The sequence below is a fragment of the Corythoichthys intestinalis genome, chromosome 8 (genome assembly GCF_030265065.1).
Source record: "Corythoichthys intestinalis isolate RoL2023-P3 chromosome 8, ASM3026506v1, whole genome shotgun sequence".
Lineage (NCBI taxonomy): Eukaryota > Metazoa > Chordata > Actinopteri > Syngnathiformes > Syngnathidae > Corythoichthys > Corythoichthys intestinalis.
In genome coordinates this window covers 39,406,507-39,654,188 of record NC_080402.1, presented here as the reverse complement: position 1 = coordinate 39,654,188, position 247,682 = coordinate 39,406,507, and the positions used below count along the sequence as shown (strand labels likewise).

Below are 247,682 nucleotides of genomic sequence, written 5' to 3'. Positions count from 1 at the left end.
ATGGACTGCTGCAATTCGACGAGAAAACTGGGCACCAAACGATCACCACAGATTATGTAGTAGTCATTTTATATCTGGTAAGATGCATTTAATATATATTTAGAGGGTTTTGGGCTGACAACAACAATTAAGATCATTGCGAGGCTAATCGCCGACAACATGCAGTTTGAAATTCAAGATGTTTATTTCTTCCGCCATCATTATTTTTTGAATAGTATTTAGCTGGTACCAAGTGAAAGAAGCTGGCCTCGTCTCCGGATCATCAGTTAAACAGGGGTGTCCAAACTTTTTGCAAAGGGGGCCAAATTTGGTGTGGTAAAAATGTGGGGGGCTACCTCTGCTGATTTACGTAGAATAATATATTTAAAGGTACAAACAAATTTTAGCAAGCCCTTCTGTGTGTCACATTTGCTTTATTATTATTTTCTTAATTCAATAATTTCAACAATCTCGTCTTTGTGGCGTTCTCTTTCGACACTCGGGCTCTTGCGAAATACTGCTGCTGTGAAATTAAACTAGCTTCAAGTTGCTATAATTTCTCGCTGCGTATCTTCCCTGTAATGTTGTACATGTCAGCGTGTCTTGTTTGGTAAAATCGCGTCACATCGAACTCCTTGAAAACAGCGACTGTCTCTTTGCAAATGAGGCAGACACAGTTGTTGCGTATTTTATTGAAGAAATAGTCCAATATCCACCTATCCTTGAAGCGTCAGCCATCGCAGTCAACTTTTTTTTTATTGATTGTCGCCATTTTAGAAAATTGGAAGTAAAGGGTCACACGGGGTAATGTTGCTTAGAGTGCTGCTCTTAAAGTTTTTCAAAGTTTCGTGAGAATAGGCTGAGTCTCTGTGGACAAGATAGTTGTAGGTATCAGGGTAGCAGATGTCAGGCAGAGACGGCGAAGACAGCGGGTCGAAAAATATCGATTTAGGCATCAAATATGAATCTGGCAAATGGATACACCGAAGCTTTTCCACATAACGCCTTTTATGCAACGCATCCAATGAGTTTACAGCGTCTGAAAGCGCCGGGGCTTACATGAATTGCACGACAAATTGAAACCATTGAGAATACGGATAAACAATGACTGACAATATGGCGGCCGGATACAGCGACATGTCATTGTGTGACGTTGGTGAGTGGGGTCTATAGATTGGTTTATTTACATTTCAAAAACCAGAAGCCATTCATTTACGAATGTGATTGCACTTTAGTTTACATGTTTAAATGTTCAGATATCAAGATTATAATGAGGCAAAATAACACGCTTTTTCTCTCAAATATATTGTTATAATCATTTGTTTCAGATGTACTGTAATTATTTTCTGTATAAAAATTAATTTGGTGTTGAAAAAGTCTTTTTTCAAACTCGAGTCTTGAAAAAGAGGGGGCCGTCTTATATTCAGGGCTGTCTTATATTCGGGCCAATACGGTACGAAAGTAAAATTAGTCATCCAAGAAATGTACTCAGTAAAAAAGTATTTGGTGAAAAAAATATTCAAGTAATGAGTAACATTGTGAGTAACTGCTTGTATTTTTGTTGTATTTTTTTTCTCAAACAATGGTATTTTTTTTCTAAGCAGTTATATATCTAGACTGTTGTTATAATCATACGGTACAATAACCCATTACATAACGACATTAAGCCAAAGAAATGCAAAAAAAAAAAAAATTCCCGACAAGAGAAAAAAAAATTACATAAACGAAGCATTATTTGTCCAAAATAGTTCCTCGTTTGAATAGTGACTACTTCCATCATAGTTAGTTTTATGAAATTAAAAGGATAATATCTCCGGTTTTCTGTGGTCAATCGGTGCCAAATAAAAACTGGGAGAGAGGTTAAAATCCACGATTTCGAGTCACGTTGAGGGCAGTGCTGTATATCAAAAACTTCATTATTTACAGTACTTTAAAGACACCACGATTGAACAGGCTGGTTCGAAGATAGACCGGCAGGCTTGCATCTGATTGATATAATGGAGTCATGTGATTATTGTTACAACGTTACATTGGTGAAATCGGTAGAGCTGCCCCGCTAATACACCAGGCATGTCTCTACTTTTGGCATCGCTGGTAATATGTAGAATAAAGGGGGGGAAATTTAACCACTCGTGTAGCCCAAAGTAGCAGAATAAGAGTAGCGTTTATTCTTCACAAATCTACAAAAGTAAAAAGTATACCTTAGTAAAACTAGTCTTAGAAGTACATGTAACACGTTGCTATCCACCTCTGCATGTAGGCCACAATATTAACCCTTTCAGGGACCGTGGTCGCTACAGTGGACTTCTATTTAAAAGTTATCATGAGCTTAACTCATTCACTGCCAGGCCTGTATGTGTTGTCGGAGAAAAGAGGGAAACATATTGAAAAACCTGTTGGCAGCAATAGACGTCCAATCCATTTCAACTGGAAGTTGGAATTTATCTCCCACAACGATAAAGGTTTAAACATACAATTTAAATAAAAATCAATAGAGATTTATCACTTTTATTTATGGCCAAAACACTCAGGTGACTTGAAGTTCCGCTCTGAGACCCCCAATTTGGCCAAATTTCAAAGTTGTCCTATTCGCATGTATGATACATCATTGGAAATCTTAAAATCTCAACTTTCTGGGGAAAGAAACATTTTGAACAGGAGGGCATTTTAAAAAAATCTTTTTAAACCTCTAAACTCTAACTCGAGGTGAGAGCATGAGAGAGCATAATTAAAGACACTGATTTTAACAAGATATTATCGCGTACTTACCTTGTTTCGAGCCAAAAACTCCGTGTAGCATGTCTCACCGAGTGTCAAGACACAGCTGTTGTGAATGGCCAAAGCCGGACTTTACGTGGATTTCATGGGTGAAACACGGTAATATAACAAGGGACATCAAGGAGTGGTCGAGATTTTCTTTTTCAAAAATTTACTCTTTTAAATGTTTTTTATTTTAATTTAAATTTTGTTGTATACATCTTTTTATTTGAGCTTTGGAATACATTGACATGATTTAATAGTTCTCAGCCACATCTAAGATAACAGATCAGATAGTCTTTTTCATGGCACATTTGATGTAGATAAGAGAAATTAAAAAAAATATATATATTAATATTAACAAAGGATAGGTTGATAACAACACTTTGTCTTTGCCATGAAAAAAACCCCCAAAAAACAACCAGGAGTTATGTTTGGCTGTATCGCGAGCAAGTCCTCATCTATTTTACACAAACCACACATACGCACACACATGGCCACACACGCAAAAACAAAATAATAGTAATGGAAATTTAAAAAGAAAACAAATAAAATTCAAGGAAAACAAAACGCACAATTCGAGCATACCGTGGCACGATAGGTAGGCTTGAATGCTATGGAGAAAAAACAAAAAACAAAAAAAATTTAAAACAAATTTTAAATTATTATTTAAATTTAATTTTTCTGTGTTTGGATCGATTATCATCTAAAATATCGGGGAAAATGTGACAGTAACAAAAAGAATACAATTAAGCGATAGTTATGAGGTAGATATCCGTGACCTATTTACAGACACTATTTTTTTCATTGTGATGTAATTTGTTTAAAAGTTTAAAATATGTGAGTGAATAATTCTATAAAGTCGTTTTTTTCTTTAAATATATTTTTTTAAATATTACTGACAAAATGACACTTTGACACAATGAAAAGTAGTCTGTGTGCAGCTTATATAATAGAGTTATTTTCCCCTCAAAATATAGCCATTAATATCCAAACCCCTGGCAACAAAAGTCAGTACACCCCTTAGTAAATGCGTACATCCCTAAATGTCCAAATTGAGTACTGCTTGTTATTTTCCCTCCAAAATGTCATGTGACTTGTTACAGGAGTGCTGTAAGCATTGCTGCAGAGATTGAAGAGGTGGGGGGGTCAGCCTGTTAGTGCTCAGACCATACGCCGCACTCTACATCAAATTGGTGTGCATGGCTGTCACCCCAGGAGTAAGCCTCTTCTGGAGACGGTACACAAGAAAGCCCACCAGTCTCATCAGACCATAGGACATGGTTCCAGTTTGTTGACATCTCTTCAGCAAACTGTTTGTGGGCTTTCTTGTGTATCGTGTACAGAAGAGGCTTCCTCCTGGGGTGACAGCCATATGCACCAATTTGATGTAGAGTACGGCGTATGGTCTCTTTTCATTGTGTCAAAATGTCATTTTGTCAGTGTTGTCCCATGAAAAGATATACTTAAATATCTGCGAAATGCGAGGGGTGTACTCACTTTTGTGATACACTGTATATATATGTGTGTGTGTATACAGTGGGGAGAACAAGTATTTGATACACTGCTTGGCAGTGTATCAAATACTTGTTCTCCCCACTGTATATAAAACCCTATAAATGCATGTTACTATTAGAACATTAAAGAAGTTTAAAACATGTAAATATTGTATTGGCAGTATTATAAAATAATTAGGGCTGTCAAAATTATCGCGTTAACGCGCGGTAATTAATTTTTAAAAATTAAACACGTTAAAATATTTGACGCAATTAACGCACATGTCCCGCTCAGACAGTATTCTGCCTTTTGGGCAGTTTTACAGAAAGGCTTTTTGTGCTGTCTAACAGCGAACTCTTGTGGTCGCTTTGCGACATTGTTTATTGTTGTCTTGCCAGTTCAATATGGCTGCAGGACGTCTCGGGCTGACGCCTATGTTGTAATGTTGTGCTTATATGATCCTTGGATAAGATTTGTCCATAAGTATGGTTGTTGTAAATAATGCACATGTTAGTAAGGGAAATGTTATATTTTTTGTATGAGACGCTTTTTGTTTATGTTTTGTGAACCTGTATAGCGTGCTAAGCTAACGTTGTTGCTAATGCAATGCTTGTGTACTTTTTTTTTTGTAGTTTTACGACGGTCTAAAGAGGACAATGGTTTGAGGCCATTTTATTAATAAATCAGATGAAAAAGAAAGACGTCTGATTATTATGGCGTCGTTCACTAGCTGTCTAGCTTTGGAAAAAGTAGACGCTTCGGAGTGAGGACAGCATAGACAGATTTAAATGACAGTAGAGTGAAATGCCCACTACAGTCCTTATGTACCGTATGTTGAATGTATATATCCATCTTGTGTCTTATCTTTCCATTCCAACAATTTATTTTACAGAATATATATATAATTTACAGAAAAATATGGCATATTTTATAAATGGTTAGAATTGCGATTAATTACGATTAATTAATTTTTAAGCTGTAATTAACTCGATTAAAAATTTTAATCGTTTGACAGCCCTAAAAATAATGTAAATAAATCATACTGTATTCATTCTCTCAAGTGTACATACATACATAGATGTAAGTAAAGTGTACATAAATATGTTTTTAGAACTCTTCTATGCTTATAACAAGATTAAAAAATCTGCAATGCACTGGAGGTGCGAAAATTAAGCCACAAAGTAGCGTGAGAATCACTATTTCGTTGCAGCCCTGATATCCAGTAGACTGCACAGTGCTTAGGCTCAATGGGCGTGTCATCACAATAAAATATAAATGATGTCCATGTCAGGTTATCGTCACACAAGTCAAATGCGGAAATATCGTGACTATCAGTCAACAACCAAATAAAACAAACCTGTCGAACTGGAGCTGAACATCATGTCACTTGGAAACACTAACAGATAATGTCTTGGGTCAGTGCATAAAAAAGGAGAGCGGTGGTCACATAGCTTAAAAGACATCAAAATGAGTGAACAGATTTTGAGCTAAGAAAAAAGGAACACATCAATAAACCAACTAGTGTTTCATTGACCCTCCATGTCAACAGTCAGTGAATCAGCCTCGCTACAAAATTGGACTCAGAGGAGCAAACCTGAATTTATCAATACATAGCCATTTGCTGATTGATTCACTGATTGCAGCGGTCATGCATCATCAGCTCCACCCCCTTCTGGGAGAAAAATGTAACGGATGCACTCCTTTAACCAAATAATGAAAGGTAAATGTCATGTATTCTATTTTACCTCCCCGAAAGAGAATACTGTGCATGTATGGAAACCATTTAAAGGACCCCTTGAGTCACGTAATCAAGAATGATACCTTATTATATGAAGTAAAGGGATATAAAATGTTTATTTTGGACCACTAAAAGCAGCGTGACATACAAAAATATAAACAAACAAGATTTATTACTTATTGTGTACTGTGTGCTGATTTTATCTTTCAGTCAAGCTACGCTTCGGTAGGATTAAAGTCCATTGTAAAGTGGTCTGCACTGTGGCTCCAGCTTGTCCTCCAGCACATAGTCTGCCCCACACACCCAAGGGTCCCCTGTCTCCCATTGCCATTTCTGGAGAGTCTGCCTCAGGCTCTCCAGTATTGCATTGTATGACGGGTCTGATGCCAGGTTCTTGGTTTCCAGAGGGTCTCTTCTGCATTAGATAAAAAAAAAAAAACATTATCAACAATGGCATTTTTTCGAAATAAGAACCTGCAAAAAGTACGTCGGTGAGTTTTAGTTTTTAAAGCCAGTGAGCTACTTTAAAATCATATATTTGAATATCCTGACTATAAACAATGAAATGAGTCAGAAAGGGCCAAAAATAGTGCAGTTATTGAGTTCAATAAAACAAGGTTGAGTCATGTGGAATAGTCTACACCCTGAAATCCGCACCATTACGAATGTAGGCCTTTTTAAATCCCAGTTATCGCTTTTCCCCCAGACTAGGGTAGCCTGGTTTTATTTCTTAAGGGTTTTAATGTTTTCGGATTTGATCTGTTTTATTGTTTTATTTGCTGTTTTGACTTTTATCGCGTTGGGTTGTTTTTTCTTTTCTTTTTTTTTTTATTTCTTAACGTCATAGTATAGTACTTTCCTGCCTTTTCTTTATCATGAACCATGTTTGTTGTCGTTGTAAAGCACTTTGAGGACCTTTCGGGGTTTTGTGAAGGCCTATAGAAATGAATTTGATTGATTGATATTGACATGTAGCAACTTAGCTGACGTTTTAAGCATTTAAAAAAATGTATTTATGTTATCGTATGTTTTGGATTCCCACAAAGAAACTGATACAATGAGATCAGGTTAAAAGAATCCACAACTACTCTTTGCTATTTTGATTGGAATGGAAAGTAAGTAAGCACATTGTTTTGTATGGGAAAAATTAAGTTTGCAAAGAGTTTAAGCAATATGTGCCTACAGTGTTGGCCAAAAGTATTGGCACCCCTGCAATTCTGTCAGATAATGCTCGATTTCTCCCCGAAAATGATTGAAATTACAAATGCTTTGTGAGTAATTTCTTCATTTATTTTGCTTACAATGAAAAAACACAAAGGAGAATGAAAAAAAAAAATCATTATCATTTTACACAAAACTCCAAAAATGGGCCGGACAAAAGTATTGGCACCCTTAGCCTAATACTTAGTAGCACAACCTTTGGACAAAATATCTGCAAATAAGTGCTTCCGGTATCCATCAATGAGTTTCTTACAATGCTCTGCTGGAATTTTAAACCATTCTTCTTTGGCTAACTGCTCCAGGTCTCTGAGATTTGAAGGGTGCCTTCTCCAAACTGCCGTTTTCATCTCTCTCCACAGGTGTTCCATGGGATTTAGGTCTGGACTCATTGCTGGCCACTTAAGTCTCCAGTGCTTTCTCTCAAACCATTTCCTAGTGCTTTTTGAAGTGTGTTTTGGGTCATTGTCCTGCTGGAAGACCATGACCTCTAAGGGAGACCCAGCTTTCTCACACTGGGCCCTACATTACGCTGCAAAATTTGTTGGTAGTCTTTAGATTTCATAATGCCATGCAAACGGTCAAGCAGTCCAGTGCCTGATGGAGCAAAGCAACCCCAAATAATCAAGGAACCTCCGCCATGTTTGACTGTGGGGACCGTGTTCTTTTCTTTGAAGGCCTCATTTTCTTTCCTGTAAACTCTATGTTGGTGCCTTTTCCCAAAAAGCTCTACTTCTGTGTCATCTGACCAGAGAACATTCTTCCAAAACGTTTTTGGCTTTCTCAGGTAAGTTTTGGCAAACTCCAGCCTGGCTTTATGTTTCTGGGTCAGAAGTGGGGTCTTCATGGGTATCCTACCATATAATCCCTTTTCATTCAGACGCCGACGGATAGTACGGGTTTACACTGTTGTACCCTCGGACTGCAGGACAGCTTGAACTTGTTTGGATGTTAGTCGAGGTTCTTTATCCTCCATCCGCACAATCTTTCGTTGAAATCTCTTGTCAATTTTTCTTTTCCGTCCACATCTAGGGAGGTTAGCCACAGGCCATGGGCTTTACACTTATTGATGACACTGCGCACGGTAGACAGAGGAACATTCAGGTCTTTGGAGATGGACTTGTAGCCATGAGATTGCCCATGCTTCCTCACAATTTTGCTTCTCAATTCCTCGGACAGTTCCTTGGTCTTCTTTCTTTTCTTCTTGCTCAATGTGGTACACATAAGGACACAGGGCAGAGGTTGAGTCAACTTGAATCCATTTTAACTGGCTGCAAGTGTGATTTAGTTATTGCCACCACCTGTTATGTTCCACAGGTAAGTAACAGGTGCTGAAAAAATTAGACAAGTTTCACAGGATTTTACAAAGGGTGCCAATACTTTTGTCCGGCCCATTTTTGGAGTTTTGTGTAAAATGATAATGATTTTTTTTCATTCTCTTTTGTGTTTTTTCATCGCAAGCAAAATAAATGAAGATATTACAACCAAAGCATTTACAATTGCAATCATTTTCTGGGAGAAATTGAGCATTATCTGACAGAATTGAAGGGGCGCCAATACTTTTGGCCAGCACTGTATGTCAATTATATTTTTAAAAAATAAAGAGATGATGTCTCTTCCTGCCAATTAATGCAGTATACTGTATGTACTGTAAAAAGTTGAATTTTGCCTTTTCTTAGTTTTGAACAATGTGAAGAGTTTTGGTAAGAAGATTGTTGGTAAATAGAAGCAGACCTAGTATCATACAGCTCCCAGCGATCTCTGTAGTAATATTGCTGCAGGCTCTTGAACCAGTGCGTGGGCTCACTCAGCCTGGTGCGGTTCAGCAGGTCCTGAAAGGTGGCTGAAACGTACAGGTCCTGGTCGATAGGAAATGGCATGCGGTAGTGGAGGTTGTGGAGGAGGCGATATGCCCCCTGGTGGACACTACGGGTCGGGTAGTACATAGTGACCTGGGCGTAAACATAAAAAGGGCCAGAGAACTCACAATCTATACTTTTAGTACGTTGAAGTAAAGATATTTACGTATATAATAAACACAATTCCTTTACTCAAGCAAAAGCAACAACAAAAAAAGCCTTTTTGCTCTCAATTATAAACAATACCTATTTCGAATCAGTTGTCATGAGCACTATTGAAGCTGGAAAAATGGTATGGAAAATATACTTCAACTCAATAACTACTACAAAGTTCAGGTACAGTTTTTTTTTTTTTTTAAAGCAGTAATGTGAAGTAATTTTTTCACATGCCAAATAGGGTCACAAGTAAAGTAATTAAACAATGTCCAACAAATAAAGCATGAAAAAATAATTTATATGTTGTATATTTGACAAAATAATTGTGTTTCCGAAGTTCGAGCCTCAAAGGGGACGAACCCGGAAGTGATACGTCACACCGGGAACAGCGATGGCAGCTCCATACATACGGCCACCATACAAAGCCCTTCAAACAATGATTCAAACAGCAATATAAGCGATAGATTGAGTGCAAGGGAGGAGACCCAAGTTTTTAAAGAGTTGGAGGAAGAGGAGGAGGTTGGAATTTTATGTTGGACCTAACATGTATAAGCCAGACGCTAATCAGGATGCAAACAATGTGCCTAGACTACCTGACATGGAATGGACACAAGACCCATCGAGATTACAACATTGGTAAGATATAGGCTGTTATTATTTTCATGATTTGAAGATGCAGGCATTTGCACATAATTTTATGTTTTTGTCTATCTGATGACATTGTTAAAAAAAATAATAATCAGACTTCATGTTCATTTTGGCAGATCCGGCAGCTCTCGTGCATGTAAAAAATAATATAAAAACGTTGGGGGGAAAGAAGGAGATGAGTCGTCGATGGCTTTCTCCACTTTATTGTGGCAACAATAAGAAAACAAAATAATAGCGGACTGCCGCCACATTCGACCGCAAACTTTTGCTTCTCGCTGATCTCCTCCTCGCTTCCCACTCGAGCATCTCTTAAACGGATCGTGCATAGTGTCTTGTTATGAGCTTTTTGTTTACAAATGTATCGAACACACGACGTGCTGACAACTTTGTCTCTTTAATAACACATGGAGCAGTTCTTATGGAACAGTAAGAACACAGCTCGGCACAGCTCTCGGCAGGAAGTGGTGTCTAATAGCGTGAGGAAATGTATTTTTTTCACACAAGCAAACAGATTACAAAGCACCACTTCAGTGTTGTCCCGAGATTACATTTCCCATGATTCACTGCGTGACCTGCGCGCTCGCTGATTCGCTGCGAGATTGACTCAATGCCAACACGCTAACTTGTCACCTGTCAGTGGCTCTCGCGAAACAAACTAGAAGGCTATCATGCCATCACCGTGAAAGAAACGGCGAACTGTACAAATGCAATGAAATGCTTGAAGCATGAAGGTGGAAATACATAATACAAATACAAATAAATGTGCACAAACTCACCGGCGGTGTGTGTCTCTTACTGCAACGTGACAGTGAATTACCGCAACGCCGACCCGTTTATATGCACATCCACACCCGTTTCCTGATTGACAGTGGATTAACCCTTTCGGACAAGATCGTTGATGACGCACAATTTAAACACGCTTCACCTAGCGAACGCAACAACAACTATGATCGGGGATTGCCACGAGTTAACTTTCGGTTAACGTCGCTAGCTTATACCAGGGGTCCCCAACCTATTCCACTAAGGCACACTGTGGGTGCAGGATTTCATTCTTACCAAACAAGATGACAACACTTTTTCCCCAATCTGGTGTTTTACAAGTGCAATCAGTTGATTGCAGTCAGGTGTGGCTTGTTTTAGCAGAAGCCTCATTGGTTCAACTGTCTCTGCTGGATCGGCTGGAACAAAAACCAGGACCCACAGTGTGCCTTGAGGACTGGGTTGAAAACCCCTGGCTTATACTGTTCATTCCAAGTCATCAGTCATCTATCCAAAAATCACACTTACTTTTTGGCAAATCCTTGATCATAAGCAGACCGGTTAAGGAAGCTGGCATCTTCAAAGTGTTTGCAGCAGAGAACACTACTCGATGATGGCGTGAAATTCATTCCCTTCGTGCGAACGAAAGATGTTCATTTACGTGCCCTGCTATCCTTTGGCCACTCATACAACTTTTCGTTTGAGTGAGAACAAAACATCGCCACACACCGCTGTGGCATCTTACCAAGAAGCAATGCAACAAACAATACTGTTCTATGGCGGACTTCCCTCACACTTCTAGGTGTGACGTAATTTCCGAAGATTGCCGAAGAAAAGCATTTTCGTTGTCAAGGGCGTTGCTATGGGTTAAACAAAGAATCTGGAAGGGTTGCGTTAAAAAAATATAATGGAAATATGCTTATAAGCTGTTTAGCCATTGATATTATTCAAAAACATGGTTGGCCAACCTTACTTCACATTACTGCTTTAAATAGCAAGTCTAACAAACAAACAAAGAATCTGTAACATTCAAGTAAAGCACAGTAACGATATGAGTACAGATAGATGAAAATAGATCTAGTCAGGAAGCATTTGTACTTCTTTACTTCCTTTCAACTGCTTGGGTTAACACGTTCAATAAAATGGCCCATTTGAACATTTTACGCACTCACAGACCTCATGTAGTGATTGGCTGGCGTAAACTGTGTGCCAGCTGCTGGGTTCAGAGACCAGGACAGGAAGCAAAGAGCGACCAGTAAGGTGGACTGGGACAGCGTTGTTACCGGGGAGGCTGTATGATGGGTAGGGAATAGAAAACCAGTCCAGGATGGTAGGAGTGATGTCTGCCAAAAGAGGACACATCAAAGATCATGCGACAACTGCATCCATATTATTCCTAGAATTCTTAGGTATGTAAAGACATGTCAGTAATAATGTTGAATAGATTTTAGAAAACTACAATTTGTTTTAGCATTTCTAAGACATGTTGAATGAATTATGTGCAGCAGACCGTATACATATTTAAACTGAGTTGAAAAGAATATGGTCAAGTCTCCCTCTGGTGTCCAATTACGAGTATGACAATCACACAGGATTACTTGGTGGATATTTTTTCTGTGACCATGTGTTTTCATATTAGTGTCCTCAAGACAATACTTATCACTTACCTAATAGGCTGACGTAGGCCTGACTAGTGTCTCCCCATCGCTCCCTGTGCTCTGGGGAGGACACCAGCATGGGTTCGGCTGTGCCAGAGTGATACAGGTTAGTTCTGCCATTGGGGAAGGGAATACCGTTATCGGAGCTGTAGATGATCAGCGTATCATTCTCATAACCAGCGTTCCTGAGCTCCTGAAGGACCAATCCGATACCTGCCAAGAAAAATGTTCTCCATTATAACTATTGCTTCACATGAACACCTATTTGTGGTGCTTGTAGGTGGTGCACATAGTGTACCTTGGTCCAGTCGGCTAACTGTAGTATACAATGCAGCTAAGTCAGCCCGTGCTGCTGGTGTGTCTGGTACAAAAGGGGGAACCTGTATTACACAAAATGTTAAGAGAAACCAGTTTAGGATTACAAGAAAATACCAGAGGTCGAACGATATATCGGTAATTTTCCAACATCGGCCATTGGTCGATTAACAAGAACAACAAAAAAGCAGATAAAAAAGGATTTTGATCAGGCATCTGTGTGGGCAACTGTGGCTGTCGCTGACTGACGGTAGAATCCCGGAAGGACCCTGCAGCAGCTTAAAGGCAGGCTGCTACAGGAAGCTTCAAGCTTGTCTGTTTTGTAAATATTGCAAGATTTTTTTATCTTGCCTGAAAAAATATGCAATGTTGCTTAAGCCTTTTTAGGCGTTTACTGAGTAATTCTTACACTCTAAATATAACTTGTAGTATTAGTGAAGCATTCGCGTTACCATTAGCTTTAGCATGGTGAGCATCAGCCTAAACTCACTCTTACTTGCTTACAACTCGTCGAGATGTCCTGGTGGGTTAAATTATTTGAAAATAATGTACTGTTCTTGCTGAGTGTGTATAATTATAAAAAGAAGTGCTGCGTTCGTTGGTTTGGTAACATTAGACCAAATTAATTCTTTATGTCTCAGGTCATCGTTGTAAATTTGAAGCTGTTGAAGCATTTTTTAAAAAATGCATTCATAATCTACGTGCTTAAAAAAACAGTATATTGGCTTCAAACATCAGCTTACAAAAGTGGCTTTGGATATTGGGAATCGGCCCCCAAAAATTTTTGGAATCTACATCGGCATTTGAAAATCCTATATCGGTCGACCACTAGAAAATACACTCTGAATTTGCACGATCAATATGTAAAACCCCAACTTATAAATCCTTCCACTATGTATGGGTGGTCCTTGGTGATTCATTACATTTTTTAAGTCATAATTGTATTTATTTGTTTGTTTTCACAATACACAGGCAGTCCCAGATAGGGGTGTGACAAAATATCGAAATGGTGATATATCGTGATACTTTGTATCACAAAAGGTTATCTATATGCTCCTGCCAAAAATCGAGATATCGTTTTAAAAGTGTCAATGTCTGAAAAAATAAAATAAAAAGGTACCAACAAGTTGCTACCAAAATCTTCCACCATAATAGTGTCTCAGTTAACTGTAAGGCTGCATCGACGGTGCACGACGCCGAATCCATTTAGACTGGGAACGTTCGTTCATTCGAAACCAGAGCATTCACAGTCATTCTGTCCGATTTTCAGGGCATTTACAGGTCATTTCTTGTTGCGTTTGAGTCACTGCCTATTCATTTGGGTGATTCCCAGGTCACTTCCTGTTCTGTAACTCAAAATAAACAGGAAGTGACCCGTAAAATACATAAAACGGGGTTCTCGTCCTTGAAACTACATTATCCAGGCTGATATAATCAAAGGACACCCAGGGTAAGAAGATTGGCCGTGAACCCAAAGATAAAATTTGTTTTCGTGAATTCAAAGAATGCATTTAAAAATGATGGAATACAAAAACCTGTTTCGCAACAAAATATCACAGGACTCATGTTTGATCACTGACCTTAACTTGCTCCGGTGTGTAATATTGTGGCATCCAATCTGGAATTGTGCCCATTCCTGTCTGGCCATTCCCAAACTTTTCACAGAAAGCACCATATTGGGGCTGAGAGTGTCCACAGCGATGGGTGTCGTGGAAGGCAACATAGAGGAAAAACGGCCTTTCTTCATCTTTCAAATTGTTGACCGTCCTTTCTTTTGCCTTTTGTTTTCTTTCAAAAGCCTCGTCTTTATGTGTCTGGAAAAACTTTCGGACAAGAAGTTTGATACGGGTGATGTTCCTCCCGACCTGGAGGACGGAGTTGTTTTCCTCCGTGTACGCAAAGTCAAAAGGATATACGGACCCGGGACCAACATGCTTTTTCCCTATTATACCTGAGAATGATAATGGGAGGTATGAGATTGAATGCATGTTTGCAAGTTTGCTATTAAAACAGCGCTGAATAAAACTTGTTTACTCACCTGTGTAGATGTTAGCTTGGTTGAGAAGAAGCGGCAGACTTTGGACACCATCAAAAGAGTTAAAATGATGGACCCCCTGGTGAAGACCATACATGCCATTCTGGTGCTAAGACAAAAAAAACCCAAAACAAATGTTTATGCCATTAAACGTGATAGATATCGATTCCATTTGAACAGGCTGCCATTGATTGATCGTGTTTTACTAATTAGTTAAGCACCTACTGTAAAATTGTGTGTAGATGCAGGTTTATAACTAAAATGCTTGAGTGGTAGAGTTAAGTGTTTAGCTCGTCCAAGCATGTGACTAAATAAGCCTGTATTGTCAATAGAGCTGGGAATCTTTGGGCACCTAACGATTCGATTACGATTACAATTTGGAGGCTCCGATTCGATTATAAAACGATTATTGATGCACCCCCCCTCCTTTTTTCTTTTCTTTTCTTTTTTTTTTAATGTTTTGTACATTAGTTCCAAAATTGTTCAAAAATCCTCTCAGGCTAAACCAAACTACTATTTCAGTATCAAGTTAACATATAACAGCAAACAAATACACAAAAAGAACAGTAAATAAAAAACTCCAGTCCCCATTCTGTATCAGCAACTTTAAACAACATTCAATTAATTTAATGTTGTTAAAATTGCTCCCGTTATTCCATAATTTCCCTCCTGTCTACTTTTGTCAAAGTTTTAAAACTAATTCATATAGAGATAGATTCAAGACAAGATTCAGTCGATTTCTAGTTCTAAATATATGTGATATCTACTGCAGCCGTATGTGGCCTTATGTTTGTTGCAACTGGCGTTGTTTGTAGCGGCTGTCGGCCGCAGTCAGGTATGATTGTTTTTTTATCTAGCGGCATGAGTTGAACATGATATTTACTCTCGGTCCGTTCCTCATTGCGTCCCAAAGACCGCGCTGACTGTGTTTTACTTCCGCTTTCCCCGGTATAGTTCAATAATCGGAATTTGGATATTTGTGAATCGTTCTCAAATCTTCCACGGTCGAATCGCGAATAATCTAAGAATCGGAAATTTCGCACGCCTCTAATTGTCAATCAATCTTCTCGATTAAATGACTTGAGAATAATGGCACTATGAACACAGTGGTGCTGCAACGACTAATTGATTAACTCAGGTAATTCGATTCGAAAAAAGCTTCGAATCGAATTTTGCTGCTTCGAAGATTCGTTTAATGAGAGTGGCGTTGTCATGGTTTGTTTTGAAAGTGTTTGCATTTAGTTTTATTGGTTTGGGTGGATACACTGCCCTCTAGTGGCAACAGTGAATATGACATAACTCATCTAACATGGCTGGATTCAGCTGCTCCCTGTTAAGACCAACATAAGGTTGTAAGTATTTGTTTGAACTAATATGATTGTTGATGCATTCGTAATTTTGTTTAGAAGTATATTTAGCCTTTTTTTGTAGGAATATGTGTTTGAATGATTATTCAAGAGCGTTGTATATAAAACGTTACCATTTTATAACATTTAGGCTAGCGGACTTTTGTCATGCAAGTTAGCCACTTCTGCTTTTGTTTTATTTCGATCCTCGATTTTTTTTTATACCCTTTGAGGCTAAGCTCAGGTATTTTCATTTATATTTTTTAATTAATTTATTTCTCTTGTGAAATAAAAGTACAATTCTGCATAATTGGAGAAAACACTCGGGAATATTTTTTGTATTTGCATTCAATGATCTTTTGAAAGTGTAATTTTAGCAAGCCTTTTTTTGTACATCTCCGAAAATTTTTTTTTGCCATGCATTAAATGTTCCTAATCCGTTTACTCGATTTTTTAAACTAATTGTTAAAATAATAGATTACGTAAATAATCGATAGCTGCAGCCCTAGAACACAGTACTTTTTTCTGTTACGTCTTTAATTAAGAGGTTGAAAACCAATATCAATAGTGTACATGTTTCCTATATTCCATTTTGCTAATAAGTGTGCTGTAATTCTTGGCAATTGGGATATTTTGTGGAAAATAACCAATTACGCGACTATCATCAATATGGTGCATGTTTGCATACCTGTGGCAGGCCACTGAGGATGGTGGAGCGGCTGGGGGAACAGCTGCTGACAGAGGTGAAAGCGTTGTTGAACACAACGCTGTGCTCTGCCAGAGAACTCAGGTGAGGGGTGTGGACCACAGAGTTGTTGTACACCTCGGTCTCAAAGCCAGCATCATCAGCTAGAAGAAAGGGGAAAATGCAAGTTGACTCTAATATGGATTGAGTGTGCATCCATAGTTGTGTTCACAATTATTCAACCACCACTGCAGTAGTACAGTGTTGTACTATGAATGAATATGAGTATCAATGGGGTTAGGACCATCAGTTTTGTTGTGCAGAAGTCAGGTTAATAGACAGCCCAATTGGACAATCGTTAACATGGCAAGAACCATTCAGCTAAATGAATAAATAAAATAAATAATAATAAAAAAACGAGCAGCCATTGTTACTTTAAGAAATAAAGGTCGGTCAGTCCAGAAAATTGCAAAAACTTTAAATGTGTCGCCAAGTGGAGTTGCAAAAACCATCAAGCGTGACCCCCTCTGCAAGCTATTTGACCAAAAGGGAAATTGATGAGTCCTGCAGCAGTTGATCTACAGGGGTGGGACAGAATAGAATGGAAACACCTTAAAAAAATCAACAAAAACTCATTTAATATGGTGTAGGTCTGCCTTTTGCAGCAATTACAGCCTCAGTTCTCCGAGGTATTTATTCATACGCAATTACAGCCTCAGTTTTCCGAGGTATTTATTCATACAACTTTTGAATTGTTTCCAAAGGAATTTAAAGCCATTCTTCAGTTAGAATACCCTCTAACTCTTTTAGAGACGATTGCGGTGGAAAATCTCTAAAACTGACCATAAATTATCAATAATGTTGAGGTCTGGGGATTGCGTCAGCCATATGAGATGCTCAGCTTCATTAGAATGTTCCTCATATAATTCTTCAACAATTATGTTTGATGATTATGATGCCAAAATGTTAGGTGTTTCCATTATTTTGTCCACCCCTGTAGCTTCCAAAGTCACTAAACCTGAACCCAATCGAGATGGTTTGGGGTGATTTGGACCACAGCGTGAAGGCAAAGGAAAACAAGTGCTAAACACCTCTGGGAACTCCTTCAATCCATGTTGGAAAACCATATCATGTGACTACCTTTTGATGCTCATCAAAAGACTGCCAAGAGGGTGCATGGCAGTCGTCAAAGCAAAGGGTGGGTCTTTTGAAGAAACTACAATATAAAACATGGTTTCAGTTATTTAACCTTTTTGTTAAGTACGTAACTCCACGTGTTCATTCAGTTTTAATACCTTCGGTGGTGTAAATAGTCATATAAATATAGAAAACACACTGAATGACTTTTTCACCTTTGCTTTGTATTCAATTAGACATGTGTCGATGTGTGATTACTCGTTTTAAGGTATACCGTGGTATGAAAACGTCAAGGTTTCAAAACCATAAAAAAATTCTGTCATACCATCCCTAATGTTTTACCTTTTTTTATGTCCCAAAAACAGTATAGAGAAATCCCTCGCTTGATGCTGCAAGGCTCAACCCTCCCCCACCGGTTGTTGCTCAGTGTCAGTGAGTCAGCTGTTCTAAACGATGGCTGGAGGAGGTAAAACTCCTGAACTTTTTCCCCCATCGAAGAAAACAAAATCGCTGGTATAGGTATACTTCGTCTACAGAAAAGTTTCAGACAGACGCGGCTTACTGGAGGAGAGCCAACCGACATGTAAAACATGCTTGCGGATGGTGGCTGCCGACGAGGCAATACCTCCATTTCGCATTTATACAAAATTAAAAGATTAGTAAACACTGTCATGAACGTTTCCCACCAGCCACGAGAGATAACTCCATTGTTTTTACTGTCACGAGCGGTGGTAAAACTGTTTTTTCTCTCTCTGGCAACCGTCTGTGTTGACAAAGAGAGTGTATGTATAATGTAAACATGATAAGAGTCATACACACATGCTTTTTATGGAAAATAATTTAGTGATGCAACGGTAATACATTTTTCAACCAGTATCGATAACCGATAATTTCCTGGCCCTTCCACCCGATAACCGATAATGTCACGCCGATAATTCTATTCAAATATGTATGTAAAATTGTAAAGTATACAAAGATCAAATGTTACTGTGCAAAAATGTAATTTTGTGCTATTTTTTTTCCACATCAAATGTGAACAAGTAGTAAATTCCAACATCTAAACAATGGCAATGACAATGACATTGTGTAATGGTAAGCTTTTGGCAACAATTACGTAGAGACTAAACACCCAAGTTGCACAAAAATGCCTTTAAAAGTAAGCCATTCCTAACATATATCACATTACTACACAGCAAAAACACACCTCCTTAAAACTAGCAGAATTGGACAAAACTGTTGATTGCGCACATTTGGAGGCTAAATCAAGTATATAATTATCGGATTGCATTATCGGTTGAATTTCGTTTTATCTGGATTATCTTCGTGACATCATAATTACCATTATCAGCCGATAATTATCTGTGACCGATATTATTGAGGATCTCTAAAATGATTATTTTGGTTCCAATGGTAATAATGTTGAGCTGTGGCTCTGGATTTAGGCTCACCTAAAGGACTGCATTTGTTTTCATTTTGTTTTGATTTTTTTTTTTTTAATTCATTTTATCTTATTATGATACGTATATATATATATATATATATATATATATATAATTTAATCGAGTTAATCATATGTCAACTGTGTGATTAATCATGATTAATCACATTTCCCTCGGGATGAATAAAGTTGCTCTTCAGGAAAAAAAAATCTAGGAATATACTATAATTGACTTAAAATTTGTTTTAAGATTAAATGTATGATGTGTGAATGAATTAATACTTAACCAAATAGAGTTTTAAAATTTTATTTAACAACTCAGCACGTATAAAATAAAATAAATTGTCTGTATTATACAGCAAAGAGCTTTAACAGATTGAAATGCCTCAGACTAACAATGTAGTGTGGTGACCCTTCATTATATGACATAATTCACCCACGGAACTTGTGTGTATAGTTGGCCGAGCGCGTTACCGGCTACGTCACAGTGAAGTGACAGACACTTAAGAGCCGTGCATGTTACGGCTGAATTCAGAGTTCACAAAGAGTCCCAAGCGGCCAACAGGTGTTGTGCCGAAAAATAGCCGCCCCGCGTGAAATGTCCCCCCTGACGGGAACGCTTATTTATAACGCTTTATTGAGGTGAAAACATCAAATGTTTTCATGGACGCATTACAGTAATGGATCTACGACTGTAAAATCAGTTTTAAATAAATAAATTACACAAAATACCAATGACAATCACACAGGTATGACATTTATTAGTTCAAGCAGAGTAAAATAATACATATTCACGGTACAAGAGAATCGTTTCCATTTCCATCGATTGGTAAGAAAAAGCTGTTTGTACGAGTGATGTGTGGGTGCTCAATAATAAAATAAATAAATAAATAAAAATAAATAAATAAAATAAACGCTCAATAAAGCGTTATAAATAAGCGTTCCCGTCAGGGGGGACATTTCATGCGGGGCGGCTATTTTTCGGCACAACACCGGACACAGCAACTCGTCAGCTCAACGGGCCAACAAGACTCACTCAAGCATCGCATCCGCCACAGTAACTCAATTACCGTTTGGCATATTACCCAAAATGAAGTGCCAACTTAAAGAGCAGACAAGCACAATACAGTAACAATAGCTAGTGTTTCAAAAAATGTGTAAACAACTTGTCTGTTAAATTGAACATTTCACACAAATAAATTCAGCTGTATCATGTGCAAATACTCGAATGGCAGACTCCTGCCTGCTGCCATCATATTTCGAGCGCTATCTGTTCCAATAGTAGTAACTTTGTCTGTTATCCCCCCCTCCCCTTAGCAACATCCAGAAACTGACAAACACATGCTTCAGCGAAATGTCTTTCTTCTGTTTTCACAACACATAACGGCAGCTAATGCAGCCGCCAGCTATCATCGATCAAGTGTGCCCTTACTCCGAGATAATTATGGTTGCTTACCGATGTCCAGTGGTCTCCTGTCATTGCAACAAACGTAGCTCTGGCTAGTTGCTCCACCTTCGTTGCCTTCTCATTTTCAAAAAGCTGATGAATTTCTGTGCTTCGATGGAAGGACAGTTCATCACAGCAGGATGTGCACACAACTCTGGTTTTATCCAGATTTCCATTAGGCAGCTTTTTAAAACGGAATTTGCCATGAAGCAGTCCTGGGTCATCATCCTCACTCATAGTGGCTGGCTGCATTTTGTCCTGCATTGCCCCACGGAGAGTGTAAACATCAGCGTGTGGGATTACGGGGGGCAGTTGTGACCAAACTTAGTGTGTGAGCGGTAAATTGTGTGGTTTTTTTTTAATGCGTTAATATTTCCAGATTAATCACGGTCGTTAACGCGTTATTTTTGACAGGCCTAATATATATATATATATATATATATATATATACATATATATACATTAATTTTTTAATGAACCCAGATATCGCAAAGTAACACATTTTAGAGCTGTAACTGCAATACTGTGATACCATGAAATTTTGGTTTAAGGTTATCATACCGTCAGAATATCATACCGGCACATGCCTGTTTTAAATATACTGTAATCCCTCGCTACTTCGCGCTTCGAATTTCGCGGTTTCAGTCTATCGCGAATTTTTTTTCAGTCAAAAATATCTATATACATGCAGAAAAAATTTAATTCAATGGAGAAAATAGGATGAAAAATCTGCCCGTTCCCTAACAGAAGGCAAGGAGAGCGCGCCCAACTCATATTCCGCCGCTCTGATTCGCTGGCCAGCATCACTCGGGAATATCGCAAGCTGATTGGCCGAGATGTTTAACCTTGTTTCTATCGAAGGAAAATGGCTCCAACGCGTCCTCCGTCTGCTCAATCCTCTAACGAACCCAGGAAGAAAAGAAAAATGATGACGGTGCACGAGAAAGTTCAATTATTGGATATGCTTAAAGTTGGCCACAGCTATGTGTCTGTTGCATGCCATTACGGACTAAACGAATCAACCGTTTGTTACATAAAAAAAGATGTGGCGAAAACCCGAAAGACCGCCTCAATGTCGTCTTCCAGGGACACTAAGCGAGTCATGACTCCTTGCAACAAGACGATTGTAAAAATGGAAAATGCACTAACAGTGTGGATATCGGACTGTCGGGAAAAGAAGGTGAGTCTCGAAACAAACATGATCCAGGCAAAAGCCAAAACACTGTGTAAAAGCCTCATTCCTGAAGGAGAGTTGAATGAAGGTGGCGGTTATACCGACAACGACGACGAAGATGAACCATAGCCTAGTACAATTGAAGAAAAATTTGGTTTTGTTGCCAGCAAGGGCTGGTTCGAAAAATTCAAAGAGGTTTGGACTTTGCAGCGTTACGTTGCATGGGGAGGCCTCCTTGGCGGACCATGGCGCAGCTGTTCGTTACGGCGAGGACTAATTTCCCAAATAAACTGAAGAGGGTAGCTATCTCCCGGAGCAGGCGTTTAACATGGACGAGACTGGCCTTTTTTGGAAGACGATGCCATCCAGAAAAACAACGGTCACAAATGCCCATCACGATGTTCCTTGTGCGCAGGACACCTCCTGTAGAAGCTTCTCAGTAAATCATCTTTATCTTCATATCCATAGTTGTGGAGTTTTTTCTTCATTTATCAAATTTATCAAGATCATCAGTGTGGTGAGTACACTTTATTCATCTTATGCATGTTATTGTATACAGTATTAATATTGCATTTACGTTTTAAACTAGTGTACTGTATACACAAAAAATATAAGAATGTAATATACATAACATAAAATTCTCCTGTATCCAAGCAGCTGAACAGGACAGGTTAAAAAAAAAAAAAATTGAGGTTCGCTACTTCGCGGTTTTTCACTTATCGCGGTGGGTTCTGGTCCCCATCAACCTCGAAAAACGAGGGATCATTACTGTACTTTTCAACACTTTTACCTAAAACGTTGAACCAGCATCTGAAATTTTTAGTTAGTTTTTTTTTTTTTACTTCAGACACCTACATTTAAAGCGTAACAGTAACTCACCAATAATCAGAAGTACATTTCTTCTCTTAGACTCCCCGAGGTGACAAAGAAACAGAAGCCAAACAAGTGGCTTAAGAAACAGCATGGTCATGAAAATTAAATACGTTTTTTGAAAACAAATCAACTCGTATAGTTAAAATGGAAAATTTCCAGAGTATCACACATAGCTCGAGCTGCATCAGCGGACCACTGTCAATGTTCATCGTCTTCCGCAAACAGTGTCACAGTTGATCACATGACCGTAGCCACGTGACGTTTCACAACAGGAAAAAGTCGGGATGCATTTTAGGAAAGTGGTTCAGACAGCGGATGCGGAACGACGTATGAATGAGGACTCGGCAACTTTTCACCTGTAAGGAATGAAACTATTCGTAACATTTAGCAATTTATCAAGTATGATTTTTTTTATATTTGGGAACGTTTGTGATTGTAATTTAATCCCTCGTTTTATGAATGTATTGACGCACATAGTGTCGATCATTTGATAATATATTTATTTAGTTTTATGTTTTAGGTTGCTGCACAAGTAATAGTTTATTTTTCAGTAATAGTAGGCTAAATATGGTTAGTAACATTGCGAGAAAGACATGTTGGCTTGATTGTGGAAGTCGGACCTGTCATATGATTCTCATGTGCTCATATTCTATAAACATGCTTTTGCTTCCGTAGTAAATGACCACTAGTCTTTCGGCTAAAGGTTCGAAACCCAGTGCGAGTGTTAAGTTTCAAAATTGATTTACCTGAGAGGTTGAGACAGATCTTGAACAAAATTATTCCAGTGTATTATATTATTAGTTAGTTAGTTAATTAGTTATTACTAATTATTAGTATTATTACAGTCTTATTTAGACAAATATTTAAAAACGTTATTCATATATAAAATCAGAAGTAATAACAATAATGACAATACATCACTTTTTATGGTCAAAGCAAAGTCCGTAAAGTCAATTAGGTTTCAAATTTAGTTCAGTCATCATAGTCAAAAACAATGATCACAAATTGAAAACATAATACATTTTTTTCCCACCAACAGTAAACAACCAGATAGCCTCGCTATGGTAAAATAACATACCAGTGATATGTGAAATTATAGTAATATAAACTAGAATAAAATACAGCAAATACACGTAAACCAATATAATGACTTTTTTTTTTTTTTTGCTGTGCATTACTTTAACTACAGCCAATAAGCAAAGGGAAAAACATGTTGCTAATGATGACCACTTCAAAAAATGTTTGAAATACATAGTGAAGCAAATAAAAATCAAATTTATTTATATAGCCCTTTACAAAAATCTGGAGGTTCTCAAAGTGTTTTACAACAAAGCAAAATATAGTACATGATAAATAAAAGGCAGGAAAGTACCATACAATAAAATGCATCACACTAAAAGTCATTAGAACCAATAAAAAAAAAAAAAAAAAAACAGATCAAATCCAAACACATAAAAACCCTAAAAAATAAGCTTCCCTTGTCAGGAGAAAAAGCTCGTCTAAAAAGTGGGTCTTTAACCTAGATTTAAAAAGGCCTGGATTAGTGATGGTGCAGATGTCAAGGGGCAGGCTTTTCCACATCCTGGGGGCAACAACCGCAAAAGATCGATCACTCGACCTTGGAACTTGCAGAAGAAGCTGGCCGGAAGAATGAAGAGCCCAGCCAGGGTTACAGAATGATAAAATCTAGTAAGTAATAGTAAGGAAGAAATCTACCATTGTTAGGAGGCATTTGTAGTTGGGGAAAAAATGGAATTCACGTTTGAAGCAACAGAACATATTACCCATCCCACCAGGTAAGAATTAAAATGACAGGGGACCTGTCAAACTATAGGGCTAAAAGATGTGTCTAAGTCAGCCGATTTCCTTAAAATTTGTCAGAACCATTAACATGTTTTAGTTGGTATAAATGCCCTAAATGACCACTTTTAAAAGCCATTTGGCAGCGGATGCAGCCAGGCATACATAATTGTTTTTCTCGTCAAGAATCGAATGCGCTAACCACCAGGTTAAAAAACAGACCTTAAACTCTCGGTTAGCACTACTCTTAACTGGAGAAGCGAGGTTCATTGGCGCGTCCCTGTATGACTTTCCTGTTATTATCAGTGTCTTACAGTACCTGATTCTGGTTGTTGACTGCTGCCTTTCACAAATATACTGATGCCACATGGCATGCACTTATATATACTTTGTGCTTGAAGTTTAGTGTGGAGGAACCAGAGACAAAGTGAGAGAAGGTGAGAAGATATTTTCCACAATGCACATTATGTTGGCAAAGAGGTACCAACCATGCAAGTTAAAGGAACAAAACTCCTGTCAAATAAAAACATGACTGACAAATAATCTACTACTGTAAAGGAGGAACTTGACGTGTAAGTGTATTTCATTTTGTAACTACAGCATTGTACTCACAGTCCTTGTATTTACATCCACTCTTGACTTCTGACAACATTAACCTCTGTAGGTTCTCCTCTTGCACACGAAACTCAACGTTTTGGGGACCATGGATCAACCTCTGCTTCAAAGAGATACGGGGAGAGGTTGTTGCTCCTGCAGAATGCTAAAGCAATGGCTGCCCATACTCTCTTGGCTACCCAAGTACAACTTTAAATGGCTTCAGATGGATCTCCTTGCTGGCCTCACTGTCGGGCTTACAACTGTCCCGCAGGTCTTGGCCTATGCAGAAGTAGCAGGCCTTCCTGTGGAGGTCAGTCCCATCTGTGAAATGCATTATCCAATATTTTTTCCCCATTTGATTTTAAATATATTCATTGAGCTGTTTGGGGAACCGTTGCAATCAAGTGATTTGTTTTTTGTTCCGCTCGTCTAAAGCCAAAGTGTTAGCATTGTGTAATATGAAAATTTAGGCATCCAGCATGTCATTGTACCTAAGGAGTATTTCGTTGCAGCTTTGCGAGCTTTAGAAAGAGAATCTCTTTCAATCACATGATTGAGCCCAGTTACTACTCATGTGATTTGATTGTAGAGCCTTACATTTTAGTCACATGCACATTTATGTACCACTTACGTGCACCTCTGTTTATTGAAGACTTTTACCTGAAGTCAGCTTGATTAGACTCAAGCACAACTGCAATATCATGAAAATAGGCAGTATATAAAATTACAGTTGTACACAGTTAACAGTATTGCCACCACTTTTCAGTTAATTAACAACATTTTGAAGAGATATTTTCATATAATTCATGTATTTGTTCATTGCTATTATAATAATGTGGATAGCTCATCTTGTCATTATTCTGCTATCAGAGCTGCTATCACTTAATTAATGATTTTATTCAAGTTTAATGGAAGAACAAATATTAATTCGCCCCATCCCAGTCAAAATGGATTGGACATCTAGTGCCATCAACCAATGAGTTAATTGAGGGCCCCGTACTGATAATAAAAAATCGTAATTCATTCATGAAATGGTTAAATATACTTGTGAAAAATTTGATACGCTTCTTTCAATTCTATGAAATTCACAAGAAAAAGATCATTTCAACAATCAACAAACGATCTTGGCCCATTCCTCCACACAAATCCTCTCTAGATCTGTCAGGTTCGGGGCTGTCATTGAAACACAAAGTTTCAGCTCCATGCAAAGATTTTCTATGGGATTGAAGTCTGGAGACTGGCGTGGCCACTCCAGAACCTTGAAAAGCTTTTTACGCAGCCACTCCTTGGTCAGCTTGGCTGTGTGCTTCGGATCATTGTCATATTGGAATATCCAGCCACGATTCATCTTCAAGTCTCTGACTGAGGGAAGGAGGTTGTGGCTCAAAATCTGACGGTACACTTCACCATTCATCCTCTGCTTTATATAGTGCAGTCGTCCTGTCCCCTTTGCCGAAAAGCAGCCCCAAAGCATGAGGTTTCCACCCCCATACTTCACAGTGAGGATGGTGTTCTTGGGATTGTACTGATCCTTCTTTTTCCTCCACTCACGACGATTAAAGTTTGAACCAAAAAGTTCGACTTTGGTCTCATCTAACCACATGACTTTCTCCCATGGCCCCTCTGCATCATTCAGATGGTCCCTGTAATCCTCTACTGACAGTAGCCTTTGAAACTGTGCATCCAGCTCTCTTCAGGTCTTTGACCAGCGCCTGCCATGTAGTTCTAGGCTGAGCCCTCACTTTTCTCATAATGAGTGATGCCGCACAAGGAGAGATTTTACATGGAGCCCCAGTCCGAGGAAGATTATCAGTCATGTTTAGCCTTTTCCATTTTATAACAATTGCTGCAACTGTTGATTGTTATTCTCACCGAGCTGCTTTCCAATTGTCCTATTGCTTTTTCCAGCTTTGTGGAGCTCAACAATTTTTTCTCTAGTATCTTTTGAAAGCTCTCTGGTCTTACTGATGGTAGCAGTTGGATTATGACTGACTGTGAGGTGAACAGGTTACAACAAAGAGCTGAAACGGGTGGTGGGTTGTTACTCCTGGGGTAAAGGTGGACTTTTTTAAGGTAGACTGACAACTGTTCGAGTGTCATAATCATTGCTGATTCTCAGGAGGACAAATACTTATCAACCCCAGTAAATTACTAATAAAAATATTTTTAAAAATCATACAATGTGATATCTGGATGTTTTTTTTTTTTAATATGTCTCTATGAGTGGAAATGCATCCATGATTACAATATCAGAACTCTTCCCTACTGTATTAAGTAGGCGAACTTGGAAAATCACAAGGGGTGCAAATACTTCTGCTCCTCACTGTATGTAAAGAAAAAAAATGTGTTACACCAAAATACAAACGGTGACTGAACTGACTTTCCCCTCTCAGGGTATAAATTGATATATTGTTATTACATTGGATTTTGTACAATTCATTTTGCACACAGTATGGGCTCTACTCTGCCTTCATGGGAGGCTTCATCTACGCCCTGCTCGGGACATCTAAGGACGTGACGCTGGGTCCCACCGCCATCATGTCGCTACTTTGCTTCTCGTTGGTGGGGGGTGAGCCCCGCCGTGCCGTTCTGCTTAGCCTCCTGTGTGGAGTCATCCAGGCTGCACTGGCATTACTGAGATTAGGTGAGTGGAGGGAACCACTCGAGTCATGGGAAAATGGAGGGATTTAACTCACTAACACTTGACCTCACTAACACAAAAGTTGTCAGATTCTGTGTAAGCCTTTGCATTGATGTAAGCATGACAATTGTTGTTTTACCTTTTGAAACCTGGGTTAAAATGAACTTCCTGCTTGTAATCACTGCACGTTTTGCTTAGCCACCCTCAGCAAGAGTTTTGATACACAGCTTTGTCATCTGTTGCAGGCTTCCTCTTAGACTTCATCTCATTCCCCGTTATAAAAGGCTTCACTTGTGCTGCGGCAATTACCATTGGCTTTGGCCAGGTGAAGGTAAGGTCATTGTTTTAATTACACCAAAATTCCATACCAACTTAAAAAACACGAACATAAGAGAAATACTATGCCCCCTTACAATTGCAGCTCAGTGGAAACATAGTTATTATTCTCACTAAGAAAACTTTTAAGAGGTCTTTATGATTAATAATATAATTGGCGAAGAGTCCTTATATGCGTTGCGAGATTGTGCAATATTAGTCGGGTGGCCATCAAAAGCATGTTTCGAACATCTGAAAATATCAACATTGGTTTGGCACCAATATTGACATTACCTCTAAAGCAGGGGTGGGCAAACCGGTCCTCGAGGGCCGCAGTGGGTCCTGGTCTTTGTTCCAACTGACCCAGCACGGATAGTATAACCAATGAGGTTTCAGCAGAAATGAGAAGCACCTGACTGCAATCGACTGATTGCACTTGTAAAACAGCAGATTGGTGAAAATGTGTCGTCTTAATGGGTTGCAACAAAAGCCCGCACCCACTGCGGCCCTTTGTGGAATAGTTTGCCCACCCCTACTCTAAAGTGAATGCACAAGCCAGCAACCTTTGTACATGAGGTGATCACAGCCTAACTTGCTGCTATGACTTATGACCTCTACGTCTCTCCAAAAGGTGATGCTTGGGCTTGTTAAGTGAGCAGAATATTTCCATTCATGATGCAGAATTAAAAACAAACCAAAAAAAAAAAAAAAAAAACAATAAATGAAAAATAATGAATTATTAAGTCATCACATATACTGCATCACCAGAAAAAAAGTAGTCCCTATGAAATGTAATGAAACACATCATTTATTAGTAGAAATCTATGCAAAAGCCCAGCGAAATGTATCTATGGAATCACTCATTGGCATTGCATTGTCTGGACTTGCCTGTCTGTATTTGGAATCCTTTGCTGTCCCCTAGTGGCGATTTGGGGTCATCTAGCACCGCAATAGTGTAGCGACGCGACACTACTATTGGTTCGTTCACAGGCACAAAGACTATGGGTACAGTACTACAGCTGTCCAAGCGAAACACCATCACTTTAAATAGCTGTTGGCATGACATTAGCTTCCTTGAGTGTTTGTCAAGCATATCTGAAGTATGGCTGTCTTGTGGGCTGATTCCTGTTGATAATTTTAACGTGGGTCACAGAATTTATAACTTGAAGAATTCACACCTTACCATTATAAACCTCAAAATGGCAACATCACACCCATAAGGGAAATAAGAGATTGATGTTTATTTATAATGAAATTATTGTGATTGTTATAGTGAACTTTCTGCGATTACATTACATTCCAACATTTTACCTCTCACTGAAGCTACCATAAGCCTTTGTGAGCCATACAGTGGAGCAAATAAGTATATAGTCAACCACTAATTGTGCAAGTTCTCCCACTTGAAAATATTAGAGAGGCCTGTAATTGTCAACATGGTTAAACCTCAACCATGAGAGACAAATTGTGGAGAAAAAACCCAGAAAATCACATTGTTTGATTTTTAAAGAATTTATTTGCAAATCATGGTGGAAAATAAGTATTTGGTCTATACCAAAAGTTCGTCTCAATACTTTGTTATGTACCCTTTGTTGGCAATAACGGAGGCCAAACGTTTTCTGTAACTCTTCACAAGCTTTTCACACACTGTTGCTGGTATTTTGGCCCATTCCTCCATGCAGATCTCCTCTAGAGCAGTGATGTTTTGGGGCTGTCTTTGGGCAACACGGACTTTCAACTCCCTCCTCACCCCGTGGCGTCAAAATGATAACAAGAACGGGGAGCAAAAATCCCACAACCACACGGGGGGACCTAGTGAATGACCTACAGAGAGCTGGGACCACAGTAACAAAAGCTACTATCAGTAACGCAATGCGCCGCCAGGAACTCAAATCCTGCACTGCCAGATGTGTCCCCCTGCTGAAGAAAGTACACGTCCAGGCCCGTTTGCGGTTCGCTAGAGACCGTTTGGAGGATCCAGAAGAGGCAGATGAAACCAAAATAGAACTTTTTGGTAGAAACACAGGTTCTCTTGTTTGGAGGAAAAAGAATACTAAATTGCACCATACCCACTGTGAAGCATGGGGGTGTAAACATCATGCTTTGGGGCTGTTTTTCTGCAAAGGGACCAGGACGACTTATCTGTGTAAAGGAAAGAATGAATGGGGCCATGTATCGAGAGAATTTGAGTGAATATCTCCTTCCATCAGCAGAGGCATTGAAGATGAGACGTGGCTGGGTCTTTCAGCATGACAATGATCCCAAACACACAGCCAGGGCAACAAAGGAGTGGCTTCGTAAGAAGCATTTCAAGGTCCTGGAGTGGCCTAGCCAGTCTCCAGGTCTCAACCCCATAGAAAATCTGCGGAGGGACTTGAAAGTCCGTGTTGCTAACTACAGCCCCAAAACATCACTGATCTAGAGGAGATCTGCATGGAGGAATGGGCCAAAATACCAGCAACAGTGTGTGAAAAGCTTGTGAAGAGTTACAGAAAACGTTTGGCCTCCGTTATTGCCAACAAAGGGTACATAACAATAGATTGAGATGAACTTTTGGTATTGATCAAATAATTATTTTCCACCATGATTTGCAAATAAATTATTTAAAAATCAAACAATGTGATTTTCTGTTTGTTTTTTTCCCCACATTCTGTCGCTCATAGTTGAGGTTTCACCATGTTGACAATTACAGGCCTCTCTATTATTTTCAAGTGGGAGAACTTGCACAATTAGTGGTTGACTAAATACTTATTTGCCCCACTGTATGTTGACATGGCAGAGCCTTGTTAGCACTTTGCCCTTGATCCGAAAAACTCATTATTTTGAGTTGAACAATAAATATAGTAGTGAAATATTGACACTTTTCCCATAACATCAGTTGAGTTGTTGTTTTATCTTTTACCGAATGTTAATTAAAAAAAAACTCAAATTTGTTACTTTTATCATTACAGGTGCACAATGTAAGATTTACACTTTAATTATTCATGAAAATGGCCATAATATTTTATTAGACATTAAAAAAAAAAAAGTTTTCTGGAAGTACTTTTTAAAAAAATGAATCTCAATGGTTAAGCGGGAATTTTTCCATTTTAAAAGACGGTTTATGCGTCGCAAATTTGTTCCAGTCGTCCTGGTGGCCACAGCTTTGTACGCCCTGTGAACTAAAGCTGTGCCAACTTTGACATACAGTCTGAGTTATGTCCACCCTCTTAGGCAAAAAAAAAAAAACATTGTTACGAATCCCAAAGTACTCAAGACGACAAGACAAGCTAAATAAAGATATGCTGTCATTTGACGTTGGGTGTGGTTTGTGATTTAGCAGGTGACTCTATTGACCGGCGTTCTGCCGCGGCTACGTTATTTAGCATGTGGATCCATTGACCCGTGCAAAGATTGTCTTTACGCGTGTATATATTTAATCGGTAATTAAATTAAAATGGATGTCGCAATTAAACTGTCTTTGTGGATGCTGTCAATGCTTAACCAAATTATATATTACTTTGCCAATGTGCTTATACATTGAGAAAAGTAGCCCTCCCTCACTTCGGTCATATCGACATAAACTAACCTGGACCTCGTATCGCTGCTCTTTTAATCGTCATTACTAAATGTTGGCATCAGAGGTTGCGCTAGACATTTTCGTTGTCTGTCATTTTGACTGACAGGGTCATAAAAATCCGGTCATAATCTATTTTTACCCGTCACTTAAATTTTTAAAATGATAATGATGACATATTCAATAGTATTTAGTTTTCATTCATTTTTAATTAATATTGTAACGCTTGCTTGGCGGCGAAAAATTAGACACGGAAGTCGTGGTATTTTTCTCCCTCTTTTTACTCTGCTTACCGCCAACAACACCAACAAAACAACAACTCCACCCCCAAAGAAAAAGACGCAACTATATAGACCCCAATCACCAACGTCACACAATGATCTTAATTGTGGTTGTCAGCCCAAAATCTTCTAAATATATATTAAATGCATCTTACCAGATATAAAATGACTACTACATAGTCTGTGGTGATCGTTTGGTGCCCAGATTTCTTGTCGAATTACAGCAGTCCAGCTCACTCTCCTCTTCGGGTCTCTCAGAATACGGTAGAACTTCAAGTCTCTCCGTCTATCTTCTCTGTTACTGCAACCAACCGCCACACACGCCTTCACCATTTTGATTATTAATGTTAACGAGCAGAAAAACACGCCGGTGTAGGTTCACTATCCTCTTCCCCTCACTATCCACTCGCTCTCGCTATACTGTATAAGCTATATAATTGGCCGAGGAAATGCTGTCCCGTGAAATGCCTGTTTAAAAATGTTCCCGTTGTTACTTCTTGCGTTCGCTTAAAAGTGCCCATTTAAAAAGGAAAAGCGATGGATGATACTCCACGCAGAGCGTATTATTAACAAATGTTAAAGTTGTATAAACATATAGCGAGAATAAGGAACGTCGCTGACAAGCGCAGGCCCCGGCGAGTGGATAGTGAGGGGAATAGGATAGTGCACCTACACCGTAATAGGAGGCATGCAGGCGGCAATCTAGTCCACCAATTGGATGACGCGCTGGCACACCGGGTGCACCAATAAGAACCTCGCGTTGATGTGTCAATCACGGTGCCGCCGCCAGACCCCGGTGACGCTACAATATTCTGACAGAATAGCCAACGACGTCATGCATTAAGAGAGACAATAGCTAATTAATATGCTCATTCGCCACCCTGTGGTCTGGGGTGTGAATTGCAACCTGTCAAAATGACGGACTTCAGTTTTTTCCGTCACCGTTTTAAAAAAACGGTCAACGACGGAAAATATTCGGTGAACGCGACCCCTGGTTGGCATTATTACATTGAAAACATCTTGCATGAAAAATAAAAACAATGCAGAATACTCGTCACTTGCCACTAAAAATTAAAAAATAAGAGACCTGCAGAAGCCTTGTCGCTTGCCACTTAAAGTTCTTTTCTTGCCTATTCTCCAATGTGAAGCGGTATTCTGGCAACCAGAAGGGGGAGGGCATTTTGTGCTAATCAATATTTTTATCTTGTTGCATTTTAGGCCATCAACCCTACATTGTTCACCTATACAGCATCCAGCGGGGCATCAAAATACAATTAGCAATAATATGTTAAGTCCACGACCACATATATTTGTTTGATAACGGTTTCGGATTTTTAAAGTCGGACAACACTGGGATATCAGTTAACAGTTAAAAAGTCATTAGCGGACAACTCTAGGCTTTATTCTTTCCTCCCTATGTCAACTTAGCATATTCTGAGCTTTTGTCTCTATTTCTAGAATATCCTGGGACTCCGCGATATTCCCCACGAGTTCTTCCCTCAACTTTACTTCACATTTCACAAGATCTCAGAGGCCCGAATAGGCGATGTGGTCCTTGGTGTGCTATGTATAGCGTTGCTTGTGATGTTGATGACAATGAAGGCAAGTCTAGGATCTGACAATGATGCTACCAGGTTCTCCATTGCGGCTAGAAAATTTGTGTGGGCTGTTTCTACAAGTCAGTACCAGTATATGACACATCAAACATTCCTCCTTCAGTGTGTTTTTGCAATGGTTTTCATTAAATGTCTTTTGTGTTTTGATCAGTGCGTAACGCCCTCATAGTCATAGCCGCATCTTTTTGCGCTTTTTCCTGGGAGGCCTTTGGCCACCATGTCTTCACAATCACTGGGGAAACCTCCCAGGGTCTGCCACCTTTCAGTCTGCCGCCTACTACAGACACCACAGAGAATGGCACTGTGGTAACGTTTGGAGAGATTGTAGAGGTAAGAAGACCATGATTAAGGGCATGATATCAATTCATAACACTTCACACATACTGATTTCTTTATCTTCTCTTTCTACGATGCAAAGGGCTTTGGGGGAGGTCTTGCTGTGATTCCTTTCATGGGACTGCTGGAGAGCATTGCAATTGCAAAAGCATTTGGTAAGTTTTTCAAGGAAATAAAACTCCAGGTGCGTAATCTCTTCAAAGCCACACTCTCTCTAAGTCTGTTAACTCTGTCAGGGTGTAAAATGGTGTAAATGATACATAGGAAATGAGGAACTGTATAGAAAATTGATGGATGAAATCAAGGGCGTAGGTTTGCATAGGGACGGTAGGGACATAATACCACCAACTTTTCAGGATGCTCAAATTGTCACCACCAACTTTCAAGTTTCAACTTTCATCTTATTTGCATTATATAATTAGTTCAGTTAAATAGGTATTTAGATTGTCTTCACATTTGTTGTAAGGATTGAATTGACCCTACCATTATTAAGTGAATTATTTTCATTATGTTCAGACTTACAGTTCCCCCTTTTCACTTGCTGAACGTGCCGGTCCATTTTTTTCCCTCAAACGCATATTTGATTGGCTGCTAACTTGGACCCCTCCCACCCGACACAAACACACATGCACGGCCCTGACAGCATTATGTCATGCCGCCTCCTTTGCCCCCTTCAAAGAAGAGGGATATTAGAAGTTTTTTTTTCGGCCAGCAGTAAGTGAAGGAAAAAGACGTCAATGTTGTGGAGGCGGGAAACACACCACTAATTTTGCTACTGAAAGTCCGGTCTGCATCAGGGCGAGCATTACATCAAACTGTAAACTTGCTAATCTGTAAACTTGCAAATTGTTTTTAGGTCAAACTTACTCTTCTTTAGTCACCTGAAACCTACAAGCAAGCATCAGCCCAGATATGTACATTATTATTATTATCATTATTTTTTTTGTACCCAATTTAACGTTTAAGGTGTGCTTGCCTCACTGAGCTACAAGATGTTTCCGGATCAGAGTGTAACCTCACACTTTACACTTTACGAGTCAAATTTTGACTTACCTCTTTGTGACCATGATTGTTTTGCCCGCTCCCAGCTATATGGCCCTGTCTTACATTGCTTTATTAAAAGAGGAACTACCCCTTCCCAACTACAAACATACTTACTGCATTATCAGTCTCCACATTTTATTCATAGCACATGATAAGCTTTTGACTTTTTGTTTGTTTTGTTCTCAGCCAGGCAGAACAATTACAGAATAGATGCCAACCAGGAACTGTTAGCAATTGGTGTGACCAACATCATGGGCTCCTTTGTGTCAGCCTACCCTGTCACTGGCAGTTTTGGAAGGTGCGTGTGTGTTTGAGTTTGAGAGAGTTAAATATTTAAAGAGAGTGAATTGAAAGAGTGGTACTTGTACTGAACTTATGTTTTTTTTGTCACATTTAGGACTGCAGTGAATTCTCAGACTGGGGTTTGTAGTCCAGCTGGAGGGATTGTCACAAGTGAGTGGACACGCTTTTGCATTGATATATTTTACTTCATGAAATCAATTTTGCAGCATTGCTTTTGTCATTATTTTTTTTATTTTCCCAATTACACTGACCAGCCATACCATTATGTATAATATGCAGCTACAACTAATCAGTTTGTTAGCTTTTAAAAGAATCTATAAAAATTGACTGAAGTGACATACATAATTTGCTGATTTGAAAACTACCCTTTACTATTGTGTGGCAGTAATCATATGAATAGATATTGTATATTATAGAAATACTGCATATAAAATGATGAAGTATAACCTGCCATATTATTTTACCACAACTATGCACTTTTAAAAGTCACACTTTTTTCCATAGTTTTCTTGGGTCTGAGACATAACTGAGTGCTGTAAAATGGGCCTTCTGGGCTTGCGATTTACTTCCGGACTTGACAGAGTTGTTCATAAATCATACTGAAGATGACAACTTTGATGAATTTGGTAGTGATTTGGAGTAAACCCAAGAACATTTGTATAATTACAATGCGGAGCAGAAGTAGGTATTTGCACCCCTTGTGATTTTGCAAGTTGACCAACTTAGAAAATAGGTAAAGGTCCGAAAATTTAATCATAACTATTTTTCCACCTATATAGACACATTCTTAAAAAAGAAAAAAACCCGGAACTGACATTATATGATTTTTCAATCATTTATTTGTAATTTACTGGGGTTCATAAGTATTTGTACCCCTGAGAAAATCAGTGCTAATATTTAGTACAGAAGCCTTTGTTTGCAATTACAGAGGTCAGACGCTTTCTGTAGTTCTTCACCAGGTTTTTACATATGGAAACAGGGATTTTGGTCCGTTCCTTCACACTAATCGTCTCTAGATCTGTCAGGTTTCAGGGCTGTCATTGAGAAACATGAAGTTTCAGCTCAATCTTAAGATTTTCTATGGGATTGTGGTGTGAAAGCTGACTAGACCACTCCCAAACATTGATACAGTGGGGCAAATAAGTATTTAGTCAACCACCAATTGTTCTCCGACTTGAAAAGATTAGAGAGGCCTGTAATTGTCAACATGGGTAAACCTCAACCATGAGAGACAGAATGTGGAAAAAAAACAGAAAATCACATTGTTTGATTTTTAAAGAATTTATTTCCAAATTAGCGTGGAAAATAAGTATTTGGTCACCTAAAAACAAGCAAGATTTCGGGCTGTCAAAGAGGTCTAACTTCTTCTAACGATGTCTAACGAGGCTCCACCCATTACCTGTATTAATGGCACCTGTTTTAACTCATTATCAATATAAAAGACACCTGTCCACAACTTCAGTCAGTCACACTCCAAACTCCACTATGGCCAAGACCAAAGAGCTGTCGAAGGACACCAGAGACAAAATTGTAGACCTGCACCAGGCTGGGAAGACTGAATCTGCCATAGGTAAAACGCTTGGTGTAAAGAAATTAACTGTGGGAGCAATTATTAGAAAATGGAAGACATACAAGACCACTGTTCATATCCCTCGATCAGGGGCTCCATGCAAGATCTCACCCCGTGGCGTCAAAATGATAACAAGAACGGTGAGCAAAAATCCCAGAACCACACGGAGGACCTAGTGAATGACCTACAGAGAGCTGGTACCACAGTAACAAAGGCTGCTATCAGTAACACAATGCGCCGCCAGGGACTCAAATCCTGCACTGCCAGACGTGTCCCCTGCTAAAGAAAGTACACGTCCAGGCCCGTCTGCGGTTCGCTAGAGAGCATTTGGATGATCCAGAAGATGACTGGGAGAATGTGTTATGGTCAGGTGAAAACAAAATAGAACTTTTTGGTAGAAACACAGGTTCTCGTGTTTGGAGGCGAAAGAATACTGAATTGCATCCGAAGAACACCATACCCACTGTGAGGCATGGGGGTGGAAACATCATGCTTTGGGGCTGTTTTTCTGCAAAGGGACCAGGACGACTCATCTGTGTAAAGGAAAGAATAAATGGGGCCATGTATCAGGAGATTTTGAGTGAAATTTTCCTTCCATCAGCAAGGCATTGAAGATGAGACGTGGCTGGGTCTTTCAGCATGACAATGATCCCAAACACACAGCCAGGGCAACAAAGGAGTGACTTCGTAAGAAACATTACAAGGTCCTGGAGTGGCCTAGTCAGTCTCCAGATCTCAACCCCATAGAAAATCTGTGGAGGGAGTTGAAAGTCCGTGTTGCCCAACGACAGCCCCAAAACATCACTGATCTAGAGGAGATCTGCATGGAGGAATGGGCCAAAATACCAGCAACAGTGTGTGAAAAGCTTGTGAAGAGTTAAAGAAAACGTTTGGCCTCCGTTATTGCCAACAAAGGGTACATAACAAAGAATTTTTCATAAAAAGAACTTTTGGCATTGACTAAATACTTATTTTCCACCATGATTTGCAATAAATTCGTTAAAAATCAAACAATGTGATTTTCTGGGGGGGTTTTCACATTCTGTCTCTCATGGTTGAGGTTTACCCATGTTGACTATTACAGGCCTCTCTAATATTTTCAAGTGGGAGAACTTGCACAATTAGTGGTTGACTACATACTTATTTGCCCCACTGTATGCGATTTACACAGCCATTTCTTGGCCAGCTTGGCTGTGTGCTTCAGATCATTGTCATGTTGGAAGATCTAGCCATGACTCATCTTCAAGTCTGTGATTAAGGGAAGGAATTTTACCATTCATCCTTTGCTTTATACAGTACAGTCGCCCTGTCCCCTTTGCCGAAAAGCAGCCCCAAAACATAAGGATTCCACCCCCATACTTTACAGTGGGGATGGTTTTCTTGGGATTGTCCTCAACCTTCTTTTTCCTCCATACACGACGAGTAAGGTTTGCACTAAAAAGTTCTACTTTGGTCTCATCTGACCACATGACTTTCACCCATGACCCATTTGCATCATTTCGATGTTGTCTGGCGAATTTCAGACAGGCCTTCACATGTACTGGCTTCAACAAGGAAACCTTCTGAGCAATGCATGTTTTTAAACCATTGCATAGTAGTGTTCTCCTGACAGTAGCCTTTGAAACTGTGCATCCAGCTCTCTTCAGGTCATTGGCCAGCTCCTGCCGTGTAGTTCTAGGCTGAGCCCTCACTTTTCTCATCATGAGTGATGCTTCACAAGGAGAGATTTTAAATGGAGGTAGATTATCAGTCATGTTTAGCCTTTTCCATTTTCTAACAAATGCTGCAACGGTTGATTTATTCTCATTAAGCTGCTTTCCAATGTCCCATGGCCTTTTCCACTTTTATGGAGCCCAACAATTTTTTCTCATGTGTCTTTCAAAAACTCTCTGCTCTTGCCCATGGTACCAGTCAGTTATGGTTGACTGTGGGGTGCACAGGTGACAATTATGAGCTCAAACAGGTGGTGGGTGGGTGGTTATTCATGGAGTAATGGTGGACTTTTTTTTAAGGTAGACTGACAATTCTTTGTGTGTCATAACTATTGCTGATTCTCAGGGGTACAAATATTTATGAACCCCAGTAAATTACAAATAAATTATTTAAAATATCATACAATGTGAGTTCCGAATTTTTTTTAGATTATGTCTCTATAAGTGGAAATGCATCGATGATTGAAATTTCAGACCTCTACCTATTTTCTAAGTGGGTGAACATGCAAAATCACAAGGGGTGCAAATACTTATGCTCTTCACTGTACATATAAAAAGTGTTGTTTAGGCCATAGTTATCTTAATAAGTAGGGCTGTCAAACGATTAAAATTTTTAATCGAGTTAATTACAGCTTAAAAATTAATTAATCGTAATTAATCGCAATTAATCTATAATCCATAAAATATGCCATATTTTTCTGTAAATTATTTATATTCTGTAAAATAAATTGTTGGAATGGAAAGATAAGACACAAGGTGGATATATATGGATTTTCCCATTGGCAGTGTATCAAATACTTGTTCTCCCCACTGTACATTCAACATACGGTACATAAGGACTGTTGTGGGCATTTCACTCTACTGTCATTTAAATCTGTCTATGCTGTCCTCATTCCGAAGCGTCTACTTTTTCCAAAGCTACAGCTAGTGAACGAATAATCAGACTTCTTCCTTTTTCATCTGATTTATTAATAAAATAGCCTCAAACCATTGTCCTCTTTAGACCGTCATAAAACTACAAAAAAAAAAAAGTACACAAGCATTGCATTAGCAACAACGTTAGCTTAGCACGCTATACAGGCTCACTAAACATAAACAAAAAGCGTCTCATACAAAAAATAGAACATTTCGCTTACTAACATAATATGTACATTCTTTACAATAACCATACTTACGGACAAATCTTGTCCAAGGATCATATAAGCACAACATTATCAGCCCGAGACGTCGTGCAGCCATAATGAACTGGCAAGAAAAAAATAAACCATGTCGCAAAGCGACCACAAGTGCTGCAGCACAAAAAGTCTTGCTGTAAAACTTACCAAAAGGCAGAATACTGTCTGAGCGGGACATGTGCGTTAATTGCGTCAAATATTTTAACGTGATTAATTAAAAAAATTAATTACCGCGCGTTAACGCGATAATTTTGACAGCCCTATTAATAAGTTAACATGTTATGTTAATAGACACCTATTAAACCAGTTGTTCCTTACTTTATTGTTAAAACTGTCATGTATAATGTTTTTTTTCCCTCTCCCCTCTGGTGTAATTTATAATTCAACAAATACTATTAAATCATACTTTAATGATTCACATAGCTCCACAAAATCCAACAGAAAATATAGTTTTGATGCTAGTTTTTCATAGTAGACTTTTTTTTTTTTAAATCACGTTTAATATTACAATAAGCTAAAATTTTGTTCATTTGGAATGAAACAATATCTTTTTCTTGCAGGTGTGATAGTGTTGCTCTCTTTGGCGCTTCTCATGCCAGCCTTTTACTACATCCCAAAAGCTTCTCTTGCTGCTGTTATCATTTGTGCGGTCGCTCCCATGGTTGACTATCATGCCGTGGCAAAGATGTGGCAGATACACAGTATGTTTCGGGATTTACCGTATTGGCCTGAATATAAGACGGCCCTGATTATAAGACGACCCCCTCTTTTTCAAGACTCAAGTTTGAAAAAAAGACTTTTTGAACACCAAATTAATTTTTATACAGAAAAAAATTACAGTACATCCGAAACAAATGATTATATTGATATATTTGAGAGAAAAAGCATGTTATTTTGCCTCATTCAAACCTTAATATCTGAACATTTAAATATGTCAACTAAAGTGCAATCACATTCGTAAATGAATGGCTTCCGGTTTTTGAAATGTAAATAAACCAATCTATTGTGATAAAACAACAAAATTGCAATAACTGCATTAACCATCAAATTGAAGTCTAACTGTAACTGTAGTCTTGAAACAAATCTGAATAAGGAAAAACATTGCAATAAAATAATGCAAACTGGTTAAATTAAAAAGAGTAGCTGAGATCTGTCATTACAGAACATTGCTTCAATGATATCTGGCGCCATCTAGCGTCGGGAATGGGGAGAGTAGCTGAGATCTGTCATGACAGAACATCGCTTCAATTATAACTGGCGCCATCTAGCGTTGTGAATGGCTATAATGTCTAGACCGCGAATATAAGACGAGCCCCTCTTTTTCAGTGTTATTTCAATGCAAAAAACACCGTCTTATATTAGGGCCAATACGGTATGTAGTGTACACAAGCGCTTTGACAGTTTCACCTTATTCTGCTATGCCTCTGTGTTTTCCCCAGAGCTTGACCTCCTTCCCTTCATTGTGACATTCCTGATGAGTTTCTGGCAGGTTCAGTATGGAATCATAGGAGGTGTAGCTGTATCTGGAGCATTACTGATGTACACGCTGGCTAGGCCTCGAATAAAGGTATTACAGTGCTGCTCATAGTTGATTAAAAAAAGACCAAGTGTTATTGAGTCTATGAATTAATTAACTTGATGGAGAATGACTATTTTAGAAGATACCAGAGGTCCTCCATTAGCCCACCTTTAAGACACCTTTATTGAGTATTTTTTACCTTTGGTGTACCTGTCTTATTTTAAACTTGTGTAGTTTCGGGTCATTATTCAAAGTTAAAACGTAGGTAGTGACACAATTTTAACCAATCAAATTGTTTGTTCAAAGCAGCTTTGTGAGTGTCTTGAATGGGTGTGTGTATGACAGGCAAGCAGTCAGAGAATTTAGTGTAAACAGAATAATGTTGATAGAAGCCATTTACCGGTCATATTCTTATCTTAGGTTAGATTGTTTCTGACTTTTATGTATAGCCACTTCCCAACAAAAAAGTTCAAACACTAGAAACACCTTCATACATGCAAATATTGGCCTTTTTTGTCATTTAAACCCCAAGTCAAAATTGAATCAGTTTAAATTAACGTGTTGGGAAAATTCTTTCATCAAAATATGTCAAGAAACAAGAATCATATTACACTGCTATAAATTTCTTCTTTCATTCATTTTCAGTACCGCTTGTCCTCATGAAGGTCGCAGGGGTGCTTATCCCACCTAACTATGGGCAGAAGGCAGGGTACACCCTTAATTAGTTTTCAGACAAACATAGGGCACATAAATACAATGGGGCAAATAAGTAATTAGTCAACCACCAATTGTTCTCCTACTTGAAAACATTAGAGAGGCCTGTAATTGTCAATATGGGTAAACCTCAACCATGAGAGACAGAATGTGGAAAAAAAAACTGAAAATCACATTGTTTGATTTTTAAAGAATTTATTTCCAAATTAGAGTGGAAAATAAGTATTTGGTCACCTACAAACAAGCAAGATTTCTGCCTGTCAAAGAGGTCTAACTTCCTCTAACTAGGTCTAACAAGGCTCCACTCGTTACCTGTATTAATGGCACCTGTTTTAACTCATTATCGGTATAAAAGACACCTGTCCACTGTCTCAGTCAGTCACACGCCAAACTCCACTATGGCCAAGACCAAAGAGCTGTTGAAAGACACCAGAGACAAAATTGTCGACCTGCACCAGGCTGTGAAGACTGAATCTGCAATAGGTAAAACGCTTGGTGTAAAGCAATCAACTGTGGGAGCAATTATTAGAAAATGGAAGACATGCAAGACCCCTGCTAATCTCCCTAGATCTGGGGCTCTATACAAGATCTCACCCCGGGGCGTCAAAATGATAAAAAAGAACAGTGAGCAAAAATCCCACAACCACATAGGGGGACCTAGTGAGCTGGGACCACAGTAACAAAGGCTACTATCAGTAACACAATGTGCCGCCAGGGCCTCAAATCGTGCACTGCCAGACGTGTCCCCCTGCTGAAGAAAATACACGTCCAGGCCCGTCTGCGGTTCGCTAGAGAGCATTTGGATGATCCAAAAGGGGACTGGGAGAATGTGTTATGGTCAGATGAAACCAAAATAGAACTTTTTGGTAGAAACACAGGTTCTTGTGTGTGGAGGAGAAAGGATGCTGAATTGAATCCGAAGAACACCTATACCCACTGTGAAGCATGGGGATGGAAACATGCTTTGGGGTTGTTTTTCTGCAAAGGGACCAGGACGACTGATCTGTGTAAAGGAAAGAGTGAATGGGGCCATGTATCGAGAGATTTTAAGTGAAAATGTCCTTCCATCAGCAAGGGCATTGAAGATGAGACGTGGCTGGGTCTTTCAGCATGACAATGATCCCAAACACACAGCCAGGGCAACAAAGTAGTGGCTTCGTAAGAAACATTTCAAGGTCCTGGAGTGGCCTCCAGATCTCAACCCCATAGAAAATCTGTGGAGGGAGTTGAAAGTCTGTCTTTTCCAGTCTTCTTGGGTCTGAGAAATACGTAACTGGCTGCCGTAAAATAAGCCTTCTATTAACTCTATTAACTAGACAAACAAAACGTAGGGCACTTATATATAGCAAAAATGGGCCGGTCAAAAGTATTGGCACCGTCAGCCTAATACTTGGTGGCATAACCTTTAGACAAAATAACTGCGAACAAGCACTTCCAGTATCCATCAATGAGTTTCTTACAATGCTCTGCTGGAATTTTAGACCATTCTTCTTTGGCCAACTGCTCCAGGTCTCTGAGATTTGAAGGGTGCCTTCTCCAAACTGCCATTTTCAGATATCTCCACAGGTCTTCTATTGGATTCAAGTCCGGACTCATTGCTGGCCACTTTAGAAGTCTCCAGTGCTTTCCCTCAAACCAATTTCTCGTGCATTTTGAAGTGTTTTGGGTCATTGTCCTGCTGGAAAAGACCCATGACCTCTGAGGGAGACCCAACTTTCTCACACTGTGCCCTACATTATGCTGAACCATTTGTTGGTAGTCTTCAGACTTTATAATGCGATGCACACAGTCAAGCAGTCCAGTGCCAGTGGTAGCAAACCAACCCCAAATCATCAGGGAACCTCAGCCATGTTTGACTGTGGGGACCGTGTTCTTTTCTTTGAAGGACTCGTTTTTTCCCCTGTAAACTCTATGTTGATGCCTTTTCCTAAAAAGCTCTACTTTTGTCTCATCTGACCATAGAACATTCTTCCAAAACAATTTGGGCTTTCTCAGGTAAGTTTTGGCAAACTCCAGTCTGGCTTTTTTGTGTCTGTGGGTCAGAAAGGGGGTCTTCCTGGGTATCCTACCATAGAGTCCCTTTTTATTCAGATGCGACGGATAGTACAGGTTGATACTGTTGCACGCTCGGACTGCAGGAAAGCTTGAACTTGTTTGGATATTAGTCGAGGTTCTTTATCCACCATCCACACAATCTTTCATTGAAATCTCACGTCGATTTTTCTTTTCCGTCCACATCAAGAGAAGTTAGCTATTGTGCCATGGGCTTTACACTTATTGATGACACTGCACACGGTAGACACAGGAACATTCAGGTCTTTGGAGATGGACTTGTTGCCTTGAGATTGCCCATGATCTCTCCGTGCTCAGTGTGGTACACACAAGGACACAGGACATAGGTTGAGTCAACTTTAATTCATTTTAACTGGCTGCAAGTGTGATTTAGTTATTGTCACCACTTGTTATGTGCCACAGGTAAGTAACAGGTGTGGTTAATTACACAAATTAGAGAAGCATCACATGATTTTTCAAAGGGTGCCAATACTTTTGTCCAGCCCAATCTTTTGTCTAGCCCATTTTTGGAGTTTTGTGTGAAATGATAATGATTTAATTTTTTTCCCCATTTTCTTTTTGTGTTTTTTCATTGCAAGCAAAATAAATGAAGATATTACGATGAAAGCATTTGTAATTGCGATCATTTTCTGGCAGAAATTGAGCATTATCTGACAGAAATTGCAGGGGTGCCAATACTTTTGGCCAGCAGTGTAGTTCTGAATACCACCATGAAATGCTTCTGCACTTCTTTGTTTGTGTTGTGTGCAGATGTCTAATCCAGGTGTACTGCTAATCCAGTTGGGCAGTGGGCTCAGTTTTCCTGCTGCAGAACATCTGAGCCACATCATACACACTGAAGCGCTACAGGGTAAGTGGGCAATCAGAGGATCAAAACGATTTAACCCGAAACAGTGAAAAGTGGTCTTTTTCCTTCTTCATGTTCACCAGTGTCTCCTCCACGGTCAGTAGTATTGGATTGCCATCATGTCAGTGTGATAGATTACACAGTGATCAATGAGTTGAGCGACTTGCTGAGGCAATTCAAACACCAAGATCTGCTTCTGATCCTTTCCAGATTGCAGGTATACCCTATAATTATTTCATGAAATGAGTAAAACTTCAATAGTTACTGTATCTGTTTTTGTATTTTTCTGCTTCCTCTTAATGCTTTACCAACTTCTTTAGGTATTTGAAATGATTTTTTAAAAAAATGACTCGAACTTTTGATTAGTTTTTTTTCTTATACGCTTTACTTGTAGCATTTTGTCATTCAATGTGTTTCCTGTAGAGTACTTGGCCTTGCTTGCCTGGTCACTGTAACATGTCTTTTCTCTTTTTACCCCCACCCGCTCCCTCCATCAGCCAAATGTCTTAGAGATTCTTTTAGCCGCGGATCTGGAGGACTTTAGATATGCTGACACCATTGAGACAGCACTGCAGTGGGTTAAGGAAACCCCGATATTTGATGCAGGACGTGTACAGCCACTCTCTGAGGAGGAGGTTGTTGCTAGGGCACAATGAACTAAAACTAAATGGATGTCACAGAAGTGGTGATATCTTTAGGTGCTAACTGTACTTAGCAGGGTACTAGTCATTTTCTGTCACTGTACCACTGCAACTTTGAAAATCAGTGAATTCAATGTGACTGTGGTAACCTTAGACCAAATATGTAATTGTTTTTTGTTCTTATGAGGTTTTTTTTTTTTTTTTACATGAGTTTTTTTTTTTTTTAATATAAATTTCCTGAGCAGTTTTATCTCAACTAAATAAAAACCAATATAACTAATGCCATTTTTAGTTTTTGCTCTTTAGTTTTATTTTGACTGAACTGACCTACTAAACTACACCACTGAACAAAAAAAAAAAAAAAACTTTTCCCTTCTTATTTATATTTGTTCACCCGTCAAAATGACATGGCTTACTGAAAATACACGTTTGTTTTACTCAGTGGTTTTGACAGCACCTCTCTATCGTATCTTGAGTAAATACTTGTAATGTGTTTGGATTGTTCTGCGAAGAGGATGTTTTTTTTTAAGTATTATAAGTCATACGTTACACTGTGATTTATTGATCGGTATTATTTTACTTCGACTATAGTTAAAGTAATACTAAGCATTAGTATTAGTTTAACTATAGTTGAAGTAAAAAAAAAACAACAACAACATACAAACTGGACATTTTTTTTCTGTCAATCCTCAATGAAACACAATTGAACTGAAACACACTGTCGCTAATTCACATCTGGGTGGCTACACACTTGCCATAAAATTTGGTCTATTGAGTGCATCGGCCACATGCTTGGCAGTTACAACTGCATGTTGTTTTTTATTTGTTAGCTTGCTACATCTTGTCATAAAGGTTTTTTTGCCAATCCCTCAATGGAAAATTGCGCCACTTCCTTAGGTTTTGACGTTCAACATACAAATAAATAAATAAATAAATACAGGTATTAATGTCACAAAAGTTTGCATCATGCATCTTACCCTCCAGTGGTGTTGAAAAACTTACCCACAGCATGATGATACTTGATGAAAACTGAAATACAGACACTGAGCAGTTCTGTAAATTGTGGCACCCAGGAAAGATGCATATTTTATTTTAAGGTGTGAGCCTAGCTAGCTAGCTAAGTGCATGTTAAAGACACAGTGACAAAAATAGGGTAATTCATTCATTCAAGTAATTTGTAAGCAATTGTGCTGAATAGACACAAATGTAGTGGAGTAGGGATGCAATGCCCCCCAAAACCAGCAGTATTTAGACAGTGAAAAACAGTTTAACACACCGCAGGCCAGGGGCCCTTATCCAGCTTGTTTTCCATGTCTCCCTCTTTTAACACACATGAATGAAATGATCAGCAAGCTATGCAGGAGCCTGATAACCATCCTGATCATTTGATTCAGGTGTATTGGAGGAGGGAGACATGGAAAACAAGCTGGATAGGGGCTCTCGACCGGACTTGGGCACTCCTGCCGTAGGCCATCTCCTCAACTGAGTACTACACAGTGCCCAGTCTTTGCTAGGGTAGGATTTCCAAAAAAGAGGACACTCGGCCCGGCCTCAAGATACTGAAATTTTACCTGAAGTTCATTCAAAGATGGCATATCACTTTAATATATTTAAAGTGTGCCTCCTCCGTCTGGATAGAAAAATTCAGTTTTACAAAAAAAAAAAAAAAAAAAAAATAGCTACAGTGGGGCAAATAAGTATTTAGTCAACCACCAATTGTGCAAGTTCTCTTACTTGAAAAGATTAGAGAGGCCTGTAATTGTCAACATGGGTGAACCTCAACCATGAGAGACAAAATGTGGGAAAAAAACAGAAAATCACATTGTTTGATTTAAAAAAATTTTTACTTCCAAATTAAGAGTGGAAAATAAGTATTTGGTCACCGATAAACATGCAAGATTTCTGGCTGTCAAAGAGGTCTAACTTCTTCTAACGAGGTCTAACGAGGCTCCACTCGTTACCTGTATTAATGGCACCTGTTTTAACTCATTATCGGTATAAAAGACACCTGTCCACACTCTCAGTCAGTCACACTCCGCTATGGCCAAGACTAAAGAGCTGTCGAAGGACACCAGAGACAAAATTGTAGACCTGCACCAAGACTGAATCTGCAATAGGTAAAATGCTTGGTGTAAAGAAATCAACTGTGGGAGCAATTATTAGAAAATGGAATTGATAATCTCCCTCGATCGTGGGCTCCATTCAAGATCTCACCCCGTGGCGTCAAAATGATAACAAGAACGGTGAGCAAAAATCCCAGAACCACACGGGGGGACCTAGTGAATGACCTACAAAGAGCTGGCACCACAGCAACGAAGGCTACTATCAGTAACACAATGCGCCGCCAGGGACTCAAATCCTGCACTGCCAGACGTGTCCCCCTGCTGAAGAAAGTACACGTCCAGGCCCGTCTGCGGTTCGCTAGAGAGCATTTGGATGATCCAGAATAGGACTGGGAGAATGTGTTATGGTCAGATGAAACAAAATAGAACTTTTTGGTAGAAACACAGGTTCTTATGTTTGGAGGAGAAAGAATACTGAATTGCATCCGAATTAAATAGTGATTTAAAAAAAAATGCCTCTTCTGTATTGGCGTATCCTTGTACAAAATAATAGCTGTCTTTTCAATTCTTACTGTACAAATAAATAATCTGAAGAAATGTTCTTAATAATACCTCTTCTGTAGAAAATTCAGTTTTAACAAAAAGCTCTTTTCTCTTTCCAGTGAAATAATGTAAATTAAACCATAGCCTCAAGACTATCACTACAATTGTCGTTGATAAGTTCCGAGGCGGGTCAAGCTCCCGTTTGTCCCTAATGGTAAATGCATGTAAATAATGTATGAACGAGATGTTTACTGAGCTAAACCTACCAATTCTGTCCGGAAATTATGTCCTTGGTGCCAAATTCACTGGTAAAGATGTGGAAGAACATAAAAATGGTCAGTTAAAGAGATGGCTTGAGTGTCGAGGGCCGACTTGGTCCAGAGGTAGCTTTTTTATCAACACCTTTTTCTTGTGCGCATAGCCTTACGTCCCTGACAATGACATTATCCTGACAATGACATTAGCCTGTTTCAACAATCTATACTTTACCACCGTATGCCCAGTCTTTCTTATATATTATGTCCTCTGGTTGTCTTACATCTCTGACCGTTCTTGGGGGTAATTTACATTGCTATTTTTGTGTAGCGATCATAAATGCTACTATATGACAGACAACAAATACTTTAAAATTTTTTCAATATTTTTCAATAATTTAATTACACTTCCACCTTACTAAGGTTATATTTCTTTACAACAGAAAAGGTAAAGCTTTCTAAAACATGGCTAATTTATTTAGATATCCGTATTTTAGAAAAATAGGCCTACATGACTGTTGTGATATTTAAATGTTAGTCAAAGCAGTAGTACAACCTACAAGTAACTCGTTAGGAGAATTATCTAACTTTGCAATCTCCTCTGTATTAACAGTCCTTCCCGTTCACGTCGCTCTTACTCTATCCTCTACCTTTCTGTCCCCAGTGTCGGTCTCTCCGCCTTCGGTTCCAGAGATTTTAGTCACTTGAGGATTGTCATCTGTAGGACCATGACCCCAACAAAATGTTTACTGCATATGAAGGTGAATGACTTCACCTTGCTGGTGTCAAACTGGTCTTTTGGACGTCTGCACAAGTTGATTCATTGTTCACATTTTTTCCTCTGAGTCTTTGGCTTCGGGAAATGTATGAAGGAAACATCCTTAATGTGTGGATGGTCGTAATGTCAAGAGTCGATTCTACAAGTTCCGTAGCAGCTGTGTTTACTCGGCATGTTCTTTTTTTAAGATTACCGGCAGAAAACAAGCAGTCATAACGTGTTTTATGCGAGGGCGTGTCTGTGTTGACCCACTTCTGGGTTAGGATGGCGACGTCACAGTATAGCATTCGTGCGGTACGCTATTATTATTGTCATTCAGTGATCTAGATTGCACGCAAACAATAACCGAAATAAACTGACAAACAATTCAACCAGCATGTTTCCAAACACAGCAGTTCAAAACTACATATCCCAACATGGCTAGAATTGCTTACCTCACTGACAGCTAGCACCGGTAGCCAAGGCAAAAATCAAACATTGCTATAAAAGTTGACAATCATCGGCAGCGTAACAATGCAACGCCCAACAGGATTTTACAGATCACACCAGTACAAAGCTCCGACAGAAGTCAACAGTTGCCGAAAGGTAAGTTTAGCAAGTGTACATACCGATAGACTGTGAGCTCCTGTTTTCACGACTCGTGAAGGTTTGTTGGTAAATGAGAAATTATAAAGCCAGTCTGTGACTGCACACGCATTCGCAAATTTTTATCCAAAGTAGAATCACGGTATTTTCGACTTAATTACACATAAAGGTACATGAACATTTGATTACAAGTCTTAACAACTGGGCAGGCTCTTTTGGAACATGTCACAGGCAGCACAGTACCGTAGTATTCTGTTGAAATTGTCAGTCAAAAAGCCGGACATTTTCATGAATTTATAAAACCCCTCCGGACGCCCCGGGCAGGATGTAAAAAGTGGACATGTCAGGGCAAAAGAGGACGTTTGGTCACCTTACGCTAGGGTGGCCATTCCCACAACACCAAAAAAATAGGACACATTTTGACATTTAGTGAGGAAAGAACAAACTCACCATCAAACTAACATGGTCTCCCGATGAAAATACAATTTTCTACATCATAACAGTTATTTATTCAGTCATTTTCCATACCCCTTATCCTCGCAATTGTTAGATTGATGGCAACTATCCCTGATGGTATCATAAAGTGATTTCAATACACCTTGTTTATCACAGGAAATTTGACCTAAGACACATTTTGGCTTATGTGTATCAGAATAGGAGAACTATTTGGAAAGGGCAGGTTTTATTTATTGATTTTTTTTCTGACAATGCTTTTGCAAAGTGCATTCCCACAATGCAGAATATTAAGCATTAAATTAGCAAATTAAATTTGCATACAGTACATGGAAATAAGTGCAAAAATACACATCTCTTTGCTTCATAAATTTTTATGGTAACACTAAACCCAGCAATTAGTAAAAACACAATGTAATAGGTGAATAGAAAATATTTACAACACAAAATTAATGTGATAGAGGTTTTTTTCTCCATATTTAGCAGAAAAAACATATTTATGATAAGAGTCCTGCACCAACAACTGCAGCAACTTACTTAGTGTTGAACCTAGTGTGCTAACCAGGGGTGAGAGTGACTAGAATTTGGGGTGGGGTCTAACCTCCTGAAACCAAAGAAATGCAAAGAAAACAGCTTTTGGCAGTTAAACGTATAACACACAATGAAACACAACAGGTTTTACACAAGCATCAGGCTACCGCATTACACTTACTGTGACAAGGCATACAAAATTGTATTTTTTTTCCCAGTGATATGAAAAATAAGCTAACAAAAACATCATACAGTAACCCCAACCTCCATCTCCTAATTTTTGTTTTCCCTCATTAAGAACATTGGATGCACAGTACATTAAAATGAAAGATAATGTAAAGATTGACTCATATATTATTTAAAAAAAAAAAGAACATACATTAAGAAAAATAAGTACCAATGACTTACATTCTGCACAGTGAAATAGAATATATTTTGAAGATAACGCAAAAATTTCCTTTTTTTCATATTATATGGAAAAAAATAAGTAGCCTAACATACAGTGGGGAGAACAAGTATTTGATACACTGCCGATTTTGCTGGTTTTACCACTTGCAAGCCATGTAGAGGTCTGTAATTTGTATCATAAGTTCTCTTCAACTGTGAGGGACGGAATCTAATACAAAAATCTAGAAAATCACATTGTATAATTTTTTAAATAATAAATTTGTATTTAACTGCATGAAATAAGTGTTTGATACATTACCAACTAGTAAATATTTTGGCTCTTAGTTCTTTTTTAAGAACCCTTCCTGTTCTCCACTCATTACCGGAAGTAATTGCACCTGTTTGAGCTTGTTACCTGTATAAAAGACACCTGTTCACATGCTCAAACAAACAAACTCCAACTTCTCCACAATGGCCAAGACCAAAGAGCTGTGTAAGGACATCAGGGATAAAATAATAGACCTGCACAAGGCTGGGATGGGCTACAGGAAAATAAGCAAGCAGCTTGGTGAGAAGGTAACAACTCTTGGAGCGATTATTAGAAAATGGAAGAAGTTCAAGTTGACGGTCAATCTGTCTCATTCTGGGGCTCCATGCAAGATCTCACCTCGTGGGGCATCACTGATCATGAGGAAGGTGAGGGATCAGCCCAGAACTACACGGCAGGACCTGGTCAATGACCTGAAGAGAGCTGGAACCACAGTCTCGAAGAAAACCATCTGAAACACATTATGCCGTCATGGATTAAAATCCTACAGCGCACGCAAGGTCCCTTCTGCTGAAGCCAGTGCATGTCCAGACACGTCTGAAGTTTGCCACTGACCATCTGGATGATCCAGAGGAGCAATGGGAGAAGGTCACGTTGTCGGATGAGACCAAAATTGAACTTTTTGGTCTAAACTCGGCTCATCGTGTTTGGAGGAAAAAAAAGGATGAGTACAACCCCAAGAACACCATCCCAACCGTGAAACATGGAGGAGGAAACATCATTTTTTGGGGCTGCTTCTCTACAAGCATTCCTGGACCTCGTTGCAGAAAGTTTTTTGTTGAAAACCTTATTGTGTTCAATCTCACTTTAGTTACATTTATTCTACCACAAGAACTGCATGTAATCCTTGATGTATCATTTATGAAACAAATTAGAGAACACCTATACAAATTAAGTTTTAATTTTTTTTATTTGTTTTATTTTCTATTATAATATGTTTAAGGACCACATGAAGCTTTCAAATTACACTCTCTTAAAGATGTGACCAATGTTCCGTTGCATTGCCCGTTTTTATAGCATTAATTCAACAAGCTTGTTCTTTTTTGTTGTCCCAGAAACATGTGCATTTGAACCAATCAGAGATAACTATCCATGCTGACCACATATCATTATGTCAGCCATTTGAACGGACAAATGGAGTCCAGGCATGCTCACGTCGACGCGAGTCAACTGTCTCGTCGGATTCAGATACACACGCCAGGAGAACTCCGTGGAATAAATAAATAATAAATATCAGTCGAAACGGATGACACTTTATTAGACTTGTTGTTAACACTTGAATATGTAAATCTGATGTTAGTAGATTTTTTTATTCTTGGAAATTCTTGCAGATTTTATTTCCTGATAATAGAGGTTTGACAGATGCCGCCATATTTTTGTGATCTAAGCACCGTTCCACCCCCAAATTTTATATTGGAAAGGCGTACTGGACCGTTCCGGCCCACCTTTACCCCTGATGCTAACACAAACAACAACAATTGAAATAAACTCAGCAATACACTTTTGTTAACTGTAATGCTGACAACAGAGAATGACATCGGTGGCAGTGGCACCTACAATTTGACTGCACATCAGAGGTTAAGGTAGAATAGAACTGTCCTAAGTGCCAACTGTAGCTTCTGTTAATGCAACGAGCATTCACAAACACACTGGAGTGTGTTGCATCCAAGTCAAACTCCAAAGAATGGAGGACAAATACACAACTGTCCTGTATGAGACTGCGCAGGGTACAGGACAAGATGCTTAAATTAGGTCTGTCCTGCATTATGCAGGATGTTTGGTCACCTTAATCCATGCTCATGTTATGAGTTTTTATTTTATTTTCATATACAGTACATAGTACATATTCAGAAACATTATATATATACATATATATATATACAGTGCCTTGCAAAAGTATTCGGCCCCCTTGAACCTTGCAACCTTTCGCCACATTTCAGGCTTCAAACATAAAGATATAAAATTGTAATTTTTTGTCAAGAATCAACAACAAGTGGGACACAATCGTGAAGTGGAACAAAATTTATTGGATAATTTAAACTTTTTTAACAAATAAAAAACTGAAAAGTGGGGCGTGCAATATTATTCAGCCCCCTTGCGTTAATACTTTGTAGCGCCACCTTTTGCTCCAATTACAGCTGCAAGTCGCTTGGGGTATGTTTCTACACCTAACACCTGGATACGTTTATTTTTGAACCATTCCATTGTAGATCTGGCTTTATGTTTTGGATCATTGTCCTGTTGGAAGATAAATCTCCGTCCCAGTCTCAGGTCTTGTGCAGATACCAACAGGTTTTCTTCCAGAATGTTCCTGTATTTGGCTGCATCCATCTTCCCGTCAATTTTAACCATCTTCCCTGTCCCTGCTGAAGAAAAGCAGGCCCAAACCATGATGCTGCCACCACCATGTTTGACAGTGGGGAGGGTGTGTTCAGGGTGATGAGCTGTGTTGCTTTTACGCCAAACATATCGTTTTGCATTGTGGCCAAAAAGTTCAATTTTGGTTTCATCTGCCCAGAGCACCTTCTGCCACATGTTTGGTGTGTCTCCCAGGTGGCTTGTGGCAAACTTTAAATGAGACTTTTTATGGATATCTTTGAGAAATGGCTTTCTTCTTGCCACTCTTCCATAAAGGCCAGATTTGTGCAGTGTACGACTGATTGTTGTCCTATGGACAGACTCTCCCACCTCAGCTGTAGATCTCTGCAGTTCATCCAGAGTGATCATGGGCCTCTTGGCTGCATCTCTGATCAGTTTTCTCCTTGTGTGAGAAGAAAGTTTGGAAGGACAGCCGGGTCTTGGTAGATTTGCAGTGGTCTGATGCTCCTTCCATTTCAATATGTGCTCCTTGAGATGTTTAAAGCTTGGGAAATCTTTTTGTATCCAAATCCGGCTTTCAACTTCTCCACAACAGTATCTCGGACCTGCCTGGTGTTTTCCTTGGTTTTCATAATGCTCTCTGCACTTTAAACAGAACCCTGAGACTATCACAGAGCAGGTGCATTTATACGGAGACTTGATTACACACAGGTGGATTCTATTTATCATCATCGGTCATTTAGGACAACATTGGATCATTCAGAGATCCTCACTGAACTTCTGGAGTGAGTTTGCTGCACTGAAAGTAAAGGGGCCGAATAATATTGCACGCCCCACTTTTCAGTTTTTTATTTGTTAAAAAAGTTTAAATTATCCAATAAATGTTGTTCCACTTCACGATTGTGTCCCACTTGTTGTTGATTCTTGACAAAAAAATTAAATTTCATATCTTTATGTTTGAAGCCTGAGGCGAAAGGTTGCAAGATTCAAGGGTGCCGAATACTTTTGTAAGGCACTGTATATATATATATATATATATATATATATATATATATATATATATATATTAGGGCTGTCAAAATTATCGCGTTAACGCACGGTAATTAATTTTTTAAATTAATCACGTTAAAATATTTGACGCAATTAACGCACATGTCCCGCTCAGACAGTATTCTGCCTTTTGGTAAGTTTTACAGCAAGGTTTTTTGTGCTGTCTAACAGCGAACTCTTGTGGTCGCTTTGCGACATGGTTTATTGCTTTCTTGCCAGTTCAATATGGCTGCACGACGTCTTGGGCTGACGCCTACGTTGTAATGTTGTGCTTATATGATCCTTGGACAAGATTTGTCCGTACGTATTGTTGTTGTAAAGAATGTACATATTATGTTAGTAAGCGAAATGGTATATTTTTTGTATGAGACGCTTTTTGTTTATGTTTAGTGAACCTGTATAGCGTGCTAAGCTAACGTTGTTGCTAATGCAATGCTTGTGTACTTTTTTTTGTAGTTTCACTACGGTCTAAAGAGGACAGTGGTTTGAGGCCATTTTATTAATAAATCAGATGAAAAAGGAAGAAGTCTGATTATTAAGGCGTCGTTCACTAGCTGTCTAGCTTTGGAAAAAGTAGACGCTTCGGAGTGAGGACAGCATAGACAGATTTAAATGACAGTAGAGTGAAATGCCCACTACGGTCCTTATGTACCGTATGTTGAATGTATATATACATCTTGTGTCTTATCTTTCCATTCCAACAAATTATTTTACAGAATATATATATAATTTACAGAAAAATATGGCATATTTTATAGATGGTTTGAATTGCGATTAATTGCGATTAATTACGATTAATTTTTAAGCTGTAATTAACTCGATTAAAAATTGTAATCGTTTGACAGCCCTAATATATATTATATATATATAATATATATTATATATTATTTAAGTGGTGTTATTTATTCATTCATTTATTTGCAATCGTTAAATTGGACATGATTGTGATATCAAATGAAACTAGACACACCTAATAACCATGTAAATAAGCAAGTCATATCCGATTGCCTAACAAAAGCTATGTAGAATTACCTCTGTTGTCCAAGATAATACCGGTGATAAGTTAGAGTGTTAGAGCATACAAGATGTCCTTAGAAATAATGTGATAACTTATAATTAATATGTCACATTTACAAAACAAAGATTTGCTTTGTATAGTCCTTTTGGTTTCATTTTATAGTTGACCCAATTAACTCTTACTGGATTGGAAAGTGCTTTTGAATAAATCAACCATTTACTTCAGATGAATTGGTCCTTTTTGAAACTTTACTGGAAGGAAGACAATTCAACTCCTTTATTATATTAAGGCATGGCAATCATATCCACGCCCCCTTAAGGTAAATATCGAGACAATGTCAATTCTGCTCTTTCTGTCGGTAATGTGAATTGTATTCATAGGCAGCTATTTTTGTAATCACATGAAAAAAAGAACTACTAAAACTATATAACAAGACATGACATTAAAAATACCATTGTTTCTCATTCATCTTATACATGACAAAAGCAGTTTAGTTAATGTATTTAATTCAAGACTCGTCTACACCACAGGTTTTATTTGGTTACATTAAATTATCATTTGATCCATTCACCACTATATCATTCAGAGTTTGACATGTGCTTGACATTTGTGTCACTACTTTTGGATAATCTTGATACATTACTTTTTTTTTTTTCATCTCTAGTTCCACAATTTCTTTAATGTGTGTTTTCTATGGGCTTTGTGTGCTATCTCTGTTTGAATGTTATTTGTGTGTCATATTTACAAATTCTTATCTATGAATGCAGTCAATGACCCATTTTTGTGTCTAACAAATAATTGCTTTGTATGATCTTTTGATAACAAAAATTGGCGCAGCGTATAAATTCTCCCACATTTTCTTCACCTACAGCATTTTCATCAACTCTTTGATTCAATTTCTTCTCGAGATAACTTAAAGACAACCTCTCTTTTTCTAGAGATTTTAAAAAGACTTTAGAATTGTATTTTTGGTCATCCGTCCAACCTTTTGAGAATAGCATTTCAGTAATTTCTTTCCATCATGGGGATGCCTGGAGGGGTCTCAATGCTCCTACTCCTGCTGCTCAACACCAGAAGGATTTCAGGTAAACAATTCATACAATAGAACCCTTCAGTTTGTGTTGGTTTTCTTAGTGAGAATTTCACATTTATACATTTTATTTTTACGTTGTATTATACAATTATTTCAAATGCCATTGGTCATTAGCTTAAAATTTGAAGACACATTTGACAGTTTTAGCATATTTATTTTCATCAAACCCTCAAATTTCTCAAAACAAACTTTTTACATCTCGTCTTGATGGAGGCCTACAGGCCTACATTTTTAAATCCGAACAAAACCATGATTTAATAAAGAATTTTAATTTTTCTACTTCTTGAGTGCTTCGGTTTTTTTGAATTGTTGCTTTTTTTTCCCCACACCGAAGAGCACCAGAAGTGTACTTTGTACACCCAGCAGCACTCCGTGCACCTCATGTTATACTAAACTATTTACATGATTGCATCTTTTCTTGTTGATACTGAAAATTTTTAAAATACTCCAAAAACAGTAGTAAGGATCCACTATGTTGCCACCATATGATGTTAAATTGCATTGACATTGACAAAGTAAAATCCTACCTACCTAAGTCTCTTGATCACATTGATTTACTGTATATTATTTATGATTATTTGGAGCCTCTCGGCCCATGCATTTTCTGTCAGCCAATCACATTTTTGGGTGGGTTGCTCATTGTCATTTTTGGAAATTGGAAATTGTTTATTGTCGTCATCATCATCGGTATCATTAACAGTTACAAGATAGCATTGTGAAAAGATTAACCCGAAGAAACCCGAAGAAAAGACAAGGGCTGATGGGAGAAGCCTGTGCTTGTTAAATCCAGTCCCCATTAAGCCAAAGGACGCACACCATTGCATGATAGAGTAGGCATTTCACATTGTGGTACTAGTACAGTATTTTTTTTTTTTTTTTTTTAACACATGAATTATCTTCGCAACAGTCATTGATTAGACATAACACTTGGGTCAAGCTGTCAGTCATCTGTATGTTCATTGATTAGGGTAGACTTTTAGGATTTTAACTGATTGAACATCATTAGAGGACTTTTGATAGATAAGCAAACAGTTAACTTACCTGAGTTTAAAAAGGACAAAGAATTTAGTTCAATATTTTCAAATAATTATTTTTGAATCTGCAAAATGCCAAATGGAAAGGGATTAAAATATGTGGTCACGTGATTAATTAAACTCCAAGGTTAAACTTAAGTAAATTCATGAGCTCCTGTGCTGAAAAAAATCTAACAACCTGAATCAGAAGAAATTGAAATGTGGTTTTTTTTGCCTCCTTAGGCTCAGTTGTTTCAAGCTGTGATGCGTGCCATCACAAAGCAACGTGCCAAAAGTCACTCGAAAGAGGCGACTCCGTTACCAGCTTCTCATGTGTCTGCAAGGAAGGCTTTGTAGGTGATGGCCTCATTTGTTACAATACCTTATTCTGTAGTGACATCTCCTGTTGCAGTGAGGGTTATGAGTGGGCACCAGACAAAGGCTGCGTGGACATTGACGAGTGCTCGCGCTCTGACACACCATGCACAGAACCACTTGTTTGCCAAAACACCCCAGGCTCCTATGAATGCCTCACACCTGCTTCACTCTCTAGATCTCCCCTTTCATTGCAATCAGTTCAGTTCACTTGTGGAAACACAGTTTGTCCAGAAGGCATGGACTGCATTGAAAATAATGTCACAAGCTGCGCTGACCCCTGCGAGAGCTACACTGTCCTGGATGACGACTGGCGTTCAACACAATTTAGCTACAGTAATTCTAACCAGGCAAGATGTGACCGAAACGTTGCATGGCGAGGCTGGTATCGCTTCCTTCTGGGCGGCAACAGTGCCCGCATTCCTGAGAGATGTATAGCTGAAAACAAGTGTGGAACCCATGCACCTTTGTGGATCACAGAAGCTCATCCAACAGAGTTTGATGTCATTTCAAGTCGTACAGTGTGTAATGCATGGTTGGGAGAATGCTGTCATTTTAGTTCACACCAGATCCACGTCAAACGTTGCTATGCAGCGGCTACCAGCTTCTATGTGTACAAACTTGTGAGGCCGTCAACATGCCGTCTTGCTTACTGTGCAGGTATTCTTTCATTTGAAACATTTTACATTTAAATATAAAGTGTAGTACAAATATTTTCTTTGAGGCTCTTGGTGTAATTGTAAAAGCATAACAATTAAGAACAAAAGAAAAGGTCAGTCACAACTCTTTTTTTCAGAGGTGAATGAAGCTGTTGATTCGACACCGGAACCTGAAGTTGCTTCAACAGAGCCAGTTTACGATACTCAACCAACACCAGTGCCTGCACCGTATGATGGGGAAGTTCGTCTTGTTAATGGAGGAAACAGCTCATGCTCTGGCCGAGTGGAAATCTTCCTCCGTGGACAGTGGGGAACAGTGTGTGACGATATCTGGGATCTGCACCATGCACAGGTTGTGTGTAGGCAGTTGGGCTGTGGCAGGGCCCTGTCAGCACCCCAGATGGCTCGCTTTGGACAAGGCACAGGGCCCATTTGGCTGGATAATGTCAGATGCACCGGAAATGAAGAAAAGCTCGGTGAGTGCAGTCACCAAGGGATTGGCTCACACAACTGTGGTCACAATGAGGATGCTGGAGTCGTTTGTGAAGGTAAGAAGAACTAAAGTGAAGACTTATAGTATAGAACTGATGATTCCTATGAACATAAATAAGATTTTTTTTTGCTGTAGTGTCTAGTTTTTCGGGTCCTCCAAGCTAATTCTTTGACATGTATTGTAATGTTAGCTGCTTCACCTGTAAGGCTGGTCAACTCGGACAATCGCTGCTCTGGAAGGGTTGAGGTCTACCACAGCGGACAGTGGGGAACTGTGTGTGACGACATATGGGACCTCACCAATGCCCAAGTGGTGTGCAGACAGTTAGACTGTGGCAGAGCTCGTTCAGCACTGCAAAATGCAGCTTTTGGGCCAGGGACTGGCCCCATCTGGTTGGATGATGTCCGTTGTTTTGGAAATGAAACTTCAATAACAAGCTGCAGACATCTTGGATTTGGCAGTCACAACTGTGGGCATGGGGAAGATGCCAGTATCGTTTGTGAAGGTAGCGTTTCTATACCGTTTATACGTAGATACTCAATGTTTACTTTATGTTTACATCTTGTTCCTGGATTGTTCGTGTAATTGAACAAACATAGCTATGAATGACAATAAGTTCAGTCAAAAATTTTTCGTCAACAGTTAACGGAAATGGTCATCCTTCACCGGAACCTGAAGTTGCTTCAACAGTGCTTGCTTACGATACCCAACCAACATCAGTACCTGGAGCGTATGATGGGGAAGTTCGCCTAGTTAATGGAGGAAACAGCTCATGCTCTGGCCGAGTGGAGATCTTCCTCCGTGGACAGTGGGGAACAGTATGTGACGATATCTGGGGCCTGAACCATGCAGAAGTTGTGTGTAGGCAGTTGGGCTGTGGCAGGGCCCTGTCAGCACCCCAGATGGCTCGCTTTGGACAAGGCACAGGGCCCATTTGGATGGATAATGTCAGATGCACCGGAAATGAAGAAAAGCTCGGTGAGTGCAGTCACCAAGGGATTGGCTCACACAACTGTGGTCACAATGAGGATGCTGGAGTCGTTTGTGAAGGTAAGAAGAACTAAAGTGAAGACTTATAGTATAGAACTGATGATTCCTATGAACATAAATAAGATTTTTTTTTGCTGTAGTGTCTAGTTTTTCGGGTCCTCCAAGCTAATTCTTTGATATGTATTGTAATGTTAGCTGCTTCACCTGTAAGGCTGGTCAACTCGGACAATCGCTGCTCTGGAAGGGTTGAGGTCTACCACAGCGGACAATGGGGAACTGTATGTGACGACATATGGGACCTCACCAATGCCCAAGTGGTGTGCAGACAGTTAGACTGTGGCAGAGCTCGTTCAGCACTGCAAAATGCAGCTTTTGGGCCAGGGACTGGCCCCATCTGGTTGGATGATGTCCGTTGTTTTGGAAATGAAACTTCAATAACAAGCTGCAGACATCTTGGATTTGGCAGTCACAACTGTGGGCATGGGGAAGATGCCAGTATCGTTTGTGAAGGTAGCGTTTCTATACCGTTTATACGTAGATACTCAATGTTTACTTTATGTTTACATCTTGTTCCTGGATTGTTCGTGTAATTGAACAAACATACAGTAGCTATGAATGACAATAAGTTCAGTCAAAAATTCTTCGTCAACAGTTAACGGAAATGGTCATCCTTCACCGGAACCTGAAGTTGCTTCAACAGTGCTTGCTTACGATACCCAACCAACATCAGTACCTGGAGCGTATGATGGGGAAGTTCGCCTAGTTAATGGAGGAAACAGCTCATGCTCTGGCCGAGTGGAGATCTTCCTCCGTGGACAGTGGGGAACAGTATGTGACGATATCTGGGGCCTGAACCATGCAGAAGTTGTGTGTAGGCAGTTGGGCTGTGGCAGGGCCCTGTCAGCACCCCAGATGGCTCGCTTTGGACAAGGCACAGGGCCCATTTGGCTGGATAATGTCAGATGCACCGGAAATGAAGAAAAGCTCGGTGAGTGCAGTCACCAAGGGATTGGTTCACACAACTGTGGTCACAATGAGGATGCTGGAGTCGTTTGTGAAGGTAAGATGAACTGAAGTGAAGACTTGTGGTATAGAACTGATGATTCCTATGAACATAAATAAGATTTTTTTTGCTGTAGTGTCTAGTTTTTCCGGTCCTCCAAGCTAATTCTTTAATATGTATTGTTATGTTAGCTGCTTCACCTGTAAGGCTGGTCAACTCGGACAGTCGCTGCTCTGGAAGGGTTGAGGTCTACCATAATGGACAATGGGGAACCGTGTGTGACGACATATGGGACATCACCAATGCCAAAGTGGTGTGCAGACAGCTGGACTGCGGCAGGGCTCGTTCAGCACTGCAAAATGCAGCTTTTGGGCCAGGGACTGGCCCCATCTGGTTGGATAATGTCCGTTGTTTTGGAAATGAAACTTCAATAACAAGCTGCAGACATCTTGGATTTGGGAGTCACAACTGTGTTCATGGGGAAGATGCCAGTGTTGTTTGTGAAGGTAGTTTTTAGGTTTTAACTTTTAATCAAAATGAGGGATTATTACATATTCACAATGAAAATAATAAATTAATATTTTGTAGACATTCAACCTTCACTCAGACCTTCTCACCTTATTTGTGGCCCTGACAAGATCCAAATTGGCCTGGATTCAAACAGTATCAGAAGTGCTGGTTATAACCCACTCTCTGGTAACCTGGCAGTGCGAAACTGTTCCTGGGTCAGGCTGCAAGGTGATGTTGTGTGGTACGAAGCTGACACAGAGGCATATGCATGTGGAAACATACTGACGGTAAGAAAAAATACACCTTGAAACGTTTGTACTTTAGGCCCGCAATACTTTTAAAATGACTTGTATTCTACTATGCTTATGATATGCCTGAGATAAATATCCAGTTTAAATTTCACAGCTTCACTCTAAGTATTGAATGCTATTCATACATCTCTTGTTTTAATGCAGAGTATTCGTTAATTTCTCTGTGATCAGTAATAGTTAAATCTTGTTTGCAATCAGATTGTGTTTGCAGCAGCAGTATGATATGTAGCACACAAACTGTTCGCGACTGAAATCATGGCATACAAATTTAATTCATGAGGTAATCAGAACCCATGTCACAGATTCAAATGTTATTTTCTGTTCTCAGTGCTACTTACTATATATTATAATCAACATTTTACACAGAACATCTAAAGCACCCATCTCCCCGCATTTTCTACAATTGCTTTGCATTTGAGATCAAATCACATTCCATCATACCACCAACATTTAAACTAAGAGTGCCATCAATCCTAACCACTATTTGTCTTTAAGACCAACAGCACACACGCCATCTACTCCAACAGTTTATTCATATACCCTTTGAGGAACACATCCTTCTCTTCTGCTTTGAGTCTTCCTTTTTCGTGTGCCTATCCTCTGGATACAGACAGTAGGCTGAATGTGGCCGTCAGACCAGTCTTGAAGTGAGTAGTTGTTTCATAAATACAAATATCATTACTGTAATAAGTAACTGAGACAGTGCTCATGGAAAGTAAACAGTTTTGCACAGCTGTTTTACAGACAATATCCATGGTAAACGTAGATTGAAGTACATTTGCATCATAGTGACAAATACTTTGTAGTGTACTTTAATTCATTGTAGTATTCATATAAAAGTAATACAATGTTAATTCCAATTAAATAGTATCAATAAGAAATAGGGCTGTCAAACGATTAAAATTTTTAATCGAGTTAATCACAGCTTAAAAATTAATATTTTGTAATTAATCGTAATTCAAACCATCTCTAAAATATGCCATATTTTTCTGTAAATTATTGTTGGAATGGAAAGATAAGGCAAAACGAATATATACTGTACATTCAACATACTGTACATAAGTACTGTATTCGTTTATTATAACAATAAATCCACAAGATGGCATTAACATTCTTTCTGTGAAAGGGATCCACGGATAGAAAGACTTGTAATTCTTAAAAGATAAATGTTAGTACAAGTTATAGTAATTTTATATTAAAATCCCTCTGTATGTTTTAGTTTTAATAAAATTTGTAAAATTTTCAATCAAAAAATAAACCAATAGCTTGCCATTGTGGAAGGTAGTGATTGAAATACACCACAATGTGTCAAGGGCGAGTTTTAAATTAATTAGAGATCTAGCCAAGTTTTTCTAGTGCGTTTTGCCCCTCGACTGACGCCATAGTTTCCACGTTCATTGTACCATACATTCATTTGAGTGTTGACTTCAGAACGTACGAGACCTCTGATAGTTTGTATATTGTGACTAAATATTGCCATCTAGTATATTTGTTGAGCTAAACGAAATGTTTGAATAGAGTTTGACCAAAGTGTGAGTATTATTTTGCATAGCTAGTTTGATTGGGAATGCCAGTTCTCTTTGCATTGAGCGCTTTTCTTTTTGTGAACATTATTTTTTTTGAGAGATAGGAATATTATTTTTGTTGTGCTTTCAGTAAATGGTACTGTAGCGACTTAACTATTCCGCCCAAATGCATGATGGGAAGTTGGGCAACCATGACTGTCAGTGGTGGCTGCAAATGATAGCCTATATCTTCTATGCGTTGTATACAATACAGGGTGTTAAGAAAAAGCTCATCTCTTGTCATTCTTCCCCAAATCATTTGTCACAATAGTTACAATTGTTGTGGAGATGTCAAAGCTTATGCCAATAAAAAGCGCAGCCCCAATGAATGCCTGTGTCCACTCCACTCCCTTGTCTCTGCCTCGTAGCTCCCAATATACATAAAACGGCGACATTGTAGTCTGTTTGCGGCAATCCATGAGTGGGTCGGTCCGTTAAATGCGTTAAATATTTTAACGTGATTAATTAGAAAAATTAATTACCGCCTGTTAACGCGATAAATTTGACAGCCATAATAAGAAATAGATATAATGTTTGACCCATACACAGAGAAAAGGTTGCAGAAGATGTGTCAGATGGAGGCAATTGATTGGCTATGGTGACCCCTGGAGGAAAAGTCATAAACAAAATACCAAGAAATTTTCACTAACACGATTTAAAATCCTAACTCTTTGGAGATAAAACAAAACAAATACACCAAAAACAAAACATCCCTGAGGCGAGAGGTCTGAGCCCTAGAGCTGGCTAAAACCTGTTAAGATCCTCAGAACTGTGATGTTTTCAAACCAAGCTATTATGGACGTAGTCAGGATCGTTTACGTCGCTGACTTTTAGAAGGTTTGTTAAGACATACAGTATAGAAAGTAAAGCTTCTGCTGCGTTTCCTTGATAGTATGGTTGATGTTAAGAGACCAGGAGAGGGAGTCGGAGATCTAAATGGCCACGGATTAGAAGTTGGATACAATTTCGACCGGCTGGTTGCTAATAATCATAGGTAACTTAACAGATTTTGTTTAGCTTTGTATAGTCAAGAAAATTGGTTCAAATATACAATTTCCAGGAATGTGACACAATATATCACTAATTTCCATTTCAAATCTAAGAATGTGTGTACAGACTATGATTTTGGGTGATGAAAATATAGCCAATGCTCTTTTTTGACAGTTGGGAAGGTGGTATGGTTGGCTCAGGTGACAAAGCAAGAGCATCTATGATCCTGTTCCGAAACTCCAACTTTACCGAGGCTTATTCAGCTGGTGCGGTTGTCCTTCCCGTGGGCTCACCATTGTATGTCGGCGTCTCTGTGCTCAAGAGAGATACCAGCTTTGCCCTTGTTTTGGAGGATTGCTTTGCCTCTCATTCCTCAAACCCTGACTACCCTGAGCGATACGCTCTCATCCACAACAAGTATGTGTCTGCTCATTTGGGATAACTATTGATCCGTGTTTGAAAGGTGATGAGGAACAATAATCTTCCCTCGGCTGTATTAGATGTCCAGCTGACCGCCAACAAGTGTCTGTGGTTGAGAGTGGTTCATCATTGCGGGCTCGTTTCTCTTCACTGTTCTTCCTACTTGACGGAGAATACCGAAATGTTTACCTCCACTGCAGCCTCAGCTTGTGTGATCGAAGGAGGTTCTCGTGCATTCCGGTGAGTAACATACTGTATTCCATTTAATACACATACACATTTACATGTCTATTTCTGCTTAGTAACCAATCTGTAATGTTGTCTTATGGCTTTTGATTGCACCCACCACATAGCCTTGCACAAGAAGAGTACAACGCGCTGTCTCAGATTCTGCTCCAATGAAGCCTATCACCATCGGACCAATCACTTGTAAGCAATCAGCCTATTTCACAAAAGTATCACACCATATGTTTATAATATGGAATTAGTAGTAAAGGCTCCTTGTTCCTCTTCCTTTTTATTTTCAGGGGCTAAATCATCTGAGTGAAATGCATGAAAAAAAAAATGGCGTCTTGCTTTTTACTAAGTGATTGTAGAATAGTACAAAAAAAAAAAAAAACAGTGGACCCAGAATGTCCAACAGTCAAACTCAGATCACATGCATGTATACTGTAGAATAGATTAACCATCTTTGATGCTCATATTCAAATCTAAGAGTTTCAATCAATCTGAGAAGCAAGTTATGGAAATGTTGGAGGGAATTGGAGAATTCACAGATCTACTTTTGCATTGGTGGAACATGCAAACTCCACGCACAGATCTTTCAATAGAGATTGGACCTGGATCTCCTGACTGAAGCCGAAGTATTAAACAGATCCCACCTGGCAGCAACAGCTATTCATTTATCTTATCATAAAATTCAAATCTTGTGACCGTTTCTGACAACTAATAACAAATCACAATACAAATAAAAGAGATATTTTTTTAAAATGTCTTTTGGTCTTTCTTCAAACAACAAGAACTAAGTGAGTGACCTTTAGAGCTCGCCCACATGCGGTCTAAAATCAAATGTAGGATGTTACTGTGCAAAAGAAATGCTTAATGTTGAATGCAACACTATTGCCATGTCTAAACTCAACATGTGATTTTTTAAGTTGGCGATCAGAAATGAGCCTGCAATTTTAGGTCTTGAGACCTACTTGGCTATGAACGCCTCAACTTGACTTTGCAGTCTTGAATAATTGAATACGTTAAGAAAGTAGCATTTTCCCGACAAGTACACAATGATGAAGTGCAAAAGAGCAGGAAAACCTAGGATTATTGCATTAAGATTCAAGGATCTGTTTTTGATAAATTAAGAAAAACAAGATTGACAATATGACACGGGTGGGCCACCAAGAACCCTTTTCATCAGATGGAGCTAGTCTTACTACTAAGCTTCTTAAAATCACCACCAAGTGAAGGCTGTTAGAAAAAATTACAATGCAAGAACAAATTGTCACATCTAGCACGAACAAGTTTGTGAGAGGACTACAAATAAAATGCAAAGCGGATCAGGAATCCACAATTAGGCAAAGTCACGCAGAGTATGTCTGTCTGCATGGGGGGTTGTGTGTGTTTGAGGCTGAAAATAATTTCATCTCCATGAGGGGGCGCGAGCTAGCAGGCGGTGTGGACCCAAATGCAGGGAAATGGCACAGAGGCGAGGCAGACAGGCGCAGTTGCAAAAATTATGTCATTAAAGCCAATAAAAAACAAAGTACAAACCAAAGACTGTAGAATCCAAAAACTCCAAGGCAAACAAAATACTACTTTTACTATTACTATTGAACTCAAACACGGCAGGATGTGGGCAAAGGCCACGTGGGGAACAAACCCTGACATGAACGTCACAACAAAGACTTAACCAAAACGGGGAGCTTATATACAAAGACAAGGGGTAACAGGAAATGAGGCACAGGTGGGTGACACGAAAGAGAGCAGATTGGTGCATACACAAGGAGCAGGCACAACAGGTGAAATCAACGGGTGATCACATGGACAAGACACACTAGGGCACAAAACCAAATTAAAACCATGACAAAAACAAGCACAAGTTTGTTATTACAGGCTGAAGTCTGCCTTTTACTGGTCAACTCATCATCTACAGCACAGGTGTCAAACCGATTCCAGAAAGGGCCAAGTTGGTGCTGGATTTTATTCCAACCGATAACGCGCAGAGAGTTTAACCAATGAACTTCTTGCTGAAACAAGCAGCACCTGACAAAGTTTAACTGATTACACATGTAAAAGATCTAATTGGTGAAAAGGTGTCCTCTTCATTGGTTGGAAAGCAAACCTGCACCCACTTGGCCCTTTCTGAAATGAGTTTGACACCTGTGATCTACAGGAAACACTTTTAAGTCCACAGTGCCCTCTACTTACTAACATGGAACCTACAGGCACAATAAGCAGTCGTAATTAAAAAAATATTTTAAAAATTAATGTTCTTAGGATTGATTGTGCTACAAAGCTAACAAGTTTAATAATGATCGGTTCACAAATGACAGAGGAATAAGACTTCAAAGTTAGTGTCCACAAGAAGAACAACAACCTGAGTGGCGACTTGACAGGCCTTGAGTGTGTAAAAAGTTTGGGAACTGGTGGTCTAACTGCATCCATTAAGATAAACCTGAAAGCTGGTCAAACATTTACGAACCTTCATGTCTGTAATGCGTATGATTGAGAAGCCATGTCAAGTGTATTTGTATAGACATTCATCACAAAAGAGTGTTAAAGGGCTTAACAGGCCCATTGTTGACAGGAATCAACCACATCCCCTGATCTAAACAACCCAATACTGCAGGAAAGAAACACAATCTGGGGGAAAATGAAGTGAGCAACATTTATTACAGAGAATGAACAGAGTGTAAAAATAAATATTAAAGGGGAATTAGACACCTAGTGTAAATGACATACTAATATCATAATACTCACAAATTGTCAGCGGTGGCCATATTTGCTCCTAGTCACTTACAGTGTATCACAAAAGTGAGTACACCCCTCGCATTTCTGCAGATATTTAAGTATATTTTTTCATGGGACAACACTGACAAAATGACACTTTGACACAATGAAAAGTAGTCTGCGTGCAGCTTATATAATAGCATTATATATATAACAACATATATAACATTTATTTTCCCCTCAAAATAACTCAAAATATAGCCATTAGTATCTGAACCCCTTCCAACAAAACTGAGTGCACCGCATGGGAACTACGTACATCCCTAAATGTCCAAATTGAGTACTGCTTGTCATTTTCCCTAAAAACATCATGTGATTAGTTACAGGAGTGCTGTCAGCATTGCTGCAGAGATTGAAGAGGTGGGGGGGGGGGGGGGGCATTTCTCCTGGGGTGACAGCCATGCACACCAACTTGATATAGCGTATGGTCTGAGCACTAACATGCTGCCCTCCCCCCCGCCTTTTCAATCTCTGCAGCAATGCTGACTGCACTCCTGTAACGAGTCACATAACATTTTGGAGGGAAAATGACAAGCAGTACTCAATTTGGACATGTAGGGATGTATGTAGTTCCCATGTGGTGTACTCACTTTTGTTGCCAGGGTAGATATTAATGGCTAAATTTTGAGTTATTTTGAGGAGAAAATAAATGAACTCTATTATATAAGCTGCACACAGACTACTTTTCATTGTGTCAAAGATTCATTTTGTCAGTGTTGTCTCATGAAAAGATATACTTAAATATCTGAGGAAATGCGAGGGGTGTACTCACTTTTGTGCACAGCACATTTACATATCAAGTTGGACAACAGTTCACACTAACATTCAGACCCTCACAAAGCAGCAAACTGAAAGCGATGTACCATCACAGTGTAATAATTACCCAATCAGTGACCACAGGTCATACTGAACATCCCAAATCTTACTGAAGAAGTAGTGTTGCATGTGCTTGCCAAGAAATAAAGTTTTATAAACATAATGGCCTTTGATATCCAAATAAGATTAACAGAGAAACATACTGCAGAAACTGCTGAAGGGGTGGGCTGCTCTACCTTGCCCAAAATTGATTGATTTTTCTTAAAGTCTATTGACTATGGATTAGTTTTTATTAATATGTAACATTTCTACTGAATCCCCCACCAGCAAATAGGTGTCAATGAATCCTTTGTGTGTTTGACAAATTATTGTTTTGTAGGACCCCTTGTATAGAAAACCTGACCTATAAATTTCCTCACACTTTCGTCGCTGAAAACATCACCACCAGTTCCTGGACTCCATCCTTATCAGATCAACAAGGTAGGAAAAGCAATATTTTTATGGGTTACAGCTCAATTAAAAATTAAAAATAAAAATAAAAAGTTGAAAAGACTGCAGAGACATAATATACATCTATTCAACTCATATGTGGGACATTCCAGAATTGTAGGACTTTTGGGCTTAGAAAGTCTTGAAAAATAAGACTTTTCTTATTTGCTGCTACATATTAACTAGGGCTGTCAATGATTAAAATGTTTTAATCGAGTTAATCACAGCTTTAAAATTCAAAATTCAAACCATCTCTAAAATATGCCATATTTTTCTGTAAATTATTGTTGGAATGGAAAGATAAGACGCAAGACGGATATATACATTCAACATACTGTACATAAGTACTGTATTTGTTTATTATAACAATAAATCAACAAGATGGCATTAACATTATTAACATTCTGTTAAAGCGATCCATGGATAGAAAGACTTGTAGTTCTTAAAAGATAAATGTTAGTATAAGTTATAGAAATTTTATATTAAAACCCTTCTTAATGTTTTCGTTTTAATAAAGTTTGTAAAATTTTCAATCAAAAAATAAACTAGTAGCTCGCCATTGTTGATGTCAATAATAATTATGGTGCAAAAACCCATAAAATCAGTCGCACCCAAGCGCCAGCAGAGGGCGACAAAACACCAAAAAACACAAGTAACAAGTCAAAATGACACTTTGCTGTCATTTTAATCTGTTTGAGCGGGGCATGTGCGTTAAATGCGTCAAATCTTTTAACGTGATTAATTTAAAAAATTAATTACCGCCCGTTAACGCGATAATTTTGACAGCCCTAATATTAATCAATAAGATGTATTAATCTATCAGAAGCTTGATTAGCTCAACTTACAAATCAATGGTAAATATTTCCGGTTATTTTATTTGGTGTATACTGCAACACACTTATAATATGTAAGTCCAGAAAAATGTCTGATCGGATTTTATTTCATTTCCCATTTCATAAGGTGGAGTGAGACATTCGATCAAGGCTAACCACTCTATAAAAAGAAGAGCTGTTTGATGATGTCAGGTCTACTGTGCCATGTAATAAAGTGCAAGGTCATAGTAACGGCGTTACGTGCAAGTTGTGAGACACATATTGTGTAAATGATAAATCAATTGATTTATTATTTATATTGAAACAAATGTTCGAGTAGTTACAAGAGGAAGCAATGAAACAAATGACACAAAAAAAGTTCATTTTAACTGTTTCAGCCAAGATTCAATTTGGTCATTGGAGGGGTGGGACAAGACAAAAATGACAATCCAGGGGTTGCTCCCAACTTACTGTATTGGAAATTTTTAAAAATTCCAGATTTTTTTGGTCCATTTTATTTTTAATTCGTTCTCAGGATAGGTAAATTTACTTAGAAACTGTATGTTTTATTATATTGTATGTGGATTGTTTGAAAGTTGAGTGGTGCAACATAAAATGTCACCCAATTTTACAATGACCCATGCATGAACTTCATTGCTTTTGCTTTTTTTAGTTGAAGTCAACACATGGTCTATTATGGGGATGCCAAGTGGAGTATCATTGTTCCTGATTTTTCAGCTCATTACAAGAGTATCAGGTATATAATGCAATAATTTTGACATTGTTTTGGTATCCTCTCAGACATTGTAGAATTGGAGTCATTCGATGTATACTACCCATTACAAATGTAGAAGAGGGTGCAGGCCATTCTGGCACTGGGAACAAGACTCGTGGGGGAGACGCAGCACTCTTGATCAGGTGAAGGTTTGGCGGTAGTAGTTGGCGATGGATGGTATCCCATTGATTGGTTGCCCATGGGGGTGGGGCTTCCCCTCGAGGGTGCCTGGGGCTTCCTACAGTTCCTGTGCAGCAGTTCTGCTCACCATATGACTAACATCCGTGTAAGAATACAGTGTAGGTACACTTATGAATGAATAGGGATTACTTCATACACATTGGGATATACAGTGATCCCTCGTTACCTCGCGCTTCAAACTTCGCGCCAGCAGTCCATTGCAGATTTTTTTTCCCAAAAAAAAAAAAAAAAAAAAATACAAATTATCTGTCCCGAGCTGATTGCATAGTCTCACTCTCCCTCCCTTCCTCCCTCTCCCTGCTCTTTGTTCGTCAGGCAGTGCACTGGAGTTGCTTATTAAAGTTAACAATGATTGACAAAGTCTAATGTTTGATCTTGCCAGAGAAGCAAACTTCAATGTGCCGCATGTGTCAATCATCGTTTAACTTCTTAAACAGTTGCTGTGGCAACTCTTTGTGTGTAAGTAAGTAGCTTGAGCAGATTTGAGTGAACTCACTCAATGAAGCCTTTAATAAAGCCACGCATTTTTCTGCTTTATTGTTGTTTATGAATAATTCGGTAACATGTTTAAAACTTATCATAATTATTACATTTGAAGTGCATAAAAACCATTTATTAAAATATATATGGCGGAAAACACTCAGGAGACTTGAAGTTCCGCTTTGAGACCCCCAATTTGGCCAAATTTCAAATTTGTCCTATATGCATGTGTGATACATCATTGGAAAGCTTAAAAATCTCAATTTTCTGGGGTAAGAAATTTTTTGAACAGGAGAGCATCTAAATAGAAAAATTTAAACAGCAAAACCCTAACTAGATGTGAGAGCATGAGAGAGCATAATTAAAGACGCCATGATTTTAACAAGATATTATCACGTACTTCCCTCTTTTTGATCCCAAAACTCCATGTAACATGTATCACCGAGTGTCAAGACTCAGCTGTGAATGGCCACAGGTGGATTTTTTGGGGATTTTATGGGTGAAACATGGTAATATAACAAGGGTCGAGATGCAGAAATGTCAGACATCAAGGAGGGGTCAAGAGTTTCTTTTTCATATATTTACTATTTTATTAAACTTAAAAAAAAATGCATTGCAATTAAACACAATTTTATCTTCTTAGGTTCAGTTGTTTCCAGCTGTGATTGGTGCCATAAAAAGGCAACGTGCCAAGAGTCACATGTGCAAGACAACTCCTCTACCGCCTTTGTGTGTGTCTGCAAAGATGGCTTTTTTGGTGACGGTCTCAGCTGTTACAATGGCCTACGCTGTAATGATGGGTATGAGTGGGCACCTGGCAGTGGCTGCGTGGACATTGACGAGTGTTCGCTCCCAGACACACCTTGCACAGCACCTTGGGTTTGCGAAAACACACCAGGCTCCTATGAATGCCTAGCGCGTGACTCACTCTCCAGATCCAGTTCCTCACAATCAGTCCATTTCATTTGTGGAAACACAGTTTGTCCAGCAGGCATGGACTGCATTGAAAATAATAGCACAAGCTGTGCTGACCCGTGTGAGCGCTACACTGTCTTAGATGATGACTGGCGTTCAACACAACATGGAGGGAACTTTGTGAAGGGAACCTCAAAGTGTGATCGAGATGTTGAGTGGCATGGCTGGTATCGCTTATTCCTCGGTCAAAACAGCGCACGTATTCCTGAGGGATGTGTCCGTGGATCGAATTGTGGAACTCAAATGACCATGTCTCTAAAAGAACCCCATCCCACTCGGTTTGATATTGTAACACGTGAAATGTGTAATACCTTTGCTAATGACTGCTGTAGTTCTACTTCAAAACCCATTCATGTCAAGCGTTGCTCTACGGCAGCTTCCACCTACTACGTCTACAAGCTTGTGAAGCCACCAGCTTGTTTTTGGGCATACTGTTCAGGTACAAAGAAATACTTGTATTAATAGTCATTGATTGTAAAAAAAAATTTGTAGGGTGCTTAACTCTTAAAATTCTTTTTTTTTTTTTTTGCAGAGGTCAATGAAACAAATTCTTTCACAGCATCTTACCCTGTCACTAAAATGACAACAGCGATCAGAAAGGCATCAGTCCCTGTCATCAATAATGCAACTGAAATTCATATTTATCCAACAACAGTTACAACTACTGGGACAATCCCAAGTGTAGATGAGGGGGAAGTCCGCCTTGTTAATGGAGGAAATAGCTCGTGCTCTGGCCAAGTGGAAATCTTCCTTCGTGGACAGTGGGGAACAGTGTGTGATGATTTGTGGGACCTGAAGGATGCACAAGTGGTGTGCAGACAGTTGGGCTGTGGCAGGGCCCAGGCAGCCCTCTATGGTGGCTTTGGACATGGAAAAGGGCCCATTTGGTTGGATCGTGTCAGATGCACTGGAAATGAATCAAACCTTGGTGAATGCAGTCACCATGGGATTGGAGTGCACAATTGCAGTCACGCTGAAGATGCTGGAGTGTTTTGTGAAGGTAAGAAGAACTACAGTGGTATGAAAAAGTATCTGAACCTTTTGGAATTTCTCACATTTCTGCATAAAATCACCATCAAATGTGATCTGATCGTTTTCAAAATTACACAGATGAAAATACAGTGTCTGCTTCAACTAAAACCACCCAAACATTTATAGGTTTTCATATTTTAATGAGGATAGCATGCAGACAATAACAAAAGGGGGGAATAAGTAAGTGAACCCTCTGCCTAAGGAGACTTAAATAGCAGTTTAAACCGATTTATACCAAACATTTTAAGTCAGATGTGTGCCCAATCACTGCTGAGTGGTTTAAAGCTGTCCTGCACACTATAAAACACACCGGGTAAGAATTGTCTTGATGAGAAGCATTGTCTGATGTGCATCATGGCTCGGTCAAAAGAGCTGTCTGAAGACCTGCGATTAAGGATTGTTGATTTGTATAAAGCTGGGAAAGGATACAAAACCATCTCTAAAAGTCGGGATGTTCATCAATCGACAGTCAGGGAAGTTATCTACAAATGGAGAGAGTTTGCCACTGTTGCTTCTCTCCCAAGGAGTGGCCGTCCGCCAAAGATGACGCCAAAAGTTCAGCACAGAATACTCAGAGAGGTAAAAAAGAACCCTAGAGTGTCTGCTAAAGACTTACAGAAATCACTGGCACAGTTCAATATCTTTGTGCACTCATCAACTATATGTAAAAAAAATGGCTAAGAATGGTGTTCATGGGAAGAGTCCACGAAGGAAGCCACTGCAGTTTAAAAAAACATTGTTGCTCATTTAATGTTCGCAAAAAGGCACTTGGACACTCGACAGAAGTTTCGGCAAAATATTTTGTGGACTGATGAAACCAAAGTTGAATTGCTTGGGAGTAACACACAACGTCATGTGTGGAGGAAAAATGGAACAGCTCACCAATATCAACACCTCATCCCCACCGTGAAGCATGGTGGCGGGAGCATCATAATTTGGGGCTGTTTTGCTACCTCAGGGCCTGGAAAACTTGCAATCATTAATGGAAGAATGAATTCAAAAATTTATCAGGACATTTTGCAGGAAAACCTGAGGCTGTCTGTCAGACAGTTGATGCTAAAAGGAGGATGGATGCTGTAACAAGACAATGATCCAAAACACAGAAGTAAATCAACATCCGAATGGTTTCAGAAGAACAAAATACACGTTCTGGAGTGGCGAAGTCTAGAACCCCATTGAGATGCTGTGGGATGACATAAAGACAACGATTCATGCCAGACATCCCAGGAATCTGACTGAACTACATCAGTTTTGTAGAGAAGAATGGGCCAAGATTAGTCTTGATCGATGTGCCAGACTGATCTGCAGCTACAGGAAGCGTCTGCTTGAAGTTATTGCTGCCAAAGGGGAGGGGGGGCACAAAATATTAATAGTATGGTTCACTTACTTCTTTTCCCCCCTTCTGTCATTGTTTGCATACTATCATCATTAAATTATGAAAACCTATAAATGTTTGGGTGGTTTTAGTTAGAGCAGATAGTTTTTTCATTTGTGTGATTTTGACAAAGATCGGATCACATTTGATGGTTTCATGCAGAAATCTGAGAAATTCCAAAAGGTTCAGATACTTTTTCATACCACTGTATAGTGTACTGTAGTATTATCTCCTGTATTCTGTAAGAACAAGAATGCCGGGGAAAAAAGTATTTGATATTGTACCTAGTTTTTAGGTACTCTAAGCCTTATTCTTTGTCTGCTTGTTGTTGTGCTAGCTGCTTCACCTGTGAGGCTGGCCAACTCTGACAACCGCTGCTCTGGAAGGGTTGAGGTCTATCATAATGGACAATGGGGAACTGTGTGTGACGACATATGGGACTTAACCAATGCCAATGTGGTGTGCAGACAGTTGGACTGTGGCAGGGCTCGTTCAGCACTGCAAAGTACAGCTTTTGGAGAGGGCAGTGGACCCATTTGGTTGGATGATGTCCGCTGTTTTGGAAATGAAACTTCAATGACAGGCTGCAAACATCTCGGTTTTGGGAGGCACAATTGTGTTCACAGGGAGGATGTCAGCGTTGAATGCGAAGGTCACTTTTATATATTGTATATATTGTATTGGTCTTGGTCATAATTGCACTAATAAACCTATATACGTATATTTGGTTCAGGCACCCAACCATCACTCAGGCCTTCACACCTTATTTGTGGCCCTGACAAAATTCAAGTAGGCCTGGATTCAGCTAACGTAAGAAGTGCTGGTTATAACCCAATCTCTGGCAACCTGGCAGTCCGCAACTGTTCCCTGGTCAGAGTGCAAGGCAATATTGTGTGGTACGAAGCTGATGCGCAGGCAGATGCTTGTGGAAACACACTGACGGTAAAAAAAAACAAAACAAAAAAACACTACACCCTGACACACACATGTACTTTTGGCACACATTTATTCTAAACAATTAAAGCTGGTGATCATGATTTAAGCTCCCCTAACTGCAATGGTATTTGCATTAGCTTTTTCCATATTGATACAGTTTAAATTCAATATCAAAGGCAAATGTGTGTAAAATAATTATTAGAAATGTTAGATTTTAAGTACAGCTGACAGTACTCTATTTTTAGTGCCATAAATAAAGAGTGCTGATTGTCAATATATCCCCAGCAGACATACAGTAAACAGTACTTTTTCCTAATTGTCTTCAACCATATCACTATTAAAGGGAGCCTTAGGTTGAAATGAAATGTTAACATTCTCCTGTCTTTCAGACCAACAGCACACATGCAATCTACTCCAATAGTTTATTTATCTACCCTTTAAACAACACATCCTTCTCTCCCGCTGTAAGTCTTCCTTTCTCATGTGCCTATCCCCTGGACACAGAAAGCCTGCTCAACGTGGCCATCAAACCATTCCTGAAGTGAGTGAATATATAATCAAATAGGTATTGGACTGCAACTCTATGTTCAGTCAGTCCTTACATATTTATACCAATTAAAGTGCATTTACTGTATAACAAGTGGTTTGAGATAGTGCTATATGACATGACGAAATATATCGCTGAAACAAAACTTTCTTTTGATATTTTACATGTCTATTGTCATTTTTATCATAATTAGACCTGTTCCTGCAGTGCATATTTTAGTTAGAATTCTCCCGGACTACATTTTGGGATTCTATAGCGATAGTAGCAGAGGTGGGTAGAGTAGCCAAAAACTTTACTCAAGTAACAGTAGCGTTACTTCAAAATAATACTACTCAAGTAAGAGTAAAAGAAGTCTTTCAAAAATTGTACTCAAAAACAAGTAATAAGTATCCAGTGAAAAAAATACTGTAGTAATGAGTAACATTTTGAGGAACTGCTTATTTTTGTTTGATTTTATTTCAAACAATGGTATTTTTTTCTCTCAGCACAAACTTGTCTATATGAACTGTTGTTATAATGATACCGTACAATAACCCATTACATAACCACATTAAGCCAAAGAAATTATTATTATTATTATTATTATTTAAATCATTAAATTAAAGAGAGGGAAAAAAACAGTCATGACGCATTATTTGTCCAAAGAGCATGAGTCCCCTGCCCTCTAGTGGAGAAAATAGTTCCTAATTTGAATAGTGAATACCGTAGTTTCTTTATAGTTACCATTATGAAATTAAAAGGATCATATCTCCAGTTTTCCATGGTCAGTCAGTGCCAAATGAAAACTGGGAGAGAGTTTTAAATCTGTGATTCCGATTCATGCTCAGGGCAGCGCTATATGTCAAATACTTCATTTGTTACGGTTCTTTAAATACGCGTGATTGAACAGGCATGCGTGATCATAGAACGGCAAGCTTGCGTCTGATTGGTGTAATTCAGTCATGTGATTATTGTTGCGACATTTCTTTGGTGAAATTAGTAGCTCTGCTCTTGGCAATAGCATCGCTAGCAAAAAATAATAAATCTAATATGTAGAATTAAGAGGAAAAATGTAAAGACTCTTGTGTAGCCCAAAGTAGCGGGAAAAGTATGGCTGAGTAAAACTACTCTTAGAAGAATGTAAAAATGTAACGGAGTACATGTAACGCGTTACTACCCACCTCTGGAGAGTAGTCCCATCAATTGGCCTTAAGATGTCCCTAATTCCACTCAGTAGTTAGCCAATTGACTTCCCTGCCAACCGTACATGATTGATGTAAGACAGTTAAAAATAGCAACATACATAATCCACACAAACACACACACAACCCTATTTGCTGCAATATCAATATTAATCCATTATTACTGATATTATGCAAACCTAATATACAGAGTCTTAAAAATCAAACCAATAGTCACAATTATTAGCAGATATTTAAATATATTCTAGGGCTGTCAAAATTATCGCGTTAACGGGCGGTAATTAATTTTTTGAATTAATCACGTTAAAATATTTGACGCAAATAACGCACATGCCCCGCTCAAACAGAGTAAAATGACAGCACAGTGTCATGTCCACTTGTTAGTAGTGTGTTTTGTTGTTTTGTCGCCCTCTGCTGGCGCGTGGGTGTGACTGATTTTATGGGTTTCAGCACCATGAGCATTGTGTAATTATTGACATCAACAATGGCGAGCAACTAGTTTATTTTTTTGATTAAAAATTTCACAAATTTTATTAAAAGAAAACATTAAGAGGGATTTTAATATAAAATTTCTATAACTTTTACTAACATTTATCTTTTAAGAAATACAAGTCTTTCTATCCATGGATGACTTTAACAGAATGTTAATGTTGATGCCATCTTCTTGATTTATTGTTATAATAAACAAATACAGTACTTATGTACAGTATGTTGAATGTATATATCCGTCTTGTGTCTTATCTTTCCATTCCAGCAATAATTTACGGAAAAATATGGCATATTTTATAGAAGGTTTGAATTGCGATTAATTACGATTAATTAATTTTTAAGCTGTGATTAACTCGATTAAAAATTTTAATCGTTTGACAGCCTTAATATATTTACATTTGAGGAAAAATATCTGCTGCTGTGCTGCTTCTGGTCACAACACTTCTAGCAATACATTTAACATTTGTGGCAGGTCATTTTAAGTTTCAATTCACCAAATCATTAAAAATGTATGACATAATGGCATATCGTTATCATGATATAAAATGGTCCATATCGTGAAAGGAGAACACCCCCACACCCCCCCATATTTCACAGCACTGTTATAAGATCTTTTTTCCTTCTTCTTGACAGTCTGGAAGGTGGCATTGTTGCCTCTGGTGACAAAGCCATAGCCTCCATGATCCTGTTCCGGAACTCCGACTTTACTGCGCCTTATTCAGCGGGTTCTGTCGTCCTTCCAGTGGGTTCACCATTGTATGTTGGGGTCTCTGTGCACAAGAAAGATCCCAGCTTGGCAGTTGTCTTAGAGGATTGCTTCGCCTCTCATTCCTCAAACCCTGATAACCCTAAACGATACTCTCTTATCCACAAGAAGTATGTACTGTATCTGCTCAGTTGGGATAACTATTGATTCATGATTGAAAGTGATGATAAACAATATTCTTCCCTTGGCTGTATTAGATGTTCCGCTGACCGCCAACAAGTGTTTGTGGTTGAGAGTGGTTCATCCCTGCGGGCTCGTTTTACTGCCCTATTCTTCCTGATTGATGGAGAATACAAAGATGTTTACATCCACTGTAGCCTCAGCCTGTGTGACCAAAGGAGGTACTCGTGCATTCCGGTGAGTAATATAGTGTATTCCATTTCATACACACGCATTTACATGTCCATTTATGCTTTTTTTTAACCCGTTTGTAATGTTATCTTATGCGGTTTTACTTGCTCCTATCATCTAGCCGTGCACAAGGAGAGGACGACGCTCTGTTTCGGATTCTGCTCCAATGAAGCCGCTCACCATCGGTCCAATCACTTGTAAGTCATCTGTATATTTCTTTGAAGTATCATTCTGTATGTTTTTAGAATAGAACTGATAGTGAAGGCTCTTTCTTCCTTTTTTATTTCCAGGGGGCAAATCATCTGAGTGAAATCCAGTAATAATGATGTCCTGTTTTTTGTTTTGTTTTGTTTTTTTACAAACTGATTATAGAAAAGTAAAAATGTGAACCTGGAATGTCTTTGATTCAAACAGAGATCATATATGGGCATACCATGTTTAAGACTTTACCACAAACCTATAGGTATTAATCAATCTAAGAAGCTTGTTTTGGGAATGCTGGATGTACTGTGCGAATTCGAAGATCTACTCAAGCGTGGGTGGAACATGCAAACTTCACTCGGAGATCATTCAACAGTGATTCGAGCTGGACGTTCTGTTGGATGCAGACGTGTTACGCATCCCATGGTGTAGCAACAGCACATTCTTTCATCTTATCACACAATTTCATTTACTTTTTAAATGACAATTTCTGACTAATGATAATAATCAACGAATCACATTGGAAAATAAAGGAGCAGATGATTAACTAAAATGTCTTTTGGTCTTTGTTAAAATAAGAAGTTTAGGTGTATGAAATAAATATCAGATAGGATTGTTGCATTTGGAATCAAAGGATTTGCTTTTTGCTAAATTAGGGGAAAGAAGAATTGCAACATGCAAAATTTGCAATGTAGAAATAAGATATGGCATTAAGACGTCTAAATTTATCCACCCTGATAAAACCCAGAAAGTTATGTTAACGTCAGAGTTGAGCACTGAGAGCCAGTCAAACATTGACTATAGGCTTCGTATCAATCAAACTTTTGATTATGTAGCCCTTATTCATAAAAGAATCTCACAGGACTTCACAGGCTCAGAGTTGACAAGAGTCAACAACTTCCCCTTATCTAGACCACCCAATCTGGCAAGAATGAAACTAGGGAAAAAAGAAGTTGGCAACATTTTTCACAGAGAGCAAACAAAATGCCAGCATGTAAAAACAAATTCTTAAAGGTGCTCTATACTCGTTTTGTTTACATAATTTTTTTCATAAGCTTTATGCCATTTTACCAAGTCTTGTATTGTAAGAGCCCAAAATGTCCTTTTTCAACATATTTAAGCCTTTCATTTTTGCTTTCTGCTGCAGACAACCACATTGTGGCTGGCTGATTCCATTTTGAATATATAGTATTTAATTTGAATTCTTTGATGTGATTGGTCACTGGTAGCGTGGGTGCATCACGGCAAAATTGAGTCTTTCAGTGTCTGTTTTGGTGTGCAATTGACTTAACACCTCACAGAATACATATATGCTTCAGTAACTGCAAACTTCTCTATTTCACAATTAACCAGGGTTGAAAGTGGGCCAGAACGGTCAGGAACGCAGCTCTGGTATAAGATTCAGGGCCAGAACGCAGTTCTGGTATAAGATTCAGAGCCGGAATGCTGTTCCGGTACATGGTGCTTTGATTCCGAAAATATGACGGCAACTGTCAAAATGCTATGTTTAAAAAAAAAATTAAAAAAAAAAGATAAGATGCCACACATGCATTTCATCTCCAAGAAGAAAATAATCTACCAACATCAGATTTACATACACAAGTGTTAACAACAAGCGTAATAAAGTGCTTGTGTAGCATAATCCGTTTCCACCAATATTTACTATTTATTTTATTCCACGGGTGGCATGGAGGTTTCCCCAGCTGCTGCAGTTATCCGAGTCTGACGATGATGAGTTTCGTCAATGTGCGAATGCACACAGCACAGTTCCACGGACGGCATTGAGGTTTCCCCAGCTGCTGCAGTTATCCGAGTCTGACGGTGATGAGTCTCGTCAATGTGCGAATGCACGCAGCAAAGCAAAACTGGACTCATTTATCCGTTCAATTGGCTGACATACTGACATGTGATCAGCAGAGATAGTTAGCTCTGATTGGTTCAAATCTGCATGTTTTCTGGAACAGCACAAAAAAAATAGGTTGTTGAATTGATGCGACAAATTGGACTTATATTTTTTCATTTTTATTAGGCTACTTATTCATTTCATTATGATTTGAAAAAGTCAATATTTGCGCGATCTTTAAAATATATTCCATTTCACTCTGGATGATATGTCATTTGTACTTATTTTTCTGAATGTATGTTACTTATAACTTTATAATTAAAAAAACAAAACAAAAAGTAAATGTTTACATCACTTTACATTACTTCAATTTTAATATACATCCTATGTTCTTAAGTAGTTAAAATCGAGATTTGGCATTTAGTATTTGAGGCAATGAGGGAAAATAAACATTAAGAGATGGAGGTTGGGGTTCCTGTTTTTGTTAACTTTTATTTTGCAAATCATTGAAAAAATACAATTTTGAATGAAAATCAGTTTTTGTATGTGTTATAGAAATAACTGTGCTAAAACAGTTTTCTTTGCATTACAGTAGTGTAAGAGGTTTGACCCCCCCCCCCAAAAAAAAAAAAAAAAAAAAAATAATAATAAATACAATTTCTGGCTCTGTGGCGACCTTCACGTTGGAGAGTTCCGGTGTAGGTGCACCATCCTATTCCCCTCACTATCCACTCGCGGGGGCCTGCGCTTGTCAGTGACGTTCCTTATTCTCGCTATATGTTGATACAACTTTAACATTTGTTAATAATACGCTCTGCGTGGAGTATCATTCATCGCTTTTCCTTTTTAAATGGACACTTTTAAGCGAACGCAAGAAGTAACAACGGGAACCTTTTTAAACAGGCATTTCACGGGACAGCATTTCCTCGGCCAATTATATAGCGTATATAGCGAGAGCGAGTGGATAGTGAGGGGAAGAGGATAGTGAACCTACACCGGTGTAGGTTCCCGTTGTTACTTCTTGCGTTCGCTTAAAAGTGCCCATTTAAAAAGGAAAAGCGATGGATGATACTCCAAGCAGAGCGTATTATTAACAAATGTTAAAGTTGTATCAACATATAGCGAGAATAAGGAACGTCACTGACAAGCGCAGGCCCCCGCGAGTGGATAGTGAGGGGAATAGGATAGTGCACCTACACCGGCAACAAATTCTAGCCACTTTCACCCCTGCAATTAACCAAAATAAAAATATAAAATCACTAGACACTTCTGCTCCGCCGGGGTTTTGGGAGCACACAGCACCTCGAACAAACACAGCATGATCAACAAAAAGGGAACAACATGGTATCAATGGATAGAAGGAGCTGACAACTCTCTAGGAGTATAAAAGATAACAGAATAGAGCGGTCTTTTTCCTACCGCATTTCAACACAAGAGTGACACATGTCACAGGTTGGAAATGTTTTAATATTTTGATTTGTTTTAGTTTTGTGTGGTTTGGTTTGCTTTTATATTCACTGTTTGTAGTGTTTAGTTAAACTTCCAGCGTGACTGACGCCAATTAGAACACTTATGCAAGACACCTGTAACACTCTGGGGCCGGGCAATCTTATTTGAAAGAGGAGCAAGCCAATTGGAGGCCAACAGGGGCGGGACAAAGCAGTGAGCCCGGTCGGTAAAAGGCCCAGGGGACTTAGACCCAGGAAACACAGAGCCAGGAGGACGCCAAGCCACGACGCGAGGTGGCAGGAACGACCACAAGAAGGCCCTGTCCGAGGAGCCACAATGTGAGACAACTGCAGCGGCAGGGCGACAGGCTCTGTCTTGGCTGCCTGCCCACGGTGGAGAGAGCCCTCAGGAGTGGCAGTCACGAAGGACCTTGGACTCCACCCGATACGCACACGTCCAGCGCCCTCCTCTTATTGTTGGACCGTGACTTTTAGCCTTTTATCTCTTTTAGCCTTTTATCTCTTTTAGCCTTTTTAGCCTTTTAGATTCTGTAATTTTAATACACATTGTGACCTATAAAAGACTCTATTATCTCCTTGGTCGCACGGTGTCGCGCTCCACCCGGTTTCCCACATTTTACCTCCGTGACACACACACTCGCACATAATAATAAGCAAGAGGGGAATATTAGGATTAGAATTTTATCATATATAAATGCTGGCATTTGGGTAATTAGGAGAGACAAAGACAAGACTGACATACTGAAAACACACACATTACAAAGAAAGCTGAGGAACCCCAAAAATAGGAAGTGAACCAAATATGGGACAAGTAACCATTGGTGTGCGACAGTAGCCAAAATGGGAAAAGACCCACAGTCACTTCAAGACCAACATGCAGCAATTTCAGCCATTGCAGGATTGATATGATCAGCCCTTGTCGTCCTTATCTAAAGTTTAGCTGCAGCATTTTTATTTAAACAATCTGCAGGTGTTTGATAATAAATATTGCAACATTGCAATAGTTCAGACAAAAAGTAACAAATGCATGAATGATGGTCCCTGCATCACAAGTGGGGAGAACAGAACACATACCGTATTTGCAATATTGTGGTGATAAAAGAAAAAGTAGTTTTGGTAATATTTGTATAGTGCAATTGAAGACAGGATAGAGGCGAATACTATATGATGCTGAGATTTTATTGCTCAGTCACTTTGAAGGTATGGTACTATATCAAAACCCAAAGTGACGTCTGTAAAGTAGTGCCTGTGCAAATAACATGTCAAATGCTGTGATACATTTATACTGTTCAGACCATAAGTACCCTCAGATTCCCCTGTGCTCTGTGTCTAAGCAGCTGAACAGGATTGGTTAAAAGAAAAACGTCAGGTGTGAAAAGAGAAAGATTATACATGGTGTCCTATTTATTTTATCCAGTCTGATCAACCGAGGGAGTACTTTTTGGATGATTACTAAAGCCCTTAACAGATACAGAGGCAGCACTGAAGTGAGACCACTGTACCGCTACATCTTCAGTAACCACTAACTCGCAATTGTGTCGCTTAACTGCTAATGTGAAAGAATAGCAGCTGAAATTAGGTCTCTCAGAAATAAATCATATAACGTTCATGAAACCTTTTAACCATATGCTGTCACTTCTTGTTTCCATAACTGGCTCCAAATTTACTTATTCTGTGTTTCCACGTTGGGTACAGTTATATAATAAGGCTTTGCTTTTTGCAGAGAAGGGGATGGGAGTGTAAATCGACATAAAACATTGCAAATATTTGATAAGTATTGATTGTTGAACAAAGCACCAAGTTAACAATTTCCTTCATAGATATTGTGCAAAATGCTTTTAAAGGGAGTGCTGCCATTACATCAAGAATCCAGCTATTGCATAAGTATAATACAAAATGCATTGTGTAAGAGCTTTTTTTTTTTTTTTTTTTTTTTTTTTTTTTTTAATTCATCATGACTGCCGTGAAAGAATTTAATTGGCATTGATGAACTCAATCAGTCAATGTTCAACACAATATGTACTGTTTATTTAAAATAAAAACCACAGCATCAACGAGAAGAGTTTTGAAAAATTTGTAAAATTATTTTGGACAAAAATTACAGAAACCTGTATTTTATTTTATTTTTTTTTTTTTAATGATTTTTTGTTTTCAAAAAAGTGATGCACGTTTTGAGAAAATTATGTGCAATTATAAATATTAATAAATAATACAGTACATCAGCATCGTGTGGGAGCATTTCTTAATTCATTATAAATCCTGTGAAAGTATTTAACTGGCTTTGAGGGACTAAATCAGTGATCATTAGATATAGTATGCACTGCTAATTCAAAATAAACACCATAGCAGCAATGACAAGAGTTTGAAAAACCTGTCTGTAAAATTATATTGAAAATAAAAAGGACTGAAACTTATACTGGTAAAATATATTTTAAAAAATTAAGAGTGTCATGTTTCCAAAAAGTGATGTGCATTTTTAAAAAAAAAGTATCTGCAGTAATAGTAATAAATAAAAAATGCATTACAGTATATTATGTTTTAAACAGAACAATAATAACACACTGTAAATGTATATAAATGTGTCATTTTATCTTAAATCTCAGGTACAAGACTTCTAAGTCTTATTTTAATTCTCTGTGTCAAATTGTGAGTTTTTACTTGACCCACAGTCGCCATCCGTATTCAATACTGGGGCTGAGGCTGTGTGGTGCTGGAGCCTTTCCCAGCTGATTTGTCACACATTAGCAGGGGGCACATGGAGATGGACAACAATTCACACCTTTACTACGTTGGTTCTTAAACCACTCTGTCTGCACCAAAGTCAAGGGAAGGACACGATCAACGTCATACATCTATCTTAAAACTTAATTCTTAAATCTTAACATTTGGCGTGCTTGACGGGAAATAGTTTTACAAACATATTATGTAATTTGGTAGTCACATAACATGAAGAGGGGAACATAAAACCTGCATTTTTTTTTTTTTTAACTTTGCTTGATTTATTACCATAATGTCTATAGACTCTAGATTTATTTTGATTAATATGTAACATTACAGTGTTATTATGTAACACTTTATTCAATTCACCAACAATGAAATATTTGTGTGCATGACAAATGATTGTTTTGTAAGACCTCTTGTAAAGAAAACCTGGCCTATAAATTCCCTCACTCCTTCCTCACTGATAAGATCACCACCACTTCCTGGACTCCATCCTTGTTAACGTAACAAGGTAGGAAAAGCATATATCTAATCGTTTTTCCAAGTAGTGTATGAAATTTATTGTTTTTCTATTTCTTAGTAGAGGCCGACGTATGGTCCATTATGGGGATGCCAAGAGGAGTATTGTTGTTCCTAATTTTGAAGCTCATTACAAAAGGATCAGGTATCGTGCTATTATTTTTACATTGGTTTGATGTCTTCTCACTGTACTGTAGAATCGCAGTCATTCAATGTACTGTATTGCAAATGTGGAAAATATACACTGTGAAATGTTCGTTTTGGAAACTAAGAAATTTGGAAGACGGTAGAGTTAATATTATTTTATTGTGTGAGGAAATTAGTAAATTGTGTAAAAAAAAAACAAAAAAAAAACCCTAAAACTATCGCCATGTTTTTGAGAGGGCTTAGGTCTGGAGTTAAGTTCAACTTCTGAACCTTATTATCCTTTAGATCAAGGTCCACTTACTAGAACTCAGAGGTTCCAAGACTGACTATAACTCCTAACTCAGAGGACGATGCAGATGAAACATTATTAAACCCGCAGATTGTAGTTCAAACAGCCAAATTTTCACACCGCTGCCATTAATTATTTTCATGAGTTGTGTTTTTATTTCTTGGAATTAAACATCATTTGCACTTCTTTAGGTTCAATTGTTTCCAGCTGTGATGCATGCCATAAAAAAGCAACGTGCCAAGAGTCACAGGAACGAACCGACTCCTTTAACGGCTTCTCATGTGTCTGTAAAGATGGCTTTGTTGGCGACGGTGTCAGCTGTTACAATACCTTATTGTGTAGTGATGGGTCTTGCTGCAGCAAAGGTTATGAGTGGTCACCTGCCAGTGGCTGTGTGGACATTGATGAATGCTTGCTCCCGGACACACAATGCACAGGATCTCAAGTTTGCCAAAACAAACCAGGCTCCTATGAATGCCTAAAGCCTGTTTCAATCTCCAGATCCTCCCTTTCATCACAATCAGTTCAGTTCACATGTGGGAACACAGTCTGTCCAGCAGGCATGGATTGCATTGGAAATAATGGCACAAGCTGCGCTGACCCTTGTGACCTCTATAGAGTCCTGGATGACTTTTGGCGTTCAAAGCATTATGAAAGCCCTCATCACAACCTTATAAAATGTGACCGAACCGTTGAGTGGCAAGGCTGGTATCGCTTATTCCTCGGACGAAAGAGTGCACGTATCCCTGAGGGATGTGTCCCTGGATTCATGTGTGGAACTCATTTCACCATGACTCTAGCAGAACCCCATCCCACACAGTTTGATGTCATTGAATCCCGTGCTGTGTGTAACAGCTGGAGGGATGAATGCTGCAGTTTTAATTCAACGCCCATTCATGTGAAGCGCTGCTCCACAGCAGCTTCCAACTACTATGTCTACAAACTTGTGAAGCCAAGCACGTGTATTCGGGCATACTGTTCAGGTATAAAGAAATTATTGTTTTAACAATCTGTTGGTGTTCCTGTTTTGCTGCTTGAGTAACTCTAACAGAATTTTTGTTTTCTCAGAGGTTAGTGAAACAAATTATTTGACGACACCTGAAGCTACTTCAATGGCGCAAAAAACAACTGTCACTAGAACAACAACTGCTATGGGAAGGACAACAGCCCCGGTCTTCCACAATACTACACAAGCTCACACTAATTCCACAACAGAAACAACCACTAGGAGAAATACGACCTATTCTTTCCCAACAACTACAATTCCAAGTTTAGCTGAAGGGGAAGTCCGTCTGGCTAATGGAAGAAACAGCTCGTGCTCCGGGAGAGTGGAAATCTTCCTCCGTGGGCAGTGGGGAACAGTGTGTGATGATCTCTGGGACCTGAGGGCTGCACAAGTTGTGTGTAGGCAGTTGGGCTGTGGCAGGGCCCTGGCAGCCCCCTACGGAGCCTTTGGACCTGGCAGAGGGCCAATTTGGTTGGATAGTGTCAGATGCACCGGAAAAGAATCAATGCTTAAAGAGTGCAGTCACCAAGGGATTGGCGTGCACAATTGCAGTCACTCTGAAGACGCTGGAGTGGTTTGTGAAGGTAAGAACTCAAATGAAGAATTATTTTACTGAACTGATATTTCCCTTAATGAGAATTATAATACTAAGGGGCTGTGAGATATCAATAGGACCGTTATGTGGCAAGATAATAAATATCAATAAAGTTAACAACAACAACAAAAAAATCACATTCGTGAGCAATTATCGAAAATAGATCGAAAATTACGAACCTTTCCGAAAGTATTCCGGAAACAGCCGAATGGGGCTCTGACGTCACAGCCAGGAAACAAAAGGTCAAGGCAGGTGCAGTCGTTGTATATCGACGAGAGAGTTGCGTTCGTGTTTTATCAAAAAAATCGCTAAAATGGTTCAAACCTGTCATGCTATGTGGTGTACAAATAGCCATTTGTTGCAATGTAGTACCCATGAGTTCCCGAACGCGAGAAAAAGAGCTGGAGTACGCAGATAACGAGTATAGTTCGTCCGTGCAAAGAGTGCTAATTTTGCAGACCAAGCTTCCGGCACGGTTTTGTGTGGTGCGCATTTTACACCTGAAAGCTATTCGAACTTTGGACAAATGAAATCAGGTTTTGCTAAGAAATTGCTGCTGAAAGCAGATGCGGTGCCCACCATACACGTGCAGCCACCTAAATGTCCCGAGACATCAAAAAAAGAGGACGATGACTGGCACTGATGAGACCACCCCACCACCCCAGGCTAAGCAAAGGAGGGGAGGAGCCAAGCTCGAAATGGCCAGAGTGAGTACTCTTTTATAATAAAAAACATATCACGCATTGGATATAGGACTGGACACATGTATAAAGTATTGCTCGTAAAATTTATACAACAAATCCTCTAATCCCATTCATATTTGTGTCTGTTGGCAGAGCGAAAACCTATGATAGCAGAATAAATGATAATTATTCTATACATTACTTTATTTTGCGGTCGCTGTGTATCAACTTCACAAAAAGAAATGCAAAACAAACCATTTGGTGTTTCCCACACGTTCTGTTGCCGGTGTTTCATCAGTGTGATTGCTCCCCTCAATGATTGTTTCATTAGGCTGTATTGGCTTTCGTTTGGGCTCAAATTGATAACCAAAAAACACCAAAGAAAGGTTCATAACTCTCCTCGTCACCATTAGAAGAACGTTCGTTACGTCGGATTCGTCGCTGCAACTAGAAACAAAATTGTCCGCCATCATCGCCGCCATTCAGTACTAAGCAGTGTTGTTAATAACGGCGTTACAATATAACGGCGTTACTAACGGCGTTATTTTTTTCAGTAGTGGGTAATCTAATTAATTACTTTTCTCATCTTGGCAACGCCGTTACCGTTACTGAGGACGCAAAGGCATGCGTTACTATGCGTTACTATATTGGTCGAAAAGTCTGAGGGAGACGGACTCACCGAGACGACAGAGCAGAGCAGGAGCGGGAAGGAGGCAAGAAAGTTGTGACGCCGAGCAAACGCGATGCTAGGTAGCTCCAATAATACATGTTGTAGCCGATAGCCGGACAAACTACGCCCGCATGTTATGGTAGACATGGTAGATATCACATGTACTGTATATAGATATAACTAGATGCAAAATGACAGCCGCCATCTTAAAGCAGTTGGCTTTTTAGGACGGCTCTGTTGTAGAGAACCTTCCTCGCGAACCTAAGTAACTTTTTATCTAAAATACTTCTAAATCGGCAAAATCTTGACTTGAATCTATCTTTAAATGATGGAACAGTTTTAAAACTTTCATATGTCGAAAGTAGAGAGAAGGGAACTAATGCAATAATGGGAGCAATTTTAACAACTTTTAACAGTTGATTCAGGGTAAAGGGGAAATTAGGGTAAAGAATTGGGCTCGGGCCAATTGTACCAAAAACCTCCACAAAAAAACTTCACATAGTGTGGCCAATGTTTTTTTTTTTTTTTTTTTTTTTTTGAGGGAAAAAAAAAAAAGTAATTATCACCAATTACTATGCCAAGTAACTGATTACTCTTACGTTCAGGTAATTGAGTTAGTAACGCAATTACTTTTTGGGAGAAGTAATTTGTAACTATAATTAATTACTTTTTTTCAGTAAGATTAACAACACTGGTACTAAGCACTGAGCCGGGTGTTTCCTAGTTGTGACGTCACGCACACAATATGATAGATTTCCGGGATCTCGGGCGCCGGTCGTTTTAGCTTGACAATCGATCCACATTTCTATCATTTTCTTGGTGTTGCAATGTGTGTAATTACACCAAGTGGCATGATATGAATCCAAAAGGCATGCGTTTATGGATAAATGATGGAATATTAGCATTTCCCCAGGTGTTGTAATACTCTTTAACTGAAAGGGTGTTTCCTAACAATATGAACAAGGAAATCTTTAATGTAGTGTCTAGTTTTTTGCTTCTCTTAGCTCATTTCATCATTTGTTGCTTTATTGTGCTAGCCGCTTCACCTGTGAGGCTGGTCAACTCTGACAACCGCTGCTCTGGAAGGGTTGAGGTCTATCATAATGGACAATGGGGAACTGTGTGTGATGACATTTGGGACCTCACCAATGCCCAGGTGGTGTGTAAACAGTTGGACTGTGGCAGAGCTCGTTCAGCACTGCAAAGTGCGGCGTTTGGTCAGGGCAGTGGACCCATCTGGTTGGATGATGTCCGGTGTTTTGGGAATGAAACTTCAATAACGAGCTGCACACATCGTGGTTTTGGGAGGCACAACTGTGTTCACAGGGAGGATGCCAGCGTTGTATGTGAAGGTAGCTTTTATTTCTGTACTGTATGTATTGCATTGGTCTTGGCATTAATGCATATGAAGAAATTATTGACCCTTTATACTGTACATATTTGGTCCAGGCACCCAACCTTCAATCAGGATTTCTCACCTTGTTTGTGGCCCTGACAAAATTCAAGTAGGTCTGAATTCAGTTAGCGTAAGAAGTGCTGGTTATGACCCACTCTCTGGGAACCTTGCGGTCCGAAACTGTTCCTGGCTCAGGGTTCAAGGTGATGTTGTGTGGTATGAAGCCGATGCATGGGCGGATGCCTGTGGAAACACACTGAAGGTAAAAAAAACAAAACAAACAAACAAACTAACAAACAAACAAACAAACAAACAAACAAACAAACAAACAAACAAACAAACAAAACACTGCATCTGTACAAGTGTACTTAAGGCCTGCTTTAAAAACAAAAAACAAAAAACATAACAACAACAAAAACTGCTCATCATGACTTTCTCCAGCTTTCCTAAGTGCAATGTTACTTGCTTTAACTTGTTTTATGTTAACAGTTCAGATTCAACATCCACCGTAAAATTATGTGAAATAAATTTTGTATATTTTGACTAAGAGGGTACTTGTTAGTGACATACTGTATGTAAGTGCTGATTGTCACTCAACTGACAAAACAAGACGCTACTTGTTTGTACTGGAGTTCCTGATTGCCTTGAACCCTACGGCAAATACAGGGAACTCTGTGCTTAAATAAAATGTTAATATTGTTATCACTATATCTTCCAGACCAACAGAACACATGCGATCTACTCCAATAGTATATTTATCTACCCATTGAACAACACATCCTTCTCTGTTGCTACGAGTCTTCCTTTCTCGTGCGCCTATCCTCTGGACACAGACAGCAGGCTAAATGTGGCAATCATACCATCCCTCGGGTGAGTTGTTATGTTATCTACAGTTCTGTGTCTGAATGAATTCATTAAATGAGAGTTCATGAACAAGTTCATATTTTGTGTGAATGTGAACTTGAACATACTAGTACTTGTATTTTGGCTTTGTGACATGTAACAATGTGAGGATTTTTTTATGGCAGTTAATTTTCATTTAAGTGTGCCAGGCCATCTCACAAGAGTTAACACACTGGAAATGAGCTTCAGTTTCTGGGTGGATAAACGCCAGTTTAGTGGTACCTCGACATACGATCGCTACGACACACGATCTTTTCGACATCTGACGTAAAATTTGACTCGCCATTTGTTTCTACATGCTCGGAATACGACAATTTATGACAGCGCCGCAGTTTCTTTGTTTTCCCGCAAGACGGACGCACGGCAGATTTTCTTGTGAGAGAAATCAACATGGGCTCCAAGAAGGTTAAAAGGTGAAAAAAAGGTGACGCTTACCATTGAAATGAAGATGTGCGCGTCCATTAACTGGCTCGACAACACGGCCGTAGAATGTCTCCTATCTCAACGGTCCTCCACCGGCCTCTGTTTGCCAGTCTTTATAAGTTAAGGTGCCAATTATCATTGTGGTAACAACGGCATGGAAGTCGCCAGATTTGTCAGGTTTTTAATCATTTATTTCAGAGCTTGTGCAGCACAACACGCCTTCTGTCCGCCGCAGTATACGCCCCCCCCAAAAAACAGGACATTAAAAGTTAAAACTAAAATCTGTACCGCACACACCTATCTCACTGTGACGTCACCCACGCGGTGCGTTCAGGTACAGCACGCAAAACACATCCGCCACATTTGAACCTGATTCGTTACATTATGACAGGAAACTTTATTATTATTATAATTATTATTATTATAATAATACGTATTATTATTCCTGATTTTTATTTATAATAAGTAATAATAATAAATAATATAATAAAATAATAATAATCTGTAATAGTACCAGCAGTATATATTAAGGATTTAGTGTAGGTTTTCGGGCTGAGGAATGAATTAATGGAATTATAATGTATTCTAATGGGAAAATCCTGCTCTACATACGACCATTTCGACTTACAAACAAGGTCCTGGAACGAATTAAGTTCGTATGTAGAGGTACCACTGTATCTGGTAAATGCAGTCAACAACAGGCACAACTAAGGGTGTTACGGTACGTGTATTTGTATTGAACCATTTCGGTACGTGGTGCTCGGTTCGGAACGGAGGCGTACTGAACAAGTTTCTGACGTAATGTAACCCTTACTTTTCGAGGCTGTGAGTCGATCGGGTTACAGATTCTTTGTGTAGATTATATTTACTCCGTCTTCTCTACTATAATGAGGACCAACACGGTATGACAGTATAACCCAGAAACGTCAACGACGCGACAATGTGGCCGCCGCGAGAACGCAGTGAAATGCGGGCGTTAAAGTCAATCAGCCAATGCACACCAGTCGCAATGCTGCCGCGTGTTAGACGCGTTCCAGAAGCGGCTCAACACGACGCACGCGAAAAGAACGGCAGAGTTTATTATTTGACGCAAGACGCGACCCTCCTGCGTCAATACTACTACCGGTAGCTAGGATCGGGCAGACCGGAAGTCACTCGTGTAAAAATACGGTGGATCCGGTCGATTTTCAAACTAACATGCCATCGTAACCCACTTTTTGAGTCCATCAGATCTCTTGAGTGGTAGATCGGGGCACAGTTGACTTGTCTTTGTTGATTTACTGCTGTCTTCTCTGCTATAATAATAACCAACACAGCCCCGTGTTCAATACAAAACCCTCCTACCACAACAAAACAAGTAGGAACTAATATTCACATAGGAACTAAAGTTATACAACATAAAATATACAATATAAATAAATACTACATCACATTCGTAAAATATAAACTAGGGCTGTCAAATGATTAAAATTTTTAATCGAGTTAATTACAGCTTAAAAATTAATTAATCGTAATTAATCGCAATTCAAACCATCTATAAGATATGCCGTATTTTTCTGTAAATTATTGTTGGAATGGAAAGATATGGTACATAAGTACTGTATTTGTTTATTATAACAATAAATCAACAAGATGGCATTAACATTATTAACATTCTGTTAAAGCGATCCATGGATAGAAAGACTTGTAGTTCTAAAAAGATAATTGTTAGTAGAAGTTATAGAAATTTTATATTAAAACCCCTCTAAATGTTTTCGTTTTAATAAAATTTGTAAAATTTTCAATCAAAAAATAAACTAGTAGCCCGCCATTGTTGATGTCAATAATTACACAATGCTCATGGGTGCTTGTGACACGAAAAAGCATGTTTATTTCATAATACATGCGGTATTTCATGCTCCTGAATGATATGGCTCGCTTGGATGTGTGTGGAAGCGATCGCTATATTTATTTAGTTTTTTGAATCCCGCGCCAGGAAAATGAGTGACTTCCGGCTTCGGTCTCGCATTGAGGAGGAGGGCGCTGTGACGTGTACGGTAGAAGACGTCCTCTTCACGCTACAGTGTACTGTTGTGTATGAGGACGAAGGATTCAGCTGATTTTGCGGATTAATACTTTTATTTTTTGCATCACGCCAGCCAAACGGCTGCAGAAAAATCATTCTGTATGCGGGAGAGGCGTATGCGCCTTTTTGGAGTTTCAAAAGGTTCCCATTCACCGTGGATATTTACTGTGGGACCATTGGACTTACAAGGAAGTGAGTAAACATCTTGTTTTGTATTATGTCAAATACGAATACAGTGATTACAAAGTAAACACTATAAAATTCCTTTAAATAAAGGACTACTTACGTTTGATCATTGATAGGCATGTAAAAAGCTATCCTCATGCCCATTAGCAGTTAGCTGTTAGCACGTTAGCTGCACAACAATTCCAGCCACCCTCCTCCAGCGAACGAACTGTAAATTGCTCTCCGCCGGGCGGTTTGCCGATCCGCAAAGAAACTCGACAACCGGGTCGTCATGTCAAATAATCCAGGCTAGTTATGTGTGATTTTCCACTTCGAAGACTTTGAAACATCCCTCGGTTCGGGTTAGCATGTCGGCTAGCTGTCACTCCTTCTGGTCTGTTTACATTCTCCGAAGCCGGGGAAGGGAAATGACATATGTCCGATTTAGGTGTCGGGAGGTGTGACAGTAAAGGTAAAGTCGACTGTTTTGACCATTATGGAGTAATTTTGCCATGTCGTCTTGAATAAATGGATTTTTATTATTTTATATTCCATTTAGCACAAGATTGTTATTTGTCATGACCATGCCATTTATTTAGCAATTGGGGAAAGTACTTGGGTAAAAAGAATATCCTGTAAAAATATTCAAGTAAAGAGACAGAAACAATGACATTTTGCCGCTCTCTTCGTCTCGTTTTCCTCATTGTGAATAGTTCCCCCTCGACGGGCTGACTGGTCCTTCTCAAGCCATTTATATAGCTATTGGGGAAAAATACTTGGATAAAAAGAATATCCTGTAAAAATATTGGGAGAAGAGAGACTGAAACAATGACATTTTGCAGCTGTCTTCGTCGCGTTTTCCTCGTTCTGAACAATTCCCCCTCAATGGGCTGAATACTAAAACCGATGAGCCTAGTCTACCGCTGACGTCATCCACCTGTTGGGGACGCTAAAGCCCTATAATTGTAGGCGTGGCTAACCGGCAGATTAAAAGACTAATTTCTCGTCATCTGCGCTTTGCTAAATTGTTGTATATAGTCGAATCGTCTCAAAATATGATTCTAATTCACATAATAATGCCATTTAAGACTTTTTTTCTGGTGTCGTATGCTCTTTAAGCCCATAAAATCAGTCGCACCCAAGCGACAGCAGAGGGCGACAAAACTCCAAAAAACACAAGTAACAAATTGGCATTGCACTGTCCTCTCATTTTAATCTGTTTGAGCGGAGCATGTGCGTTAATTGCGTCAAATATTTTAACGTTATTAATTTTAAAAATCAATTACCACCCGTTAACGCGATAATTTTGACAGCCCTAATATAAACACATAATAAAATAAATAATAGCCCATTTAAATAAAATAAATTGAGATGAGCTGAAACACCTGTAATTAAATAATAAGAATAATACACAGATCCTGCTTACACAATTAAATTGATTAATTTCTGTGTGGCGCTTTAACTTGAGAAAATCCACCAATAAAGCTTTTGAAAACCGTTCATAAGAAAAAAAAAGATTAATTGAGGCATTTTATTTGTAAAATACATGTTAAAATCTTTGTTATTGGGATTGTGTTTCTCTTTAGCACAGGACTTCTTTTTTCTTCTTTCTTTTAGAAAGAAAGCTGACCAATACGCGAGGTCTGAAAGGCAAATTGTTGTTGGATTATCTTTAAATACCCGCTACTTTTTGAGTGGAATTGTAGCTTTGTATAGGCTAATGCTCCTCTTGTTGAAAGCACAAAGGTGTGTAATAAACAACTAGCACATTAACAACTAGCACATTTATATTTTGCATTTTGTTTTCTTACTGTACCGAAAATGAACTGAACCGAGACCTCAAAACCAAGGTAAGTACCGAACCGAGATTTTTGTGTATCGTTACACCCCTCGGCATAACGGTGCATGTGTCATTAAATTTTGATGTGTGCTTATAGGATCATCTCATCATCAAATAGGACTATAATGTTTAGTGAATTTTCAAGTGTGGTGTGGAAGATCTTAGCAGGATGCAGTTATTGGAAAAAGCCATCAAGTAATAAACTGGTCTGTTCCTTTATCCTGTATCACCGTTCACTGTTTCCAAGTGGAGATGTACACCTCCTGAGACCCAAACTATATATATATTTTTTTTGCAATGCATTTTTTATTTCTTATTGCTGTTTGAAATCTAATGTCCTCAAATGAGTATGCCGGGTTTCAGGATGTTTAATCTGAAGACACACGCACAAATCAGGTTGTGCCATCGATCTTGGAATATCCGGGCACACGAAATGGCGTTCGTGTCAAGATGCTGTACAAGCAAATGTTTTTGCAAATATTTAAATTTTTTGTTTGATTTCTAGCTGTTAAAATCTAGCAAAAACACCATATTAGTGATTATACTCTGTGTTACAAGGATTCATAACGATGTGAGGACTTGTAGATAGAGGGTGACCATCATGGTTAAGAATCATGTTTTTTTTTTCTTCTTTTGTACAGTCTGGAAGGTGGTATTGTTGCCTCTGGTGACAAAGCTATAGCCTCCATGATCCTCTTCCGAAACTCCAACTTTACTGAACCTTATTCAGCGGGTGCTGTCGTCCTCCCAGTGGGTTCACCAATGTATGTTGGGGTCTCTGTGCTCAAGAAAGATCCCAGCTTGGCAGCTGTTTTGGAGGATTGCTTTGCCTCTCATTCCACAAACCCTGACTACCCTGAGCGATACTCTCTTATCCACAACAAGTATGTATCTGCTCAGTTGAGATAACTATCGAGTCATGATTGAAAGTCGATGATAAATTATAATCTTCACTGGGCTGTACTAGATGTCCTACTGACCGCCAACAAGTGTCCGTAGTTGAAAGTGGTTCATCCTTGCGGGCTCATTTCTCTGCCCTCTTCTTCTTGCTTGATGGGGAGCACCGAGAAGTTTACCTCCACTGCAGCCTCAGCCTGTGTGATCGAAGGAAGTTCTCGTGCATTCCGGTATTCCATTTGATGCACACACATTTACATATCTATTACTGTTTAGTAATTCATTTGTAATGTTATCTTATGGCTTTTCACTTGTTCTCACCACATAGCCTTGCACAAGGAGAGTACAACGCTCTGTCTCAGATTCTACTCCACTGAAGCCGCTCACCATTGGTCCAATCACTTGTAAGGATAATGTATATTTCTTTCAAGTATCATTCTGTATGTTTATAAAATAGAACTAATATTGAAGGCCCTTTTTTTCCTTTTTATTTTCAGGGGGTAAATTGTCCGAGTGAAATAGCAAACACAAATCACATATAGGCACACCATATTTCACACATTAATTCCAAACCTATGGAACATGCAAACTCCGCACAGAGCTCCTTCACCAGAGATTGGACCTGGATCTTCTGTCCTTAGGCAGACATTTTCAACAAAAGTCCTACTGTGCAGCGGCAGCATATTAATTTATCTATTGCTTTTGTAAATTTCAGTGTCTGACTAATAATGAGCAACAAATTATGATAAAAATAAAGGAGTATATATAATTTCAGAAAAAATATGTCTTTTGGTCTTTATTACAGTTTTGCTCAGTCGCTTTGGTACATTTCTCAGGTCAAAATTGAAATCCTCAAAACTACTCATTCAGTCTTCATAACATTGTTCCACTTATGCACATCAAAAAGCAGTGTCTGGTTCTTCAGAACAAATTGCAAATCCATTGGTATTTCCAGGCAAAGATTCTGTACGACAAATGGCTTAACATATTGTCATAAGATGTCAAGCATATTTCTTAACTTTCCCATCACTATTTTTCAAATCTGTCCTGAAGTTGTAAATTGCTCCCAGGCGAATCTTGATAGATGTACAGTGGGGCAAATAAGTATTTAGTCAACCACCAATTGTGCAAATTCTCCCAGTTGAAAATATTAAGAGATGCCTGTAATTGCCAACATGGGTAAACCTCAACCATGAGAGACAGAATGTGGGAAAAAAAAAAACAGAAAATCACGTTGTTTGATTTTTAAATAATTTATTTGCAAATCATGGTGGAAAATAAGTATTTGGTCAATCCCAAAAGTTCATCTCTCAATACTTTGTTATGTACCCTTTGTTGGCAATAACGTAGGCCAAACGTTTTCTGTAACTCTTCAAAAGCTTTTCACACACTGTTGCTGGTATTTTGGCCCGTTCTTCCATGGAGATCTCTCGAGCAGTGATGTTTTGGGGCTGTGGTTGGGCAACATGGACTTTTAACTCCCTCCACAGATTTTCTATGGGGTTGAGATCTGGAGACTGGCTAGGCCACTCCAGGATCTTAAAATGCTTCTTACGAAGACACTCCTTTGTTGCCCTGGCTGTGTGTTTGGGATCATTGTCATGCTGAAAGACCCAGCCACGTCAGATTTTCACTCAAAATCTCTTGATACATGGCCCCATTTATTCTTTCCTTTGCACAGATCAGTTGTCCTGGTCCCTTTGCAGAAAAACAGCCCCAAAGCATGATGTTTCCACCCCCATGCTTCACAGTGGGTATGGTGCAATTCAGTGTTCTTTTTCCTCCAAACACGAGAACCTGTGTTTCTACCAAAAAGTTCTATTTTGGTTTCATCTGACCATAACACATTTTCCCAGTCCTCTTCTGGATCATCCATATGCTCTCCAGCGAACCGCAGGCGGACCTGGACGTGTACATTCTTCAGCAGGGGGACACGTTTGGCAGTGCCGGATTTGAGTCCCTGGCGGCGCATTGTATTACTGATAGTAGCCTTTGTTACTGTGTTCTCCGCTCTCTGTAGGTCATTCTCTAGGTCCCCCCGTGTGGTTCTGGGATTTTTGCTCCCAGTTTTTGTTATCATTTTGACGCCACGGGGTGAGGAGGGAATTGATTTTTTCCACATTCTGCCTCTCATGGTTGAGGTTTACCCATGTTGACAATTACAGGCCTCTCTAATATTTTCAAGTGGGAGAACTTGCACAAATAGCGGGGGACTAAATACTTATTTGCCCCACTGTATATGGCTAGAGTGCAACACAACCTTACAACGTTTTACAATGGAAAGACAAGAATTTCAAAAGGGTCAACAGCTACAGAAAAGAGGAAGAGGAGTGAATTTGGCCGAGGACAAGAATTTGGACAGGGTCAACAGCTAGAAAAAAGAGAAAGGAGTGAAGATGACTGAGGATTTGGGAGGTGAGGAAGAAGAGGAAGATGCGTTCCCAATGAGATAAGAGCAGCACTTGAAGACCATGTTCTCAATTATGGCCTTAAATGCCTAAGGCTGGTAGAAGAACGCAGCCAAATGTTGGGAGAAAAATTTCAATCACATTTCTTCTTTATTTTGGTATTATTGTTTTTCTTTCTTTCTTCCTTCATGCTGTATAGCGCTATTTCATTTCTGTACCACAATGACATGGTATGTCAACAAATGTTATGAACAGTAAAAATGTAAAGTATATCTTGTCCAGTCTCTTGCAATCAATGTACACACCCCATGCACACTAAGGTGAAATTTCTAATTGAATGTAATTGTCATCAAAATTCATTTTGCATCAGAACATCTCTCCAGAGTACACTATTATACTGACAGCAAGACTAAGTAATCAATTTGACTGTCTTGGTGAAACACAATGCCACAAGGACTATGATTCTGATAGCTCTGACATCTTCATTGACAAAGGAATTTAATTTTGAGAGATGGATTTTGAGCCAAGAACTGCATTTTGCAAGTAATCCGTGGTGTTTTGGTACTAGGTACAAATTGTTTTTAAGAAATACACCAATTGTATAATAATTGATGAGGATGATTCGAGAAATGTACCAAGTGACTGAAACCAACTGTAAATAAAGTATCCAGACAGTACGAAAATCTGTAAATTCCTTTAATTATCATGAAAGGTGTGAAATGATTGAAATGGCATGTGTCCGTGATCGTTAGATGTCTTATGCTTAGTAAAAATAAACCCAAGAGCAACAGTGTTGAATAGCATGCCTGAGAACGAACCGACAGATGGACAGACTGACCATGAAAGGTTAACAGATACAGTATATAGATTGGAAAGGATTTTAGTGGATGAATGAATAAAATAAACAACTACAACATTGCAATCAATTGCATTTCGATACAAACCAGTAAACAATAAAAGGTCTGAAATTTAAGAGTCACTTTGAAACACATAAATGCTCAAAAAAGTCCAAAAACGTAGCACAAAGTCCACATCTTTTTTCCCCTCTAAGAAATTCTCTTGATATTGAGGCATTTAAGAAAATTAAATAATTTCGGTAATCCTGACCTGCAAAAAATATTGTATACAATGTGGCATTCTGACACAAAACTCAGATACAACAATTCTTATTTTAATAACCTTTTTCAAATTGTGTGTTTATACATGCTTCACAGTATAGTAAAAATAAAATATTGTGTTATTTTTATATTTTAATGTTTAAAATTAATAGGTATTTATCCTTCCATTCATATTAAATGAGTAAGCGAGAGTTTTGAGCTTTTTAAGCATATTCCACCTGATTTCGGGCCAAAATCATCGATATCAAGACAAATAACAGTTCACACTGTCACTAAGTGGACCAAATTCAAAGAATTGTACCATTATGCCACAAATGTCTCAAATGTGACAGGCAAACGAGAGAAAAGCAGGGTTGACCCAGATGGAGAGAAGCAAGGATTTAAGACAGTGCAAACTTAAAAATAAATTTAATGCAAATTTATTTCAAAGTACCAAAAAAATAAAAACAAAGTACAAGCTACTGGAAATAACAAGGAAAATAGCAGCACACTATTAATAAAAACTTATTGAAGGGAACCAGGAGACAAATACGTCAGGACTCAACATGACAGGGACAATAATGCGACAAGGACACTAAGACAACAGGGAAACCTATAAACAAACAAGGTGATGAAACAACAGTTGAGGGAAGAATTGTCACATGGGAAAGTGATGGGGACAGGGGGAAGTAATGAGTAATCCAAACGATTGGTACAAGAAATACAAGGACACCAGACAAAATAGATAAGTAGATAGAAAAGATAAACCCTTTTCAACACAAAATATCGTAAATAGATACCCAGCAAAACAATAAGTAAAAATTTAAGAAATCCAAGCCGAAAATGTCATCCTGTACAAGTTACTGTCAGTTCTGGAATTTTCAAACATAGTCCAGGGCAGGTCTGGAACCTTTTTGGCTGAGAGAGCCATGACCACCACATATTTTTAAATGTAATTCCGTGAGAGCCATTCAATATGTTTAAAACAAAAAATACAAGTAATGTGTGCATTTTATGTAATTTCAACACTTTAAAAGTACAATAAGTCAGGTTAAGCTTCAGGCAGGCGTTGAGAAACTTTGGATGCGTCTCTTTTCATGTTCGTGAAGAAGTGCCACGAAACCTTTTTTTCCCCACCATTCACGAAGCACCATCAGTGGACACCGAAACAATTTTATCCATCGGTAGATTTTTTTCTTTAGCGAACTTAGTGAAGGACTTGAATACAGTGCCTTGCAAAAGTATTCGGCCCCCTTGAATCTTGCAACCTTTCGCCACATTTCAGGCTTCAAACATAAAGATATGAAATTTAATTTTTTTGTCAAGAATCAACAACAAGTGGGACACAATCGTGAAGTGGAACAACATTTATTGGATAATTTAAACTTTTTTAACAAATAAAAAACTGAAAAGTGGGGCGTGCAATATTATTCGGCCCCTTTACTTTCAGTGCAGCAAACTCACTCCAGAAGTTCAGTGAGGATCTCTGAATGATCCAATGTTGTCCTAAATGACCGATGATGATAAATAGAATCCACCTGTGTGTAATCAAGTCTCCGTATAAATGCACCTGCTCTGTGATAGTCTCAGGGTTCTGTTTAAAGTGCAGAGAGCATTATGAAAACCAAGGAACACACCAGGCAGGTCCGAGATACTGTTGTGGAGAAGTTTAAAGCCGGATTTGGATACAAAAAGATTTCCCAAGCTTTAAACATCTCAAGGAGCACTGTGCAAGCCATCATATTGAAATGGAAGGAGCATCAGACCACTGCAAATCTACCAAGACCCGGCCGTCCTTCCAAACTTTCTTCTCAAACAAGGAGAAAACTGATCAGAGATGCAGCCAAGAGGCCCATGATCACTCTTGATGAACTGCAGAGATCTACAGCTGAGGTGGGAGAGTCTGTCCATAGGACAACAATCAGTCGTACACTGCACAAATCTGGCCTTTATGGAAGAGTGGCATGAAGAAAGCCATTTCTCAAAGATATCCATAAAAAGTCTCGTTTAAAGTTTGCCACAAGCCACCTGGGAGACACACCAAACGTGGAAGAAGGTGCTCTGGTCAGATGAAACCAAAATTGAACTTTTTGGCCACAATGCAAAACGATATGTTTGGCGTAAAAGCAACACAGCTCATCACCCTGAACACACCATCCCCACTGTCAAACATGGTGGTGGCAGCATCATGGTTTGGGCCTGCTTTTCTTCAGCAGGGACAGGGAAGACGGTTAAAATTGACGGGAAGATGGATGCAGCCAAATACAGGAACATTCTGGAAGAAAACCTGTTGGTATCTGCACAAGACCCGAGACTGGGACGGAGATTTATCTTCCAACAGGACAATGATCCAAAACATAAAGCCAAATCTACAATGGAATAGTTCCAAAATAAACGTATCCAGGTGTTAGAATGGCCAAGTCAAAGTCCAGACCTGAATCCAATCGAGAATCTGTGGAAAGAGCTGAAGACTGCTGTTCACAAACACTAACCATCCAACCTCACTGAGCTCGAGCTGTTTTGCAAGGAAGAATGGGCAAGAATGTCAGTCTCTCGATGTGCAAAACTGATAGAAACATACCCCAAGCGACTTGCAGCTGTAACTGGAGCAAAAGGTGGCGCTACAAAGTATTAACACAAGGGGGCCGAATAATATTGCACGCCCCACTTTTCAGTTTTTTATTTGTTAAAAAAGTTTAAATTATCCAATAAATTTTGTTCCACTTCACGATTGTGTCCCACTTGTTGTTGATTCTTGACAAAAAATTAAAATTTTATATCTTTATGTTTGAAGCCTGAAATGTGGCGAAAGGTTGCAAGGTTCAAGGGGGCCGAATACTTTTGCAAGGCACTGTAAATCCTCCCCTCTTGTTGTCCCTTTCATAGTCAGAACCTTGCAATCACGCTGAACTGGAATAAATTGCTTACGTCTGTTGACTCATCCAAAGCGAGTAAAAAAAAAAACGGTGCCGCATTTATGTCCTTCACTTGCGTTGCCTTAATTTAATTTGACATCCTGATGGTACGATCGTTAACAGTTCGTGCCGACAGAGGCATGTCTTTTATCCGTTTAATTATCTTGTCTTTATCCAAAAAGTCATCAAAAACTCCACAAAGGCAAATTCCTTTGGCATTTCCTGCTGGAAAGTATGATACTCCTCGTCTTTTTTATTTTTAGCCATCTTCTAAAATTAACTGACAGCGCGGAAAACGAAACTGAAAACGAGGGGAAGTTTACTTCCTGATCTCACTCACATGCACACATCGGCCGCTATTTTCGAAAGCAAAATACGGCAACCCCACTTGAACAGTGTCTCTGCCTCATCTGCGTTGCCTAAAGCCATTGATAGAAAGATAAATAGATAGACACAACGACATGAATGTTTGCCACTTTCCCACTAAAATTACTGTGAACTGGCTTTCTAGTCGCTGGTGACCGTCGCCGTTTCGCGCAATGCACAAAGGAGTATAACGAAACTTTTTTTAACATAATTAAAGATTTGTCTGCGAGCCAGATGCAGTCATCAAAAGAGCCAGATCTGGCTCGTGAGACATAGGTTCCAAACCCCTGGTCTAGGGTCACATGAGTCTGCTCATGGATCAATTTGTCCTCATATTCCTTTCATTTTCTTAACATAATCACTCAAGGGTGTCCACAATTTGTCCAAACTCATTTGCTTGTCCTCCAAAATGTATGGTGCATGTTCAAAAGGTATTGCTGATAGCATTTGATTTATCCATTGTTTGGTATTAGGTCTTTGACTTGACTTCCACACCAATGCAATACATTTGGTTGTTGTTATTAAACCGATATTTATGTACAGTGGGGAGAACAAGTATTTGATACACAGTCAATGGGAAAACCCATTGGCAGTGTATCAAATACTTGTTCTTCCCACTGTATGCAAGTCCACACCTTTCTGATGTAATTGTGCTACTCTTGTGCTACCCTCCCCAAAAAAGCTTTCCAATTTTTTTCCTTTTTTTTTTTTTTTTTTTTTAAAGAAAAAACTCTCCATGATCATTGTAGCTCATTCCAAAACTTCATCACTTCTCTACAATGCCTCAATTGTAGAGGCAACATGTGCTTTTCTCACCCTAATATGTAACATTTCTATTGAATTCTCTCCAGCTTTTAGGTTACAATGAAACATTTGTGTGTTCGATAAATGATTAATTTGTATGACCTCTGGTGTTTAGAAAACAAACAAACAAAAAAGCCTATAAAATCCCTCATCTCCTTCTTTCCTGGTCCTTTCCTGGTCTCCATCCTTATCTAGGCAATAAGGTAGGAAAAGCCACTTTTCATGTTGTGTATGAAATTCATTACATTTCCTTCTCTTAGGAGAACTCAATGCATGATCCATGATGGGGATGGCTAGAAGTGTGCTCTTCTTCATGATTTTGCTGCTAATTACTAAAGGATCAGGTATATGGTACCATAGTGCTGATTTTCACTTCGGTTTTATGTTTTACATATGAATACTAACTATAACTGATGTCATTCATTTCAAATTAAAATATTATGAATGTAAATAAAATATATAATGTGCAATGTTTCGGGCATGTTGGAAACTAAATTTGAAAGACAGTTTGTCTTTACTTTTAGGATCATTCTAGAATTGGAGGATATTTTACATCCTATCCATCAAATTTTAAATAATATTGCACTTACAAAATATTAAAACATGCAGTTTCTGAGTATACATACTTGCCCTGAGACAAAAAAAAAAAAAAAAAAAGATATGCATAAAGAAAGCTTGAAAATATTTTTCAAAACACTGGCTAGGACTGGTGTACCCTGAAATGCACTGTCACACACCCCTATGTCCAGATTGAATCTCAAATAAAACACTTCAAATGAAATTTAAATGTCATTATTTAGGGTATTAATTGTATTTCCTTAATCTCTCTTTTTTTTTTTTATTAAAATAGTTCAAATATTTAATGATTATTGAAAATATGTGTGTGCCACGAGAAAAGCGATGAGGCACATGCTGTGCTTGACATCATCAAACAGTTTTACAGTTTTTTACAGTTTATATCTTGTTTTGCAAGTTTATGTCCTGTCTATTTTTTGTTATTTTTCTAAAATTGATGGATAGACTTGATGTATGGGTAGATGGACAAAATATATGTCCTCTCTTTTGTTTTTCACATCGTTCTAACTAGCTTTGATTGAATGTCTCACTTTTCTACACGAAACCATTTTTATTCATATGGTCAAAATTTTTTTAAAAAAATGTTTTTTGGGATGAGCAGGAACAGCTAGATAAACAGCTCATTTCCACTCCTCCGAAAAAAAAACATTATCACAAATTTGCAACCTGTTACTTTCATTATGCAAAACAATATCATAAATCATATACAGTGATCCCTCGTTTTTTGCGGTTAATGGGGACCAGAACCAGCCGCGATAAGTGAAGTGAGTTTTTTTTTGTGTGTGTGTTCAATAGAGTTGGGAATCTTGGGGCACCTAACAATTCGATTACGATTCAGAGGCTTCGATTCATTGTATCGTATTGGCCCGAATATAAGACGGTGTTTTTTGCATTGAAATAAGACTGAAAAGTGGGGGACGTCTTATATTCGCGACGACGCTAGATGGCGCCAGATATCATTGAAGCGATGTTCTGTCATGACAAATGTCAGCTACTTTCGTTTAACCAGTTTGCATTATTTTATTGCAATGTTTTTCCTTATTCAGATTTGTTTCAAGATTACAGTTACAGTTAGACTTCACTTTGATGGTTAATGCAGTCATTGCAATTTTGTTGTTTAATCACAATAGATTGGTTTATTTACATTTCAAAAACCAGAAGCCATTCATTTACAAATGTGATTGTTCTTTAGTTTACTTATTTAAATGTTCAGATATTAAGATTTGAATGAGGCAAAATAACATGCTTTTTCTGTCAAATATATTGTTATAATCATTTCTTTCAGATGTACTGTAATTATTTTCTGTATAAAAATTAATTTGGTGTTCAAAAAGTCTTTTTTCAAACTTGAGTCTTGAAAAAGAGGGGGTCGTCTAATAATCAGGGACGTCTTATATTCGGGCCAATACGGTAAGTCGACAAATGATGTAAATCCCCCGCTTTTGATGTTTTGTACATTAGTTCCAAAATTTTTCACAAACCCTCTCAGGCTAAACCAAACTAATATTTTAGTATCAAGTTAACAGTTAAAAACAGTAAATAAAATACTCAAGTCCCTATTCTGTATCAGCAGCTTTAAACTACATTCAATTAATTTAATGTTGTGACCCAAACGTTAAAGTTGTTAAAATTGCTCCCGTTATTCCATAATTTCCCCTCTGTCTACTTTCGACGTGTCAAAGTTTTAAAACTGTTTCATCATTTAAAGATAGATTCAAGTCAAGATTTTGCCGATTTAGGAGTAATTTTGATAGAAAGTTAATTAGGTCCGCTACAACAGAGCCTTCTAGAGAAGTCTACTGCTTTAAGATGGCGGCTGTTTACTAACGCCGGCAAGTCTGTGATTTCGCCTCTATTCTCTATACATGTTCTAACGCCGCCATCGTCTGTCATTTCGCATCTAGTTCTAAATATATGTGATATCTACCGCAGCCGTATGTGGCCTTATATTTGTTGCAACTAGCAACTGGAGCAGCTGTCGGCTACAGTCAAGTCTCATTGTTTTTTAATATAGCGGCATGAGTTGAACATGATATTTACTCTCGGGCTATTCCTGATTGCGTCCCGGAGACCGCGCTGACTGTGCTTAAATTCCGCTTTACCTGATATTACCGTAAAAATTTTGAAGCCCAAATCTACTCCAATTTTTGGAATGGCCCTTTAATGTACTGTGAAAGCACACTGTATGAGTAAACGTGCAAGTAGTTGAACCTACAACATACAACCTACAACTTTTTTTTTTTTTTTTTTTTTTGAATGGGGGATGATCTGGATTTTTGTTCAACTTTCAAACCATATTTACTCACAGATTAAGGTCCAATAGCGCACCGCACGTAACACGTCACCTTTGCTCATTAATATTCATGACGTTCGAAACTGTTGCTTGGGGGGTCAAACTCGCTTTTGTCCCTCATGCTAGATGCATGTAAATAGTGTACAAACAAGATGTTTACTGAGCTAAACGTACATATCTGTCCGGAAATAATGTCACCAAATTCACTGGTAGAGATGTGGAAGAACATACAAATGTTCAGTTTAAGAGATGGCTTGAGTGTCGAGGGCTGAAAAAGAAGGGAAAAAGAGCTGACCTTATACAGAGGTAGCTTTTTCATGGACATCTTTTTCTTGTGTGCATTGCCTTACGCCACTGACGATGACATTTTCCTGTTTCAAAAAGCTATCCTTTACCACCATATGCCCTGTCTTTCTTATATATTATATCCTCTGGTTGTCATACGTCTCTGACCGTTCTTGGGGTAATTTATATTGCTATTTTTGTGTAGCGATCTTAAATGCTACTCAGTGACAGCCAACGAACATGTTTAGTTTTTTCATTATAACAAATCTTAATTCTATTAATTTATTTACAATTCCCCCTTAGTATGTTTGTTTCTTTACAACAGAAAAGGTAAAGCTGTTAGATCTACAGCCAGCCTGTAGGCATTAACAGGCTTACTACAAAAAGACCGGGGCCAAACATGGCTAATTTATTCAAAATATCCATATTTTAGAAAAATAGACCTACATGACTGTTGTGATATATAGATAAAATTTAAATTATTTTCAAGTCATCCATTGTCAGACAGAAGCAGCACGGCAAAACGCCAAGCTAAACAATAAGTAAAGATATCAAAATGGCTTATCTCTTTCGGGCAGGCTATAGATCAAGATTGTCATCTGTAGGACCATGGCCCCCAACAAAATGTTTTCTTCATATGAATGGCATCACTTTGCTGGCGTTAAACTGGTCTTTTGGACGTCCGCACAAGTTGATCCATTGTTCATATTGTTTCCCAATGAGTTTTTGGCTTCGGGAAACATATGAATAAAAACCATTCTTCATATGTGGATAATCGAAATGTCTGGGGACGTTTCTAACAAGTTTTCTAGTAGCAGTGTTTACTCTGCATTTTCTTTTTTGAAAGATTACCGGCAGAAAACAAGCAGCTCTTGCATTGGTTGTTGCGAACGTACTTCTATGTTGACCCCCTTCTAGTTTACGATGGTGACTTAACGCAGCCTTGCGGTCTAAAAATAGCATTCGTGCAGTTCGTTATTGACCTGCGTAACTAGATGACAGAAGTTCAAAGACGTTCATCTAAACCTCAGATTGTAGTTCCCACATCCAAATTGTCAATATCAGTTACATTGATTTTCTCAAGTGAGTTGTGTATTGACAAAATCTTACAACTTATCATGATATACACTTCCTCAGTTTAATTGTTTCCAACTGTGATTCTGTATATGCCAAAATACACTATCCTCCCATGAATACTTGAAGTCATAATTTTAAGGCATTTAATTTTGGATCTGCAAAAGGCCAAAGGTTTTGTTAGGTTTGAAGTGTGTGTTCTGGTCACATGAGGAATTTGACTCAAAGATTAATTTAATTTAAAAGAATAATAATGACAACTTGAGTCAGCAGGAATTAAATCCTTCTCCTTCTTCTTAGGTTCAGTTGTCTCCAGCTGTAATGCGTGCCATCGCAAAGCAATCTGTCAAGAGTCACTTAAAAGAGGCGACTCCTTAACTGGCTTTTCATGTGTCTGCAAAGATGGCTTCATAGGTGATGGTCTCAGTTGTTACAATACCTTAGTCTGTAGCAACGGCTCCTGCTGTAGTCGTGGTTATGAGTGGGCACCTGGCATTGGCTGCGTGGACGTTAACGAGTGCTCACTCCCTGAAGCACCATGCACAGCACCTCAGGTTTGCCAAAACACACCAGGCTCCTATGAATGCCTCAAACCTGCATCACTCTACCGTTCCTCTCTTTCATCACAATCAGTCGAGTTCACTTGTGGAAACATAGTTTGTCCAGCAGGTACGGATTGCATTGAAAATAATAGCACAAGCTGCGCTGACCCTTGCGAGAGGTACACAGTTCTGGATGACGACTGGCGTTCAACACAATTTAGTAATTCTAATCAAGCAAGATGTGACCGAAATCTTGAGTGGCGGGGCTGGTATCGCATGCTTCTGGGTGGCAACAGTGCACACATTCCTGAGAGATGTATAGCTGAAAACATGTGTGGAACCCACGCACCTTTGTGGATAACAGAAGATCATCCAACACAGTTTGATGTGATTTCAAGTCGTACCGTGTGTAATGCCTGGTCGGGAGAAAGCTGTCATTTTAGTTCACACAAAATCCATATCAAACGTTGCTTTGCAGCGGCTACCAGCTTCTATGTGTACAAACTTTTGAAGCCATCAACATGCCATCTTGCTTATTGTGCAGGTATTCTTCCATTTGAATGATTTTACACTCAAATAGTGTGAAACGTATAGTTTAACCCTCTTCTTGTGTTAGAAATCAGCCCATATTTTTGCGTGTGAATTAAATTTCATCTGTAAATTAACTCGGCTTGAAAATACTAAACCTTTGCTGCACATTGTTTTCGGGTCAAGATTGACACATTTTCAAGTTTGGGTATGTCAAAAGTACCATTAATTTTTGCTTACGAAAATTTGAAAACGGTTCTTTTCTGACCCCAACACAATATGAGGGTTAAATCTTGCTTCTATGCTGTTGGTGTATCTTCACTGTTCAGTCACAACTTTATATTACTTTTTTAAGAGGTTGATGGAACTAGGTATTCTACACCGGAATCTGACATTGCTTCAACAGAGGCAGATACCCAACCAACATTAGTACCTGCAGCGTATGATGGGGAAGTTCGTCTTGTTAATGGAGGAAACAGCTCATGCTCTGGCAGAGTGGAAATCTTCCTCCGTGGACAGTGGGGAACAGTGTGTGACGATATTTGGGGCTTGAACCATGCACAAGTAGTGTGTAGGCAGTTGGGCTGTGGCAGGGCCCTGTCAGCACCCCAGAGAGCTCGCTTTGGACAAGGCACAGGGCCCATTTGGCTGGATAATGTCAGATGCACCGGAGACGAATCAAAGCTCGGTGAGTGCAGTCACCAAGGAATTGGATCACACAACTGTGGTCACAATGAGGATGCTGGAGTGGTTTGTGAAGGTAAGAAGAAAAAAGTGAAGAATTGTGTTACAAGAACTGATGTTTCCAATGAACATTATTAAGAAAATATTTGCTGTAGTGTCTAGTTTTTCGGGTCTCCCAAACTAATTCTTTGATACGTATAGTTTTGTTAGCTGCTACACCTGTAAGGCTGGTCGACTCTGACAACCGCTGCTCTGGAAGGGTTGAGGTCTACCACAGTGGACAATGGGGAACTGTGTGTGATGACATATGGGACCTCACCAATGCCCAAGTGGTGTGCAGACAGTTGGACTGTGGCAGAGCTCGTTCAGCACTGCAAAATGCAGCTTTTGGTCCAGGCACCGGCCCCATCTGGTTGGATAATGTCCGTTGCTTTGGAAATGAAACTGCAATTACAAACTGCAGACATCTTGGATTTGGGAGGCACAACTGTGTTCACGGGGAAGATGCCAGTGTTATTTGTGAAGGTAGCTTTTAGGTTTTAACTTTTAATCAAAATTTGTGATGTGAATGAAAATAATAAACCAATATTTTCTGTCTAGACACTCAGCCTTCTCTCAGACCATCTCACCTTTTTTGTGGCCCTGACAAGATCCAAGTTGGCCTGGATTCAGTTAGTTTCAGAAGTGCTGGTTATGACCCACTCTCTGGCAACCTGGCGGTCCGCAACTGTTCCCTGGTCACGGTGCAAGGCAATGATGTGTTGTACGAAGTTGATGCGCAAGCAGGTGCCTGTGGAAACACGCTGATGGTAAAAAACACACTACACTCTGACACACACTTATACATAGGCATGCATTTATATGGAGGAGGAAAAAAAAGAAAATAATGCTGCTGATCATGATTTAAGCTCCCCGAACTGAAATGGTATTTGCATTAACGTATTCTATATTGATACAGTTTAAATTTAATATCCAAGGCCAATGTGTGTAACATAATTACAGTGGGGCAAATAAGTATTTAGTCAACCACTAATTGTGCAAATTCTCCCACTTGAAAATATTAGAGAGGCCTGTAATTGTCAACATGGGTAAACCTCAACCATGAGAGACAGAATGTGGGGAAAAAAAACAGAAAATCACATTGTTTGATTTTTAAAGAATTTATTTGCAAATCATGGTGGAAAATAAGTATTTGGTCAATACCAAAAGTTCATCTCAATACTTTGTTATGTACCCTTTGTTGGCAATAACAGAGGCCAAACGTTTTCTGTAACTCTTCAAAAGCTTTTCACACACTGTTGCTGGTATTTTGGCCCATTCCTCCATGCAAATCTCCTTTAGAGCAGTGGTGTTTTGGAGCTGTCGTTGGGCAACACAGACTTTCAACTCCCTCCAAAGATTTTCTATGGGGTTGAGATCTAGAGACTGACTAGGCCACTCCAGGACCTTGAAATGCTTCTTACGAAGCCACTCCTTTGTTGCCCTGGCTGTGTGTTTGGGATCATTGTCATGCTGAAAGACCCAGCCACGTCTCATCTTCAATGCCCTTGCTGATGGAAGGAGATTTTCACTCAAAATCTCTCGACACATGGCCCCATTCATTCTTTCCTTTACACAGATCAGTTGTCCTGGTCCCTTTGCAGAAAAACAGCCCCAAAGCATGATGTTTCCACACCCATGCTTCACAGTGGGTATGGTGTTCTTCGGATGCAATTCAGTATTCTTTCTCCTCCAAACATGAGAACCTGTGTTTCTACCAATATGTTCTATTTTGGTTTCATCTGACCATAAAACATTCTCCCAGTCCTCTTCTGGATCATCCAAATGCTCTCTAGCGAACCGCAGACGGGCTTGGACGTGTACTGGCTTCAGCAGGGGGACATGTCTGGCAGAGCAGGATTTGAGTCCCTGGCGGCACATTGTGTTACTGATAGTAGCCTTTGTTGCTGTGGTCCCAGCTTTCTGTTGGTCATTCACTAGGTCCCCCGTGTGGCTGTGGGATTTTTGCTCACCGTTCTTGTTATCATTTTGATGCCAAGGGGTGAGATCTTGCATGGAGCCCCGGATCGAGGGAGATTATCAGTGGTCTTGTATGTCTTCCATCTTCTAATAATTGCTCCCACAGTTGATTTCTTTACACCAAGCGTTTTACCTATTGCAGATTCAGTCTTCCCAGCCTAGTGCAGGTCTACAATTTTGTCTTTGGTGTCCTTCGACAGCTCTTTGGCCTTGGCAATAGTGGAGTTTGGCGTGTGACTGACTGAAGTTGTGAACAGGTGTCTTTTATACCGATAATGAGTTAAAACAGATGTCATTAATACAGGTAACGGGTGGAGTCTCATTAGACCTCGTTAGGAGAAGTTAGACCTCTTTGACAGCCAGAAATCTTGCTTGTTTGTAGGTGACCAAATACTTATTTTCCACTGTAATTTGGAAATAAATTCTTTAAAAATCAAACAATGTGATTTTCTGTTTTTTTTTTTCCACATTCTGTCTCTCATGATTGAGGTTTACCCATGTTGACAATTACAGGCCTCTGTAATCTTCTCAAGTAGGAGAACTTGCACAATTGGTGGTTGACAAAATACTTATTTGCCCCACTGTATTAAAACATAATGTTTTATTCTAAGTACAGTTGACGGTACTCTATTTTTAGTGCCATACATAATAAGTTCTGATTGTCAATATATCCCCAACAGACATAACAGTACTTCTTCTGGATTGTCTTGAACCATATTACTATTAAAGGGAGCCCTGGGTTTAAATGAAATGTTAACATTCTCCTATGTCTTTCAGACCAACAGCACACATGCAATCTACTCCAATAGCTTATTTATCTACCCTTTGAACAACACGTCCTTCTCTCCCGCTTTAAGTCTTCATTTCTCATGTGCCTATCCACTGGACACAGAAAGCCTGCTTAATGTGGCCATCAAACCATTCCTGAAGTGAGTGATAATGTCATCAAATGGACTGCAATTTTATGTTCAGCCAGTCCTTATATGTTTTACAAACTAAAGGGCATTCGTAACAAGAGGTTTTAGATCGTGCTATATGACGTGACGATGTATATCGCTGTAACAATATAAAACTTTCTTTCAACATTTTTCATGTCTGTTGTCATTATAATCAGAAATAGACCTGTTCCTGCAGTGCACATTTAGCCAGGTCAGTTTTAAGGGGAATTTCAGAATTTTTGACATGAGGCTTAATCTTCCACTTCGCGGGATTTAGTTTTTCACGATTGTTAATACACAAAAATCTTAACTTTGGCACAATTTGCATAAAATCAACTTCAAGCACCATTCGTTCAACTCGAATTGTCACTACTTCACACGCAATTACAGTATCTCCCCTAGACTGTGACTTTGTTTCTTTACACTCTGATGCCAATTGCACATCACATTGTTGTCTAAATACTACACACAATGTTCAATTGTTGCTCACACCTCTCATTTAAAAGCTCAAAGCTTCAACCTACAACACACTGCAGTCAGTTGCAGAATAACCTTTTGTTATCTGTCGTTACACACACTTCTCATGTTACATGTCAGTGGTATCAACCTACAACACACAAGTGTTCAAAACTCAACACATTCAAGTCTGGTGAGCAAATAGCAATCAGGACTGCCTTGCACCTCCTCCTGTGTGTTTGGTGAACAATGGAGAACCATGAAGAGAGCAACCAGAGAAGTGTAAGAGAGGAGGAGGTGGAGAACAGATTGGAGCAGGACGAGTACAGCGAGGAGGACGACGAAGATGGAGAGGAGCAGGAGGAGGAGGAAGAGAGATTGGAGCACGAGATGGACAGAGAGGAGCAGGAACACAAGGAGACCAGAAAGGAGGAGAAGCAGAACCATTGTATCAAATGACATTCAGGCCACTGTGATAGACCATGTGCTGAACCATGGTTTGAGCATGAGGGAGGCTGGCTTGAGGCTCCAGCCCAATCTCATCCGAGATACAGTTGGTGCCTTCATAAGAACATTCCGGATGGTGAATAGGTAAATCTATGTCTCATGTACTGTAAAACAATACAACATTTGTGTACTATTTATTCATGTACTATGTAAATTCTTGTATTTTATATACTTTGTACTGTAAAACAATACTGCATTTCAATGTACAGTAGTACAGTGTACTCACAGTAGTTCTAATTTGCAGGACTGAAAGACAACCTCCCAGTGGGGGCAAAAGATGTTATGTTACAATATGGATCCAAACACAGACTTTGAAATTAGAAGTATTTATTACAAAAACGAGAACAAAGGGAGCACGCCAAAGTAACGCGAGTAAGAAAATACAACTGAGAGAGTACGCTAAGTAACGCGGGTAAGAAAATACAACTGAGAGAGCACGCTAGAAAACGCGGGTCAGAAAATACAACTGAGAGAGCACGCTAGAAAACGCGAGTAAGAAAATACAACTGAGAGAGCACGCCAAAATGGCGTGAATATAACAGTACAAAATTTCAATTACAAAATCCCAATAAAACACAAAAGTAAATGAGATCAAACCAGAACACGATCGAAGAATGTCGGGAAGCACCAAGGGTGACGATGAGCACACAGCGGTAAGCAAAGCAGGTAACAAGCAAATGCAATAGTCCGACACTCGCAGACGGTGACAGGAGTCCTTAAATAATGAGCGCTCCAAATGTGCCACAGGTGTGCAGCACAGCCCCGCCCATCCAGCTGCATAATGTGCTGGAAAGGAAAGAAAAGAACTGAGAAGGCACATAAACATGACAGAACCCCCCCCTCAACGGACGCCCCCTGGCGGACCACCTGGTTTCAACGGATGGAGGGAGTGGAAATCCCGCAGAAGTGACGGGTCGAGAATCCAGGAGCGGGGTACCCAGGAACGTTCCTCAGGGCCGTAACCTTCCCAGTCGACCAGGTACTGCACCCCCCTACCCCTCCTCCTGGAATCGAGAATGACACGCACCGTGTACACTGGTCCACCGTCGACTATGCGAGGAGCAGGAGGAGGCACTGGCGGAGGGTTCAGAGGACAGGTGGAGACAGGCTTGAGCAGCGAGACGTGGAAAACGGGGTGAATCTTCATCGAGCTGGGAAGCTTCAGCCTGACTGCGACAGGGTTCACCACAGAGTCCACCGCGAAAGGGCCCACGAATCTAGGGCCTAGCTTCTTAGAAGTCCCAGCAAGGCGTAAATCCCGCGCCGACAGCCAGACCATCTGGCCCGGACGATAAGCTGGAGCGGGTCTCCTATGGCGATCAGCAATCAGACGGTTGCGGGCTGCCGTGCGGACAAGTGCCGCCCTAGTGTCTCTCCAGACCCTATGGGCTCTCCGCAGGTGCACCTGGACAGATGGCACAACGACCTCGGCCTCCTGAGAAGGGAATAGCGGCGGCTGGAACCCATATGCGGTCATGAAAGGTGACCTCCCGGTGGCTGAGCAAACGAGGGTGTTGTGAGCGTACTCCACCCAAGGGAGGTGTGAAGACCAGGAAGCTGGGTGCAGGTGACAGACACAACGGAGGGCGGCCTCCAGCTCCTGGTTGACCCGTTCCGTCTGCCCGTTGGACTGAGGGTGGTAACCAGAAGACAAACTTGACGTGGCCCCCAAGGCCTTGCAGAACGCTGCCCAAACCCGGGAGACAAACTGGGGGCCCCTGTCGGAGACGAGGTCACACGGGATGCCATGAGTCCGAAACACGTGCGTTACCAGCAAGTCAGCGGTTTCCAGAGCCGAAGGCAACTTTGGGAGAGCGACGAAGTGTACCATCTTGGAGAATCTGTCCACCACTGTCAAGATGACGGAATGACCCCTGGAGCGTGGAAGGCCAGTGATGAAGTCAAGTGCAACATGGGACCAAGGGCGAGATGGAACAGGCAAGGGACGCAAGAGTCCTGCTGGAGCACGGTGGACTGCCTTGCCCCGAGCGCAGACGGAGCAAGCAGAAACATAGTCCATGACGTCCTTTCGCATACCTGGCCACCAAAATTTTTGGGAAAGTAGGAAGAATGTGCGGGACACACCCGGGTGGCAGGCGAACTTTGAAGCGTGACTCCACTTCAGCACTGCTGCACGCTGGGCAACCGGAACAAATAGCCTGCCAGCAGGACAGCCCCCAGGCACCTTAACGCCTTGCAGGGCCTCTTCCACAAGCCGTTCGACCTCCCAGCGTAGCGCGCCGACTATCAGGTTTCCAGGAACAACAGGCTCCTCCGAAGGCTCCTCCCCCGCTGGCTCATGAAGCCTTGAAAGTGCATCGGGCTTCCCGTTTCTTGAACCTGGACGGTAAGTGATCACGTAGTTGAATCGCGTCAGGAGTAATGCCCAACGGGCCTGGCGTGAGTTGAGACGCTTGGCGGCCCGAAGGTATTGCAGGTTCTTGTGGTCGGTAAGTATTTGGAACGGTACCTCTGTGCCCTCCAACCAGTGCCTCCATTCCTGCAAAGCCTGGACTATAGCGAGCAGCTCCCTGTTGCCCACATCGTAATTCGCCTCGGCAGGGGTGAGGCGGCGGGAGTAGAAGGCACAGGGGTGCAGTTTCTGGTCGACTGAAGACCTCTGGGACAGGATTGCCCCCACTCCGGAACTCGACGCGTCAACCTCGACCACAAAAGGAAGATCTGGGTCAGCATGGACAAGGACGGGAGAGCTTGTGAATGACCGTTTAAGACTTACGAATGCGGCCTCTGCCACTGGAGACCACACAAAGGGGCGTTTGTTAGAGGTCAGCCTGGTTAGGGGCTCAGCCCTCATACTATAATTTTGGATAAAACGCCTATAAAAATTGGCAAACCCAAGGAATCTTTGTAATTGCTTACGTGAAGTGGGAGTCGGCCATTCTGCTACTGCCTTAATTTTAGCTGGGTCAGGTCGTAGCTGCCCTTTTTCCACAATAAAACCAAGAAATTGGATTGACTCTTGGTGGAACTCACACTTTTCAGCTTTGACAAACAGTTTATTTTCTAGTAGTCTTTGCAGAACCATGCGGACATGTTGGTGATGTTCCTGCAGGCTTCTAGAAAATATCAGAATGTCATCTAAATAAACAAAACAGAACACATTTAGCATGTCACGCAATATATCATTTATGAGGCTCTGAAAAACAGCAGGTGCGTTAGTTAGGCCGAAAGGCATGACCAGGTACTCGAAATGCCCGAGCGGGGTTTTGAAAGCGGTTTTCCACTCGTCTCCTTCACGAATCCTGACTAAGTGGTAAGCGCTGCGCAAGTCTAATTTGGTGAATACTGTGGCTGATTTCAACGGAGCAAAAGCCGAATCCAACAACGGCAGCGGATATTTATTTTTGATAGTGATCTCGTTGAGACCCCGATAGTCGATACACGGCCTAAGACCCCCATCTTTTTTGCCGACGAAGAAAAACCCCGCCCCCAAAGGAGAAGATGACGGGCGAATAAGGCCAGCAGCCAAGGAAGAGGAGATGTATTCCCTCATAGCCTCTTGTTCCGGTTTAGAGACCTGGTATAATCTAGAGCTAGGCAACGCGGCATTAGGCAATAATTCAATTGCACAGTCGTACGGACGGTGCGGTGGCAGGGTCTTGGCACGCTCTTCGCTAAAAACGTGCTGGAGGTCATGATATTCGGCCGGAACATTCTCCAAATTGACCGGCTCGATGGCCGTCTGCGTTTGACCAGGAAGTAAACATGCAGAACGTAAGCAGTGCGCATAACAAAATGTGCTCCACGTCACTACTTGTGTCTTGGCCCAATCAATATTAGGGTTATGTACTTTTAACCAGGGGAGCCCAAGTACAACTGGAGCCGATTTGCACGGCATCACTAAAAAACTACGGATCTCAAAATGATTACCGGAAAGCTTTGTTTTGAGCGGAGGCGTAATAAATCTCACGTCCGCCAGGGGTCGCCCATCGAGATCTAAAACCTTTTTAGGCCGAGCTAGTTTTATCAACGGACATTTAAGAGCGTCAACAACACTTCGGTCTATAAAGCAGTCATCCGCCCCCGAATCAACTAAAGCAGTAAACCTAAAATTAATCCCACTATATGACACCTCTCCCGGCAGTTGCAGTCTCAAATCACCTCGAGGGTGTATTGGTTCATTTAATTTGTCGCGAGGCAACTCGTTCGATGGACTGCGGTCATGCCCGAATCTCGTTCCCCCTCGGGTGAGGGGAGCCCCAGCGGCCGAAGATCCGAGGCGACCTGAAGGGATCGCGTCACAGGCGGCGACATGGTGCCCCGGCAAGCCGCAGTACAGACACAAGCCCGTTGTCATCCGTCTCCGTCTCTCCGCTGCAGAAAGACGACCGCCACCGAGTCGCATAGGCTCCACTCCTGTCGAGCCTGGACCCCGCGTCGGCGTGGAGACAGATGACCGCTCGACGAAGCCATCTGCACGGTCCGCTGTCGGGCCGCCCCGCGGCGAAGGCCAACGACGTCCCCGAGTCTCCATGGCTCGTTCCCTCTCGCGCTCCTTCAGACGATTGTCCAAAAGCACGGACAGAGAAATCAGGTCCTCCAGACCCGATGAATCATCCCGGGCCGCCAACTCATCTTTGACAGCAGGCGACAGCCCCCGCCGAAAAATACCACACAGAGCCGCTTCGCCATAACCGCACTCCGCGGCCAAAATGCGGAACTGAATGGAGTAGTCCGCCACAGACAGATCGCCTTGAAAAAAATCCAACAGGCGGCCGCCTGCCTCCTTGCCTTTAACCGGATGGTCAAAAACCCTCATAAACTCAGTCTTAAAAGTCTCGTATGACTGACGGATCGTGGGTGTAGAGTTGCTTACCGCCATGGCCCACGTAGCAGCTTTACCGGCGAGGAGACTCATGGCATATGCTACACGGGAGCTATCACTCGCAAATGTGTATGGCTGTTGGTCAAAAACAAGGGAGCACTGGTGCAAAAATTGTCGGCAAGCACCGGGTTCTCCCTCATATCGATGGGGGTGTGGCAACACCGGCTCCCGAAAGGACGCAGGCGGGCACATCGAAGAGGGAGGGAGCTGATCGGGCGCCACCGCAGCGTCAACTACGCCACAAGACTGTGAAGGTGACGTCATCTTTTCTACACGTGTAATTAGCGAGCCGATCGCGTTTGCTAGTTCACGCAGTGACTGTTCGTGCTGGCTGATCACGTGACCGTGACAGGCGATTACACGGCGAGTACTTTCAGAATCTGTGGGATCCATGGTCGGACTATTCTGTTATGTTACAATATGGATCCAAACACAGACTTTGAAATTAGAAGTATTTATTACAAAAACGAGAACAAAGGGAGCACGCCAAAGTAACGCGAGTAAGAAAATACAACTGAGAGAGTACGCTAAGTAACGCGGGTAAGAAAATACAACTGAGAGAGCACGCTAGAAAACGCGGGTCAGAAAATACAACTGAGAGAGCACGCTAGAAAACGCGAGTAAGAAAATACAACTGAGAGAGCACGCCAAAATGGCGTGAATATAACAGTACAAAATTTCAATTACAAAATCCCAATAAAACACAAAAGTAAATGAGATCAAACCAGAACACGATCGAAGAATGTCGGGAAGCACCAAGGGTGACGATGAGCACACAGCGGTAAGCAAAGCAGGTAACAAGCAAATGCAATAGTCCGACACTCGCAGACGGTGACAGGAGTCCTTAAATAATGAGCGCTCCAAATGTGCCACAGGTGTGCAGCACAGCCCCGCCCATCCAGCTGCATAATGTGCTGGAAAGGAAAGAAAAGAACTGAGAAGGCACATAAACATGACAAAAGACACGTTTTCACAGCAGACCAGGGAACCTAATTCTGAACATGGTTCGTGAAAACAATGCAATTACCCCAAGACAAATTAAACCGAAGATCCTAGCAGATAATGCAGCTTTCAATACAAGCCATACAGCCAGAGAGGTCTAGATCGGGGGAACATCTCCTGTGATTTGGACGAGGCCCTCTGGCCTGACAGAAATCAAAGGCATGGTGATGCTTCATCATGATGAATTTTCAATCATGTACAAAAAGAAAAAACAATTGGCTGCATATTTGTGTGCTGTTTGAAAGTTTGTTTTATGAAAATGTAGGCTATCCTGATTGTTTATTTTCCAGATTCATTGTCATTCATATGGTGTTTCATTAGACTAGTGTTTTCAGTTTTGCACTACAATGTGCTGTAAATGCTTGGTAGTGAGCAGCAAAAGCTTAGCTGTGTGTACTCAATGAATAGTATGTTTTTCATTGGAAATATGACAGTGTGTAGCAAATGAAAACACGAGTGAACACAATTTAGAGATTTGATGGCAAGGGTCTTCTTGCAAAAAGAGTATCAGGTTTAGTACTTTGTGTGTGCAGTTTTCAGTTTTGTACATGCAGTATTGAGAAAGCTGTTATTGTATTGAGAAATGTGTGTTAACAAACGTGGAAAAACTGTATACCGTATTTTTCGGACTATAAGTCGCAGTTTTTTTCATAGTTTAGCTGAGAGGCTGATTTATACTCTGGAGCGACTTATGTGTGAAATTATTAACACATTATTATATCATTTCACATGTTATGTTTTGGAGTGACAGTGATGGTTTGGTAAACTTGTTAGCATGTTCTTTATGCTATAGTTATCTGAATAACTCTTAATAACTAGTTTTGATAACATAACGGCCACGGTTGCATTTCGTTGTTCATGCATCATGTAACATTATCATACTGTACACTTATTCAGCATGTCGTTCTCTGTTGTATTTTTATTTTAAATTGCCTTTCAAGATGACATATCTGTTCTATTTGTTGGATTTTATCAGGTAAATTTCCCCCAAAAATGCGACTTATACTCCGGTGCGACCTATATATGTTTTTTTTCCTCTTCGTTGGGCATTTTATGGCTGGTGCGGCTTATACTCAGGTGCGACTAATAGTCCGAAAAATATGGTAAATAATTAGTGGAGTTGGTTTCAAACAAATTCCCCGCTAACTCGAAGAGCCTAATGTAAAAAATTCTGAACTTCCCCTTTAAGTGTCAATTTACCAAATCAACAAATTATTTAAAATGTATGACATAATGGCATATCGGTCTCATGATAATTAAAAATCGTGTTTTTCCTCCATCTTGCACAGCACTAGTTTGAGAAATTTTTATCTTCTTTTTGACAGTCCGGAGGATGTTATTGTTTCCTCTGGTGACAAAGCCAGGGCCTCCATGATCCTGTTCCGGAACTCCGACTTTACTGAGCCTTATTCAGTGGGAGTTGTCGTCCTCCCAGTGGGTTCACCATTGTATGTTGGGGTCTCTGTGCTCAAGAATGATCCCAGCTTGGCAGTTGTTTTGGAAGATTGCTTCGCCTCTCATTTCACAAACCCTGACTACCCTGAGCGATACTTTCTTATCCACAACAAGTATGTATCTGCTCAGTTAGAATAACTATCGATTCATGATTGAAAGTTGATGATAAACAGTAATCTTCACTGGGCTGTATTAGATGTCCTACTGACCGCCAACAAGTGTCCGTAGTTGAGAGTGGTTCATCCTTGCGGGCTCGTTTCTCTGCCCTCTTCTTCCTGCCTGATGGGGAATACCGAGACGTTTACCTCCACTGCAGCCTCGGCCTGTGTGACCGAAGGAGGTTCTCATGCATTCCGGTGAGTAATATTCTCTATTCCATTTGATGCGCACACATTTACATGTCTATTACTGTTTATTAATTAAATTGTAATGTTTTCTTATGGCTTTCTCTTGCTCCCACCACATACACTGTAGACTTGCACAAGGAGAGTACAACGCTCTGTCTCAGATTCTAATCCATTGAAGTCGCTCACCATTGGTCCAATCACTTGTAAGGATACTGTATATTTCATTTCATTCTGAATGTTTATAAATTGGAACTAATATTGAAGGCCCTTTTTTTCTTTTTATTTTCAGGGGGTAAATCGTCTGAGTGAAATCGCAGTCAAACACAGATCACATATAGGCACACCATTTTTCACACATTAATTCAAACCTATGGAACATGCAAACTCCGCACAGAGCTCATACACCAGAGATTGGACATGGATCTTCTAACCTTAGGCAGACGTGTTCAACACAAATCCCACTGTGCAGCGGCAGCATATTAATTTTTCTTCTTATTAAATACTATTGCTTTTGTAAATTTCAATGTCGGACTAATATTAACCAACAAATGATATTAAAATAAAGGAGTGTATATATCATTTTAGAAATCATATGTCTTTTGGTCTTTATTACAGTTTTTCTCAGTCGCTTTGGTACATTTCTTAGATCAGATTTGAAATTCAATTCAATCTTCATCTTCAGCAATAAGCAGTTTCTGGTTCATCTGAACAAGTTGCAAATGCATTGATACATTCAGTGTACGTGGTGAGTCGGTGGGAAGAATACTTGGGCTCTCTGATCTCAGGGGTTGAAGTCACTGAGGTTGTTGAAAAGCTCCTTGGTGGCAAGGCCCCAGGGGTCGATAAGATCTGCCCGGAGTTCCTAAAGGCTTTGGATGTTGTGGGGCTGTCGTGGCTGACACGCCTCTACAACATCACGTGGACATCGGGGACAGTGCCTCTGGATTGGCAGACCAGGGTGGTGGTCCTCCATTTTTAAGAAGGGGGACCGGAGGGTGTGTTCCAATTATAGAGGGGTCACACTCCTCAGCCTCCCTGGTAAAGTCTATTCAGGGGTGCTGGAGAGGAGGGTCTGTCGGGAAGTCGAATCTTGAATTCAGGAGAAGCGGTGTGGTTTTTGTCCTGCATGTGGAACAATGGACCAGCTTTACACCCCTCGACAGGGCCCTCAAGGGTGCATGGGAGTTTGCCCAACGAGTCTACGTGTTTTGTGGATCTGGAGAAAGCTTTCGATTGGTGCGAGAGACAGTCCGGGAGTCCTGTCAACGGTGCTCCTGGAGTGCGGGGTACCAAGCCCCTTGGTAAGTGCTGTTCGGTCCCTGTACGACCAGTGTCAGAGTTTTGTCCGCATTGTCGGCAGTAAGTTGAATCCATTTCCAGTGAGGGTTGGACTCCACCAAGGCTGCCCTTTGTCACCAATTCTGTTCATAATTTATATGGACAAAATTTGTAGGCTCAGCCGAAGCGTTGAGGGTGTCCGGTTTGGGGACCTCAGCATTGCATCTCTGGTTTTTCAGATGATGTGGTGCTTTTGGCTTCATCAAGCCGTAACCTCCAACTCTCACTGGGCGGTTTGCAGTCGGGTGTGAAGCGGTTGGGATGACGATTAGCACCTCAAATCCGAGACCATGGTCCACAGTCAGAAAAGGGTTAAGTGCCCTCTCTGGGTCGGGGATGAGATCCTGCCCCAAGTGGAGGAGTTCAAGTATCTTGGGGTCTTGCACCTGCGCTGAAAGGTTACAAACAACCAAGAATGCAGCGATTCCAAAGTAAAAACCAACATCTCTCTGTAAAGGAATTTGTACTTCCGTTTGGTCATGGACGCACACAAAGCAATGTAGACCTCACACACGTGGCTGTGCTCAACTTGACTGCACACCGCTCTCTCACCGCGTCTTCCCCGTGCTGTATTCATGTTGCAGAAGTATGTTTATGAAGTAATTCATTCATTTTCCGAGCTGCTTATCCTCACAAGTGTCACGGGGGTGCTGGAGACTATCCCAGCTGACTTTGGGCAATACACCTTGAATCGGTGGCCAGCCATTCGCATGTAACTTGTTTATTAAGCACCTTTGGATAATATTTAGAGTCCAACTGAATGTAAAAGAATGGTTATTAGCAGCCAGAAAAAGCTTCGGGACCAAAAGCTCCCGTATTTGTTAAAACAACACAGCTGTGACAGCCTTAGGCAGTTTGAGTTGCCAGGTTGGATAATTGTCCGTTTTTAATATATATATATATATATTTTTTTTAAATAGTGTTTTTAGCCTACGGCTTTATCTGCAATTTTGTCGGAAAGGCAATAATTCTGAACTCATGAATGTAGTATAAGGACCACAAGTCCCATGATCAACCTGGGTTCACACAGCCAATGGGATGAGAATTGGGGGATCTAATTGGGGAAATCACTGTTCTGTTATATAATATCCAGTGAGATGTACGCAAGAGTGCATAAAAAAAAAAGTTGAGATCATATGTATGACAGTAATCATGTCTGTTCATTGTTGCACAACACCAGTAAAGTATTTGACAATGAATGAGTTATGAACGTCGCTCACAACCGCTAAAATGAGCGCGTCCACAGTAACGTTCATGAGACAAAAATATGATGCTTTCAGTTCACATTTGCCCAAAATATGAACGTGTTCATACACAACCCCTTATTACATCCATGCAAAGATTCTGTACAACAAATGACTGAACATGTTGTCATAAGATGTTAAGCATATTTCTTGACATTTCCTTTACTGTTTTTCCAAATCTGTACTGAAGTTGTAAATGGCTCCTAGGTGAATCTTGATATATACTATATGGCTAGAGCACAACACAGCCTTACAATGTCTGACAATGGAAGGACAAGAATTTTGACAGGGTCAACAGTTAGAGAAAAGAGGAAGAGGAGTGACGAAGGCGGGGGAGTTGGGAGGTGAGGAAGAAGAGAAAGAGGACATATGCGCGGTCCTGACGAGATAAGAGCAACACTTGAAGACCATGTTCTCAATCATGGCCTTACAATGCCTGAGGTTAGTAGGCGAATGCAACCAAATGTTGGGAGAACAATTTCAATGACATTTCAACTTTTTGGGGGTTATTATCATTATGATTTCTTTCTTTTCTTTGCACTGCATAGCGCTTTTGATTTCATTTCTATATTGCAATGATATGGTCCGTCAACAAATGCAATAAACAGTAAAATTGTAAAGTACATCTTGTCCATTCTCTTGCAATAAATCTACACCCCCAACTCACCCTCATTGACAATAATTGTCATCAAAACTCATTTTGCATCAGAGCATCTCTCCAGAGTACTGTCATACTGGATTGTCTTGTCAAACACAGCAACACAAGGACTATGATTCTGATAGCTAGACATTTTCATTGACACAGGAATTTAATTTTGAAAAATGGACTAAGGATTTTGAGCCAACAACTGGATTTTGCAGGTAATCCATGGTGTTTTGGTACTTGTACTAATTGTTTTGAGAAATATACTAATTGTTAATAAATTGGCTAGAATGATTTGAGAAATGTACCAAAGCGACTGAGAAAATATGCAAATAAAGTATCTATAGACAGTCTGAAATGCCGAGATAAATTCCTTTATCATGAATGGTGTGAAATAATTGAAATGGCTTGTGATTGTTAGATGTCTCCTTCTTAGTCAAAATAAGCCCAACAGCAACAGTGTTGAATAACATGCCTAAGAATGAACCAAAGGATAGACAGACAGGCGGACGGACCGACCAACAGGTTAATAGATAGATAGATATGAGAGGATTTTAGTAGATGAATGAATGAAATAAACAACTGAAAATTTTCAATAAATTGCATTGCAATACAAACCAGTAAACAGAACAGGTCTGAAACTAAAGAGTCATTTTGAAACACTTAAATGCTCAAAAAAGACGAAAAACATGGCATAAAGTCCACGTCCCCCCCACCCCCTAATTCTCTTAAGATTGAGGCATATAAGAAAATTAAATAATTTCAATAATCCTGACTGCCCTGCAAAAAATATTGGATATAATGTGGCATTCTGACACAAAACCCAGATACAACAATTCTTATTTGAATGAGTGAGCGAGGGCTTTAAGCTTTTTAAGCATAGTCCAGCCGATTTCGGGCAAAAGTTTGAATACACACTGAAGTGGTTGCCACATATCGAGGCACATAAGAGTGCGCACTGTCACTAAGTGGGCACTTAAAGTTAAACCACTCTGCTTGCACAGATTTAAAGGATTGTACCATTATGCCATGAGTGTCTCCTATGTGACAGGCAAACGAGAGTGAAGCAGAGTTGACCCAGATGGAGAGAAGCAAGGATTCAAAACAGTGCAAACTTAAAAATATACATACTGTACTGGTATTGCTAATTTAAATCAAAGTCCCCCCGCCACCCCCAAAAAAGAAAAAAAAAAAAAACAAGGTGACGAGAAAACAGTTGAAGGAAGAATTGACAGAATGAAAGTCTGATGGGGACAGGAGGAAGCAATGAGTAATCCCAAAAATAGGTAAAAGAAAGACAAGGAAATTAGACAACAGCCAGGATCAAACAAAAACACTAAACCTAACAATTAGTAACCAAAAGTCATACATCTCAAAACTTACTTGAATCAGATTAAATATTAGTGTTTTTCCCCCCTCAAACAATGTTATGAGTTAATTTTTCAACACAAAATACTGTAATACCCAGCAAAACAAGAAATAAAAAATAAATTTAAGAAATCCCTGCCAGTTACCGTCAGTTCTGGAATTTTCAAGCATAGTCTAGGGCAAGAGTCCTCAGATACAAATCTTGAAGGTCCCTAATTGTTTTTTTTTTCATACAAGCATGAGTCCATTCATAAAAATACAATGCCCATTCTAATTAAATAAAAATAAATTAACAAAACATTTTCTTGACTAAAAATAAAAATATCCTCCCCAAAAAAATCAAGTACAAAGTTTACACATGTACACCAAATAATTGACAAGATCTGTCATTAAGGTACAAACAATAACTATTGACAGTACATTTTGTAACTGTAAAACACTGCTGGGCAAAAAAGAAACAGAACATAAATGACAAGCTCTGTCATTAAGGTGCAAACATAATAATTATTGACAGTAACTTTAACTGTAAAATTGCTCAAGGAGAGAAATGGCATTTGGGGGTCACAAAGCTGTTTACTCACATCATCAGCCAGTACTTCAGTGCGTCTTGTGGTTGATGAATCTGGGAGATTTGTTTGTTTTTTGTTGTCATTTTCTCCTTCTCTTTTCCTTCGAACATTGCTGCCATCACTTCAGTCATACACTATTTTATCATTTCTCCATCAAAGAACGACTTCTTATGTTTGGCCAACACCCACGATACTCTGAGTGAGCACTCCGTTGCAATGGCGTACCGCACGCAGGCTATTTTTAGACCGTGACGTCGCATCGTAAAGCCGAAGTAAAGCCGAAGTGGGACATTATAGACCCACCCTCGCATAGACACAACACAATTAGTGCTACTTTTCTCCGGTAATCTTTCAAAAACGAACATGCCGATCACGCATTGCTTTTTTGGAACTTGTAGAAACGACTCTAGACATTATGACACATGAAGGATGTTTTCTTCATTCACTTCATTCCGTTTCCGGAAACCAAAAACTTGGGAGGAAAAAATGTGAAGACCGCATCAACTTGCGCGGACTTTGACACCAGCTCGGCGAATCCATTCACTTTTCATATGCAGTAAACATTATGTTGGGTTGGCATGGTCTTTTAGAGGACAAAGAGGTAAGTCATTTTTATATTTTTAACTTATTTTTTTAGCGTAACGTTGTGCCGTACTGCCTCTTTCTGACAATGAATGACCTGAAAAAACTATACAATGGTATCTGACTGCCACTGTTACCGTTTCTGTTATATATATATTAGGGCTGTCAAACGATTAAAATTTTTAATCGAGTTAATTACAGCTTAAAAATTAATTAATCGTAATTAATCGCAATTAATCGCAATTCAAACCATCTATAAAATATGCCATATTTTTCTGTAAATTATATATATATTCTGTAAAATAAATTGTTGGAATGGAAAGATAAGACACAAGATGGATATATACATTCAACATACGGTACATAAGGACTGTAGTGGGCATTTCACTCTACTGTCATTTAAATCTGTCTATGCTGTCCTCACTCCGAAGCGTCTACTTTTTCCAAAGCTAGACAGCTAGTGAACGACGCCATAATAATCAGACTTCTTCCTTTTTCATCTGATTTATTAATAAAATGGCCTCAAACCACTGTCCTCTTTAGACCGTAGTGAAACAACAACAAAAAAAGTACACAGCATTGCATTAGCAACAACGTTAGCTTAGCACGTTATACAGGTTCACTAAACATAAACAAAAAGCGTCTCATACAAAAAATAGAACATTTCGCTTACTTACTAACATAATATGTACATTCTTTACAACAACCATACTTACGGACAAATCTTGTCCAAGGATCATATAAGCACTACATTATCAGCCCGAGACGTCGTGCAGCCATAATGAAGAAAAGAAGAAAATAATAAACCATGTCGCAAAGCGACCACAAGAGTTCGCTGTTGGACAGCGCAAAAAGCCTTGCTGTAAAACTTACTAAAAGGCAGAATACTTTCTGAGCGGGACATGTGCGTTAATTGCGTCAAATATTTTAATGTGATTAATTTAAAAAAATAATTACCGCGCGTTAACGCGATAATTTTGACAGCCCTAATATATATATATATATATATATATATATATATATATATATATATATATATATATAACAACTTTAGTAAGGGGGAAGTGTAAATAAATTACAGGATTAAGATGTGTTATCAATGAAAAAATTAAAAGTGTTCGTTGGCTGTCACTGAGTTTCGCTACACAAAGCTAACTAAATTACCCCCGAGAATGGTAAGAGACGTAGGACAACCAGAGGATATATAAGAAAGACAGGGCTGAAGGTAAAGGATAGCTTGTTGAAACAGGAGAATGTCATTGTCAGTCGCGTCGATAAAAAAGCTAAAGCTATGCTTAGGTCGGCTCGTTTTTTTTCCGTCTTTTTCAGCCTTCGACACTAAAGCCATCTCTTTAACTGAACATTTTTATGTTGTTCCACATCTTTGCCAGTCAGTTTGGCACCAGGTACATCATTTTCGGAGAGAATTGGTAGGTTTAGCTCTATACACATCTCCTTCGTACAAGATTTCCATTCATTTCCTATTGCGGTATTTCCTCGCGGTACGCCATTTGTTGTTGTGTCATAGATCTAACAATAACCTTGCTTGACTCTTGATACGACTGCTTCAACCTGTTAATTTCTTGCCTTCTCAATTCTGATTTAGGAGGAAACTTCTCTTCAAAAGAACTCTGCTCTGAAACATAATGGCGCAATTTTCTTTAAGCATATTACCATAATTTCCGGACTACAAACCGCTACTTTTCCCCCTCATTTTGTGTCCTGCGACGTGTGCAATGATGTGGCCAATTTGTGCATTCTTCTGACGGCCGCCAGGGGCGCTCAAGCATGGAATGTGGAAGTGACACACATGGAATATATGTCGAGGAAGACGCTAGTTTGCACTCTTACCGGTGGTTAAACTTTGTGCATTGTACATGAATAGAGGAGGCGGACCCTCTTTGTGCATGAGTAGAATTGGCAGATCTGCATCATGGAAAATGCTAGAAAAAATTAAATTGGCCATCCGAGTTGTATGGGAAGTTTTGATGACTCGCGGCGAGAGATCATTTGCAAACACTCGCCTCATGCGAAGAGCAGCTATTGCACAGGCATGCCGGGGGAGCCTGGCAGCGTGAAGCAGTGTGAAAGAAGTCCGCCATAACCAACGGGTTTCGAGGGGCCAGTCTGCTGTGTGACGAGGAGGACGGCACGGGCTCAGGAGTGAATTTGCCTCATTATGGGAGACACTGAAGGCGACAGCGAAGGAGAGACTGAGTAGGTGCGTGGCGAAGTGTATCTGAGTGTCTTCATATCCGACACTGAGGGTGAAGACTTCCATGGTTTGTGTGCACAGGAGGAAGATGAAGATGGCTAACAAAGACTTTTATGTTTTTAATAACCAGCCCAATTACAACTGTACCGCTGTGCTGATGCTATGTAACTTCCGTGCCGCTGCTATATAACTGCCGTGCTTGCTGGCACTGTTTGGAACGAAAAGTTAAGGTGTGTTATTAAAATTTTGAAAACTCTGTGTATTTCTTTGTCAATATCTCTTGTTGCTAAGTGGGCACACGCGCCTTATAGGCAGGAGAGGCTTATGTATGTACAAAATGGTTTTTCATTTAAAAATGTACTGGGTGAGGCTTGTAATCAGGGGTGCCCAATAGTCCAGAAATTACGGTAAGCACGTAGGTTTGGTACTTGCAGTTGGTAAAATGGACGCATATTTGTCAGTCCATTCCTCATTGAAACGGCAATTTTCATTGTCCACTTTTCTTCTCTTGGTCAACTTTGAGCATTACATTTTGTTAGATTCGGTCTTCCACTGGTGACACAGATTGCAAAGTGCCGGGTGCAAATTCTGTTTCACACTGTTGCGGTCTGTCAACTCTAGCTAGCAGCATGCAGGCTCTCTCAGCCAATCACCGCATCCAAGCATGCTCTCTCGGCCAATCAGTGCATCCATGCAGGCTCTCTCAGCCAATCAAAGCATCATCGCCATAGAGATGACAACAGCAGTGGGAATATGGAAGATATTTGACTAAAGATGAAACAGAATTTAGCGATAGAATAGTAGAAAAGTTTTTTTTGTTTTTTTTGGAAAAGTGCCATTTGCTCTGGGTCCGCAGAGAGGTGTGCTGTGGTCCGCTAATTTAGAACCCCGTGTCTAGGGTGACATGAGTCTGGTCATGGAACAATTTGTCCTCATATTCATTTCATTTTCTTAACATAATCACTAAAGGGTCCTTTGCTTGTCCCCCAAAATGTATGTTACATATAGACGTATTAAGACGTATAAGACGTATTGTTGATAGCATTTGATTCATACATTGTTTGGCATTAGGTCTTTGACTTGACTTCCATTCTAATACAATACATTTGGTTGCTGTTATTAAACCTATATTTATGTGTATGCAAGTCTGCACCTTTCTGACGTAGCTGTGCTTCTCTTTAAGCCCTCGCTCCCCCCAAAAAGGCTTTCCAATTTTTTTTATTTAAAAAAAAAACAAAAAACTCTCCATGATCTCCAAGATAAGTCCTTCCAAAGCTTAATCACTTCTCCACAATGCCCCACACGATGAAAGAATGTGCTTTTCTCACCTTAATATGTAACATTTCTATTGAATTCCCCTCCCGGTTTTAGGTGTCAATGAAACATTTGTGTGTTCATTAATGATTAATTTGTATGACCTCTTTCATTAAAAAAAAAAAAAAAAAAAAAAAAAAAAAAAAAAAACTTTCCTATAAATTCCCTCATCTTTTTCTTTCCTGGTCCTTTCCTGGTTTTCATCCTTATCTAGGCAGTAAGGTAGGAAAAGCCACTTTTCAGGTTGTGAATGAAATTCATTGCTTTTCCTTCTCTTAGGTGAGGTCAATGCATGATCCATTATGGGGATGCCTAGCAGAGTGTTATTCTTCCTGATTTTGCAGCTAATTACAAGAGGATCAGGTATACTGCACAGTAGTGCTGATTTTCTTTTCACTTCAGTTTTATTTCTTACTATTTATGTCTACTAACTGTAGACCTGAAGTCATTCAGTGTAAATTAAAATATTATAAATGTAAATAAAATACATAATGTTCAATGTTTCAGGCATCTTGGAAACTATATTTGAAACACAATTTGTCTTTAATTTTAAGATCATTCCAGAATTGGAAGACTTTCTTTCATCCTACCGTTCAAATTTTAAATAATAATGCACATTCAAAATAATAAAACACACCGTTTTTTGAGTATATTTACTTGCCCAGAGACAAAAATAAATAAATAAATAAATAGATAAATTAAATCAAAAGATAAGAGTAAAGAAAGCTTGAAAATATTTTTCAAAATACAATACCAAATAGGAAAATAGGAGTACTGAATTGTATTGTCACACATCCTATGACCAAATTGAATATGAAATAAAACAGTTCAAATGAAATTTATATGTCAATATTTGGTAATCATTTGTTTCATTGCTTTGCAACCTGTTACTGTCATTATGCAAAATAATATCATAAAATCACATTTTACCTTTGATCCGTAAGCTGAGTTAATCAAGTCAGTGATAGTTGATTACCATTACTGATGAATATCTAGCAGAAAAGTACCGTGAGGCTTATTTGTCAAGAATTTTGAAGTTTAAATATCCTCCAATTTTTGGAATAGCCGTTTAATGTACTGCGTAAGCAGACTGTATGAGTAAATGGTGTAAGTAGTTAACCTACAACATATCGTGACTTTTTTTTATTTTTTGAGGGGGGAGGATCGGAATTTTTGTTGAACTTTTGAACCATATTTACTCACAGGTCTAAGTCCATACGACAGGAGAAAAAAAGTCTTAAATAGCATTATGTGAATTAGAATCATATTTTGAGACGATTCAACTATATACAACAATTTAGCAAAGCGTAGATGACGAGAAATTAGTCTTTTAATCTGCCACGCCTACCATTATAGGGCTGTAGCGTCCCCAACAGGTGGATGACGTCAGCAGAGTCACAATTTCATCTGATTTAGTATGCAGCCCATTGAGGGGGAATTGCAGTTGTTGTGCAGCTAACATGTGCAGCTAATGTGTATGAGGAGAGCTTTTTACATGCCCATCCATGATCAAACATTAGTAGTCCTTTATTTACAGAAAGTTTGTAGTGTTTACTTTGTAATCGCTGTATTCGCGGCTATTTTTAACACAAAGTTGCAATTTCTGATCGGTCGGAAATTTTGACAGAACACCTGGCACATGAAGCGGGCAATAAGCCAAGTATAGTGCTCTCCCGGCGGGGGGGGGGGGGGTGCGACAAGCCGCCGGTCGTCGGTCGAGGGGACAAGGAGCCTGTCAGCCACAAAATGCAAGCCACCTAAATATTGAAATGATCCCAGTATTTGACATAATACAAAAGACGATGTTTACTCACTTCCTCGTAAATCCCATGGTCCCACAGTAGTAGGGCTTGTTTTGGCCAATATCCATCAGTAAATGGGAACCTTTTGAAACTCCAAAAAGGCGCACACGCCTCTCCCTCGTACAACAAGATTTTTCTGCAGCTGTTTGGCTGGCGTGATGCGAAAAACAAACATATTAATCCACAAAATCAGCTGAATCCTTGGTCCTTTTCATACAACAGTACGGCTGTATAGTGACGAGGACTCTTTCCTCCGTACACGTCACAGCGCCCTCTTCCTCAATGCAAGACCGAAGCCGGAAGTCTCTCATTTTTGTAGCGTGGGATTAAAAAAATTGAATAAATATATCGATCGCTTCTTCACACATCCAAGTGGTACATTTCATTCAGGAGCATAAAATACCGCGTATATTATGAAATAAACATGCTTTTTCGTGTCACAGGCACTTTAAGGTCCAATTACAAGTTATTGATCTGTTAAACTAGAAGTCGGAAGTTCTAAGTCGTTCATCTAACCCTCAGATTGTAGTTCGTAGAGCCAATTTTCATTATCATAATTTACAACATCTTGCGGCTAGACATGAAATAATAGTCTTCAATTTATTTGTTTCCAGCTGCGATACTGTACATGCCAAAATACACTATCCTCCCATGAATACCTCAAGTCATAATTTTAAGAAATAATTCTGGATTTGCAAAAGGCCAAGGGATTTGTTAGGTTTGAAGTTCGCGATGTGTGTTCTAGTCAAATTAGGACTCGTTGGTTCGTTTAATTTAAAATAATAATAATGATCCTGACAACTTAAGTCAGCAGGAATTAAACTCCTTCTCCTTCTTCTTAGGTTCAGTTGTCTCCAGCTGTAATGCGTGTCATCACAAAGCAATCTGTCAAGAGTCACTTAAAAGAGGCGACTCTTTAACTGGCTTTTCGTGTGTCTGCAAAGATGGCTTCGTAGGCGATGGTCTCAATTGTTACAATACCTTAGTCTGTAGCAACGGCTCCTGCTGTAGTCATGGTTATGAGTGGGCACCTGGCAGTGGCTGCGTGGACGTTAACGAGTGCTCACTCCCTGAAAAACCATGCACAGCACCTCAGGTTTGCCAAAACACACCGGGCTCATATGAATGCCTCAAACCTGCATCACTCTACCGTTCCTCCCTTTCATCACAATCAGTCGAGTTCACTTGTGGAGACATAGTTTGTCCAGCAGGCATGGACTGCATTGAAAATGATGGCACAAGCTGCGCTGACCCTTGCAAGAGGTACACAGTTCTGGATGACAACTGGCGTTCAACACAATTTAGTAATTCTAACCAGGCAAGATGTGACCGAAATCTTGAGTGGCGAGGCTGGTATCGCCTGCTTCTGGGTGGCAACAGTGCACACATTCCCGAGAGATGTATAGCTGAAAACATGTGTGGGACCCATGCACCTTTGTGGATAACAGAAGATCATCCAACGCAGTTTGATGTGATTTCAAGTCATACCGTGTGTAATGCATGGTTGGGAGAATGCTGTCATTTTAGTTCACACAAAATCCATATTAAGCGTTGCTCTGCAGCACCTACCAGCTTCTACGTGTACAAACTTGTGAAGCCATCAACATGCAATCTTGCTTATTGTGCAGGTATTCTTCCATTTGAATTATTTTACACTCAAATTTATTGTTTCAATCTTGTTTTCATGTTGTTGGCGTTAATTGTAAAAGCAAAGGCTGTTAATAAAAGTGTTCGGTCACAACTTTGTTTTATTTGTTTTAAGAGGTTGATGGAACTAGGCATTCTGCATGGGAATCTGAAGCTGCTTCAACAGCAGCTTACACTACCTCACCATCGTCAGTACCCGCAGCAGATGAGGGGGATGTCCGTCTCGCTAATGGAGTAAATGGCTCCTGCTCTGGCAGAGTGGAAATCTTCTTCCGTGAACAGTGGGGAACAGTGTGTGACGATATTTGGGGCCTGAACCATGCACAAGTAGTGTGTAGGCAGTTGGGTTGTGGCAGGGCCCTGTCAGCACCCCAGATGGCTCGCTTTGGACAAGGTACAGGGCCCATTTGGCTGGATAATGTCAGATGCACTGGAAATGAAGAAAAGCTCGGTGAGTGTAGTCACCAAGGGATTGGCTCACACAACTGTGATCACAATGAGGATGCTGGAGTGGTTTGTGAAGGTAAGAAGAATTAAAGTTAATAATTCTGCTACTCAAATGATGTCTTGTGTTGCCGGAGTTGTTTGAGAAAGTTGCATTCATCTATAATGTATATATTGTATTGTTTTTGGAACAGTGACACACACACACACAAAAAATGAATATATGCCGTAATTAATGTATACTGTTTTGGGAGGCACAACTTTGTTCAAAGGAAGAATGCTAGCGTTGTATGTGAAGGTAGCTTCTAATATATTGTACTGTATGTATTGCATTTGCTTTGTTATAAATGTATATGAAGAAGTTACCGGTAATGATCCTATACAAACTGTATTTCGTTCAGGCATCCCAACTCCACTCAGGCCTTTTGACCTTATTTGTGGCTCTGAAAAAATTCAAGTAGGCCTAAATACAGCGAGCCTAAGAAGTACTGGTTACAACCCACTCTCTGGCAACCTGGCAGTCCGAAATTGCTCCTGGGTCAGGGTGCAAGGTGATATCGTGTGGTATGAAGCTGAAGCGCAGGCAGATGCCTGTGGAAACACACTAACGGTAAAAGACACTTTACTACAGTGCATGCAATAGCATTTGCATTAACTTGTTCTTTACCGATATGTTGTATTTAGCACAGATGGTAGTACTCTATTTAGTGCCATACATAGTGTTTGTTAGTCAGTCAGTCACTCAGTTGACAAGATGTCACACAACAAAAAAACACAATTGCCTAAATTGTCTGAATTGATTCCCGAATGTCTTGAACCTTAATCCTGGTAATAAAGGGAACTTTTCATTTAAATGAAATGTTAACGTTGTATCGGTCTCATGGCCATTTGTTTCAGACCAATGGCACACATGCCATCTACTCCAATAGCTTATTCATCTACCCATTGAACAACACATCCTTCTCTCCTGCTGCGAGTCTTCCTTTCTCGTGCGCCTATCCCCTGGACACAGCCAGCAGACTAGATGTGGCCATCAGACCATTCCTGAAGTGAGTTGTGATATCATCATCAGATTTGTACCTGAAAGAGTTCAATGAATGAAAGTTTATGGAGTAGTTCAGTGATTTTTTTACCCTTGAATGGCTGTGGGGCAGACAATGTGATATTATGGCTCCTGCACACTGAGTAGTGTTTCTGAACTCTCGCACAATGTCCGGGATTTGACAAATGTTTCCATAAATGCATGCTAGACAATTGGTTTTACTGGTACTAATAAATTCAATTTCTATTCAATTCAAATGCACAAAAATATTTTTGGATTTAAACATGAGGGATGCATGTATCCGTTGATCCACCAGTGTAGATATGATGGTTATAACGTTGGTTAGGATGATTCCCCACCTTCTCTGGTCCTTTCTCAAAAATAGTAGTATGTATGGTGAATAGCATTGGACTCTGACTCATATTACCAGAGGTTATCAGGTTGTTTTTTTGTTTGTTTTACTCAATAAGGCTATGCCCACTCCAGGTCTTCATGTCCAAATCAATTTTTTTGTCATATCCAATCTTTTCATTTGAACCAAAAATTATGAAAAGAAATAGTATCAGAATGATTTGCAAGTTAAACAAATGTACTGCATTTATATCATCAAGTACGCTGGTTTCCTCCCCCAACCCCCAAACTAGGGGTGTGAAACACCGGGTACGTCAATACCGATACAATTTGCGATACATAGCTCACGATAAAGATTATCAATACTAAATGGTGATTCAACAATTATCAATAGATGGGTCAGGAAATTATTATTTTCTACAACACAACTATCAAAGAGGGAAACAATTGTAAAGTTAGAGCTATTTCTAAATTGTAAAATAAACAATGATTATTTTTTTTCACTTTTGCAGACAAACAGTCAAAAACTTTTGACTTCCTCACAGACTAAGAATGTTTCAGTGTAAGATTTATGGAAATCAACACAGCAACACTATTTTGTGGCAACATTTTTGTAAACGAATGTATTTCTTAACATGGACACTTTAGTAGTAGAAAGTTTTGGGTCAAGCCTATTGGTTCTTTTATTAAACAGGAAGGACACCTTTTAAAAACCAATATATCGATTCTTGGCAGAAGCAATCGATAACTTATTGGGAAAAAAAGTATTGCAATACATCACCATATCGATTTATTGTCATACCCCAACCCAACATGTGCATTGTTGGTCAGTTGAACACTCTAAATTATCCTTATGCGCAACTAAGAGTGTAAATGGTTTCCTGTCTATTTGTGCCCTACGACTAGCTGGCCACAAGCTGAGGGTATACCCCTCTTCTGCCAAGCTGGGATAGGTTTCAGCACCCCTGCAACTCTCGCAAGAATAAGCAATTGGGATAATGAATCAATAATATCATCATAAACTATGCAAAGAATTGTATGTTAATGATTAATTGATTTATGATATTATGTTCTTTTTGTGACAGTCCAGAAGGTGGTGTTGTAGGTTCAGGTGACAAAGCCAGAGCCTCCATGAGCCTGTACAGGAACGCCAACTTTACTGAGCCTTTTTCACCAGGTGTGGTCACGCTTCCAGTGGGTTCACCATTGTATGTTGGGGTCTCTGTTCACAAGACAGATACTAGTTTTGCAGTTGTTTTAGAGGACTGCTTTGCCTCTCATTCCACAAACCCTGACTACCCTGAGCGATACTCTCTTATTGACAACAAGTACGTATATATCTGCTAATATGGGGTATAACTATTGCATAGGTGATAGAAAGAAAGAATAAAATAATCTTGATGATGATGACTGTACTAGATGTCCCATTGACCGTCAAGAAGTGTTCATAGTTGAGAGTGGTTCATCCCTGCTGGCTCGTTTCACTGCCCTATTCTTCCTGATTGATGGAGAATACAGAGATGTTTACCTCCACTGTAGCCTCAGCCTGTGTGACCGAAGGAGGTTCTCGTGCATTCCAGTGAGGAACATACACTATTTCATTTCATATAAAATGATTTACATGTCTATGACTGCTTATAAGCTAATATGTAATATTATCTTACGTGTTTTCACTTGCTCCCACAACATAGCCTTGCACAAGGAGAGTACAACGCTCTGTCTCAGATACTACTCCAATGAAGCAACTCACCATTGGCCCAATCATATGTAAGCATGCTGTCCATTTCACACAAGTATTAGGGTGTGTTTACAACATGGAATTATTATTCAAGGCGTTTTCTTCCTTTTCATTTTCAGGGAGTAAACTGAGTGACAGCCAATGAAAATAATTCATAAAGTGATTATGGAACAGTTAAACTGTGAACCAACACCAGCGTACTCCGGATGGAATATTCAACAGTCAAAACAGATCATTTATAGACAATCCATGTTTCACTCTTTCAATACAACCTACTTTATGTGTATTAATCCATTTAAGATGCGGGTTTTAGCATGTAAATGACAATGACTGATAATAACAAACAAATCACGTTGATAATAAAGGTGCAGATCATAAAAAACATCTTTTGTTCTTTTTAAGAAAAAAAAAAAGTGTAGCACAGTATGTTAATTTGCAAAAGAAATGCTAATGTTGGACCCAATGCTACTGACTTGGTGCAAACATATGGGGAACGCTGACTAGTAAGGCTCGGGCGATCCGCTTTTGTCACGATCTAATCCGTATCCTGATACCTGTGTGGCAATCCAATACGTATTGTGATACTTTAACCATTGCAACATATTACCTTTCAAAATTAATAAAAACACAGAGGCATGTATCCCCGTTTAAACTAGATGCCATTCGACATTTTTTTTATAAATAGAAAAGTCCATTAACTGTTGCAGCAACTGTTCATGTGCAAATTAGAACAAAACTATTTAAAACACCTCACATTCTCACATTTTATAGCGACGCCCGATCCAATACCGAAAAAAAAAATGTTTAAAAAAAAAAAAAAAAAAAAAAAAAGACAAGAATAATGTAGAAAAGTACTTGTCTTTGTTAAATGCTTCATTGAGTCAGTTCACTCAAATTCACTCATGCTGCTTAGATCACATACACACGCACAATGGGTTGCCACACACACTAGCCACTTTAACAAGCTCAACGATGATTGACACATGACGGCGTCTTTCAAGTATAGTCGGGTGACGTCACAACTCCTCCCCCCTGACTGGTGCCGCCATATTGTTCGTCAGCTCATCGTGTTTACATATTACCGCTACGTACATTCCTCCTATTACTGCGTGTTTTTCTGCTTGTCTAAGTATTCACTGCCTAGTAAACGAACCCAAAAACCTTCCTGACAATTAACATTAACATTGATTAATCAAAATGGTGAAGGGATGTGTGGCGGTTGGTTGCAATAACAGAGAAGATAAACGGTCATTTTAGTAGTTGCTGTGTGCCCATTGTTAAAAGGGCAAATCTCGAAAGCAGCACGGTTTATCTCGGTCCATGATGCGTTTGTGTCGACAGCCGTTAGACAGCGGCAAAAACATCAATATGATGCCAACACGATCGCAGACATCATCAGACGGACACTACACAGCTCGTCGCCCCGGTCGCGCAGCAAGAAGGTGAGCGCAACAACAGGTGTTGTGCCGAAAAATAGCCGCCCTGCGTGAAATGTCCCCCCCTGACGGGAGCGCCCACACGGAAACGACTTTCTTGTACCGTGAATATGTATTATTTTACTCTGCTCGAACTACTGTCATTAGGATATGGTCGGGAAAACCTGTAGACTAATACATTTCTGTTCAAATATGGTTATGTGGCCCAGTCCACGATTTGTTACTAAAATACATTACTAATATTTTGTGTCATTTTAATTATTTAAAACTGATCTTACAGTCGTATATCCATTACTGTAATTCGCCCATGAAAACATTTGATGTTTTCATGTCAATAAAGCGTTATTAATAAGCGCTCCCGTCAGGGGGAACATTTCACCCGGGGCAGCTATTTTTCGGCACACACCGGCCCGTTATCGATCAAATTTCATTTTACAATCGTGACAACGGTGACGCTCAGCTGACCAAATGTCGCTTCATATTCGGGCCGGTGCCGATTTTGGGTACCGGACTCCTCATCGTGACATAAACTGGAGTATGATTGGAAATTTTGTGGTCTCAGGACGAGCTCTGACGCGCACGGGACGGGAACGGACGGGAGGACACATCGATTTGGGCATCAAATATGGATCTGGCGACTGGATCGACCGAAGCTTTTCCAAATAACAGCTTTTATGCAACTCATCCAATGAGTTTACAGCGTCTGAAAACACGGGGGCTTCCATAATTTGCAAGTGAATCCACCTTTAGAAACTACGATCATTGCACAATACAGCGATCACGTGATTGTGTGACATTGGTGATTGGGGTCTACAGCTCTCCCAGGCTTCTCTGGCAACATTAAAGCTTATCGTTAATTTTAACAAGCACTGCAGCGCACTGCGCACCAAAAAAAGCAGCAGGAGGCAGAGTGATCAGATCAGGACATCTCTAGGGGCAGTTTACATGGCGACTCTGCGATACAAAGACGCAATGAGTAGCGGACTCGCCTCACGTGCATATGGTGTCGGCGAAGACGAAAAATTCTGAATCCTGCCTCCAAAGTGGAAGAATCCGATTGCCGGGGATTGAGGGGGGCTTCCTCGGCATGCATATCAAAGGCTTCCGCGGCGCGAGACCGCGACGTTAACGTCAGCACTCGTACACGTCACATTGGGCGTGCGCAGCGGTGCTACTAAACATTAAAAACAGCAAATATGGCGGAATGTCGGCTTTAATTTACTGCTTTAATAATATTATTAAAGTAAATATGTTAAATGTTTCAATTTTTGTGCCTTTTTGAACAAAAGAAAAATGCCATTGCTTCGAGTGGGCGGGCATATTTTTTTCCGGGCTGAGGGAGTTTGGTGGGGTCAAAGTGCATCATTCTCTGTCGCCCTGTAAATCTGCACTGCCCTCTAGGGAATGGCATGAATACTACATCGTTTTCATGCGGAATTGCGACATTGTTCAAATGGAGACGCAAATGCAAATTTGAAATTTTTCGTATTCTCGTTGAGTCACCATGTCACCTAGTTTATAGGCTTGTGTCCTCATGATGGCGCCACAAACGCAGAATTCGCACATCTTCTCTTTGGATAGCGTTTATAACAACCCTCGTTTAAACTAGTGTTGCACCGATACCATTTTTTGGCCCCGATACTGATATCGATACCTGGCTGCGCAGTATCGGCCCATACCGATACCACTGGTATGGGTGACAATAGTTAAATAAACCTTTCGCTCTCAAAGGCCAAAATAGTGCTAAATCCGTGAAATTAAAACATGTGCTGTATAATACTAGCCCAACGGGAAGTAAATAAAAATACAATTAATGAACAAACTTTTTTAAACCCTGAGTTTTGGCTCTCAAAGACCAACTTTCATGAAATTATAAGGAAAAATAATTGACCACCGCATCCTGTCTCTCCATTAACCTCCCTCTCTGTGCAACAGCAGCAACACACTGTCATGTTCCGCCGCTGGTCAGAATTTGTTTTTTTTGCAGACCCGGCTGTGGGGGCGTGCTGACGTCGCACCTGCAGCTAATCCCTGCTCATCAGCGATAGTATATAAACGCTGGCTATCCGAAAGAAAAACGCCGAGATATTTTTTTGGTAAGGATAAGGGAAGGGGACGAGTGGAAGACTGCATTTAACACCACTTTGGGCCACTTTGAATATTTGGTTATGCCGTTCGGACTAACTAATGCGCCGGCGGTGTTCCAAAATCTGGTTAATGACGTGCTCAGAGATATGATTGGCCATTTTTATTTTATATACCTAGATGACATTCTTATTTTTTCCAGAGACCTCGATGAGCACAGACAGCACGTTCGGCTGGTCCTACAGAGGCTGCTCGAGAACCGTTTGTATGTTAAAGCTGAGAAGTGCAAGTTTCATGCACGATCGGTCCAGTTTCTGGGGTTCATTGTGGAGAAGGGCCAGTTGAGAGCAGATCCAGCCAAGATACAGGCTGTGGTCGAGTGGCCTTCTCCGACATCAAGGAAGCCCTTGCAAAGGTTCCTCAGGTTTGCCAACTTCTATCGGCGCTTCATTCGCAACTACAGTCAGAAGGCCGAACCTTTGACAAAGCTTACATCCATAAAAGTTCAGTTTAAATGGACCCCAGAGGCCGAGGCTGCTTTTGTAGCACTAAAACGAGCTTTTACGTGTGCCCCTGTTCTCACTCACCCTAATACTGATTTGCCGTTTGTCGTTGAGGTGGATGCATCGGATTCAGGAGTGGGGGCGGTCCTGTCTCAGCGTTCCCCAGTCGACCAGAGGGTTCACCCCTGCACCTTCTTCTCACGTCGTCTCAGTCCCGCTGAACAAAACTACGACCTTGGTAACTGGGAGCTGCTGGCCATCGTCCTTGCACTACAGGTGTGGAGGCACTGGTTGGTGGGAACATCTGAGCCGATCGAAATCTTTACAGACCACAAGAACCTGGCATACATCAGGGCAGCCCAACGACTGAACTCCCGTCAAGCGCGCTGGGCCCTCTTCCTCACCCGCTTCAACTTTACCATTACATAGCGCCCCGGGTCTCGCAACACAAAGCCGGATGCCTTGATAAGGACCTTCAGCCCTGTCCACCATGAGTCTGTTCCGGAGCCTCTTGTGCCTGCGGTCCGTGTGTTGGGAGCACTACAGTGGGAGGTGGAGAGGAAGGTCGCCAGGTCCTTGCAAGACGGGGCTGTACCAGTCGGGTGCCCAAAGGACAGACTGTTCGTGTCTCAGGAACACAAATCAGACGTCCTACAATGGGGACACACCTCGAAGGTTGCCTGCCACCCAGGGGTCTCACGGACACAGTTCCTGATCTCCCAGAAGTTCTGGTGGCCTGGGATGAAAGACGATATCCAGGAATTCGTTCTTGCTTGCTCAGTATATGCCCGCAACAAGGCATCCCATCATGCCCCCTCTGATTTCCTGCGCCCACTACCGATTCCGTCCCGTCCATGGTCCCACATTGCCTTGGATTTTTTCTCAGGTCTTCCTGTCTCCCGGGGAAAGACCGTGGTGCTGACTGTCGTCGACAGGTTCTCAAAGATGGGACACTTCATACCTCTGCCCAAGCTGCGTACCGCTCTAGAGACTGCAAATATACTCGTCAGGCATTCTTCCGCATCCATGGCATTCCATCGGACCTGGTGTCTGACAGGGGCCCGCAGTTCGTGTCGCGCGTATGGAAAGCCTTCTGCAAAGCCATGGGGGCTACAGCAAGCTTGTAATCAGGGTACCACCCTCAGACGAACGGCCAGACTGAGCGGGCAAACCAAGATCTTGCAGCTGCTCTTTGGTGCGTCTGCCACCAGCACCCGTCTTCCTGGTCCTCCCATATCCCTTGGGTGGAATATGCACACAACACGCTCATCAGCACGGCCACAGGTATGTCGCCTTTTAAGACTGCATATGGCTACCAGCCTCCTGTGTTCCCTACTCAGGAGTCGAATGTCTCCATTCCGTCGGTGCAACAACACCTGAGACGAGCCCATAGAGTCTGGCGAGACGCTCGTGCGGCACTTTCGAGAACTGCAGTGCGCAACCAGCAGTTGGCTGATCGTTTCCGGAGACCGGCCCCTCAGTACCAGCCGGGCCAGAAGGTTTGGCTCTCAACTAAGGACTTGAACATTGCTGGGGTCACCAAAAAGCTGGGTCCCCGTTTCATTGGACCATATGAGATGGAAAAGGTGGTCAACCCGGTGGCCGTGAGGCTAACGCTCCCTCCGTCGATCAAAATCCATCCGGTCTTCCATGTCTCCCTGCTGAAGCCTGTCTCCTCCAGCCCACTATGTCCCCCGGAATCGCCTCCTCCACCTCCACGTCTGATCGACGGTGACCCGGTCTACACCGTGAGGTCCATTTTAGACTCCAGGAGAAGGGGCAGGGGGGTTCAATATCTTGTCGACTGGAAGGGCTACGGTCCTGAGGAACGTCAATGGGTCACCCGCTCCTGGATCCCTCGGTCATCCGCGACTTTCATGCGCGCTGTCCCGGGAAGCCAGGTGGGTCGCCAGGGGGCGCCCGTTGAGGGGGAGTACTGTCACGTTCCGCCGCTGGTCAGAATTTGTTTTTGTTGCAGAGCCGACTGTGGGGGCGTGCTGACGTCGCACCTGCAGCTAATCCCTGCTCATCAGCGGTAGTATATAAAAGCAGGCCATCCGAAAGAAAAATGCCGAGATATTTTCCTTGCTGGTCACCGTCCACGTATACTGCTTTCGAGTCGCTTCGTATTTGCCATCTAGTTCGTCAGACGTCTTAGTTTTGTGATCCTCTACCTTGTGCAGGTATTGAGTGGGTTTTTGTTTGTCTTTTGGCTCTCTGCCCTCCGCTCAGTTTTCGCGTTTTTGATCCCCGTCGACCTATTTGTCACGGACCCCTTTTGTTATTCCCTTTTCACCGCGTTCGCATGTTTTGTTTTATTTATGATTAATAAATCCCCGAACGCATCACCTTTGTTGTCTGTTTTTGGGTCCAGTCGTTTTCTCCGCATTCGCGGATCCTTAACACACACACTTAGCCACTTAGCTTAGCTTACTTTGCTTAGTTCTACAGCACTTTTGAATAGGTTTGTCACCCGTCCTTTGAAATAAGAAATCGTTCCGAATTGGGAATTAAAAGTTGCGTTCTGTATTGAACCAATACGGAATATATATAAAAAGATACATTTCTATGCATTTTAAAAGTTTTGGGGATGTGCCTTTTTTTTCGTCGCCTGTATGGCTTTGGGCGCGAGGGTGGCGCACCTTATTTCTATTTATGAAAGGGGGCAACCCTACTTTCGAAATAGATCTAAAACTACTGCGGCATTACTTTCAGTAAGGCTAGGTTCATACTGCAGGTCTCAATGCTCAATTCCGATTTTTTTTTGGCGTGCCCGTTCACACTGCCTTTGTCCATTAAGCTCGTTCAACTATTATGCATGCGCACCAATTCGCAGTCTGACACGCGGTGAGCAAGAAGACCCGCATGCGCAGAAGAATCAAAACAATGAATACACATCCAGGCTGTCATCCGTCATTCCAGGGAGATCATATTTTGATTTCGAAGAAGAGGACACAACATTAACAATCCCCGTTTAGTCTTATATTCAAAGTTTATGTGGATTGATAGAACGATTGCACATGCGTGCATGACGCACACATAAGCCTTATGTGTGTGCATCAATTTGCCTCGACTTGGCCATATAAGCAATACTGAAATATAGCTTATTTGGTGCACATAGAGAAAACCAAGCAGAATTAAGCTTATCCTTTACTTCACTTTATTTTTTCATGACTGTAATCAAGCCTTTCTCCTGCGTAGAAGCCAAGTTCAAGCTAGGCGCTACCGCTAATGCACAGCGATCTCTGCCTTCTTGCCTGCCGCTCTCGCTCTTTGCTGCATGGATTCCGATTTCAGAGACTTGACAGTTCAGACCACCTTCATATTCTGGGAAAATGTGGCCCAAATCAGATTTAAAACGCATACGAAAGTGACCGAGATCAGATTTGATATGGTCCACTTCTATGCGACTTGTACCGTTCAGACAGTCAAGTTAATGCCTTACTCGTATCGGAAAAACACAAAAAAATCGGATTTGTGCACTAAGACCTGCTGTAAGAAACTAGCCTAAAAGACAAGAAAAGTGAAGTAGACGAAGTGAACTGACCTTTCTCTTGGTAGCAGTTGCTGCTGTTGTAGCCTCAAACTCTGTGTTCGTTCACGTTTCGTCTTCAAATGTTTTATCAGGTTCGAGGTATTGAAACTGGCTAACTAACTCCACCTCTCGAAACTTACAGCCCGCAAATCTTGCATGCAGTTATTGTACTCGACGGAGATTATGAACTGAAATATGTCCAGAACGCCGACATTTTCCTCCGTAGTTCTACATATGAAAAAGCTGGTTAAGAGCTTATCAGCCCGCTCTCATTGGTCTGGATCAGGCAAATAACGATAGCTTCTTGGCATGCAAAGTGATCACATGTCATCACACAACAGAGAGTGTAGTGAGCGTCAGGAGAAAAAAAGGCTGAGGTCAAGTGTATAATACTGGACCGGTCAATGGTATCGGCGTCCTCTTTGTTGGTACTCGCCGATACCGATACCACCATTTCGGGCCGGATTGGGACCCCCTGCCGATACTGATATCAGTATTGGTGCATCATTAGTTTAAATGTGCATGTGCGTGTGGATAATAGGCCAAACCGTAGAAAAAGAAACTTCTTTTTGGCAAATACCCTGCTACGTGTAGACATGGTAGTTCACTGATAACTGAAGATTTAACATAATGTTCGGACTATAACAGATCTTTTCATAGTTTGACTGGGGGTGCGATTTATACTCTGGAGCGACTTATGTGTGAAATTATTAACACATTATTATATCATTTCACATGTTATTTTGTTTTTTTGGAGTGACACTGATAGTTTGGTAAACTTGTTGGCATGCTCTTTATGCTATAGTTATCTGAATAACTCTTAATAGCTATGTTACGTTAACATACCGGCTACGTTCGCATTTCGTTGTTCATGCATCATGTAACATTATCACACTGTGCACTTATTCAGCATGTTGTTCTCCATTGTATTTCTATTTTAAATTGCCTTTCTTGATGACATATCTGTTCTATGTGTTGGATTTTATCAACTAAATTTCCCCCCAAAATGCGACTTACAGTGGGGCAAATAAGTATTTAGTCAACCACTAATTGTGCAAGTTCTCCCACTTGAAAATATTAGGGAGGCCTGTAATTGTCAACATGGGTAAACCTCAACCATGAGAGACAGAATGTGGGGAAAAAAACAGAAAATCACATTGTTTGATTTTTAAAGAATTTATTTGAGAATAATGGTGGAAAATAAGTATTTCGTCAGCTACAAACAAGCAAGATTTCTGGCTGTCATAAAGGTCTAACTTTTTCTAACGAGGTCTAACGAGGCTCCACTCGTTACTAGAGATGGTAATCGAAATCCGATTCCAATTCGGAACCGGTTCCGAGTGTTTCGAGGCCTCGACATCACAATGAAAAAGCCTTAACGATCCCTTTAACGATTCCTAAAGACGCGTATTACATCGTGACGTGTGTTGTTGTCCAGACGCATCAAACTAGCATGGCGCCACTCGCTCCAAAGTTTGACTACACTTCACCAGGAAAGAGTGTGAAAATGAAAGGTTATGATGGGTAAGCACGAGCATTGCAGCCATAAACATAACAATGACACCACGTAGGTTCAAACGCTCGAAAGTGTGTCTTCACTTCACGAGGAAAAATTACAACAAAGCGACTTGCAGTCATTGCAAGGTGGAGATAACTGCATCGGGAGGGAATACGACTGCGCTGTCCTCACAGAGAGGCTAAGGCTCAGTCCTGGCTATACCTGTACAGCTAGCTAAACTCCCAAATGACGATGCAGAAGACGTTGGTATAATTTGCTGACTTTATTCAACCATCACTTGAAGAGTGAAACTAAGAATAGAAATGAAACAAATCAATTTCGTCCCCAATAACAAACAGGTTTGCATCAACGTAAATCAGCGATGATTAGCTGCTAATAACAGTATAGTTAGCATTCGTTCGCTAGCATTAGCACATCGTTCAAACCACTACACAACTGGATTTAAGTGTCCGATCGTGAGTGGAAACACAAGAACAACAACACAAAAGATGATACATACAGGCGTTGCCTCTGTAGATATTAACATTAACAAAGAACGTAGGCTCGTAGAAGTGTTTCCCTCTCTCACTAACTCGCTCACTCACTTGGATGCGGCATTTCTTCTTTGGGTGTAAGCGCGCTCTTCTTCACGTGAGCGCGTTCTTCTTCGCGTCCCCAAACTGCGGCCCGCGGCCCAAATACGGCCCGCCTCCACATTTGGTCCGGCCATTTTGATTTTTTTTTTTTTCTCAATCGTGTTATTTATTTTCTGGCCTTTTCCTTGAAGAATTCAAAGAGGGTTATTTGGTTATTATCTATTTAATTAATAGTGTTTTTATTATTAATTATTATTATTATTATTATAAAGAATCCAGAGAGGGTTATTTGATTGTGGCTTTCTGAAAAACAATAATTTTTTACATTTATGCACTTTGGCAATCGTCACACTTTTTCTGTTACAAACTGACCCCGGCCCCTCATCAGAGAAGGGAAAAGTTATGTGGCCCTCACAGGAAAAGGTTTGGGGAACCCTGCTTTAACACATATTACCAAAGGCAGAACAAAAACCTATCTGCCAATATATACCAATATTTTTTATTTCTATTAGATAAATGTTTCAGTAAAATGTTACACAATCTTGTGTATTTGCCACTTATTGCCACAGTTAACATTGAGGCTTTGGGCCTCTTTTGATCTCGTTGTGAGTTTGTAAGGTTGTGACTTCTGATGAAACAAACTCGATGCCAATAAAAACGTTTGTTCTTCTTTTTCCCCAAATTAGAATCGATAAGAGAATCGATAAAGAATCAAATCGTTAAGCAATATCGATAATGGAATCGGAATGGTAAAAATCCTATCAATTCCCATCCCTACTCGTTACCTGTATTAATGGCACCTGTTTTAACTCATTATCGGTATAAAAGACACCTGTCCACAACCTCAGTCCGTCACACTCCAAACTCTAATACTTATTTGCCCCACTGTATACTCCGGTGCAACTTATATACTGTATGTTTTTTTCATCTTTGTTGGGCATTTTATGGCTGGTCCGACTTATATTCAGGTGCGACTTATAGTCAGAAAAATACGGTAACTGTGGAAACGTCACTGACTGCGACAAAACCTTTTTCCTACGTCACACATAAGACCAATGTTTACATTTGGAGTAAATTAGGTGACTTTTTGCTTCCATTTCGTAACAAACTTACAGTGCTTCATATTGAAGAACACATGCGAAGGACGGAGGTATTATGGACAATTATTTTTCGTACATTGTTAAGAATGTACTTAAAAATGAATGAATGCGGTTGACTGTGTAAGCTTTTTTTTTTCTACAAACATGCTGGTGTAGACGTAATTATTTTTTTCCAGAAATATTAGGGCAGGTGTAGGTGTAGACATGGCCTTAGTTGATGATGTGTTTTTAGTTACATAACTGTACCCCAATGAAGTACTCGCTTTGTTGCGCACTTTTAGGATTATGAAGGTGTCATTTACTGGCATAAAACATTGCAAATATTGGATAAGATCCAATTGTTGCACAAAGGATCAAGTTAACAATTTACTTATATGATATGTAGTGCAAAGTGCGAGTGCTGCTATTAAACCAAGTGTCTAAACTATTACATATAGACAGTACAAAATTCCATAGTTAAAAAAATGTCTTCATTATCTAGGGTGTGACATTAGTGAACTCACATTGAAGGAATCAATATTGGAATGATTGTTAAATATTTGGCCTACTCTTAAGTCAAAATAAGCACAATTTAAAACACACTGGTAAAAAAAACTTTTAAATGACAGTACCTTTATATTAAAAAATAGATATTGTGGCTAATAATAACATGTAAATATCATTAAATACCAAGTGGCATTTTGACATGAATTTTAGCTACATTAACTGTATAATACAATTAGTTGAATAAGCGTCTTTTTTAAAATGTGAGTTTATTATGCTGTACTTGACCTGCACCAAAGTCAGGGGAATGTACCAATACACCATTAAATGGTCGTTTATCTAAAAAAAAGAAAATTAGCTTAAAAACAAATTTAAAATTTTGATTTGCATGGGATGTAATAGTTTTATTAGCATATTTTTAAAATGTGGTATTTGTGGTATAAGAAACACTAACAAGAAATTTAGAAACTGCATATATTACTTTTGGGTGTCTTTTGAACTGTGCTCGATACTAATTTATAACCATAAAGTTTATGGACTCTCGATTAGTTTTGATTAATATGTAACATTTGTATTTGACTCCCTACCTGCATTCAGGTCTTAATGTCACATTTGCGTGTTTGACAAATGATTTCGTTTGAACGACTGCCTGTATAAGGAAAAAAAAAACTGGCCTATAAATTTCCCTCACTCTTCACTTAAAACACAGCTTTGTTGGGACTCCATCCTTGTAAAGGTAACAAGGTAGGTAGAGCATGTAATCACTTTTCATTTAATGTATAATATTCATTGATTTTCCTTTTTTTACGTAGAGGTCGACTCATTTTCCATTATGGGGATGCCTAAAGGAGTATTATTGTTCCTGTTTTTGCAGCTCATTACGAGAGGATCCGGTATAGTGCTGATATTATTTTCACTTTGGTTTTATTTTGTGTCACACAAAGTAACTGTAGAATTGAAGCTATTGATTCTACTGTGGTACCTCTACATACAAAGTTAATTTGTTCCAGGAACTTGTTTGTAAGTAGAAATGGTCATATGTCGAGCAGGATATTCCCATAAGAATACATTATAATTCCATTAATTCATTCCACAACCCGAAAACCTACGCTAAATCCTAAAAATAATGCTACTTGTACTATTGCAAATAGCAATTACACAGAGCAAAACAAATAAATTATGAATAAAAATCGGAACAATAATAGTAATAATAATAAAACCTGTAATAATGTAACAGATCGGGTTCTAATGTAGCGGTTGTGCTTTGCGTGGTGTAACTTAACGAACCGCGTTGCTAACTTGACAGAGTGAGAGAGGGACTTTTTACTTTCATTTTGTTCAGCTGCGGCGGACAGTCGGCATGTTGTGTTGCACAAGTTCTGAAATAAATGATTAAAAACCTGACAAAGCTGGCGATTTTTTTGCGATATTACCACAATAATAATTGTCACCTTAACTTATAGACAAGTTTCCTGAGCGAAATACGGGCGGCGACATCTTGGACAATGTCTGCCTCCAACTTCCGGTTCAGAAAAAAACGACATGAATTATGGTTGAAGTAAGCAGTGTTTTGTCAAAGTTAAAACTGCAAAATAAAAGCAGAGAAACTCACGGAATCTCCATAAATGGATTCAGCAAGATGTTGATGAGTCGTAGATAAGATTGTATGATTTTTCTTATCACTTCCTTGATCATTCGTGGACAAAACTATAACAACCTTCAGCCTGTGTTGACGTGAGGTATAGATTGCTACAACGGCCACCTGATGACCAATATGAGATGAAATTACACATTATATTACATTTGCCTAATGCAGAAGGGCTGACACGGATTTTGTTGTTACAAGGAAATACTACAAGCTATGTGAATATAATAAAAAATAGTATGTCATTCTTTTTTATTGCAGATAATGATTGCAATAAAAAACATTTGGAGAAGATGATTTCATTTCTTATTTTATTTAAAATGATTGGTGCATGTGCAAAACAGGTCAATAAATCACAATTTATAAAATGATTAGAAAAATATTAACCAAGGTAAAGCATACAAGGAATGTAGTATCAGACAGCAGAGCTTAAGGAAGCCAAACTTTCACCCTACATTACGAGACCTTCGGCGGCATTCAGATGGGCTTTCGTCCGCTGTCCTCGGTAATTTCAGCTCCAATAAGCATATCTTAAAGGTGCTGCAGTTAAAAAAGTTCGTGGATCTCGGCGATCTCAGCGAACCACCATCTGTCCCAGCCCCAGCCTCTCAACGGCCCCCGGGAGTCCATCATCAAAGTAGAATGCACGTAGTCTCGATATATATATCCATCAACGTACAAGTCGTCCTCCCTTGCCTAACAGCGTTTTCCAGCTGTAAACAAACGAACAAAAACCTGTAACACTTGGATTTATGCGGTGCCATCAAACAGTAGTAGCCGTAGTTGCATTAAAAATTATTAAACTTCATAATTACAATCATCATCGTAATATCAATAGCAAAGGCAAGAAGTCGTTTCATGCGCCAAATTTTAGGTTTCATATTTTTGGAGCACATACCATCCATAAAACAGCGTCAGACACAAACGGCCATGAAGACAAAATTCCCGTGTTCGCTAATGAGGACATATCCAACTTTGTGTGTGTACAGCTAGTACTGCAATGCCTTGGAGCTTCCTGATGGCATTTCCATCGACTGCCGTAGAGTCAATAAAATGCGATAATGTTTTACTTGTGAGCACACTCGGCCACTTCTTGATGTTGTCTTCCCATGTCGAGATGGCAGAAGGATGCGGTATTTCCAAATCGTGGTTTTTCAGGGTTTTTCGTGAGTAACGCCACTCCAGCTCCATTGAAGTAAATGGTAAAAGAATCGGAAACGGAAGTGGTAGGCAGACATAAGGAGGTAAAGCGGAAGTACTTCGGAAACTTGTCTATAAAGACTTGCGAACGGAGGTTGGAGGAGGACCGTCGAGATCATAAACATTTTACGGACGTATTGCCGGGCCAGTTCACGGACGCGCACACCACGCTCATATTTTTCTACTATTTACATCTTCATTTCAATGGAAAGCCTCACCTTTTTCCTTTTTTCACCACTTGCACTAATATTCTTTGAACCCATGTTGATTTCTCTCACAAGAAAATCCGCCGTGCGTCCGTCTTGAAAACAAAGAAACTGCAGCTCTGTCATAAATCGTCGCATTTTGAGCATGTCGTCGGATGTAGAAAAAAAAAAAGGGAGAGTCAAATTTTATGTCGGATGTTGAAAAGATCGTGTGTCGAAGCAATCGTATCTCGAGGTACCACTGTATTTTAATCCATTATAAATGTAGAAAAGAACAAGCACAAGCGTTCCACAACACACATTCCCTTTAATGGCTAACTTGGTAACTACAAATAACACAGGCGCCAATTAGTTCCTGTGCTGTGTGCATGCATGCCCGCTAATGCCAAATTCCTAACCTATAGATTGCTGCCCTCTTCTGGCTAACTTCCAACTACAGTGGGGAGAACAAGTATTTGATACACTGCCAATTTTGCTGGTTTTCCCACTTGCAAAGCATGTAGAGGTCTGTAATTTGTATCATAACTTCTCTTCAACTGTGAGGGACGGAATCTAATACAAAAAAAACAGAAAATCACCTTGTATGATTTTTGAATAATAAATTTGCATTTAATTGCATGAAATAAGTATTTGATACATAACAAAAATCGAACTTAATATTTGGTACAGAAACCTTTGTTTGCTATTACAGATACCAAACGTTTCCTGTAATCCTTGACAAGGTTTGTACACACTGCAGCAGGGATTTTGGCCCACTCCTCCATGCAGATCTTCTCCAGAGCCTTCAGGTTTCGGGGCTGCTGCCGGGCAACACAGACTGTCAGCCAAGATTTGGTAATACATAGCCCCATCCAGCCTCCCCTCAATACGGTGCGGTCGTCCTGTACCCTTGGCAGAGAAGCAGCCCCAAAAATTATGTTTCCTCCTCCATGTTTCACGGTTGGGATGGTGTTCTTGGGGTTGTACTCATCCTTCTTTTTCCTCCAAACATGACAAGCCGAGCTTAGACCAAAAAGTTCAATTTTGGTCTCATCCGACCACATGACCTTCTCCCATTGCTCCTCTGGATCATCCAGATGGTCAGTGGCAAACTTCAGACGTGTCTGGACATGCACTGGCTTCAGCAGCGGGACCTTGCATGCGCTGTAGGATTTTAATCCATGACGGTGTAATGTGTTTCCGATGGTTTTCTTCGAGACTGTGTTTTCAGCTCTCTTCAGGTCATTGACCAGGTCCTGCCGTGTAGTTCTTGGCTGATCCCTCACCTTCCTCATGATCAGTGATGCCCCACGAGGTGAGATCTTGCATGGAGCCCCAGAACGAGGCAGATTGACCGTCAACTTGAACTTCTTCCATTTTCTAATAATCGCTCCAACAGTTGTTACCTTCTCACGAAGCTGCTTGCTTATTTTCCTGTAGCCCATCCCAGCCTTGTGCAGGTCTATTATTTTATCCCTGATGTCCTTACACAGCTCTTTGGTCTTGGCCATTGTGGAGAGGTTGGAGTTTGTTTGTTTGAGCATGTGAACAGGTGTCTTTTATACAGGTAACAAGTTCAAACAGGTGCAGTTACTTCCGGTAATGAGTGGAGAACAGGAAGGGTTCTTAAAAAAGAACTAAGAGCCGAAATATTTACTAGTTGGTAATGTATCAAATACTTATTTCATGCAGTTAAATACAAATTTATTATTTAAAAATTATACAATGTGATTTTCTGGATTTTTGTATTAGATTCCGTCCCTCACAGTTGAAGATAACTTATGATACAAATTACAGATCTCTACATGGCTTGCAAGTGGGAAAACCAGCAAAATTGGCAGTGTATCAAATACTTGTTCTCCCCACTGTGTAATTTCACAATCAATTTATCAGCCCTGATACAAAAATAAAAATCAAAAGTCTGGCTCCGAGGATCAATTGATACTGCGTCATGCTACATACTGTAGCTACCAAGTCGCAAGACGATCGGTTCATGAATGATAGATGAGTAGGACTTCAAAGTTAGATTCCACAAGAAGAACAAGAAGATGACCAACAACAATTACTTGAGTGTTACCTTGACCGGCCTTCAGCCTGTAAAAATACTGTGCATTATTTCAGGCTTCTTGAGTACTACATCATTTTTTATGACAGTGCTCTATAGTTCATTGTTAGCATTGTATAGTTCAAGTAATGGGTGTGAATAAATGGTGTGAAGAATAAAACAAGATTGAAATTTTAAACTTTGCCCTTGGCTATACAGTATCTCGCCATGTTTTTGAGGGGGCGTGGGTCTGGAGTTTCGTTCCAAATTTGGACCATCTTTACCTCTAGGTTAAAGGAACTGTAGCTACAGAAGTTAATTTTAAAATACTTTTTACTAGTGCTGCAGCTATCGATTATATTGGTAGTCGATTAATCGATTAACTATATAGATCGAATAATCGAGTAATCAGGTAAGGACCATAAAAAAAATAAAAAAATCAAAATACTTGAGCAGAGCCTCAAATGGTAAACAGTATAGGGCTGTCAAACGATTAGAATTTTTAATCGAGTTAATCACAGCTTAAAAATTAATTAATCGTAATTAATCGCAATTCAAACCATCTCTAAAATGTGCCAAATTTTTCTGTAAATTATTGTTGGAATGGAAAGATAAGACACAAGACGGATTTATACATACAACATACTGTACATAAGTACTGTATTTGTATATTATAACAATAAATCCACAAAAGGCATTATTAACATTCTTTCTGTTAAAGGGATCCACGGATAGAAAGACTCGTAGTTCTTAAAAGATAAATGTTATAGTTACAAGTTACATAGTAATTTTATATTAAAACCCCTCTTCATGTTTTCGTTTTGATAAAATTTGTAAAGATTCTCAATCAAAAGTAGAGTTAATATAATAATAATAAGAATAAAACTAACAATAATAAGAATAGAGTGACCAAAGTCTGAGTAAGTTTTATGTGTATTTTGCACAGCTATTTTGATTGGGAATGCCAGTTCACTTTGCATTGTTGTTTAACTGTGTGAGAATAGGGCCTCATTACCACAAACTGAAGTGCTTTTCATTTTGTGAATTTTTTTTTTTTTTTTTTGAGAGATAGGAATATTATTTTTGTTGTGCTTTGACTAAATGATACTTATGTTTGTTGTGAAGGAGTTGCCGAACTTATGCCAAAAAAACGGCGCAGTCCAATGAATGCCTGTGCCCACTCGCCTTTATAACATATATCTCTGTACATATCCTACCAAAATACAACAAGAGACACATAATTGCCACTAAAAGAAAGAAAACTTCAACAAAAATATGTGTGGAGCACAAATAGCACAATTCAACAGCATAAACGTGTCACAACTAGTAATTCTCCCCCTATTAGAAGGAATAACATTAGTATGGAACGGTGCTGCCCCCAAGCGGCCGATGGCATTCTCTTCACTCTTAATGTGCATAAACGGCGTCATTGTAATCTGTTTGAGGCAATCGTGAGCGGGTAATTCAGTGCATGCGTTAATTGCGTCAAATATTTTAACGTGATTAATTTAAAAAATTAATTACCGCCCGTAAACGCGATAAATTTGACAGCCCTAATATACAGTATATATATGTATATTGAGTATATATATATATATATATATATATTAGGGCTGTCAAAATTAGCGCGTTAACGCGCGGTAATTAATTTTTTTAATTAATCACCTTAAAATATTTGACGCAATTAACGCACATGTCCCGCTCAGAAAGTATTCTGCCTTTTGGTAAGTTTTACAGCAAGACATTTTGTGCTGTCCAACAGCGAACTCTTGTGGTCGCTTTGCGACATGGTTTATTGTTTTCTTTCCAGTTCACGACGTCTCGGGCTGATAATGTTGTGCTTATATGATCCTTGGACAAGATTTGTCCGTAAGTATGGTTGTTGTAAAGAATGTACATATTATGTTAGTAAGCGAAATGTTATATTTTTTGTATGAGACACTTTTTGTTCATGTTTAGTGAACCTGTATAGCGTGCTAAGCTAACGTTGTTGCTAATGCAATGCTTGTGTACTTTTTTTTTTGTAGTTTTACGACGGTCTAAAGAGGACAATAGTTTGAGGCCATTTTATTAATAAATCAGATGAAAAAGGAAGAAGTCTAATTATTAAGGCGTCGTTCACTAGCTGTCTAGCTTTGGAAAAAGTAGACGCTTCAGATTGAGGACAGCATAGACAGATTTAAATGACAGTAGAGTGAAATGCCCACTACAGTCCTTTTGTACCATATGTTGAATGTATATATCCATCTTGTGTCTTATCTTTCCATTCCAACAATTTATTTTAAAGAATATATATATAATTTACAGAAAAATATGGCATATTTTATAGATGGTTTGAATTGCGATTAATTGCGATTAATTACGATTAATTAATTTTTAAGCTGTAATTAACTCGATTAAAAATTTTAATCGTTTGACAGCCCTAATTTATATACATATACATACAGTGGGGAGAACAAGTATTTGATACACTGCCAATGGGTTTTCCCATTGACTGTGTATCAAATACACAGTATTACTTACTTGTTTAATACAGTATTAATACTTGTTCTCTATATATATATACACACATACACGAAGGCTAGAGGCAAAAATCGGAACAACACGGAGAGAAGTTAGCCGCCTAACAGAGCTGAGCAAAGGCGTGAAACCTAAGAAACAACTGCCCAAGAAATACAGCAAGCTGTCCACAGCTGAGGCACTGGAGACTGCTAAGCAAAGGCTCACAGCCCTAGCTAGCTGCCTAAAGAGGTACACAGGAGAAGTAAAGGCCAGGAGAATAAACATTATGTTCTCCAATAATCCAGCTATGGTCTACTCTCAGTGGCAGGGTACCAAGACCACAGTAGACCCACCCAGGGCTGAGACTGAACAATTCTGGAAGAGTATCTGGGAAAAAGAGGCGTCTCACAACACTAAGGCCCAATGGCTGGCAGACCTACAGTCAGAACATCGCAACATCCCAGAACAAGGCCCAGTACTCATCACAACAGCAGACATCCAGACAAGACTGTCCAAGATGAAGAACTGGACAGCTCCGGGGCCTGACAAGATTCATGCCTACTGGCTTAAGAAGCTAACTGCCGTCCATGAACGCCTAGCAGCACAAATAAACTAGCTGCTGAGGTCGGGGACCCGCCCAGACTGGCTAACCCATGGTCGGACAGTCCTCATCATGAAGGACCCCCAGAAGGGAACAGTACCATCCAACTACCGGCCTATCACCTGCCTCAGCACCACATGGAAGCTCCTATCAGACATCATAGCAGCTAAAATGAGCAGGGCACAGAAAGGGATTGCCAATAACACCAGGGGAGCCAAGCACCACCTACTGGTGGACAGGGCAGTCGCCAGGGACTGCAAAGCTCGGAGCACCAATCTGTGCACTGCCTGGATTGACTACAAGAAAGCCTATGACTCAATGCCACACACCTGGATACTGGAATGCTTGAAGCTGTATAACATCAACAGGACACTAAGGACCTTCCTCCAGAACTCGATGGGGCTGTGGAAGACAACTCTAGAAGCCAACTCGAAGCCAGTTGCACATGTGAGCATCAAATGCGGTATCTACCAAGGAGATGTTCTGTCACCCCTGCTGTTCTGCATAGGCCTAAACCCCTTCAGCCAGATCATCACCAAGAGTGGTTTCGGGTAACGGTTCCAAAGTGGAAAAACCATCAGTCACCTCCTCTACATGGATGACATCAAGCTGTATGCCAAGAACGAGAGTGACATCGACTCCCTGATCCACCTCACGAGAATATACAGCAATGACATTGGGATGTCATTCAGACTGGATAAGTGTGGGCGGAAAGAGGGAGGCCGAGGACTAGTGAGCATCAGAGCCACTATCCAGGAGGAAACTACATCCCTCCAAGAGTACATCACGAAAATGGCACTCAGTGATGACCTACTCGGTGAATGCCTCAGGCAACTATCATGGAAGGACAAGCCCCTGCATGGTGTGTACCACTGACAAATTGAGGAGGTAGCTGACATGGGAAAAACATACCAGTGGCTGGAAAAGGCCGGACTGAAAGACAACACGGAGGCACTGATCATGGCAGCACAAGAACAGGCCCTTAACACATGAGCAATAGAGGCCGGGGTCTATCACACCAGACAGGACCCCAGGTGCAGGCTATGCAAAGAAGCCCCTGAGACAGTCCAGCACATCACAGCAGGGTGTAAGATGCTAGCAGCCAAGGCATACATGGAACGACATAACCAGGTAGCAGGCATAGTGTATAGGAACATCTGTGCCGAGTACGGACTGGAGACCCCGGAGTCAAGGTGGGCGACACCTCTGAAGGCGGTCGAGAACAACCGAGCCAAGATCCTGTGGGACTTCCAGATCCAGACAGACAAACTGGTGATGGCCAACCAGCCGGACACAGTGGTGGTGGATAAACATCAGAAGACAGCAGTAGTGATAGATGTAGCAATCCCGAGCGATAGCAACATCAGGAAAAAAGAACACGAAAAGCTGGAGAAATATCAAGGGTTGAAGGAAGAGTTGGAGAAAATGTGGGGAGTGAAGCCAAGAGTGGTGCCAGTTGTCATCGGGACCCTCGGGGCAGTAACCTCCAAGCCGGGTGCATGGCTCCAACAGATACCAGGAACAACGTCCGACGTCTCCATTCAGAAGAGCGCAATCCTGGGGACTCAAGCTCCCAGGCCTCTGGTAGAGGACCCGAGCTTGAAAGGAGAGACCATACCGCCCGGGTGGGCGAGACAACGATTTAAAAAAATAATAAATTTATACAGTATATATATAAATGCTATAAAATGCTACCATTTTTTTTACAATGCTCTTAACGAATGATTCCCCACATTCATATTCCCACAAAAAAAGGCTAAATATACTAATACATTAAATTACGAATGCATTAAAAAAGATTAGCTCAAACAAAAACAAAAGGTCATGTTGGTCTTAACAGGGAGCAGATGGATTCAGCCATGTGAAATGAGGTTGACTAAAGGGCCGTGTATCCACCCAAATCAATAAAACGCAAATACAAACACTTTCAAAACAAACCATTACAACGCCACTTTAATTAAACGAATACTCGAAGCAGCCAAATTTAATTCGATTTTTTTTTTCAAATCGAATACTCGAGTTAATCAATTAATCGTTGCAGCACTATTTTTTACTGACCTGATGAGTTCACAGTGCCATGATATTTTAAATGAGACTTCCCCAAAAGCCCTTTTTCTTACATTCAATAGAGAGGGTTCGGGTTAACCACACCGGGCAAACAACTGTCTTTGCACGTCCACGTGCATCGCCACAGCAGCATCACTGTTTCACTGAGCCACAGCATAGTCTTCGCTTGGCAAAAACACTTGTCTAACCCACTTAAGACTTGCTACAATCCGTTTTTTATGTTTCTGGTGCTGATTGTTGCTTTATGTTCGTGCTCGCACAAGAATTTGCGGCATGCACAAGCTGCAGTTACGCCGGAGGTGGCAGTCGCGAGCAAAAAAGTGAAAAAGTCCCTTTCAGGTCCAATTGCAAATTATTGAACTGTTAAAGTATAACTCTGAAGTTCCAAGACTTTAACTAATAACTCCCAAGTCCCGAAAAGATGCAGATTACACATTCATAAAAGCTTTTATACTGTCGTTTTCACAGCCAAATTTTCACACAGGTAGGCATACAAATAACAATAATCTTGACAATTTTAGTAAGCAGGGATTAAACTCCTTCTCCTTCTTCTTAGGTTCAATTGTCTCCAGCTGTAATGTGTGCCATCATAAAGCAATTTGTCAAGAGTCACTTAAAAGAGGCGACTCCTTAACTGGCTTTTCGTGTATCTGCAAAGATGGCTTTGTTGGCGACGGTTTCAGCTGTTACAATACCTTATTCTGTAGTGATGGGTCTTGCTGCAAAAAAGGTTATGAGTGGGTACCTGCCAGTGGCTGCGTGGACATTGACGAGTGCTCGCTTCCTGATATGCCATGCGGAGCACCTCAGTTTTGCCAGAACACACCAGGCTCCTATGAATGCCTACAGAGTTCCTCACTCTCCAGATCTGACCTTTCCTCATCAGTCCAATTCACTTGCGGAAACAGAGAATGTCCAGCAGGCATGGACTGCATTGAAAATAATGGCACAAGCTGCGCTGACCCCTGCGAGACCTACACAGTCTTGGATGATGAGTGGCGTTCAACATTTTATGTAGCCCCTCGACCTGACCTTGCAAAATGTGACCGAAATGTTGAGTGGCAAGGCTGGTATCGCTTATTCCTCAGACACAAAAGTGCAAAAATTCCTGAGAGATTTATCGATGAAGACAAATGTGGAACCATTCGACCCATGTCGCTAGCAGAACCACATCCCACACAGTCAGATGTCATTGTATCTCGAACGGTGTGTTATGCCTGGAATTATAAATGCATCAATACAATGACAATTCACGTGAAGCTCTGCTCTAGAGCAGCTTCCAACTACTATGTCTACAAACTTGTGGAGCCAAGGACGTGTTTTCGGGCATACTGTTCAGGTACAAAGAAATTATTGTTTTAAGTCTGTTAGTATACATGTTTTCCTGGTTGATTAACATTTTTTTTTTCTCAGAGGTTAGTGACACAAGTTCTTTAACGACACCTGAAGCTTCAATGGTGCCAAAAACAACTGTCACTAAAACAACTACGAACAGGATGACAACTGACTCTATCATCATTGACAATACAGAAGACCACACTCAATCCACAACAACTCCCACTGGTAGGCCTACAACCTATTCTTTCCCAACAACGACAATCCCCACAGTAGATGAGGGGGAAGTCCGCCTCGCTAATGGAGGAAACGGCTCCTGCTCTGGCAGAGTGGAAATCTTCCTCCGTGGACAGTGGGGAACAGTATGTGACGATATTTGGGACATGAATCATGCACAAGTGGTGTGCAGACAGCTGGGCTGTGGCAGGGCCCTAGCAGCACACCACGGGGGTTATTTTGGACAAGGAACAGGGCCTATTTGGTTGGATAGTGTCAGATGCAATGGAAGTGAATCAAAGCTTAATGAGTGCAGTCACCAAGGTATTGGATCACACAACTGTCGTCATCTTGAAGATGCTGGTGTGACTTGTGAAGGTAAGAAGAACTAAAGCCAAAAATTATAATACTGAACTGATGGTTCCATATAACATGAATTAGGAAATGTTTGATGCAGTTTCTAGTCTTTTGGGTTCTCCAAGCCTAATTCTTTATCTAATTGTTGTTGTTGTGCTAGCTGCTTCACCTGTGAGGCTGGTCAACTCTAACAACCGCTGCTCCGGAAGGGTTGAGGTCTACCATAATGGACAATGGGGAACTGTGTGTGACGACATATGGGATTTAACCAATGCCAAAGTGGTGTGCAGACAACTGGACTGTGGTAGGGCTCGTTCAGCACTACAAAGTGCAGCTTTTGGTCAGGGCACTGGACCTATCTGGTTGGATGATGTCCGTTGTTTTGGAAATGAAACTTCAATAACAAGCTGCAGCCATCTTGGATTTGGAAGGCACAATTGTGCTCACAGGGAGGATGCCAGTGTTGTTTGTGAAGGTAACTTTAATATTGTATATATTGTGTGGTTGTTTGTCATAATTGTGCATGACAAAATTATTGACCATTTGTATATTTGGTTCAGGCACCCTAACTTCACTCAGGATTTCTCACCTTGTTTGTGGCCCTGACAAAATTCAAGTAGGCTTGGCCTCAACAAGCGTAGAAAGTGCTGGTTATGATCCACTCTCCGGCAACCTGGCTGTTCGAAACTGTTCTTGGGTCAGGGTGCAAGGTGATATCGTGTGGTACGAAGCTGATGCACGAGCAGATACCTGCGGAAACAGACTAACGGTAAAAACACAACATCTTGAACCACAAGTTAGTAAATATTATTTGTCCCAAAAATGTATTTTAAAAATGTACATTGTAAACAATTAAATGGAATGTACACAAGTGTGATGGTAACAGAACATAAAGTGTCATTGTAGGAACTTTTATCTCCCCAAAAGTATTGCTAGATGGCTTTAAAAAAAAAAAAAAAAAAAAAAAACGGTAATAAATTGTTCAACGATTCAAGAATGTAAAAAAATGGATCTTTTAAAGAGGCATATATAATTTATCCCAAAAAAATAAAAATAAAAAAATGAAAAGTTCCCTCAACGTTGCAGTTAATTTATAATAATAATTAAAAGAAAAGAAAGAAAAAAGAAAAAACTTGAGTGTGTGCGCACCATGACCACTGGGAGGCAGCACTTCACAGAGAAGCACCTGTATTGTTACAATAGTGCAGGGGTCACAGCCCTTTTTGGTGTGGAGTGCCACCTTCAAATTTTCTTGTCAATCAGTGTGCCACACCTAGATTAATGACGCACATCCAAATTTTTATATCCAACAGAGCTGTAATTTTACTCCAAAGAAAACAACATGGGCATACATTGAAATCGTATAGCTACCATTCTTCTTTTTCAATTAACTAAAAAAATAAATGCATATTGTAAAAAATACAATACAGAGTGGGCTGTTTTAACAAATTCAGAACAGCCGACTCTTACATTTTTCTTGTTCACTTGCAACTTAAACAGTTAATTATATGCACAATTTTAGATTTTATATTAAAAGTTGCCTACTTTAATGTGATCCCTGGCCCTGTGCTCTCACGCTTTCTGCCAGCTTCTCCACTCACCGTTCAGCGGTTCTGGCTGACACAGGGATGTCTTTTATTGTTTTTTTGATTGTCTCTTTGGTTGTCTCTTTGTTGGGCAAGCCATCAAACAAAACCTCTGAGCTGGACAAGATTGCCTCTTTGATATATTATAATTCGCCATCGGTAAATGGTTTTCCGTGCTTTGCAATGCAGTGAGCAAAGTGATAGCTTGCTTTGGTGGCGGTGTTTTTAGCAGTGACAAAGGTTTTCCGGTGGCAGTGTTTTTAGCTGTGACAAAGGTTTTCAGGGTCTGTGTTTGTTTGCTGTACCTGGACATAGCGCGTTTTAATGTCGCCACCTTGTCAGACTCATCCTTGAATGAATTTTCATGTTTTGTCTCGTAACTGCGTTTGACACTTGTTGTGCGATACACAACGATCTCGAGAATAGGCGGAGTTTGACTTTGGGGGCAGGGTGGAAACAACATGTTGATGACCCCAAAACGCAGTGTGAGCAATTAAAATTAACTTACAAGAATATTTAAAATGATAAGTTGACAATGAGCGTTTTCTGTTTCCCATCATTCTTGAGGGGAATTGTAAATCAGGCTGCTTAAGCAATACTTTTCGCCAAGATCGTCATCCACTGAATTTGGTAAGCCCGCCGGTGTCGTGCCAATGTAGTTACCCCAGTCAAAACTTGTATCCCCTGGGCGGTGCCATATGGAGGTAGATTTGTGTCTTATTAATTATTTAATAAAAAAAAAAAGTCGCTTCAATCAAAAAAAAAAAAAAAATGTGTTTGAATGCAAAAATACATTTGAAACAAAAAAAAATGCACGTGAAAGCTATTTTTCTTTGATTTTTTCAAGTTTTTTTTTGATTGAACCAACTTTTTGATTGAATTAATGTTGATTTGTGTTTGGGCCACATTTTGGGTAGGACATTTTTCTCTTTATTATTCAATCAAAAATAAGATGCTTCAAAAAAATATAGATTTTCAAAAAGAAAAATCCCTTCAATAAAAAAAAGAAAAAATTTCAATCAAAGAAAAACGTTTTTGAATGCAAAAAATATTTGAGATTGAAAAATTTGCATTCGAACACTTAATTTTTTAATTGAAAAAGTTTTCTTTGATTGAAGCAATCCTTTTTGTGTTTGGGCCATATTATGATTAGGACATTTGTGTCTAAATCATTCAATCCCCCAAAAAGTTGATTCAATCCAAAAAAAAAAAAAAAAATTCAATCAAAGAAAAAAATCTTTTTTAAAAATATTTTTTTCTCAAAAAAATGAATGAATAAATAAATAAATTAATTAATTTAAAATATTAGGGGTGTCAAACGATTAAAAATTTTTATCGAGTTAAATACAGCTTAAAAATTAATTAATCGTAATTAATCGCAATTAATCGTAATTCAAACCATCTATAAAATATGCCATATTTTTCTGTAAATTATTGTTGGAATGGAAAGATAAGACACAAGATGGATATATCCATTCAACATACGGTACATAAGTACTGTATTTCTTTATTATAACAATGAATCAACAAGATGGCATTACCATTATTAACATTCTGTTAAAGCGATCCATGGATAGAAAGACTTGTAGTTCTTAAAAGATAAATGTTAGTACAAGTTATAGAAATTTTACATTAAAACCCCTCTTCATGTTTTCGTTTTAATAACATTTGTAAAATTTTCAATCAAAAAATAAACTAGTAGCCCGCCATTGTTGATGTCAATAATTACTTGCACAATGCTCATGGGTGCTGAAGCCTATAAAATCAGTCGCACCCAAGCGCCAGCAGAGGGCGGCAAAACTCCGAAAAACACAACAAGTACACCTTTCACTGTGCTGTCATTTAAATCGGTTTGAGCGGGGCATTTGTGCGTTAATTGCGTCAAATATTTTAACGGGATTTAACGGGAATTCCCGCTTGTTAACGCGATAATTTTGACAGCCCTATTTATAATGTTAAAAAGGTTCTGGTAAGTGAGTTGCGTGTATGCTTGCAAAAATGAAATGTAGTTTTATTTTAGAGCAGGGGTCCCCAACCTTTTTTGCACCACGGACCGATGTGATTTGGGTCTTTTTTTCACGGACATGTGTTCTGTTAAATTTTGCACCCTTATAAAATTTTGCTCCCAAAGCTTATGTGGCGGTGAAAAAAGGCCTCTTTTATATTCAGTTGGACTCTCAGTGATATCCAACGGTGCTAAAAACTATTTACATCCATAGGCGGATCTACTATTCAGGCGAAGTAAACGATCGCCTTAGGCCCCCAACCAGTAGGGGGCCCCCAACCAGCTGCCCTTGCCCCAACGAGCAACAGCTTGGGCCACCGGATCCAGGAGCACCCCAACTATTCGTCATGCATAATTATGTCAGCATACCAATCCAACAAATAACAAAACAAAAAAGAAAGCCATTTGAATGCTGCATTTATATTATCCCCCCCCACACACACACACACGCACTACAATGGACTATCCCACGACGACGGACTGAGTATCAGTTGCTTAGCTTCATTTAGCGCCTTTTAGCATCGCTTAGTTCCGCTTAGCTGTTCGTTAGCTTCACTTAGCTCTCCCGCGGTTTTCACGCCACTAATCTCGCTATTTTTACAGCTCACTTGCTACTTTGCACGACGGCTATCGTGTATTTCGAACACATGAGCGAACGTGCTCTCCATGAGAGCCAAAGTGCAATGAGGGAGAAGTTGAGAACAGGCCTCTAATGCAGGGGTCCCCATCTGCCGGACAAATCCTGCATTTGCGCATTTGCTACCGGGCCGCGCAGAAATAATAATTTAATAACGACCGCATTCTGGCCGAATTAACCCTGTGCCCCTGCTTAACACACCAATATCCCTGTCTACTCTAGATATAATACTACGGGATAGATTAGAATGTCGTCATAGAAATCCATTGATTGGACTGCTAGCAGTACATCTTGTTTGTGTATATAATATATCTATGTGCGCTTGTCCTGAGTGTCCTCGATAGTAACGTATTACTAGGCCGCGGGCGCAGCACATTTGTTCCTGGAAATAATAAGCCCCCACACGAGCGAAGATGACTAGAAAACAAACGTCTTTGGAGATATTTTTACAGCGAAAAGGGCACCTGACGAGCCTACAACCTCGAAGACCCACGAACTGCAAAGGAGTGGATTCGTGACCCGTTTGTGAATAAACGGAGTCATTCAAGCATGTCTGTGCAACAGGAAGATCAACTTGTAGAGATCACAAATGACGGCGACCTTATTAAACGTACATTTGAGACAACAACTCTACCGAGGTTCTGGATTAAAGTCATTCCGGAATATCCTGACATCGCTACGAGAGCATTGAAAACCTTGCTACAATTTCCAACATCGTATCTTAGTGAAGCGGGCTTCTTAATTAATGCTTAACGACAAGGGAAAGTCGTTAATGGTGAGAGCGGTGTGCAGTTGTTGTGTGCAGCTTAAATGGCAGGATGTATCTGAGGAGAACTTTTCTACAAGTCCTTCCATGATCAAACGCAAGTTAATATTTCTTTATTTCAAGAAAGTTTGTAGTGTTTACTTTGGAATCACTGCATTTGCGCATTTTACGGCTATGTTTAACGTTACGTGCTTGCGCAGAACCGCATCGTTGCAATTTTTGATGTGTTGCATAATTTCTCAGAACACCGGTCCGTGAAAAAAAGACCCAAATAACACCGGTCTGTGGTGCAAAAAAGGTTGGAGACCCTTGCTCTAATGCCTCTTATAACTTTCTTCTTCTTCTTCACACCGAACATAAAATACACGACAGCACACCCTGTGGCGAAACAATGTAGTACAGTTCCAATCAGTCATACAATAACACTCAACAGCTGGTTAACAGCAAAAGCACGTCATGTTCCCCATATCCCCGTATAAATAATGATTTCTGGAGTTAATCCCACATACTTCACAATTAAAATTATAATATGCTGAGTAAATACTACATAATACAGATTCTACACTAAGAATAGCTTTCAAATGACACTCTTCATGACAAATATGATTGGCAATGAACAATTATTATAATTATTATACTACTATTTTATATAGTAGAAAACTATAATAATATTGCTAGAATTTTTTTTTAAGAATTGTTTTGAATAATGTTGGAAAGGCAAAGTCAGTGTTCTGAATCTGTTTACTTTCCATTCTTTTGCACTATTCATTGCATATTTGTGATTAATTATTGTTATTTACATGATTATTTGTACTTTATAAGTGTTCCAAAATAGTTTTGTGAATTAATAAACGTCAACAAAAATTTCATTGCTAAATTAGTAAAAAAAAAAAGAAAATTATTAGATTAGTCGTAAAACTAGTCGGCTGACTAATCAGGAGAAAATTTGTCGTTTAGGACAGCCCTAGTGTACCAGAACATATTTCCTCCCCACCCTTCTCACCTGTTTAACCCCTGACCCATGAAGAGGGCCCCTAGATATGTTCGCCTTAGGCCCCAAAATTGCCAAGTCCGCCACTGTAACAATAAACATACTAGTCCATGTGCAACACGAAAATGGCATAAATTAATGCTAAACAACACGGTGAAGTCGTTAAGTGAGAGATCTGCGTGCAGTTGTTGTGTGCAGCTCACATGGCAAACGTAAGTTAATATTCCTTTCTTTAAAGAAAGTTTGTAGTGTGTACTTTGGAATCGCTGCATTCACGGTCTTTTTTATCGTTACGCGCATGCCAAATTTGTCAGAACACCGGCAACGTGTGGCAGAAAAAAATACAGCAAATATAAAATAACATATATTTTTAGCCCCGTTGAAAATACAACTCACCCGCTGAATCAGTGGGAGGCCTGAACTTGTTTCGTTGAAACGAGATGGTCCCGAGATGGGAGAGTGAGAAAAGTCCGCTTCACAAAAATACGATGTTGGAAATTGTAGCACAGTTTTCAGTGCTCTCCTAGCGATGTCAAGATATTCCGGAATGACTTTAATCCAGAACCTCGGTAAAGTTGTTGTCTCAAATGTACGTTTAAGGATCTCTACAAGCTGATAGTCCTGTTTCACAGACATGCTCGAATCACTCGGTTTATTCACATACGGATCATGAATCCACTCCTTCGCAGTCGTGGGTCTTTAGTAGGGTTGTTCCGATCACGTTTTTTTGCTCCCGATCCGATCCCGATCGTTTTAGTTTGAGTATCTGCCGATCCCGATATTTCCCAATCCGATTGCTTTTTTCGCTCCAGATTCAATTCCAATCATTCCCGATAATTTTTCCCGATCATATACATTTTGGCAATGCATTAAGAAAAAAATGAATAAAACTCGGACGAATATATACATTCAATATACAGTACATAAGTACTGTATTTCTTCAATACAGTATTTCAATACATCCTCAAGATGGCATTTACATTATTAACATTCTTTCTGTGAGAGGGATCCACGGATAGAAAGACTTGTGACTTTGTATATTGTGACTAAATATTGCCATCTATTTGGCATTTTCGTGTATTCGTTGAGCTTTCAGTAAATGATACTGTAGCCATCCCAAATGCATGATGGGAAGTGGAACCATGACTGTGCGTAGTGCTACCAATTGATATATCTTCTCTGCGTTGGGGAATAACATAAGGTGTTAAGAAAAAGATCATCTGCTACCTTGCTTCCCCTCATTGCTTCCCATGATATTTTTAATCGTAGGGAGAGGGATTGCAAGGCTTTAGCCAATTAAAAAAGGCTCCAAAGGCTGCCAAAATTCACTCTACTCATTTTACACTGCCTTTTATCTATCTATAGAGATAAAACGGCGCCATTACTGATTTAGCGCGACAATGCGTGAGTAGGTCGTGTAGCGCATGCATTAATTGCGTTAAATATTTTAACGTGATACATTTTTAAAAAATTAATTACCTCCGTTATCGGGATAAATTTGATAACCCTAACTTAAGCCTAAAGACTCTCGATGAGTGTAACATATTATGTCTGTAACGTTAAATACAATTAGAAAACAATTTAATTAAAAAATATATATATATATTTTAAAAAGGCATGGCTGATATTTTTTTGCCGATTCCGATACTTTGAAAATGACATGATCGGACTCGATCGATCAGGACATCTCTAGTCTTTAGTGATTGTGAAGTAGCATAGATTTTGTTTTCTTCGAGGTTGTAGGCTCATCTTCTGGCTCATCAGGTGCCCTTTTCCCCGGAAAAAAAATCTGTCCAAAGACGTCTGTTTTTTTAGTCATTCAAGTGCGGGGGCTAATTATTTCCGGGAACAAATGTGATGCGCCCGCCCTATGTCATACATCATTATCGAGGACAAGCGCACATAGATATACAAAACAAGATGCACTGCTAGCAGTCCAATCAATGGATTTCTATGACGACGAAACAATTTTATCCTGTAGTATTATATCTAGTATAGACAGGCATATTGGTGTATTAAGGGGCACATGCCAATGTTAATTTGGCCAGAATGCAGTCGTTAATAAATTATTATTTCTGTGCGGCACGGTAGCAAATACCGGTCCGCGGCCCGACGGTTGGGAACCCCTGTTTTAGAGTCTACACAGTATGCCAAGGCAAATTTAGGGAAAATAAATATGATTTTAGCTCCGAGGACAAACTCTATTTGTAATGCCCGACATGAGAGTTGCTAGTCAATATGTCCCTCAACAATCAAAACAAGTACTGTACTTATCTGGACTTGTTCTTGATGGTGTTGTACCTTATTGGTCATAAAGTGAGCTCTTCAGTCAAATTATACTGTATGTTAATGTTCTCATCATAGGTTCTCATGACTCTTTTTCAGATGAACAGCACACATGCAATCTACTCCAATAGCTTATTTATCTACCCTTTGAACAACACATTCTTCTCTCCCGCTGCGAGTCTTTCTTTCTCTTGTGCATATCCCTTGGACACAGACAGCACGCTAAATGTGGCCGCCAGACCAGTCCTAAAGTGAGTTCTTATATTATCAAATAGAACGATATTATATTCAATCAGTGGTGATCGTAAATGAATTCATACAGATTGGCCTACAGTACATTAGTAATGAGATGCTTTGCATGTTAAGCAAATGTACGGTATTCCTAATTTGTATTGAATTAGTTGCTGTCAGAAGCTTGCAAAAACATTGAATCGTGATGATTATTTGTGTTTTAAGGATTCATACCATCATAAACTATGTAACGTGTTGTACAATAAAGATTGGTTAAAGTGAAAAAGTGGTTAAAGATATGTTAACTCTGTTTGACAGTCTGGACGGTGGGCTTTCCGGATCAGGTGACAAAGCCAGAGCATCCATGATCCTCTTCCGGGACTCTAACTTTACCGAGCCTTATTCAGCGGGTGCGGTCGTTCTTCCCGTGGGCTCCCCAATGCATGTGGAGGTCTCTGTGCAGAAGAAAGATCCCAGCTTGGCAGTTGTTTTGGAGGATTGCTTTGCTTCTCATTCTTCAGACCCTGACTTTCTTCACCGATATTCTCTTATCCACAACAAGTATGTTTCTGCTCAGTTGGGATAACTATCGATTCATGATTGAAAGGTGATGAGGAACAATAATCTTCCCTTGCCTGTATTAGATGTTCCACTGATCGCCAACAAGTGTTTGTGATTGAGAGTGGTTCATCCCTGCGGGCTCGTTTCACTGCCCTATTCTTCCTGGTTGATGGGGAATACCGAGACATTTACCTCCACTGTACCCTAGGCCTGTGTGACCAGAGGAGGTTCTCGTGCATTCCGGTGAGTAGTATACTCTATTTCATTTGATACACACACCCACACACAAATCACCAAAAGTCCTGAGATAATAATCGATTGCTAATAGACTTTAGTTAATGATATTTGCTTGCTTTTTCCTGCTTTCATGATCCACTGTGTAGCCTTGCACAAGGAGAGAACAACGCTCTATCTCAAACTCTGCTCCAATGAAGCCACTCACCATCGGTCCAATTACTTGTAAGCATATATCATATTGCACACAAATATTAGGCTCCATGTTGACAGAATGGATTGAATGATAAAGGATATTTTTTCCATTTTCTTTTTAATCTTCAGGGCAGAAATCCTCTGAATGACATCCAGTAAAAGAACAACACTGTTTGAATAGTCCAGTACACAGCAACATCAATGGCAAAATGTAAGGAAGTTCATCTAAATAATAAAGTGAATGACTTCATAAGCTACTCCCAAAGTATCCAAGTGATCAAAAAGTGGATGTACATTTTTATACTTGCAGGATTACAGTTAAAAAGCAAAGATTTAAAATGCTTTCCTTTCTGCATTTCTGCATATCCTCATTGATCAGTTGGTATGTGGAGCCAAGTGTTTTTTTTGTTTTGTTTTTTTGTTTTTACACAAGTTATAAACAGACTGTTTCACATATATTCATGCAGACATTGTTAGGGGCAGGTGCCCAACAACAACAAAAGGGACTCCTACATTTGTAAAATAAATAAAAGTTTCACTCAATTGTGTGTATTTGTTGTACTTACTGATATTCGATTCATGAAAGTGCACCACTCAATTGTGGTTTTACTCATTTGTCCCAAATGATCATTTAAAAAAAAAAAAAAAAATTCTAATTAGTCTGCAGACGTTTTTAACGATTAGTCAACTTTTTTTTTTTTTTTTGAATTAATATTGCAATAAAATTTCTGCTAAGTATTGTTAATTCAGAAAACATTTTGGAACACTTAAATTTTTTATTAAAGTACAAATAAACAATGAGGTCAAATGCTAATGGCATTAACTAGTGCAAAAGAATGGAATGTAAACAGATTCAGAACACTGTGACTTCACTTTTCCAACGGGAACGTGCCTATGACAACAAAATGCATGTTTATTTCATATTTCAGGCGGTAATTTATGGTCCTGATTGAAATGGACCTCTTGGATGTGTGTGGAAGCGATCGTTTTATTTATTCGATTTTTGAATCCCACGCCATGAAAATGAGTGACTTCCGCTCCAGTCTCAGGTTGAGGATAAAAGCAAATGTGACGTCATCCCGGTCAGCATCTCACAATACGAATTGCTTTATAGCATGCAACGGGACTGCGGATTCAGCTGATTTTGTAGATTCATTCGTTTATTTTTCGCATCACGCCAGCCAAATGTGCTGCAGGGATTTTTTTTGCTGCACCAAGGAGAGGCGTATGAGCTTTTTTGGGTTTTAAAAAGTTGCTGTTCACCCTGGGAGAATAGCCAAAACAAGTCCAACAACTGTGGGACCATTGGACTTATGAGGAAGTGAGAAAACATCGTATTTTGTATTATGTCAAATACTGGGATCATGGCACGCGTTTTAATACGGAGGTGGCTTGCATAATGTTGCTGACAATGCTCCTTGTCCACCGAGAATGCCACTCGGCTGACGAGCGGCAGCTTCTTGCACACCCCCCTCGGTCTTTCGCATGCCCGCCGGGAGAGCACTATACTAGGCTTATTGCCCTGTTTGTGTGCCCGATGTTCAGTCAAATTTTCAACTCCATCAGAAATTGCAACTTTGTATTAAAAATGCCCGCGAATGCAGCGATTACAAATTTAACACAACAAACTTTCTTTAAATAAAGGACTATTTACTTACATTTGATCATGTACAGACAAGAAGAAAAGTTCTCCTCAGACACATACTGCCATGTTAGCTGCACAACAACTGCATGCCGCTCTCTCACTGTTTACGTCTTCGCCATGTAGTTAAGCATTAATTTACGGCATATTGGTGTTGACCAAGTGGCAGCTGCGCACTCCTCCGACGTCGGCCGTCATTCTCCTGCTGCTTCCCCGGCAAACGAGCTCTCCTGCCCGCAGCAGAGGAACGACGGGCTTGTAACTTGCTTGCCGCTGGGCGGGTTGCCGATCGGCGAAGACAGTCAACAACCCCGCCACTGTGTGAAAGTACTTCGATAAAATGAATATCCTGTAAAAATATTGGAGCAGAGAGATTAAAACAATGACATCCCTCTTCCTCACATTTTCCCCGTTCTGAATAATTCCCCCTCAATAGGCTGAATTCTAAATCAGATGAAACTATGACCCTGCTGACGTCATCCTCCTGTTGGCTATAATGAGAGGCAGGGGCTAAACGCAGATTAAAAGACTAATTTCTCGTCATCTGGGCTTTGCCAAATTGTTGTATATAGTCGAATAGTCTAAAAATATGATTATAATTCACATAATAATGATATTTAAGACTTTCTTTTTATCCTGTTAGAGGCACTTTAAAACAATACTTTCCCTTTTTGTGGTACATGTCTATATTGTTCTCAGAGTGAGCTATATGAGTACACTCCATTTACCATTTTACCAGCAGAGTAGATAAATAAATGTCATGTATCACTGAAGTACGTGAAAAAAAAAAAAACGTAATGGTGTACGTTGATACGATGCTACGACAGAGTATTAGAGCCAAATCAAATAAATAAAGAAAAAAAAACAACAACAAAATAAATTTGTTTAACCCTTACTTTTCAAGTCTCTTGAGGCTGTGGGTAGATCGTGTCACAGTTTATTTGTTGTTGTTCATTTACTGCTGTCTTCTCTGCGATAATAAGGACCAACGCGGCAGGACAGTATAACACTGTTTTTTATTCTAGTGTGGTGCGCAACAGTACCTCGTGTTCAATACAAAATCATTCTACCACCACAAAACAAGTAGGAACTAATATTCAAATAGGAACTAAAATTATACAACATAAAATATTTATATGAATGAATACTGCATCACATTGAAAACATTCATACAAAATAAAATACATAATTGCCCATCTAAATAAAATTTATTGAAATGAGCCAAAACACCTGTAATAATAATAATTAAACAAAAATTCTGCTTACACTCTTCCGCTGCTACAAAAAGAAATGTCCTCATTTCACATACTGTACAATATCAAGCAAAAATAAAATAAGCAGCATGTTTGTATGGTTTTTTTTTCTAACCCATGTACTACCGCTAAAACAATGTAAAATTTGGTAACAGTACAAATAAGAACAATTGACACATTGAAATAACAAATCATTCACAACTATGGCATCAACAAACAAAATCCCTTAACCATTGTGGCTGACAAAACCTACGGCCAGCATGAAACACAACAGGACGAGCCACATGTGAAGTTGGAAGGGAAACACTGAGCCCAGAAACAGGGGAGTCTGAAAGAGAAGGGGAACTTGGAGGAGAAGTCTCCACTGCAGGTGTTTCAACTGGCCAACTCTGAGGCGGCACATGTAGTGGAGCAGGTGGACAAAAAGGCAGGGCCCCTGACCAAGCAGGAAAGGGAAGAGGTGCCATTGCAGCAGCATCCAGTCCCAGTGAATTCATCTCACCCTGATCCCGCACACCCAGCACAAAACCTTTGAAAGCTTTGAGCCGTTTGTGGTGTACGGTCATTAAATGAGTCCACTCAAATCCGCTCAAGCTGCTCACTTAAACACAATGAGTTGCCACAGCAACTTTGGATAATAGCAATAATTTGGATAATGAATCAATAACATCATGCTATACGAGTTCATAAACTATGCAAAGAGTAGTATACTAACGATGTCAATAGATTATGATGTTGATTTATGATTAATGTTTTTTTTGTGACAGTCCGGAAGGTGGTGTTGCAGGTTCAGGTGACCACGCCAGAGCCTCCATGAGCCTATTTCGGAAGGCCAACTTCACTGAGCCTTTTTCACTGGGTGTAGTCTTGCTTCCATTGGGTTTACCATTCTATGTTGGGGTCTCTGTTCATAAGACAGATACTAGCTTAGCAGTTGTTTTGGAGGACTGCTTTGCCTCTCATTCCACAAACCCTGACTACCCTGAGAGATACTCTCTTATCAACAACAAGTACGTATGCATCTGCTAGTATGGGGTAACTATTGTATCATGATTGAAAGGTGATAAGAAAAAAAAAAAATCTTGATGATGATGACTGTAGTAGTTGTCCCGTTGACCGCCAACAAGTGTTCATAGTTGAGGGTGGTTCATCCCTGCTGGCTCGTTTCACTGCCCTATTCTTCCTGATTGATGGAGAATACAGAGATTTTTACCTCCACTGTAGCCTCAGCCTGTGTGACCGAAGGAGGTTCTCGTGCATTCCAGTGACGAACATACACTATTACATTTCATAGAAACACGATTACATGTCCATGACTTGCACAAGGAGAGTACAACACTCTGTTTTAGATTTACAAATAAGAATTACTGTTACTCTCTTAGACGTTACTCAGGGCTCAACATTGCTCCTGGATTTTAACAGCCATTTATTTGGACAACAGGTTTTCATTTTGCCAGAATAATGATACCCAAACAATGCTTGAGCCTTGAATAAACTTTCAAGGGCGTAACAGTCAGAACTCATTGGCCTCATTGACTCCAAGGGAATAAAAATGATGTTTCACAGCTTCGACAACATAGCTTCCACGTCAAGCTCTTGAGTTGCAATCACTCCCTTTTTTAAGTATAAATCGGACCGAAACAATCCATCCTACAATACGTGAAGGAATGGAGTTGTCTCCATTCTTCCGCTGCCATGTTTGACATCTTCTGTTCCTCAGTTCAACGTCTCAACTGATGCCCAAACAATGGGTGTTAAAATCCGATGCTGAGCCTTGAATAACCTCTAGATATTAACAATTACATAATTCCAAACCTGAATGCAGCAATATTTAGATAAAGTCAGATTATTAAGAAATCAATCACATGATGTTTATGACCATTGAGTCCAGTGACTTGCTATCAGATGCTGCCACCTCTATTGTACACAATGGCTACAAATTAGTTGATGATGTGTTCTTAGTTACATAACTGTACCCGAATTAAGTACTGGCTTTGTTGCGTACTTTCAAGATTATGGAGGTGTCGTTTACTGGAATAAAACATTGCAAATATTGGCTAAGATCCAACTGTTGCACAAAGGATTAAGTTAACGATTTACTTGAGACATGTAGTATAAAGTGGGAGTGCTGCTATTAAATCAAGTGTTTAAACTATTACATAAGGACAGTACAAAATGCATAGTTAAAAATGTCTTCATTATCTATGGTGTAAAATCAGTGATCTGGCATTGAAGTAATGAATATTGAAATTATTTTTAAATATTTGGCCTACTATTAAGTCAAAGTAAGCACAATTTAAAACTCACATTGGTTAAAAAAAAAAAAAAAAAATATATATATATATATATATATATATATATATATATATATATATATATATATATATATATATATATATATTAAACGAAAGTACCTTATGTTTAAATATAAATATGGCCAATGATAACATGTAAATATCATTATATACCATGTGGCATTTTGGCATGTATATTAGCTACATTACCTGTAATTCACAATTAGCTAAATAAGCTTATTTTTTTTAAATGTGAGTTTATTATACTTTAGTTGACCTGCACCAAAGTCAGGGGAATTTACCAATACACCATTAAATGGTCCTTAATTTAAAAAAAGGTTACATTCTTATTTGCTTGGGATGAAATACAGAGAGTTTTATAAGCATATTTTTAAATTGTGGTATGTGTGATATAAGGAACACTAACAAGAAATCTCGAAATTGCATAGATTACTTTTGGGTGTCTTTTCAACTGTGCTCGATACTGATTAATAACTATAAAGTCTATTTACCCTGGATTAGTTTTGATTAATATGTAACATTTGTATTGAGCTTCCCACCAGCATTCACGTCTCAATGACACATTTGCATGTTTGACAAATGATTTTGTTTGAACTTTCCCCTGTATAAGAAAAAAACAAACAAAAAAAACCTGGGCTATAAATTTCCCTCACTCTTTCCTCTCTTAAAACATCACTCCATTGCCAGGACTCCATCCTTGTCCAGATTGCCAGGACTCCATCCTTGTCCAGATAACAAGGTAGGTAAAGCATGTAGTCACGTTTCATGAAGTGTATAATATTCATTGGTTTTCCTCTTTTAGATAGAGGTCGACTCATTGTCCAATATGGGGATGCCTAAAGGAGTATTATTGTTCCTGATATTGCAGCTCATTACAAGAGGATCCGGTATAGTGCTGATATTATTTTCACTTTGGTTTTATGTTTTGTTCGTGCAGAATTGAAGTTACTAAATCTATTTTAATCCACTGTAAATGTAAAAAAGAACAAGCACAAGTGTTCCACAACACATATGCCCTCTACTGGCTAACTTGTTACCTACAAGTAACACAGGTGTCAATTAGTCCTGGATGTGCTAAACACGCATGCCCGCACTGCCTAATTCCTAACCTGTAGATTGCTGCCCTCTTCTGGCTAACGTCTAACTATAATTTCACAATCAATTAACATAGCCCTGATACAAAAATAAAAAATCTGGTTCCGAGGATCAATAGAAACTGGCCCATGCTACATAGCTACCAAGTTACAAGACGATTGGTTTACTCAGATAGACGAGTATGACTTCAAAGTTAGATTACACAAGAAGAACAAGTAGATGACCAACAACAATTACTTGAGCGTCACCTTGACAGGCCTTCAACCGGTAAAAATAATGTGCATTATTTCAGGCATCTTAAGTACTACATCATTTTTTATGATAGTGCTCATTATTTCATTTTAATGTAATGTGTGTGAATAAATGATGTGAATAATAAAACAATACAAGATTGATGTTTTAAACTTGTCTTTTGGCATATCGTTCCAAATTTGGACCATATTTACCTTTGGGTTAAACGGACTATACAGGATTATTAGAGTTAATTTAAAATATTTTTGATGAGTCCACATAGCTCTGACATTTTAACTGTGACTGCCCCAAAAAGCCATTTTACTTACCTTCAATAGAGAAGGTTTGGGTCGACCCGGCGAACATTTGCCTGTGCACATCCACGGGCATCGCCGCAGCAGTATCACTGTTTCACCGAGCCTCAGCATAGTCTGCACTGGGCAAAAACACTTGTTTAACCCACTTTTCTAACCAACTTAAGATTTGCTATTAACTGTTTTTATGTGTCTTGTGCTGATTTGATGGGTCATTGATTTACGTTTGTGCTCGAACAAGCATTTGCGTCATGCACGAGCTGCAGTTATGCTGGAGGTGGCGGTTGCGAGTGAGAAAAACAAAATGGAAAAACTCCATATAGTCCTTTTAAAGTGCCTTTGACAGGATATAAAAAGTCTTAAATAGCATAATTATGTGAATTAGAATCATATTTTGAGACGATTCGACTATATACAGCAATTTGGCAAAGCGTAGATCACGAGAAATGAAGTCTTTTAATCAGCCGTTTAACCACGCCTACCATTATAGGGCTCTAGCGTCCCCAACAGGAGGATGACGTCGGCAGGGTCATACTTTCATCTGATTTAAAATTCAGCCCATTGAGGGGGAATGATTCAGAATGAGGAAAATGCGACGAAGAGAGCCGCAAAACGTAATTGTTTCAGTCTCTCTACTCCATTATTTTTACAGGGTATTCTTTTTATCAAAGTATTTTTTTCCCTAATTGCTAAATAAATGGTATTGTCATGACGGATAACAGTCTTGTGCTAAATGGAATATGAAATATTAAAAATGCATTTATTCAGTACGACATGGCAAAATTACTCCATAATGGTCAAAACTGTCCACTTCTTGCACCTCCCAAACTATATTTAATACCACCGGCGTTAGTCCAGCTTTTGTCATTTCCCTGCCACGGCTTTGGAGAATGTCAACAAACCAGGAGGCGTGACAGCTAGCCGACATGCTAACCCGAACCGAGTGATGTTTGAAAGTCTTATTCTCGGCTTTCGAAGCGAAAAATGACACAAAACTACCCAGGATCAGGTCACACGGCAGCATGGTTGTCGACTGTCTTTGCGAATTGGCAACCCGCCCAGCGACGAGCAAGTTACAGCTCGTCGAACTCGTTCCCCTGCTGTGGGCAGGAGACAAACCTGTCGACGTCGGAGGAGCGCGTAGCTGTCACATGGTCAACACGAATATGGCGTAAAATAATGCTTTAATACACGGCGACGACGTAAACAGTGAGAGAGCGGCGTGCAGTTGTTGTTCAGCTAACATTGTAGGATGTGTCTGAAGAAACCTTTTCTACATGTCCGTCCATGATCAAACGTAAGTAAATAGTCCTTTATTTAAAGAAAGTTTGTAGTGTTGACTTTGTAATCGCTGTATTCGTGGCCATTTTTAACACAAAGGTAATTTCTGATGATGTTGAAAACTTGACAGAACACCGGGCACACGAAGAGGTCAATAAGCCAAGTATAGGGGGCCGGGGGGGTGACAAGCCGCGAGTGGCATTCTCGGTGGACAACCAGCCACAAAATGCATGCCACCTCCGTATTAAAACATGTGCCATGATCCCAGTATTTGACATAATACAAAATATGATGTTTACTCACTTCCTCGTAAGTTCCATGGTCCCACAGTAGTAGGGCTTGTTTTGGCCAATACCCGGGGTGAATGGGAACCTTTTGAAACCCAAACTGGCTCACGCGCCTCTCCCTGGTGCAGCAACAATTTTCTGCAGCACATTTGGTTGTCGTGATGTTAAAAATAAACAAATTTATCTGCAAAATCGGCTGAATCCGCAGTCCACCTGTATGCTATAAAGCAATGCTGTATTGTGAGAGGCTGACCCGAGTGACGTCATATTCGCATTCCTCCTCAAAACAGGAAGATATTCATTTTCATGGCGCGGGATTCAAAAAATTGAAGAAATAAAACAATCGCTTTCACACACATCCAAGCGATCCATTTCATTCAGGAGTATAAATACCACGTAAAATACAAAATAAACATGTTTTTGGTGTCATAGGCACTTTAAGATTCAATTACAAATTATTGAACTGCTAAAGTAGAACTTGGAAGTTCCAATACTGTAACAAATAACTCCCAAGTCACAACAAGATGCAGATTACACAGTCATTAAACTTTTATATTGTAGTTTTCACAGCCAAATTTTCATACAGGTAGGCCTACCATTTATAATGTCAAGTGAGTTATGTTATTATATACTACAATTAATCAAAATGTACTTTTCTCAGGTTCTGTTGTTTCCAGCTGTGATGTATGCCATAAAAAAGCAAGATGCCAAAAGTCGCATGAACAAGGCGACTCCTCTACAGGCTTCTTGTGTGTCTGCAAAGATGGCTTTGTTGGCGACGGTTTCAGCTGTTACAATACCTTATTCTGTAGTGATGGGTCTTGCTGCAAAAAAGGTTATGAGTGGGTACCTGCCAGTGGCTGCGTGGACATTGACGAGTGCTCGCTTCCTGATATGCCATGCGGAGCACCTCAGTTTTGCCAGAACACACCAGGCTCCTATGAATGCCTACAGAGTTCCTCACTCTCCAGATCCGACCTTTCCTCATCAGTCCAGTTCACTTGTGGAAACAAAGAATGTCCAGCAGGCATGGACTGCATTGAAAATAATGGCACAAGCTGCGCTGACCCCTGCGAAACCTACACAGTCTTGGATGATGAGTGGCGTTCGACGCTTTATTCAGCCCCTCAACCTTACCTTGCAAAATGTGACCGAAATGTTGAGTGGCAAGGCTGGTATCGCTTATTCCTTAGACAAAATAGTGCACATATTCCTGAGAGATTTATCCATGAAGACAAATGTGGAACCATTCGACCCTTGTCGCTAGCAGAACCACATCCCACACAGTCGGATGTCATTGTATCTCGGAGGGTGTGTTTTTCCTGGAATTATGAATGCATCAATTCAGTGAGAATTCATGTGAAGCTCTGCTCTAGAGCAGCTTCCAACTACTATGTCTACAAACTTGTGAAGCCAAGCACGTGTATTCGGGCATACTGTTCAGGTACAAAGAAATTATTGTTTTAAGTCTGTTAGTGTACATGTTTTCCTGGTTGATTAACTTTTTTTTTTTCTCAGAAGTTAGTGACACAAGTTCGTTAACGACACCTGAAGCTTCAATGGTGCCAAACACAACTGTCACTAAAACAACTACGAACAGGATGACAACTGACTCTATCATCATTGACAATACAGAAGACCACACTCAATCCACAACAACTCCCACTGGTAGGCCTACAACCTATTCTTTCCCAACAACGACAATCCCCACAGTAGATGAGGGGGAAGTCCGCCTTGCTAATGGAGGAAACAGCTCCTGCTCTGGCAGAGTGGAAATCTTCCTGCGTGGACAGTGGGGAACAGTATGTGATGATATTTGGGACCTGAAGCATGCACAAGTGGTGTGCAGACAGTTGGGGTGTGGCAGGGCCCTGGCAGCACCACAAGGGGGTTATTTTGGACAAGGCACAGGGCCTATTTGGTTGGATAGTGTCAGATGCACTGGAAGTGAAACAAAGCTTAATGAGTGCAGTCACCAAGGTATTGGATCACACAACTGTCGTCATTTTGAAGATGCTGGTGTGATTTGTGAAGGTAAGAACTAAAACCAAAAAAGTATGATACTGAACTGATGATTCCCAATAACACGAATGAGGAAATGTTTGTTTCTAGTCTTTTGGGTTGTCCAAGTCTAATTCTTTATCTAATTGTCGTTGTGCTAGCTGCTTCACCTGTGAGGCTGGTCAACTCCGACAACCGCTGCTCTGGAAGGGTTGAGGTCTACCATAATGGACAATGGGGAACTGTGTGTGATGACATATGGGATTTAACCAATGCCAAAGTGGTGTGCAGACAACTGGACTGTGGTAGGGCTCGTTCAGCACTACAAAGTGCAGCTTTTGGTCAGGGCACTGGACCTATCTGGTTGGATGATGTCCGTTGCTTTGGAAATGAAACGTCAATAACTAGCTGCAGACATCTTGGATTTGGAAGGCACAATTGTGCTCACAGGGAGGATGCCAGTGTTATTTGTGAAGGTAACTTTAATATTGTATATAATGTATGGTTGTTTGTCATAATTGTGCGTGACAAAATTATTGACCATTTGTATATTTGGTTCAGGCACCCAAACTTCACTCAGGATTTCTCACCTTGTTTGTGGCCCTGACAAAATTCAAGTAGGGTTGGACTCAACAGGCGTAAAAAGTGCTGGTTATGATCCACTCTCCGGCAACCTGGCAGTCCGAAACTGTTCTTGGGTCAGGGTGCAAGGTGATATCGTGTGGTACGAAGCTGATGCACGAGCAGATACCTGCGGAAACAGACTGACGGTAAAAACACAACATCTTGAAACACGTGTATTTTATAGTAAATACAATTGTCCCAAAAAAGTATTTTAAAAATGTAGATTGGAAACAACTGAATAAAATATACAAAAGTGTGAAATATAGTTAACGTTTAACAGATGTATTTAATCAAATTTACATACGAAACAATAAAAAATAAACTCAAAATATCCCTGGCCAAATGTGAAAAGACGGTAACAGAACATAAAGTGCCATTGTGGGAAATTTTTTTATTCCCAACAGTATTAGGTAGCTAGGTGGCTTTAAAAAAAATCAATTACGGAAATAAATTTTTCAACAACATCTTTAAGAGGCATATATAATTTCAGTTTTAAAAACGTGGAAAATTCCCTACACGTTGCAGTTAATTTGTAATTTATTTATTTATTTTCAAGACCAACCTTGAGTGTGTGCGCACCATGACCACTGGGAGGGAGCACTTCACAGAAAATCACCAGCATTGTTACACTAGTCACTAGTGGAACAGAATGCTTTCTTAAAGCAGATTATACTACTGTATACAGTATACTGTGTAGGGTGACCATATTTTGATTTCCAAAACAGAAGACACTCGGCCCGGCCTCGAGATACTTGAATTTTATTCGAAGATCACTCAAAGATGCGTATATCTCCCACTTTTTTTTTACTCAACAGGCTTTATTCTTCCTAAAAAAGAATAATCAAACAATAAAAAATAATAAAAAATGAATAATTATTAAAATAATAATACAATGCAGAGTCATGGAAATGTAGTCCAGTTAATACACACACACAGTTGGCTATGTGCCAACTAAACATTTTTTAAAATTACGATCACGACAATTGTTGTTGACAAAATGTTATTCCCACTCAATTTTTATTCTCATACAATGTTCTAAATTGTACGCAAACAATAACTGAAATAAACTGACAAGCGATTAAACCAGCATGTTTCCAAACGCAGCAGTTCAAATTCAAAACTACATTGCTCATAATGCCTAGCGCAGCTGAGCTCACTGATTGCTACCCTATTAGCGAATACGGGAGCCGAGGCAAAATCAGATTTTGCTATAAAAGTTCACTACCATCGGCAGTGCAAAGATGCGACAACAAAAGGGATTTTACAGATTACGCCAGTACAAATCTCCGACAGAAGTCAACAGTTGCCATTATATACGTATTTATCGTAAAAAAAAAAAACTCATAAGCAACACAGCTATTTAGCTATACTAGCATTCAACCACTAACGCAGAACAATTACAAGGCTCATACAATATACTGCATCTCTGTGTACACATATAACCCTATGTACAACAGAAGACACGTGATCGACATTAACAGGAGAAACCTAAAGAAAGGTGTATGGAGCCACGTCTTTTAGAACTTCTTATTGAACTCCTTACTGTAGTCTGAGCTCTCGCCAAACCGTCAGTAGAGGGTGGTAATTCCCCATGAAACAAAGGGTGAACTGCCAACAAAAAAGAGAAGATCTACTGCTTCTCCCGCCCCTACTAGTAGGAGCAACGTCAACGCAGGCAAGCGCTGCCCCCTAGCGGCCGGAGGAATTCTCTTCAAGTTGGTCCCGTAAAAAAAAATCATAAAAACCGGACATTTTTATGAATTTATAAAACCCGCCCGGACAACGAGGATACTGCGTGAAATTAGGACTTGTCCGGGCAAAAGAGGACGTTTGGTCACCCTAATACTGTGTATATATGTATATAAGCCTGAAGTTGTTGCCACAACGACACAAACAGCCACTCACACTCACATTTCTATCTGCAGATAATTTGGAGTGTTCAATCAGCCTATCATGCATATTTTTGGGGTGTAGGAGGAAACCGGAGTACCCTGAGAAAACCCACACAAACATGCAAACACCACACAGGGAGGCTGATTGAACCCTTGATCTCAGAACTGTGAGGCATCGTGCTAACCAGTCATCTAGTGCCTGTAACTCTTATTTGTACATACAGTGTGTATAACCTTTTTGTAAAAATATAAAAAATAAAAGCAGGGCCGGCCCAGGCCATTTGGGGGGGCCCTAAGCAAAATAATGCCAAGGGGCCCATATTTTTGGAACACCATTTTGTCACATTGTACTGTGAAACCCATACATGCAATCCAACCCATACGTCTATATTTTGTATATTAATCCGATTTTGTTGCACTGCATACTTCAAACTTCTCACCCCAAATGATTGTCAGTACTTAAAGTAGATAGTGCCAAACCTTTTTTTAAAAGAGGGAAAAGAAAAGTATTTTTTAGCTTGGCAATTAGTATCAAAACTCACAAAAGTCAAATAAAGCAAACTGTAGTAAACAAAATAGAATATAAATTAAACAATTCCCAGATTAGGGGCCTCCTAGTGGTCAGGGGTCCTAAGCAGCTGCATAGTCTGTGTATAGGCTGGGCCGGCCCTGAATAAAAGGAAGGGCATTTTGCTCTACCCATTCTTTTGAAAACCGTTTCATTATGTCAAGTCCAGCGTAATGTATCAGGTGATTCATTGGTTTCTATATAATGTTAAAAATGTTCTGGTGGGCTGCGTGTATGCATGCAAAAATGAAATTTACTTTTATTTAGAGTCTATACAATATACCAAGGCAAATTTACATAAATATATTTATTTTATTATATTATATAAATATATATTTGTGTTAAAAACAATTTTTGCTCTGAGGACAAACTCTATTTGTAATGCCTTACATAAGTGTTGCTTGTCAATATATCCCTCAACAAACAAGTACTGCACTTATCTGGACTTGTTATTGATTGTGTTGTACCCTATTGGTAATAAAGTGAGCTCTGCAGTCAAATTATATGTTAATTTTCTCATGACTCTTTTTCAGATGAACAGCACACATGCAATCTACTCCAATGGTTTATTTATCTACCCTTTGAACAACACATTCTTCTCTCCTGCTGCGAGTCTTTCCTTCTCGTGTGCATATCCCTTGGACACAGACAGCACGCTAAATGTAGCCGCCAGACCATTCCTAAAGTGAGTTGTTATATTATCAAATAGTGCTATATTGGACTGCAACTGTATGTTCAATCAGTGGTGATGGTAAATGTATTCATGCAGATTGGCCTACAGTACATTAGTGATGAGATGCTTTCCAAGTTAAGCAAATGTACGGTATTCCTAATTTGTATTGTATTAGTTGCTGTCAGAAGCTTGCAGAAACACTAAATATGATGATTATTTGTGTTTTAAGGATTCATACCATCATAAACTATGTAACGTGTTGTAAAATAAAGGTAATGGTAGACCATGATCTTGGATAAAGATATGTTTATTCTGTTTGACAGTCTGGAAGGTGGTCTTTCCGGATCAGGTGACAAAGCCAGAGCCTCCATGATCCTCTTCCGGGACTCTAACTTTACCGAGCCTTATTCAGCGGATGCGGTCGTTCTTCCCGTGGGCTCCCCAATGCATGTGGAGGTCTCTGTGCAGAAGAAAGATCCCAGCTTGGCAGTTGTTTTGGAGGATTGCTTTGCTTCTCATTCCTCAGACCCTGACTTTCTTCACCGATACTCTCTTATCCACAACAAGTATGTTTCTGCTCAGTTGGGATAACTATCGATTCGTGATTGAAAGGTGATGAGGAACAATAATCTTCCCTTGCCTGTATTAGATGTTCCGCTGACCGCCAACAAGTGTTTGTGATTGAGAGTGGTTCATCCCTGCGGGCTCGTTTCACTGCCCTATTCTTTCTGGTTGATGGAGAATACCGAGACGTTTACCTCCACTGTACCCTAGGCCTGTGTGACCAGAGGAGGTTCTCCTGCATTCCGGTGAGTAATACTGTACATTCTATTTCATTTGATATACACAAACACACACGCACACCCACACACACACAAATCACCAGACGTCCCGAGGTAAAAATAATCAATTGCTAATATAGATTAGTTATTGATATTCGCTTGCTTTTTCATGCTTCCATGATCCACTGTGTAGCCTTGCACAAGGAGAGGACAACGCTCTATCTCAAACTCTGCTCCAATGAAGCCACTCACCATCGGTCCAATCACTTGTAAGCATATATTATATTGCACACGAATATTAGGCTCCATGTTGACAGAATGTATTGAATCATGAAGGGTATTTTCTTCCATTTTCCTTTTAATATTCAGGGCAGAAATCATCTGAATGACATCCAGTAAAAGAACAACACTGTTTGAATAGTCCAGTACACAGCAACATCGGTGGCAAAGTGTAAGGAAGTTCATCTAAATGACAAGAAATTGAATCACTTCATAAGCTACTCCTAAAGTATTCAAATGACCAAAAAGTGGATGTATAATTTTATACTTGTAGGATTAAAATTAAAAAGCAAAGATTGAAAATGTTTTCCTTTCTGCATTTCTGCATGTCCTTATTGATCAAATTGTATGTGGCGCAAAGTGGAAACATTGCTACCTTGGTATCTTTTTTTTTTTTTTTTTTTTTTTACACAAGCTATAAACAGACTGTTTTACATTTATACATGCAGACATTGTTAGGGGCAGGTGCCCAACAACAACAAAACCGTGACTCCTACATTTGTAACATAAATAAAGTTTTTACTCAATTGTGTGAAGGGCTGTCCCAAACAATCATTTTTCTCCCGATTAGTCTGCCGACGTTTTTAACGATTAGTCACTTTTCTTCTTCTTTTTTTTTTTTTAAAGTAATATTGCAATTAAATTTTTGCTGAAGATTTTTAATTCACAAAACATTTTGGAACACATAAATTCTTTATTAAAGTACAAATAAACACATAGATAACAATAATAAATCAAATAAACAATGTGGTCAAATGGTGATGGCATTAACTAGTGCAAAAGAATGGAATGTAAGCAGATTCAGAACACTGTGACTTCACTAACAGGATTTAAAGTGCCTATGACACCAAATGCATGCATATTTTGCTCCTGAATTAAATGGACCGCTTGGATGTGTGTGGAAGCGATCGTTTTATTTATTCAATTAAAATCAGTGACTTCCGGCTCCAGTCTCAGGTTCAGGACAAACGCGAATGTGACGTCACCCGGGTCAGCGTCTCACAATACAGCATTGCTTTATAGCATGCAGATGGACTGCGGATTAATTCGTTTATTTTTTGCATCACGCCAGCCAAATGTGCTGCAGGGATTTGTTGCTGCACCAGGGAGAGGCGTGTGAGCCTTTTTGTGTTTCAAAAAGTACCTGTTCACCCTCGGAGAATGGCCAAAACAAGTAAGACAACAAAGGGATAATTGGATTTACGAGGAAGTGAGTAAACATTATATTTTGTATTATCTCAAATACTGGGATCATGGAACACATTTTAATACGGAGGTGGCTTTCATATTGTGGCTGACAATACTCTTTGTCCACCAAGAATGCCACTCGGCCGACGACCAGCGGCTTGTCGCACACCCCATTCGCTTCCGAACACACACATACTTGTCTCGGAGGTTCTTCCATTTTTTTATGCAATCGTTGACCTCCAGCCCTGTATTTTCAGAAATCTCCGTCCATGAATAGCTTGCCCTTTGGCAATCTTTGTAATGTCTTGACGAGACATTGTAGAGGTTGTCATACTTGTGGAACTCTTTGATGATACTCTCATCGGCTTGGTCCATTTTTGCGTGTGGCACAACAATGTTTGAAAATGGCGGTCATTTTGCGCTGAACCGGAAACAACAGTCTGAGCGGACCAATCACAGTCCATTTGCGTCACATCAACGTGTTGTGACGTGACGCAAATGGACTGTCAGTCAGGAATCTGTGAAGGTGCACGTCAGGCTACGCCGGCTTTTGATCACCCAGTGTAGACTTGATAGTAGATAGAGTAGTATGTATTGTGAATAGCATTGGACTGACTCATATTACCGGAGGTTATCAGTTTTTTATGTTTTGTTTTACTTAATAAGGCTATGTCCACTCCAGGTCTTAATTCCAAATCAAATATTTTGTCATATTCATATCTTTTTATTTGAAGGAAAAAGTGTTAACTGAAATAGTATCAGGATGCTTTGCATGCTAAGCAAATGTACTGCATTTACATCATCAAGTACACTGGTTTCCTCTCCCAACCCCAAAGCTAGGGGTGCGAAACACTGGGTTCGTCAATACCGATACAATTTGCGATACAAAGCTCACGATAAAGTTTATCAATACTATATGGTGATACAAAAATTATCGATAGATGTGTCAGGAAATTATCAAGGCAGGTTAGGCACAGTCAAAGCAGACAAAGTGCGTCCAGGAAGCAGATGGAGAGTGAAGGAATTTTATTTAGCATAGACAAGGTGTCGTGCATACAGGAGGCTTTGGGGGCTTTGATGGGTGTCGTGACAGCAAAAACAGAAATAAGGCAACACTTCAAAAATCAGTCCCGCACTCTACAAAAAGTCAAGAAGGCTTAGTCAACCAACGTACCGCTTGTAACTGGCAGAATCATTTGGTGCCTACTTGCTGCCCAGGCCACTCCTTAAAAGGAGTGGTGATTACTGATGAGCTGCAGATGCACTCTCAGGTCTGCCACACCTAGCCTGCCAAGACTGAACTAATGCAACATGTTAAAACAGGACATGTTACAAAGGGTCCGCTCAGAACCTCCCTTTTCTGTACCCCTGAATAGACTTTAGCGGGGAGGCTGAAGCATATGACCCCTCTATAATTGGAACACACCCTCTGGTCCCCCTTCTCAAAAAGTCTGCCAATCCAGAGGCACTGTCCCCGATGTCCACGCGATGTTGTAGGGGCGTGTCAGCCACGATAGCCCCACAACATCCAGAGCCTTCAGGAACTCCAGGCGGATCTAACCGACCCCCGGGGCCTTGCCACCGAGGAGCTTCTTTTATGTGAGGGGCCAGACTAAGCATGGGTCAGAAGACCCTTTATGACGAAAAATCCAGGTTACACTTTCCCGGACGCGGAACTCTTGAGCCAGGCCTGGAAGTGGGGCTCTTAAGACGACCGTCTAGTGGCCGGGCTTGTACCCACAGGACCCGGGCGGGTATAGCCCAAAAAGGCAACATGGGTTCCCCCTTCCCATGGGCTCACCACTTGTGGGAGGGGCCAAAGGGGTCGGGTGCGTAGGGAGTTGGGCGGCAGCCACAGGCAGGGGCCTTGGGGCCCACCTACAGAAGCTAAGTCTTTTAATTATAAGTAAATTAAAATTAAACACAAACCGTAGACCAGGGGTCAGCAACCTTTTTGGTGTGGAGTGCCACTTTCAAATTTTCTTGTCAATCAGTGTGCCACACCAAGATTAATGATACATATCCGAATTTTTATATCCAACAGAGCTGTAATTTTACTCCAAACAAAACAACATGGACATACATTGAAATCGTATAACTACCATTCTTCTTTATCAATTAACTAAAAAATAAATGCACATTGTAGAAAATATCAAATGTTGAAAATAAGTGCAACAGTAATAACAGCTGTGCAGCAGTAAACATATTACACCCCCCCCCCCCCCACACACACACACACACCCCAGCAGGAAAAGGGGAACAGGTGTGATTCTTAGTGCAGGTGTCTTACACAGTACAGAGCGGGCTGTTTTAACCTTCAAAGTCAGAACAGCCAAATCTTATATTTTGTCTTGTTCACTAGCAACTTAAAACAGTGAATTATATGCACGATTTTATATTACAAATATAAAAGATGCCTACCTTAAAGGGGATGTAGCGCCCTGGGAAAATTTTGATATTCCATCATTTATCCATAAACGCATGCCTTTTGTATTCATATCATGCCACTTCGTGTAATTACACACAAGAAAATGAGAGAAATTTGGCTCGATTGTCAAGCTAAAACGACCGGCGCCCGAGATCTGGCAGATTGTGTGCGTGACGTCACGTCAAGTGAAGAGAGTGCCACCGGCCACTAGGGGGGCAGCGCCTGTCTGCATCAATATAATTCCTTCTAGTGTGGGGAGAATTGGGGGTGTTTTGAGCTGTTTATGCTGATGCATTGTGTTCGTCCTGCACATATTCCAGGTTCCCTCATGAAGAAACACCGCTCGTTGTCAATAAAAGAGAATTCAGAGTTGGCAGTGAGGGCTGTTTCTTCAACAAGAAAAAGGCTCAGTGCTTTAATACTGAATGGCGGCGATGATGGCAGACAATTTCGTTTCTAGTTTCAGCGACGAATCCGACGTAGAAGGACGTAACGAATGTTCATCTAATGGTGACGAGGAGAGTTGCAAAGCTTTAATCGGTGTTATAGGTGACCAATTTGAGCCCAAACGAACGCCAATGCAGCGTAATGAAACGGTCATTGAGGGGAGCAATGACACTGATGAAACATCGGCAGCAGATCGTGTGGGAAACACCAATGATTTGTTTAGCATTTCTTTTTGTGAAGCTGATACACCGTGACTGCAAAATAAAGGAATGCATAGAATAATTATAATTTATTGCGCTATCATAGCTTTTCGCTCTGCCAACAGACACAAATATGAACGGGATCAGAGGATTTGTTCTATATATTTTACGAACGATCATTTATACATGTGTCGAGTCCTGTATCCAAAGGCGTGACATTTTTTTTTATTAATTATAAAAGAGTACTCACTCTGGCCATTTCAAGCTTGGCTGCTCCCTTCTTTGCGTAGCTTTAGCCTCCTTTAGCAGTCATCGTCTCTCTCTTGATATCTCGGGACATTTAGGTGGCTGTGCATCTATGGTCGGCACCGCATCTCCTTTGAGCAGCAATCTTTTAGCAAAACCCGATTTCTCTTGTCCATAGTTCGAGAAGCTTTCAGTTGGAAAATGCGCACCACAGAAAAGCGTGCCGGAGGCTGTGTCTAGAAAATTAGCCCTCTTTGCACGGACGAACTTTACCCATTTTCTGTGTAGTCCAGCTTTTTTTTTCGCGTTCAGGAACTCATGGATACTATATTCCGATAAACAACTATTTGTACACCACATAGCACAGCAGTTTTGAACCATTGTTGTGATGTTTTGGTCAAACAAACCCCAACGCTACTCTCTCGTCGTTAAAAAACAATGGCACCTAGCTCCGCCTCGACTTTCAATCACTTGTCGTGACGTCGCCGCCCCATTCGGCTGTTTCCGGAACACTTTCGGTAGTGTTCGTCATTTTCGATCTATTTTCGATAATTGCTCATTAATGTGATTGATTTTTTTGTTAACTTTATCAATATTTGTTATCTTGGCGCATAACGGTTCTATTGATGTCTCACACCCCCTTTGCCGAAACATCCCCTTTAATGTGATCCCTGGCCCTGTTTTCCATGAATTTTCATGTTTTGTCTCTCAGTGGCGTTTAACAGTTGTTGTGCAACACACAACGCACAGAGCTAGCGCTAGCGGAAGTAAGCAGCCAACCAGTTGTTACTGGCATCCCCAAGGGGCCGCTGTCCCCTACAATATCCGGCTTACTATTTTAGCGTAGAAGAAGAAATGCCCGTCTTAGCGAGGAAAAGAGAAAGTGAAGCAAGGTGTTGAGAGAGAGTTGGCTGTGTCCCCCGCTGGTTTTGTTTTGTTCATAAAAGTCTCCAGCAAAAAGCCATCCAAACGCGTCACTGTGTGTTTCTACACATCGCCAACTCTCCCAAGTAAGCACCAGACGAATCGACGACAACGAGCCACGTTAATCGCAGGTCCACTCCACACTACGCTGTGGAGATGAAAGCACCGCAATTACCAAAAGAGCAGATTGGTAACATAGTGTACTTCCACCAGCTCTCTGATTGGTCGACTTTGTGACACATTAGTAGCCTGTGCTGCATTGAGCGCGCAGAGAAAAAAAACTGATGAGCGCAGGAGTCGAGAAATTGAGGAAGAGCTGGAGGTGTGCTCAAAATCCATTATTGCTCGCATATAACGCCATAGGCAGAGGGGGTGGGAGGAGCGCTCCCGTAAAGCCCCTAAGTAACAGGGCGCACAACTGAAAATGTCTTCATTTTAGGTAAAAAGGCGCATTTTTTAAATTTTATTTTGCCATGCGCTCCCTAGTCACTGATTTACCCTTCGCGTGCCAGTGCTGACACGCGTGTCATAGGTTGCCGACCCCTGCCGTAAACTGATAGAGTATTGTAACTCAACACTTGATGTCACCACGGTGAACAACAGAAATACTGGTCCAAATATTGCAAAATAAACGATCAACCGATCACGCTGATACGTTACCTAAACCCAAGACTTTCAAAACAAATGCTCTATTTCAATGTCTATGCTAGACTGGAAAGACCCGGGGCAGAAATGATGCAAAGGTTTTGTAAAAGACAAGTGAAAAAAAAAGTTGTGTGACAGTTTATTATTGCCTCAATGCACTTGAGAATGAGTGGGAGAACGAGGTGGGTTCGACCTTATTTCTATCTGTCGACATCGTGTGACAGGTTTTTATCTTATCTCTTCTTTTTTTTTTAACTTGCACCGAGTAACCTGAAAACACATTTTTGTGTGAGCGTCTTTCCACCTTAGCCAGGTACAAAAGTCTAATTGTTTCAAATACTTAACAAATACCGCAGTGTCTTTTAATGTCAGGCTTGTGTCTCTGCAGTACTCATACTAGGAGTGGGAACCTCTCTGTACCTCACGATAAAATACGATTTGCGATACAAAGCTCACAATAATGATCTGACGATACAACGATTTGCGATACAAAGCTCACGATAACAATCTGACGATACAACGATTATCGAAACATTGGTCAGGAAATCATTCTAGGTTATTCTACAAACAACTAAAAAACAAAAACAAGCTTCTGCTGTGAATTGGAATGGGTTTATCATTAGTAGACGTCCAATCCATTTGAACTGGAAGGGTGGCTGTGAATGAACATTCATTCGCTGCCATCCCTCCCACTTCAAAAGGATTGAACGTCTATGGCCTTTTCGTGGCAGCCAATGCCAGGCAATAAGGTAATTTTGGGCCATTTAAGGTCATTTACCTGTTCATTTTCAGTTACTTCTTGTTGATTTTGGGGTATTTTATGGGTCTCTTCCTGTTTATTTTGAGTCACAGAACAGGAAGTGACCTTGGAATCACCCAAATGAATAGGCAGTGACTCAAACTCAAAAGAAAATGACCTGTAAATGCCATAAAATGAACAGCAAGTGACCTGTAAATGCCCTGAAAATCGGACAGAATGACTGTGAATGCTCTGGTTTCGAATGAACGAATGTTCCCAGTCTAAATCGATTGGGCGTCGAGCACCGTCAATGCAGCCTTAGAATTAAATGAGACACTATTATGGTGGAAAATTTTGGTAGCAACTTGTTGGTTCATTTTTTTTTCTTTTTGGACACCTTTTCAAAACGATAGCTCGATTCTTGGCAGGAGCATATCGATAACCTTTTGGGATACAGAGTATCAAGATATATCACCATTTTGATATTTTGTCACACTGCTACTATTCACACATATGTGCAATACTTATTTACGTGCAATATTAATGTGCAATATTCAATGCCTTCACTGTCAACTGCTGTTACTTCAATTATTTGCACTGCCTGAACATAGGACTACCTCATGCACGTTCTATATTTATTTAGATTTTATACTTTTTTTTCTTTGTGAGTCACTTTTGAGATTTTTACTTGTCCTGCGCTGTAAAGGGAGATGCTCCACAATTTCATTGTATAAATGCATAACGACAATAAAGGTCTATTCTATTCTATTCTATTCTATTCTATTCTATTCTATTCTATTCTATTCTATTCTATTCTATTCTATATTCAAAGTTTATGTGTTGATAGAACATGCACACACTGTGCACAGAAGCGCAACCTACTAGTACAGTGGGGCAAATAAGTATTTAGTCAACCACTAAATGTGCAAGTTCTCCCACTTGAAAATATTAGAGATGCCTGTAATTGTCAACATGGTTAAACCTCAACCATGAGAGACAGAATGTGGGAAAAAAAACAGAAAATCACATTGTTTGATTTTTAAAGAATTTATTTGCAAATCATGGTGGAAAATAAGTATTTGGTCAATACCAAAAGTTCATCTCAATACTTTGTTATGTACCCTTTGTTGGCAATAACAGAGGCAAAACATTTTCTGTAACTCTTCACAAGCTTTTCACACACTGTTGCTGGTATTTTGGCCCATTCCTCCATGCAGATCTCCTCTAGAGCAGTGATGTTTTGGGGCTGTTGTTGGGCAACACGGACTTTCAACTGCCTCCACAGATTTTCAATGGGTTTGAGACTTGGAGACTGGCTAGGTCACTCCAGGACCTTGAAATGCTTCTTACGAAGCCACTCCTTTGTTGCCCTGGCTGTGTGTTTGGGATCATTGTCATGCTGAAAGACCCAGCCACGTCTCATCTTCAATGCCCTTGCTGATGGAAGGAGATTTTCACTCAAAATCTCTCGATACATGGCCCCATTCATTCTTTCCTTTACACAGATCAGTCGTCCTGGTCCCTTTGCAGAAAAACAAAAGCAAAGCATGCCCCAAAGCATGATGTTTCCACCCCCATGCTTCACAGTGGGTATGGTGCAATTCAGTATTCTTTTTCCTCCAAACAAGAGAACCTGTGTTTCTACCAAAAAGTTCTATTTTGGTTTCATCTGACCATAACACATTCTCCCAGTCCTCTTCTGGATCATCCAAATGCTCTCTAGCGAACCACAGACGGTCCTGGACGTGTACTTTCTTCAGCAGGGGGACACGTCTGGCTGTGCAGGATTAGAGTCCCTGGCGGCGCATTGTGTTACTGATTACCTTTGTTACTGTGGTCCCAGCTGTCTGTAGGTCATTCACTAGGTCCCCCCGTGTGGTTCTGGGATTTTTGCTCCCCGTTCTTGTTATCATTTTGACGCCACGGGGTGAGGAGTGAGCAGGGCCGGCGCTAGCTATTTTGGTGCCCTAGGCATAAATGCTTTGTTTTTCCTGATTATCACATCACTGAAGTGCACGTAAATGCGTCAAATCTCATTATTGACATCACCTGGTTATTCCCAGTTATCAGATTATTGTAGTCATTTAAACGTAGCTGATAACAAATAAACAATTGTTTAAAAAAAAAAAAAAACAACAACATTCTTACTTACCTGCAAGTGATGCGCGGGCATCATCTCGCTCCTTTTTCCTCTTCCTTTTTTCCGCCCCCGACTCTTGTTGTCTTTTCGATGACATTTCCTTTCAAGAATAAACTTCTGCCAAATTTGCGACTGAAGCATAATGGAGCAAACCACTAGGGAATTGGGGGGGGAGGCACCAAAGATAGACTGACGAGAGGGCCGTTGCCTGGCACGGCCAGACTGTTCTCCCTGTATTTTTCAAACACTGAGACACGAGTCATTGACAACAGTCTGTGTCGCGCTAGCCATGTTGAATAAACTCCGCTCTCCTCGTATGTTTCCTTTCACGCGCAAGTCCCTCGTCCTGCCCTCGTCGTTTTACTAACGTCACGTCTGCCCGTCGCTGATTGGTCCACTCCGCTGTCTGTTTGCTGTGGCTTGCTCCGCCCTGGAAACTGTATCCGCTGAATGGTGGCCAGACTCAATAGCTGGAACAGCGGTGAGTCTGGTGTACCAGGCAAAGAGGGCTGCACAGGAGATTCTTTTTGTGTGTAAATAATGAGCCTATGTTACTTATATTTGTATTACTTGCATTTATCAGTTATAAGTTTTATTTTAAATACTATATATTGATGTTATCATTACAATTACTATTTTTTAGGATTTTTCACAAACTTGATTTTTTTTTTTTTTGTGCCCCTTCAGGCAGAGTTGGTGCTCTACGCGCAGTGCGTGTTATGCGTATGCGGAGCGCCGTGTCTGGGAGTGAGTTAAAAGTCTGTGTTGTCCAACGACAGCCCCAAAACATCACTGCTCTAGAGGAGATCTGCATGGAGGAATGGGCCAAAATACCAGCAACAGTGTGTGAAAAGCTTGTGAAGAGTTACAGAAAACGTTTGGCCTCCGTTATTGCCAACAAAGGGTACATAACAAAGTATTGAGATGAACGTTTGGTATAGACCAAATACTTATTTTCCACCATGATTTGAAAATAAATTCTTTAAAAATCAAAAATGTGATTTTCAGTTTTTTTTTCACACATCCTGTCTCTCATGGTTGAGGTTTACCCATGTTCACAATTACAGGCCTCTCTAATATTTTCAAGTGGGAGAACTTGCACAATTAGTGGTTGACTAAATACTTATTTGCCCCACTGTACATGCCAGGTTTTGAGCCAGTTGAGATGCGCTCTAGCCCAATCTAGTGTTAAAACTGAGAAGTGCAACAGAATGTAGGCTGAATTGGAGCTTCTTGTGCAGGCCATAGTCAATATATTTTGGCCCGCAGACTGTCGTTTTGACACCAATGATTTCTTGTGAAATCCTCTGTTGCTGCGTTGTTCAACACTGCATGAATGAGCGCCGCACACACTCACCACGGCTTGTTTCAAAAGAGGGCGTTTGATTGACATACAGGAAACCAATTAGATTGGCCTGCTGGGAGGGACGATTCAGCAGCCAAAGGATCCCATTCGGGGAATCGCTTTTGAGTGTTTGGGACCAATTTCCTCTCGGTGGTAGACGTGTACTACTCCAGCAAAGCTCTTGACTTTTCTCCCTGACAGCCATCGTCATGTCTAATAACAACGCCAGCAACAACTTAATCATCGCGCAAAGGGCCGTTAAACAGCTCCGGTTGGAGGCCAGCATCCGAAGGATCAAGGTACCAGCGGCCGACACGGACACACAAACACCAAAAGAGCAACAAGCTAAGCAACTGCTGAATGGCGGAGACAAACTGTGTTGATCCAGTGAATAAACAGACTTACGTATTTCAAATTTACACGGATAAGAGCAAAGTACTTCCCCTCTTTTATCCTACTATTCTACGTAACTACTTAAATAACTTTGCTATTCCAGTATCTCGTTGACACATTTCAAGTTTTGTGTAGCAAAGTTACAGAGTCGCTAATCACGTGAAAGTACAAGTGTGCGTAAACACTCAGTGTAGTTGACACACAATAAATAGTCCACTACTGTTGGAACCCGTATTGACATAACACTCAGGCCTGTTATTGGATGAGTTATTCACTTTACACGACCTATTTTTTTTTTTTGCTCTCCACATTAGGGGTGTGACAAAATATCGAAATGGTGATATATCGTGATACTTTGTATTCCAAAAGGTTATCGATATGCGCCTGTCAAGAATCGAGATATCGTTTTAAAAAGGTGTCAATTTAAAACAAAAACAAAAAACAAAAAAAAGGCTGCCATTGACGGTGCTCGATGCCCAATCTATTTAGACTGGGAGCATTCGTTCATTCAAAACCAGAGCATTCACAGTCATTCGTTTCGATTTTCGGGGCATTTACAGGTCACTTGCTTTTCATTTTAGGGCATTTACAGGTCATTTCCTGTTGAGTTTGAGTCACTGCCTATTCATTTAGGTGATTCCCAGGTCACTCCCTGTTCTGTAACGCAAAATAAACAGCAAGTGACCTATAACACCCTCCCCAAATCAACAGGAAGTAATTGAAAATCAACAGGTAAATGACCTTAAATGGCCCAAAATTACTCATTGCCTGGCACTGGCGGCCACTGATGGCCATAGACGTTCAATCCGTTAGAACTGGGAGGGTGGCAGTAAATGAACTAATGTTCATTCGCTCATTCGCTGCCACCCTCCCAGTTCAAATAGATTGGACGGCTACAAGTGATAAATTCATTCCAATTCACAGCAGTAGGTTGTTTTACTGTTTATTAGTTTTTTGTAGAATATCCTAGAATGATTTCGATCGATTCAATGTATCGAAAATCGTTGTATCGCTATATTGTCAGATCATCGTTATGGTGAGCTTTGTATCGGAAATCGTATCATATCGTGAGGTACCAAGAGGTTCCCACTCTTTCTCCACATGCTAACAACATATGTGCCTGGCAGGTGTCCCAGGCTGCCGCCGAGTTGAGAAACTTCTGTCTGCAAAATGCCTCCAAGGACCCGCTTTTGGTTGGTGTCCCCTCAAGCGATAATCCCTATAGACCACCAAAGTCTTGTTCCCTGTTCTGAGGTAGGTTGGGGAACTGCAAAATCGACTCACAGTGATACAGCACGTAACAAAACATTGCACCGTATATCCGTATAGCGTTACTTCTAAATAATATTACTCAAGTAAAAGTACAAGTCGTCTTCTAAAAATTTACTCAAGTACAAGTAAAAAAGTATTCATTGAAAAGAATATGCAAGTAATAAGTAACATTGTAACTGCTTACAGTGTGTTAAAAAAAAACAAAAACAAAAAAAATACAGTGGTACTTCGGCATACGATTGCTTCGACACACGACCTTTTCAACATCTTGCGTTAAATTTGACCCGCCATTTGTTTCTACATCCGACGACATGCTCGAAATACGACGACAGCGCCGCAGACGGACACATGGCAGATTTTCTTGTGAGAGTAATTAGAGCAGGGCGTTAAACCGAAAAATTACCGGTACCGAAATTCTTTACGATGACCGACGTCATTTTGACCATGACGGTAAATTCGGTAATTTAATAAAACAAGAAAATATAGTCTTTTCATCCCGCTTTGACTCTGTGTTGTTCGGCTATGTTCATTCCCCTTTAAGAAAGCAGTGTGCTTATGTATGGAGTCACGTGGTTATCAGGAAGCCAAACAAACGAGGCCGGTAGGCTAACGCTAGCGGCTAACGCTACAAGCAAACGTGATGGAGTGTTGCTTAAGGGAGGTTCGCCAAACTTTCACCCGACATTAAATAGACTCTTGGCGGCACCCAGACGGGCTTTCACCCGCTGTCCTCCCTTGTTCTCACGATTTCCAAAGAGGATGCTTTCAATGCTTTCTACTGGTAGCCAAGCCACAGGCTAACGCTAGTGGCTAACGCTAGCGGTTAACGCTACAAATGAACGTGATGGAGTCTGATAGCGGCTCTAAACTTGTCGAAACAGCTGAACTTAATGAGTGGATTGGTCTCGGACTGCATCTAGCAATTATGCTGCGTTCCATAAAAGTGGGATGTCGGACTTTTTCGACCTCCGAGTAGGAAAATATCATTGGAACACCACTCAAACTGGGAGGTCCCAAGTCGCGAAGTCGGGGAAAAAATAACTACCCCGACTTCCAAGTTGTTTCAATCTGACGTCACTGGACAAAATGGCGCTCATGAAAACGTATTGAATGATAACACGATAATGAAGTAAATCAAGTTTATTTGAGACGCCATGTATTTTTTTCTCATACAGTGAATTATCTTTGTTGTGCTATGTTTTTATATTGACGATCAGCAAAGGATGTAACTAAAAAAAGGCAGTTTACAGTGTGGGCTATAACGCAACCATCGTTTTTCCTCTACTATTTGATCGCTTATAGGAAGGCAGGTTCGCTGGAGGTCAAAATGTCTTTGGATGGCCAAAATAAAAAACACCTCGTCGCAATCAGCCATCTTTGTCGTTTACATTTGCTTGGAACGCTTTGAGGTCGGAACTGGTACCATCCGAGTGGGATAAATCCGACTTCCCACGTCTCTAGAATGCAGCATTAGTTTATCACGTTATTGTGTATGTCTTGTCTGTGTGTGATTTCTCTGATAGCTTTTGTGATGGTAAAGCATTCAGCATAAAGTACAATCTAACAGTGAAAATTATAATATAACTGTTTAATGGCCCCAGCTCTTTTTCTGTATGTGCTTAATTCTGTGTCATTAGATCAATGCAGCTTTAATGTTTGTGTATGTAGTAAAAAATGCACTGGGGAAAAAAAAACCTGAAACCTTGCGGTAAACACTTGTGTTGAGTAATTATGTCACAGCAGCCATTAACAATAAGTTGTCTTTTTGAAGTGTACTGTTCAAGCTGTAAGTAATTTGTGTTACAATGACATGTTTGCACAGGCATATTGATTTTGACAATGTACATTGTTCAAGCCATACAAGCTGTTTTAAATGTTCATACTTGAATTCTCATTGTTTAGAATAAATTTTTGTATACTTAATGTTTAGACTGCATGTACAATTGTTAGATATATTAAATTGAAAGCTGGTAAATAAATCAACAAGAAACGGTTAATCTATTTCATGCATTGATTCAGATTTTCAAATTATATAACAGTCTGCTTGGGTGAATTTATCGTCATTTATCATTATCGAGGTAAATCTGCTCAATTTATCGTGATACGTGCTTAAGGCCATATCGCCCAGCCCTAAGAGTAATACTAGAATACTAGAAACACACAGGTTTCAAGAAGGTTAGTGCAGGTGGTGAAACAAGTAAAAAGGTGACCCTTACCATTGAAATTAAGATGGAAATGATAGAAAAATATGAGCGTGGAATGCGTATCCGGGAACTGGCTTAACAATACGGCCGTAGAATGTCAACAATGTCCACGGTCCTCCATTCGTTACTCAAGTAAATGTAACAGCGTATATGTAACACCTTACTACCCATCTCTCGTATAGTTCTTTGGTACTTGTTAAAAGATTTAGGCATACTCTAATTTATAACTGCTAGTACAAATGCAGAAACAGGATTGTTTTAAACTAGAAATTTGATTACATCCCCATAAAGTTAAAACAAGGTTTAGTATAAATGCAAATCACTTAATTTCTTAAAACTATGATAGCAGTGAAAATAATGTTTAAACACAGAAAATGACATGACTTGTTGACACTGCCATTTTGGGACGAATGTGACCAAATTAATACCCACGCTCCTTTAAGCTAAAGGTAGTTTACGGACTCAAAATATTGATAGGAAAGAAAAAATCAGGTTAATTTCGGGATTCTGCACCCAAAATGTTAAAACCAGGTGTCAGGAGTAAAACAAAAATATTGCTCCCCAGTGCTTTTTGTTTGAATTGAGAGACGTATTGTTTACATAATACTGTTTTCAATTCTCTTTCAACTTGTCTCCCTTTTCCCCTTCAGCTTGGTATAACAATGAAGAATTTCTGAATCTATTCAACTAAGACCGTCTTCAATCTCTACCTAATGTTGCTGTAGATCTACCAGCAGATATCCCTCCTGGACTGCAAGATGAATGGTTTCTGGAGAGGGATTGGTCCGTTTGTTGGCTAAAACAATTCATCAATCACATTTATGCTGCACCAAACTTGTGGAGTCCAAAAATGGTCAAGAAATAACACTACTGTTACTAATGAATTTGAAGTATTTGTTTTGCTGAACATTTATTGTCCAAATGTATTATTATTATGAGTGTAATAGATAGAGGCAGACCTTAATTTAATTCCAGTGCTATTTTGTTATAGAAGACAGCGATGCTTAATCAAACACAAGGCATGCATTGAATTGTACTTGTGGCTAGGGCTGGGCAATTAATCAAAATGTAATCATGATTACAATTTAGGATTCTCTCAATCGTAAAAGCATTGTAATTGGAAAAAACAAAACAAAAAAAAAACACCATTGTGCTGCACTGCATAGTGTCTGCAACTCCAGAATAGTGTAAAATTAACCAGAATGGACATGTTTATGTGAGACTGGTACAGTTTAGCGGATAGCAGTTCCTCAAAAGAATTCAATGTTGCTTGCTTTAAGCATTTTATTGAATGTCAATTTGACATTTATCGTAAAACTAAACACGCAACAAAAACAATTGCACATAAATTTGAATATGACACATACAATACATATTTGGTTTAAGATTTGTTCCAGAAAATCACCGTCTTAATGCCGGCACACAATGTAAAACACAACTGACAGGTTAACCAAAATTAGCATCGATTTACTTCTAACAGCAAATACTAGTTAACATACACACTGTAGGAACACATGCAGACCAGTAATAACAGTATTCACACTTCACGGGCATTTTTTTCTTCTGAAAAAAAAATGAAGCTGTCATGACGTTTTTTGTACTCTTCTTTCACCTTTATGGTTATATCTGTATACGCGCACCGAGCTTGTAGGAAGCCCATATGTGCGTAGGAAGAGGAGGCCAGCACAATCCCCAGACCTCAACATTATTGAGCATTCACGGTCTTTTTTTATAGATTCAGTTAGGACGTCGATTTGCACTGCCATCGTCTCAAAAAGAGCTCAAGGGTATTCTAACTGAAGAATGATTTAAAATTTTACGGGAAACAATTCACAGGTTGTATGAATCAATAGTTCGGAGAATTGAGGCTGTAATTAAAAGATTAAGAGATTAAAAGAAAAAAAAATGATTAAAAGGTATAAAAGGCAATATGGTACACCATATTAAATTAGTTTTTGTGGATTTTTTTAAGGTGTAGCTATTATTTTGTCCAACCCCTGTATTGTGAAACAACAAGAACACCTTTGAGAGAGAAGATAAGATTGATTTCAGTCACCTGGAGACGTATTTAGGTTTTACTGATAGATGAATTTTGGTAGTTGGAAAAAAAATGGTTCCATTTGAAATTAGTAAATTATTGACATGTCAGTATTCAGAAAAAAAACATGATTATTATTTGTTCCATAATTGCCCAGCTCTAAATATTTATGAGGTTTGATCCACTTTTCAGATATTTATAGCAATGGCGATTGGCTATGTTCTCACGGTACGGACCTACTGTAAATGTGTTGGGGAAAAATGCTTGTTTGTGTTGCTTGTACTCACCATCTTTAAGACACGCCTTACACATTTTGAATAGCAAATCATTGTATATCAAAGTTTCATTTTATGAATGTGAATAGCCAAACAGCAGCTATTTTTAAAGAAAAGGAAAAAAAAAAAAGCATAGATGTAACTTTTAATGAATCTTGAAGTGACCTGTTGTATGACTTTTTCCAAAAATGGAATTGTATGCCATGCAACCAAATCTTTTTCTACTGTTACCTTCTGTCATCCTTATCTTTGCTTCTATTGGCACCTTTTTTAGAAATTAAATTTCTTTTTCATAAACTGGCAATTGGTTTCTTAGCATCTTTGACCTCTCTTTCCTAACCCAAAGTATTTTATTAATAAATACCTTAGTCTGCATGTACTGTAAATAGTCACAGAGAATGAATAATGGCAATAATGTGTTTGATGGTCGCAATAAACGCATACTGCCTTGGAGCCACTTATGAAAAGCTCATTGTGTTGAGTTGCGCACACAGCAACAGTCATGTGCTTGGCCATTTATAATGGCATGTGACATACTTGCAAATGCGTATGTCCTCCCTTAAGAAGGAATTTGAGTGGTTCAACCGGACTGATAATACCATGATACTCTTTAAAATAAGTGTTTTTAACATGTAAAACCAGTGTAGTATAAATATAAAAGCTCATGCCTGTGTGAGTTTCCTTTGTTCAGGTCTACCCTGTTTTCCGTTCACATTCCAAAAACATGGTTTGGTTGAAGACTAAATTATCTGCGGGAGTGAATGGTTATCTCTTTGCCGTATGCCATCGTCTTAACAACTAGTCCAGCCTGTATTTCGCCTCTTTCCTTAAATCAGCGGGAATCTGCGCCAGCACACTTTTAACCCTTATGATAATAAGCAGAATGGAAAATGCATAAATAGATAATAATGGTCAATAAGAATAGGTAACTATAAAATGTAATTTTTGGAAAAATAAATGGTGATGCTTTGCTCTTCCATGGGTCACTTCCTATTAATTTGGGGGCTTTTTCGGGTCACTACCTTGTCAACTCATTAGCCACGTTTACATGCTGATTTTTATTCATACCGATTCAAATCATTCCGAATGGAAATTTCAGATCAGCTGTTTACATGTTACTTCATCTATTCCGATCCATCGTTTACATGTGTCTGCCTTTATTCCGAAAGGACGTTTGACAACTGCCGTCTGACATGCGCAGATTAATCAAAACAAAGCGTCACGTTGCAAAACATGGAGATCGATCGTCAGAGTGCTGCTGTTTTAACTTTAACCCACTTGTTGTGTTTGTGGGGTCGTATCCGCTTCTGCTGTTTTGCTCTTTTGCCTTGTAGTAGCCGGTTGTCAGCGTTTTCCACCGATTTCTAATCTGGTCAACGCTCCGGTCTATTCCGGCTTCGTGTAACCTCTCGTGAACTTTTTAAAATAGTTCACTGTTCCTCGTTTTACGCCCGTCTAAGCGAGCAATTATATTCAATTCTTTTAAAGTTTGAATTAAATACAATCTTTCCGCCGGACTCCAATTAGGTGCGCTGTGCTTGGAAGCCATGTTGCAAGTGACGTTACTTACGTCACCAAGTGACGGCACCACGTCAGTACGGAGCATGTGCAGAAAGAACGCAACCAGACACCATTCCGCTTCCCTGTTTACATGATATAATTTTACTTCTAATCGGTTTGGGAAAAGGAATATTCCACCCCTGTGAATCGGAATGAAATTCCATTCGGTTTGGACCTGTTCATTCCGAATGAGGTGTTTATATGGAACACATTTATTCGGTTTGAACAAATATTCCGATTGTAATTGGAATATTTGGCTCCATGTAAACGTGGCAATTGGCTTGCCATCGACGGTGCCATTTAATCAAAATGGATTGGATGTCTAGAACAGGCAATGGCACTGAAAGAGCCTTCACAGCCTGTCCAGTGTCCACCCACTTCAGATGAACTTTAAACCCACCATTGTTAATGGTGGGCAATGAGTTAATTTTTGTCACTTCCTTTTTAATTTTAGGGCATTTATGGAGCACTTCCTGTTGATTTTGGGTCCCTTTCTGCACATTTTGAGGCATTCCAGGATCACTTCCTGTACATTTTGGATCATTGCCTCTTGATTTCCTAGCTTTTACGGGTCACTCTCTGTTAACATGGGGCTGTTTTTCAATTGGAAATGAGTAGGGCCTTTGGAAATTAATTGGGGATGTTTATGTCAAATAAAAATTGTATCCTGAATTTTTGGATGCCTAAATTATGTGAATCGGATGAAAAGTGTAGGATGATATTCATTTTGAAATTTCAAGTGGTTTTGCCATTTTTTTTGCAGTAAACGTAAATGTTAGGGGCCAAAATGGGAAGAGCGCTTTCATCGCATAAATTTTTGGAATGTTTAAAAGTTCGAACAGTGTGTGCGGTGTGCAAAAAAATTGAACGGGAAAAAAATACAAATATGATATATAAGGAGGTTTGCTTTGCAAAGCATCCATACAATAATTATATATCTTATGAGTGTGGGGATGCTTGCAACACCCCTAAAATCAACCCCATTTATTTGACCTTGTGCAGAGAAAAATATACTGTTGTTTTAAAAATAAGACAAGGAATTACTCACTACTTGAGTTTTTTTTTTTAATCGAATACTTGTACTTAAGTATAATTTTTTTGGGATGACTACTAGTACTTGAGTAATATTATTTTGAAGTCACACCACACTTATTTGAGTACAAATTTTGGCTAATCTACCCACCTCCGGTAAAAAATGACCCAATATCAACAAGATGTGACCTGAACAAGCCCCAAATCTACAAGAAGTGACCCAGAAATGATTTAAAACCAACAGGAACTGATATAAGATGTACAGTAAGTGAACCTAGAATGGCCCAAAATTTGCAGGAAGTGACCCGTAGATACCCAAAAATGAACACTGACGTGACTCAACATTAACTCATTGCCTTCCATTGAAAATGATAGACATCGAATTAATTTAAATTGGGAGGACTGGTTGTGAATACTGCGAATGATCTTTTCATTGACAGCGCTAGACGTCTAGCACGGTCGATGGCAGCCAACGAGTTAACAGGCGAAAATCTACAGGAAGTGACCCATGGGGGAGAGACCAAAGCATATCCAAGAAGTTTCTCTTGAAATTGCATCTACTAGTTTACAAACTGTTTAAAAGGTGTTGTTGTCAGTATTCAAACAACACACAAAATTGTTTGTTTACTCCAGATTTTTAAATATCGTATGAGTTTCCTGCGATGAACGAAAATCGTTATGCATGAAATTTGTATTTACAATATGTAACTCACCCAAAAATACGAATTAAAAAAAGTTAAAGAATGAGGGATTTAAAAAAAAAAAAAAGCTTTTGACCTTTGTTTGTAATTGGCTGCTAATTGGTACAACTGCTATCACCTGTGTAACTTCATCCAACAGAATTGTATTGCTCATAGTAAGACAACACAAAATGTTAAGGGATCCCATGTAATTTTGGTTTGGCTGACAGTTTGATTTCTGTTTCATATCATTGTTACAGATTTGGAAAAATATTTTAGAGGTGTCATTTTGTCCTGAAAACAAACTTTACTTGCCAGCTGTGACTCTCAGATGGCTTCAAGGTTTCCTCAGACAAGAGCTGGAAAGAAGCAGGAGTTTTCAGGTAATTCTGCCCATTTTAGCTATTATAAATACAGTAGTAAGTTTTGGGGCCTTGTGTTGGTTTGAACACGGCCAAATAAAAACAAACGCAGTAATTGTTGACTAAGTTCTATTTGTTAGTAAGTCAGGTGTCTTGCAGCAGGATATTCAATTCAATTTTATTTGTATAGCCCTATATCACAACAAGGTTGTCTCACAGGGATTTGCAGAGTCAATATGGCTACGTTCATACTACAGGTCTTAATACACAAATCCGAATTTTTGTCATATGTTTTTTTGGCGTGCCCGTTCAGACTGATTTTGTCCATTGAGACCATTCAAGTATTACGCATGCGCACTAATTCGCAGTCCGACAAGCGCTGAGCAAGACGGCCCGCATGCGCAGAAGCATCAAAACAAATGACCACACATGCTGGCTGTCATCCGTCGTTCCAGGGATATCATACTTTGCTTTTTAAAAAGAGGACACAGATAACAGACATAAATAATCTCAGTTTAGGTTTATATTCAAAGTATATGGATCGATAGCACGCACACACATACGCGCCGTTTGCCCCGACTCTCGGCCGTGTAAGTACTGTTAAAATATTACTTATATGGAGCAGACAGAAAACTGATCATTCTCAGGCTTATCCTCAACCCATTTTTATTTTTTTTATGACTGTTGTCAAGTCCGACCCTTTCTAAAAAGCCGTGTTCAAGGCAAGCTAGGCGCTAATGATGCACAGCTGCACCGCTACCGTAGCGTCTCTCTCGCTTTTTGATGACGTAATTGCTGCATGAATTCCGATTTGAGAGACCGGACAGTACAGACCGCCGCGACAGTCTGGAAAAATGTGGCCCAGATCGGATTTGAACCACATACAAAAGTGACCCAGATCGGATTTGAAATGGTCCAGTTCCATGCGACTTGTCACGTTCAGACCGTCAAGTTAATGCCTCACTTGAGTCGGAAAAAGACGAAAAAATCGGATTTGTGCATTAAGACCTGTAGTATGAACATAGCCTTTGATACACAGTCAGATACAGTAGATGAATTAGATGAAGTTCATGTCCTGGGCATCCCGCATCCTTAGACCCTCCATGGCAGCAAGGAAAAACTCCAAAAACCTGAGGGGGAAAAAAAGAAACCTTTGGGACAACCACAGTCATGAGAGATCCACTCCCGGGACGGACAGGCTATAGATGCACCAGGACTGATGATGGGTATTAGCAGAAGGAGTTCGTAGTTTGTAGAGATGCAATGGGGTGAAGGAACAAGAGGGGTTCCATCTTGCCAGATGAGACTGGGGGGGCAATGAGAACGTCCATCCAGCCAGGGGTCAGGATAGTCAGGCGGCTGCAAAATAGCCTCTTCCCCCAAAAAGGGGGGTGGGGGGGGCGTCACACCAGGTGACTAGTGATCAAGAGACTAGTCAACTTGGCATTATAATTAGAAAAGAGAAATAAAGACAAGTGGTAGGGAGAGTGAGAAACGGGGGATGTACTTCCCCCATTATTAAAGCTTCTACTGCAGCTTAGACTGAATTGTGAGTCCAGTCTGTTTTCAACTGGCCTGACCATAAGCTTTGTCAAATAGTAATGTTTTTAGATTAATCTTAAATGTACAGACTGTGTCAGCCTCTTTAATATTAGCTGGAAGCTGATTCCATAAGACAGGAGCTTGGTGGCTAAAGGCTCTAGCTCCTACTGTACTTTTTGAGACCCCGGGAACTACCAGTAGACCAGCATTCTGAGAACGAAGTGTTCTGTTGGGGCGGTATGGAACCAGAGCTTCGGTGAGTTAAGATGGCCCCAAACCATTAATGGTCATAAATGTAAGAAGGAGGATTTTAAATTTAATTCTAAACTCGACTGGAATCCATTGAAGGGCTTGGAGCACAGGGGTGATGTGCTCTCTTCTATTTGTTCCTGTTAAATGTCTTGCTGCTGCGTTCTGGACTAGCTGAAGATCTTTTAGGGAACTTTTAGGACAAGCTGCGATATAGCAGCCATGTCCCAGCTAAAACCACTCAGGAATGGTGAAGAGCAAAACATTTGACACTTGTGAACTTGGCTTCTATTAACATTGATGTAAGTACTATTAAATATGTGGACGGAGCTGTAACATGTTGAATGGAATAGACACTCTTCAAATGTGAGACAACCAGGCAGACAGACCATCAGAGCAGTTTGCCACTTTGCCACCAGTTTGTCACTTGAGGTTACACTAAAAGTTATTGAATGGAATGTTTTCTATTGACCAAATACTTTTGTTCCGATACACATGGTTGAAAAACCATACATTTTTTGGGGTTTGTTTTAATCCCCGGATTTTTGCCCACTTATATGTAATATTAAATTAACTATAGGATGCTGACTATAGAAAAAAGAAAAATAATATATTTGTGATATGGATAGCCCAAAGGAACTTCCAAATAGTTGCCGTTTTAGTACAGTAATTTTACCAAAAGGTGCTGCTGTTACACCGTTCTTTCTGTCTATTGCAATATTAGAGGCCCATACCCTATTCCGGGTTTTCCGATATGAGTGTATTCCTCTGTGAGTTTGTATGAAACACCAGGATCTACAGCAGTGGTCTCCAAACTATTCCACATAGGGCCGCAGTGGGTGCAGGATTTCATTCCAACAAAACAGGACAACATCTACGCACCTATCTGGTGTCTTACAAGTGTAATCAGTCGATTGCAGTCCGGTGGTGCTTGTTTTAGCAGAAACTTCATTGGTTAAACTGTCGGTACTCGATCGGTTGGAACAAAAACCAGGACCCACAGCGGCCCTTGTGGAACGGTTTGGAAATATTAATAGGACCAGGACGATCCGCTTTTGTCACAATCCGATCCGTGTCCCGATACCTGTGTGGCGAGCCGATATGCATTGCGATACTTCAATTATGGCAACATATTACCTTTTTAAAATGTATAAAAACACAGAGGCATGTATCTGTGTTTAAACGAGATACAATTTGACATGTATTTATTTTTTCATAGGAAAGAGCATTAACTATTGCAGCAACTGTTTCTGTGCAAAATAGAACAAAAACTATTTAAAACACTTAAAATTTTATACAGAGTCCTGATGCGATTGGGGAAAAAAAAAAAAAAAAAACGTTTTTAACATGGTACTGTCTCACTGAATTATTTTTAAACAAGAATAATGTAGAAAAATACTTTAGGAAATGCTTCATTGGGCCGTCCACTCAAATCACACAATGAATTGCCACTCACACTACTGCAAGTGTTGTAACACCCAGGCTTCTCTGGCAACATCAAAGCTTCAATAGCTGTCACTCATCGTTAACTTTAACAAGCAATCTCGAGTGCAATGCCGATGTTCTGACAAATGGGTATCCCTTGTCGAAGTAGTATTCCCGCTATTGTTAGTAGCTCAATGTTGAACAAATCTACTTTACGTTTTGACATGTCTATTTAGATATATTATTAGATGAAAATATTTTTATGCTCCATCTATAAAGTCAATATTCTTTCTTGAACAACAAACACTATTAAAACCCAGGCGACCCACGTTTACTGCTCATCAGACAACGTTAACGTACAAACGCTATTATCTCGCTTTTATCTCAGCAATATTCTGTTGCGGTCTTTCGTGCATATGCATAATTGCTTACAGAGTTTAGTGGTCAAGAGGCACTATAAAACGGAGGGGCGTGATTGTCGTGCGCATATTCAGTAGCGCTTTGGATATCAATTTGACCGGGATACCCGTTCTTCAGAACACCCGACCCAGAAAAGAAGCAGTGATTGAACCGGGACATCACTAGTTTGTTGGCTTGTGGCCGGCGCTGCGGTGGCGCAAAATATTAGGTATCCAAAGTATCGATACTAATAAAAAAGTATCGATACTCAGATCGTGACATAAAGGATCGCGATATATTGCCAGATGACATTTTTTCCCCCCTGCTTTAGTATATAATATCTGTAATATTAACTATTTGTGAAAAACATGGTAAAAAATACAAACTTTAAAATTTGCGTTCGGAATATTGTATCAACATATATTTGAATGTTCAAGGTAAAAATAAAAATGAAGAAAAAAAACCCCACCAAAAATATTCATTCATAAATGTAGTTTTATATATGTTCTCACCCGTTTCATCTCTTCTCTTATCGGTTTCATTATGTAAGGCACATTTGACACCTTTGGTACTATGGGTTTCAAATGCTGTACTTGCACACTTTATTCTTTCTGTAAGTCTTATTCCCAACTATAATATTGTAATGCCATCACTAAGATCAAGGGTTCTAGCAATTGTTGTTTTTGTGAATAAATGTTCACACTCACTCGCAGGCTTCACACATGCATTTCAGGCCATTCTCACGCCATTCATTTCTTATGGGGGGAAAAAAATGTCACAATGTAAAATTAAATAAAATCACCAGATCTTAAGACTGTTGTTTTAACATTTGCCAGCAGCCATCATATTGAGGAACTGTCAGTACACACGTGGTCATTCATTTTGAGACTTTTCACCGTTCAGTTGAATGAGAAAGTCTCAAAACGTTTGACCAAGGGTGTGGTCCACCTGCACTATGAGGTTTATACATGCGAAATGGGTAATTGGTGAAGTAGATGCCATTCGTGGCTGCTAAGTGTCTCCCTGTAATGCAATGAAAAGTTACTGTTGTTATCTTGCATTTCTTCAGATTCATCTCTGAGGGACCATAACCTTCTGAGTAAAATCGCTAGCACTTTCCCCTCGAGGGATAACTGTGATCAAGCAGATTCCCTCAGGGTGTGTACCACAGTAAAGCACTGGACCTGTTTTGTGAAGTATTTCTGACTCACTTGGCAAAATCTTTCCCTACAGGAGCAACTTAAAGAAATGGATGAGCACGTTGCTAGACTTGATGACATGCTGAAGAGTGAAAGGGTCAAAGTTAGTTGCATGCTTGAGGGCCACTGGACACATTTATTAGACCACTGCACCACTACTGATGTGGGATGAATAAAGTCTTATTTTCACTTAATCATTATTTTTTTTGCCAGAACACCCGTTTGCAGCAGAGGGTCAACCAATATGAAGCAGAGCTGAAACAGAGAGAGAAGCGAATCAACAGAATGAAAGAGCAATTTACTCAATTGTTGGACAGAGTAAAAGAGAAAGGAGTCAAAGGACCCTGTGAGATAATCAGTCTTATTGCAAATTGTGGGATGTACAGTATGTCAAATATTTATTTTTCTCGGAAGCCATTGAGGTTCTGAACTTTCCACCTGGGGCTCGAGGCAAAACTGCAGCGTCAATCAAGTCATCCCGGTCCAATGCAAAGTAAACTTTACTCTTGACAAATTTAAATGTTTAATATTTGCTTCAAAATGTATGGGTTTTTTTTCTCCCCTTGGGCTAGGCAAGAGGAGGCTGCGCTGCGTCTGATGCTGGAGCGCCGAGAAGCGGAACTACAGGAGGCCATGAAGCTCCGACATAGCCTCACTACCTTATTACATGCTGTTCGAATTGACATGGAAGAAGTAAGGAATGAGAATTTTAACATTTGGATCCTTCATAAGCTTACACCAATTAAAATATGGCTTTTCATTAGACTTATCAAAACTGTCATTGACCATCCACCTTAAATGACGAGACATTGAGCTCATAGCAATACCAGTTTAAGCTTGTGTATACAGTCTCGGCATACACTCCAGTGAAAAATTAAGTGGGTAACCTGTAGTAAATTAACACTTTAACCAATTTTTAAAACTTGAGATACCTCACACATGACCAGGAAATACAGGTAATCATGCAGTGTGTTCTTAGTGCCATTGTAGTGTTCTGACTCGTGCAATAACGCTTAAACGATAATTTTTCTGACACTTGAGTCTTCTTCCCCAAAACAAAATAATGGTCTAGTACCAAAACTGACCTCTTCCTATAGACCCTACCCACCAACGTCACAAAACCACGTGCTCGCTGTATGGTTCCGCCCACTTGTCCGTCATTTTGACTCTGTATTAGCATTGGTTTCAATTGATCGAGGAATTTAAAATGCATTTCATGGAAGACCCGGTGCTTCCGGATGCCGTAAACTCACTGGATGTGTTGCATAAAAGGCGTTATGTGGAAAAGCTTCATTCTATACAGTCGCCAGATCCATATGTGGAAAAGCTTCGTTCTATACAGTCGCCAGATCCATATTTGATGCCTAAATCGATGATTTTTGACCGGCTGCCTTCGCCGTCTCTGCCTGACCCTGATATTTACAACTATCTTGTCCACACAAAATCAGACTATTCTCACGAAAGTTTGAAAAACTTTAAGAGTTTGGAGGCTTATAAATGCTACGTTGCTGGTTGGGTGAAACAGGTCCTCGTACACGAAAATTCGGCAGGAATCTTGTGCTCGGAAGGTGAGTTATGAAATTTCATTCATTCATTTTCCATGCCGCTTTTTCCCCACGAGGGTCGCGGAGGTGCTGGAGCCTATCCCAGCTAACTATTTTTCAATTCAAAATCTTTTGTTCTTGCTAACATCCACTGTCAAGTCTAATGTATTTCATGTCATTTGTCAATGGAGCTAGGGCTTTTAATGTTTATATGGATTAGCGATAGCACTCTCAATACATACATACGTGTATGTTGTCGGCGATTAGCCTAGCAATGATCTTAATTGTGGTTGTCAGCCCAAAACCCTCTAAATATATATTAAATGCATCTTACCAGATATAAAATGACTACTACATAATCTGTGGTAATCGTTTGGAGCCCAGTTTTCTCGTCGAATTGCAGCAGCCCATCTCGCTCTCTCCTCTCCGTGTCTCTCGGAATCCGGTAGAACTTCAAGTCTCTCCGTCTATCTTCTCTGTTATTGCAACCGACCGCCACACACGCCTTCACCATTTTGATTATTAATGTTAACGAGCAGAAAAACACGCCGTAAATAGGAGGAATGTACGTAGCCGTAACAGGTCAACACGATGTGTTGACGGACAAGTGGGCGGCACCAGTCAGGAGAGCGGAGTTGTGACGTCACGTGGGTAGGGTCTATAGGCAGCATAATGCGATCAGCAATCCACACTTCCGTAAAGTACAAAGAAGAAATGGGCTACGCTATATGTAAGCTTACCTGGTACCTAGATAGTGGTTGAAAGCTTTCATTTTTGCAGTAGTGAATTGGCAGTGACATTTTTAACAAAACCCTAACACAATTTGTACTCTATCAGTTCCGAAAGTGTAAAGGTGCACAATGTAGGATTTGCACTTCAATTGTTCATGAAATGGCCATATTATTTCAATAGACATCAAAGAAACATTGTTTTTTAGAAATACTTCTAAAATGGATCTCAATGGTTAGGTGGAGATTTTCCGAATTAAAAAAAAAACTATTTACATGTTGCAAATTTCTTCCTTTTGCATCCGTGTTCATCATCAGCCAATCACGAAACCAGTTTTCCAGTCTTCGTCCGGGTTGATACAGCTCTGTACGCCCCGTAAAATTAAGGCTGCGCTGTGGTTGTGCTACCTTATCTAGCATGTGGATCCAATGACCAATGCAAAGACAGTCTTTATGCGTGTACTTTATATATTTAGTCGGTAATTGAAATCAAAATGGATGGATCAATTAAATCGTCTTTCTGGATGCTGTCAATGCATTACCGAATGATATATTTCTTTGCCAGTGTGCTTATATATTGAGAAAAGTAGCCTCCGCTCACATTGGTCATGGTGACATAAACTAACTTGGACCACGTATCGCGGATCTTTTTAATCGTCATTACTAAATGTTTGCATTATTACGTTGAAAACATCTTAAATAAAAGATTAAAAATGTACCTTCTGCAGAGTACTCGTCGCCGCCACTTCAAGTTCTTTTCCTGCAGGTTCTCCAATGTGAAGCGGCATTCTGGCAACCTGAAGGGGGAGGGCATTTGTGCAAGTCAATAGTTTGATCTAGTTGCAGTACCATTTTTGGCCATCAATCCCACATTGTGCAGCTTTAAAGTGCCTATGACGGGATAAAGAAAAGTCTTAAAAAGCATTATTATGTGAATTAGAATCCTATTTTGAGACGTTTTGACTATATACATCAATTTGGCAAAGCGCAGATGACGAGAAATTAGTCTTTTAATCTGCCATTTAGCCACGCCTTTCATTATAGTGCTCTAGTGTCCCAAGCTGGAGGCAGGGTCACAATTTCAGCTGATATAGAATTCAGCCCATTGAGAGGGAAGATTCAGAACGAGGAAAATACAACACACAGCAGCAAAATATCATCGTTTCATTCTCTCCAAAATTTTTACAGGATATTCTTTTTATTTAAGTATTTACCCCAATTGCTAAATAAATTGTATGGTCATGACAAATAAAAGTCTTGTGCTAAATGGAATATGAAATATTAAACATGCATTTGTTCAGTACGACATGGCAAAATTACTCCATAATGGTCAAAACTGTCGACTTCTTGCTCCTCCCGAATGATATTTTATGCTAAATTAAGTTAGTCGAGCTTTTGTTATTTCCCTGCTTCGAAGTGCGTGAACAAACCAGTTTTGACAGCTAGCCGACATGCTAACCCGAACCGACCGATGTTTCCAAGTCTTATTCTCGCCTTTCGAAGCGAAAAATCATACAAAACTACCCCGGATCATGTCACATGGCGGCGAGTTCCCGGCGAGCAAGTGACAGGTTGTTGTTCTTCTGCTGCGGGCAGGTTAGCTCGTTTGCCGAGGAAGCAGCTGGAAAATGAATGCCACACAAACCGGCTGACGTCCGAGGAGCGCGTAGCTGCCCGAACCAAACCCAAGGATAGTGGTCTATTGCCAGTGTTCTGCCAAATTTTTCACCTTTAGAATATTTTGCTCCCATTGCTATTGTGGCTGTGAATAAGATCTCTTTTACATTCAGTTGGATGCTCAATGTTGTCCAAAGGTGCTAAATAAACAAGTAACATCGTAAGCAAACATATTCAACACGAATATGGCGTAAATTAATGGTGAACGACACGGTGAAGACGTAAACGGTGAGAGAGCGGCGTGCAGTTGTTGTTTGCAGCTAACATGGCAGGATGTGTCTGAGGAGAACTTTTCTACATGTCCGTCCATGATCAAACGTAAGTAAATATTGCTTTATTTAAAGAAGGTTTGTAGTTTTTACTTTGTAATAGCTGCATTCGTGGCCATATTTAACACAGTCGCAATTTCTAAAGGGGTACAAAATTTTACAGAACACCGGGCACATGAAGAGGGCAATAAGCAGAGTATAGACCCCAATCACCAACGTCACACAATCACGTGATCGCTGTATTGTGCCGCCATATTGTCCGTCATTGTGTGTCCGTATTGTCATTCATCGTAGTTTCTTAAGGTGGATTCACTTGCAAATTATGGAAGCCCCGGTGCTTTCAGACACTGTAAACTCATTGGGTGAGTTGCATAAAATTTATTTGGAAAAGCTTCGGTCGATCCAGTCGCCAGATCCATATTTGATGCCCAAACCGATGTGTCCTCCCGTCCGGTCCCTTCCCGTGCGTCAGAGCTCGTCCTGAGACCACAAAATTTCCAGTCATACTCCAGTTTATGTCGCGATGAGAAATCGGGTACCCAAAATCGGTACTGGCCCGAATATAAACCGACATTTGGGCAGCTGAGCGTCACCGTTGTCACGATTGTAAAATGAAACTTAATCGACAACGGGCCGGTGTGTGCCGAAAAATAGCTGCCCCGCGTGAAATGTCCTCCCTGACGGGAGCGCTTATCTATAACCTTTTATTGACATGAAAACATCAAATGTTTTCATGGACGACTTACAGTAATGGATTTACGACTGTAAGATCAGTTTTAAATAATTAAATTACACAAAATATTAGTACTGTATTTTAGTAACAAATCGTGGACTGGGCCACATAACCATCTTTGAACATAAATGTATTAGTCTACAGGTTTTCACGACCATTTCCCAATGACAATCACACAGGTATGACATTTATTAGTTCAAGCAGAGTAAAATAATACATATTCACAGTACAAGAATGTCATTTCCGTGTGGGCGCTCCCGTCAGGGGGGACATTTCATGCACGGCGGCTATTTTTCGGCACAACACCTGTTGTTGCGCTCACCTTCTTGCTGCGCGACCGTGGCGACGAGCTTCGTAGTCTCAGTCTGATGATGCCTGCGATCGTGTTGGCATCATATTGATGTTTTCGCCGCTGTCTAACGGCTGTCGACACAAACGATTCATGGACCGAGATAAAACAAACCGTGCTGCTTTCGAGATTTGCCCTTTTAACAATGGGCACACAGCAACTACTAAAATGACCGTTTATCTTTGTTACTGCAACCAACCGCCACACATGCCTTCACCATTTTGATTAATCACTTTTAACGATTGTCGGGAAGGTTTTTGGGTTCGTTTACTAGGCGGTGATTACTTAGACAAGCAGAAAAACACGCAGTAATAGGAGGAATGTACGTAGCGGTAACATGTAAACACGATGAGCTGACTGACAATATGGCGGCTCCAGTCAGGGGGGCGGAGTTGTGACGTCACGTGATTGGGGTCTATAGCGCTCTCCTGGCGGGTAAGTGAAGAGGACCGAGGGGGGTGTGCGACAAGTGGTCAGCTTAGTGGCATTCTCGATGGACAAGGAGCATTGTCAGCCCTAAAACGCAAGCCACTTCCATATAAAAACGTGTGCCATGATCCCAGTATTTGACATAATACAAAACACGATGTTTACTCTCTCCTTAGTAAGTCCAATGGTCCCACAGTTGTCGGACTTCTTTGGCCAATCTCGGGGTGGGGGCTTTTGAAACAAAACCCTGCAGCACATTTGGCTGGTGTGATGCGAAAAATAAATGAATGAATCCGCAAAATCGGCTGAATCCGCAGTCCATATGCATGCTATAAAGCAATGCTGTATAGTGAGATGCTGACCCGGGTGACGTCACATTCGCATTCCCCCTCAAAAGAGAAAATTATTCATTTTCATGGCGCAGGATTAAAAAAATTGAATAAATAAAACGATCGCATACCATACACGCACACCCAAGCGGTCCATTTCATTCAGGAGCATAAAACACAGCATGAAAAATGAAATAAACATGCTTTTTTTTCTGTCGTAGGCACTTTATAGCCATGGTTTCCTTTTCAATCATGGAGTCCATGGCTTGGGCAAAGCTAATATACTAGCTTTGAGCTAGTATACTAGCTTTTAGTTGTGATCCAATCATTAGCAGATTTAACATTTATAATTGTCAGCCTAACTTTTTTGAGCAAAGCAAGACAGAATAATTACTTGTAACATATCCAATATGACAAGATAATTGGTCGTTTTGAGCTATATGAAAATCTGGCCTTTGTTACTTTAATTTGCAAGACAGCAAAAATTTTGCTGGTATTTGTGTACTGTCACGGCACCCCTTTTTAGTATTTGAAAGTACAAGTGGTTATTAGTGATATTTAGTCTGCCAAAAAACTAAAAAAATGAAATGTGTCTATGGGTGTTTTTTTTTTTTTTTTTTTGTCTTTTCAGGCACTTACAATGACATCATCATAATTCCATTCTTTGTTCTCTTTTAAGACATTGTCAAATTCTGAGGATGCTATGCATAGATCTCCAAATACGGAGCAAAGATTTGATGAAGCTGAGGCAGCACTTGGTAACCATGTAACAGGTGGCGTTGTTCAGAGTTGGAGACTCATCCAACGAAGGCTGGTTGACCTTCGGAGCGAAGGTGAAGACGCTGAACATTTTAAAGTTAAATGTATTCTGTGTATTTGTTCAGCACAATTTTTTGAGTGGATGAAATAAGTGTAATGTACATGCTTCACTGAAATTGATAAAAATCGCACTCATCAACAGTTTGTTTGCGTGCAGAATATGTAGGCGATGGCACTGACCATGATAAAATCTTGGCTCAGCTCGAAACGGAACTGAAAGAGAGTCAACAAATTGTCAAACTACAACAGCAAATACTGCAGGTCTTGTTCTCAATAATGTTGGGACTTTTATCACATATCCCTTCAGTTTGGATTTAATAGTAAGCCTATTATTTTTCCAGGACAAACTTGTGTCACCCATTCCCTCTGAGCTGACTGATTCTTACTTTTTGGAAGAGTGGGAGCGTCTCCAAATGCGTTGGGCAGACCTCCAAAATCAGAAACGGACTTTCGAAAGGGAGAGGAAGTCCTTCACTGATGCGGCCATTCGATTAGGTCGGGAGGTGAGACCGTTCAAGTTGTTCTGAATAAAATGCTGTTCATTGCCTAAAAATTTGCATTTCTGTTTCAACAGCGTCGTGACTTTGAAAATCTGAAAGGTTGTCTTTTAAAGCAGCAATATTTACACGAGTCTTATTTCCGTAATGAAAGAGCAGCAAGATACAACACTGACTGCACCCTTCTCAGTAAGTTGCACAATGTATGGTTTTTAAAGATGCTACTTCTACACTATTCTTATTTTACTTTATGCTTTACCAAAAAAAAAAAAAGCCCTTTTTATATATCTATAAAAATATACACTGAGTAACTGAGACGTTCCAACACCTTGCATCAAGTGGTGTAATTACTGTAGGTGGCTATTTGTACAAGGTGGGTTTCTATGGAGGTAGATTTGTGTCTTTATTATTCAATCAAAAAAAAAGTTGCTTCAATCAAAATATATATTTTCAATCAAAGAAAACATCTCTTCAATAAAAAAAAAATGTGTTTGAATGCAAAAATAAATTTGAAACTCAAAAAAATATATTTGAAAACTATTTTTCTTTGATTGAATTTTTTTTTTTTTGATTTAAGTCAAGTTTTTTTTTATTGAAACACCATTTTTGATTGAAGTCATGTCATTTTGCGTTTGGACCACATTTTGGCTAGGACATTTGTGTCTTTATTATTCAATCAAAAATTAAGTCGCTTCAAACAAAAAAAAAATATTTTCAAAAGAAAAATCACTTCAATCCAAAATTTTTAAAAATTCAATCGTAGAAAAAAAGGTTTGAATGTGAAAAAATATTTGAGACTCAGAAATTCGCATTTGAACACTTTATTTTTCATTCAAACCGTTTTCTTTGATTGAAGCAATCCTTTTTGTGTTCAAGCCATATTAGGGGTAGGACATTTGTGTCAAAATCATTCAATCGCAATAAAAGTTGCTTTAATCAAAAAACTATTTTTAATCAAAGAAAAAAATCATTTGCAAAAATATATATTTTTCTAAAATATATTTTATTTGAAATACAGTGGTACCTCTACATACGAAGTTAATCCGTTCCAGGAGCTTGTTTGTAAGTCGAAATGGTCGTATGTCGAGCAGGATTTTCCCATAGGAATACATTATAATTCCATTAATTCGTTCCACAGCCCAAAAACCTGCACTAAATCCTTAAAAAATACTGCTGGTACTATTACAAATGGCAATTACATATAGCAAAACAAATAAATAATAAATAAAAATCGGATTAATAATATAATAATAATAATAATTCCTGTAATAGTGTAACGAAACGGGTTCTAATAAGGCGGACGTTTTTTTCTGTACCTGAAGGCACCGCGGCGCTGACGTGACAAAGAGGGAGGGGAGCGGGTGAAAGTTTACTTTCGCTTTCAATGCTTTCTTGAGAACATCGTCAATTGCGGCAGACAGCAGGCGTTTTGTGTTGAATAAGTTGTGAAAGAAATGATGAAAACGTGGCGAAGCTGGCGATTTCTCTGGAGATGTTACCACAATAAGAATTGTCAGCTTAACTTATAAAGACTGGCGAACGATGGTCGGAGGAGGACCGTGGAGATGTATTGTTGAGCCATTTCACGGATGCCCACCCTACGCTCATATTTTTCTGTCATTTGCATCTTCATTTAGAAGGTAAGCGTAAACTTTTTCCTTGTTTCACCACCTGTACCAACCTTTTCTGAAACCTGTGTTGATTTGTCACACAAGAAAATCCGCCGTGCATTCGTCTGCGGTGCTGCCGTTGTCGTCGTATTTCGAGCATGTCGTCGGATGTAGAAACAAATGGCGAGTCAAATTTTACGTCGGATGTCGAAAAGTTCGTGTGTCGAAGCGATCGTATGTAGAGGTACCACTGTATATATATTTTTTATTGAAGTATCACTTTTTTGAAAAGCAAAAAGTTTTAAACTCTTTTTTTTTTTTTTTTTTTTCAAAGTGGAAAAAGTTTTGAACACACTTTTTTTTTGAAGTGGGAAAAGTTTTGAAGGCACTTTTTTTCGATTGAATCATTTTGACACAAAGATTCAACTTCAACGCTAGTTCCGGTGTGTTTGAGTGGCGGCTGATTGGGCCAATGGCATAAAAGTATGAAGCAAGAATAATGGCCATTGGCCACCAGGTCTCCATCCAGCCATCGGAGTCTCCTGGAGTCCAAGCCGATTATAGGGCACTGGTACGAGGGTGTAACATTGGCATTTCACCGGAGTATGGTGTAGTGACGGGATCTGTCGTTCACTTGAGTAAACGAATCCATTCCGGTTCGTTCAGTAAAACGATTCGTTCAAACGAATCGTTCAACGAATCGTTCGCCCCCCTCATCTCCCTCCCCACCCAAATGAATCGTTCGGTTAGTGAACGGGAAGTGACGTTGCCGAACGAATCACCAAAGACCGCTTCGCAGTATAACTGAACGGGAAGTGACATTGCTTGGTCCCTCCCTCTCTTGCACATTGACCACTCGTCGTAGTTTCAGAAATGAGTGACAGGCGATATCATTCTGCTCTCAGAGACAGCCTCGTCTCCCTCCCGCTGCTGCAAAAGCGAGGGAGGACTTCCGCGTCGTCTGTCCTAGTTCTATGGGCTCAAAGTCATGGCTCGTGCTTGCATTTCGAATTAGGACACGGTTAAGCATTTTCCTTTTGAGGGGGAAGTCGGGGTTTGGGGTCGGGGGCGCACGGACTTTCTTTAGCATGATCTTGCTCACATATACAATGCTGCTGCTAACAGCCAACGCGGCATGCTTGCTGTCACGAAAATAAAAATAAATCGAAAGTTTAATTTCTAATTATGGAACGGCCAACACATCATATTAACCTCTCGCTCTGTTGTATTTTTGTTTTTTATTATTAAGATGATCGTTTTGAATTTTTGCACTGGTATTAATAAATAAAATAATCCGGTCAGCTCCCCTGTCGTCCCCGCATCTCAGATCGTCAAATGCTGACGAGAAATAATTGTTTGCTTTATGATTTCGCCTTTCTACTCTTATTAGTCTGTTAAGAAAAATGTAGACATATTGCGACATCTCCCGTGTCCGCGCGCTTTGTTTTTGGGGCGCTTGAGTAGCACATGATGGACGGATTGACATAATTTGTCAAACCAACCGACACCCTCTGACACGAAAAAAAAAAAAAACACTCGGAAAAAATTGACATGTATATACAGTTTCATTGCAAATCAGTATTATGGTGATCATACTAAATATTTTTTTTTTTCTGTGCACATATGAGGTACATATCGCTGCCATGAAGCCTCCATATAGTGACAGTTCTCTGCCCGCTTCACTGCCGTCACGCGACCGCAGCTCAGGTTTTGCTTGCCTCGTAGCTACGTGTGTTTTAAATTACTGTAAATTTGATAGTATATCGTCATAGGCACAGTCCCGAGTCTGTTGAGAAAAGTAGAACACTAAACCATGCTCGCTAGATTTGTGTGGTGTTTTTGTCTTTTTGAGCAGCATTTGATAGGCTCCACGTTAACAAATATGTGACAAAGTCGTTTCCTTTCATTTTATGACTCGTTCACCGCATAGTCATTACTGGAAAGTCAAGTTAGCAGCAAGCTAGGTCAGGAACCGGAGGACCGAATCACTGAACGGGAAGTGACAAAACTCAGTCTTTCCCCCCTGCCTGCACGCTGGCTGCTTATTGGCCACACGTGGAAATGAGTGACATACGCCATGATTCTGTTTCCGCTCCCTCCCCTGCCCGCGATGAGGCTGGCGTCTGATTGGTCGTGTGCGATGTCAGAAGACGCTGCCGCTTGCTCAACGCCCTCCCACGCAGCGAACAAGCGCCACCAACTTCATAGAACGAATCAGTGCAGATGGTGATTAGTTCGGTCTCGTTCACCCAAACAATTCGTTCAAAAAGAACGAATCGTTCGCGACCGATACAACACTAGTATGGTGCCCTGCTGCTTAATGTGATTCAACACGGCGAACTTCACCCGCTGCCCTGACGTGACGGTTGGCAATCGGTTCCAACCGGAGTGCCCGCGACGCGCCGGTACAAGAGTGGTCGGCGAGTGGCCCGACACTAGCCTGCCCAGTAAGAGAGTGGACTACCGGCGAGTCGCCGGCGTCCACGCCTGGAGCCCCATCACTTCAACTTTGAATGAGTGTCGTGTCATTCGCGGACCGTCCACTCGACAGCCGGCCACCGCGCCTGGGGGGTGATATCGGGGTCCGACCAGTGTGCCGCGACAGGGCAACGTGCCGTTGCGGGTACTCCGGTGAAATGCCGATGTTACACCCCCGTACCAGTGCCCTATAATCGGCTTGGACTCCAGGAGACTCCGATGGCTGGATGGAGACCTGGTGGCCAATGGCCATTATTCTTGCTTCATACTTTTATGCCATTGGCCCAATCAACTGCCACTCAAACACACCGGAACTAGCGTTGAAGTTGAATCTTTGTGTCAAAATGATTCAATCGAAAAAAAGTGCCTTCAAAACTTTTCCCACTTCAAAAAAAAAAAGTGTGTTCAAAACTTTTTCCACTTTGAAAAAAAAAAGAGTTTAAAAGGTTTTGCTTTTCAAAAAAAGTGACACTTCAATAAAAAAATATATATATTTCAAATTTTAAAAAATATTTTCAAAAAATATATATTTTTGCAAATGATTTTTTTCTTTGATTAAAAATAATTTTTTGATTAAAGCAACTTTTATTGCGATTGAATTATTTTGACACAAATGTCCTACCCCTTATATGGTTCAAACACAAAAAGGATTGCTTCAATCAAAGAAAACAGTTTGAATGAAAAATAAAGTGTTCAAATGCGGATTTCTGAGTCTCAAATATTTTTTCACATTCAAACCTTTTTTTCTACAATTGAATATTTTTAAAATTTTTGATTGAAGTGATTTTTCTTTTGAAAATATATATTTTTTGTTTGAAGCAACTTAATTTTTGATTGAATAATAAAGACACAAATGTCCTAGCCAAAATGTGGTCCCAACGCAAGATTACATGACTTCAATCAAAAATGGTGTTTCAATCAAAAAAAAACTTTACTTAAATCAAAAAAAAAAAATTTTTTTTCAATCAAAGAAAAATAGTTTTCAAATATATTTTTTTGAGTTTCAAATTTATTTTTGCATTCAAACACATTTTTTTGATTGAAGAGACGTTTTCTTCGATTGAAAATATATATTTTGATTGAAGTATTTTTTTATTTGATTGAAGCAACTTTTTTTTGGATTGAATAATAAAGACACAAATCTACCTCCATAGGTTTCTAGCTTCTAACCCTATTTGATTATATCACAAGTCATCTACTGAAGCATGCAATCTCAAAAATGGCCTCTTCTAATGCAATAGTAAAAACATTTTAGGTACTATACTTCCAAGTCCTAAACTATGCTTCCCATTTTTGTTTAAATACTTTTGGTATGTCGGTAGGGATAAAATTCTACATTTTTTGCTTCTGGATTTCTTAGGTCCAGGATCCAGCAGCATATTTGGTTGCCCTTCTACTGATTCCAGCCCGGTGACTGTTTCAGGGTGCCATCTGGGAAGAAAAAAAAATATAACGCCCAGTACTCCTGAGCTATACGCTACCCTCAGACTGCCATACCACTGCAGGTGGGTAGAGTACAGCATCAAGGTAGCCTCAAGGGCAGTTTTTTCACACTAGTAGCAGCACAATGTGAAAGGATCCAGCGGCAATATGACGTCAAGATAATACTACTAGATGATCAGGACTAGTTACGGCAAGAACACGCAGTGTTTGTCGTTCATGAACTATAGTTCAACCTTAAACACTAAATTTACCATTTGGACTAGGCAAAGGGCTTTGAGAGCTACTTTGCGAGTGTCCCAAAGCTCAGCAAACTTCAAAGCGTATTTATTAAGGCTTCTTTGGCCGTGACTTGTAAGTATACATTTGCCAAAACCGCATGATGTCTCCCGGCCAGCACAACCCGCTATTGCAGGGTTCCCAAAGAAAATTCTTAAAAGGCATTGAATTCATTATTTGAAAAATAAGGCCTGGATTAGCATAAAAATGGCATGGCTCAAATTTTAAAAAATCTTAAATGTGAATAAGTATGATTTTACAATAGTTTGAAATCTTTTAAAAAAATAAATGCATAAAAGCGATATTTGAGTTTAAAAAAGTTTACCGATTTACTGTTGTGGACACATCACTATCACATCCGCGGAATTAAAAAAATCTTGACGTAGAAGTGCCTCTATATTTATAAACAGCCGTAACGCTTGGGGCTGTTTTTCAATGGGGAAAAGTTCGTCACAAATGTATATAATTGCCTTAAGCAACAAATCAAATTAGAATTTTTGTATTGTGACAACACTAGCTTTAACTAGGGTTACAAATGGCGTAATGAACTTGTACAGTGGCACAAAAATGTACATTAAGGCCATGTCAGATTTATTTGAGTGGCAGTACTTCAAATATAAAACTAGCTCATCTCATAAAGAAAATGCAAATGGTGATTTTGAAATTTTGAAAGGCCTTAATTTATTGACGTTACTTTACCACAGTAGTAATATTTCGTGCTCATTTGTAACACAGTGTGAAAGATCTGGGAATAAATTCATATACAGTACTTTGCAAGTAATTCCTGTCCTCCAATTTTACTTCAAATCTTTTGTACATTTTTTGCCGGTATCGATGTGAAATTGGTCTTAAATTCTATTCATAATGGTTAAAAAAAAAGTCTTAAGATTTAGCTTGTTGAACAAATCAAATAAAAAAATTTGTATTGTGACAACAGTAGTTTTAACTAGGGTTGCAAAAGGCGTAATGAACTTATACAGTGGCACAAAAATATTCATTCAGGCCATGTCAGATTTATTTGAGTGGCAGTACTTCAAATATTAAACTAGCTCATCTCATAAAGAAAATGCAAATGGTGATTTTGAAATTTTGAAAGGTCTTTAAAATTTATTGACGTTACTTTAGTATTATTTCGTGCTCATTTGTAACACAGTGTGAAAGATCTGGGAATAAATTCATTAACTTTGCAAGTAATTCCGGGCCTCCAATTTTACTTCAAATCTTTTGTACATTTTTTGCCGGTATCGATGCAAAATTGGTCTTAAATTCTATTCCTCATGGTTTTTTAAAAAATGTCTTAAATTGAGCTTGTTGAACAAATCAAATTAAAAAATTTTGTATTTTGACAACACTAGTTTTAACTAGAGTTACAAAAAGCGTAATGAACGTGTACAATAAAAATGTACATTCAGGCCATGTCAGATTTGAGTGGTAATACTTCAAATATAAAACTAGCTCATCTTAAAAATGAAAACGCTAATGGTGGTTTTGAAATTTTGAAAGGTCTTAAAAATGTATTGACATTACTTTACTGCAGTAGTACTACCTCGTGCTCATTTGTAACACGGTGTGAAAGAGCTGGGAATAAATTCATATACTTTGCAAGTAATTCAGGGCCTCCAATTTTACTTCAAATCTTTTTACGATTTTTGTCGGTATTTGCGAAATGGGTCCTCAATTCTTTTTATTATGGTTTTTAAAAAGTCTTAAATTTAGCTTGATGAACCCTTCAGAGACCCTTGGGTACTTCAGACGTTTTGCTCGGATTAGTCCAAAAAAAAAAAAAAAAAAAAAAAAAGCAGATAGGACATACGTAATACTCAATGATTAATTGTGTATATACTTTCAAAAAGATATTTTTCAACAATGCAAGGGCTCTATATTCAGTGAATTTAATACTTATATTTAAAATTATTTTTATTAGGTTTCCACGTGCCCACTAGCACAAATAAAACTTGTTTTTCTTCGAGCATGGATTACTATTCTGAAAATTACTTTTTTTAAAAATTACTTTGTTTAGGGATTTTGGAGTGAATATTTCTCAATGATTATACTCAAAACTAGCTACGCTATTTTGTACTTTGAATTTGTGATAGAAACTAGAAGTATTACTGTGTGTAGAACTATTATCGATTCACGGCCCGTTTGTTTTTACTGAATATAAAAGTGGATAGCGACTTGGTCAGAATAATTCCCTTGTTGAAAAATAAGGTATTCAGTTACCTGATATTTATTCGTGTTATATTGTTCGATGCGTCTCCAGCCCGCAATGGAGAGCCCTTTTGAGGCTTTTTCGGCTGACTCCGCAGCCCGCGTCCAGCGCCTGAATCTCCTCAGGGCTGCTTCGAAGTTTTGCATATTGCCCCCGAAAATCTTTGGACTGCTAAATAAAATGTCCACCCATTACTAAAAACGGATAAAGAAAAGCGCTCAGCTACAAGATTGAAAGAGGAAAAATATACGGAAATGAGGGGAACGCATAGTAAGGCGCACAATATGGTTACAATAACAAACGGGTTTCTTTTCTCTTCGACATCCATAAAGTGCAAATGCACAATAGCAAAGTAGCAACGGAAACGCAGAAATTTCGATATATCGGTTTTTAATATGCACATTTTCTGGCTGCACAGCGGCAAAAAATATGTAAAATTTAGGGGGCAACGTGCCGCCATACGTTAGGCCAACCTGTAGCCCTAAAATGGAACAAACTAAACTGAATTGAAATAGTATCAGCAAATGCACTGAGTACTTTTTAAAAACCCCATAAAAGAATGTTAAATTGAGTAGATGTTTATACGCCACCCCAAAAAATACAGTACATCCATGTAAAATCTTGAAATTTGGAATGGTAAAATAGTCATCTATATACACCTATCTAACATCTATATAAAACGTACTTATTAATGCATTTTTCGTTTACAGACTCGATGAGGGAACCAACCAGTCGGACAGATAGGAATGTTTGAGAGACTGAAGAGAAACGTCGCCATCTAAATCTTTGAACCGATCATTTTGAGTCTATTCTATCCGTATCCATTAATAACGTTCAAGGTATATTCTTAAAGCAATAAAATATTACTTCTTTTTTTTTTTATCGTCCTGTATTTTGTTTGTTCTCTCAAGAGATTTAAAACGAAGATGACCAATATCCATGTCCTCGGTATTCAGAAGAAAGAGGATGCAATACAAGTCGGCGAGAAATAAGTGGTGTTTTTTACTTATTTGCTGACATGTTCCAATTCAAATAAAAGCCTTAAGATGCAAATTTGGTATCAACATTTTGATGGCCACAAAACCTTTGAAATAAGACTGACCAACACAAGACGATTAAAAAAAAAAAAGTTTCCTAAATGTGTGCTATACTAAGTAGTATTGTTCTGCTTTGAGTACACTGAAAAACTTACTTGATAAAATCATTGTAACAATTTGCACTTTTAAGTAAATCTTACTCCTTGCTATATTCGGTTCACGAGCAGTAAAATTTACTTAATTGTAACAATTTGCACTTCTATTATGATGCAAATTTTACATTAAAATTTTGAAGCCCACAAAACCTTTTGAAATAAGACTGACCAACACAAGATGATTTTTTAAAAATTATTTAATCATGTTTCCTAAATGTGTGCCAAGTAGTATTGTTCTGCTTTGAGTACACTGGAAAAAAATAACTGGTTCACTTGATAAAATCATTGTAACAATTTGCACTCTTAAGTAAATTTTACTCCTTGCTATATTCAGTTCACAGGCAATAAAATTTACTTGCTATATTCAGTTCACAGCCAGTAAAATGTACTTAATCAAAGTGCGAATTGTTACAACTATGATGCATATTTTACATTAATATTTTGAAGCCCACAAAATCTTTTGAAATAAGAGTGACCAACACAAGATAATTAAAAATAAATAAATAAATCATGTTACCTAAATGTGTGCCAAGTAGTATTGCTCTGCTTTGAGTACACTGAAAAAACAACTGGATTTACTTGATAAAACTTCATACTGAAAGCAGTAAAATTTACTTAATAAAACTAAGTGCAAATTGTTACAATGATTGGTGTTGGACCTGAACAACAGGTCATTTTGCTGGAACATGGAGAGCTGGAGTTTGGAGATGAGGTCAACACTAAAGATGTGATGGAAGCTGTCTGGAAAATAGGGCAGGAGCTTCGGCCCATGAAAAAATATTACTGAGGAACCAGTTTGCACTTCTATTAAATTTGCACTTCTATTTAATAAATTTCACTGCTTGCAATATTAAGTTCAGTTCACAAGCAGTAAATTTACTGCTTGTGAACTGAACTTAATGTGAACTGAACTTAATATTGCAAGTAGTAAAATTTACTTAAAGTGCAAATTGTTAACTGGTGGATTTACTTGATAAAATCATTGTAACAATTTGCACTATAAGTTTAGTCCTTGCTATATTCAGTTCACAGGCAGTAAAATTTACTTAATTGAAGTGCAAATTGTTAAAATTATGTTGCAAATTTTACATGAACATTTTGAAGCCCACAAAACCTTTTGAAATAAGACTGACCAACACAAGATTATTATTATTATTTTTTTTTTAAATCATGTTCTCTAAATGTGTGCCAAGTAGTATTGTTCTGCTTTGAGTACACTGAAAAAAATAACTGGATTTACTTAGCAATTTGCACTTCATTTAAATAAATTTTACTGCTTGCAATATTAAGTAAATTGCACTGCTTGGGAACTGAATTTAATATTGCAAGTAGTAAAATTTACTTAATTAAAGTGCAAATTGTTACAATGATTTTATCAAGTAAATCCACCAGTTATTTTTTTACAGTGTACTCGAAGCAGAACAATACTACTTAGCACACACTTAGGAACACGATTTTTAAGAAATTGGTCTTGTGTTGGTCAGTCTTATTTCAAAGGTTTTGTGGGCCTCAAAATGTGAATGTGAAATCTGCATCTTAAGGCCTAACTTTTACTGAGTACATTTTACTGCTTGTAATAAGTTTAGTTCACAAGTAGTAAGAGTTATTTAATAGAAGTGCAAATTGTTACAATGATTTTATAAAGTAAATCAGTTTTTTTTTCAGTGTACCCGTTGATATTTAAATTGAGTGTGAAAGAAGTTTCAGAGCTTTTGAGAAAAACTGACAAGCTATTTTAAAACAAGTCTTCAGTCCTCTGTTGCCAGGATTTGAAATGGGGGGGGGAGTATATAACCTTGAAACTATCCTCATAACGCTCTCATATAAACTATATAGCTACTATAGCCTATGCAATTTGTTTATTTAGCACCATTCGATAAATGTTGAGTGCAACTCTATGCAAGAGTGCCAGGGAGCAAGATTGGACCAACGGCTTCCTCGTCTGATTTAAACGAGCTGTGAAAGCTGCTGGTTATTTGATGCATTGATCTTGGACACTTCAAATGTGTGCCACAGATTGACCCCAAACACTGTTTAAGGAGCTCGTTTAGCCTCCGCCCAGCCAGCAAAGGGGCTGGCCCCTCCCAATTCAGAAGATTAATCAGCGGTGGAATTATAAAAGGGTTGTTTAAAAAAAAAAAAAAAAAAAGGGGGTTGGCTCATTGCCCAAAGTATCGTTATAGTATGTTTAGTTGAGACACACTTGAGATGTAATCCAATACAAAAGCTGTTAAAGAGCCTATGACAGCAAATAGCATGTTTATTTCATATTTCACGCAGTATTTTATGCTCCTAAATGAAATGGACTGCTTGGATGTGTGTGGAAGCGATCGACATATTCAATTTTTTGAATCCCGCACTATGACAATGAGTGACTTCCGGCCAGAGTCTGGAATGAGGATGAAGGCGAATGTGACGTCAGCGGACCAATCATCTTCACAATACAGCCATTTCTATATTATGCAGAGGGACTGCGGATTCATCTGATTTTTCGCGTTCATTAATTTTTTGCATCACACCAGCCCAATGTCCTGCACCACAGAGAGGCGTGTGAGCCTTTTTGGTTTTCAAAAATATCCTGTATACTGCGAAGAGTGGGCAAATCAAGTCTGACAACTGTGGGACCATTGGACAGACAAGGAAGTGAGTAAACTACCTGTACGTGTTTTTATGTCAAATAATGGGATAATGGTACACATTTTAATATGGAGGTGGCTTGCATTTTGTGGGCGACAATGCTGAGAAATGAAAAGGCGGGAGTGGCCCTCATTTTTTTTTTTTTTTAATGTTGCAGCTGAAGTTTTTATTGAGTTGAAAAAGCCCTCCAAATTATCCTTTTTTTTGTTGTTGTTGAGCAAGTTTGTGGTTTTTATTGTCCTAGCATATTGCTTTCAATTCTAATTGATATTTGTCTATTTTTGGCCGTAATCTGGTCATAAATTGGGTTGTAATGGGAGGGAGTATTTGCTCATATAAGTGAATTTCTGGGAAAAAAACAAGATGGCAAACAATATGGAGGTGGCTTGCATTTTGTGGGTGACAATGCTGAGAAATGAAAAGGTGGGAGTGGCCCTCATTTCACTTTTTTAAAATGTTGCAGCTGAAGTTTTTCTTGAGTGAGTTGAAAAAAAACCCCAAATTATCTTTTTGTTGTTGTTGTTGTTGTTGAGCAAGTTTGTGGTTTTTATTGTCCTAGCATATTGCTTTCAATTCAAATTGCTTTTTGTCTATTTTTGGCCGTAATCTGGTCATAAAGTGGGTTGTAATGGGAGGGAGTATTTGCTCATATAGGTGAATTTCTGGGGAAAAACAAGATGGCAAACAATATGGAGGTGGCTTGCATTTTGTGGGTGACAATGCTGAGAAATGAAAAGGCGGGATTGGCCCTCCCTCATTTCACTTTTTTTTTTTTTAAATGTTGCAGCTGGAGTTTTTCTTGAGTGAGTTGAAAAAGCCCCCCAAATTATCTTTTTTGTTGTTGTTGTTGTTGAGCAAGTTTTTGGTTTTTATTGTCCTAGCATATTAGGCTCGAGCTTTTACGTCACAGCAGCACGGGACCATGCGAGATTTGCGACAACGCAGCCATTTCGGAAGCACGTCTGCATCACGGAACATTTAAACTTAACGGCAAATACAATTCAACTACGAGTGCCAAAGATGGGAAAAAAGTAAGGAAAACTTGCCAGTTCGATACAGAGACAAACTTGTTACCATGGTGAAGGACAGATATGTGAGCAATTTTAGGGATGTGAACAATGTTGACCCTTACAAGCAAGCCGAACACAAATGGAATAAAGATGTCGACAAGCTTCCACCACTATGTGAAATGGACATCATGCTGTATTTAGTGTTTGGTGTAAGTTACTACACTCATCAGCAATTCCGAAACTACAACTCGCTACAAAGCTACGAACAGTTTTGCTGCGGATGGGTGCAGGATCTGCACATCATGACCATAGCAAACGGCAACACCATCTTTCTAGCAAAGGTAGGCAATGTGTGTTTACATTAGTCTGTGACCACGGATGTACAAATTTTTTGTTGCAGAAAATGTAGCCTGTGTACAAATTCTTTGCCACTCTCTCACGTCAAAATATTACAGCTTTTTCATTTAGCAACGACAGGAATTATGTCCTATGAAGACAATGCACATGTATGTATGCTAGTTTAGCTGTAGCTATAGCTAACAACAGGCCGACTTAGGGCATAAAGTTACCGAAATTTGCGTAAACAAACGAAATTAACTTACCGGAGTGGAAGTGCATAGAGCAAACTCTGTGTGTAACTGGAGAATCAAACGTTATGCCCTTCCTTCTATTAGAGGCCACCCATGCCATTCTTGGACATTTGGTAAGTTCAGATATTAGGGGGGGATGATAAATGTCAACTTCAACCGATGCAAATTGCCACTCAATCACGTGTTCCGCACCTAAAATAATGATGATTGGTACCTTTGGAATGATCATGCGGTTTAAAAAAAACTTCTGCACCCTGACATTGTATATTTTTTGCAACATGGGCATGCATATGCACACACAGGTAGGTATAGGCAATGAATTATTACAGCATGGCAACCGATGTATTTCAAGTCAGGCACAACAACAGACTGCGCATATCTCACAGAACGGCTTTAGGAGCCTGTCACGAGCTTGCTGAGACATTCTTTAAAGGTGTTGTAGTCCATCACCTTCCTATCCCCCTTCCTCCCCAAGAAGACCTTGAGAGCCTCCCCAAACTCCTGAGCTGTCTTGTCTCTCTGTTTCCCATTTATATCTGTCTTTCTGATCTTGAAGAGTGGATCTGTCTTGGGAAGGAGCGTGCTTGTGTCTCTCGCGTACTGCATCTCTGTCTTCATCCTCTCCTGCTTCTCCTTCATGTTGTTAGCGGTCATGTCGGCCAGGAAGGTGTCCACCTCCTCTGCCGAAGTGAAGGGCCCACCGCTCTCCTTCAGCTTCTCCAGGGACTCCAGTTTCTTCCTTTCGTGTTGCAGTGAAGCCTCCCTCCTCTCATCAGACCCCTTCTGCATCCTCTCCTTCATGGAGCTCGTCCAGGTGAGCTCCAGCTCCCTCTTTGCCATGGCCGCTTCCCTATAGCCCCTAAAGCTGGGGGTTTGGTCTTCCCTCAGCTCCTTGCACCTTTGCAGAATCATCTGCCTGCTGACAGCCTGGAGGCTGCGGGTTTTCATCCTCTTCAGCTCCGACGAATCTCTTCCTTGTCTTTCTGTTCACATCTTGCTTCTCTTCTTCTTCCATGGCGTCCGGGACTTCCTCTGTTTTCTTTTCGGTAGTGTTTCCTTTCCTCTCCTCCTTGGTGTCTTCTGTTCTGGGTTTCTTAGCAGCGCTACCCTCCTCCTCATCGCTGCTGGCATCACTGCTGGACAGGCTGCCATCCTCATTCAGTATCTCTTCTATGTGGGAGAGAGGATGGTACAGGAACTGCTTGTCCTTTTCCTCCCTGTAGGCCTCCAGCCTCTCTCTCGCCCTCTGCCTCTTCATCATGGCCTGGTACCACACAGGATCCACTTCCTTTCCACATTTCATCTTCCTCTCCGTCCTCTGGTCCTCGTAGTACAGTTCCTCCATTCTCCCCATGCTCACTCCCCACACCTCTTCCACCTTTTTCTTCTTCTCCCTGTCCTCCTCCCCATTCGGCTTCCTGGGAAAGATGTCGTAGAGCTGGTCCTTCTTCGAGATGAGCTCCATGTACTCTGCCACCTTACGCTTCCCCTTTCCTCCTTTCTCCTGCTGCTGGTACCTGTGGTTGCCCTCCTGAACCAACTTCAGAAGGTCCCCCAGCCGCCTCTTCAGACTCGATAGTGGGATGCATGGGATTGAATCATGATACCATTTGGCGTAGATTTGTTTGGCCACTTCGTTCACCCCCACCTCCCTGGTGTGGCCTGCGCCACACCTGGTTTTGTCCGTGAAGTACCTTAGCATCCCGACTACACCGGCCAAGGTGGGCAGCTGGGTGGAGGGCTGGTACGTCTTCATCTTGGGGAAGATCACATCCAGGTCGTATACAGGGCCAGAGGAGCGAGTTTGAGGCCGAGAACTCTTGTCCGAGTTGCTACGGCTGGGTCCTGCCCCAGAGTCAGACATGGTCTTCAACAGTCCGATGAGCTCAAAGTTGAGATTTGGGCCTTGCTGGCCGGTTTATCTGAACCAGGAACCAGGAATTGGTTAAGGGGAACAGGAAACAGGAATAAATAGCATTAACCAGGTACTTATTTATTGCAAACCATGGTTGATATCAGGAGTTCGGAGTCGGGAGTCGGAGTCACCCTGAGTCGTGACAGCGATTCAGGAGTCGGGGTCTGATAAGGAGTCGGTCAGAAGCCCGCATTCAGAGTCGAAGTCGGAATAGCACCACCACCACGGCTCCGGAACCTTGGCGGGGACTCGGAATTGGAGTCGGAGTCCGAGTCACTCGGAGTCGTGGCGACGAGCCAAGAGTCGGAGTCGGTCAGCAGCCCGAAGTCGGAGTCGGAACAGCACCACCATCATAACTCCGAAACCCTGGTTGACATCATTGTATTGAGTGTGGACATAAGCATTATTGTGGTATATGCAGCATAAACTTCAGTTGCAGGGTGCAGAAGTTTTTTTTTAATAGTAGAACCCATTCTTTGGTGTGATTCTGTCCCATTTTTGATGTAGTTTTGCTGTGTAAGTGGTGGTTTGCATATTCTAAAATTTCTGTTTTTGCGCCAATTACCTACCCCCCCCCCCCCCCCCCCCCACAGATTTGACCTTTCCCTCGCCTTTTCTCCATGTAGGGATCCGGAAGAAACTCAATGGTGTTCCGTCGAGCTGTACATTCTCCTTTCTATTCGATCGGTTGTTGCAATTCTTTACAGCACAATAATTTCCAACCATTTTTAAAGGGCGACCTGTGTTCAAATGCCTCACTATTTATGTTTCTCGCTTCCAAAATGGCGATAGCGGCGGAAACCTCGCGAGTGCCACGTCATACGCTCGAGCCTAATTGCTTTCGATTCAAATTGATTTTTGTCAATTTTTGGCCGTAATCTGGTCATAAAGTGGGTTGTAATGGGAGGGAGGATTTGCTCATATAGGTGAATTTCTGGGAAAAAACAAAATGGCAAACAAGGGGTGTGTTCGACGAGATCAAGCAAGGGTATGTTTGGTATTCATTTTTTACAAAATGGACTCAGGGCTTTAAGGGCTAATCCTTCAAAAAAGCTTTAAGATGTCTGAACAAAAATTGTTCTAAGACAGCTGTGTTCTCTGGGGTTATAGACACTGCAGTTAGATATTGGTTTTAAATTATTGCACTTAAAGAGACAACCAGTTAAAATTTGCACCACAATTACCTTCGGAACAATCGTGGTCTGAAAAAAAAATGGTGGATTTACTTGGTAAAGTCATTGTAACTATTTGCACTTTTATTTTACTGCTTGTGAACTGAACTTAATATTGCAAGCAGTAAATTCTACTTAATGGAAGTATAAGTGCAAATTGTTAAAATTATTTTATTGAGTAAATTCACCAGTTATTTTTTCAGTGTGCCAACGGTTCCCCGCCTCCAGCCCTAGTCACTCCTCTTCCGGAAGGTCACGACTCACGATACTAGAACTGTCTCAAAACGGTCGCCAGGAACGCGCACGCAAACAGGTACTGTTGTACATCGGTGGACAGATTAACGCAGTTTTTCCACGCGAAACCAAACAATTGGGTCTATATGACTTGGGGTCATTTTGATCAGTCCAAGACCTTCATGGAATTTAACGGGAATATTTTTCAGCCTTGGAAGGACTACATGGGACTGTCGGATGTAATCCGAGGAGTCATGACCTCCACCCAGTCTCCACCTGCGGCTCCTAAAGTTCCAGTTCCACATGACAGAGGAACAGCGTTTGGTCCTCCCCGTGTAAGATGCGAGCCATTGCCAAATAGTTTCCTACCTTTTCGTGTGTGTGACACGCGCGTTCGCGTAGAATGGGCCATTCTACAGCCAGCTGGATGCATGTGGGCCAGACCGATGATTGCTTGGGCTCGTCCGCCTTTCCTTGGATGGCGCAGAGGCGCAAAGTGGCAACATTGCAGGATGACTGTGGTGCATCAGCATGGAGTCGATCCCAATGCTCTGGAGGCCATGTGCTGCAATTTTTGCAAGCACAACGGAGAGAGCGAGGAGGTGTACACGTCGCACAGGCTGAAGAGCGTCGCTGGGGAGGTTCTGTGCCCTTACCTGCGCAAGTACGTGTGCCCGCTCTGTGGAGCTACTGGCGCCTCAGCCCACACCAAACGCTTCTGCCCTAAGGTTGACAGCTCCTACATCCCACTTTACACAAACGCCAGACGCTTCATGCGTTGAAAGCCGACATTTGATTGACTGTTTACGGCTTGAACACGTCTGTTTGTGAGTTGTGATTTTTGAGTTTGTTAATGTACGTGTTTAAGCAATTTGCATGCTCTTACTGTTTACACGTTTGCTGTGGTGTTAGTATTACATAATGGCTGCCAGATACTCGTTCAAACTGTTTTATATATTTTACAAAGTAGCCAGCCGACTGATTGTGCAAAAAAAAGTTGATAGTTTTTGTTATGTTAGACGAAATAAATATACGTTTTAAGTTGTACTGAGATTCTGTGAGGTTTTTTATTATTGTAAATCATGGCATCATTTGTAATGTTAATCATTTGTGATAGTCATTAATAGTTTTATCAGAACTAACCATGTTGCTTTTAGTCAAGTAAATTGGAATCAATTTAATTGTATAACACTTAATTTGGTAATTTAGTTTGATTAATTTTAATCTAAATTTTGCAACTTGAATTGGTATTTTTCAAACTTAATTCATTATGGAACATGAATTTGAAAAGGTAAGGAGCTAAATATTTCAAGTAGGTGAACTGTAAAATTCTAATTTATGTAATTCCTGGACTATAAAGCGTATCTGTCAATAAGCCACATTGGCAAAATTTCCCACATGCTAAGAAAAAATCCATTTACAGTGATCCCTCTCTACTTTGCGCTTTACTCTTCGCGCAATCAGTCGGCATCACTCGGGACTCTTCCAAACTGATTGGCCGAGATGTTTCACCCTGCTGCTTTCCAATACCTATTGAAGGAAGACCACTCTCTCGCCTTTTTGTGCTTGTGACGTCATTTAAAATGACTTCGAAACGTCCTCCACCTGCTAACAGTGTAGGAAAAAGTTAAATTATTGAACATGCTTAAAGTTTGCCACAGCTATGTGTCCATTGCACGCCATGTGCCGTCAACACATTGTTGAGAACAGTAAGGGCTAATGGCTAAAAATCAGAGCAGTTCTTGAACGCGACACGAGCTGCACAGCGCCATGGTGCCAAGCAATTTTAAACGTCATCTCCAAACGAAACATCCGTCGCTTCAAAACAAGTCGATGGACTATTTTGTTTGCCTTCGTGAAAACACTAAAAACAGGCAACTTTATTTTGTAATATAAAAACTACGAAGGAAAATGAGAAAGCCCTCAAAGCCAGTTACCTTGTTGCTGAATCCAAAAAGTTCCACACCGTGACAGAGACATTAATACTACCTGTCTACAAAGCCATTGTCTGCGAGATGCTCGGCCCTGATGTGGTTAAAGACATTGCTCAAGTCCCCCTGTCTGATAATTCTGAGCTTTTTCAAGCCTAACTGCTATAAAAAATAAGTAAAAAAAAAAAAAAAAAAAAGACAGAGCTGTTGAAGAATAAGGATATTGACTTTGTGTTCATCTAAACAGGCTCAAGTTTCACACGGAGTAAGTATACATACTGAGAAATTATTTTATAATTGAATATACTGTACAGAAAATAATTTTGGAACATTTTTGGTTAGTGGTGTGCCACGAGATTTTTTCCAATGTAAAAACGTGCCGTGAGTCAAAAAAGTTTGAAAAACAGTGGTTTAGACCAGGCGTCCCCAACGACCGGGCCGTGGACCGGTACTGGTTCGTAGCGCATTTGGTACCTGGCTGCGCAGAAATTATAATTTAATAACGACAGCATTCTGGGCATTTGACTTTGGCCTGTGCCGCTTAACACACCAATATCCCTGTCTACTCTAGATATACAACTACAGGATAGGAGGTCGTCATAGAAATGCATTGATTAGGCTGTTAGCACTAAATCTCGTTTTGTATATCTATGCACGCTTGGACTCGATACTAACGTATGACGTAGGTCGTCGCCAATCACATTTCTTCCCGGAAATAATTAGCCCCCACACTAGAATGACTGAATAAAAGACGTCTATGGACAGACTTTTTACGGGGAAAAGGGAACCTGACGAGCCAGAAGATGTGCCTACAACCTCGAAGAAAACAAAATGTATGCTACTTCCCAATCACTAAAGACCCACTAACTGCGAAGGAGTGAATTCGTGACCTGTATGTGAATAAACCGAGTGATTCGAGCATGTCTGTGGAACAGGAATATCAGCTTGTAGAGATCGCAAATCACTGCGACTTAAATGTACATTTCAGACAACAACTCTACGGAAGTTCTGGATTAAAGTCATTTCGGAATATCCTGACATCGCTAGGAGCACGCTGAAAACTGCGCTACAATTTCCAACATCGTGTATTTGTGATGCTAGCTTCTCTCACTCTCCCATCTTGGGACCATCTCCTCTCAACGAAACAAACTCAGGCCTCCCACTGATTCAGCGGGTGAGATGTATTTTTTCCCTGCACGTAACACGACGGGGCTAAAAACAAATGCTATTTTATATTTGCTGTATTTTTCTGCCGCACATTGCCGGTGTTCTGACAGAGTTGGCATGCGCTTAACGTTAAAAAGGACCGCGAATGCAGTGATTCCAAAGTACACACTACAAACTTTCTTTAAAGGAAGGAATATTAACTTACGTTTGCCATTTTAGGTGCACACAACAACTGCATGTAGCCCTCTCATTTAACGACTTCGCCGTGTCGTTAAGCATTAATTTACGCCATTTCCGTGTTGCACATGTATGTTTATGATGTAAATAGTTTTTTAGCACCATTTGATAACATTGAGAGTCCAACTGAATATAAAAGAGGGCTTTTTTCACCACCACAAAAGCTTTGGGAGCAAAATTTTATTATAAGGGTGCAAAATTTGACAGGACACCGGTCCGTGAAAAAAAGACCCAAATCACACCGGTCAGTGTTGCAAAAAAGGTTGGGGACCCCTGGTTTAGACCATAAACACCTTCCGAAAAATTTGTCCCAGAACGGATTTAAAATCAGAACTGACTGTAATCAATCCAAAGGAATTCTTTAAACCAGGGCTCCCCATCTGCCGGGCCGTGGACCGGTACCGGTCCGTGGTGTATTTGCTACCGGGCCGCACAGAAATAATAATTTAATAACGACTGCATTCTGGCTGAATTAACCCTGTGCCCCTGCTTAACACACCAATATCCCTGTCTACTCTAGATATAATACTACGGGATAGATTACAAAGTCGTCATAGAAATCCATTGATTGGACTGCTAGCACTACATCTTGTTTGTGTATATAAATACTGGACTGTCTCAGGAAATTAGAATACACAATATTCTAATTTTTTGAGACAGTCCTTTGTATATATACAGGACTGTCTCAGGAAATTAGAATACACAATATTCTAATTTCCTGACTGTCTCAGGAAATTAGAGTATTGTGTATTCTAATTTCCTGAGACAGTCCTGTATATATACACAGGACTGTCTCAAAAAATTAGAATATTGTGTATTCTAATTTTCTGAGACAGTCCAGTATATCTATGTACTCTTGTCCTCGATAATAGCGTATTGCTAGGCCGCGGGCGCAGCACATTTATTCCCGGAAATAATTAGCCCTCACTCGACCGAAGATGACTGGAAAACAGACATCTTTGGAGATATTTTCACGGCGAAAAGGTCACTTGACGAGCCTACAACCTCTAAGACCCACGAACTGCGAAGGAGTGGATTCATGACCTGTTTGTGAATAAAGCGAGTGATTTGAGCATGTCTGTGCAACAGGAAGATCAACTTGTAGAGATCGCAAATGACGGCGACCTTATTAAACGTACATTTGAGACAACAACTCTACCGAGGTTCTGGATTAAAGTCATTCTGGAATATCCTGACATCGCTACAAGAGCATTGAAAATCTTGTTACAGTTTCCAACATTGTATCTTTGTGCAGTGGGCTTCTTAATGAATGTTTAACGACAAGGCGAAGTCGTTAATGGTGAGAGCGGTGTGCAGTTGTTGTGTGCAGCTTAAATGGCAGGATGTATCTAATACCCCTTTCCTACTGGCCAAAAAACCCGTGTCAACCCACTAACAATCGGCTTTTGGTGGCAGTGGGAAAGGTGCAGCGACCCGCTTCGACCCGTGTCAATCAACCCGCCAAGCGACCCGCGTTAAAATCACCTCGGCTCTGATCGCCATGCAGTCTGAAAGCAAAACCCTGGGTCAACAGTCAACACCCTAATCTACATGGTGACGTAGTCTCTTACGTGATGCGTCATAACAACATGCCAGTCGCCGGATCCACATACCGCGAACAATCGGTACCGTGTAGCAGCGTTAGCAATAGCCATAACAGATGAAACAAAGGCTCTTCTCCCCCTTTCTTTGACTTAACGACTCCTTTCAATTTCAAACCAAAATTCACGTCGCCTACGTTGCCTCAGCACAAGAAGAGTATTGATCCTTTACTGCCATGTTGCTCTGCATTGTTTACTTCTTTAAGCTGAATTGAATGGCGTACCGCAAGCATCACGTCACTTCCTCTCATTAATATTCATGACATTAGCTACTGTTGCTAAGTAGGGACTAGCCACCTTTTGTCCCTAATAGGAAATGAATGGAAATCGTGTACGAAGGAGATGTTTACAGAGCTAAACCTACCAATTCTCTCCGAAAATGATGTGCCTGGTGCTAAATTGACTGGCAAAGATGTGGAAGAACATAAAAATGCTCAGTTAAAGAGATGGCATTAGTGTCGAAGGCTGAAAAAGATGAAAAAAAACGAGCCGACCTAAGCATAGCTTTAGCTTTTTTATCGACGCGACTGACAATGACATTCTCCTAGTTAGCTTTGTGTAGCGATCGCAAATGCTACTCAGTGACAGCCAACGAACACTTTAAATTTTTTCACTGATAACACATCTTAATCCTATAATTTATTTACACTTCCCCCTTACTAAAGTTGATTATATATGTATATATATAACAGAAATGGTAACAGTGGCAGTCAGATACCATTGTAATTCTTTTCAGGTCATTCATTGTCAGACAGAAGCAGTACGGCACAACGTTACGCTAAAAAAATAAGTTAAAAATTTAAAAATGGCTTACCTCTTTGTCCTCTGAAATACCATGCCAACCCAACGTAATGTTTACTGCATATGTAACGTGAATGGATTCGCCGAGCTGGTGTTAAAGTCCCCGCAAGTTGATTCGGTCTTCACATTTTTTCCTCCTGAGTTTTTGGTTTCCGGAAACATATGAAGAAAACATCCTTCATTTGTCGTAATGTCTACAGTCGTTTCTACAAGTTCCAAAAAAGCAATGCGTGGTCGGCATGTTCGTTTTTGAAAGATTACCGGACAAAAGTAGCACTAATTACGTTGGGTCTATGTGAGGGCTGGTGTATAATGTCCCACTTCGGCTTTACTTCCGCTTTACGATGCGACGTCACGGTCTAAAAATAGCCTGCGTGCAGTACGCCATTCGGTCGCGCATCTCAGCGTGGTGACGTCACGTAATCTTATGCACGGCTGAGGAGGGGTTGGGGGTTAGACGGGTGGAAAAAAAAAAAAAAAAGACACGGCTTTTTTTATTTGACAATGGGAAAGGTGCCAAATGCCAATTGCTAGTGGGTAGCATCGGCTTGGAAAAAACGCGCGTTGACCCACTAGTTTCAGTGGGAAAGGGGCATAAGGGAAACTTTTCTACGGGCCCTTCCATGATCAAACGTAAGTTAATATTCCTTTCTTTCAAGAAAGTTTGTAGTGTTTACTTTGGAATCGCTGCACTTGCGCATTTTGCGGCTATGTTTAACGTTATGCCCATGCGCAGAACCTCATCGTTGCAATTATTGATGGGTTGCAAAATTTGTCAGAACACCGGTCCGTGAAAAAAAGACCCAAATAACACCGGTCCGTGGTGCAAAAAAGGTTGGGGACCCCTGCTTTAAACCATTTGTCTTTAAAATGTAGAGTTCTGTTTGCCAATTTTTGAACTGCAATTTCCTTTGAATTTAAGATGATATGGGTCAATTATCTGATCTGGCCCTGTTCTTCTAGTTTGTGCACCTTTGCTGCCTGAGCTTCCACTGACCCCTGGCTGTTGCTGATTCGAAAATCGAAAAGGCTAAGCATGACTGATAATCTACCTCAGATTGGGGCTCCATGTAAAATCTCTCCTCGTGGGGCATCACTCATGATGAGAAAAGCGAGCCTAGAACTACACGGCAAGAGCTGGTCAATGACCTGCAGAGAGCTGGATGCACAGTTTCAAAGGCTGTGGAAGCTAGTACATGTGAAGGCCCGTCTGAAGTTTGCCAGGGACCATCTGAATGATGCAGAGTGGTCATGGGAGAAATTAGTCAGATGAGACCAAAGTAGAACTTTTTGGTGCAAACTTTACTTGTCGTTTTTGGAGGAAAAAGAAGGATGAGTACAATTCCAAGAACACCATCCCCACTGTGTGGTATGGGGGAGCGGGGGGCTTTTCGGCAAATGAGACAGGACGACTGTACTGTATAAAGTAGAGAATGAATGCTGAAATGTATAGGATTTTGAGCTACGACCTCCTTCCCTCAGAGACTTGAAGATGAGTCGTGGCTGAATCTTCCAACATGACAAGCTGATCAAGGAGTGGCTGCGTAAAATGCATATCAAGGTTCTGGAGTGGTCTTCAGACATCAATCCAATAAAAAAATCTTTGGATGGATCTGAAACTTGGTGTTTTTAAACGACAGCCCCGAAACCTGACTGATCGAGAGAAGATTTGTGTGGAGGAATTGGCCAAAATCCCTGTTTCCATATGTGAAAACCTGATGAAGAACTACAGAAAGCGTCTGACCTCTGTAATTGCTAACAATGGCTTCTGCACTAAATATTAGCACTGATTTTCACTGGGGTACAAATTAGAGAGGTCCCGATCCGATATTTGGATCGGATCGGACGCCGGTATGGGCAAAAAAAATGCGCATCGGTATCAGATCGGCCGACACGGAAAAATTCCGATCCAGACTTCCGATCCATTTTTTTGTTTTGTTTTTGAAGTCCGGTCCGGGTTTTACAGCGCACCAGTTTACATAATCCATTCCAGTTTTTGCTTCGGTGTCCCTAAAATCCGGTTAAAATTACGGCACACCTTTAATACACTACATTACCGTCTCCCAATTTACCGAGAGACTTTATCGGTAAAAATGTCAGCTGTGTGGGATCATTTCACCTTAAAAGATGACAAAGACGAAGAGGCAGAGTGCAACATATGCCACAATAAAGTCAAGCGTGGTGGTAAAGCTGTAAGAAGTTTTCATACAACCAACCTAATCAAGCATTTAGTGAAATACCACCACAAACAATATGAGGAGTATGTTAAGAAAACCGAAGACAAAAAGAAAGGTCCTACGCAACTAACACTGGGAGAAACTTTTGCTATGCGTGACAAACTGGCACCCGACAGTCCCAAAGCCCAGGGAATAACAAGAGTCATTGCCGAAGAATTCATTCTGGATGACGAGCCATTATCTCTCGAGAGTAAAGACGCACCATCCAACACTTAGAAACACGGTATAACCTGCCCAGCCATCATTACATCCTTGAGCGATTCGGCCGTGGAAGATTCGAGAACGATTCACAAACATCCAAATTCCGATTATTGAAATATGTCAAGTAAAGCGGAACTAATACATAGCGCGGTCTTCGGGACGCAATGAGAAACGGACTGCATTGTGTCCCGAGAGTAAACCTCATGCTTGTCATAGACCCGGGTCATGCCAATGCTCGACTCACGGCTTCAGCTCAACTCATGCCGCTGGATAAAAAACACAAGAATACCTGACTGCTGCTGACAGCCGCTACAAACTACGTCAACATTATTTTACTGTAGATAATAGATATCATATGTATATAGAACTAGATGCAGGATTTCAGACTCGACAGCGTTAGCAACATTGAAGTATGGAAAACTACATAGTAAACATCCGCCATCTTAAAGCAGGAGACTTCCCTAGTAGTCTGTTGTGAACCTTCCAAGCGAACCTAATTAACTTTTTATCTAAAATACTCCTAAATCGGCAAAATCTTGACTTGAATCTATCTTCAAAACAGTTTTAAAACTTTAACATGTCGAAAGTAGACAGAAGGGAAATTATGGAATAACGGGGGCAATTTTAACAACTTTAACAGTTGATTCGCAAAATTAAATGAATTGAATGTAGTTTAAAGCTGCTGATACAGAATGGGGACTTGAGTATTTTATTTACTGTTTTAAAATGTTAACTTGATACTGAAATAGTCGTTTATTTAAACCTGAGGCTTTTTATACAATTATTGTAACTAATGCACGAAACATTAAAAGCATTAAAAGGGTTTGTGGGATTTTCCACTGAGGTTGTTTGTTTGTTTTGCTTTTTTAAGACAGTTTACAATATTATTTGCACATTTTACTGACCGACTATGCCATTTCTGTTTTTTTATAATGTTTCGTGTTTGTCACTGAATAAACAGGTCAGTTTCTTGTTACCAACTGTTGTGTGTTATTCAAACTCACCTAATTCAGCTGGCTAGTTGTTATCAAGAGTCCTAAAACCTTTTTCAACATGAGTCTGACAACTAAGTAAGGAGGCTAAATAACTTTAAACTTTAACACATGCTCAGATAGGCCGGTATCGGTATCGGCCAGTATCGGTATCGGATCGGAAATGCAAAACAATATCAGTATCGGATCGGAAGTGCAAAAACCTGGATCGGGACATCCCTAGTACAAATACTTATGAACCCATATAAATGATTGAAAAATCATACAATGTGAGTTCCGGATGTTTTTTACGATTATGTCTCTATAAGTGGAAATGCATCAATGAGTGAAATTTCAGGCCTCCACCTATTTTCTAAGTGGGCGAACTTATTGTTATATGACCTAAATCAGGAATCTCCAAACAAGTCCTCGAGGGCCGCTGTGGGTCCTGTTTTTTGTTCATACTGATCAAGCACAGAACTTTTAACCAATGTGGTTTGTACTAAGTCAAGCAGCACCTGATTGCAAACAACTGATTACTTATAAAACACCAGATTGGTGAAAAGGTTTGGTTTGGTTTTGTTGGAGAGAAATCCTGCACCCCTATGTAGAATAGTTTGGAGACCACTGACCTAAATGAACAGAATCGATCTGTTTGAATTAATTGCCTTACTGTGGGATGTAAAGTCTAACGATTTTGTATGTATGTGCAACCAGTGAAACGTGCCGCGCTCCGATACGGTCCACACTCACATTCACTTCAGCAGGTGGAGACACTAACCGCTGAGCCATAAGCTCGAGCTGGCGACACAGCTGCCAGCGTATCCACATAAAGGCATTGGAGGGAAGGTTTTTCCACGCAGCGCTTCACACATGCGAACCTGCGTGTACCTGTTACATATGCTCATCATAATTTCCAGCTGTTTTAAAGCTTTTTATTTATTACTGCAGTCCCTGTAATCGGTAAAAAGATGTATTTCGTATTTGACTCAAACAACATTACTCTTGCGAATGGATATTAGAAAGTTATTTGCTCGCAGCAAGGATACATGAGACAGATAAACTAGGTAACCCACCTAGGCAACATAAACCAATTTTAGGTCACAACCTACTATTTGAGAAACGCTGATTAATGGCGTACCGCACGCATGCTATTTTTAGACCGTGACGTCGCATGGTAAAGCGTAAGTAAAGCCGAAGTGGGACATTATAGACACGTCCTCACATAGAAACAACGTAATTTGTGCTACTTTTCGCCGGTAATCTTTCAAAAACGAACATGCCGATCACGCATTGCTTTTTTGGAACTTGTAGAAACGACTCTAGACATTACGACACATGAAGGATGTTTTCTTCATACTTTTCCGGAAACCAAAAACTCAGGAGGAAAAAATGTGAAGACCGAATCAACTTGCGTGGACTTTAACACCAGCTCGGTGAATCCATTCACACTTCATATGCAGTAAACATTTTGTTGGGTTGGCATGGTCTTTCAGAGGACAAAGAGGTAAGCCATTTTTATATTTTTAACTTATTTTTTTAGCGTAACGTTGTGCCGTACTGCTTCTGACAATGAATGACCTGAAAAGAATTACAATGGTATCTGACTGCCACTGTTACCGTTTCTGTTATATATATATATGTAAAACTTTAGTAAGGGGGAAGTGTAAATAAATTATAGGATTAAGATGTGTTATCAATGAAAAAATTAAAAGTGTTCGTTGGCTGTCACTGAGTAGCATTTGCGACTGCTACTCAAAGCTAACTAAATTACCCCCAAGAACGGTCAGAGACGTAGGACAACCAGAGGATATATAAGAAAGACAGGGCTGATGGTAAAGGATAGCTTGTTGAAACAGGAGAATGTAATTGTCAGTCGCGTCGATAAAAAAGCTAAGGCTATGCTTTGGTCGGCTCAGGTTTTTTTCGTCTTTTTCAGCCTTCGACACTCAAGCTATCTCTTTAACTGAACATTTTTATGCTCTTCCACATCTTTGCCAGTGAATTTGGCACCAGGCACATCATTTTCGGAGAGAATTGGTAGGTTTAGCTCTGTAAACATCTTCGTACACGATTTCAATTCATTTCCTATTAGGGACGAACGGTGGCTTATCCCTACTTAGCAACAGTAGCTAATGTCATGAATATTAATGAGCAGAAGTGACGTGTTGGTCGCGGTACGTCATTGGTTAACAGTTACAGTGATACCCCCCCCCCCCCCCCCCCACCATTTCTGTCCAGACAAAATGGAGCAGCAGAGTGCAGGAAGAGGTCAACGATAGATTGAAGTTGATGAGCATGAGCAGAGGTGTATGCTCTATCAAGAAGGGATGTCCCGATTTTGAATACTGATGGCTGAAAAAAGTCACTTTTTACAGAAATATGTATTTTGGTGTAATAATACATAGTTTAAAGCGCTATTCCTGACTTTTTATGATGGATAAGTGCTAAAAAAAATGTTTTTGTCTCGCTCGCCGTTGCCCCAGTATTGTATTGGATCGAGTGACGTCCCTGGTAGTGCATGATGAAAGTCATTCAAATGAAGAGTAGCTGATTACTAAAAAAAAAAAAAAAAAAAAAAAAAGTAAAACTTTTGAGTGAGGCAATTAAGCAGCACGCGTCTGATTGATCTTTGCATCAAGCGTGTGTAAGGTC

At 39.9% G+C, this 247,682-nt stretch overlaps 6 protein-coding genes across 12 annotated transcripts; 5 read left to right on the top strand and 1 right to left on the bottom strand.

The window, feature by feature from the left end:
- Positions 1 to 6,068: 6,068 nt before the first annotated feature.
- On the bottom strand, positions 6,069 to 22,951 carry sgsh (N-sulfoglucosamine sulfohydrolase (sulfamidase)). 2 transcript variants are annotated; one of them, XM_057844341.1, is made up of 9 exons: positions 22,726 to 22,951; positions 16,654 to 16,814; positions 14,623 to 14,728; positions 14,165 to 14,535; positions 12,568 to 12,649; positions 12,279 to 12,482; positions 11,788 to 11,954; positions 8,924 to 9,141; positions 6,069 to 6,386 (listed from the first exon to the last, which is right to left on the bottom strand). In XM_057844341.1, exons 1-9 carry the CDS (start codon positions 22,814 to 22,816, stop codon positions 6,203 to 6,205), a joined length of 1,584 nt encoding a protein of 527 aa, XP_057700324.1. In that variant the 5' UTR covers positions 22,817 to 22,951; the 3' UTR covers positions 6,069 to 6,202. The 2 variants fall into 2 exon arrangements, with proteins under 2 accessions (XP_057700324.1, XP_057700325.1); XM_057844342.1 differs by lacking the exon at positions 22,726 to 22,951 and adding an exon at positions 20,682 to 20,877.
- A 20-nt stretch (positions 22,952 to 22,971) lies between these two features.
- Positions 22,972 to 46,074, top strand: slc26a11 (solute carrier family 26 member 11). Of its 3 annotated transcripts, none has more exons than XM_057844338.1 (15): positions 22,972 to 23,077; positions 24,921 to 25,091; positions 25,184 to 25,426; positions 27,568 to 27,760; positions 28,003 to 28,088; positions 33,365 to 33,584; positions 33,674 to 33,852; positions 33,941 to 34,013; positions 35,089 to 35,200; positions 35,300 to 35,355; positions 40,223 to 40,363; positions 41,102 to 41,229; positions 44,719 to 44,818; positions 44,899 to 45,032; positions 45,313 to 46,074. In XM_057844338.1, the coding sequence occupies exons 3-15, from the start codon at positions 25,223 to 25,225 to the stop codon at positions 45,469 to 45,471; spliced, it is 1,785 nt and encodes a 594-aa protein (XP_057700321.1). In that variant the 5' UTR covers positions 22,972 to 23,077; positions 24,921 to 25,091; positions 25,184 to 25,222; the 3' UTR covers positions 45,472 to 46,074. The 3 variants fall into 3 exon arrangements, with proteins under 3 accessions (XP_057700321.1, XP_057700322.1, XP_057700323.1); XM_057844339.1 differs by having other exon boundaries at positions 22,982 to 23,077; positions 24,926 to 25,091; XM_057844340.1 differs by lacking the exon at positions 22,972 to 23,077 and adding an exon at positions 24,197 to 24,408.
- A 10,712-nt stretch (positions 46,075 to 56,786) lies between these two features.
- Positions 56,787 to 187,182, top strand: LOC130921082 (uncharacterized). The gene is given in 69 exon segments (XM_057844725.1): positions 56,787 to 56,850; positions 59,043 to 59,453; positions 59,589 to 59,903; positions 60,041 to 60,448; positions 60,512 to 60,898; positions 61,041 to 61,463; positions 61,583 to 61,897; positions 64,968 to 65,184; positions 69,389 to 69,489; positions 73,397 to 73,741; positions 75,486 to 75,800; positions 75,882 to 76,090; positions 76,474 to 76,625; positions 78,935 to 79,177; positions 79,265 to 79,424; positions 79,540 to 79,615; positions 86,233 to 86,316; positions 86,799 to 87,590; positions 87,676 to 88,197; positions 90,599 to 90,913; positions 91,011 to 91,219; positions 91,676 to 91,827; positions 96,995 to 97,237; positions 97,321 to 97,480; positions 97,579 to 97,654; positions 109,369 to 110,154; positions 110,494 to 110,970; positions 111,033 to 111,347; positions 111,423 to 111,631; positions 113,619 to 113,770; positions 121,916 to 122,158; positions 122,242 to 122,401; positions 122,520 to 122,595; positions 123,556 to 123,693; positions 134,310 to 135,095; positions 135,230 to 135,637; positions 135,960 to 136,168; positions 136,456 to 136,607; positions 138,037 to 138,279; positions 138,371 to 138,530; positions 138,643 to 138,718; positions 142,391 to 143,067; positions 143,143 to 143,997; positions 144,054 to 144,668; positions 157,824 to 158,084; positions 158,181 to 158,653; positions 160,877 to 161,375; positions 161,441 to 162,098; positions 162,178 to 162,552; positions 162,638 to 162,846; positions 170,448 to 170,599; positions 170,898 to 171,140; positions 171,224 to 171,383; positions 171,524 to 171,599; positions 173,375 to 173,469; positions 174,781 to 174,924; positions 174,986 to 175,011; positions 175,232 to 175,474; positions 177,467 to 177,518; positions 177,582 to 177,666; positions 180,649 to 181,431; positions 181,506 to 182,021; positions 182,150 to 182,464; positions 182,550 to 182,758; positions 185,606 to 185,757; positions 186,069 to 186,311; positions 186,395 to 186,554; positions 186,721 to 186,796; positions 186,897 to 187,182. Coding segments are annotated over 69 exon segments (19,656 nt in total). The 3' UTR covers positions 186,917 to 187,182.
- Positions 187,183 to 197,209: 10,027 nt separating this feature from the next.
- On the top strand, positions 197,210 to 203,742 carry si:ch211-286b5.5 (uncharacterized protein LOC100003596 homolog). Its single transcript, XM_057844773.1, has 3 exons — positions 197,210 to 197,407; positions 198,629 to 198,755; positions 201,628 to 203,742. Exons 1-2 carry the CDS (start codon positions 197,318 to 197,320, stop codon positions 198,752 to 198,754), a joined length of 216 nt encoding a protein of 71 aa, XP_057700756.1. The 5' UTR covers positions 197,210 to 197,317; the 3' UTR covers position 198,755; positions 201,628 to 203,742.
- A 2,887-nt stretch (positions 203,743 to 206,629) lies between these two features.
- Positions 206,630 to 228,096, top strand: si:ch211-286b5.4 (afadin- and alpha-actinin-binding protein). 3 transcript variants are annotated; one of them, XM_057842620.1, is made up of 13 exons: positions 206,630 to 206,738; positions 206,823 to 206,945; positions 211,609 to 211,697; positions 211,773 to 211,841; positions 211,952 to 212,084; positions 212,153 to 212,231; positions 212,311 to 212,431; positions 218,476 to 218,629; positions 218,758 to 218,876; positions 218,957 to 219,118; positions 219,190 to 219,301; positions 224,561 to 224,705; positions 227,842 to 228,096. In XM_057842620.1, exons 2-13 carry the CDS (start codon positions 206,894 to 206,896, stop codon positions 227,873 to 227,875), a joined length of 1,269 nt encoding a protein of 422 aa, XP_057698603.1. In that variant the 5' UTR covers positions 206,630 to 206,738; positions 206,823 to 206,893; the 3' UTR covers positions 227,876 to 228,096. The 3 variants fall into 3 exon arrangements, with proteins under 3 accessions (XP_057698603.1, XP_057698602.1, XP_057698604.1); XM_057842619.1 differs by lacking the exon at positions 206,630 to 206,738 and having other exon boundaries at positions 206,745 to 206,945; positions 227,842 to 228,094; XM_057842621.1 differs by lacking the exon at positions 206,630 to 206,738 and having other exon boundaries at positions 206,745 to 206,945; positions 218,773 to 218,876; positions 227,842 to 228,082.
- A 7,694-nt stretch (positions 228,097 to 235,790) lies between these two features.
- On the top strand, positions 235,791 to 236,876 carry nanos3 (nanos homolog 3). Of its 2 annotated transcripts, XM_057844111.1 has the most exons (2): positions 235,791 to 235,960; positions 236,091 to 236,876. In XM_057844111.1, exon 2 carries the CDS (start codon positions 236,106 to 236,108, stop codon positions 236,661 to 236,663), a length of 558 nt encoding a protein of 185 aa, XP_057700094.1. In that variant the 5' UTR covers positions 235,791 to 235,960; positions 236,091 to 236,105; the 3' UTR covers positions 236,664 to 236,876. The 2 variants fall into 2 exon arrangements, with proteins under 2 accessions (XP_057700094.1, XP_057700093.1); XM_057844110.1 differs by having other exon boundaries at positions 235,829 to 236,876.
- Positions 236,877 to 247,682: the final 10,806 nt, after the last annotated feature.

What these genes read in the sequence shown, in the direction of transcription:
- sgsh (XM_057844341.1), bottom strand. Translation starts at nt 22,816, where the DNA reads ATGACCATGCTGTTTCTTAAGCCACTTGTTTGGCTTCTGTTTCTTTGT. An exon ending in CCAAGCTAACATCTACACAG is followed by an intron (nt 14,536 to 14,622) that starts GTGAGTAAACAA and finishes TATCATTCTCAG; the next exon opens with GTATAATAGGGAAAAAGCAT. An exon ending in TGGGAGCTGTATGATACTAG is followed by an intron (nt 6,387 to 8,923) that starts GTCTGCTTCTAT and finishes TATCTAATGCAG; the next exon opens with AAGAGACCCTCTGGAAACCA.
- slc26a11 (XM_057844338.1), top strand. Translation starts at nt 25,223, where the DNA reads ATGGATCAACCTCTGCTTCAAAGAGATACGGGGAGAGGTTGTTGCTCC. An exon ending in CGTTTGGAGAGATTGTAGAG is followed by an intron (nt 33,853 to 33,940) that starts GTAAGAAGACCA and finishes TACGATGCAAAG; the next exon opens with GGCTTTGGGGGAGGTCTTGC. An exon ending in TGCAATTGCAAAAGCATTTG is followed by an intron (nt 34,014 to 35,088) that starts GTAAGTTTTTCA and finishes TTTTGTTCTCAG; the next exon opens with CCAGGCAGAACAATTACAGA.
- si:ch211-286b5.5 (XM_057844773.1), top strand. Translation starts at nt 197,318, where the DNA reads ATGTCTAATAACAACGCCAGCAACAACTTAATCATCGCGCAAAGGGCC. An exon ending in CCAGCATCCGAAGGATCAAG is followed by an intron (nt 197,408 to 198,628) that starts GTACCAGCGGCC and finishes TGTGCCTGGCAG; the next exon opens with GTGTCCCAGGCTGCCGCCGA.
- si:ch211-286b5.4 (XM_057842620.1), top strand. Translation starts at nt 206,894, where the DNA reads ATGGCTTCAAGGTTTCCTCAGACAAGAGCTGGAAAGAAGCAGGAGTTT. An exon ending in TGAAGAGTGAAAGGGTCAAA is followed by an intron (nt 211,842 to 211,951) that starts GTTAGTTGCATG and finishes TTTTTTTGCCAG; the next exon opens with AACACCCGTTTGCAGCAGAG. An exon ending in TTCGAATTGACATGGAAGAA is followed by an intron (nt 212,432 to 218,475) that starts GTAAGGAATGAG and finishes TTCTCTTTTAAG; the next exon opens with ACATTGTCAAATTCTGAGGA.
- nanos3 (XM_057844110.1), top strand. Translation starts at nt 236,028, where the DNA reads ATGACTTGGGGTCATTTTGATCAGTCCAAGACCTTCATGGAATTTAAC.